This window comes from Rhineura floridana, chromosome 6 (assembly GCF_030035675.1).
Source record: "Rhineura floridana isolate rRhiFlo1 chromosome 6, rRhiFlo1.hap2, whole genome shotgun sequence".
Taxonomy (NCBI): Eukaryota; Metazoa; Chordata; class Lepidosauria; order Squamata; family Rhineuridae; genus Rhineura; species Rhineura floridana.
In genome coordinates, this window is record NC_084485.1 from 47598189 (window position 1) to 47886546 (window position 288358).

At 41.5% G+C, this 288358-nt stretch overlaps 5 protein-coding genes and 1 pseudogene across 21 annotated transcripts in view; 3 read left to right on the forward strand and 3 right to left on the reverse strand.

The window, feature by feature from the left end:
* The first annotated feature begins 25941 nt into the window (after window positions 1-25941).
* On the forward strand, window positions 25942-49411 carry EDEM2 (ER degradation enhancing alpha-mannosidase like protein 2). 6 transcript variants are annotated; one of them, XM_061631673.1, is made up of 11 exons: window positions 25942-26010; window positions 28116-28226; window positions 29640-29679; window positions 32474-32579; window positions 33916-34041; window positions 41930-42141; window positions 43454-43595; window positions 44921-45045; window positions 47782-47926; window positions 48446-48567; window positions 48870-49411. In XM_061631673.1, the coding sequence occupies exons 2-11, from the start codon at window positions 28132-28134 to the stop codon at window positions 49368-49370; spliced, it is 1614 nt and encodes a 537-aa protein (XP_061487657.1). In that variant the 5' UTR covers window positions 25942-26010; window positions 28116-28131; the 3' UTR covers window positions 49371-49411. The 6 variants fall into 6 exon arrangements, with proteins under 6 accessions (XP_061487657.1, XP_061487655.1, XP_061487656.1 ...); XM_061631671.1 differs by having other exon boundaries at window positions 25954-26156; XM_061631674.1 differs by lacking the exon at window positions 25942-26010 and adding an exon at window positions 26198-26309.
* Window positions 49412-58301: 8890 nt separating this feature from the next.
* On the forward strand, window positions 58302-99175 carry TRPC4AP (transient receptor potential cation channel subfamily C member 4 associated protein). Of its 2 annotated transcripts, none has more exons than XM_061631684.1 (19): window positions 58302-58565; window positions 70226-70354; window positions 71288-71404; window positions 76418-76475; window positions 77373-77425; window positions 78688-78816; window positions 81059-81260; window positions 81638-81826; window positions 82123-82265; window positions 83264-83395; window positions 83656-83714; window positions 90837-90938; window positions 92623-92706; window positions 93132-93222; window positions 93488-93628; window positions 93716-93824; window positions 94376-94488; window positions 94668-94874; window positions 96236-99175. In XM_061631684.1, the coding sequence occupies exons 1-19, from the start codon at window positions 58401-58403 to the stop codon at window positions 96371-96373; spliced, it is 2361 nt and encodes a 786-aa protein (XP_061487668.1). In that variant the 5' UTR covers window positions 58302-58400; the 3' UTR covers window positions 96374-99175. The 2 variants fall into 2 exon arrangements, with proteins under 2 accessions (XP_061487668.1, XP_061487667.1); XM_061631683.1 differs by having other exon boundaries at window positions 58303-58565; window positions 77370-77425.
* Window positions 99176-99993: 818 nt separating this feature from the next.
* Window positions 99994-167380, reverse strand: MYH7B (myosin heavy chain 7B). Of its 5 annotated transcripts, XM_061631678.1 has the most exons (43): window positions 167309-167380; window positions 165507-165664; window positions 162427-162530; window positions 157462-157605; window positions 156213-156369; window positions 151889-151916; window positions 148837-148933; window positions 148051-148074; window positions 145226-145318; window positions 144040-144103; window positions 143827-143925; window positions 141625-141728; window positions 141241-141379; window positions 140000-140118; window positions 139078-139227; window positions 135838-136008; window positions 135243-135422; window positions 135020-135149; window positions 133210-133286; window positions 131884-131971; window positions 131063-131180; window positions 129252-129375; window positions 128526-128662; window positions 127516-127771; window positions 124782-125024; window positions 123874-124050; window positions 122553-122698; window positions 120487-120577; window positions 119521-119910; window positions 118461-118587; window positions 116391-116509; window positions 115359-115555; window positions 113751-114100; window positions 111833-111957; window positions 110474-110589; window positions 110047-110239; window positions 107984-108187; window positions 106186-106311; window positions 104273-104443; window positions 103055-103159; window positions 101703-101798; window positions 100791-100928; window positions 99994-100120 (listed from the first exon to the last, which is right to left on the reverse strand). In XM_061631678.1, the coding sequence occupies exons 2-43, from the start codon at window positions 165607-165609 to the stop codon at window positions 100109-100111; spliced, it is 5832 nt and encodes a 1943-aa protein (XP_061487662.1). In that variant the 5' UTR covers window positions 165610-165664; window positions 167309-167380; the 3' UTR covers window positions 99994-100108. The 5 variants fall into 5 exon arrangements, with proteins under 5 accessions (XP_061487662.1, XP_061487663.1, XP_061487665.1 ...); XM_061631679.1 differs by lacking the exon at window positions 167309-167380 and having other exon boundaries at window positions 165507-165667; XM_061631680.1 differs by lacking the exons at window positions 99994-100120; window positions 100791-100928; window positions 101703-101798 and adding an exon at window positions 101918-102039.
* Window positions 167381-226347: 58967 nt separating this feature from the next.
* On the reverse strand, window positions 226348-236909 carry LOC133387262 (uncharacterized; annotated as a pseudogene).
* Window positions 236910-236979: 70 nt separating this feature from the next.
* Window positions 236980-273892, forward strand: GSS (glutathione synthetase). 4 transcript variants are annotated; one of them, XM_061631690.1, is made up of 13 exons: window positions 236980-237089; window positions 241636-241795; window positions 242871-243016; window positions 245865-245940; window positions 246724-246863; window positions 248587-248703; window positions 256492-256572; window positions 261555-261632; window positions 263239-263305; window positions 264775-264969; window positions 265228-265309; window positions 266879-267068; window positions 272310-273892. In XM_061631690.1, exons 2-13 carry the CDS (start codon window positions 241667-241669, stop codon window positions 272431-272433), a joined length of 1425 nt encoding a protein of 474 aa, XP_061487674.1. In that variant the 5' UTR covers window positions 236980-237089; window positions 241636-241666; the 3' UTR covers window positions 272434-273892. The 4 variants fall into 4 exon arrangements, with proteins under 4 accessions (XP_061487674.1, XP_061487675.1, XP_061487676.1 ...); XM_061631691.1 differs by lacking the exon at window positions 236980-237089 and adding an exon at window positions 237135-237455; XM_061631692.1 differs by lacking the exon at window positions 236980-237089 and adding an exon at window positions 239508-239611.
* Window positions 273893-279248: 5356 nt separating this feature from the next.
* Window positions 279249-288358, reverse strand: part of ACSS2 (acyl-CoA synthetase short chain family member 2) — an 80375-nt gene continuing 71265 nt past the window's right edge. For 3 of the 4 annotated variants that reach the window (XM_061631689.1, XM_061631686.1, XM_061631687.1), the window contains 4 exons: window positions 286886-286954; window positions 283548-283724; window positions 282000-282074; window positions 279250-281309 (listed from right to left, as the gene is read on the reverse strand). In XM_061631689.1, the coding sequence (XP_061487673.1) occupies window positions 281182-281309; window positions 282000-282074; window positions 283548-283724; window positions 286886-286954 (449 nt within the window). In that variant the 3' untranslated portion in view covers window positions 279250-281181. Of the gene's footprint in view, window positions 281310-281999; window positions 282075-283547; window positions 283725-286885; window positions 286955-288358 lie in introns of all 4 variants that reach the window. The other variant, XM_061631688.1, reaches the window with a different exon arrangement.

Genomic DNA, 288358 nt, shown 5'->3' on the forward strand with positions numbered 1-288358 from the left:
TTGCATTACTTTATCAGCAGTGCATTCATAAGAGAAGAAAGCCTGAGGTGGATAGCAAGATGGCTGCAAAAGCACTTAAATGCAACGGGGCCTAAATATTTTAGTGGTATCATGCCCACTGCAAAGAAGCAGATTCAGCATCCATGTCTGCATATTGCACATTAAGACCTTTCCCATGTATTGTATATTTCCAGAAGAAGCCATAGGTCACATGGCTTCATGCTGGAAATATATGATGTGCAGTAACAGGCACAATTCAACCAAAATTAAACATTTTGAAAGCTGTACATTTACTGGGAAGTAAGTCCTTGATGAACTCAGTAGGAATCAGTGGTGGCTAGTGGCTCCATATCAGTGGGGCAGAGGAATCTGCTCTAGGTTTCAGTCTGGACTTTCAAGGAGCTGTCCAAGGATTCCAGTGCCCCACTGACATGGAACCACCAGCCACCATTGGCCCCATATATACCTTGGACAGTGCCTTGAAAGTTCAGATTAAAGCCTGGAGCAGATTTCACTGTCCAATTGACATGAAGTCACCTGTCGCCACTGGTGGAACCTGTTGGCATATATACATATAATCTAGCCACACATCCCATGGATTTCAATAGAAGAGTTAAGAATGTATAATAAATCACTTTCAATAAAATCAGTGAGACTTTCAAAAGTTTGCAGCTTTGGCCGCTTCCAAGCAATCTGGTTTTTTGAACATTCCTTCTGGTTTTTTTGCACAAGGTTTGCCAAGAGGTTAGAAAATGTCAGGTATTTATTGAGCATTTATTCTTATTTGGTTAGTGTTGCCACAGCCTGACAATTGTCGGCTTGTGGTAACAGGGAGGCAGACATTTTCACTGGTGGTACCACTGTTGAGAAATACTGTCCCTGCTGAAATATGAGAGGCTCCATCAGTATTGGCATTCTGCCAGCTCCTGAAAACATACCCATTTAGGCAAGCATTCTCCTGGCTTGAACTTCTGGTTTTATTAACTGCTTTGTTTGTTTTTAACTGTTTTAATTGTCATGTTTTTAACTGTTTTGTTTTATTGTACATTTTAATTAAGGATATTTTAATATTCTGATTAAATTGTGACTGGGTATTTTAATTACCTATGTATTTTATAATTGATTTTAAGTTTTAAACTACATAGAAGCCACTTTGGCCTATAGGCTGTATATAAATCAATCAATACTTTGTTTGTGGAAATGCAATAAGATTTTGCATCAAGCAAGTGTTATCCTACGCTTTCCCATCACTTTTCTTAGCACAAAAAGTCGGGGGGGGGGGAGTTGAGCAAAAGCACCAAATCCACTTCAACTGTGCAACTTGAATTTGTCAGTATGTGATTCAAACTCACCCTAAAATATTGACAGCCTGGAAGCCCCCTTTGACTTTCACTGGATCATGCTTATTTTATCAAAGGATGTTGCACAGCCTCACCATCAGAAGTGTTAATTTCTTGAGGCAGGTGATCCCCCTGTGTTCAACATCAATGTTGAACTGCTGACCATTCATCTACCTGAAATGTCCTGTTACTTCAAATGAGAATCATTATGTAAAGACCAAAAATTTCATTTTCTCTAACTTTCAGTTAATGCTGTTCAGCCTCATCTGGATTGCGTTTGGCTCCAAGATCAAGAGCTATAGTATTCCACCTCAGTCCTCTCACAACAAGCCCACCAGCCCATTTCAGACTATTTACTATTTGTAGTAAAGAATATTATTGTTTTGTGACACAAGTGCTGTGTTACCAAATGGCTAGAAATAAAACAACAACCCTAGCCTGGCCTGCTCCTGTACCTTTCACAGAAGTCTATTTAGACAGAGCTTGTCAAGACATGGAAATAAACATGACCATCTGTTACAGACTATGCATTTTTGAAAGTAAGCTATATTGAAATTAGTGAGGCTTACTTACTCCCCCTCACCAAAAAAAGATAGACCAATCTCCCCTGACTGAAAATAATTATCTAGTTCTTTGAAAGCTGTGTATTCTCCTTCCCCAGCACTGGAATATATAGCTTGGATTCCAGTTTGTGGGCAGCAATGCCTTCTGCTCACACAGGGGTGTGTGTGTGTGTGTGTGTATGCATGTGTGCATGCACATGAAAAAGAGAGAGAGAGAGAGATCCCCCCCCAAAAAACCACCTTCCCTCATGCCCCAAAAAACTGGTCCCAGAGGGTCAGGGTATCCTTTAGTGGTTTTTGGAGGATTCAAGGGGTCCACTTGTGCAATAGGATTTGTAAATCTAAGCCTATTATCTACTTTTATAAAGTAGCAAATGTAAATATGACTATCCTCTACAGCCAGGCTATTCCTACACACACACACACACACACACACACACACTCAATTCAATGAGGATGGAAGTACATACTGCTGCATAAATATAATTCTAAGGGAGAAATCCCATTTTTATCACCTGGGCAGGCCTTACGCCTCATAGGAAAATAAATGGGAATGTTCTAACAATGTGCAACTTATGTTAGAATGAAATATCCACAGTTACAAAAAAGGATAATTTTATGCACTTGCTTCAGCAGAACCAGCTGTACATGTTAGGCCCATAATCCATATTGAGATTGAGAGGAGGAAGTTGGAAGGCCATAGCTCTAAAGTTTGGAATATAAGTACCCAAATTGACTGTACATATGTTTAGAGTTAGTAATGAACTCAATTACTGTGGTTGCATTGGACAAGGAAGCCCTAGTAAGGTGTTGTACCTGACCACAAAAATCTCTGCCCATGTAGTAGGTATTACACATGTCTTGGAAACTCGTGTGTGCATGCACTTCACATGTTACCCTTAGATACTCTGGTGAGAGAGATGGAAGTTTTATTTGGGTCAGTTGTGCACTGCCCTGAAAATGTGTCTAATGGAATCCAGAATCCAAAAATTCACATCCACACCAAAAGCTAAGGTTGAATATTAAAACATACATCTATTACAGCAGGATGGGAAAAGGAATTCAATCACATGTTGGACAATGTGGTATCGGAGGTAGATATAAACATAATTTGTGTATTTCTACATTCACCATTCTAAAATAAAGAATAAGTTCTTAAGAGAAAAATAGTACTTGTACTAACGCATGGTAGAAAAAGTAGAAGAGTGGAAGGAAAAGGGGTGGGTACATATACTTTTGACATGAATAGAGAAAATAGAGGAAGATTGACAGTTACCTAGTCAATGAGCCAAAAAGCTCTTGCAGCTTTAATGGTGTATCTGTGTGTGTGTGTGTGTGAGAGAGAGAGAGAGAGAGAGAGAGAGACAGACAGACAGACAGACAGACAGAGACAGACAGACAGTCAGAGAGACAGATACAGAAGCTTGGGCTAAGAATTCTATGCCTAAGGTTGCCATGTGATCTCAGCTCTTAGGCACTCACAACTTCTGCTGTGCAGTTATTCTGATTAAATTCACAGCAAGGGAAACCCAAGCAACAGAACTCTTTACCCACAGAGCTTCCTGGCCAGTGTACTGCACTGAGATCTTCCTTGCATGAAGATGGTGCGAGGTGTGTGTGTGTATATACAGCGTGGTATATATGCTAAAGTCTGTCTGTTGTTTATAAGAACTTCACAGGAGTAAATGGAAGGGAGGAGTAAACATCAGTTTTCCCAACTATTCTAGAGGTTGGGTGAAACAGTAAAACGTTAAAAACAGTTAATTTTTTTGAGTTTCCAGGCTTGAAATTACTTTCATTCATTCATTCATTAGTGATCACTCGTGGCCGAGTAAGATTGTCTTCGAAGATAAAGTCTTTAACAGTGGGTCCGTAAGTGACTGTGGAGGCCAATTCTGGATCCACACAGCCTCCCACAGTGAGGACATGGGTTTCAAGATGGAAAATGGTCATGATGAGGATTTGCTTGACATGCCTTCCGCTTAGCTCGTTTGTCTCTTTTGCCCTGTACTCATGCTTCTTCAAAATCCATAGCACCTTTGATAATGGCCAGCCTCCAATTGGGATGCTCATGGGCCAAGGCTTCCCAGTTTTTTATGTTAAGCGAGAGGCCAAGCTTTTCATATGCTTCTGCAAAGACATTTAGGATAGTTTGAAGATCTTCCTCTGAATGTGCGGAGACTACATTATCATCAGCATATTGAAGTTCTATGACAGAGGTTGTAATTACCTTACTTTTTGCTTTCAGCCTACTGAGATTAAAAAGCTTTCCATCTGTTTGATATGTGATTCCCAAGCCAGTGGGAGGTTTCCCCTCAACAAGGTATAGAATCATGGCGATGAAAATAGCAAATAAGGTTGGAGAAATGACACATCCCTGTTTGACGCCAGATCCCACTTTGAATGGATCACTTTGAGAGCCATTGTTATCCAAAATTGTTGCCGTCATGTTGTCATGGAGGAGTCGCAAAATATTCACAAATTTATCAGGGCATCCAATTCTCAAAGGCCTTAGTCAGATCAATAAACGCCATATACAGAGGTCGGTTTTGCTCCCTGCATTTTTCTTGAAGCTGTCGTGTGGTGAAGATCATGTCCACTGTCCCCCTGGAAGGGCAGAAACCATCTTGGGATTCAGGGAGAATGTCTTCTGAGATAGGTAGGAGGCGATTTGCGAGGACCCTTGCAAGGATTTTACCTGCGGTAGCAAGAAGAGAGATACCTCAGTAGTTCCCACAATCTGTTCTATCACCCTTCTTGAAAAGAGTGAGAATTATGGCATCCCTAAAGTCTTCCGGGATCTCCTACCTCATCCAGATTTTTTCGATGAGTTTATGAAGTTGTTGTGTAAGTTCAGGCCCACTTTCTTTAAAGACTTCAGCAGGAATCCCATCAGATCCGCTAGCTTTGTTATTGTTCATTTGATTAATGGCTTTACTGACTTCATCCAAATTAGGGGATACTGCAAGCTCATCTCTAATTTGTTGCTGTGGGATTTTCGAGAAGGCCTCATCAGCCACAATAGAGTTACAATTAAGGAGGCCGTGGTAATGCTCTTTCCAACGCAGTGCAATAGACTCTTTGTCCTTTAGATCTTTTGTTGGTTCCTGGTTTCCCAGAAAGTGTGGTTTAATCTAAACCAATATGCCCTAAACCAAGCTTTAATCTGTAGTGTGGTTAGAGCTTGTCTTTGGTTAGAGAGAAACTTTACTTCCTAAAGTGATTAGATCAGCCTTTCCCGACCAGTGTGCCTCCAGATGTTGTTGGACCACAATTCCCATCTTTCCTGACCGTTGGCAATGCTGGCTGAGGCTGATGGGAGTTGTGATCCAACAACATCTGCAGGCACACTGGTTGGGAAAGGCTGGATTAGATTATTATTGAGGAGTTTGACAAAGGTCAATTTCTGGTTTTGCCAGTCCTTATTAATTCCTTCATGTTGCACATACCAGAGTTGATCTTCAGGTCGCTTAGTCTTAAATCTCATGTCAGTGTATAAGAGTGGAAGGGTGGTTCCCAGCATGTCTCACTGGTCTTGCAGCATCCTAAACCAAAGAATGGGCTGCCGTGATACATGGGGGGGGGATGGGACTGCATATGTCGGCCTTGTCTTCAATGTCCCTGGCCTTGCCTGCCCAGTCCTCACCCTTTCCATACATCTTGGCTAGCCAGTGTTCCAGACATCACTCCCAAAATTGTATTAACAGCGGCAGTTCAGGACGAACCCAGCTTTACCCCCAAAGAGCCTTGCAAATTTCTCACAGCAGGTCTCCAAGGGTTCTCATATTTCCGCCTTTGGTCTAGAATTTACCAGTTCATTCTCCATTTGGAAAGGCTCCATTGAGGATTCAGTTGTGGAGAGAAGTAGGGTTTCTTCAGCACCACATGGTAAGCATGAATATGTGCTCTCACCTGTACATAGTCATCTGTGATACGAGACTTATATCACTTGCACTTAATCTGTTGTCCTGCTTGCTTCATCAGCCAGAGCACCCCAGTAAACCAGAGAGGGCGTTTGGGAGTGATCATGTTGATATCCATCTCCATCTCACCATTCCACAATCAGATCAGGGCATCAACAGGGGTGCCAGCCATGCAACCAGATAATCCTTCAAAGCATTCAGGAACCCCTTGCATTCCATAAGTCTCCAGGGTGGGCTATCTTAATAAGTCCCCACCCCTGCAAAACCTAACCAGGAAATGATCTGTCTGTGACAACAAGTTTACAGAAAATCCACCCACAATCAAACTACTCCCAGCCAGCATGGCAAATGGTCAGGGGTGATGGGAGTTGTAGTCCATCAACATCTGGAGGGCCACAAGTTTCCATTCTTGACATAAATACTAGGAGGTTGGTCAACATAGCAGTACTTTCTGCCTGCTACATTTCGAGGCCCAGCCTTTGTAACTGATCTGAGGAACTAGGGCTGTTGTAATATATGTATACCAGGTTGGAATTAGAATATGGCTGCTAACATCCAGACTAGCCTTGCTAACTACTTGATATCAATCTATTTTCCATATTACAACAGACAGCTAATATTTTTTCTCATGCAGTCCAATACATGCTATTGTATAGAAATAGAAGAGGCTAACAAAGAGATAGAACAAGAGCCTTATTCCAAAAGATTAGAGAAATCAAAGGGAAATTCAAACCAAGGGTAGGGATGTTGAATAATCAAATGGGGAACATACTGACTGACTGAGATAAAATAAAATGAAGGTGGAAACAATACACTGAAGAACTATATAAAAGAGATGCAAGGATGACAGATTCATTCATGGAGGAACTGTGTGATCAAGAACCAGAAATTTTAGAATGTGAGGTGGAAGCTGCTCCCAAAATACTTGGAAGAAACAAATAATCAAGAACAGATGCCATGCCAATAGAGTTGCTACAAGTTACCAAGACTGAATCTGTCCAAATTTTGAGAAAAATTTGTCAACAAATATGGAATATAAAACAATGGCCCACAGACTGGAAGCGTTCCATATACATTCCCCAGGGAATGCGGTAATTATCCAACTATTTCCTTAATATTCCATGCAAGTCAAGTAATGCTCAAGATTCTACAAAGGCTCTTACCATATATGGAGTGAGAAATGCCAGATGTCCAAGCTGGATTTAGAAAGGGAAGAGGTACCGGAGATCATATTGCAAACATATGTTGGATAATGGAATGGACCAAGGAATTAAAGAAGGAAATCACCCTGTGCTTTATAGATTACAGCAAAGCCTTTGATTGTGTAGATCAGCCTTTCCCAACCAGTGTGCCTCCAGATGTTGTTGGACCACAATTCCCATCTTTCCTGACGATTGGCAATGCTAGCTGAGGCTGATGGGAGTTGTGCTCCAACACATCTGGAGGCCCACTGGTTGGGAAAGGCTGGTGTAGATCATGAAAAACTATGGAATGCTTTAAAAGAAATGGGGGTCCCACAGCATCTGATTGTCCTGATGCGCAACCTATACTCTGCACAAGATGCTACTGTAAGGATGGAATATGGAAAAACCAATTGGTTCCCCATCGGAAAGGGTGTGAGACAGGGGTGTATTTTATCACCCCATTTGTTTAATCTGTATGCAGAACATATCATATGGAAAGTGGGATTGGACCAAGATGAAGGAGGTGTGAAAATTGGAGAAATATATCAATAATTTAAGATATGCAGATGATACCATACTACTACAGAAACCAGTAATGATTTGAAACGAATGCTGATGAAAGTTAAAGAGGAAAGCACAAAAACAGGAGTACAGCTGAACCTCAAAAAGACTAAAGTAATGACAACAGAAGATTTATGTAATTTTAAAGTTGACAATGAGGACATTGAACTTGTCAAGGATTATCAGTGACAGAGTCATTAACCAAAATAGAGACAATAGTCAAGAAATCAGAAGAAGGCTAGGACTGGGGAGGGTAGCTATGAGAGAACTAGAAAAGGTCCTCAAATGCAAAGATGTATTACTGAACACCAATGTCAGGATCATTCAGACCATGGTATTCCTGATCTCTGTGTATGGATGTGAAAGATGGACAGTGAAAAAAGTAGATAATATAAAATCAACTCATGTGAAGTGTGGTATTGGAGGAGGGCTTTGCAGATACCATGGATCACAGAAAAGACAATTGGGTGTTAGAACAAATTAAACCAGAACTATCCCTAGAAGTGTAAATGATGAAACTGAGGTTATCATACTTTGGACACATAAGGAGAATACATGTTTCATTAGAAAAGACAATAATGCTGGGAAAAACAGTAGAAAAAGAGGAAGACCAAACAAGAGATGGATTGATTCCATAAAGGAAGCCACAGACCTGACCTTACAAGATCTGAACAAGGTGGTTTATAACAAATGCTCTTGGAGGTCGCTGATTCATAGGGTCGCCATAAGTCGTAATCGAGTTGAACATAACACACACTACAGAGCTTGGAAAAGTTACTTTTTTAAACTACAACTCCCATCAGCCCCAGCCAGCATGGCCACTGGATTGGGCTGATGGGAGCTGTAGTTCAAAAAAGTAACTTTTCCAAGCTCTGCACACACACACCTATACATGCCTATTCAGAAGTAAGTCCTGTCGAGTTCAATGGGGGTTACTCCCAGGTAAGTGAGTATAATATTGCAACCTAAAATATGTAATGTGCCATACCTAATTCATTAATTGTCTGTCTCGGTTAAGTATTTGTGTATATTTCCTCCTTTAGAAATTGTCTCTGTTCCTATCTATTTTGTCCTGTTTCTGCTGTGCATCTCATGCTCAACATCTACTAGCCTGAAAGAAATAAGAATTCTTTGCTTTGGAAGGTATCTGGTCTTCCTGTTCTGCTTTCTAGTCACATACTTCATGTGTTTCAAAAATACTTTAGTCAACTTTTAGAATTCAGTAACTGACTTTGATAGAGAAATTACTGTTCCAGTGTATGGCAAATGACAATGGTCTAGAACATTGTTAAATTTAAGTCTTGAAAATGAACTTTAATAAAATGTGCTCCAATAATGTACTGTGACAGCTTTTAGAGAAATCAGCTTCAATACTCTGATTCTCCCAGGAATGCAGTGAGATATACTCAAGCAGCCTTGAGCCATGGAATAAGCAAGCAGACAGCTTTATGATAAATGGTCCTAGAAACCTAAATTACAACTGCACCAAATGAACAATATGTCCAAATTATTTGGTGGCCTTTTTTGTTGTTGTTGCAGAGACAGCTGGCATGAATACAGGGTACTGTCAGCTGTGTCTACGAACCTACAGTGTCACCTAGTGGGCAAACATCCTATCGGGAAACCAGATCCTAGCTTGGAGGCTGCTGCAGGCTAAATGTCTCTCTTCTAAACAACAGAGTGGATACATGAAAGAACAGCAAAATGTCAGGCTGCCTACCAGAAATGGAACATTAGAGTGAGCCAGCATTTGGAAAGTATAGTGCGTGCCACGCAGCAAATGGGCTGCAGACGATGGTGGCACTATCACCTTCCTTTCTCCAACTTGGGTTTTTCCAGTGCTAGAAAAATGTTATTCTTACTACTACTATTATTTAGTTGTAAAGCACCATCAATACATGTAGTGCTTTACACAGTTTCAGAAAAGGACAGTTAAGGTCAAATAATACATACATATAAAAATTTAACATATCGAACAGTAAAAACAAACTATAAATACTTTTCCAAAAGGCACTTATGTCTCCAGTTTAAAGACAAAAAAATATTAGGTAGTATGACCAAATGCGTTTCGACAACCAGTCTTCCTCAGTGACCAGGTGAATAATATCTAATATAAAAATACATATAATATTCAGTGAGTGTCCCAGAAGAAGAAGCACAAAAGTTTTTGAACAACAATCTATTACATATACTAGCACTCACCCAGGCTTTTAAGTAAAAAACCTTTCACACTAGAAGTAGTAAATATCACAATCTAGTATGGGATACCACTGATCCTACACACACAAACATACAAAAATTTTCCTAAATGATACAGGTAATATAATTAATTTTTAATATAATACCAATCTACTTTCAGGTACTTACACCTTTATTGTCCAGTTCCAGTGAGTAAAAATAAAAAACAAATGTTATAGCAAAGCCATGGGTAAGAGTAACTAGGAAGATCTAAAGTTTTTATAACTGAATTTTCAATGGTGTGTGATCAGTTTGATGTAGAGTCCTCCCACAGCTGTTAGTCATATAAATAAAAATGACCTCTTCTAAGGCACTCGCTCAAAAATACAACATGTGAAAAATTAATTAAAATAAGCCAGTGACATAAAAATAACTCCTTGTCCTTAGGAGCCTACAATCCTTTTGACAGACAGGGAGACAACAGGGGAAGGTGAGGATTACAGAGGAGCAGTTTGGTGAGATTATCTGTGCCCTCATCAGGCATGTGAAGGGTGGCAATACATTTTGATATGGCCCAATCTAAATATGATGCTGGGCATGAATTTTTTTAAAAAAAAATCCTTGTGGGGCTCCAGTCAATGAGTGGCACATTTAAATTGGGGTGCCAGTTGTAGGCGAGTGCGTGTGTAGGTCAGACGTGGTTTGAATCCAAAAGCCGTTTAGAACAGGAATAAGACAGGCCAGGCAAGTTTCATGTAAGAGTCTTTACTAGGCAAAGACATTAGACACATCTCTCTCCATTGACAGTTCTTCCCCCACACTGAGTTCCTGCCAGTTCCCACCTTATCACACTCTCAGTCAGCCACACTGACCTTGATTGTCTGGAACTCTGTTCTCACAGCTTAACCCTTCTGCTTCAGGTTTCTCTCTCTCTGCTAAAAACCTTGTCTGTGAGTCTCACAACCTGCGTCACTGACCAACAGCCCCCACCTGAGACTTACAGACTACAAAACTTCCTGTTACAATTATTACATTTCTACAACATTAACATTTCATTACAATACATTTCAGTACATGGTTTGTTTTCTTACAGTTTCTATTTACAGTTCCAGTTCAGTTCAGTTTCTCTTTATTCTTTATTTACACAGGTTTCACAGATTCATGTTTGTTCACTTTTATTTGATAATACATTTACATTTCATTCCTCAACACAAAACTTCCACATTAGATCCATTGTTTCTTTATCTATTGGTCCCTCTTTTTCCCATTCTACTGGAATTTCATCTGTTTCATTATTCTGTTGTGTAATATTAAATGCAAATCTCTGAGGAGGTTGACCTTTCATTTTTCTCTCTGATTTCCTGACATTATCTATTTCCATTTCTTCTTCACTCTCAATTTTACTTGGACCAGCACCACTAGTACTAGGCATTTCTGTATCATGTGTTGTTATGTCTTCACTTCTCAGTCTTTTAACAGTACGTTTGCCACTATGAATTAAATCTTTTAATGCAGTTTTTAATGGAATTTGCTGCCCAAAAGGAACATCCGCAGCTTCCTGTTTGCTTTCACTCTCTAGAATCACTGTTTGACTGTCTCTCCAAGGTTTATCTATTACCTTTATGTTTCTGCTTAACACCACTTGTTGTTTCTCAGGCAACCAAACTCTGTAATATGAATTCTGAAATCCCAAAATGCGTCCTGCTTGCGCTCTTGAGCCTAATTTACCATGTGTTCTTTGTTTTACTACATGTACCCAGCATTTTGCCCCAAAACGTTCTATGTGTTTCACCCTGGGTTTTCTTCCAGTCAGTTTCTCATAGGGAGACATGCCTATTGTTCTGTGCATTAGGCGGTTCTGAATATAAACAGTGTACAGAATACATTCACCCCAATAAGAGTTATTCAAATCAGCATCTGCAAGCATTGCTCTCATTGAATCCTGCAATGACCGGTTCCTCCTCTCTGCCGTTCCGTTGGAGGATGGGCTGAAGGGAGCAGTTAGACTTTGAATTATTCCCTTCTTTTCCAAATATGTTTGAAATGAATTACTGGTAAATTCACCACCTCTATCTGATCTGATATTTTTGATAACAACCCCATGTTGTGTTTCTGTTCTCTGTATGAATGCCTTTAATTTCTCTTCTGCATCACTTTTCTTTTTCAATAAGAACACATGTGTAAATCTGGAGAAATCATCCACAATCACTAAATAAAACCTTGCTCCACCTTTTGAGCATTGAAAAGGTCCAGCTAAATCCACATGTATGAGCTGATATGGTTCAGAAGTCGTGCTTTCACAGCTCTTATTTACTGGATTCACAGTCATTTTTGTTTTATAACATACCTCACACTCATCCACATGCTCACAGTGTTTTAACTTCAAATCTTGACTATATTTTGGGGTGTTTTGTATCTTTTGGAAATGGGTGTGTGCCAGTTTTCTGTGCCATTCATGGACACAATTATCATGTTTCTCTTTATTTACTGCTATCCAAGCACACATGTCTTTATCAAGCTTGCACTCAACCATAAACATTTTGTTCTGTAATTTCCCTTGCATGCATATTTCACCATCTTTTCTCACAAAACATCTATCCCCTTCAAATGTAACTTTACAACCTATTTGAGCCAATTTTCTCACTGATAGAATGTTATATTTTAAACCAGAAATCAATAATACATCTGTTATAATTCCCAAATTACCCATCTTCAGCGTTCCTCTCGCAGTCGCGTCCTGAGTCGATCTGTCAGCCAGATAAAGCTTCTCCTGCGTCGGCTTTGAAGTGAAAAATAAACTAGAGTCTGTGATTAGGCAATTAGACGCTCCACTGTCAAGAAGCCATTTAGAGTTAATGAGTTTATTGCTCTCCTTAGAAACAAAGTTCACGCTTGCCCTCTGACTTTCAAAGTTTCTGTTATTCCTCTTCTTTAAACAATGTCTCTGTATATGCCCACGTGATCCACAAAAATAACATGTTTTAGTCTCTTCCCTGCTTCTTTGATTTTGATGTTGTACAGACACAGTCTCAGCCTCTTTTAATTCTATTTTCTTGTTCTCTTGTCTCCTATTCCACTCTTGTTGAAGTTTCTGTTCCACAAAGTCCAAAGTTAGAGTCCCGTCAGGTTGGCTTTCCAGACCAGAGACCAGCACGTCCCATTTTTTATCAAATGAAGATAACAGGAGATAAACCATTTGTAAGTCATTATGATGAACGCCTCGATCTTGCAGCTCTGCATTTAATCTACGAAATTCAGCCAAATGCTCTTCCATAGTCACATCATCTGTAAAACGCATCTGATATAGCTTCTGTGCTAAACACAGCCTGCTTCCCGCAGTTTGCTGTACATGCGCGGCTCTTAACTTCTCCCACATCTGATTAGCTGTCGGCTCATTACTCACCAGCAACAGTTGTGAATCTGATAGCCCCAGAGTAATAAAAGCCTTCGCTTTCTCGTCTTTCTTCAGCCACGCTGCTGAAGGAGCTGCCGGAGGGGGGTTTTCCACGACATCATTCAAATCCTCTTTAATCAGAACAGCTCTCATTCTCCACTTCCAGCTGGAGTAGTTTACAGCATTCAGCCTCTCCATCGGCATCCCGGATAACAGGTTTACAGCCATGTTGCCCACTCTTACTTGCCTCTTACTTGCGCTTTGTTTCTCTCTGCCACAACGCCACTTCACCGGCTCTCGAACCCGCTACCACGCCTGATAATCTGGGCCCATAACCCCTGTAGGCGAGTGCGTGTGTAGGTCAGACGTGGTTTGAATCCAAAAGCCGTTTAGAACAGGAATAAGACAGGCCAGGCAAGTTTCATGTAAGAGTCTTTACTAGGCAAAGACATTAGACACATCTCTCTCCATTGACAGTTCTTCCCCCACACTGAGTTCCTGCCAGTTCCCACCTTATCACACTCTCAGTCAGCCACACTGACCTTGATTGTCTGGAACTCTGTTCTCACAGCTTAACCCTTCTGCTTCAGGTTTCTCTCTCTCTGCTAAAAACCTTGTCTGTGAGTCTCACAACCTGCGTCACTGACCAACACCAGTACCTATGCATGCTGTGTTAATACATCAGTCCATAATTCTGGGCTAATTTGCACTCACAGGTGCAATGACCTGTTTAAATCTGACACTAACTGCATGAAACTCCACATAGGTAAGCTGTTATTGTTTTTTACATTAATCACATTAAAATTCATCATTTATAACTATCTAATGATCAATTTTTATCTGGCCTTTCTACCACTAAAGGAATTTGCAAATAAATCAGTGCAATAAATTCAGTAACTCAGCATTGCTATAATGAATACAGAATTCCTACTTTGGAGTGCTAACAGCACCACCGCAAATCTTAGCAATAAGTTATTACCAACTCTGTTTGTGTGTGTCTAAACACAAACACATTTTACATGTGTGTTAATGGAAGTATGACTTTGGGGATCTTTTCTGAAGACCAGCACGTGCCACAGATATTGACACAATTAGAAATACCAGTATCGTCTTGCTTACTGGGGGTGTATAGCAAGAACCAAACTGTCAAACAAAAAATATTTCTTTACCCAAAATAAAAGACAGTATGTAAAGTGTTTTTGTGGCTTGCAGTGCCAGTAGAGAAAGATAAAATAGCAGGTTAGTTAGTTACAAATTACACAGGCTACCCAAATTTAGGAACAGACAGACCCATTAAAGTCCGGTCCCTCCCAGTTCTGCATGTTGGCAGGACTAAATCAGGTCTGTGGGTTTTTTGAGGGGAAATCCCATTAAAAATCTGTATAGAAACAAAAAGATGAAGAATAAAATAGTACTTATGGGGCTTTATTTATTAGATTTCTTACACGCTCTTTACCTTAAGGTCTGAGGGTGGGTTACAACAATAAAATATACAATTATAAAACAAATAAAACAGCTACAACTATAAAACAAGAAAAATAGAAAAGCAATTCCTTATATAAAAACTATATATACATTTATAAACAATTGCACATATAAAAACAGTTGAAAATAGTTCCCATGCAGATGAAGTCTGATTAAAAGGCTTGTTGAAAGGAAGTTCTTCATTAGATAATGAAAAGACAACATAGATGATGTCTGTCTAATATGTAACAGGAGGGAATTCCAAAAGTTAGGTGTCACCATACTAAAGGCCCAATTCCTACATCATACAAAATGGACTTCCTGATAAGATGGTATCTGAAGGAGGCCCTCTCCTGCAGAGCACAGTAACTGACTGGGTATTTAAGGGATGAGATGATCTTTTAGGTATCCTGGTCCCATATGTATAGGACTTTATGCCCCAGAACTAGCCGATCCAAGGGCTGCAGGTAAAAGTTGGGGGTAGGCATGTTTCAGTGGAGGCTAGTCTACTGGGACTCCTGGGGCACAGCCCTCTCAAGGAGAATGTCAAGTAATTGTTTTTAAATCACCCCTCCCCCCAAAAAATCAAAGTCATACACTCTTTCCTATCCCACAGACATTTTATACTTCTATGAACTTCCGGATGCATTTCTGTCAATCTCCTGTTCTCTGGTCAATCAGTTTTCTGCAATTCTCAGCCAATCCAAATCCAAAAGTATAGCTATGGCAAAGGGGTCACTCCCATGTGTTTCTAAGCAGGAAAGCCATGTGACTTGGGGTTACTCCATCTGTTGTTATCAGAGCTTGGAAGATTACTTTTAAAAAGTAATAAATTACAGTTACAGTTACATGGCCCCCCAAAAGTAGTAATTACCGTTACAATTGCAGTTGCTCTGAAAGTAACTGATTACTTTACTTTTACTCAAAAGTAATTGCTACAATTACATTTTAGTTGCTTTTTAAAATAAATTGCCTACAAGGTGCTGGCCTTGGCTGCTGCACATCTGAGTAGCCTAAAACAACATTAAAAATAAGCACACACACAGAGAGAGGGTAGTAGTATATATATATTTTATCCATAAGATTAACAGAATGGCATAACAGAATCTCACATCCCCTCACCCCACCCCCAGCAATGATACCCGACACACATATTTTTGTATATATATTGCCTCCAGCTCTTTTCTCCTTCCACTCCTGTCAATTTTTAAACAATTGTTTTCTCTACCTGTCTTGCTATCCACCTCCTCCCTTGTAGCCTCCTAAGCACCCATAGAGCATGAAGGAAGAACAACGCTGCACAGAAGCCCAATTTGAAGCACATGGTTTTTATTCACAAATCAGAGGAGCAGAAGACTTCCCCTGCTCCCCCCGAAGTAATGCGCAAAAGTAATGCTAGAAACATTACAATTACTCCTCAAAAGTAATGAAGTTACTACTCGTTCTATTACCAGCAAAATGTAATGAAGTTACCCACTCGTTACTCAAAAAAGTAATAAATTACAAGTAATTCGTTACTTGTAACTAGTTACTTCCAAGCTCTGGTTGTTATGAGGGCTATACAACAGCCTCAGTATATAACTTAATAAGGCTGGCTTGAAGTCCAGTTGGAGCATGCTCAGAGCTGTTTCCTTGAAGGTCACACTTGCACAACTTTAACTAGGCTCCAGAACTATGTTTGTCTTCCCTGATCATCTGTTTGTTTTAATTTCTGAACGTTTATTTCACTGAACTGCCTCTTTGTGTGAGTGAGCACCATTGCACACAGTAGGTACAATCAAGGTGCTTTGTCCAATAAATCTTGTCAGTTTGACATGGGAGACTGAGCACAGAACAAAAGTACTGTAGTGATTGGAAGATGTACTCTTTACACAAAGGATGGTGACCAAAGCATTTTATTTAGAACAAGCTGGAACACACATCAGTCATGAGAAAAACCAACCAGAAATCTCTCTCTTCAACTACCTCAGGGCTTAGAGGTCTGAGCTTGCATTTTAACTAACAGAGCAATCCAAATGCTGGGGAGCTGGCAGAAGGGGGGCTGGTGGAGGAGGAGCTGGTGGAAAGTTCCGCGGGATATTCCTCCTGCTAGGGAGCTGCCAGTCTGGCTGAACGCTGGCTCTGTTGGGAGCTGCGCTCACAAGCTGGCTGTGACAAACAGGCCTCCTGGGGATCACTCTGGTGGATGATATGAGGAGGGCACTAGATAGGGGAGAATTCACCTTTCTTGTCCTCCTCGATCTCTCAGCGGCTTTTGATACTGTTGACCACAGTATCCTTTTACATCACCTGGAGGGATTGGGAATAGGAGGCACTGTACTGCAGTGGTTCCATTCCTTTCTCTCCGATAGGCATCAACAGGTAGCATTGGGGGAAGAGGTTTCAGACCCTTGGCCTCTCAATTGTGGTGTGCCACAGGGCTCTATCCTCTCTCCCATGCTATTTAATATCTATATGAAGCCGCTGGGGACAATCATTAGGAGATTTGGGCTGCAGTGTCACCAATATGCGGATGACACTCAGCTCTATCTCTCGTTTAAATCCTCACCAGAGTTGGCTGTGGAGACCATGTCCAAGTGCCTGGAATCCGTGAGTGGATGGATGGGAAGGAACAGGTTGAAGCTGAATCCCGATAAGACCGAGGTGCTACTCGTGGGGGACAGAGGAAGGTTGGGAGATATTGACTTGATGTTCGATGGGGTGAGATTGCCCCTAAAGGACCAGGTCCGCAGCCTTGGGGTTGTTCTTGATTCCAAGCTGTCCATGGAGGCTCAGATCTCGGCAGTGAGTCGGGCAGCTTGGTATCAATTACACCTCATACGTAGACTGCAACCATACCTTCCTGTTCATCAGCTCCCATTGGTGGTACATGCCCTGGTCACCTCTCGTTTGGATTACTGTAATGCGCTCTACGTGGGGCTACCCTTGAAAACGGTCCGGAAATTACAATTTATACAAAATGCGGCGGCTCGACTACTTACAAACTGTCGCCGCCGGGAGCATATCACCCCAGTGCTGTTCGACCTGCACTGGCTTCCAGTTGTTTTCCGGGCCCAATTCAAGGTGTTGGTATTAACCATTAAATCCCTACACGGTCTCGGCCCAGTTTATCTGATGGAGCGCCTCCAACGCCACCAATTATGCCGCCCGACAAGATCAGCCACACAGGGCCTTCTCTCAGTCCCGCCAACTAAAACATCTAGGTTGGTGGGGACTAGAGAGAGGGCATTCTCAGTGGCGGCCCCCACTCTCTGGAACTCCCTCCCGTATGATCTTCGGCATGCCCCTTCCCTGAATGTATTCCGCCAGGCCTTGAAGATCTGGCTTTTCAGACAGGCCTTCGGGACTTCCGGGGAGGGTTAATCTCTATGACAAATTGCCTATTACTCTGAACTGTCATTGTTTATAGTTTTATCATTTCTATTGTATTATTATGATGTATTTTATTGTAACCGAGATGTATGTCGCCTAGAGTGGCCATTGGCCAGATAGGCGAAACATAAATTAAATTATTATTATTATTATTAAGTGCTCCTCATAGGCCACAATGGGAAATAATTAAAATTATTTTACTGTGCTGGCCTTTTGGCTGGCAGAGTTTCTGGGGATATCAGGACCCACAGGAGGGTTCTGAACATGAGGAGGATCTCGTGTAAGTCCCCACCATGGTTCTTCCCCCACCATGCCCCTGGAACACCCTGTTTTGGGGGCTTCTGCCAGCCCTCTGTCTGCTGGACTGGCCATCTCCTGTGGACCCCTGCCAGCACTGGGGGTGCCACAGCACAGCCACAGTGGAGGGCTGCTGCCAGCAGAGGTTGGTGGACCCCAATGCAGCTGAGAGCCTGCCAGCACAGCCAGGGATCAGTGGCATCCAACTCACCCCAGCCTGGTGGAAAGGTGAGTTGGATTGCGCCCTAATACCGCATTAACGCCATACATTTCCCACTATTATTCCATATTAAAACAGCCATGGCTTCCCCCAAAGAATCCTGGGAAGTGTAGTTTGCAAAGGGTGCTGAGAGATGTTAGGAGACTCATATTCTCCTCACAGAGCTACACTTCCCAGAGTTTTCTGGGAAAAGAAGGATTGATTGTTAAAACACTTGGGGAATTGTAGCTCTGTGAGAATACAAATCTCCTAACGACTCTCAGTACCCTTCACAAACTACACTTCCCAGGATTCTTTGGGGGAAACCATGACTGTTAAAAATGGAATAATAGTGGGGAAAATGTGTGGTGTGAATGTGGCCTAAGTAAAACTCTAGGGAAAGAGTGGGAAGTGTGAATTTTTGGGGCAGTTGAGAAGTTCTATAACAGATGAATCCTGGTTTAGGCCTCTATTAAAATGCAAAAAAAAAGGTTAATTTGTTCACATCTTCCTTGCCTAGAGTATGACATTGGCCTGGAGCTGCTCTAAGCTCAGACTGGATTCCCTTAACATTACAGTGATTATTATTTGTTGGTGCTAGAGCCAGTTGCTTCTGGCTTTTTTCTTTGGCATTTTGGTAAAAGAACAGCAGTGATTCCATGTATCATGTAGCTGACTGGCAATAAAGAGTTTCTATTTTCAGGCTTGTGGAATCATCTTATTAAATACAAACAGAGACCTAGGAGCCCCACCAGGTCCAGCGTGCACTAGCCACCACTGGCATGTTTTTTCTGTTCAATTCCCCCATGTAATTCTTCTGAGAGTGGTGGAACATTATCAAGTCTTGTTGCTCCCCCAAGGAACTTGCTGTACTGCAAAGAGCTCCAGGCTGTGGATGGCTAGATTATGTTTATTTTAAAAATAAAAAAACAACAAACGGCAAGAAATATATTTTACAGGAACAGAGGCAGTGCTTCACTCTCAGACCACCTTGTAAAGGGATCTGCAGAACTGTGGATCCAATCCAGGTCATAATCTGCCCAGATTAAATCAGGCAAGTCTACTTTGCACTCTGAGTTTGGCAGATTCCTTCCCATTATCTACCTATATCCATGTTGCCTGGAGCATAAGCTTAACCAGTTCCAGTTACGTGGAGAGATTGCCTTATATGGAAGAGGGGCAGATACTAGGGAACCAGGGAAAAAAGCAGTGAAGACCTAAATGTACGGGGGGGGGAGGGGGCAAGCTCAAACGCAAATGACTGGGGTTTGGACAAACGTGAGAGATCAGAGACAGTGAGATTAGGGAAATGTGAAGGAAGATAGGAAGGAGGAGCGAGGTGCTAATAATTACCTATCCTAAGGAAGGCCAAAAAGCACAGAGAAGTGGTCCTTGGTGAATACACATAGCCAGTAAATACAAGGACAGTAAATAAATGGCAGCAGAGCAGACACTCTCAGCGTTTTTAAGGGACAGTGCTGGCAATGATGCCCACATACGACACATACACACAGAAGAAGCCAATGTACTCATGACAATAAGTTCTGGTCATCTCACCTAAAAAAGGATATTGTAGCTTTGGAAAACCCCTTTAGGATGCACACCTAAACGTGGTGAGGGGGTTTGAGAGTGTTGAAGAAGCTAAGAGCAATGCCATCAGGAGTCTAGACCAAGAGGCTAGACTCCTAGCAGGGGCACCCAAGGCAGAATGGTCAAGGCTGAGACACCAGACTAAGATGCATCCAAATTTAGAGGAAGGCAATGGTAAACCACCTCTGAATAACTCTTACCATGAAAACCCTATGAACAGAGTATCCAAAATGCAACACGAGATAGTGCTGGAAGATGAGACCCCCAAGTCAGAAGGCACTCACCGAGCTATAGGGGAAGAACAAAGGACAAGTACGAGTAGCGCTGTGACTAATGACGCAGCTGGGTCAAAGCCGGAAGGAAACCCAGAGGCTGATGCGCACAGATGCGAAAGGAGAGTCTGGAGTTGTACGAAGCACACAATAGGAACATGGAATGTGAGAAGCATGAACCAGGGAAAGTTAGAAATTGTCAAGCAAGAAATGGAACGCATCAACATTACAATACATGGTGTGAGCGAACTAAAATGGACGGGAATGGGACATTTTCAATCAGGCAACTACAAAATATTTTCTGCAGGAAATGAGAAATTAAGAAGAAATGGGGTAGCTTTAATAGTGAGAAGCGATGTAGCAAGAGCAATTAGGAGCTACAACACAAGGTCTGAGCGGGTTATATCAGTGAGATTAAACGGGAAACCTATCAACATAACCATCATCCAAGTCTATGCTCCAATGGCAAACACAGAAGAAGAGGAATTGGGAGAGATTTTATGCAGAAGTACAAGAAGAAATAGATCACACACCAAAACAAGATGTGCTGATAACCATGGGGGACTGGAATGCAAAACTAGGGAACAGAGAAGAACTAGGAATTGTGGGGAAATGGGGCCTAGGAGACAGAAATGAAGCATGAGAAAGACTTCTTGAATTCTGTGAAGCCAGTGATTTGTTTCTTGCGAACACATTTTTGAGCAACCGAAAAGACGACTGTACATGTGGACATCACCAAATGGTCAATATAGGAATCAAACTGATTCTGTAATTGGTAGCAGAAGATGGAGAAGTTCCATACTTTCTGCGAAAACAAAACCAGGAGCAGACTGCAGTACAGATCATAAACTGGTCGTATCGAAAAGAGTAAAGCTAAAGAAGACCAACAAAGCAAACATAATGCCAAAATACAATTTAGATAACATCCCAGAAGCATATAAAGATAAAATAAGGAACAGGTTTGAGGCTTTAAACTTAGTTGACAGAGAACCAGAAGAACTCCGGAACTATGAAGAAACTCTTAAAATGGTTAAAGAGAGAAGGAAAGCAAAAGCAAAAAGAGATAGAAATCACAGTCAGAACCCTAAATGCAACAATACAGCAACTGGTACGCAAGGACAAAAAGAACTCTGCAATGGCCTATGGCTAAAAGCAATAAATTTTAGGATGACAACGACAAAGAGAACTATTACAATAGTAACTGTAAAGAAATAGAAGAGGACAACAAAAAGAGTAGAACAAGGGCCATATTCCAAAACATTAGAGAAATGAAAGGGAAATTTAAACCACGAGTAGGGATGTTGAATAATCAACAGGGGAACACAATGACCTACCAAGATGAAATAAAAGGAAGATGGAAGCAATACACTGAAGAACTCGAGATGCCAGGATGACAGATTCATTCATGGAGGAACCTTAAGATGAAGAAACAGAAATTTTAGAATGCGAGGCGAAAGCTGCTCTTAAAATACTTGGAAGAAACAAATCACCAGGAATAGATGGCATACCAATAGAGTTGCTACCAGCTACTGAGACTGAATCTGTCCAAATTTTGACAAAAATCTGTCAAGAAATATGGAAAACTAAACAATGGCCCACAGACTGGAAGCATTCCATATGCATCCCAATTCCAAAGAAAGGGGATCCCAGGGAATGCAGTAATTATTAAACTATTGCCTTAATATCCCATGCAAGTAAAGTAGTGCTCAAGATTCTGCAACAAAGGCTCTTACCATATATGGAGCAAGAAATGCCAGACGTCCAAGCTGGATTTAGAAAGTGAAGAGGCACCAGAGATCACATCGCAAACATACGTTGGATAATGGAATGGACCTAGGAATTTCAGAAGAAACTCACCCTGTGCTTTATAGATTACAGCAAAGCCTTTGACTGTGTAGATCATGAAAAACTATGGAATGCTTTAAAAGAAATGGGGGTGCCACAGCATCCCATTGTCCTGATGCGCAACCTATACTCTGCACAAGAGGCTACTGTAAGGACAGAATATGGAGAAACCAATTGGCTCCCCATCAGAAAGGATATGAGACAGGGGTGTATTTTATCACCCTATCTATTTAATCTATACGCAGAACGTATTATACGGAAAGCAGGACTGGACCAAGATGAAGGAGGTGTGAAAATTGGAGGGAGAAATATCAATAATTTAAGATAAGCAGACGATACCATACTACTAGCAGAAACCAGTAATGATCTGAAACGAATGCTGATGAAAGTTAAAGAGGAAAGCACAAAAGCAGGACTATAGCTGAACATCAAAAAGACTATGACAACAGAAGATTTATGTAACTTTACCGTTGACAATGAGGACATTGAACTTGTCAAGGATTATCAGTACCTTGGCACAGTCATTAACCAAAATAGAGACAATAGTCAAGAAATCAGAAGAAGGCTAGGACTGGAGAGGGCAGCTATGAGAGAACTAGAAAAGGTCCTAAAATGCAAAGATGTATCATTGAACACTAAAGTCAGGATCATTCAGACCATGGTATTTCCAATCTCTATGTATGGATGTGAAAGTTGGACAGAGAAAAAAGCGGATAAGAGAAAAATCAGCGCATTTGAAATGTGGTGTTGGAGGAGAGCTTTGCGCATACCATGGACTGCAAAAAAGACAAATAATTGGGTGTTAGAACAAATTAAATCAGAACTATCCCTAGAAGCTAAAATGATGAAACTGCGGTTATCATATTTTGGATACATAATGAGGAGACATGATTCACTAGAAAAGATAATAATGCTGGGGAAAACAGAAGGGAGTAGAAAAAGAGGAAGGCCAAAGAAGAGATGGATTGATTCCATAAAGGAAGCCACAGACCTGAACTTACAAGATCTGAACAGGGTGGTTCATGACAGATGCTCTTGGAGGTTGCTGACTCATAGGGTCACCATAAGTTGTAGTCGACTTGGAGGCACATAACAACAACAGATTTGGAAAAGGTTCAGAAAAGGGCAACCAGAATAATCAAGGGGATGGAGCAACTCCCTTGTGAGGAAAGGTTGCAGCATTTGGGCCTTTTTACTTTGTTTGTTTGTTTGTTAGATTTATATCTCACCCTTTCTCCTCATAGGAGCCCAGGGCGGCAGTATAGAGAATGTCGTTCCTAATTAGGGGCATATTTGCCTCCACCATAATTACAGGGAAGACTTGGGAACATTCTCAGATCAAGTGCTAGGAGCCACGTGAGATCAATCATCCTATCAGGGAAGGCGCTGGGCAGCAGATATAAGGCTGCTCCGTTCTTCCCGCTCTTGCCTTTTTCGCCTCGCGGCACCCACCCACCCACCCTCCCTTGTCAGTATGGGCTTTGCTGGTTGCCTGAATGGGGCCGAGTAGGACTTTTCTGGGGGGGATCCTGATTTCAGAATCCCTTTGGTTTTGCCTACTCCATACTGCTTGGGTTTAATTCAATTGGCTTCTCGGTTGGGTGGGATGCGTCTGCTTTGGCTGGCATAGAATTCGGGCAGGTGAGGTATATGGGGGTTAAAATTAGGTGGTTAAGGCATCATGAAAAAGGGGCACTTCCTAGGGAACCATCAGGGCTTTGTGTCCGGTGGGAATCTGTGTTGTGTCCTTGTGGGACCTGCTTGCGCATCATGGTGAATGCCTGTACGGTGGGGCCATGGTGTGGGGGTTGGAACCACACAGCTGGCTCCAAGAGCAAGGAGGGAGGAATTCACCCACGTCCTTGACTATGGAGTCACGTGATGATGAGAAGTGATGCCTTAAGAAGGTGAGGGTGTAATCCCTCGTTGTTAGATTTAGCCTCACCTGCCCGAAAATATATAGATTTGAATAATTGGCTGTATTGCATTGGATTTAGGATGTTATATTTTAATAAATATAACATTATACCAGTTTGGTGTCACGAGTCTTCTTTGTGTGGGGGTAAAAGGCGAGTCAGAGGCAACATGATAGAAATATATAAAATTATGCACGGCATGGAGAAAGTGGACAGAGAAAAGTTTTTCTCTCCTCTCATAATTCTAGAACTCATGAACATTCAATGAAGCTGAATGTTGGATGATTCAGAACAGACAAAAGAAAATACTGCCTCACACAGAGCATAGTTAAACTGTGGAACTTGCTCCCACAAGAGGTAGTGATGGCCACCAATTTGGATAGCTTTAAAAGTGGCTGAGGCAAATTCATGGAGGATAAAGCTATCAATGGCTATTAGCCATGATGACTGTTTTCTGCCACCATAGTCAGAGGCAGTATGCTTCTTAAAAACAGTTGCCGGAAGCCATAGGGGGGGAGAGTGCTCTTGCACTCAGGTCCTGTTTGTGGGCTTTCTACGGGCATCTGGCTGGCCCTGTGAGAACAGGATGCTGGACTAGATGGGCCACTGGCCTGATCCAGCAGGCTCTTATTTTCTTATGACACGCCACACAAGACAACACCACAGTGTCAGCCTCTGTGGCACCGCCAGCAACAATCCTGGCACTGTAAGTTTCAATAGATAAAGGTTCAAATCCTCTTATGCTTCACGGCCACTGTTCTGGAGCTTCATGCTTGCAGAGAACACACACAGCCCTCCTCAGACAAGGCTTCAAGACCCACCTAAGGAGGAAAGCTGCAAAAGAAAATAATACATATAATACAAAAGAAAGTGGCTAGGAAACACAAGGGCAGTCAGTGCCTAAATCCCTTCTCAAACCCCACCTTTTCTGCAAAACGTTTGGCACAGCCCTTTATTCCACATGTTCTACCATAACTAAGTACATAATGTAGCTGAAAGAGACATAGCTGTCAGCTTTTAAAATCCCACTTCCCTCTGCTTCTTTGGTCTCCTCTGGTGAATTAAAGATTTTGAGCCTCTTCAGGGCAGAGGCCTGTACCCTTATACTTTGTACAACACCATGAACACACATTGTGAAAACAGCTAATAAAACACCATGAAACTGCATGGTGAAACTAATTCATGCCATAATAATATTTATATTTGTATTTAGCCTTTAGAAGCAAAACAAAGAGTTTTGTAGCACCTTTCAAACATTTATTATGGTTTATGGCATATGCTTTCATAGACCACAGATAGTGTTACCCTAAATATCTACATGAGAGCCAGTGTAGTGTAGTGTTTAAGGTGTTGGACTACGACCTGGGAGACCAGGGTTTGAATCCCCGCATAGCCATGAAGCTCACTGGGTGACCTTGGGCCAGTCGCTGCCTCTCAGCCTATTCGTAGGGTGGCTGTAAGTCGGGATCGACTTGAAGGCAGTACGTTGATTGATATATCTACATGAGGACCGTTGCCTTCATGGCCCCATTTTGTGTGATTCTTAAGGACACCAAACAAGCTTTTATTATTGGGAACAGACTAGACTTACACAGACCTTAGTCCTATCTAACGTGGCTGTTCTTAATGCCACCCTCGTTTTCCCCTTTGCAATTCACAAGCAACAACCGTTGCTAGAACTCACACAGCGCCCTCAACAGGCCATACCACAGCCTCACTTCGGGCATAAAGCTTTCTGCGCAAGCGCATTGGAGCTCACCAGCCGCACCAATCCTTTCATCTCGCGTCATCATAACCGTGGGTGTGGGAAGTGCCAGAGGTCTTGATTGGCGCTTAGAGACAGGCGGCGAAGCTAATGAAGGGGGCGGACCCCGGAAACGAGGCTCTTGGATGGCTGCGGAAGCGGAGACAGGTAGGGCGCTGGGATGCCCTCGCTGTACGCGCCTAATAGATGCAGCTGTCACTCCACCCGCTGGGTTGGCTCTGGCTGCGGCTGCTGCACTTATTGGGGCAGCTCTCTCCTGCCATCGGGAAGGAGGTCGATGTCGCCCACTATAGGTGAGCCAGAACAAGATCCTGGTGAAGGGAGCCCAGATCACTGCGCTCTCTCGCTGTCTCTGAGCTTTCAGGGAGAGGTGTGGCTGTTGCACAGCAACCCATCATCTGGACTTTATTTTAAAGATTCTGGGGTGGTAGGCAGAACTTCAAAAGGTGAAGCTTCTTTCCATTGCGTTTCTCTTTCTGGAGGTAATCAGACCTCACTGAATATTTGCCTGTCATCAGGCTATTAAGGGGGGGGACCTGTGGCAGCCCTTCTCCCAGAGGGAAACTGAGGGGGTGGACTGAGTAGGGGATCTCTTCCAACTCTGCTACTCTATGTAATACTTATTTGCAGCTGCATTTGCTTGGGTGGTATTCAATGTTAGGCTTACTCAGGGCAGACCCATTAAAATTAATACACATTACTAACTTTGATCCATTAATTTCGGTTGGTCTGCTCTGAGTAGAACTAGCATTGGATGCAACTCTATCTGCAGTCTCTTTTTTACAAAAAGTCCTTGTTGTCTAACCTTAAGAACATAAGCACATAAGAAGAGCCTGCTGCATCAGGCCAGTGGCCCATCTAGTCCAGCATCCTGTTCTCACAGTGGCCAACCAGGTGCCTGGGGGAAGCCCGCAAGCAGGACCCGAGTGCAAGAACACTCTCCCCTCCTGAGGCTTCCGGCAACTGGTTTTCAGAAGCATGCTGCCTCTGACTAGGGTGGCAGAGCACAGCCATCATGGCTAGTAGCCATTGATAGCCTTGTCCTCCATGAATTTGTCTAATCTTTTAAAGCCATCCAAGCTGGTGGCCATTTCTGCATCTTGTGGGAGCAAATTCCATAGTTTAACCATGCGCTGAGTAAAGAAGTACTTCCTTTTGTCTGTCCTGAATCTTCCAACATTCAGCTTCTTTGAATGTCCACGAGTTCTAGTATTATGAGAGAGGGAGAAGAACTTTTCGCTATCCACTTTCTCAATGCCATGCATAATTTTATACACTTCAAGATGAAATGGAAAGAAAAAAGATGGTATGAGGATGACATGTTAGAGGATAAGTTTTTTTTCTTTCTATACAATGGTAGGAGAGGACAGGGTCATTCATTTATGTATTTGAAGTATTTTAAGCCTTTTTTAGGGCTTTGGCCTCACAAAGCAATGTACATAGAATGATAGAATAGTAGAGTTGGAAGGGCCCTATAAGGCCATTGAGTCCACCCCACTGCTCAGTGCAAGAATCCTACTTAAAGCATAAAAAGGAGTAGATAAGATACAATAGATACAATAGCCGCATGCTTTGGGAAGCATATAAATTACTGAAGTATGCTGCTTTGACATATGTAGCTATTTATGGGCTTGGTTAAAAGTAGTAGTGAAGAGAAAGGCCTTGAATGCTCACTTAAATGTTCATTCTAAGGGAGTTTCACCACTAACTCTTGTGCATGCCAACTTAACCAATTTTAACAGTGAGCACTCAAGAAGTATCCCCAATCCTGCTGTCACTATTGTGAGGACACTCCTGGTGATCAGGGATATCCATGTGGGGGAAACATTATCAGACATTGTGGCCTTTATGTAGAGCAGCCTTTGCCAACCTGCTGGGCTAATGGGAATTGTAGTCCAACCACATTTGCAGAGCCCAGATTGGTGAAGACTGCTGCAGAGTAGTTGTTTTTTAATGGGGGGTGGAGGAGTACTCTTTAATATTTGAATTGCCCCTTTGGCAGACTTGGACAAGGTGGGCAGTCAGGAATCGGAGTAAGACTACTAGCTGTATAGGAGTACAACATTTTTCTGTAGAAGCCTTGGGGATGAAGGGATAACAGATGCTATTGGGAGCATGACCTGGGCTGTACTTTGTAGGGTTGGTAAAGAAAATGTTGGCAACACTATGCTGGTCTTTGAGGAGTTCACTTTTTTTGTTGTTATTTGCTTTTCTGTAAGATTCTGATGCATGCTTTTTTCCCCTCCCCTCAGAGAGCGCGTCAAGTCCATGTTTTATCATGCTTATGATAATTATCTGGAAAATGCCTTCCCATATGATGAACTGCATCCTCTGACATGTGATGGGCAGGACACTTGGGGAAGGTACTGGGAAGAGTGAATGTTCATTGTTTGGTTGTTTGTGGAATTTTGAAGTAACACCTTCTTGGGAAACACTTCTGTGATAGAGTAGATGTCTCCCCACAACCTGCCATGCTGGGTGGGGCTGATGGGAGCTGTAGTCCAACAACATCTGCAGGGCACCGCAATAAAGAAGGCTGTTCAAGAGGAAATGGAGCACAAAATTTGTCTGATTCTTATTCAGATAACCCAGAGATTCTAGACCCAAGAACCTGATGGAACAATGACAATTAAAAACATTTTCACCTCTTCCTGAGGAGGGTCATGAAGATGGTCAGTGGCATGGAAAACAAGTGAGGAAAGGTTGAGGAAATGGGTTGTGTTTAGCCTGGAGAAGACAAGACTGAGGGCAACATGATAGAACTTTCCCCTAAGTTGTGGAACTCCCTCCCCATTGAGGTGCATCTGGCAACTTCACTGTATAGTTTTGAGAGAATGATGAAGATGCACCTCCTTACCCTGGCTTTTGACACCTGAGGTGTATATTTTTACGACCCATCCTATTTTGTGATTTTAGGTTGTTTTTATTGTTTTTATACTGTATTTTTAAAAGGTTGTAACGTGCCCTGGGACCTTTGGATGAAGGGCGGTTAATAAATGTTAACAATAATAATAATTCTTCAAATAGCCGAAGTGCTCTCGCATAGAAGAGGCCAAGTTCACTGCAGGACTGGAACTTATGGGTTTACGTTACAGGACAGGTAGATTTCAGCTGAACATTGGGAGAAACATCACAATGATAAGAGCAGTTCAACAGTGAGACCAATTATCTACATAGGTGATGGACTGTCCCTCACTGGAGGTCTTCAAGCAGAGAATGGACAGCCATGCTCTAGGTCTGGTTTTCATGCAGCTAGCTGAACTAGGTGGCCTACAGGGCATCCTCCAGTGCTATAATTCTTTCCACCAAGACATTCCAAGGCAACTATTTCTTCTTGCTGTGCAGTGAACTCATATTTTGGGTTGTTTCCAATGCCAGTCCTATTCAGAGTAGAGCCATTAATTTCTATGGCTCTACTCTTAGTTGAATTTAGTTAGAAGCAATTGCTTGTTCATAATCTTCACCCAGTAGTAGAATGGTGCTAGTGATCTGAGAGCTTCTTCAGATGTGGTAGTCTCCTATATGGATATCACTTAATAGGCAATAATCAACACATAGAAGGGACTCTTGGAAATTTGGCATTTTGATTCCATATTTGGTCAGATGAGCAGTTTCAAATTATCCAAAATCTGTTTGTACCGCAGATGTGTTTATTTCTCCCCTCTCCTCACTGCAGGTGAGGAAGGATCCCATTGGTTAAATGCCAAAATATACATCTTTCCATGTAGCTGATGCCATTTTTTCTCTTTTTTATTTTGTCTTCTGCTTTATTTCAGTTTTTCTCTCACACTGATTGATGCTCTGGATACTTTACTAGTAAGTACCATCCCTCAGTGAGGGTGTGTGTTTTCTTAGTTATCTTGGGTTCTGTTCTCAGAACAATTTATGTTCCTCAAACGTTTAATTTCTCCACTCAAGAAGTTGAGAAGGATTGGACTTCCGGGAAGGGTGACTTCGCTTGTGCCTGCTTTTGAGACGGGCTCCCGCCTCAAAAGAAGCTTATTCAGATATAAATCAGTCAGAACATTTTTTTTTTTGACTGATGAAATTTCTCCCGGGCAGGGAGAAACGTAGAGATCAACCTCAAAAGCCTGTTTTTGTTGGGAGGACTGGATTTCATTAATTTATGAGAAAAGGTCCAGCCAGCAATGCCGGACGGACTTCCGAACAAGCTCTATCTGATTAATGCGATACGTTTATCTTTTCTTCAAAGAGAAAACAGACTAACAGGCAAGCACCCTTCTTTCTATTATTTTTTTTACTTGGTTTAAATTGTTGCAGCAAAAAGAGATTTGTCAAATGAATCAGCTTTAAAGAACTTCTGGGTGGGCTATAACTCTTCTCTGTTATTCACGAAATTAACAGCTTATCTCTGTTTCTATTGCAAAAAGCTGTCCTGGAAGTGCATTCTAAAGATATAAACAGAAGAGGGATTTCTATTCCGAGGAACATTATATTGTCTGGGACTATTCTCTTTTTGGTCTATTTTATTTTGACGAATCTGCTTCTTCACGACGCCACTAACTGTTTTGATGCTGGGAACTAAATTTGTTTTGTGTTCTTGAACATAGAGAGATAAGGCAGGCTGCTCTGTTTATACTGTGATGTCATCAAGCCTGGAATATTAACCCAATTGTTGCTGAAATAAGAAGTGGTTCTTCTTTATTTTTGTTTTGTTTTCGTGGTTTTAAAAATGGCAATCAAGAAAGTGGCTGAGAATCTGGAAGTAATTATGTTTCAGAAAATAATGGATGAGATTGAGATAACGAAACAAACCCTGCGACAGGGCAGTAAGGAGCTGAAAATTGAACTGAGCAAAATGACGCAGGAGCTTAAAGAAATAGGGGATCCTGTGAGAGAGGAGAATGAGATCAGAGATGAGAAAAGAAAAAATAAAGGGAAGATACAAGCCCTGGAGATTGGAACAAATGTGAAATTGGAAAAAGATCTGGAGTTTATGGATATTAGAAATAAAATCTACTGTTTGGAATTTAACATTATCTCTGAAGAAATTAATGAAGATATTAGAGATAAAGTTATCAATGGCTTGGATAATCTTCTGGACTGGAATGACGTGATGGAGCTTGATATAGAGAAAATCTATGGAATTAACTGCAGCCATGTGACAATGGAAAAACTCTCAAGAGATGAGCCAGTGCATTTTGTAAAAAAGAAGAACACAGATATGACTTTACAACAATATTTCAGCAACTTATTCAGAATTGATGGCAAGAAAATATTTGGGATAGAGGAAATTCCCATCAGACTCTTATTATATGACTATGGCTATGACAGCAAGATTATTATGGAATACTGATAATGGAAGATTGGACACTGAAATTACTGGACTTAACAGGACTATTGAAGATGGAAGATGGAATTAATAGGGATAATGGAATAATGGCTATTGAAATTATTGGACCTAACAGATTTTGATGAGATGGATTAATCGATATGTTTATTTAGACTATGGTTATGACAATAAGATTATTATTATTATTAACGAGATGGATTAATCGACATGTTTATTTGGAGAAAAATTGATAGATATATTTCTTAAAGAATTGAAACCTCTCTTTGACTTTTTGTGGAAAGAATAAAGTAATGTTTATGAGATTTGATGATTAATTAAGATAACTACTGGAGGAAAGTGATTTTATAATATAATTTAAGAGACAGGATTGTTATATATTGTAGACCTACAACTGATTTGATCTGCGACAAATGGGAAGTCAACATTTTATTTTTTTGTTTAATCATTTTTGTTTTGTTTTTTGTCTTTGAATGTTTTATGATTTTGTTTTGTATGTTTTATGAAAATTTGAATAAAAATTATTGTAAAAAAAAAAAAAGTTGAGAAGGATTGTTTGCTTATTTATTTAAAGCATTTATAGGTTGCTTTTCCAGGGAAAGCCTGTCCAAAGTAGCTTTACAGACACTTGAAAACCACAAATATTTTAAAAATTGACTTTACTAAAGCAAATTCATTTATTTATTTTATTTATTATTTGAATTGTATCCCGCCCTTCCTCCCAGTAGGAGCCCATGATTAAACAGATTCACAAAGTTAAAAACAAAGTTGTATCCAATGCTGTCGTTCCGCTTGCTAGTGTAATGGACCTTCCCCCTCTTCTCCCTTGCAGCTCCCCCTCCCCTGCACACATTCAAAATCTCCTCTAGAGGCTTGAGGGAGCCTCCGGAGCAGAGTTTGTGGGCACACAGGGATTGAAGAGGATGGGGAAGTGCCACTGCATGAGCGAAACTCTGTGTGAGTCACACTGGATACAATTCCAGCTCAGAACTCCAATAACATAAAAATATTCCAAATTCGATCCACAAATTAATGTTGATGTAGCTCCAGCATTCCCAGTTCTTACGCATCTTCTGCATTTGAGAGAAGTGGGGATCACCTTCATAGCATTTCTTTATACTCCATTTCATGACACTGAAGTTGTAGGAATGCGTGCTCCTAACTCAAGGGCAAAGCTAGATTGCTCCGATGTAATATTTTGCATCTTTCCCACTGATTTCTCCCCTCACCCCCTGAATATAGATGTTTGTATCTCATGACCCATCCGCTGTGCTTTCAGTTACATTCATTTCTTCCCAGATTTTGGGGAATGTCTCTGAGTTCCAGAGAGTTGTCGGTGTGCTACAGGAGGGTGTGAACTTTGATATTGATGTGAATGCTTCTGTCTTTGAAACCAACATCAGAGGTGAGCTGGACTCTAAAAGGTAATTTGTCTTGGAAGTATTTTGCATAACAAATTAGTCAGAGTAACAGCACAGAGGAAAGATGAGCATGTAATAATAATTTCCAGAAGACTACCCCTGTTTAGTCTATTGCAGCAAAAAAAAAGTCTTGTGGCACCTTTTAAGGACTGACAATTTATTACAGCATAAGCTTTTATGGACCAGAGTCCACTTATTAAGGTGAAGCGTAATCTTTAATTGGAAGGAGTTGCACTGGGGTTGGGTAGAGAAGAAATGAAATTAATAGAACTTCAGTATATCTGAAAACCAGATTAGAGAACAGATGGGGAACCATATTTTGCTGAACTCCAGTTCCCATCATCCCTGACCATTCGCCATGTTGTCTGGGACTAATGGGACTTGGTCCAACAACAGAGAGTTGCATCTTCCCCACCTCTGTACCAGAGAGAGAAAGCAGGCAAGGACTATTGCCTTTTATGCCCTGCTTGTACGGGTCCTGGAAGCACCCAGCTGCCCACTACTGGAAACAGAATGCTGGGCTAAGTCTGATCCAGCACAGCCACTCTTAACATTCTTATGACTACTCTGAATGCATATTTTTGGCTTGTGGCTTTTCTGTATTGATTACTAAGGAGCTAGTTGAATATTTCATGCCTTACATAATATATTCCTTGCAATAATCAAGGGAAAAGTTGTTGCTGGGATAAAAACAATTATAGTGTGTCCCCAGAGAAGCTTAATTGAATGGCTGGCTCTTCTGTAGCCAATGAAAAGAAAGTCATTTCTGCACACTTCCCATTGGGCAAATTTGCATGATCAAATACTGGCTTAATAAGTGCCATGCATACTCAAACACAACTCCTTTACAGTCACTTCATGTGTGTAGCTATACAAGCCAGGATTCGGCTCCTAACCATAGCTTCCTGTTAAATGCGGACCTGGAAACTATCGTGCATAGCTTCCAAATAAGCCTGAATATGAGGCCATGGTTTAAAGCTGGCTCCCACATCATGGCTTATTTGAAACCTATTAATCATAGTTTCTGGGTTTGTGTATAATAGCAATTATGACTAAGTGAAATCCTGGCTTGTTCAGCAGCTTGCACAAAAGGAGGAGTGAAATGGCTGCAAAGGCACTCACTGCACCCTCAAGTAGCTCATGCACATTCTGGCTTATTAAGCCAGGAAATGATTGTGCAAACCAGGCATTTCTCTGTCTATTTGCTGTACTTGAACATCCTATGATGTGGGGTTGGGAAGGAGCCAGCAATATGTTTATCCTTTGCCCTTGAGACAGCACTACTGTGCTTCTAAATAAGCTGTGCCTGTCCATTTTCAGTGGTCGGTGGCCTCCTCTCTGCTCACTTGTTGTCTAAGAAGGCTGGTTTTGAAGTGGAAGCAGGATGGCCATGCTCTGGGCCCCTTTTAAGGATGGCAGAGGATGCAGCTCGAAAACTTTTACCAGGTGAGCATCCTTGAAGAATCTGAGGACTTAATTTCCTTCCCCTCCCTCTGTGCTTCTACCTTATAGGCTAAATGCCTGCTTTAAATAAGTTGTTAAGGAATTGAATCGTAAGCAGCATTTGCCAATAACTGCAGGGAAATAAAAACGTTGCAGATCACTGGAAGCAGAAGAGGTGTAGATAATAGGCATCTCACTGTGTTGAGAAGAAATATTGATACCCCAAATGTATACTGGACTGAATGTAGCTGAAGGTTGAAGTAATAAATATGGACTCAAGTGTCTGCTTTACCCTCTATCAATGAGTATACTAAAGCAGCAAAAATAGTTGTAGTGTGGCTGAGTGGTAGGCTCTGACGGGTATCTAAGATGAAATAATAATAGCTAATAATATACTAATAGCTAATGTAATGCTTACTTTGAGGAAGTGAAAAGGCACTGTGCTATATATGACATGTATCTGGCGCTATATATTCAGTGCACACTTGAACTGAGGCAGCATGCAGTCTTTGCTGTCTATTTGAATAGTGATGATCCTCTTAATTTATGGTTACTAGGATTCATATCTTGTACCCTTGTGAATGGGCTACATTTTTTCTGGAATATAAACCCTAATCTATGCAACAGACACTGAACAAGTCAAACAAAGTAGTTTTTCACTATAGAGCTATGTTCTGGTGGGTGTGTTTTGGGGAGATCTCTTAATTATTGTAATAAACCTAGGACATATCTTGGTCACTAATGTCTATTGAGTTAGATCGCTGTTCAAATTGAGCTGTGCATTAGGCAGGTGGTTATTGACAAACCTACATTTCAAAATGCATTGAATTAGGCAAATCTCCCCAACAGTTGTCCTGACTTGTTGGCCAGCTATTTAGATTATGCTGGATCATTTAGGCTGCCATCTAATACTTGGGAGTAAGTCCCATTGAATCCATTGCAGCTGAGTAGCTATGTATTGGGTTGTACTCTTAGTGTCGAAACTGGAAACATACATGATAAGAGATGTAAACTTGAGTGTTTGTGGAACTATCCTTGGGAGATTTCATAGTTCAAACAGTATTACCTACACTGGGCTCCCTGACCCTACATGCTGTTTCAACTCATAAGGATCAGCACAGAGATTGGTGCAGTCACTTGTGTCACTTGAGGATGTCAGGTGTATTGACTCTGGTTGCTTAACACCCTCAAACTCCTTTATCTGGAAAAAGCCTTTTGAATCTGTGTTTAGGTTCATACTGGATTACAATGATAGGATATTTCCATGCTGCTGAGTTTGTGCCTAGTATTGTGCAGTTATTTGGGCTGCTTCAGATGTCAGCCTCTTACCCAATTGTATCCAGATATAGATTAAAACCTCCTTGATCTCAGAAGTCATCATTCAAAATTTGGTTACAACATTTTAAGAGATGTTCAAATGAACAAGCAACTTTCCAAAATCTATAGTAGATGTAACACATACGAAGAATGCAGTAATTCAAAATACTCCATATAAGTAGAACACAGGGAGAAAATTATTGGCAAAAAGATGACTGTACACGTGGACATCACCAAATGGTCAATATAGGAATCAAATTGATTATATAATTGGCAGAAGAAGATGGAGAAGTTCCATACTTTCTGTGAAAACAAGCCAGGAGCAGACTGCGGTACAGATCATGAACTGGTAATATTGAAAATCAGAATAAAGCTAAAGAAGACCAACAAAACAATCATAATGCCAAAATACAATTTAAATCACATCCCAGAAGCATATAAAGATCAAATAAGGAACAGATTTGAGGCTTTAAACTTAGTTGACAGAGAACCAGAAGATCTATGAAGTCAGAGATATTATCAGGGAAGAATGCAAAAAGACAATATCTCTAGTTAAAAAGAGAAAAAGACCTCAGTGGATGACTGACAGAACTCTTCAAATGGTTAAACAGAGAAGGAAAGCAAAAGGAGATAGAAACACTGTTAGAACCCTAAATGCAACAATAGTGACTAGTACTTAGGGACAAAGAGAACTATTACAGTGGTTATTGTATAGAAATAGAAGAGGACAACAAAAAGGGAAGAACAAGAGTCCTATGCCAAAAGATTAGAGAAATTAAATGGAAATTTAAACCACGAGTAGGGATGTTGAATAAGCAGCAGGGGAACACACTGACTGACAGAGATGAAATAAAAGGAAGATGGAAGCAATACAGTAGGGCCCCACTCATACGGCAGGTTAGGTTCCAGACCTCCACCGGAAAGTGAAAACTGCCAGAAAGCGGATCAGCTGTAGTGCCGGGGTCTGGAACCTAACCTGCTATAATCACACCAGAGGAGGAGGAGAACAGATCTTCCCCTCCTCTGGCGCAATCAGCTGGAGTGTGGGGAGCTCCAGCCCCCCTCCAGCTGATTGGCCCGCTGGCGCCGTATTAGCGGAACACCGAAAAGCAGGATGCCAAGAAGTGGGGTCCTACTGTACGCTGAAGAACTCTAGAAAAGAGATGCAAGGATGACAGATTCATTCATGGAGGAACTGTATGATAAAGAACCAGAAATTTTAGAATGTGAGGTGAAAGCTGCTCTTAAAATACTTGGAAGAAACAAATCACCAGGAACAGATGGCATACCAATAGAGTTGCTACAAGGTACTGAGACTGAATCTGTCCAAATTTTGACAAAGATTTGTCAACAAATATGGAAAACTAAACAATGGCCCACAGACTGGAAGCGTTCAATATACATCCCAATTCCAAAGAAAGGGGATCCCAGAGAATGCAGTAATTATCGAACTATTGCCTTAATATCCCATGCAAGTAAAGTAGTGCTCAAGAATCTACAACAAAGGCTCTTACCATATATGGAGCTAGAAATGCCAGATGTACAAGCTGGATTTAGAAAGGGAAGAGGTACCAGAGATCATATCGCAAACATAAGTTGGATAATGGAACGGAGCAAGGAATTTCAGAAGGAAATCACCCTGTGCTTTATAGATTACAGCAAAGCCTTTGACTGTAGATCATGAAAAACTATGGAATGCTTTAAAAGAAATGGGGGTGCCACAGCATCTGATTGTTCTGATGCGCAACCTAGAATCTGGACAAAAGGCTACTGTAAGGACAGAATATGGAGAAACCAATTGGCTCCCAATCAGAAAGGGTGTGAGACGGGTGTATTTTATCACCCTACTTGTTTAATCTATACACAGAACATATCATATGGAAAGCAGGATTGGACCAAGATGAAGGAGGTGTGAAAATTGGAGGGAGAAATATCAATAATTTAAAATATGCAGACAATACCATACTCTTAGCAGAAACCAGTAATGATTTGAAATGAATGCTGATAAAAGTTAAAGCACAAAAGCAGGACTACAGCTAAACGTCAAAAAGACTGAACTAATGACAACCGAAGATTTATGTAACTTTACAGTTGACAATGAGGACATTGAACTTGTCGAGGATTATCAATACCTTGGCACAGTCATTAACCAAAATGGAGACAATAGTCAAGAAATCAGAAGAAGGCTAGGACTGGAGAGGTCAGCTATGAGAGAAGTAGACAGGTCCTAAAATGCAAAGATGTATCACTGAACACTAAAGTCAGGATCATTCAGACCATGGTATTCCCGATCTCTATGTATGGATGTGAAAGTCGGACAGTGAAAAAAGCGGATAAGATAAAAATCAACTCATTTGAAATGTGGTGTTGGAGGAGAGCTTTGCGCATACCATGGACTGCAAAAAAGACAAATAATTGGGTGTTAGAACAAATTAAACCAGAACGATCACTAGAAGCTAAACAGATGAAACTGAGGTTATCATACTTTGGACACATCATGAGAAGGCATGATTCACTAGGAAAGACAATAATGCTGGGAAAAACAGAAGGGAGCAGAAAAAGAGGAAGACCAAACAAGACATGGATTGATTCTATAAAGGAAGCTACAGACCTGAAGCTACAAGATCTGAACAGGGTGGTTCATGACAGATGCTCTTGGAGGTCACTGATGCATAGGGTCGCCATAAGTTGTAAGCGACTTGAAGGCACATAACAACAACAACAGGGAGAAAATAAAGTTAAATTTGAGTAACACCTGCAGACATTAAAAAGTGATGATTAAAATGTTATAGAATAACTAAAAATTATTAACCAACCAACCATTCTCTCATATATATATATGAAATTATGTATATATGAAATTAGGCTTCTATCCAAAGGCGTCAACTTCTGCCCAACACCTAGAGAGCACAATATAGCACAGATGAAATGTGACATCAAAGCATTTGAAAGGAGATGCAGATTGGCTGAATTTTTTTATGATGCCTAAGAACAACATAGAGTTCTGCTATAGAGATCCTCGGCTACAGTTTCTGCCACTTAAAACTTGGACACTGAACATTAACAGGAATCCAGTCCTCGAAGCCTTTCTCTTATCAATAGAAAGAGTCATTAACAACCACACACCAACTCCTACTCATGACAACCTTTCAAAAGAAGAAAGAATAGCCCTAAGGAACCTTCGGATGAGAAGGGATGTTGTCATCAAGCCTGCGGATAAGGGTGGTGCTGTTGTGGTACTTAACACTACACACTATGGGCTCATCCAAACGGAGCGGGATAATCCACATTTTCCATATCCGGTTCGTCATCTGACAGTCCTCACTTTGCCTGTTTGTTCGCTCTTTCCCAATAAAAAAAACGCTTTTTTTGCATCCACACCTGCAGCGAGAGGACCCGTACTTCTTCTCGCTTTTTCCCAGCTCCGCCCATAACACCCCCTATCAGCCAATTGGTCCGCAAAAATATGACGTATGCTCCTCTCCCCCTTTGCAACAAAGCACAACAAGGCGCATGCGCTTGAACGTACGAGCGCAAAAGTTTGAATTTCCTGATGGTTTGGTAGTAGTGGCTGTAATGGAGTTCCTTGTCGCTCATCACTCTGGAGCAGGGCCGGCCAGGGGGGGTGTCTCAAGGTGCTTTTGACCATCCAGGGGGATTGTGGGCAGTGCAAGGGATCAGCGCTTGTAATCGCCGGGCGAATCCCCCCATAACCCTTGGACTCATTCACTGCAGGGTTCAGCCCCAGACCGTTATGCGGCTCGGCAGCAGGAATGCGGCCCCTGAGGGAAGCAAACAGCCCCCCCCACGGGTGGCCGCTCTTGGCTCGGGCAGGGAATGTGGGCAAACAGCCCCCCAACACCACACCATTGCTCTGATAGGTTCCTTTTTCCTTGGCTTTCCCTGGACATTCGCGCACATGCGCAACAGTGGAAATACGTGATTGGTTGAGAATGAGGGAAGGGATATGGGGAACCACCCAAGAACTGCCCATCAAACGCCCACAGCTGTAAAGTCCGCGGTATTGCATCCGAGCGCCTGAAGGTACAGCAGATGATTCCTGGTTTAAAAAAGCAAATCGCATGATTTGCGGTATTGCAGGAGCGGATTTAACCGCTTGAAAATGCGCAAAAGCACACGGCGTCATATGGACAACCGAAAAATAATGAAAACACAAAGCAATCATGTCACACATTTTACAGTTGTCTAGATGAGCCCTATATAGCAGAAGGTCAAAGACAACTAAAGGATGAAAGAACATATAGACTTCTTGACAAAAACATCACCACGGATCTCAATACTCGTATCACTACATCTATACAAAACCTTGCAAGTAGGAAACTTCTTAAAGAGGAAACTGCTGATCACCTTGTTAATCCAAATCCCACCCCTGGAAGGTTTTACATGCTGCCTAAAATCCACAAAGCCAACAATCCTGGTCACCCAATTGTCTCAGGTAACAACACAGTTACTGAAAGGATTTCTCTGTACATTGATGTAAATTTACAAAACATGGTGCAAAACCTCCCATCATATATGAAAGACACCAAAGACTTCTTGCTTAAAATTGAGTCTTTAAACAAGCAGTATCAATTCCACAACAATACTATTCTGACTACTTTGGATGTCACATCTCTTTACACCAATATACCACATAATGATGGGATTCAGGCTTTAAATGAGTTCCTTAACACCATAGATATGAACAATCCTCCAACAGAGGTTCTCACAACTTTAGCTACACTAGTCCTGACTTGTAACAACTTTACATTCAATGGAGAACACTACCTGCAACTACAAGGCACAGCTATGGGGACTCGCATGGCTCCATCATATGCGAATCTCTTTATGGGTAAACTGGAACAGGAGATCCTCAAAAAGGCCATCAACAAACCACTTCTATGGTGGTGATACATTGACGACATCTTTATGGTCTGGACAAATGGTAAAGAGAGTTTAGAACAATTTAAAAATTACATCAACTCTATCCATCCACCTATTAACTTTACATTTAATAGTACAAATGACAATCCGCACATCCCTTTTCTTGATGTCCTTCTCACCATTGAAAACAACAAAACAGCCACTGATCTCTACAGCAAACCCACTGATGCCCACACCTATTTAAACTGGAAATCCTGCCATCCTAAGCATATAAAGAAAACCATTGCGTATAGCTTAGCTCTGAGAATCAAACTTATTTGCAACACTGAAGATAAATACCAGAGAAGGATCAGTGAACTTAAAGAACACCTTCTTTTAAGAGGATATCCTTTACATATTATCGATTGCAACATCCACCGAGCCTCCATTCTGTCCAGAGAAAACCTCTTCCATCATACTGAGGTGTCAAAGAGCAGAGAGAACGGATTCCATTTGTGGTAGATTTCCATCCAGCATCTCCTAACTATCACCGAGCAATCAGGGAGAGCTACCCATTGCTGGCAAACTCTGAACATCTTGCTAGAACCATCATCAGGCCTCCTGTTGTAGCATTTCGCCAGCCTCCTAATTTGCGCAGACTGTTAGTAAGAGCTGTGCTTAAGCCACCTGTCACCAATCCTGGGTCTCATCCATGTCATTCCAAACGTATCACCTGTGTGTACTTCAGGGAGACAGCTATTTTTACAAGCACTAGGACAGGCAGGACCTATTACATCAAACAGAACATCACCTGCAGGTCCTGCAATATAGTTTACATCATCGAGTGCAAAAGACCAGGATATCATATCCAATACGTAGGAAAGACCACAACTGATCTACGCACGCGCTTCAGGAACCACAAGTCAGCAATTTTGACAAAAAAAAGTGGAGCAACCAGTTGCAAAGCATTTTAACATCGAGGGTCACAGCCTGTTGGACTTTTTCATTACAGCTGATTTGATTTTTTTTTCCAAATGAGTATTTAAAAGTTATGTTAGCTTTCATTTTCTTATATTCATGATACAAAGTTCTATATAACTAATTGATATTATTCTGTTTTGTAGAATTTTCAAATTTAGATCCCAAATTCATTTGTGGTTCATTTTGTCTGTTCAGTTGGGATGTCTTTCCTTTTTGTCAGCACTGGAATCTTGAGGGCATGAAAAAATAGGTTTGGAAAAGAAATAGCTACGTAAAGCACCCATTGCCTGAATATTGCAAGGCTTGTTATGTCTAGTTTCTGAGAATTCACCAAGCCATCCTACAATCTCACTCTCTTCTATAAAACCATGAGAGGTAGAAATATCCTTATTTTAAACACAGCAAAGGTAGTTATGTTGGCTGATAAGAAAAAAAATCCTACCATGGATGTCAGCATCCTTGTTTTACTTTTAGTGAAGGGTGAAATTCTCAGTATGCTACACTTTATGTCAGAAATCAGATTGTTTGCTTTTGTGCCAAACTACTGAAGGTACGGAGCACACACTGCCTCATTTAATGGCAGCTGCTATGTCTTAAGCTAGTGGTTGTTTGTTTGTTTAAAAACCACCAACAGTATTACTGTTCTGGTCCATTTAGTTCTGCTTAGGATAGGAAGTTGGCCTGGGTAACGTCTGTTCCAGCCCTGTGATTCTATAGTTTTGTTTTCAAGCCTTTCAGACCCCAACTGGAATGCCATATGGGACAGTGAACTTACAACATGGAGTAAACCCTGGAGAGACGCCAATTACTTGTACTGCTGGTATTGGTACATTTATAGTGGAATTTGCTACATTAAGTCATCTGACAGGTGATCCAGTATTTGAGGATGTTGCCAGAAAAGCGCTTAAGACCCTCTGGAAAAATCGCTCTGATATCAGCTTGGTGAGTGGAAAAAGCTCCTGTCACATTTTCCATCATTATAATTTAATCTCTTGCTGAAAATACAGCGGTTGGTGAACCTAGGAAGATCAAATTCTTTTAAAATACTGCCATTGGAATGCATTAATTGCAGGAATACAACAGTACCAGGAACACCATATGCCATAATTGTGGACAAGCTGGTATATGATGAATCCTACTGCCAAACCTCTGTTTTCTGCCTACATCAAGGCTGATCTTGATGGGCGTCACCATCTTTCAATAGCTTGTTGTCTAGAATACAGTGTGCTATTATATTAGAAAGCTTGTTGAAGTTCCAATATTTAATAGCTTGTGTTATCTAGCATCATCTAGAAACCAGCATTGCCTGGTAGTAATCACTTCCTTCCTCTACATTCTTACAAATCAACTGTTTCTTAAAAACAACAAAAAAGTTTTGCTCTTATATTTTATCAGGTATTCAAATCAAGTTTACAGGTCTGCAGTTTCCTCATTGGCTGTTTGGTTTAAAAAAACACATTTTCCCCCTTACATTTAAGTCCTGCTTTTCTTTTGTCACAGAACGCAAGGTGGCGCACATATGGTTCCTAGGCAGTCACACATCTAGTGACCAAACCCAGATATACTTAGCTTCAGCAAGAAGCCTTCAGACCATTTTTTCTCTGATTGGAACTGTTTAGTGTTTTCACTTAAAACTGGTGTGATCCACAAAGACTGGGAAAATACAAAATAACTACCACTGGAGTTAATGTGGAAGTAAAATTCACTTTGGGGGAAATCCAGTGTATTCAACTGTGTTCTTAGTTTATAGAATATTCTTGTGCAAATCCACATTTTGTAGAACTTGAAGCCAAAAAGCAGCTGCTTATCCCTGTATTTAAAGGTTTTTACTTTGCTGAAATTTGAGATTTGCAGTTTTAACAGTAATAGTTCATGCCACGATGAGAATTCCCGTTTGAAAGGTTGTGATAATAATTAATGTTGCGTTTTAGATATGTCTGGTAACATGCTGACAAAAAGACTTGTGCTATTTTAAATTGGGCCGTTTTATGGGACAGAAAAAGACTTTAAAAAAAAACCTGCAACACTGGCCTTGATGGTATGTATGTACAGTGTTGGCACTACATGCGTGTTGGAAGGGCTGCAGAAGTTAAGATTTTTGTGGCTGAAATCATGTTACATTTTTCTTTATGCTTTTTAAAAGCGTGTATAGATGGCTAACCAAATGCAGATCTATTTTTACTGAAAGACAGATTAGCATAGCCTTGCATTTCTATAATTATAGCTTTTAATAGGAGAGTTTTTCTTTCTTCAGGTGGGTAATCATATCGATGTGTTAACTGCCAAATGGGTAGCCCAAGATGCTGGGATTGGAGCTGGAGTAGATTCCTATTTTGAGTATCTTGTTAAAGGAGCCATCCTATTGCAAGATGAGGAGCTGATGTGCATGTTTCTAGGTGAGTTGGGAATAGTCGTAGCTCAGTAGTAGGATGTCTGATTTGCTTGCAGAAGGTCCCTGGCACCTTCAAGTAGAGTTTGAGATTGTCTCTGGACTGAAGCCCTGGAAAACCACTGCTAACCAGTGTGGACACTACTGAGCTAGCTAGATCAATGTTCTGACTTTGTGTATGGCACTTTCCTATCCTTTTTTCAATGATTTGTCAATGCAGAAACATATAGTATATCTGGATGTATGATAAGAAAGCTACTCATAGTACCAACAACTTAAAATACTTTAAACCAGTATGAGAGTTTATCCCTCACTCACGTGACCTCTTGACCTTTAGTGACTCAAAACTAGATGGAGGATTTGCCTTCCTTCCCAGAGCTTCCATCCTGACATTTGCCTCCTGATCCTCTTTTCCTTCAGAGCCCCCACTCATCAGCCATCCAGGCCTTTTAAAGAGTTGTTGCCGGCATGTGTATATGCAGCAGGTTTAAAGCTCTTTTTACCCCAGCCTCTTGCAAGATTCCCTGGACCTAGTTCTGTTTGGAATGCACTGCAGCAGCCTTCCCCAACCTGGTGCCTTTCAGAAGTTGTTGGTCTCCAGCTCCCTTCACTGTCGACCATTGTTCATGCTGGCTGGAGCTGATATCAGTTGGAAGTCCCAAGAATATCTGGAGGGCCCCAGGTTGGGTAAGATTGCATGACAGTGATGCAATTAGCAGTTGCGTTCACTGTTATCAGCATGTTCTTGTGCCTGCCCCATCACCTTTAAGGCAGCCTTGTAAATAAGACCATAAAAGTTACTAGCCTGCTAAGAGGCTGGTAGCCTGCATTTCCATGCCTGCCACGGAGGTCAGAAATGGAGGTGACTACCTCTTAGCCTTCGACCAAGCAATCTGTCCCTCCAACCCCACTTGCCTGCATGGAATTCCTGGTTTCCTATGCTTACCAGAAAGTCATTCAGTTCAAGGTTGCTTTAATGATACCCTGTGAGCCTTTTGTTTTTCCCTGAATAGCAGCTGATCTGTGTAAGCTCATGGGCTGCAAGAAGAGTTCCTATTTAAAAAAAAAAACTGTCATGTTGCTATTCTTTTGATGCTGTTAAGCATGAAAGGAAATACTGGTAATAAATGTGTTCCTTGGAATGTGTGAATAGAGCATGTGTTAGGAACTTTTAGTCTTTCAGATGTTGCTGAACTACAACTCCCATCAGCCCCATCAGGTTCCCCACACCTGAATAAAGTATATGAAATCCAGTTCATTTTCTAGTGCTCTGAAATTTACATTTTTCATCCAGTATTTATCAGTGGTTTTGACTTGCCCTTATCTCTGTAGACTACAACAAAGCTATAAGGAACTACACAAAATTTGATGATTGGTACCTCTGGGTTCAGATGTACAAAGGAACAGTCTCAGTGCCTGTTTTTCAGTCCCTTGAGGCCTACTGGCCTGGCTTGCAGGTAAGGATTGCTGAAAAATAGCTATATTTTAACTCGGGGATGGGGAACTTCTGGTTCTTCAAATGTTGGATCCCAGCTCCCATAATCCCTGACCACTTGTCATACTTGATGTGGCTGATGGGAATTGTGGTCCAGCAATAACTTGGTGGCCACAAGTTCCCCATCCCTGTTTTTATTGCTTGTCCACTTTCTATATCTATTTGTACAGTAAAAAACAGAACCTGCGTCAGAGTATGCTTTCAACATAGCGTAACATGAATCCAAGCTCTTTGCATCTATTGGATAATCCTCTGTGTAAATTAGAAGGGTTAAAGCAGGCGTGGGCAAATGTCTGCACTGAGGAAACTGGCTGCAACTTTTTTTTTTGCGAGAAAACAGTAACAAAGGAAGTAGACTTTTGCCTTCTTGCTATCTTTTCTTATCCATTGTGAGCTGCCATTCCCATTGAGAAGCTTACAAAGCTGTTCCAGTATACAGGAATTAAAAATAATAAATTCTTAAAATGGAGTAAACATATTGAATTGGAACCCAATGTTACCTCCATTGGGTTTTTTCTTTTCAGACATATAAGATATCCTGGTTGCCACTAAGTGCCCCCGGGTTTCCTTAAATCCTAAGACTTGTAACAGACATCCTTTCAGTGCATGATTCATTAAGCTATTTTTTTTTTTACAATAATTTTTATTCAAATTTTCATAAAACATACAAAACAAAATCATAAAACATTCAAAGACAAAAAACAAAACAAAACAAAAATGATTAAACAAAAAAATAAAATGTTGACTTGCCATTTGTCGCAGATCAAATCAGTTATAGGTCTACAATATATAACAATCCTGTCTCTTAAATTATATTATAAAATCACTTTCCTCCAGTAGTTATCTTAATTAATCATCAAATCTCATAAACATTACTTTATTCTTTCCACAAAAAGTCAAAGAGAGGTTTCAATTCTTTAAGAAATATATCTATCAATTTTTCTCCAAATAAACATGTCGATTAATCCATCTCGTTAATAATAATAATAATCTTATTGTCATAACCATAGTCCAAATAAACATATCGATTAATCCATCTCATCAAAATCTGTTAGGTCCAATAATTTCAATAGCCATTATTCCATTATCCCTATTAATTCCATCTTCCATCTTCAATAGTCCTGTTAAGTCCAGTAATTTCAGTGTCCAATCTTCCATTATCAGTATTCCATAATAATCTTGCTGTCATAGCCATAGTCATATAATAAGAGTCTGATGGGAATTTCCTCTCTCCCAAATATTTTCTTGCCATCAATTCTAAATAAGTTGCTGAAATATTGTTGTAAAGTCATATCTCTGTTCTTCTTTTTTACAAAATGCGCTGGTTCATCTCTTGAGAGTTTTTCCATTGTCACATGGCTGCTGTTAGTTCCATAGATTTTCTCTATATCAAGCTCCATCACGTCATTCCAGTCCAGAAGATTATCCAAGCCATTGATAACTTTATCTCTAATATCTTCATTAATTTCTTCAGAGATAACGTTAAATTCCAAACAGTAGATTTTATTTCTAATATCCATAAACTCCAGAACTTTTTCCAATTCCACATTTGTTCCAATCTCCAGGGCTTGTATCTTCCCTTTATTTTTTCTTTTCTCATCTCTGATCTCATTCTCCTCTCTCACAGAATCCCCTATTTCATTAAGGTCCTGCGTCATTTTGCTCAGTTCAATTTTCAGCTCCTTACTGCCCTGTCGCAGGGTTTGTTTCGTTATCTCAATCTCATCCATTATTTTCTGAAACATAATTACTTCCAGATTCTCAGCCACTTTCTTGATTGCCATTTTTTAAAACCACGAAAACAAAGCAAAACAAAAATAAAGAAGAACCACTTCTTATTTCAGCAACAATTGGGTTAATATTCCAGGCTTGATGACATCACAGTATAAACAGAGCAGCCTGCCTTATCTCTCTATGTTCAAGAATACAAAACAAATTTAGTTCCCAGCATCAAAACAGTTAGCGGCGTCGTGAAGAAGCAGATTCGTCAAAATAAAATAGACCAAAAAGAGAATAGTCCCAGACAATATAATATTCCTCGGAATAGAAATCCCTCTTCTGTGTATATCTTTAGAATGCACTTCCAGGACAGCTTTTTGCAATAGAAACAGAGATAAGCTGTTAATTTCGTGAATAACAGAGAAGAGTTATAACTCACCCAGAAGCTCTTTAAAGCTGATTAAATTGACAAATCTCTTTTTGCTGCAACAATTTAAACCAAGTAAAAAAAATAATAGAAAGAAGGGTGCTTGCCTGTTAGTCTGTTTTCTCTTTGAAGAAAAGATAAACGTATCGCATTAAACAGATAGAGCTTGTTCGGAAGTCCATCCGGCATTGCTGGCTGGACCTTTTCTCATAAATTAATGAAATCCAGTCCTCCCAACAAAAACAGGCTTTTGAGGTTGATCTCTACGTTTCTCCCTGCCCGGGAGAAATTTCATCAGTCAAAAAAAAAATGTTCTGACTGATTTATATCTGAATAAGCTTCTTTTGAGGCGGGAGCCCGTCTCAAAAGCAGGCACAAGCGAAGTCACCCTTCCCGGAAGTCCGATTCATTAAGCTATTAATGGCTTTTTTAAAAGCAGATCTACTGTTATTTGTGGCTTCTAGTTGTACCATCTGCTTGGTTGATGTCTGCCATGTTCCTTCTTTTCTCTGTTACCTCACTGGTGTTTTCTGGTGTTGTTTTTCCTCCCAGAGCCTCATTGGAGACATAGATAGTGCAATGCGAACATTCCTCAATTATTACACTGTTTGGAAGCAGTTTGGTGGGCTGCCTGAGTTCTACAATATTCCCCAGGGCTATACAGTGGAAAAGCGTGAAGGGTATCCACTTAGACCTGGTAAATATGAAATCAGCATTTTTATGCTACAGCTTTCATTTGCTGGGTACAAGGCAGCTAAATACTGCACATGTTTAGATAGTTTTCTTTTGGATGATCTCCAAGTTGCTTTACTGTTTGCCTTGGTTATAGATCTATCCATAGTTCAAAAACAGTTATATTTCAGCTCCAGAATCTCTTGCTATTAAAAATAGGGTGCAGGATGAGGAAAACCCAAATGGCTAAACTGTTGAACAGGTTCCAAATAAGTATTGTTTACTGGTGTTTTCAAAGGCAGCCACTTTAAACAGCAAGCTACCTCTTAATACAGACTAAAATGAGTTCTAAACTACAAGCAGCTGGATGAAAGAGATGGCATGTGTTTTAAGGGAAACTGATGCCTCTGTACCTCATTAAAGCAATAGCTGACCTCTGTTCTGAACTCCTGCGTGTTCTCAATTTTTGGAAAACTATGCAGGTGTATTTTGTGTATGGAATAAATACAACATACTTATTTTTTTTCTTTTTAAATTTTTGCAGAACTGATAGAGAGTGCAATGTATCTGTATCGTGCTACACAAGATCCCACCCTTTTGGAGCTGGGCAGAGATGCTGTAGAGTCAATAGAAAAAATCAGCAAGGTGGAATGTGGCTTTGCAACAGTTAAGTATTTTTCCTGTACTCTCGCCCTTTTTGGTAATGTGCCAGCTCATCCCTCTCAAGCTTCCTTTTGTCACTAGCAAAAGTTAGCCCAACAGAATGTGTCTCCTTGTTTTTGTGTGTGCATATTTCCTTCTATGATACAAATACAGGACTGATTCTACCTCAGTTCTGCCGATTTCTACAGTAAACCTGAACAAATCTCCTGATTTTTGTGCCACTTCTAAAGGTTGCTGCTGAAACAATTGTATGTCGGGTTCTGGTATATACGGTGTAACCACTGTCCCCTCCCTTTATTTTAAAGATCAAAGACTTGCGAGATCACAGACTAGATAACCGCATGGAGTCCTTTTTCCTGGCTGAAACAGTGAAATATTTGTATCTACTGTTTGACCCTGACAACTTCATCCATAACAATGGATCATCCTTTGATGTCGTCCTGACACCATATGGAGAATGTGTCCTTGGTGCTGGTGGATATATCTTCAATACTGAAGCTCATCCTATAGACCCTGCTGCCCTGCACTGTTGCAGAAAACAAAAGGAAGAGCAGTGGGAGGTAGAAGATCTGATGAGGGAGTTCTATTCTCTGAAAAGAAGCAAAAAGTTCACTTTTGCAAGAACTTCCAGTGGAAGGGAAGAAGAGAAGCATAAAGATTCTGCAGATAGTTCCTCTGAAGGCTGCAAGGAGCAACTGAACTCTAAACAGAAAGAGAAAAGGAGAATCCCGCTACTGAGCTGCCCTAGTCAACCCTTTAACTCAAAATTGGCTGTTCTAGGGCAGGTCTTTTTAGACAATACATGATTCCTTTGCTCTGTATTCAATAAACGTGTATTTTATTTGCACTTCCTGGTGCTGTTTCCTTGGTTTTTCCGGCTGGCTGGCTGGCTGGCTGGCTGGCTGGCTGGCTGGCTGGCTGGCTGGATCGATGTCTTCAAAATGAGGACATTCTATTTTGACATACATACACTCTGGAAAGCAGAGGTATTTTGAGAACAACAACAAAAAGCAATTGTGGGACAATTCTGTATAGCTTTGCAGTTATACAGATTGTTCCAGCTCCTTCCATGCCTTGTTTTTTAACTTCTGCGCTCTTTCTTTTTCAGTGTTGATACTCTTTAACCAAGGCAGGAAAGAAAAGCAAGTTTGAACTAATATTAAATAGCCATATTGGTCTCATGTAATGAGGAATTGAGAGAATCTTATTTTTTATTCGATTCTCTGTTAAAAAATATGGCAAGCAAGTTTTTGAACTATATGTTCTTTGGGCGAAGTACGTTACATGGCCGGGTTGTTGGGTACCTGGATGCAACACCATCACCTGGGTGAGGCTCGTACAAGTAACATAGAGCCTAAACAGCTGCAACTGAATAAGATGCAGTTTAGAAACTTGCCATACGCTGTTCCAGTAAAATATGTCGTCTTGTTCAATAGTCGCCAAGATCCATGTTTACGGGATGGTGGCAGGGGAGACGTTTAACTCTGATGTGCTGAAGATATGGGGTACTGTAGTAGCTAAGTGTTAGCTGTGTCTTGGAAAGGCTGTAACTCAGTGGTAGAGCATCTGCTTTGCATGCAGAATGTTCCAACTTCAATCCCTGGCATCTCCAAGTAGGAAAGCCACTGTCAGTCTAGACAATAATACTGAGCTAGATGGACCAATGGTCTGTTTCAGTATAAGGCAGATTCCTATGTTCCTATCCCAGTTTTCACTCCAGCCAAGAGTTTGCTACTTGGCCCTTAGCCTTTACCTGCTATCTGCAAAATGGAGACAACATACAGCCCTAATTTATAGAGCTGTTGTAAAGATTGGTGAGATCGTGTATGCTGACCGCTTTGAAAATTTAAGCACTGTGTATGAATGTTCAGTTAATGGTGATGATATCATTCCTATCATGGAAATCAAAGAGAAGGGTAATAATTATCTTGGAACCTTCTAAGTGGGACACACCAGTGGCTGCTGATTAATATGCAATTATTTTCGCAAAGACATTCCAATCTATCTTACTCCATAGTTGGTAGGACTTGTTGAAAGCAGGCCCTCCATATTATAAAAGGAGGGGATTTAAAGGCATTTAATATAGCTTGTCATTAAGGCATATTTTCTTTATTTGGAGAGAAACAAACCATGAAGCTGGCTTTTGTTCCCTAGCGTGGCAACATCAGGAACAAAAAAGAAGTGAAATGGGGATTTTTGAGCAGTGTGCAAAACTAGCATGCTGCTTGTTCACATTAAACCATAGTGTCTGGTCTGCTTCACACATAACATTAAACCATAGTTAGAAACACCATCTCATTTTGCAGAATTCATCTTAGTCTGTTCTTTGCCTGCATTGTCTGTTTCTGATACTGAAGTAGAAAGAAGTGCTGCTTCATATACATGCAAGGAATGATGTAGATCACTTGAAAATTATCCAAAACTTGCTTTTTCTCTCTTGCATCTCCTGCTTGATGTTCTATTTTACTTTATTTTCCCTACCCTAGATTGATTTCCTACTCCTAGGCTTGGTTTTTATATATAATGTTAATAATTAATAATAATATATTAATTAATAATGCATATTAATAATTAATAATGTATGTTAATTCTCCTCTCCCCCCCCTTCCAGCTAGCAAACTTTTTTTCTCCAACTCCTCTTTCCTTTTGTGGACCTGCAGGCAGGGACTTGTGTCTCTTTCTAGTACCCATTTACATAACAGGTGGTACTTTTTATAAATAATAAATGGTGATAAATGAGCTAGTCAAGGGTTACAAATCCTGGAACAGTTAAAGATGAGACTGGTAAAAGTTCCATGTTGGCAATTCGTAGGACTTCTGCTCATGGAAACTAGATTCTGACCAGATAGTGTGTCTGGAAGGAGGAACAAAGTTCCCATTTTGTGATTGTGGGTCATTATAATTGCATAGGAGGGGCTTGTGTGTACTTCTTTCTACCAATATATCATTCTGATGTTCTATTTAAGAGCATGCATCAAAATTGAGGGTTAGTTAGGTTGCAGCTAGAGAGAGGAGGACCGTCCAAAGAGAACTCCATATAAGCCACTTTAGGGTAATTCCATGAAAATGTCAACCTACAGACCCATTTTTCATTTTTAAAGATAGTTAACATGTTCCATATCATTGTAAAGATTATTTTTCAAAGTTTCATTGTCTAGTAACAGTTTTTCAAAATGGCAGTTTATACATGAGTAAAAAGATAACCAGAAATGTGGCATGCTTGTTTGTTCAGAATTTTTTTCTAGTATTCCATTAAAGACCTCTCCAAGAAAATAGATAAAAGGTTAATGATCCTTTACCGTATTGATAGTTTTGCTTTCTCATTTGGTAACTGAAAATAAATTTTATGTTTTGATCAAAATCAGATGAGGGACAATAAAACTTACTTTGGTTTAGCATGTTATGTTGGTCACAAAAACACATACACCCCCCCATACACACAACAAATGAAAAGAAAAATCTTATATTTTTAACTTTATTCTCTTGAGTTTGTTAGCATTAAGAAAATATGATGAAATGTTGCCTGCAATGTGTTTTACAGGCAACAGCCTTTGTGACCAACATAACACCACAATATGCAGCTTGCATAGCACAGATGGACAGCCACCACAGGTAGCTGGACAGCCACCTGTTGGGTATGCTTTAAGATGGATAGTTGCATTAACCAGGGGGGTGGAATTTATGGCCTTATAGTCTCCTTCCAACTCTACTATTCTATGATTCTATGAAATGTGTTGTTGTGTGTCATATAAATCCTTTTCTATCATAATTCCTTCCCTGAAAATGTAATAATTATTAGGCCTATTATTTGTACCTTACCATCAATGTAGCAATGCTTAGCAGTCATGGAATAAGAAGAGAGTCCTCTTGTAGATCAATAACTGGTTAAGAAACAGGAAACAAAGAGTAGGAATAAATTGACAGTTTTCCCAATGGAAGGATAAGAACACAAGAAGAGCCTGCTGGATCAGGCCAGTGGCCCATCTAGTCCAGCATCCTGTTCACACAGTGGCCAACTAGATGCTCACGTGAAGCCCACAAGCAGGAGTGCAAGAGCACTCTCCCCTCCTGTGGTTTCTAGCAACTGATACTCAGAAGCATACTGTCTCCAACTACGGTGACAGACCATAGCTATCATGGCTAGTAGTCACTGATATAGAAAGTGAAGTATCCAAGGGATCTGTATTGTGACTTGTGCTTAACTTGTTCATAATCTACAGTTAGGGATGAGAACAGTGAGGAGCCATGTTTGCTAATGATACCAAATTGTTCAAGGTGGCAAGAACAAAAAGGGATGGGGAAGAGCTCCAAAAGGGTATTTCCAAACTGAATGGGCAGTAAAATGGGGAAAAAACAATTCAAAAGTAAGTAAGTGTAATGTGATGCACACTGGGGCAAAATCATCATCATCCAAATTTCACACATACGCTCATGAAGTCTGAGTTAGTGATGACTGACCAGACTGAGATCTTGGGGTTAGGGTTACCAGGTGCCTGGGTTTTGGCTGCATACTCCAGCTTTTGAGGATCCTCTCTGGGTGACTCATCTTAATTTCCAGACTCTCAGCTTCAGTTAAAAAAAAATAAGTTTCTAGGTAGTCTGGTTCCCAAGATATACACCAAAACATCAGCAGCCGCACCCATGACTGTTAAATCTGTTTAACAGATCTGTTATAGCAGATTGTAATACTAACCCCACCCTTTCAGGATTGCAGCCAATAAGTGAAGCCAGGCTTGTGATTTGTTGACCTGCAGGCAGTGCCTACAGTTATTGTAACATCAGAAAATTGTGGTTTTTTCCCTGTTTATCTGAAAATCTCATAAATTGGGTAAGTATATAGGTTTCAGGGTTTTTTCCTCTTGTGCGCAAGAGTCAAACCCTGAGCTGTTGAAGAGGGCAGTGTTTTGAACACCTTCCCAATATGAAAGCTTTAATCCAATACTTGCTTTTCTGGGAGTAAAGCCATGCTAATCCCATGTACTTAGAGTAAACCCCATTGAATTCAATAGGACTTACTTTTGAGTAAACATGGTTAGGATTGTGCTGTGAATTAATGGGACTTCTGAGTGAACACAGCAAAGAATTGTGTTTGTGTCGTAAATCTCTCCCCCTCTAATCCTATTTTAAAGCAATTAGGCAGGGCTTACTTAGGTATCACAGTTTTTATTATGTAGGAAACTAATACTGATTTTTTAAAAAAAATATTCTGCAATGACCAACTGGTTTGACACTAAACTGTTATAAGGGATGTATTTTACATCTGCTCTGTGTGTGTGTGTGTGTGTGTGTGTGTTTTCAACAACCCTGTGAGGTAAACTTGGTGATTGGAAACCAAGGCAGCTCATAATAAGAAATAAATCCCTTTAAAATCCAGTAACCATAAAACAAGTATAAACAGTTGCAAAACAGTTTAAAGTAGCATGATTCTGAATTTTGGGTTGGGTAAATGAAGTTTATTATTTATTATTTGATTTATATCCCTCCCTCTCAGTAGGAGCCCAGGGCAGCAAACAAAAGCACTAAAAACACTTTAAAACATCATAAAAACAAACTTTCCAATATATTAAAACAAAACATCTTTAGAAACATTTATTAAATGCTTTAAAAAACATTTTTTTTAAAAAAAACGTTTAAAAATATTAAAAAGCAATTCCAACCAGGGTTACAGATCTTTGTTTTTCAGCCAGAGACTCGGGTTTTTGGGCGTCCTCTCTGGGTGACTCACCTTAATCTCCGGATTTTCAGCTTTCATTAAAAAAGTTTGTAGGTGGTCTGGTTCCAGAAATATACACCAAAACATCAGCCACCCCCCCCACAACTTCTTAGCTGCTCTAAGTTCTGCTCTAATCCCTGCCCTTTCAGGTTTTTAGCCAATAAGAAGTCAGGTTTGTGATTGACAAGGAATTATAGAGCAAAAACATGATAGAGTCAAATTGAATTGTCTGCCTTCAAGGTGATTCCAACTTATGGTGACCCTATGAACTGGGTTTTCATGGTAAGCGGTATTCAGTGGAGGGGTTACCATTGCCTCTCTGAAGCTGAGAGGCAGTGACTGGCCCAAGGCTCAGAAAATGTGCTTTTTCCTGCTTTTCTGGACATCTCACAGATTGTATAAGTAAGTTTTCAGTCTTTTTCTCTCTTGTGTGTAGGAGTCAGACAGGTTTAAACTTTAAAGAGGGCAGTGTTTTGCAAACTTCCCAATAGGAAGCTTTAATTGATTACTTACATTTCCAGAGTAAACATACCCAGAGTAAACCCCATTGAATTCAACAGGACTTCCTTTTGAGTAGACATGTTTAAGATTGTGCTGTAAATTGAGGGGACTTTTGAGAGAACATAGCAAAGAATTGTGTTTGTGTTGTATAACTTTCTCTCCCCCTCCAATCCTATTTTTAAAGCAATTAGGCAGGGCTTACTTTAGGTATCACTGTTTTTATCATGTAGGAAACTAATACTGATTTTATTTTTTTAATGTTCTGCAATGATCAACTGGTTTTGACAATAAACTATTATATGGGGTGTATGTATTTTTACTTCTCCAGTGTGTGTGTGTGTGTGTGTGTGTGTGTATGGGAATCTTTCCAACAACCCTGTGAGATAGGGTTGCAGTCTGGAAACCAAGGCAGCTCACAATAAGAAATAAATCCCTTTAAAATCCAATAGCCATAAAAACAAGTATAAACAGTTGCAAAACAGCTTAAAGTAGCATGATTCTGAATTTTGGGTTGCGTGAATGAAATTGCTTATCACTTGAGGTTGCAATTCTGACCCTGTTTGAGTGAGCCCCACTGAATACATTGGGACTTGCTTCTGAATAAATAAACGTAGGATTGCACTATAAATATATTTACATGTTGTATAAATAATAAACATATTTGATAGTCATGCTTATACAAATATTTCTTCATACTATGTCCCAATAAGTATCTGATTTCACACTATGGTTTACAATACTTCCCCTACATTTTAAGTGTGTCCTTCTTCCGTGTGGAGTTCATGGTTCCTCTCTGTTGTTTTCATCCTGAGATGAAATAATCCTGATAATCTGAGGGGCAGATTAAGCTGAGAGATGGTGAGTAGCCCATGGTCACCCAGTAAACTTTATAGCTCATTTACATTTTAAAAAAATAATTAAAACAATTTACATGCAGGCAAAGTTGATAACTAGATCCACACAATATGTTTAAAGCACATCCAACTTCTATTTAAAGCACATGACTTCCCCTAAAGAATCCTGGGAAGTGTAGTTTCCCCCTCACAGGTATAGTTCCCACCACCCTTAAACTACAGTTCCCATGATTCTGTGGTGTCATTCTTATGCTTCAAATATGTGTTGAATGTGCTTTAAATGAATTGTGTGGATCTGCACTAGTTATGATGAGCATTCATTAGTGAATTGAAAAGAACAACTGTAAAAAAAAATTAAACAGGGGAAGGTTATAGCTCAGTGGTAGGGCATATGCTTTGCATGCAAAGGTCCAAAATTCAATTTCTGGAAAAGACTATTGCCTGGAATCCTGGAGAGCCAATGCTAGTCCATGTCATCATTACTCAGCTAGATGGCACCAAATGGCCTCAGCGGTATAAGGCAGATTCCTTTGTTACTAAAAGTGGGAAGAGACTCAAGGGCCACAGTGACTCCAAAATTTATTAATGTATTTTATTTACAACATTTATATACCACTTTATTGTAAAAAATCTCAAAGCAGTTTCCAGAAAGAATTAAAACAATAAAATTATTGGCAAAAACAGTTAAAAGACAGGTATTTAAAAACCTTCAAAATAATAAAACCAACAATGAGTTAAAAACATATAAAAACACAGTAGCTTCTACATGCCTGGATAGACTTGCCTAAACAAAAATGATTTTAGTAGTTGTTGAAAAAAGGCGTCTGTCTAATGTCAATAGGCAAGGAGTTCCAAAACGTAGGTGCTGCCACATTACAGGACTGATTTCTTACAAGAGCAGAACAAGTACTATGTGACACCCATAACATGGAAAGCACAGCGTGAACTTGGCCTGGGAGCAAATCAGCAACCAATGCAGATTTCAGAGCAAAGGTATTATATGCTGATAGGATCTCACTCATGTCAGCAATTGTGCCACAGCATTCTGCATTAACTGCAGCCCCCAGGTCGGGTTGTGCTGTACGATGATTTCTGTGACCCTCGCTGTCAGGGATTTTTTAGTTTTGGTTTTCGGTTATGAATCCTGACTGGTTGTGGGATGTTGAGTTGTCTGCCTTACTCATAGGAATCTTGTTGTGGTTGGTATGGTATTGCATTTAGGAAAACATCACTGTCTTGTTTTTGCATTTTATTTACCTTTAACCTCAGTCCCTTACATCCATAAAAGCAACAGCAGTGGTTCCATGCGCTCAGCTCAACCCCCAAAACCCATTGATGATGCACCTTGTTGGTTGCATGGCAGTTTGTTTCTTGCCCAATAGTGAAAAAACAGAATTCGCATATTTGGAAGTGTGGCTGCAGTTGTTGTTCCCAAGCTGCTGCCTGTGAAGGTAGACCAAACCACGTGTGTTTTCTCTGTTAATTATTACTTACTGGAATTGGGTTGTCTGTCAAAGTGAGTTTATAGCAGCCACCAGGGGAGACAGAAAGGGTAGAGAATCTTCTTACTCTTACTCATTTCTCAGACCTCTTTCTGAGGTGAAGGGTCAAATCTGAAAGAAGTTTGGAGCAGCCATGTTAAAAGATAAAGGCAGGGCATTCCAGGCAGGGGGTTGCCAACCCTGCTTGGATATGGATGTCTTTGCAGAGTATCCCTAGTCAAGCTTTACTGACAGCACAATCCAAACTATATCTACTCAGAAATAAATCCTGTTGAGTTCTATGGGGCTTAGTCCCTTAGTAAGTGTGTTTAGAATTGCAGCCTTCAGGGGCATCCATCTTTACTACTGAATGCTCCCATCTCCTGTCTCCACAACACTAGACTCCTTTCTTCCAACAATGGCCTTTTAGTGACTGGTCTGGCCTGGGGGCACTTAAACCTTTCCGGGTGAAAGCAAGTAGGCTAGATTAAATGTTCCCAATCCAGGGTCCATCTTTAGCTAAGATTTCAATCTTGATTTCCAATCAGAATTTTTTAAAATTGTATGCTCCAAGCAACTGTGATTGATGCTTAATGTATCATGCTTAATGACATCACTAGGGCCCACCCCTGTGACATCACTAGGGCCCACCCCTGTGACATCACTTGGGCCCTCCCCCTGACATCACTAGGGGCCGTCCCTGAAATCTCAGGTTTAGGGATGCTTCTGACCTGGCAACTCTAGTTGCAGTCGTGGTGTAAACTACAATAGGCACAAAAGCCTTGGTGTGTATTCAAATGTTATTAGCATGTCAGCTTTAAATGGCTGTAAGCAGTCTAATGTGACTTGGCCTGATGGGGGCCAATTCTAGAGCCAGGCAAAACTTTTAAGAAATCTGGAGGCAGTGTTATGTGCCCCCTTCCCACTCCACTGCCACACTCTAGCTTAAAAGGAACCTCATGTGCCTTTGTGTCTATGACACAAATCGCACAAAATAACGTTCGTCCTGGCTTTGATTACGGTGGAACGAGATGACAGCTTCGTCTCTCCGCGCTTCTCCCCCACCCCTTTCTCTCAGTGGGCCGCTCTCGGCATGCATCCGAAGACTACATTCCCCATCAGCCCCTGGGGAGCCAAGGGTACATTCTCTCCCACCAATGAGGAGGCGGCTGGCCGTAGAGCGCGTGGCCTTGCCTGCTGGTGGCGCTGTGGCACAGCCCGGGAGACGTTCCGTTCAAAGAGCTGCGAGAAGGGGCGCTTCCTGTTTGGCTGGATGCAGGAGCGGCTATGGCGGCGGCGGGGATAGGAGCTGGAGCGGTGCCACCGCTAGCAGTCGTGGGCCCTGTGCTCGGTGGGCCAGGGCGGCGGGGAGCTCGCAGAGGGCCGGTCAACATCCTGGCTCAGCTCCGGCATGCGCAGCTCAGTGGTCGGGGCCTGATGCGGGGGCCGCAGGTATCGCGGGCTGAGGCAGGCTTTGTGGGGGGCAAGGCCGAGTTTGAGGTTCGAGCGAGAGAATGTGGGGCGACCCGTCGCCCTCCTGCCTCAAAGAGGTTGCGCTGTGCCCTGTTAGGTCCGGCCGAGGCTGGGCTTCCGTGGTGGGAAAGGGAGCTAAACCACGGTTCCCTCCAGGCGCCAGGGGTCGGTTGGCAGTTTTTCTTCGGAGGCGGCAGCCCTGTCGTTTGTAGCCCAGTTTGCTAGTGCGTTTTATTGTCGGGGTCTTTCTTTATTGGTGGAGTGGGAAGCGTAGATGAGTGTCTTTCTGACTCTCTCTCACACACATACACGTTATGCTGTCTCCACTCCGCATAGACGAGGTGGGGCAATTGAGACCCACTAATAGGGACTCGGGCTGTTTTTTCTTTTCTCTCCCCACCACCCCTCCCCCAAAGAGTCAGAGGCTTTGTGACACTCATTTTTCTGCTTCTGTGGGCTCCAAGGGAATCCTGGAGTTGTTGTTGGGACCTGCTTGATTTTCTTTCTGTAATTTCCAACATCTCCTCTGCGATGCGATAATGCCTTAGTAGTTCCTGAAGTCTGGTACCTTCCTAGTAGCATACAGTCCAGTGTACTTTGTTGGAAGGGTATCATCTGTCTTACTCACTACACTTATGTGGTAGTTCACATTGCACAATATACTTTAAGGTTGCAATCCATCACTGAGCTGGGTACGCTGAAGCCTGCTGGTTTCAGTGGGTTATAGGAATTTTATCTCTGTTGGATTATGATAAAAATGTACAATATAAATGTTAACTATTTCATCATCCTAATTGGTAGAATTTTAATAATTTACCCCATATTTCCCTCCTAGTTTCTGGTTAGTGCCTGAATGACTTCTTTGTATATGGAGCTTATACAATAGTGATGTAAATAGGTAGCAGGTTTCTTAGGTTTAAAAAAAGGTTGTATCAGTGTACACCTTCCTCTGAGGCAAGATTCTAGGTGTCTAAACTTGATTAATTTCTAACTTGACTTAGTTACCAGGACTTGTTCAGTTCTTTTTTCTTTTTCTTGGCATTTAGTGAATGAAGTATGTTAGGCCTCTCCTGCTTTAGTCATTTCCTCTTTGTACTAGAGGAGTTCTGCTTTAATGACTAGTTTTTAATAGAGTGAAAATGTGACTTTTTCCCTCCTAAACTCCTAGTTGGGTTTCTTGAAAGTATGTTGAGCCTTTGGAGCTGTGCTGTTTCATTTGCGTGTATTTAATGCTTGATCAGTGTTGTTTTTTCGCACGATGATTGGCAACTAAACTTATATAGAAACTTATATCCAGAAATTTTACAAACAGGTTTTCAAACTTTTATCTGATAATGGTGGAGTGAAAAGGTTTGTTAAATGTGAATGCTGAGACTTCAGTATTTTAAGAAGTCCCTGTTAGCTGTGCAAAAAAAAAAAAAGCTGCAGTGGCCTAAAGCAGCCTATCTCTGATATAATTCTTTAGTGTATTAGAACTAGTAGGGAGCTGCTCATGGAACCTTTTTGTGTAGAAGTAGAAGGTTCTTCGCTCTGCTGTGTTGCAGGACTGGGAATGAGAAAGAACAAGAAGCGTTGATTCTGTTTCATGAAAATGCGTTCTGTAATGCAAAAGCATTTTCATGGTGAGGAGAGAATTCATGGCAGTGGTCAGGTACAATTAATTTTCTGCACAGACACCACCACTGTTGTACATGACAATCACACACATTTTCTGTTGCAAGTGTTCACAGTACAGAAATTATAGTTTTTCAGCTCAGATATATATATATGGCAAAAGATCAGTTGCACCCAACGTGATCAGTTTTGCCTTTTTCCTATAGTGTAAATTGTATTTGTGAAGAAAGACTAATACGAGAAGAGTCCTTATATCTGCAAAAAGCTGCAACTTTAATTTAATTAGAACCTGAGAAAACTGGTTGCATGCATAAGCTGCCCACTTGGCTTTCTTGGTCGACATGGTGTCTGCCTGCTTGCACAATGGGATTTCTGGTTTTTTTGTCTCTCCCTTTACCCCCTTGTGTCCCCAAAATCTACTTGAGAGTCCCCCAATCCTCCAGAGCATATTTTGGGGATTGCACTTTGGGGCTGCATGGGATGCAGATGAAGGAGAAGCCCCATTGTGTAAGTGGGCACCCACTTGCACTGTAATAGATCTTAACCCTCAATAAGAAGCCTTTAGAAAATTGATTTTAATAGTTCAGTGGTTATTGAAAATCTGGGATATTTTAAGTGTGATAAAGCTTACTAATTTTGTTAAAATAAGATAAGGAAGACATGAGGATGACACATTTGTGAGAAAAGAGTACATTTGTTATATCTTGGATACTGAAAGTGCAGGATCATTTGCAATGTATGAGTTATTAGGTCTAAAGACAACAGCATGTATTAATTAATGAAGCATGATTAAATTTATCTGCAGTACTATCAACATCTGTGAATTTATACTTTCTTTGTGCCAGTGATGATTTTTTTTAAAGCCCGCCTTTTTATTTTTTATAAAGAAAATAATTTGATAATATAATAAAAAGGAAAATGATTTTATAGGTAGAAAATAAAGCTGGACTATCTAGCAAGGAAAGCAGTCTTTCTGTCCAGGGAAACCTGTTAATATTTTTGTGTAGAAACAAATGGATGTGTCAGGAGTTGCACATTGTTATCATATCTCACTAATAACACTACTCTACCTGATAACTTTGCTTATTTTCTTTTGCAATAGTCATATGTGAGATAAGGTCATAAGTTGCAGTAAAGTCATATAAGGAAGGCATCAGATACTATTAGTATAGTGATTACAAAAAATATGGTTCCATTGCTCCTTACAGTTCTCACAGTGATGGGTTTTTTTGCTTGTTAGAACTTTTGGAATTCCAGAGGGTCATGGGTTCTAAAAACGGAGAGTCCCTTATCTGAGTAGTGTTAAAAGTGACCAAATTCTGAGTTTAGCCATCAGTTTTCAATACAATGAAAAATACTGCTGGCATTTTTTTCCAAAAAAAGAAGCCTGGCTTTGAAATTCAGCACTAGAAAGTGGCTTACTCAAGAATGGTGAGAGTTTGTAGTTCTTGAATAGAAAAAGCTCTAAGAAGGTTAAATGATTGGAGTGGCTTAGTTTTGACTCCTATTTATGATAGCTAAACCATGTTAACCAGTTGAGGAATGATGAAAAACATAATTCACAATGATACCTTGGAAAATTATTTCCAGTTTCCCTTAGGGTAGCCATCAAAGGGAGTCTGTTCTCTCTCTGAAGCCAAGCTGGAAATGTTTGCTTCAAAATCTGCCAGAGCACCATGTGAGCTTGGGATGTTTGGGTTACCCAGAAGGGATTCTAGGACCTATGTGATGCTGCGATCAAATACAGTTATACCTCACTTAAGGAATCCTTCAGGAAGGAAGCTCCTTTTAATGAAAGGTGAAACTTTAACCTTTGCTTTGCTGTGGATAAACTTTGGAGCTGTGCCTTTGCTTTAAGGTGAATTTGACTAGCCTGTGTCTTTGCTTTGCTGTGGATAAACATTCAGGCCTGTGCCTTTGCTTTGCTATGGTGTAACTGACAAGCCTGTGTGTTTGCTTTGCATCAAGGAGCTCTATTGCTTTTTCCCAGGGCTGAAGAGGGAAGGATCCAATACCATTCAGAAGAGGAGAAGGGTGAGGGGGTGGGTGCCAGGTAGGCATCCTTTAAACCCCCTGTTGAAGCTGCCCTGCCATCTATGAGCAGATGTAGGAACCTATCCCTATTCTTTCCATGTTTTTCCTGCTTCTGGTACCAAAGTTTCTGTTAAAGAAGTAATGTCCAGAAATGCATCTGCTTTGTTAACTGAGGTATTACTGTATTGTAAGAAAGCTTTCCCTTCCTCTGACATGGCCACCACAAAGAGTTTGAAACCTCATCCTTCTTTTTTGATTAACTGCAATTTGTGTTTTCAAACTTGGAAAACCATGTTTAATCTTAACACTGGTTTCAAACAAGCCAGTTTCAGACCATCTGTTATGAAGCTGCCTGGCTTCAGCAAATGATAGTTCACATTAACCACAATCTAGTGTTCTGATGGAGTGTTAAACTGGGGTTAATCAAAAATGTAAGGAAACTTCCAGTCTCCTTGCAGTTGTGCTAGAGGTGAAGAGTATTGTATGAGCCAGAGGATCACTCACCAGCAGTGGTGAACCTAATCTAGCTTGCCAGGACTGTTCCAGTGAGCCCCACCCACCTGTCAATCATCCCACATCATTTTACGGAGATTTCAGCACTAAGTATCACGGTGCTAAGATCAGAGGTAATGTAAGAATAGTCTGCTGGATCAGGCCCATCTAGTCCAGAACTCACAGGGGCCAATCAGATGTCTATGGGAAGCCTGCAAGCACTCTTCCCACTTGTGATTCCCAGCAATCTGTATTTAGAGGTGAGACATAGCCATCATGGCTAGTAGCCATTGATAGCTTTATCCGCCGTGTATTTGTCAAATCCTCTCTTAAAGCCATCCAAGTTAGTGGCCATCGCTGCTTCTTGTGGAAATAAATGCACTGTGTGAAGAAGTTCTTTCTTTTGTCTGTCCTGAATCTTCCAGCATTCAGCTTCATTGGATGTCCATGAGGGCTAGTATTGTGAGAATGGCAGAAAAACGTCTCTCTGTCCACTTTCTCCATACCATGCATAATTTTATACAGCTCTATCATGTCCCCCCATACTTGCCTTTTGTCTAAATTAAAAAGCCACAAATGTTGTAACCTTTCATCATAGGGGAGTTGTTCCATCCCCTTCATAGTTTTTGTTGCCCTTTTCTAAGTCAAATATCATTTATGAGGTGAGGTGACCAGAACTATACACAGTATTCCCAGTGCGGTCACACTGTAGCATTATGATATTGGCAGTCTTACTTTCAGTCCCTTAATTATCCCTGGCATAGAATTTGCCTTCTCCACGGCGAGCTATCCACAACAACCCCAAGGTCTTGTTCCTGGTTAGTCACTGCCAATTCAGACCCCATGAGCGTATATTTGAAATTTATTGGGGGGGGGGTTGCCCCACTATCCATCACTTTACACTTGTTTACATTGAATTGCATTTGGCATTTAAGTTCCCATTCATTCAGTTTGGAGAGATCATTTTGGAACTCTTCTCCACCCATCCTTTTTTTAACTACCCTGAAAAATCATCAGTAAAGTTCACTACCTCTCTGCTCACCCCTAAACAACTGTCTTTAGTAGCAATTTAAGGAACACGGTGGATGCCAAAGTATAGGTGGCTGGCACGTTGTACTTGGTCTGTGATGTGCTTCTAAACTGTGCAGAGTTGGCTTGTGTGATTTTATGTTGTGCTTCTATCTGTCTATTTGCTTCTCATGGAATTAGTTATCAGCAAAGCATCTGAGATGAGAGCCAGTCTGACATAGTGGTTAGAGTGTTGGACTATGACCTGGGAGACCAGGCTTCGAATCCCCACACAGCCATGGAGCTCACTGGGTGACCTTGGGCCAGTCACTGCCTCTCAGCCTCAGTAGACTCATTGAAGTTAATGGCCCTAAGTTAGTCACATTCATTAATTTCAGCGGGTCTACTTTGATTAGGACTAGCATTGGGTGCAACCCCTAATGTTTTCTAAATTATTCCTCTTAATGCATGATGCATACTTTCTTGGCATTTAAACATATGTTCCTTTGAGATGAAAAAATGATCTAGCATTGAAATGCTGGGGTAAACTTATGATACTCTTGCATTTGAATATGACATGTATTGCTCAGTGCTAAGGCATACTTCCTGAATTGTAAGAAGAAATAAGATCTGCCATTGCTCTTTTTACATTGAACCACAGTTGCTGGGCTGTAAAGGAGATTTGACTTGTAATTTGCCTTAATTCTCCTCTTAGAAGTTGGACAATTTTGTAGGACATAATTTACACCTGTAACATCTGGCTACTCCAATTTATGTTTTGTCAGGACATCAAGTGAATTGTTAGCAGTATTCATATATGCTAGCATGCAGGATTGGCATGATAATTCTGCTAGACCTTAGAAATCTGTTTTGGCAAGTGTGAGGAGAATTAGTCCACACAGCCTTAATGTTTTCTTATAAGTAAAAAGGAAAGAAGTCTCAAGCTTTATAACTGAGATGCCATGAACATACGTGGATTTAAAAAGGTGCTAAGAAATGTACAATTTCAGGGAGTAAAAAGGTTCTGGTCCTGTTACAAGTATCAGAATGAATAAACATCAGCGGCCCTCTTTTGCAAACTGTTACTGTCTGCTTGGTACTGAAGAGCTGTTGAAATTAAGGTTGCACAGTGTAGCCTATCTCAGATTACAGAACCCTCTTTAAATTCAGATTTTCACATGCATGACAACTGTACATGTATTTTCAAATCTTGCTTACAATGAAAGAATTTACATTTTTGTGGAAGCATGTTAACACCCATACGTGATGTTTAGAATGCTTGCTAGGGAGATGGGAAGTGTTTAATTTCTAAAGAGACACATAAAGGGCCTTATACCATCTGTTTTATAAGCCCTTTTCAATACTGTGGGGGGGGGTGGAGCATGGCAGGTTGCACTTGCTCACTGGAAAGGGAAAGGTACTCTGTATGTTCCCAGGAAATGATATGCAGGAAATGATAAATTAAGAAGAAATGGGGTTGCTCTAAAAGTGATGTAGCAAAAGCAATTAGGCGCTATAACGCAAGGTCTGAGGAAGGTACATCAATGAAACTTAACAGGAAATCTTTTAACATAACCACCATCCAAGTTTATGCTCCAACGTCATACACAGAAGAGGAAATGGAGAGATTTTATGCAGAAGTACAGGAAGAAATTGATCACATACCAAAACAGGATGCTCTGGTAAGCATGGGGGACTTGAATGCAAAAGTAGGGAACAGAAGAACTAGAAATTGTGGGAAAATGGGGCTTAGGAGACAGAAATGAAGCAGGAGAGAGACTTATTGAATTCTGTGAAGCCAATAATGTGCAAACACATTTTTCGAGCCACTGAAAAGATGACTGACTGTACATGTGGACATCACCAAATGGTCAATATAGGAATTAAACTGATTATATAATTGGAAGCAGAAGATGGAGAAGTTCCATACTTTCTACAAAAGCAAGACCAGGAGCAGACTCCAGTACAAATCATGACCTGGCAATATCGAAAACCAGCATAAAGCTAAAGAAGAAGAACAAAGCAATCATAATGCCAAAATACAATTTAAATGACATCCCAGAAGAATTTAAGGATCAAATAAAGAACAGATTTGAGGCTTTAAACCTAGCTAATAGAGAACCAGAAGAACTATGGAGTGAAGTCAGAGACATTATCAGGGAAGAATGTAAAAAGACAATACCTCTAATTAAAAAGAGAGAAAGACCTCAGTGGATGACTGAAGAAACTCTTAAAATGGTTAAAGAGAGAAGGAAAGCAAAAGCAAAAGGAGAGAGAGAGAGAGAGACACGGTTAGAACCCTAAATGCAATAATACAGTGACTAGTACGTAGGGACAAAAAGAACTGCTACAATAATTATTGTACAGAAATAGAAGAGGATAATAAAAAGGTAGAACAAGAGCCCTATTCCAAAAGATTAAAGAAATCAAAGGGAAATTCAAACCAAGAGCAGGGATGTTGAATAGTCAACAGAGGAACACACTGACTAACCAAGATAAAATAAAAGGAAGATGGAAGCAATACACTGAAGAATTATATAAAAGAGATGCAAGGATGACAGATTCATTCACGGAGGAACCATGTGATGGATAACTAAAATACTTGGAAGAATCAAATCACCAGGAATCATACCAGTAGAATTGCTACAAGTTACTGAGACTGAATCTGTCCAAATTTTGACAAAAATTTGTCAAGAAATATGGAAAAGAGAACAATGGCCCACAGACTGGAAGCGTTCAATATACATCCCAATTCCAAAGAAAGGGGATCCCAGGGAATGCTGTAATTATCGAACTATTGCCTTCCTATCCCATGCAAGTAAAGTAAGGTTCAAGATTCTACAACAAAGGCTCTTGCCATATATGGAGCTAGAAATGCCAGATGTCCAAGCTGGATTTAGAAAGGGAAGAGGCACCAGAGATCATATCGCAGATGTATGTTGGATAATGGAACGGACCAAGGAATTTCAGAAGGAAATCACCCTGTGCTTTATAGATTACAGCAAAGCCTTTGATTGTGTAGATCATGAAAAACTATGGAATGCTTTAAAAGACATGGGGGTGCCACAGCATCTGATTGTTCTGATGCACATCTATACTCTGGATAAGAGGCTACTGTAAGGACAGAATATGCAGAAACCGATTGGTTCCCCATCAGAAAGGGTATGAGATAGGGGTGTATTTGTTTAATCCATATGCAGAACATATCATACGGAAAGCAGGATTGGACCAAGGTGAATGAGATGTGAAAATTGGAGTGAGAAATAGCAATTATTTAAGATATGCAGACGATACCATACTACTAGCAGAAACCAGTAATGATTTGAAATGAATGCTGATGAAAGTTAAAGAGGGAAGCACAAAAGCAGGACTACAGCTAAACGTCAAAAGACTAAAGTAATGGCAACAGAAGATTTATGTAATTTCAAAGTTGATAATGAGGACATTGAACTTGTCAAGGATTATCAATACCTTGGCATGGTCATTAACCAAAATGGAGAATAGTCAAGAAATCAGAAGAAGGCTAGGACTGGGTAGGGCAGCTGTGAGAGAACTAGAAAATTTCCTCAAATGCAAAGATGTATCACTGTACATCAAGGTCAGGATCATTCAGACTATGGTATTCCTGATCTCTGTGTATGGATCTGAAAGTTGGACAGTGAAAAATGTGGATAAGAGAAAAATCAATTCATTTGAAATGTGGTGTTGGAGGAGAGCTTTGCGGATAACCATGGACTGCGAAAAAGACAAATAATTGGGTGTTAGAACAAACTAAACCAAAACTATCCCTAGAAGCTGTTAAACTGAGGTTATCATATTTTGGACATATAATGAGAAGACATTTCTACAGACAATAATGCTGGGAAAAACAGAAGGGAGCAGAAAAGAGGAAGACCAAACACGATGGATTGATTTCAAAAAAGAAGCCACAGACCTGAACTTACAAGATCTGAACAGGGTGGTTTATACCAGATGCTATTGAAGGTCAATGATTCCTAGGGTCGCCATAAGTTGTAACTGACTTGAAGGCACATAACACACACACATGTTCCCAGGGGAACTTTTAATATATTCCAGTGTGCCAGTAGAAAAAACTGTTGACTACCAAATTTAGACACATTTTGTTGACCCTGTATATCAAGTAAAGGATTGGAATCACTAGAAACTTGAGACGTGTTCAGGCATTCACCTGAACATATGAATGCACAATCCAAGGACTGGAGTGCACTTGCAATGTCCCTGTGTGCCCTGGCCCTGCTTACTTGGTCCCTGAACATCTGTTGTTGAATGGAGAAGGTCTGAAGCAGGCTTTTTACCCACATTTGCTTGCATGATTGGATGTCTTGACATGCCTTTGAGAATTGTCTAATCTAGACTTTGATATCTTTAATGAAAAACAATGTGGTTTAAAGTGAGAACCTGCATTGGATCTACATGGGTGGTTAAAATGCATTCACTGTTTAGCTTAATCTTTTCAGGCAAAAATGTATAAAGCAGAATACTCTGACTGGTTTCCAAGTAAGCCACATTCAGAGTATACCCACTGAAATCAATGAACTTGACTAACTGAAGTCCACTGATTTCAGTGGCTCTACTCTGATAATGACTTAGTCACTCTCTGTGCATGTGTATCATAATTTGATTCACTGAGTATATTGACAGTGACAGTATATCTTTGGGTGGAAATAGTTAAACCATTTTCTTCTCTCAGGAAAAAAAGTTCTGTTGCTTGCACGTGCTCCAAAATTTAATACAGAAGTAGTTTTCTTCTCAGATTGAAGATAGTGGGTTTTTCTACATATGTACCCATAAGATTTTTGCAGAGATCTGAAATTTCGTACCATTTGGGATGTTGTTATCTAGCCAGCTCAACAAAATCAGCATAGAGTTTAATCCCAACCTTACCCCTGTGATTTCTGATATGAATATTATTTGTCTTTAGAAATCATATGCCATCTGGCAGTCTCCCAACATATGTAGGTTTGTATTTGTGGCTGAAATCAACAAGAAAAAGGGCCAGTTGAAATAATGAATTTAAATCAAGTTTCCAGTTGATATTTCATATATTTCCTAAACAATGGTGCAGATCTGACCTCTAAACTGTATTTTGTATTGAACCATTTGTATAACACTTAACTGTAAATAAAACCTCTAAATGTTTTACAAAGAATAATTGATTACTAATTTTTATTTAGTTAATTTATAACTAAATAATTTATAACTAAATAAGGTATTATTTACACTGTTTCATTCTTTTAATCAGGACTCACATCATTGTGACACTGGCCAGGTTTGCATGCCATGCTAAGTCAAACTGTGGTTCAGCACAAATACACGGGCTCTGAAAGAGGATATCACTGCTGCTTTGCTCCTCCTTGGTTGTTCTGCTGCTGCACTGAGCCATGGTTTGGCTTAGCATATCATTCAAACCCCGGATTGTGGTTAATTCTAACTAAGATTTGTCCTATGGTCTATAGTTCATGGTTTGCCCAGATCGGAACCAAGGGCCTGAGTTTGGACAGCAGATAAGCCAAGACATTAGCACAGCCTCAGAATAACTAGGGAGTAGTACAGTGGCTAGGAGCTTGTGCTAAGCCATGGTTTGGCCCTTATGTACATCTTGCACACATCCTTTGTGTACTAGTTGCCATTGTGTACATCTTGCACACATCCTTTTTTGGGTAACCTATAGCAGGAATATCTTTCAAATGTTCCCATACAGGGTCTTCCTTATGGCCAGCAGCAGTGACAGTTTTAGATTAAGTGTGGAAATATAGAAACTTGCATACTAGATAATTTTGTCTTTCCCTCTTTTCAGTGTTGCTGCTTTCTGCTTAATCTGTGTTGACCCATCCACAATCACATAAAAAGTAGTAAATAAAAATGAGGTGCCCATGACTGATAGTTTGAAGAAAGGTCTGATTGTTACTGCAGTTCAGTATCATGTAAAGCAGTTTCATTTCATGAGGGTGAAAATGAAATACCTGCATCTGATAGACAGAGTTTAAATATTCATGTATTCACATAACTCAGTGTGTCTGGTAAAAGTCATTGATTCAATGTAGAAATTAACTGTAGCACTAAACATGCTCATAGTCAGATTATTTAATATTTACCAAGTTATTCTTTAAGAGGAATTCAATGTTTACATTTTTTTAAAAATCCAATTTAAATCAAGAACATTTTTTAAAAAAATGATTTCCTCCATTAATTTTCATAGACATTTTCTGTAAATTATAATTACACTAAATCAGTGTAGCATGCCAAATTATATCTGTTCTACCTAATCAGTGCTTGTAGCAACTTTAAGTTAAAAATGGAAGAATACATTTGTTTTCTACATTACTGTAATAGTGAATTTGCACAACCAAATATGATGGGCGCACAGCTTGAGCGTAGTGACCATAAGTAGTATAATGTATGCTCTGAGGACAAGACAAAACATCTTAAATCTGAAAATATATCTGCCTTATCTTTATCTTGTCTTGTAGCTCACAGAAGCTTTGTTAAAGGAAAGAGATAAACAAGCGAAATGGAATGGAATTCCTTTGCTCTTACAGAAGCTGTACAAGAACAGTCATCCCAATAGTGATTTATCCCAGTGCCAAGACATCTTAAAGGTAATGTTTCTGACTGGCAGGCAGACTGTTGCGTGGGGCAGTATATATTATGTTGAATCCTTTTTCAATTTCCTCTGATATTTTAAGTCAATTCTCAAGTTGCATGTTAGTCACTGAGGTCACATTCACACCATACATTTACAATACTGTTATACTTCTTCAAACAGTCATGGCTTCCCCCAAAGAGTCCTGGGAACTGTTAAGGGCACTGAGAATTGTCAGGAGACCCCTGTCCTCCTTAAACCTACAGTTCCCAGAGAAGTCTGGGAATTGTAGCTCTGTGAGGGGAAGAAGGTTCTCCTAACAACTCTCAGCATCCGCAGCGGTTCCCAGGATTCTTTGAGGGAAGCCATGGTATCTGTTTAAACTGGCATAAGAGTGCTTTAAATGTATGATACTGATGTGCCCACCATGTGATACCCAGTGCACTCAACAATTCCCACCCTATGCATAATTTTATAAACTGCTATCGTATTCCCCCATCAGTTACCTTTCCCCCACCTCCAGTTAAACAGCCTCAAAGCTTTAGCCTTTCTTTGTACAGAAAATTCATTTTGGTTGCCTTTTCCTCCAGAAGAGTAAAAAAAAAAAAATTGAGTATTGGCTCAAATGTTACTTATATAAATGGGACTTGCATGTTAAGTTTCATCTCTCTGCTTAGAAACATTACTTTTCTCAATCTTGCATGCTTGGAAGCTTGGCATTTCTGACTTGATTGATAGCATATTATGTTTGTTATACTTTCTGCTATCACATTTAGCTGATACGGTGATTTAATCTGTGCTTATATATTTTTTGATGACATTAGCTATCTGGTTCTGTAAACTGGTGTTTTGAAAATCCCGTAAGTACCTTCTACAACTAGTTTAAATAATGTGCTATGATATGAAGTATATCTCAGTACTTGCAACTTTATTTTTTATTCCCTGCCAGGACATTTCTCCCCTCCTTTCAATGGAAGCTATGGCATTTGTCACAGAAGAGAGAAAGACTGCTCAAGAAACCACTTTTCCAAATACATACACATTTGACTTATTTGGAGGAGTTGATGTAAGTGGTGTGTGGTTTCTATTTTGTTTTTAAATACCATAACATCCTCAAATTCAGTAGTTAGCACTTTGGATGAGGTGTTGGTAGTAGAGAGAAGAAAATCCTAGTGTTCTTGTTTAAGAGAGTTTTAGAGCCATATCAATGCTGGGTTTAGAAACAGGGTTTAGGCTGGAACATGCAAAGAAGGAATTCTCCATTACAATATGAATTTTATCTTCTCGGGACATGATTTCATTCTACAAATTGAGTAAAAGGTCAAGGAGGGCAAGAGATGCATTGAGGTTAAAGTTCTATGATCTTGATATGTGTTTCTATTCTTTTGAGTCAACGGTATAAAGCAGCATGCATTTGCGTCTCATAAAATCTCCCTTAGAAAGAATCAATACATGGGTTTTGCTGACTGATCTCTTTATTGGATATTAGAAAGGAATCCCCCACAATCAGATTGGGTAGACACGGGTAAAAGAAACGTTTATCTGTAGCAGGAATGACTGATTGGCAGTCCATGGAGCACCTTGAAACCTGTAAGGAGTGCAGAACGTAATCCCTGACTATTGGCCTATAATCTGGAGGGTCACAGGTTCCTCACCACTGCACCATGTTCTGCATTTTTTGTTGCAAGGTAATTGTGTTCTATATTTGACCAGGCCATTTGGTTCTACCTAGCTTCCCAGTACCTGCCAGCTCAGAAGTGATGCTTCCACACTACTGCTTGTTCAATCAGCACCTCTTAGGTCAACAGCAGAACATGATACTCTGTTTCTAATCAACATTTCAAAAGACTTCTGGGGCGTCCATGTTTTCAGGGCTAAGAAAGCCAAAGGGTGGTCTGGCTCAGAAGTGGCATTCAACTCTTGGGAATGTCAATAGGATTCTGAAGTATATAATTAATAACTAGTCTCTTGAATACATTTATGATGTGCATGTATTGCTCTGTGACTGAAATAAAAATTTACTTTTATTAGCTTCTTGAATGCAATAGACTAAGTACAAAGTGTATAGTTTTCTCTTGCATTTGTCACGGTCAAATCTTTAATCTTAATATAGCTTCCATTTGGTGGCAGATTGACTGGTAATGGAACCCTTTTTCAGTATACGAATGACCATAATGAATGGGTCTTTGATAGACCTAACTAAAAGTTGTCTATAAATTGAACATAAGATCAAAGCTTGGAAAACATCATGCCAGTCTCTTAAAGATAAATTTAGAAAGACATCTTTTTTTTTTTACTAAAGAATTTTCATAACAGGCTTGAACTGTAATAATGAAACTATATTTAAGCTATTTCACGCTAAAGCATGGGGCTGCCTACCACATCAAATACCACATCAAAATCTTTTAGATGCTCTTCCAAGTTGACTAGGGAGTTACGAAGAGCTTTTGTCATTATAAGCTGAATATTTTAGAAAATAATACAAAGACTGAATAGTGATGATACTTGATATAATGTCTTAATCAGATAAGCTACTGGCACCATGGATTTTGCTTTTAAGTAGCATGTAACTTTTGAAACTGGGAATGTATTCAACTTCTGTGCAGCTTTTACAAGGAGAGAGGCAACAGATTAATAAAGTTCTGTCCTACTTAGAGGGGAGATTCATGGTCCGTGTGTGCGTGTGTGTTTTTTTTTTTTTTTTACAATAATTTTTATTCAAATTTTCATAAAACATAGAAAACAAAATCATAAAACATTCAAAGACAAAAAACAAAACAAAAAAAAATGATTAAACAAAAAAAATAAAATGTTGACTTCCCATTTGTCACATATCAAATCAGTTATAGGTCTACAATATATAACAATCCTGTTTCTTAAATCATATTATAAAATCACTTTCCTCCCGTAGTTATCTTAATTAATCATCAAATCTCATAAACATTACTTTATTCTTTCCACAAAAAGTCAAAGAGAGGTTTCAATTCTTTAAGAAATATATCTATCAATTTTTCTCCAAATAAACATGTCAATTAATCCATCTCGTTAATAATTATAATAATCTTATTGTCATAACCATAGTCCAAATAAACATTTTGATTAATCCATCTCATCAGAATCTGTTAGGTCCAATAATTTCAATAGCCATTATTCCATTATCCCTATTAGTTCCATCTTCAATAGTCCTGTTAAGTCCAGTAATTTCAGTGTCCAATCTTCCATTATCAGTATTCCATAATAATCTTGCTGTTGTAACCATAGTCATATAATAAGAGTCTGATGGGAATTTCCTCTATCCCAAATATTTTCTTGCCATCCATTCTGAATAAGTTGCTGAAATACTGTTGTAAAGTCATATCTGTGTTCTTCTTTTTTACAAAATGCACTGGCTCATCTCTTAAGAGTTTTTCCATTGTCACATGGCTGCAGTTAATTCCATAGATTTTCTCTATATCAAGCTCCATCACATCATTCCAGTCCAGAAGATTATCCAAGCCATTGATAACTTTATCTCTAATATCTTCATTAATTTCTTCAGAGATAACGTTAAATTCCAAACAGTAGATTTTATTTCTAAAATCCATAAACTCCAGATCTTTTTCCAATTCCACATTTGTTCCAATCTCCAGGGCTTGTATCTTCCCTTTATTTTTTCTTTTCTCATCTCTGATCTCATTCTCCTCTCTCACAGGATCCCCTATTTCTTTAAGCTCCTGCGTCATTTTGCTCAGTTCAATTTTCAGCTCCTTACTACCCTGTCGCAGGGTTTGTTTCGTTATCTCAATCTCATCCATTATTTTCTGAAACATAATTACTTCCAGATTCTCAGCCACTTTCTTGATTGCCATTTTTAAAACCACGAAAACAAAGCAAAATAAAAATAAAGAAGAACCACTTCTTATTTCAGCAACAATTGGGTTAATATTCCAGGCTTGATGACATCACAGTATAAACAGAGCAACCTGCCTTATCTCTCTTGTGCAAGAATGCAAAACAAATTTAGTTCCCAGCATCAAAACAGTTAGTGGCGTCGTGAAGAAGCAGATTCGTCAAAATAAAATAGACCAAAAAGAGAATAGTCCCAGACAATATAATATTCCTCGGAATAGAAATCAGGAATAGAAATCCCTCTTCTGTTTATTATCTTTAGAATGCACTTCCAGGACAGCTTTTTGCGACAGAAACAGAGATAAGCTGTTAATTTCGTGAATAACAGAAAAGGGTTATATCTCACCCAGAAGTTGTCCAAAGCCGATCAATCTGACAAATCTCCTTTTGCTGTAACAATTTAAACCAAGTAAAAAAAATAATAGAAAGAAGGGTGCTTGCCTGTTAGTCCGTTCTCTCTTTAAAGAAAAGATAAACGTATCGCTTAAGCAGATAGAGCTTGTTAGAAAGTCCGTCCGGCATTGTTGGCTGGACCTTATCTCATAAATTAATGAAATCCAGTCCTCCCAACAAAAACAGGCTTTTGAGGTTGATCTCTACGTTTCTCCCTGCCCGGGAGAAATTTCATCAGTCAAAAAAAAAAAATGTTCTGACTGATTTATATCTGAATAAGCTTCTTTTGAGGCGGGAGCCCGTCCCAAAAGCAGGCACAAGCGAAGTCACCCTTCCCGGAAGTCCCGTGTGTGCGTGTGTGTTAGTGTTATGCAATAGGAGTGCTTGCTGGGCCACTACCAAATAAATAAACTGGAACCCATTTTTGCCTCCTGCTGGGAAAGCATTAGCTGTTGATGCTACTGTGTCAGCTAATGGGGAGGACAGGGTAACTTCCATAAGGTGCAGGAATGTGAAAAGGCCTTTTTCAAGGACAGGAGGTGCTTTGCTACAATTGTCTGGAATGTTTTCTGGGTAAAGTTGTGTTCTTGTACAATAGTGTGTTTCTCTCTAATCTTATTCCTTATCAGACTTTTCTTAAGCCTTTCTTGGCAATGAAGGAAGCGCTACATACAGGGGAGGGGCAGTTATTGAATAAAAGTATCTGTTACTTTCTGTCTGTTTCACTTGCATTTATGTAAGTGTGTGCTGGGTTTTCCCATTGTGTTAATGCAAAATTATTTAGGCTTGTATATTCACTAAATATTTGTACTATATGTATATATAAAATATTACATTTTTGAGGGGGAGAGCCTACCCTGTGATGTAAAGCTGAACAGACTACACATGTTGTGCTATTCTAGTCCTGTGCAGATGACATTGCCTCAGTTAAGTCTTGAATATCTGTTCCCCAGGGCTTTTGTTCTGAAACATTTGTAGATACATTTATACTGTAGTCTGGTTAACATGCAACACCAAAGTATAATTGAGATATGCACAAAGCTTGTGCTTATGTGCTTTCCCTCTCCGTTCTCCCGGCATGCCCGCATAGTGGAGATCTGAAGGTTTTATTCTCATTCTCATTACATTTGAAGTGATACAAACTTTGGTTAGTGTTAACTGTAGTATATTGAAACAAGGCAGGACCATTTATCATGGTTTGAAGATGGCTTGTTTCCCTAGGCACTAACCCTGGTTTGTCTAGGCTTGGGCATAACTAGTAAATAGTTGTTCATTGAAAATGGAAGCAGAAGCTTCTGAGCATCTCTCCAGCCATGTGGGGGAGGAGGAGCACAGGACCCTGGGCTCATATACTTAACACTAAATTATGTTCAAGAGTTATCTGTAAACACAGCTGTTGCCCCAGTTTCCATGTCACATTAAACCATAGCTTAAAATATATTATGGTCTAATGCCAAAAAGCAGCATGTACACTGTCTCCCCCACCCTCAAAATCTGGCTTATTGTGTCATTCAAAACCAGGCTCAGGGTTTGTTTCTTTCTAAACAAATGAGGTTATTTGGGAGAAACAAATCATGAGCCCACATTCAGATGATACAACCTTGTTTTGTCCACAGCATGGCAGCAGGAGCGAGAAAATGCCATGGGAACGTTTGAGCAGCGTGCACCAGCATCCTGCTCATTCACATTAAAATTATCGTCTGTTTTCACACTTCAGTTAATTTATTTCTTTTTGGAATTGCTGTTAAAATAATGAGTTATGTTTCTTTATTAAAATATTTATATCTGATGTTCACAGCTTCTGGTAGAAATACTTATGAGACCAACACTTATTACACAGAAGAAGAAACAGAAAAGTAAGTGATGTATTTCCTTCACAAAGCCTCGTTTTATCTTCCCTCATATCGTGAGAGAAGAATTGGTCACTAAACCAGTTGTGGGTAACAATACACTGTGCTTTGTGCACATTTTTGATCATATACGAAAATGCAAGTTCTAACAGACAGTTTCTAAACTCTCATGGTTCCAGAGGCGGTAAATTTTAAATTATAAGTCATGTTTGTTTATAGGCTTATGTATTGCATAATAAACAAAGTATCTAGGCAGTGAATATAACAGTCGGATACAGAAAAACCAGTGGTTGAGCTATACATCAGAAAAGGCCTCTGTAAACAGAAGAAGCTTAAGCAGGTGTTTGGAACAAAGTACCAACAGTGCTTGCTTATAGTAATAGGCAAAGAGTTTCACAGCCTAGGTCTGCAGACAAACTAAATGTCCCCTGTTTGTAGAAGCAAGGCTAGAATCATGTGGCAACCTTAATAGTAAAGATCAGGCAGATATATCTAAAGATTTGAAAGGTAAATAAAAGGAATTCAGAGTCTCATGACTTTTTATTTGAGTACTGATCTAACACTTAGATTTTTGAAAATATTTGGTGTTAATTTCAGACTCACAAGATAACGGCAGTGGACAGGCTTATAAGCAACTTTAAGCACAAACATTTAATGGTATACCTTATATGTGCCATATAATCTTGATCTGAAGATATTGCCTTCCTGTCTTAATAATAGTTGTCATTCCTATGTGTGTTAAGCTTTGATCAGATCTACTTTTATTTGGATTTTAGCAGCTGAGATACTTGCTGTTCTTTTATTTGTACTTTTAATGCGTTAAATAGTGTGATGAAATGTATGTGTGTATGTTGGAGGCTGATAGTTCAGGAAGCATTAATTAGTTTTTTTCTCTTGCAGTAGATGATGACCTCATCAAGGATTGTTTAAGCATATTGTACAATACCTGCATATGTGTAAGTCATATTCTATGTGCTGTCAATAATTTTTATTTTGTGAAGCAAAATCTGAACAAGAGAATTAAATAATAAAGCACTTAAAGTTGTGTGCTTCAAGATTTTGATGTTAAATTTTTATTAGATTTCACATGTTGTAATGTATCAAGCCTGTTACTCGTATTTTGTCTAATAATCTTTTTAATAAAGGGTTTTTTGCTGTTTATTGCTAGGGCTTGCTATGAGGATTTGTGTTTGCATACATTGTTCAAGACCATTTTCAGTTGTGTATTTTTTTTTAATTGACAGGGCTTCTCTGATATCTGCAACTATATGATTCATTTTATATTTGTAGTATTTGGAAATGCTGTTTGTCCTAGTTTTTTAAATGTGTTTTAGAACCTTTTTATCAGTGTACATTTAGCAGTGTTGAATTCATTTCAATAATTAATGCATGAAAACAATCTGATACTGTTTATATGCATTATCAAGATGATTAGATGCTTTTCTTAGCCAATCTACACTTTACACTCACCTCATTAGAGCAACCTGGCTTTCCCTTTTGAGAATGTATGGCTAACTGTAGACAGAGAAAGCTGGAATGGATCTGATTTGCACATGGAGGAAACAAGGAAACAACTTTTTTCTACTCCTTTTTAATTTCCACTTCACACACTCCTGGAGAGGCTCCAATTTTCCCTGCCTGTAAACTGTAGGAATTCTCAACAGAGTAGAGCTGGACTGTTCTCAAGGGTAATGTGTACCCTTGATCTTATATTATGGAAAGCCATTTAAAAGTTTAAGAATTGAAATTCATTCTCTGCATCTGTATTTAGAAGGTAGCAGCAGAAGTTACTCGGTTTGTATATGCTCCATATTACTTAGTTATTTGTTAGTAAAGGCATTTTTCAAGAATGATTTTGATTCTCAATAACGCCCTGACTGACACATCTTAGTGATACAAACCACATACAAACCAGCAATACATCTCTCTCTCTCTCCTTTCACCCACACATCTAGGACCACTGCATGAGAATGCAAAGATGTACATTAATTCAGTGTTTGCTACTACTTTACCCAATATTTTGACTCCTTCTGTTTTGGTTGTACACTTGGGAACTGTCAGAGAGCATACCATAGGCCACTATTCAAGGATGATTATCCTGGGTATCTTGTGCTTGCTCTTGAGATATATAGCCAATAGAAATTAGCTACATGTGATGTTTGTCTCAGCAGTGTTGATTGTTGTTCATGTGTGTATGTGATTTCTCATTATCTTACAGACTGAAGGAGTCACTAAACGACTGGCAGAAAGAAATGATTTTGTGTTGTTCTTGTTTACACTGATGACAAATAAAAAGACATTTTTGCAAACAGCTACCCTTATTGAAGACATCCTGGGAGTGAAAAAGGTTTGTTGATAATCTAGCCCATACAAACACATTATCATTTAATCTTGAAAACTCTTTAACTACTTGAAAGCAGAACTGCATTCTGAGTTCAGTAACAGAAAGAAAGAATCTTGTATCCTCAATGCAAAACCATATTACTTGCTTCTAGCCTGTTTTCCCTTTGTAAGGTATAAGGTTAAGGCAGTTGCTTGTTTAGTTCATCCCTCTTAACCCTGAAATGGAAATTTGGAAACGCATAATGTAAGTGCTGGATAGTGGAACAGATTGCCTTGGGAGGTGGGGGACTGAGCTTCACTAGAAGTATTTAAGCAGAGATGAACAACCATCTTTTAGGGATACTGTAGTTTCATCCTGCATTGTAGATCCTTCATTGATTAGGGAACTGGACTAGAGGATCACCAGGGACTCTTCAAATTCCTAAAATTCTGCAATTCTATGTTTTATCTTGAACATGAAACAACCCTTTTTCTCTTGGAGACAGATTTATTTAGCACTCAAGGTTTATCAGTGGGTTTAATTATAAAATTCCTTTTCCTAATTATGATCATGATCAAAACATTCAAGGGAGAAAGGGGGAAGCTTTTAAAGAAGAAATCATATTTCTTAACCCGAATATTATTTCTGTTTAAACCTTATTGTTTGGGTTTGTGTACAGACAGATCTAGCATAAACATAATGTTGTTATATAATTGTAGCAGACTTGTTAAAAACTTGGATGTAATGTTTCCAGAAGCATACTTTCAGGAATCTGAGGAATTTTTCTTATGAAGAATACCTCTCTGGTACTTGTTCTCAAACTTGTGAAATTAGTGATGAGCAGCTCTCAATATTTTTCAACATTGTACCATTTCATACAATCTGTTTAGCAGAGACTAAGTTAACAATTGTATTTCTTGAATATGTTCCAAGATGTACAGTTCTTTCAAGTTAAAATGAGACATAAGAACTAAAATGAAAACCAAGAGCCAAGGGACTGCAACCATTTTACACCCTACATTCTCATAAATGGTGCACAGATGCCTTTAAAATTGTCAGTTTCATTATGGGATAGATCTGCCAACTGCTTAAGTGTAAAAATGTTCTTTACAGCTCTTCAGTATTCTTTTAACTGTAGTGCTGCCCAAGAGTAAATTCTTTTTCTTGTCTAGAAGCTCAATCAGTAGGACAGTAGCCTAATATTGCCCCTCTAAAGGAAAAAAGAAAAATCACAAATTATTCCTGCAATGCATAATTTCCAACTAATATGGAATAATATATAGTTTCTTAATGAAGTACAATAAGATTCATGGATTTTTTTTATCTTAACAGCATATCAGAAGTAAGTGTTGATCGTTGCTAAGAAGGCCTTCCTTTGCTGTTGAGCAGCATGACTTCTCTAGGTTGCTATATGGCTCAACTAATCCATTACTTAAGTGGCATAGGAGCCCCTGGAAAATCTGCTGTCTTATGATTGGCTTCCCTGTTGCCTGGGCAAAGTATGGAAGCTCTAATCTTGTCATGCAGTGTCTGCTCTGACATGGCAAGGTTAACATAAGGACCAACCCCACATGATCAGAACTTTGCTGGGATAACATCTTTGTAGAAATGTATACAAAACATCAGATCCATTTAAGCGATTGTTACATGGAATATAATAAGCTACATAATAAGTAATATAAAAAGAAAAATGTTCATTTTAAATTCTGTTAATGTTTTCCAGAGTGATAAATTGACATATCCCTATATCTATCTCTAATGCCCTATCTAGGACTTTGCTAGAAAGCATATGGGTTAAAGTGAGGAGAGGACAAAGGTGCACACCATCTTCATTTCAGATCTTCCTATATTCAGCTGAATGCAGCATGGATTCCTGATCACAAACACACTTTGAATTGATTGAGTGCACTTAGAATCCTTGCAGTCAGGAATCCTGGTTTCCCAATCGCGATTCTAAGCACATTTAACTGAACTTGCTCAGAATTCCCCTTCAGACCTTCTCTCTCAACAAGGGAAGGTCTGTGTTCATCCGGTCCTTGCTAGGGCTGCATATGGCAGTCATGGTAAGTGAATGCACAGAATAGAGCAGCCACGATGAAACAAAATGGATGACACTTTTGCTGTGTCTGTGTCATTTTGGATTTCTATAAGAAGAGGAAGATACAAAATGAATAAATTTGCATGAGTCTTGGAAATAATATATTTGCTATTTTTTAAAATCATCTAAGGTTCATTAGCAGTTAACCTGTCACTTGTCATGTTTTAGGAAATGATTCAGTTGGAAGATATTCCAGATCTCTCCAGTCTAGTCTCTAGCTTTGACCAACAGCAGCTTGCAAACTTCTGCAGGATCCTTGCAGTTACAATTTCAGAGCTGGACACAGGCAGTGATGACAAACACACTCTTCTGGCAAAAAATGCTCAGCAGAAAAAGAACTTGGGTCCTTCTCGAGCAGAAATTAATCAAGGTAAAATATCCTGGTTTTGGAATTAAGCACTCCAAGCACGTGCTCTCAGAAGATGAGAGAGCTGGGGAGGGAATATGCATCATCCAAGTTTGAAGGCTATGCATATCAAGGGAGACTGAAATAATGTTTAGTGCAAGGGGGAGGTATGAAGGTCATCTGCCCCTCAAAACTTAAGGGCAGAACTTGTAGATGAAATACAATCTCTCTTGCTCACTTATCTTGCTTTGCAGTGATAACTAATAAAATTCTGACTATTCAAATTAATATTCAGTCATACTAAAATGGAAATAAACTTGATTTTAATTTGGATTTCTAATCGTACACAGATTTTTCCACAATTTAACGTTTATAAAACTCCTATTTGCTTCCTGTCTTAGCCACACTCCTCAATATACCAGGCTTCATTGAACGACTATGTGAACTAGCAACCAGAAAAGTATCAGAAACAACAGGAGCTTCCAGTTTGCTACAAGAGTTGGAGGAGTGGTACACCTGGCTAGATAATGCACTTGTACTTGATGCACTAATGCGTGTGGCAGGTGAAGAGACAGAACAAAGTAGCACAGGTACCTGTCTTTAAGTCTGCTTGAGCAGCTATTTAATAACCTGGTAGATTTTATCACTTGTAGATCTGCGTATGGCCTTGTCTTGTCCTTTCTCCTGCTTTGCCATTGTAGTACTGGAATGGAAGCATGTGCAGCAGTCCCTTGAAAGGTTGGAACAGTGTTGTGCAAACACCTCTGGGTGGTGTAATCAATTTCTACTGCATTGAGTATCAACCAGTTTGCTACGGTCTACATTTTTGCTGCATTGATATCTATTACGTTAAATGCCTCAATGTTCATTTTTTTTGGTCTTTTAGAATCTTCAGATGAGAGTGGATTTGCCTCCACTTCACCAAGGAATCAGCTTCCACAGTCCATGAAGATTATGCATGAAATTATGTATAAGTTGGAAGTTTTGTATGTCCTCTGTGTGCTTTTAATGGGCAGGCAAAGGAATCAGGTGAGAATCTGCCCTCAAATGTTTGGATCGAACTGAAAAACAGCAGCTCTAAAAATCCAAATGGGAATCTGGTTACTTAAAATCCTACAATCTTCTCAAATGCAGACTATTTGAAACTCCAGGCCACTGTTGATCCATGTCCTATTGAGCTACTAAAATATATACAGTTGTTCTCTCCTTCTGTGAAATAAAACAGTAATATACTGTAAGTCTGTGCTTGTCGCTTGTCACCTTTTAGGAAATGTTTGCTGGTTGATTCATTTATGTTGCATAATGGCCATGAAAGTTTTTGGTTGGTGATCTAATAAAAACTAATTTAGAATGTGCCTTTATGTATTTTTCCATTTGGCAAATACTTGGCATTAAATTAGCATCAGTTAATATCCCCTGCTTAATACAAACTCTGTCAAGCTAAGCTTTTGGCTAAAAATGTCCATTACATGTTTTATGCCTACCTATATTGGATATGAGGGGCAAACTCACATTACAAAACTTCACATTAAATATTGAAATTTGGTGCCGTGTTGAAGAGAATTAGGTTGAAATGCAGGGTGAAACCTTTGCACAACCTCTACTGAAAGGATGTTTTGGTTATTCCCATTCATTTTTGTGGGGCTTTCAGAATAGAAATCTCAAATAGATATTGCTGCAAACTGATATTATATAGATAAAATATATTTCAAAGAGAACTGTTTTTGTATACTTTATTTTTTACTGATTATTATCTTTTGTATTTTTCAAGGTGTCTCATATTTTGTGGGCAGGTGAGAGGGAGAGTATTAATGAACAACTTTTTTGAAGAACTTAAAACAACTTACATGTTGGTGAAATGTAATACCTCCCATTATAAATGGGACAGTGCCAAATGTGTCAAGCATCTATTTCTACTAATTTATTTGCATAAAAATAACCAAATGTCAGTTGTTTGTAAATTTATATGATTGTTTTACCATAATTGAATGCAGAGAGGTAGTACACTGATCATTCTTCTTGCCCAGGTTCACAAGATGATTGCAGAATTCAGATTGATCCCTGGTCTTAATAATTTGTTCGATAAATTAATCTGGCGGAAGCATTCAGCATCAGCCCTTGTTCTGAATGGCCATAATCAAAACTGTGAATGTAGCCCGGTGAGTATTGGGTTGAAGCTGCTGACAAGAGGTTTTTTTCCTGAAATGGCCCTTAAGAGCTCACATGCAATGTTAATAGCCGGCCTCTTCAGTTGTTTTGATATCAATTTTTTTTTCTGGTCGCAACTAGCAACCTCATCACTCTCTAAATGACATAAGTATTTTTAAAAGCCTGGAAGTTTGATTTTTCCACCAGACAACTAGTAATGATATTTTTAATATTACTTCTAAAATAAACTGTTGACCTCTTTCTTCTGTAGGATATTACGTTGAAGATTCAGTTTTTAAGACTCCTTCAGAGCTTTAGTGACCATCATGAGTGAGTATAGAAGATGTTGCCATAAACTTTGTGGTGTCACTTCATGTGTTGCTGAATTAAGGGATCTTTATGCTTGAAGTAACACACTTTTGAGGAGGCACAAAGTGTGTGTATTATTATTTATTTATTTATTCTTGTTTTATTTATTATTAAATTTATATCCTGCCCTTCCTCCCAGAAGGAACCCGGGGCGGCAAACGTGATAAAACACGAAAAACATCTTTAAAATATCTTAAACAAAACATATTTAAAAACATGTTAAAAACAATTCCAACTGAGATGCATACTGGGATAATGCTCGTTGAAAGAGGAAGGTCTTCAGTAGGCACTGAAAAGACAACAGACATCACTTGTCTGATAAGGGGAGTGAATTCTAAAGGGTAGGTGCCACAATGCTAAAGGTATGCTTCCTATATTGTGTGGAACAGACCGTCTGATGAGATGGTATCTGCAAGAGGCCCTGAACTGCAGAGCACAATGATCAACTGGATATATAAATAAGGGGTTAGATGATATTTCAAGTATCCTTGTGCCAAACTGTGTTGGGCTTTATACACCAAAACCAGCACCTTGAACTTAGTCCAGTAGCCAATGGATAACCAGTGCAATTCTTTCAGCAGTGGGATGACACGTTGGTGATATTCTGCCCCAGTGAGCAGTTGCTGCAGCTTCCAGACCAACCTCAAGGGCAGCCCCACATAGAGTGCATTACAGTAACCTAGCGTGGAAGTTACCAGTGCATGGACAACAGTGTCAGACCATCCTGGTCCAGAAACCACTGCAGCTGTTTTACCAGCTGAAACTGGTAAAAGGCACTGTTAGCCACTGATGTCACCTGAGCCTCTAGTGACAAAGGTGGATCCAGGAGCATCCCCCAGACTACAAACCTGCTCTTTCAAAGGGAGTACAACCCCATCCAAAACAGGCAATTGACCAATTATTTGAACTCAGAAGCCACCTACCCATAGCACTTCTGTCTTGCTAGGATCCAGACACAGTTTATTGGCCCTCATCCAGCCCATGACCAAGTCTGGGCACTGGTCCAGGGTTTGCATGGCCTCCAATACCCATCTTACCAAGTTGGCTCAGAAAAATACCATGGTGGATGGTATCAAAAGCTGCTGAGAGATCAAGTAAGAATAACAGGGTTACACTCCCCCTGTCCTGTGCCACAACCCTCTCAATCACCTTCCCTAAAAAGGGTATTTGTGACTAGGTGGTAGTTGTCACAAATTAATGGGTCCAGGGTGGTTTGTTACAGGAGTGGTCAGATCACCACCTCTTTCAGGGTGGCTCTGACCACTCCTTCCTACAAAGACACAATTCTGGATCTCCTCAGTCATACCCTCTTAGCAAGCTTAAATAAGCTAAGAAGGGCAAAAGTTGAGAAGGCACATTGCTGGCCACATCGTCACAAGCACCTTGTCCACATCATCAGGCTGCATCAATTGAAACTGATCCCAAGAATCTGCAGCAGATGTTGCACTGGACACCTCACTGGGGACTATAGTATATATGAATGGGGAGTCAAGATTACTGTGGAGGTGAGCAACTTTACCCTTGAAGTGCCTTGCAAACACTTCCTAGTGGACTTCCAAAGGTTCTAAAACTCCATTTCCTGGAGTTGATGTTAACAGACCCCAGACAATACAAAAAAGCTCCACTGGATAGCTACCTGAGGTTGCGATCACAGCAGAGAAGTGGGCTTCGCCGCCCTCGCTGCCACATTAGGCACTGTTATGTTGTTTCATCCATGCCTGGTCAGCCTCACAGCACATCTTTCACCACTTGCACTCTAGCCATCATCTAGCCTATTTCATCATCCTTAGTTCACTAGTGTACCAAAGTGCAAAACAAGCACCACAATACTGGAAAGAGCACTCAGGGCAGCCATGTCAAGAATCCAATGTGTCTTCTTGTTCCACAATGCAACAAGGGCTTCAACAGGGTCACCTGCTCTGTCTACTGGACCCCCCCCCCCCGGCAGTCAGGAATCCAGTGAATCCATTAGTCTTTGGGTGTGGACCATCTTAGTCTGTCCACCACCCCCGAAGGGGAGGATCGAAGCTCTTAAGTTCAAACTTTACCAGGAAGTGTTCTGACCATGACAACAGGGTGACATACACCACCCTGTTTGCAGACCACTCCTTCCTCCAATCTGGACCAAAAATCAAATCAAGGACGTGCCCTGCCCTTTGTGTCGGACTGGTGACAACTTGAGACAGCCCCTGGTTGTTATGGAAGTCATGAAGTCCCAAGCTGGAACACTAGAAGCGGCCTCAGTGTGGATATTGAAATCGCCCAGGACAATAGTGCTGGGCTCCTCCAACACCGCAGCCAACAACTCCTCCAACACCGCAACCAAGACAGCCTCCGCCAGCTCAGTCACAGAAGCTGCTGGGTGGACCAGCAGCAAACCCTGTTTGCTGTCTCCTTGGCTTGACACCTGACGCAGGCCCTCATAGCCACTCCAAGACAGAGTTGCTTCCTGGTGACAGTGATGGAAGTTCTGTGGACCACAGCAACTCCTCCCTTCCCCCATCCCTGCAGACTGTGCTGATGCTGCACCAAGTATCCAGGTGGGCAAAGCTGGGTCACATCAACTTCTCCCAGTTCATCACCCAGGTCTTGGTTATACACACCAGATCAACACCCTCATCCATGATCAAATAATGGATGAGTGTGTGATTATTGTGTACTGATCTGGCAGTAAACAACAGCACACACAGCAGATGAGCAACCAAGAACCCATCCATGGGGAGAGTGGGAGTGAGGAACAAGGTGTAAATAGCCTTGCCATAGTCTTCCATGGTGGTTTATCACCTCCCCATGGCTACACTTCCCTCTGCCCATGATCACTGAAATTGGGTGGCATCCATGTCTCTCTTTCCCAAGACTCCTAAACACATGACAGCCCACCAACAAAACCTACCAAATCCCAGTAGACTTTAGAGAGAATTGGGAACAGTATTACTAGAACTATACCATACCCACCCAATACCTTTTATGGGGCACATTTACTCCCCCCCTGCCAGTCTCTCACCAAGGGAGGACCAGCCTTTTTGCCAGTTGCAGACTCTCACTCTGAAGGCATCTGGCAACTTTCTCCTATCATACAGTTGATTGCACAGATCACTTTGCACAGGAACTACACATGCGCCTTACGCCCTCCACGCTATCAAACCTCTGGATTGGAAAAAAATAGAAGGGAGTAGCCCCTTGTGGCTCCCCAAGGGACAATCTGTTTTGGTGTCACCCATTCGATGGTAACTCTGTCAGTTGCAGACCCGCCACCCAAGGACTGCTCGGCTTTCGTGCCCCCTGATCCAGCCAGGAGCTGATTCAAGAAGCTGCAAAATTGAGTGCAGCTTCTCTGTGGACTGGGGGACTCAGTCCTTACAGCACTTACCAGGCAGGGGGTCCCAGTCCTTACAGCACTTACCAGGGACGACAGCTGTCTCAAGAGACGGGAGCAAGCAAAACACCCAGACGCTCAAGTACTCATTCCCAGGGTGGGTGTTTTCCAGTTCCCCAGTGTGGCAGCTGTTCCCAAAGACCCACGGACTGCTGGGCTTTTATGCCCAGTGACCCAGCTAGGAGCTGCTATTAAATCTTTTACCTGCCCTTCACCAGCAGATCCCAGGGCAGATTACAATAGTTTAAAATTCAATATTAAAAACAAAACAAATTACAATCGCAGGAATAGATTGAGTAGTGAAAACATACATTTCAGGTGTCAAAGGCCAGGGTAAAGAGGTGTATCTTTAGCATTTGCCGAAAACTGTTCAGTGAAAGTTTATTTTTTATTTTATTTTTATTATCATCATTTTTACCCCGCCCTTTTTCCAAAACTGGAACTCACGGCGGCTTCCAGGTAAATGCACACATATAATTAAAAACATACAAAAGTCTAGATTAAAATCAAATTAAACAATTTACAGTATTAAAACCATTCATACATACAGTTAAAATAATTCAAACTCAGTTTAAAATAATACAATTAGGCAACAGCAATGCAGCACCTTTCAAGACCTGTCCTTAACAGCTTTCAGTTCCAAAGGCTTGTTGAAATAAAAAAGTCTTTGCTTGCCGACGGAAGGACTGCAAGGAGGGGGCCATTCTTGCTCTAGGATGGGAGTTCCAAAGCCTCAGGGCAGCCACCGAAAAGACCCTATCTTGCGTCCCCAATAGTCGTGCTTGTCAGGACGTAGGTATTGAGAGAAGGGCCTCTCCTGAGGATCTCAGGGCCCGGGCAGGCTCATATAGGGAGATACGGTCTGACAGCCTGGACCTAAGCCATATAGGGCTTTACAGGTCATCACCAGCACTTTGAATTGTGTCCAGAAACAGAGTGGCAACCAGTGGAGCTTTTGTAACAGGGGAGTCGTATGGTCCCTGTAACCAGCCCCAGTTAACATTCTGGCTGCAGCACGTTGCACCAACTGAAGTTTCCGAACAGTCTTCAGGGTCAGCCCCATGTAGAGCGCATTACAGTAATCTAAACGGGATGTCACTAAGGTATGTGTCACCGTAGCCAGATCAGACGGCTCAAGGAATGGGCGCAGTTGGCGCACTAATCTTAATTGTGCAAAAGCACTCCTGGCCACCGCAGAAACCTGGGCCTCCAAATTTAAAGCTGAGTCCAGGAGCACACCCAAACTGCGAACCTACGTCTTCAGGGGGAGTGTAACCCCATCCAGCGCAGGCTGAATCCCTATTCCCTGATTTGCCTTTTGACTGACCAGGAGCACCTCTGTCTTGTCTGGATTAAGCTTCAATTTGTTCGCCCTCATCCAGTCCACCACTGATGACAGACACCGGTTTAAAACCAAGACAGCTTCCTTGGAGTTAGGTGGAAAGGAGAAGTAGAGTTGGGTGTCATCAGCATACTGATGGCACCGAACCCCAAACCCCTGGACAACCTCTCCCAGTGGTTTCATGTAGATGTTAAATAGCATGGATGTAATTGTGGGGCAGGGAGTTCCACAACTTAGAGGCTGCAACAGAAAATGCCCTCTCCCAGGCCACTATCCCCCAAACCTCTGAGGGTGGCAGGAGTACTAAGATGACCCTCTCTGCTGATCTTAACACCCAAGAGAGTCTGTAGGGAAGGAAGCAGTCTCTCAGATATTTGGGGCTTAAGTCATTGAGGGCTGAAAACACTAACATGAGCACCTTAAATTGGGCCTGGAAACAAGCTGGCAACAAACGCAACTGTTGTAATGTAAAGCACCCCCCAGACAGCCATCTAGCCACTGCATTTTGGACCAGTTGAAGTTTGAGTCATCTTCAAGGGCAGCCCCATGTAGAGCACATTGCAACAGTAGTCAGTGTTATTTACTTGTTACACTTCTGAGGAGTGAATGCAAAGATGTTGGGAGGTATCTCTGAATTTGTGAACCACATGTTGGAACTTGTACCCTTGAGATAAAGGCAGTCCTGAGCTCTTAGGAGGAATGGTGAAAAATCCAGTCACTGTCTCTCTTAGACTTAGGTTTTGTAGCTGTATGGTTTCTCTATACTGTATTTTTCTTACTGTTGGCCTGGAATATCTGACTGATAATCAGATCTCAGGTATGATTATTTTTCCATCTCAGTAGACCTGCAAGCTTTATAGAAATGTGTGGAGGAAGCTTTTTCAAAACACAGAAGAACCATTTAGATGTTCCACTCTTAACTACATTTTCTTTTCTTCTCTCACTGCTTATTCTCCTCCTTTTCTCTTCCCCACCCCTTGAGCCCCCAACAAAACGAGCTAGTGCAGACTTGCAGGTCAAGTTCTTTCATAGAATCATAGAGTTGGAAGGGGCCTATAAGGCCATTGAGTCCAACCCCCTGCTCAATGCAGGAATCCAAATTAAAGCATACTCAACAGGTGCCTGTCCAGCTGCCTCTTGAATGCCTCCAGTGTTGGACAGCCCACCACCTCCCTAGGTAATTGGTTCCATTATCGTACCGCTCTAACAGTTAGGAAGCCAGTTGAAATCTGGCTTCTTGTAACCTGAGCCCATTATTCTGTGTCCTGCACTCTGGGACTATCAAAAAGAGATCCTTGTCCTCCTCTTTGTTGCAGCCTTTCAAGTACTTGAAGAGTGCTATATCACCCCTCAGTCTTCTCTTCTCAAGGCTAAATATGCCCAGTTCTTCCAGTCTCTCCTCATAGGGCTTTGTTTCCAGTCCCGTGATCATCCTCATTGCCCTCCTCTGAACCCATTCCACTTTGTCTGCATCCTTCTTCAAATGCAGTGTTCAGAACTGGACACAGTAGTCAAGATGAGACCTAACCATTGCTGAATAGAGGGGAACTAATACTTCATGCAATTTGGAAACTATAGTCTGTTAATGCAGCCTAAAATAGCATTTGCCTTTTTTGCAGCCACATTGCACTGTTGGCTCATATTCAGCTTGTGATCAACAACAATCCCAAGATCCTTCTCACATGTAGTATCGCTGTGCCGAGTATCCCCCATCTTATAATTATGCACTTGGTTTTTTTCCCCCATGTGTAGAACTTTGCAATTATCCCTGTTAAATTTCATTCTGTTTTTCGCCCAGTGCTCCAGCTTATCAAGATCACTTTGAATTTTGTTTCTGTCTTCCAGGGTATTAGCTATCCCTTTCAATTTTATATCATCTGCAAATTTGATAAGCATTCCTGCTCCTACCCATCCAAGTCATTAATAAAAATGTTGAAGAGCACTGGGCCCAGGACCGACCCCTGTGGTACTCATGACCTCCCCCCAGTTTGAGAAGGAGCCATCAATAAGCACTCCTTGAGTACAATTCTGTAGCCAACTGTGGATCCACCTGATAGTTGTTCCATCCAGCCTACATTCACATTCAGCTAGCCGCCCAAGATTGTGGATGCCAAACATCAGTTTGGGGTATCAGTGGCACTGGATGTAAAGGGCATCTGTTTCTCAGTGAATAGCTGCAGAACAAGGGTTGTAATCTGATAATTGTTTTTGCTTGGCCTGCTGTTTCTATAACACTGAATTAAAGCCTTCACAGAATAACCAGCATTGTTACAGGTGGTGTGTATTTTTGGAAATGGGATATTGGTGATACATTAAAGAAGTCAGTGGATGTAATCACTCCTATCTGTTCTGATTTTTATATTAGAAACAAGTATCTGCTTCTAAACAGCCAAGAGCTTAATGAACTGAGTGCGATCTCCCTCAAAGCCAACATCCCTGAGGTAGAGGCTGTTGTCAACACAGACAGGTAGAGACAAGTATATGCATGTTTGTCTGCATAATTTGTTCTTTCTGAAATTGTCATTTTTACCAGATTTTCTACTTGAACCCCTGCAATAACATGGGTTAACTCTAGCTTGGTTAATATGTTGAACTAAAAACATTAAGAACCCACACCGCTATAAGCAGTTGCATCTGTCTGAACTGTACATTGGGCAGTCACTCTAGAGGACCACGTACAGGAATACCCCGCTATACGGACCTTCAATTTACGGACACTCGCGAGTACAGACATATTTACAGTAGCACCATTCCCGTTTACGTACGCTCGCTTCGCAAGAACGGACACTTAACGGTATGATGCCACCACCCAATCAGTTTCCATCTACAAACTTTTTCTTAAAATAAGGTCTACTGTGTTTATTTTAGTTATAAATGCGTTATTTACATCAGTTATGCCCGTATATGACGATTGCAGTGCAGTATATGCATCGATAAGTGAGAAAAGGTAGTGCTTCACTTTAAGTACATTTTCGGTTTACATACTCGCTCTGGACCCATTGCATACGTTAATGCAGGGTATTCCTGTATATGCCTTCTAGTGATCGCGTGCAGTCCTTTACAACCTGCTTCCATCCTTAAACCAACCAACTCCATTCCTTATGTGGCAGAACCTGGTTCTGTATGGTGAGATGTTTTAACCTGTGAACACTTAGCACCCAGTGTTGGGTGGAGGATGTGAGTTCATAATGTGATGGATTTTAACAGTAGAGGTTGCAAATGATAGGAAATCTTAATAAGTGGTGGGAACTGAAATGGGAAGTAGGAAAATAATATTAAGGGGCATACACATAGGACTATGTAAGAAATGTTACTAATATTTTTAAAGCATACATAATATATTTATATAATGCCCCTTATACCAATATTTCTGTCTAAATATTTCTCCAGATTGGATCTCGGTAATTTCCAAGTGAATTATGCTACGGCTAAGTGCTGCATCTCTCTGCTGTTTATGAATGAAGCTTGTGCACTGCTTTAGTTTCCCTGTTTGAGGCATGGGGCATTCTTTCCCTCTAAGTAGGAACAGGTTTCACTGGTTCACCTTTTTTGTAGAAGCAACAGATTTAGTTTGTGAACAACAGTTGTGTGCATTCTTTTAAAAAGTTGCAGCAGGGTACAGTTCTTACAGTCCCTTCTCCAAGGCATTTGACCTTGTTTGCAAGGAAAATAATTCTGCTGTAGATGTCAGTCTTGGAGGACAGTGGCCGCAAGCAAGCAGACAAACCCCCGCCCTCAGACCACTAACACTTGGGGATTCATGGTCTGTTTTGCTTCTGTTTCATTGCACTCTGTTTGTGCCATACACAGGTTACTAGCTTAACAGGAGCCTTCATTAGTTACTTTCAAATCTTTCCTGTAATTACATTTTGTATAATCTTGTACATACGGAGATATCTGGAACTGACAAGTAGTTCCATATTGGCTCCCCCCCCAAAAAAAAAAAAGACTAGGTGAAGCATTTTTTTTCATTGGGCCCAACTGTTGGGTCCAATGGTGTAGCATTGCAAAAGCTGCCATACTGTGTCTAATTTTGCTGTGTAGAACTGGGCAGCGTATTAAGATTGGAGGGGAATTTGCTGGACAGCTTCTTAATAGTTTCACAGTGCAACCAGTTGGTTTACTCATTGTAACCTCTCCCCATATTTTAGAAGTTTAGTCTGTGATGGGAAAAGAGGCTTGCTGACCAGACTACTTCAGGTAATGAAGAAGGAGCCAGCAGAATCATCATTCAGGTGAGTTCTGTTCTTAATACATTAAACGTAGTGTTCTATTGTAGGAAAATCTGATCTTCAGAGTCCAGAGGGAAAATGGATCATTATCAGCTGTTAGAAAACTTTTGATTTGTTTTGTCCCTGAAGTGGAAAAATAAAGCTGAGCAGTATTCAGGAGCAGGAATCCTTGTCTCAGCATGGTTTCTGCCCTGCCCGTGGACTAACAGTTGTTTAGTCTCCAAAGATGTCTTAGTTGTTGAAACCTTGAATCCTAGCTAGTGATGTGTACACATGAGGAAGATCCACATGTGCAGCCAGAATTTTTTTCCCTGCAGCAGTTCCCACTATCAAAAAAGCAACTCACTTAAAACTGTTCTGATTTCTTAATTTACTGTTTACCAGATGTTCCTTCCTTAATAAGATGTTCATTTTATTTTATGTTCCAGATTTTGGCAAGCGAGGGCAGTTGAAAGTTTCTTACGAGGCGCTACTTCTTATGCGGATCAGATGTTCCTGCTAAAAAGAGGGCTCCTAGAGGTTTGCTTTAAAACAAATATTTGTGAAACCTGAAGTTAGCCACAGTGTCATAGTTTAGGATTTATCCTAAACTTCTGAAGTTGACTACTATGATTTTATATTTCTGAAACCGCCACTGTACATTATCAGGGTTAATCCCCTATCAAGTCAAAACACCTTCTTGTAACAAACATAGGAAGTCAAAGCCACTTTATTTCTGGCCTGTGAAAAGTAAAATGTGAAGGTTATTGTTTTGAGTTTACGGTAACATTTTTCTCCTTGCCAGCATATTCTCTACTGCATTGTAGACAGCGAATGCAAGTCACGAGATGTGCTTCAGAGTTACTTTGATCTTCTGGGAGAACTAATGAAATTCAACATAGATGCTTTCAAAAGGTTTAATAAATACATCAGTACAGATGAAAAGGTAAATTTAAAATCCCAGAATCCCAAATGAAACCAGCTTTGTATTATATTGTACTCTGGCACAGCCTAATTCCTCTACTTTTTTTAGTTTCAGGTGTTTTTGAATCAGATCAACAGCTCACTGGTTGATTCCAACATGCTGGTTCGTTGTATTACTTTGTCTCTGGATCGATTTGAGAGCCAGTCAGACATTAAAGGTAACTTTGTTATCTGTCCTGAGACCAAGAAATGGTTTTAAATGTATGGGCAAGCCTGTCTTTAAGACTTGTTTACACAACCATCAGGGACGTTGTGGCTGCTGAAAATCCTCTTGGAATTATTGTGTACAATGATTCCTTGTCTGGTACCACCACACATAGGATGAGGGCTTTTCCCCATATTTAAATGCTGCTTAGCAGTGACATAATTGCTCTAGGCAAATGCACCACTGCACACCCAGCAACTTCAAGAAGATTTTCAGCAGCCACCAGTGCCTGGATGAATTAACCATAAGAAACAAGTAAAACTCCTATATCTGTTCACTCTAGATAAGCACCCATTGTTGCTACTGCATTTGTTGCTGTCTGGGGGAGTTTTTGAAGTTCAGAAAGTGGTAAATTTGGGAGGTACTTTTCTCAATTAACAAACATCTGTTCATTCAGTCTAACTGCATTGTGGATAGAAACAAATACTGACAATGCATTTAGTCCTTTTAAAACATTTTCTTGGTTCAACTCTTTAAACCTAACAAATGTCTGGTCTCCTGCAGTTGCAGAAGTCTTGTCCGAGTGCCGCCTGTTATCCTACATGTCACAGATGTCCATGAGGATGTCCTTCCTTTTCCGGCTCATTAATATTATTCATGTACAGACGCTCACGCAGGTAAAGAGCTGGCTCTGAGCTCCCGTTGATCATATGTAAATAGATTGATATCCAGTGTGATTATTTCCTTTTAAGTTCCTTTGGACGCTTGTGTTCTATAAACAGACTCTGGGAATGCCTGGTGCTTTTGACATTTTTCTCTTGATTTGCTAGGTTTATCCTTATTTTCTTTGCTTTAGGAAAATGTAAGTTGTCTGAACACAAGTCTAGTCATCTTAATGTTGGCCCGAAGGAAGGACAAACTCCCCTTCTATCTTCAGACACTTCAAGAGATGGAATACACCAAGAAATACCCTGGGTTCATCCTGAATAATTTTCACAGTCTTCTGCGTTTCTGGCAACAGCATTACCTCAATAAAGACAAGGACAGCACCTGCTTAGAAAATGTATGTCTGCAGTTCCAGTTGCTTTGGAATATCTTCTTTATATCCTGTACTTGTGGCGCAGTGGAGGAGTAAAACAGATAGATGATCTGATGACAGTGTCATGGCCAATGTAATATGACAGCAATTGAGTGTCAGGGTGTATTTTAAAAATTACATGAGAGAAATGAAAACTTTTAAGTGTCTTTATTTGGGCTCTCAAGAGAACCAAAACATGTTTTTTGTAACAGCTCCAGTTTCTTGGCGAGCCAGAACAGACTGCACTGCCCCAGAAACATTTTAGCTCTATAATTGAACTTCTGCTTCTTCAGAATTTTTACTGATGTAGACTACTTTCGGGCTGAACTGCTGCACTAGCAAAGTGAAACCTCACATTTTGGGTAGATGGATCTAAATTGGGCTCAAAGTTTTAGCTATAATAAAGCAGTGCTTGATAAGTAACTGTGCAATTGGTCCATGTTCTTTGGGGCAACAGCCCAGTGCTATCTTAAGGGGCTGGTATTTTCTATAGTAACAGACCCACACACTGTGATGTGCACATGCACACACCGACCATGATTAGCATGGAAGCGTTTGTGCTGTGTTAACCAGTTGTAGCATAACATTTTTTTTTACTGAAAGATTGGTTTAACCATTTTCTATTATGAAATACATATGGAAAGCTTTATCACATCTGGCTGGCCATCAGATGATGGATAGCCTGGTTCAGGGTAGAAAGACTTGTGTGCTACTAGGTGAAATTTAAAATTTCACTTGTTAGCCTAGTCCCAAGTTCTTTAAGACCTCATATACTATCTGAGAGATCCGCTTACCCACCTATATACTGCCTGTTCACTGCAGGTACCTATGTGACCTCTCTGTGGTGCCATGTGTGCTAGAGGTTTGTTCCATGGCGATTTGGACCAAGTCCTTCAGGCCAGTGGCTGCTGCCTTGTGGAACACACTGCCCACTGAAGCTAGACAGGCTCCATCTTTATTGTATTTTTATTGTACAATGCTATATTTGCTAATATTTAGCAGTCTGCAAATTTTCCATTTAAATAAACAATTTCCATCAAGACTGAACACTGATACCGAGTGCAGAATTTCTGCATTCTGAGAAACTTTGCTTTTATTTCAAAAGAAAAAGCCAGCTACCCAAAACCTTGTTTGTTTAATTGCTCTCTAAAGACTGGGCTAAGCTGCACATAAAGCTTCTCTGAACTGAATTCATTGTGATTTCCCAGTTTCTCTGTGCTTTATAATGGGTGGGACGTGCACCAAGTGTCTGTCAAAGTGCCACTTAAAAGATCTAAATACAGCTACATTTCAGTTGCACTTGCTGATGTACTGTAGTCTAAACTTGCCATTTTTCCCCTTTACAGAGTTCATGTATAAGTTTTTCCTACTGGAAAGAGACTGTATCTATACTCCTTAGTCCAGACCGGACATCACCTTGTGCCATAGTTAGCTACATTGATGAGGCATACATGGACATTGACAGAGATTTCACGGAAGAGTAATTCTTCAGGCTCCGGCTTCCAATGGACTGCGCTTCAGAGGGAGTCTTGCAGACAATGGATTTTCAGGGATATGCTGTGTGCACAAGCTTGGAACTATGGAATGTTACCATGTTAAAGTTTTCTCTCTCTACCCCCTGCTCCGTTTTGAAGAGCAAGACTTCACCAACTTCCTAGGCAACATATTCAGGGATGCTTGTGTTCTGTAAGAAATTGTCTGCAAAAAGCCAAGTCTTTTTGAGCTTGATAGATGGGATCCTTCAGATGTGCAGTGGTTAGCTGTGGCTTTTTCTCCAGAATTTGATGTTAAAACCGCAGGCAATTTCTTGGGACATCTAAACAAGTCAATTTTGATGGGCACACCAAATGCACACCAGCCACACTTAAGCCACCTTTAAAGGTTTTTTAAAAAATATTATATGCTTTTCCTTTGCATTGGGATTTAAAATTGATTGTGTGTGAATTTTGTTCTTAAATTCTTGGAAATAATAGGTCTCTTCACCTCTTTGCAAACTACTTTCCTACAAAACTTGTGTTCAAGCCCCTTATTTTATCATCATTGTGGTATTGCATTCAGAAGTATTTCTCTCAGTTCCGTGGAAATCTCTTGTCTCCAGCTGATTTTACAGTGTTGTCTAGAACAGGCATGCATTGTGGTGATGGGATTAGTCTTGGGAGCCTAACTGTGACTAGGCACTAATAAATTAAAATTAACTGATTTTTTCCCCTAAATGTTGCAGCCTGACCATTTTGTCAACAAATAACCAATACTAGTTGAGAGTTTCCTTCTGCAGTCCTGCTTTGCCTGAACATAAAATCCACTCTTGCTATTTGGGAACCTAACACTGCAGGCTAAAATGGCAAAATTAACACCCTTTATTCTGATTTTATTTATTTATTTATTTATTGTTCCTGAAGTGTAATAGTTACTGGAATTGGCCAATCTTTTCCTATTGATACCTATATTAAATGCTGCCCAGTGGTTTTGGTTTGAGACAAATTGTTCAACAGAATCTGAGTTTGCTGTTGTAATTGATGGCATTTAAACAAATCACTTGGAATATAGCTGATGTTTGAAGCCAGAAACCTTCTGGAATGAACATTTCATTGCAGTACTTTAAGAAACATTAGCAGTTTTGAATTGATTGTCCCTTAATGTGTAAATTTACAGTTCTGGAACACTTTGCCTATAGCAGAATATATCCCTGAAAAGTCTCGAAGTTAGAATGTTTGTGGTATTTGTATTCTAACATAAGGCTTTTCCTGTGTGAAGGAAAAATCAATGTCAGAATCAGCCTTAGTTAACAAAGGTAATGTCCAGGCAAATTAATTAACAGTAGCTAGGAATGAGGAGTAGTTGACCATGCTCCTCATCATCTTTGCCCTGCACTTCTTGCTGCACCTTATTTTCAGGTAAAGTCATGGAAAGAACAGCTAGGCTGTAACTGGTTTGGGTACAGATACTATTTTAATTTATTGGAATATTTACCTTTTTAAAAAAAGACTCTTGCTTCCAGACTAAAAGGTGTAGTACTATTCTTTTACATGCCTGGTTGCTTTTTGGTTTAAATAATCTAATTGGTTGTGCATCCATTGTGGAACAGCACAGCACGTTATTTTAAGACTGACCCAGTCTGTCTTATCCTTTGTGGTTTGTCAGAAATTAAAATGGAAACCTGGGAGCAAATTATGTATCTGCTGTGCAGGAGCAACCGACCCACATCCTTGAAATAATTTTTCAGGATATGTTTAAAATTTTTGGCACTCTATGAGCCACTATTATATTAGCTATGCCCACCCACATGCTTCTAGCAGATATCACACAATAGTCCAAATGTTGGGATAGCTTTTGATAAGACAGTTGCCTCTAAGTTGTAAAACTTTCCTTTTTGAGCTCATCCCTTTTTAACCCTCCCTCAGTTCTAGGTTATGTTTGTGCGCTGAGTCTGTAAATGTAGTAGCCCTACACTTCAAAATAAATGATAAGAATTAAAAGGCTCAAATGAGTCTGAATGCTTTTTGAGTAGTTTTAACTATTACATGCAATCTGCAAAAGAACATACTAAAGCTTAATTCTCATTGCTGTATGTAAAATATTTCCTTGCCATTGAATGGTCAGGCTGCTTATTATCCTTTTTATAGATTTGTCTTGAGTGAGACTGATTTCACTAGGGAAAATTCTTTAGCTACTCCTGGGGGTGGCTTGGTATCACCCACCATGCTCCAGTATTTTTGTCAGTTTATTGGGCCAGGTATAAGGAACCTGTAGCCCTCCAGATGTTGCTGAACTCCAGCTTCCATCATCCTTGGCCATACTGGTTTGGATTTATGGGAGCTGGGGTCCACCAACATCTGGGGGGTCACATGTACCCTGTCATAGGCAACTCCAAGGAGTTGAGTTTTTTTTAACTCAGGCTGCACCATTTGCCTTTTAGTTCTTACAGGGAGCTTATATGTCAAAGATCTCTCACCACAGCTTCTCCTGTGGAATCTTGTCCGCAAATGTTTAGAGACTGCAATAATAGGCTTGGATTAAATATAAACTGTTTCAAGGAGTGGTACTCATAAGTGGCACATGTGGCTGAAAAACTGAAGAGGTCACTATTAGCTGTGGTGGCTTTGGTTTGAATTTGTAATCGTTAAAGGAATGGAACCGATGTGTGGCAAAAGGGTGGGCCCTACCAGGCCAGCAAATGCTCCTGGATTAATGGATTAATGTTCATGCTGCCCAGATTAATGCTGATTTACTAACAGCACATAAATGTATTAAATGGAAACTATTAAAATAATTTTATTTAAAAAAAAGGCCTGGAGTAGTTCTTTACTTTTTTAATGCACCAATCCTTATAGCAGCTGAGCTCCTGGATTTCATACAAATAGCTTAGGTTGGGCTTAAGTAGTAGGTTCAATATAAGCAAGTGAAGGTTTATGAGCCTTTGTCAATAAGGATCCTTATGGCAGGTGCCAATTCTACCTAATCTTACAGACTTCCACATACTTAGGAAGCAAGAACAATTCATGTGGAAACTTGCAAGCTGAATAAATAATAGGCTTTGAAAAGAGATAGTTCCATTTAACCACCTTCCGGCCCTTTCTCAGTATGGATAATAGTCTCCTATATTACCTAGCAGGATATTGGTGCAGTCCAGCCCCACCTGGATCATGTGTTGAGTATTGCTTCATTGGATGTCCTACACCCAAGAGAGAATAAAAACATTGGCTTTACAATGAAGGTTGTTCATTCTCTCTCCCTCTCTGTTGAGGACTACATTCCCTCTTTTAATGGGGTCTTGGGTTATTTTTCCTTGGAAACTGTGTGGGTGGGTGTGAGACCTATCTGATTTTTTCTGATTACTTGATCTATAAATACTCCATGGTTCACATTTTCACACTTGAGCCAAGTTTCCTTAGTTGTTGCACGTGAGAGCGCACCTCTGTCGCCACTGGAAGTAAAGTTTCTAGAAGGCCTGCCTCCACTAGCAGATGTCCTCTTAGAAAAGGACTTCGAAAAGAGCGAGGGTAGAAGTTGAAAAAAGGGTGGTAGAAAATGCTCCATGTTTAAGAGAGGAATTTTCATAAGACTATTCGTCCAGCCTCCTGATACTTATAAATAGGTCAGAGCCTTCTCATCATGAACACTAGGCTTTATTTATTCACTACAGAGACAGTGATGGCTGTTGCAGCCATTTACATCTATACACAGACATGATAGTAGAAGAGATGTTGCACTGTAGCTTCTTATTCTTCATGCTATTAATAAAAAAACAAAGTTTGTTTCAAACTAGATTTCAGCAACTTCCCAGTGTCCCCAACCTCTCCTTCACTTTGTAAAATGTTTTTTCCTTCAACTTGCAGCTCAGTGATGCAGCAACTGCTTTTGAATGCTGTCTTGACCCACTGCTACCTGGTTTTTGGGACAGCTGCAGCTTGGTCATCTTCCAAATGAGGTTTAGTACTGTGATCTAGTTCACATATAACATTAAACCCTAGTTTAGTTTTGTGTGAACCCTGCCCTGCAGCTTAAGTATGGTTTAATTAATGTCAACAAGCCACAATCTGAACTCATGGTGGTTTGTTGGCTTACAAATCTTGGTTTGTTTTAACTGAATTGGCATGACGTGAACCCAGCACCTTTCCTTCTGTGCTGTGTTTGACCCACCCAAGAAACTCGCCAAACTACAAATGTATGAGGAATGAGCAAATTAAAAAACAAAACAAACCGGAGAAGCAAGCCATGATCTGTTCATCATCGGTGGGACTACTCATGGTTTGTTAAACCATGGCTTAGTGTTATGTGTGAACCAGGCAGTATAGGCAGTGGCTGGAAGCCACTAGATTTAGCTCAGTTCTTCCATATACCTACTATCTCATTCCCCTACAGTAAGTCATAGCCACAGCTTTGTGGCAGCTCAGCCCTTACCTTCAGAGTTACAACCTCCCTGGTGCGAGATCGCAGCTTGTTCACTTGCGTCTCTGCGATATCTGCCCGTTCTTCAGCATCATCCAGTTCATGCTGCACCTTCCGATATTTCACAAGGTTGGAATTGGCTTGCTGCTCCTAAGAATGGAATACGAGATTGGATATAGACAGAGGCAGAGTTGATAGCGGCCCTTGTTTGTGCTGTGATTAGAGACCCTGTGGTAAACATGGTCTGCTAGGCACATGGAAAGGTTTGTGATGTGTGAATTTGTCATTGCGCCTTCACCTACAGCATCGGGTGGGGGGGGAAACTTTTTCAGCCCAAGGGCAACCTTGCCTTATGGGAAACCTTCCAGAGGCCATAAGCCAGTGGTGGACAGAGCAACAAATATGACGCTTCCCTTTGTACAGTAGGCTACATTCCACCCATGCAAAGTCACGTGTTCTACACCCATGGCTCACCATCCAGATAACCAAGAGACATTATCACAGTTCAAGGACACATTCCAGCCAGGCACAAGTACTTAAGGAGGGAATAGATTAGGGCCAGTGAGGGGTGTGTCACCTGGGGAGAGCTCCAAGGGCCAGATAGAAAGGTCTGGAGGGCCACATTTGCCCCCTGGGCCTGAGGCTCCCTACATGTGGCCCAGAAAAATAAGGTTATGCAAGGGCAGTGGAGGTTGATTTACCCAAATACCAGCCTCCCTAAACTCTTCTACCTGAAGAAGTGACATTTTAAGATATCATCACTCTTGAAGTTGTGTAATTTTTGGAATATGGTTCTTGAGGTGCATGACTGCAGCAGCACAGAGGGAGAGTGTAGAGACTGGAGGACAGGATGTTGATAGGTCCCACCAGACCAAAGGGGGCTTTGAGTAACAGATGGTGATGCTCATGCGGAGTCCTACTTACTGCCTCCTCAGACTGGCGCTTGTAACTCTTGACTTTGCTCTGCAGCTTGTCAATCAGTTCCTGCATCCGTGCCAGATTCTTCCTGTCCTCTTCAGTCTGAAAATCAATGGTAAGACATAGACTAGCTGAGCACCTGTCAGTGTTACTCTACATCACAGTATACAGAGATTTTGCCTTTGTGTTTCCTGGTAGCATCACCTTCCCAAGATTAATCCAGCTCCTTTCTGATCTCCCTTTACCCAGGGGTGTGTCATCCGGGTTCTCGGGGGGAGGAGGTCTTAGACCCATTACGTTTTTAGGAACAGAGTCCCAGCCCGGTCCTAATATCTCCAGCATCCTATGAGCCAACCAACAGGAAAGCGAAGTGTGTTAGCCACTGAGAAGAATCTTCTAACATGCTTATCCTTTTCTGCTGATTGGAGCCAATCAAAGTGAAAGGAAGTGACTCAGCCATTGAGAAGATTCTTGTCAATAGCGAAGAAACTCCCCTTTCATGCTGATTTGCTCCTAGGGACATTGTGGGAGAAGGTGCACACAGGAAGGACTGAGGAGTGTGGAGATGACAACGGAGCAAATAGGCAACTGAGGGTGTGGCGTGACTATCATGAAGGGATCCTGCACTTCTATATTTGTCAATACACTACTACTTTACACTAGAAGCACTCCACATTTATCTAATGGAATGAGCAGAATGGCCTGCGATACCTAGGATTTTTCTTTCACCTACCTAAAGTACTTTTTCTTTCTTCTTGCCCTCTCCCTCCCTGACTAATAGATACAGTATACAGATGCCCATTTTCGGCAGGGGTGGTCAAATTTAGTTCCTATACTAGCTCTTTTTTGATCAACATAGTGCACTGAAGGTATTAAATGCTGTTAAGCAGGGCTGAACTGATTTTTGTGGGAAATTATTTTCAGGGTGAAAGGGGGAGTTCTCCAAAAGACATCCCCCCCCATAAACCTTGCCTTTTTCACAGTAGTTTGCTCTTGTTCATTGTCCTATTGGCAGCTACTTTGTCAATTGTTATCAAAAAGAGAGTGGTTCTTGCCATCTGATCAAAGCAATCAGGGATCATGTAGCCAGCATAGTGACAACATGGCACCATGAAGTTAATCAGATTTGGCTATGTGATGACATCATACAGTCAAATCAGAGTGAGGGCAATGCTTCCTGCCCTCACTCTAAATGGAAAAACTTTTTTCAGCCTCCCTGAATTATTGCTGGAAAAGGGTGGGTTGGTTGCAGAGGGAAACCATTTTTCAGACACACCTCTCCCCCTGTTTTTTGTTCAGCCCTACTGTTAATTAGATATGGGGCTGCGGAATTGGTATGAAGATGCTGAGGCTTGTACCTGGTAAGTCAATTCTTTCATCTTGCGCTCATACTTGCGAATACCCTTTTGAGTCTCTGCATACTTCTTCTGTTCTACGTCCAACTCGCCCTCCAGTTCACGCACCTGAAAGGAGCAAACAGAGTGGTTTAAGTTCTTTCCCCCTCTCTCTACTTGGCTCAGAGACCTAGAATAAAAGATACAGTTGTCACACTGGGCAAGATGGTGGGCATCCATACAGATGTTAGTTCACCCTACCTCACCATGAAGAAGTTAGAGGGGACTTGCCTATACTCCCACACTCTAGCCCCCTGCTGGACCTTTGCAGCTGATATTTTGTCTACTTTGGGCAGAGTTACTGGGCAGAGCAATTGCACTTTCACACAGCATTGTGCCTGCCTCTGACAGGGTATAGCTGGAAAAGGTTGACTTGCACTGTTTCCTAGGCCTATCGTTAATTATTTCCCTTCAAGTAGGGCCAACACTCAATAAAAGAAAAGCTTAGCATCTTTCAGGGATATTGATGAGAACAATTCTGTGTCAAGGAAATTCAAATAATGGGACCAGAACAAAGAATGTAAGGGCATTTGGGGATTTCATTTTCTGTATTAATTTTACTCTACCCAGAATGTGAAACTGCATGCAGGACTGGGGGTAGACATAGGCACTAAAGGGAAAGGGAAAGTAACAAGAAGTTGTTAAATTAAATCCCCCTAAGACTGCACATTTCCAAGCTGTTTTCTAGAATCATGGGGGCTAGGATCTTGAAATTCTTGGAATTACAAATTCTATATCAGATACTAAGCCTGAATATGTGCAGAATGAGTAGAGCCCAAGTTACAATGAAGAATATTTGGGATCCTTAGAACATCAGGTAGCAAGGCTCAAGCTTGTATGAGGGCTAGGGATCTACAGTAAGCAGCTCTGGGCTGGGCTCACTCTTGTGCAGTGTTCAGTCAGTACACCAAGAGCCTTGCATTGAAAAAGGATGCTGCTGGGAGGATTGGTCTAGTGCAGGGCTAGCGTTAGAATCTAGTTCCCATCAGTCCCAGCCAGCATGGCCAATGGCCAGAGATGATGGGAACTGTAGTCCAACAACATCTTGAGGGTACCACATTAGCTATCCAATGATCTAGTGGCTCCAAAGGCAACTGTGTGCAGATTTCTATAAATCCCCCTGCTTCCAGTCTGGAGAAAGATGAGTGCTGCAAGAAAAGATGGCATTCCTCTTATTCTCACCCTGGCTTCTAGTTTCTGGATCTGCTTCTTGCCTCCTTTGAGGGCAATTTGTTCGGCCTCATCCAGCCGCATCTGTAGGTCCTTGATGGTCTGTTCCATATTCTTCTTCATCCGCTCCAAATGGGCACTTGTGTCTTGCTCCTTCTTCAGTTCTTCTGCCATCATGGCTGCCTAGTGGTGGGACAGATGACAAGAGGGCCATAGGAAAAGTTGTGTGCTGCACTGTCTCCTGGACGCATGAAATGAGATAGTCCAGGCTTCGGCTCACTCAGCCACAAGTAAAATTAACCACCTCAGTTTGATGCAGAGCTGTGCTTCAGCCTCTGCTATTCAGACTCAACCTATCAGGTACGGGTCTAATTTAGAAATGTTTCACCCACTAAGTGGAATATTGCAATAGCACCATCACCACCCTTATTTTGAATCCCTCCTCCCCAATCTGACTCAGTGTCTGATCAGGTTCTCCACATATAATGGCACAATGTTGGCAGCCATCATCTGTCCCCAAGTGGGATTCATCTCCTTTGCTATGCCAAAATTACGAAGCCTCAGCCCACCAGCAACTAAAGCAGAGAAAACCAACGTAGTGTCAGATGTCGTGGGCTACAGCTCCCATCACCCCAGCCATCATCACTACAGCCATGTAGTCCACAACATCTGGAAGGTACCACTTTGGCTACCCGTCCTAAAGTGCTGCAGCTCACTCACCTCACCTAACCCCCAGATTCCTTGCCTCTTTCATTCTACTGCTTCAGTAGATGATGATAAAATAATGATGATTACCAGTTGCCAGGCCATTCCCTCCCTTCATCAACTACTCCAGTCCCTAATTACTAAGTGTATAGACAAAGCTAGTGCTGGAAAGGGAAAATCTGTGGGAGCAGATACAGTAAAATACAAAGTAAGAAATAAAAGAAGGAATAAAGTTGCAATTAAAAATCAAATGAATGTTTAATGTGATGGTTGTGCTGTCTCCCGTTTTCAGCCACAAATCTGCAGACAGGCTGTGGGCCACTTTAATGAAGCACGGGGACCACTAGTGGTCCATAGACCACAGTTTGGGAATCACGGCTCTGGTCAATATGTGATAGGTAAAGCTGCTAGCTCCATCTTGGTAGATCTGGTGTAATGATTCAAAACCTCTGATTAACTATGAGAGCTGCAACAAACTTTTTACAAAGAAAATCAAAATTTGGACATTTTTAAAATTTAATTTAAATTTACATTTAAATTAAATATAAATTAAGTCAGATTTTGATGTTGAAAGGTGATACACAAAAGCAAACATCTCAGTTTCAAAGAATCAGCATTTGAAATTTGATTGTTTTTTGTCTATTCAAAGAGATGTTTCCAGTTTTGTACAGGATATACTAAACAAACACCATTGCAAGCTGGCTGTCGACTCAATTAATAACGGCCTCTGGATGTCAGCTGTTAGATACTATAGTATCAACTTTCCCCAATCTGGGGCCCTCCCAATGTTTTGGACTGCAGCTCCCATCTGCCGCAGTCAGCATAGGTGTTCTGGTTGGGGCTGGTGGGAGTTGTTGTCCAAAACACTGGGAGGGCACCAGGTCGGAGAAGGCTGCAGCATGGCCTGTGACATCAGATACTGCCTTTGCATGTCAGCTTTCAGATACTGCAAAATGTTGATTGCTTTGTATCAGATACCATCAAACGTTGAGTGTCATTGCAAAATGCAAAATGCTGACGTTAAACCTCAAATTTGTGCTGAACATTTGCTATTAAAATCCACAGAGGAGAGTTTTGCAGGACATTTGAGGTAGCTATGGGGGGGACAGGGGAAATTGCAGCTCCAATATATACTGAAGTGAGATGTGAGTGCAGCCCTTGCAACATGCACACACAGCTTGACGTGCAGGTGTCCCTCCAATCCTCTTCAGAGCTCTTACATCAGTAATGGCTTTCTTGGCCTTCTCTTCTGCATTCCGACACTCCTGCACTGCCTCCTCCACCTCGGTGCTCAGCTGGGCAATGTCTGCTTCCATCTTCTTCTTTTGGTTAATCAGACTTGTGTTCTGGGACAGAAAGGGACCATGAAAATTAACTCACCAGGACAGGGGAACCAAGGCTGCTGACACACTGTCAGCTGCTTGATCATATAACCAAGTATTGCTATTCAGATTGGGAAGCAGCACTCAAAAGAGTGTTTTTCCTGACACCTGCTATTAGATTCTTTTAACTGGAGGTATTGGGAATCGAACCTGGGATCTCCTTCTGCATGCAAAACATGTGCCTTACCACTAAGCTACTGGTCTCTCCAAGCCGGTCTATAATGCATATTATGTGTCACATGGGTGTGTGGTGCTTGGCTGACTGACTATTGAAAGCTAAGAGCAGGTGCTAAAATTACACACATGCACAAGCAAACAAGTAGAGAGCGATTGCCTGTGCAATCCATGGAGTGCCACAATTTTAGTGCAATAAACCAAACCCAGCTATTCTGCATATTCACTAAATTGCAGCTTTGCCTGCTGTCTATAATTCAGCTCTGCTGGTCTTCTTTCACCTAGTCCAGGATGCATTAGGAAACGGTACTGTGACCTGGAGAACTACACGGCATTGAGGACAGCAGCATAGCAAGGTCACACGTTTATCCCAGATCAATTAAACTGGAATAATTAGTCTCTCAGAGTTTTGCAGGTACAACACCAACCGCACTAAGAAGTATAGTTCACGCATAAATTAAAGTCAACAGCAGTAAAAGGAACTGTTTAAAAGTCTTTTTATCACCTTGCTTATAAAAGTGGAGCGGGGCATCTTAATCTGCTACAGTATGAACCCTTTGGAACAGGAACAAGGAATTCTCTGTTTCTGGACAACAGAGCTGCTCACGGGAAAGTGAGAGGAAGTCATAACAATGTTTAAGAACAGCCTATGTTCTATCAGACCAATGATCATATCTCTCTGGTTTGGCACTTTGTCTTCAGCAGTGACTAATTAGATGGGTTTGGGAGGCTCACAGCAAAGCAGATTGGATTCAGACAATAATCTCTTGATTACCATCTGCAGTCAGAGGTGTACTGCCTAAGTGCCTCTGAATTTAGAGGACACATTAGCTGTCACAGCTAACAGCCACGTCATCCTTTTAAAAAAGCCACCTAAGCTGGAGGCCATCACTCCATCTCTTTTGCATTATTATCTAGAAAACACCAGCATTATTCTGCATTTTGACAGAGTGGTCAAGCATGGGCATGGTCTGAACCCACATGCTACCACAACCTTCCTCAAGTAAAGGAGGTCTGGGTCTGATCAGTGCTTGGATGGAATACCACATAGGAACAGCATATATACCACCTTGAGTTTTACAGTGGAAGAAAGGGAAGATATAAATGTAATAAATACAAAATAGAAATAAATATTACTCTTCCTGTGCTTTTTTTTAACCTGATCAAAATCCAGAGATTTGTTATTTTCTCCAATCCCTGAGATAACATCCCCTTTTACACAAACAAAAAATGATAGGGCCTTCCAGTCATATCTCTTTCTCACTGAGTTGCACTATTCACAGGACACAGTTTCCTGTGAACACAACCCAACAAAGACTATCCCCAGATGAAAGAGAGTCAGATCAAGACCTCCTGATATTTTCAGGGCTTATTTGAACCATTGCACAGTACACTTGAAGCTTTGATTCAGCCATGAGTCCAGCAACTGCAATCTCACATGTAAACACGGCCTCCATCTCACCTGGGAGTGCAGCAGATTGACTCTCTCTGTGGCCTCCAGCAGCTCCTGCTCAGCCAGCTTCCTTCCACGCTCAGCCTGTTCCAGGGCTGCCCGCAGCTCCTCCACCTCAGCTAACATCAGGTTGTTACGCCTCTCCAGGGCAGCCGCCTGCTCCTTCAGATCATCATTATGGCGCAAAGTGTCATCCAGTTCTATCTGCAAGTCCTGCCAGACACACCACGGAAAAGAAAGTCAATTTTACACAAGAGAGAAGCAAGAGCTAGAAGTCTCCTGCAGGCTGCAGAGAACCTTCAGAGTGTTGGGAGTGAAGCACCAACACTTGCAATAAATAACTTGAACCAGTGGAGGGTGACAGACAGAAAGGCAACCTATTCTTCCCTCACTGATTCCTTCTGTAGTAACTACTTGTTCATTTTTTCCCTCAGGCTTTACTTCCTCCCTTCCGCTTCCTTTCTAGTTAAATATAGTGTCTGTGAGTGTGAGCTTCATGGCTCTACAATGGCCACACGTAGGTCTGTAGTCAGTTATAGTAAACTTTAACTTTCTTTATTCTTTCAACCAACAGTCATAGGATCATGGGAAGCTGTCTTATACTGATAATTATCTATCTAGCTCAGTATTGTCTACACTGACCGGCAGCGGCTCTCCAGGATTTCAGAGAGGGTTCTCTCCCAGTCCTACCTGGAGATGCTGGGGATTGAATCTGGGACCTTCTGAATACAAAGCAGATACTCTACCACTGAGCTATGGCCTTTCCCCTAATAGTCTGACCAGCCTATTTATTTCTGCACTCCACTGCATTATATAACAAACTCCAATACATGGATCCTTGGGTACCAGGGCCAAACAAGATCAGCTCTCTCCCTCTCCCAGATGGGCCCTGGCCTTTTCTTCATAGACGGTATTGTTATGAGCATGGGGTTGGAGTGGATGATCCCTGTGAGACCCCTTTCCAGCCCCTAATTTGGAATCCTATGCCTTGGAATGAGGAACTCACTCTGCTGGTCAGATGAGTCTCTCCTTTGTTAAACAAATAGAGTGGCCAGGTAAGATAATGGGCCTATCAGTTGCCCACTTTTGTCATTGAAACTCTTCAGGAGAGCATTCCCCCCCTTTCTTGGAGCCCAGGAGAGGCTTGTAGTTTGAGTTGTGTTTGGAGAATGCTTGGAGACTGGAGGCAGGCAGAGAGACTGGCTCTCTGCACCATGGCATTTGGGGTACCTCCTGTAATACAGATGGAAAAGCTGGATATTGGACTGCTGATGTATTGAACCCCCTCCATCTTAAGCTCAGGTTGGAATGTGTGTAAATAAATAAAACATATTTCATAAAGACTCCGCAGTCTCTGCTGACCTTCTTCCCCAAAGGAAACCAAACCCTGGAGGAGCGCAGGGACCTCTGAAATCTCACTCTGCAGAGATTGGGGAGGTGCGCAACAGTATAGATGAGGAGTAACAAACCTACAGTCCAAAGTTCACATGAAGCCTTCGGCCTAAATTCATGCAGGTTGCAAGGTCTGAGGGGAAAGGGTGTAGCAGAGGGGGGGGAGGGGGGAGAGAGAGTGTGCTCAAGCCCTGCCTACACTGTCTTCAGCCCACCCACCACCAGTATGTAGTCCCTGTAATGCCAGCCCAAGGCATTTTTTACCTGAGACAAAAGACAAGATGGTGCCCCCTCCCGCATTCTGCATACAGCAGCCAACTAGTCTGGCAGTTGAATCTAACTTTGGTAATGGGAAACTGTCTTTCATGGCACTTGAGGGTAGCAGGCTAGTTGAGAGAGTGCAGCACAGGGTGTGTGGCACAAACAGCTCTGTCCCCCAATACAGGGAATTTTGCCCCTCAGCATCTGCCACCTGAGGCAGTTGCCACAGTCTGCCTAATGGTAGGGCTGGCCCTGAGCCTCCAAGAGATTACCCTTGAGAGAATGCAGTCCTGAACACAAAAAATGTTCCCCACCCCTTAGGTGTAGATGGTGGCAGCCATAGAAAAGTCAGAAAGACAGGAGAGCTCCAGTAGGCTCAGTGGGAATGTGTTCCAAGTGGAACAGGGATCAAGGCTGACCTTTATTTGAGCCTGGAGCTGCCGCAACAGTTTCTGAGCCTCAGCAGCCTGGCGGTTTGCGTGGCTCAGCTGTATCTCCATCTCGTTCAGGTCTCCCTCCATTTTCTTTCGCAGTCTGATGGCCTCATTTCTGGCTTTGGCTTCCGCATCCAGTGAAGCCTGCATGGAATCCATGGCTCTCTGGTGGTTACGCCTGCAAAAAATAAAGGAAGATGCTTAGGAAGAGGCACTTTATCCTCACAAACACAGTACTGGTGAATCATCACAACATTGTTTTCTCAACAGTGCCTCTGTGGGCAGATTTGCTCTAATGCTTGGTTTGAAGGCATCAGAAGACCCAACGCTACACCATTCATTGCTATCCAGTCCACGAGGGAGCCATAACTGGCTTTATAGAACAGCCTGACACAGGATGCCAAGTTCCTACCTCAGGTTCTCAAATTCTTCATCCTTCTCTGCCAGTTTCCTATCAACATCAGCCTTGATCTGAGACAACTCCAACTGGATGCGCAGGGTCTTGCTCTCCTCATGCTCCAGGGCTCCCTAGAAGCAGGAGGAAATGTAAGTACTTAGCAACACCAGAGGATCCATTCCCCTCCATCTGCTTGGGCTTGATTTTGAAATGGCATCAGGGATGCTGACCAGCCTGAAGTTCACTGGGATTCCTGATATTTGTGGGAGCTTGGGATAGCCTTTGCCAACCCTGGTGAGGTGCATCTGTCTCCATTGTTAACTGTCAGGGGGAACTTAAAAACATTTTGGTTTATCCAGGCATTTGATGGCTGAAAGATATTGATCCTGGCAACCTTGAAATGGTTAGCTAAGAAGGTATGTGATTTTTAAAATATATATACATATAAACGTTTTTAAAATGTTTTTATTTCATTTTTAATTATATTGTTTAACATTTTGGAGTTTGTGATCCTGCACCCCTTTGGGAGGAAGGACAGGATAAAAATTTAATAGTAAATAAAAGAAAATCAATAAACTGGGCACCAGGCTGGTGAAGGCTGGATTAGGAGATGCTCTGAGGCAAGCAAAGGCTGAAATGTACTATTCTGACCACTAGATGCCACCATAGAGCCAGGCAGATGGCCTGCTTCTACTCCTGTAGTAGTTCCACCTGCTGGAATTTGACACCAATATACAGCCAGAAAAATCAACAGCAAGTGATCGATGAGAGTCAAATGTGGTGAAAGCAGAAGACTTATCAAATACTTTCATGTTAAAAGGATGTTTTTTCTAAACACCACAGTTCTATCATGCATGTGACCCTTCACAATGGGACCCAATGTGAAAAGTAAGACTGAGCAATCCTTCCTACATTTCCATTTTCCCATAGGAACACCCAGAGAGAGACATAGACCAGTTCCTCAAATAAGGCAATCTACTCCTTTCCCTGCACCAAATCTTTGTAATCCACTGTGGTTTAATCTTGGGTCTCTAGATGTTGGATTGCAACTCCCATAAGGCAAAGTCTCTGCCTGGTGCTATGCTCAAAATTCAGAATGAGGAGCTGCACAGTACATTACAGCAGGCATGAGGAATCTGTGGCCCTTCAGATGCTGTTATATTCCAACTCCCATCAGCTGCAGCCAGTATAACCCATGCATGGGGATGATGGGCACTGGTGTTCACCAACATTACAGGGAGCCCAAGGTTGAAGAACACTGCTATAGTCTCCAGTTCATTTGAATGTGATTTGGGTTCCTTTCATACTGTGACAGGACCTTGCTCACTGGCCACATCTTGGAGTTCTCCTTCTCCTCACAAGCTAGGGACTCACCTCGGCCTCCTCCAGGGCAGCCTGGATGTCAGTCTTCTCACTCTCTAGGTTTTTCTTCAGCTTCTCCAGCTCATGGATGGTTTTGCCACTCATGCTAATCTGATCAGTCAGATCAGCAATCTCCTCTGGTAGGGAAGAGACAGGAATTACAAGCCTGCTTGTTGCCATAGGAGCCCAGGTTATTTCAGCCAGACAGTTTGTGTTCTTTACCCCTTCAGGGCCAGATATATCTTTTCAACATGCAACAAAGCTGGCAGGGAGCAATCTTACGCTCTCTGGCTAAAAGACAAAATCTGTAGCCACTTATTGTTCCCTTTGTTATTTCCCAGCAGGTTATGGACTAAGCATATCCATGTCAGTACATTTCAGGTGAGTAAGACCACTTACATGAAGCACAACACTTTCTGATTCTGTGTAAGTTGGGGTTCACATATATACTCCCTTATTCATTCAAAATTCTCCAAGTGACTAGGAGAAAGAGGAACAAAAATCACACCCAGAGTGGGAGACAGGACAGGGCAGAAAGCATAAGCCAAAGCTCTGAACATTTGCTGAGTTTATTGAATGGATATGCCTTATGTCAGTCTTTACCAGCCTGGTTGGACATTGTAGTAATCCAAAAGTTCTGGAGGGCACTAGCTTGGCGAAGGCTGGCTTATGTACTTGGGTCATGCATAAAGACAAGAAGTTATCACCCCACCACCACCCAAGGAGTGGTGAGAGATGTACATTATTCTATCCTCCAACACTTCCACATTTAGGCTCACAACAATCCTCTGAGGCAGGCAAAAGATGGTAAGGTTGCCCACTGAGCTTCATGGTTAAGCATGGAACTGAACACAGGACTCCTCGGTTTGTTCAGAACTATTCCCTACACTACACTGGTGCTGGATGTGCAGGCAATATGGGAAGTATCTAAGCAGATCAGTCTACAAGAGAGCCCACAAAATCATTAATTAGCCCACCGGTCTTTAGGTCTTCAACTGATGCTCAGCCACCCATATAAGAAGGGTGTGCTTTAACCTTATGTGGATCATACCAGCAGCATCACCATCATTTTCTTTCTATTATTATTATTATTATTATTATTATTATTATTATTATTATTGTTGTTGTTGTTGTTGTTATTATTATTATTATTCGCAGAAGGAGAAAAAGAATGACCAGATACAAACCAGGAGAACAAAACTTCTGTGCCTGTAACAGTTGTGCAGTAGAGGAGCTTTTTGCAGGTGCAGCCCACCCCTGCAGAGCAAGCAGCATCTATTGAGCCCAGTCCTCATTTGCATTTGGTCATGTAGAGACTTTTTGGCTTTCTAGAAGTCACTGAACTACAACTCCCATCAGCCCTAGTAAGCGTGGCCAATGGCCAGGGATGATGGGAGCTGTAGTTCAGCAACATCTGTAGTGCCATAGGTTCCCCACACCTGACCTAGAAAGAAAATGATAGATCTGAAATTTAAATATGGTCTCCTGTTGTTGCAGGCTGGGACTGAAGGAAGGTCCTTGGTCTGATAAGACTACTGCTTAATCTCCCTCCCCACACATATGTCTATAGGTCATTTGCTACACATGGAGAGCCTGGAAGAAAAAGAACCACTTTTCCTTCAATTTACAACTGTTTTTCTGTATATACTACCTAGAAGATCAGAATTCTGACCCAAGAAAAGCTGAATTAGGTATGCACAATTTATTCTGTTGCAGCTAATGAGCAGGAGAGGAAGGAGTGGTCTTTCCTGACCACTGGAGAACTTGCTCAGTTTCTCTACCCTGTCTCCACCTCCACACCATAGCTTCCACACTCTCAGGTGTCTCTTGCAGCCATAAGGGCTAGAAGCTTCTTTTCAAAAGCAAAAGAACAAAGGACGGCTGTGCCTAGTAATGACTCCTGCAATTGCACAGTACCGTCTTGGAATACCTTGCAGGTTCTTGTTCTCGCGTCTGAGAGTCTCTAGATTTTCCAGGGACTCCTCATAGGCATTCTTCAGCTTGAAGAGCTCTGTGCTCAGGCTGCGGGACTCCTTCTGAGAGGCCTCCAGCTCCGCCTGCGTCTCCTCATACTTCTGCTTCCACTCAGCTATGATCCTGTCAAAATTGCGCTGCTTCTTGTCCAAAGCGGCAGCGGCTGAGTTGGCTCTCTCCAAGTCAATCGACAGATCCTCGATCTCTGTCTGCAGACGGTGCTTGGTCTTCTCCAGAGAAGAACACTTAGCATGTGCTGCTTCCACAGCTTCCTCTGCCTCCTGCAGCCGGATGGCCAGTTTCTTCCTGCAAATGGTCCTGGTTAGCTAGAGAAAAGCTGCTGCTCGGCATACACGGGGCATGGTTACTTACCTCATTCACCCCTAACAATGCTTTTCACCTTCTTACTGAGAAGGCTCAATAAGAGGGAGGACTGAAGCAACAGAGTCGAAAGTGAAACTAGGGGAAGCAGCTGGAACTTATGACACACATCCTGTCTGTTCCCATAATGCCCTCCTGCAAGATAGCCCTAACATGGAGTAAGAACATAAGAACATAAGAAGAGCCTGCTGGATCAGGCCAGTGGCCCATCTAGTCCAGCATCCTGTTCTCACAGTGGCCAACCAGGTGCCTGGGGGAAGCCCGCAAGCAGGACCCGAGTGCAAGAACACTCTCCCCTCCTGAGGCTTCCGGCAACTGGTTTTCAGAAGCATGCTGCCTCTGACTAGGGTGGCACAGCACAGCCATCATGGCTAGTAGCCATTGATAGCCCTGTCCTCCATGAATTTGTCTAATCTTCTTTTAAAGCCATCCAAGCTGGTGGCCATTACTGCATCTTGTGGGAGCAAATTCCATAGTTTAACTATGCTCTGAGTAAAGAAGTACTTCCTTCTGTCTGTCCTGAATCTTCCAACATTCAGCTTCTTTGAATGTCCACGAGTTCTAGTATTATGAGAGAGGGAGAAGAACTTTTCTCTATCCACTTTCTCAATACCATGCATAATTTTATACACTTCTATCATGTCTCCTCTGACCCGTCTTTTCTCTAAACTAAAAAGCCCCAAATACTGCAACCTTTCCTCATAAGGGAGTCTCCCACTTCCTGATACTAGGCCATTTACACCTCGCCAAATTTGCATAAAATTTGCATATGCTAATTCATATGTATAGATGCAATTTGAGAAAGAATTACTATACATTTCAATAGAAATATAGCACATCTAACCATAAAGGGGAAAACTGTGACTAGATGGCCTGCATGTCTGCTCAGTCTTCTGTCCAGGTGCTAACTGTTGACGGGCAGCTTCACGGCCACTCCTGCTCTCCCTTTCATCTTTTTTTAATCTTTAAATTGAATCTGGACAGGCCAGCTTTTCAAGTATAGGACTCCTTCAAAGAGAGAAATGTCCTCTGTACAGTTGGAGACATGGTCACCCTGCCTGTTACCCTTAATTGCAAAGGTGTGTTTGGACACCATTGCAACACTAAAGCTGCTTCATTCCTGCAGAGAATCATGGTCTGTCACAGAATGTATTTCATGTGAGTGACTATTGCTGGGATTTACTTGGCTTCCTCTAACTCTTCTGTCCTCTGGATGGCGTCTGTCTCATATTTGGTCCTCCACTGAGCCACTTCTGCATTGGCCTTTGACAGGGACCGCTGGAACTCTCCCTTGGCCTCTGCTTCTTCTTCATATTGCTCCCGCAGAAGGTCGCAGTCATGGCGGGAGGCTTGCAAAGCATGAGCCAAAGCGTTCTTGGACTGGAAGGTTGAAATGATATGGATTAAAATGAAAGCAAGGCCCATTTCCCTTGCTTGAGTCAAGGAATGAATATTTCTTATTCCACAGTGCCACATAAAGGGCATGATCCAATACATTCTCGCATAAGGGCAGGATTAGCTATTTGTGAAGATGGCTGCCTTTTAGACAAAGAATATGTACAATATACAGGGTGGCAGGAGGTGGATCTTTATTGACACTACCAAGAGGGCCAGTGACAGCCTTCTGAGCTCTCAGAGCTTCTGCTCAAGACAGATTAGCCAGCTAGTAAAATGGTGACATCACTCCACTAATAGACCACCTAACTTCAAACAACTGTTGTAGCTTAAAACAAGTTGTAGCTTTTCTTAGTTAAAGCCTTTACATGACAGAAGAATCGGAGTCACTGAAAGCTCCGTTTTTAAAAAATCTTTCCTGTTAGATACATTTGTTATCATACTGAAAATATTGCTACTGCTGTGGTACTATAATTTACTATCTTAATCTCTCTCCCTTTGGAAATGCAATATTATCTGCATTAGAGGGTGCCCTGTAGCGCTTTATTGCTAAGAAGGTGGGGACAAGGCTCAAACTTGCCTATGAAAGTCCTGTTGCTGAATCCTAAGGATATGCAAGCTGTGGTTACTCAATGGTGGAGGAAACACTCTGCACATACCCAGAGGGACTTCTTTTTACTATTACTTGATATATTCCAGGATATGGCCTAGGTACTGAAAAAATAGTTTCTGAGCCCAAGTGAACCTTCGCACCAAATAAATCCTAGTTTCCTGTTACCAGAAACTCTTGACTGCCAATGCCTGATGAATAAATGGTCACCTTAGTCTCTTCTTCTAGCTGTCTCTTGAGTTCCTCAATAGTCTGTGTGAAGGAGGTCTTGCCCCGACTCAGTTGGTTTATAAAAGACTCTTTCTCTTCAAGAAGACGACCAAGTTCTCCTAATTTTGTAAAAAGCCAAAAGTTGAAAGTTATTCATTGGACAACTGCTCGTTTTCCATTACTTTGAAATCCAAAATAGCCACACTGCAGCTTTCAGGACTAATCCTGACTTCCTAATGATCCAGATGGTTTAAACACCAAATGCACCTAATTTGAAGGTGACCAACATGAATAGGATGAGCCATTATCAGCCTGATACAGTGCAAACATTTTGACACAATGCTGTGCCAAAAAATCTTCCACATTTTTTCAACCATTCTTCATCAATTAAAAGAAAATGCATTCAAAAATTATCAGAGAAAACATTGGTGAAATTCTCTTGGGTGGGGTGCAGAGTTTTGTGCACTTACCTTAATATTCAGGTGGCTAAGGGGTTTTGTGAGTGTTTTTTGTTTCAAGCTACCATTTTGCCCTCCACTGGTTTGTACTCTACAGCCTTCCCGGCTGCTCACACTTCCTGAAAATCGCATGACATCCTTGTCAGGGCTTTCCTGTAACTGTAGGCAAGTGGGGAGGCTGCCTACCATGTGCCTGACAGCTGCTGATTGTTAGGGTTGTTTTTTTGTGTGAAGTCTTTAAAAATCAGCTAGTGCACCAGTTCAGGCACTCGGAAGCCAGCCTCCTTGTCTTCCCGTGCTTCAGTTAAAGCCCACAGTAGGATGTCATGAGGTAACTCCTCCCATTGGGCTTTTCCAGATCAGGAAGCACAGGTACCAGGGAGGCTGCAGAGAGCTGGGGAAACATTTAGTGGAAATAAAAAACACACACCACTCTTGGGTCCTGCAGTGATAAGGTAAGCTCACTCCTGCACCCAGTGAAATAATAAAGAAATGCTAAAGTACCCAGCAAATGAGGCAGAAAAACAGAAGCCTCTTTCAAAAGAGAAGAACTTTCAAAAAATTGGAGGGGAGGTTTCATCACAGCATTAACTGGCACTGCAACGTTTTGGCACCATATTTTCAGGGAAGATTCCAGAGATGGGTGATGCATCTATTGCTCTGATGACACATAGCACTGACCAGCCCCACTCTGCTTTAACAGCTATGCACTGCACCTACAGCTGTGCAAATGAGAGATTCTGATTCAGATTCATTAGTGTTTTGTTTGTTTGAAGTTTCTTAGAAGGAAAGAAGTTATGGGATCTCACTTTATCTTAAACAGGAGAATGTACGCCTCAGAGAATGTAAGTTAACTCAAAAGTTTAACTCAAAAGTTACAACTGATCTGAAGTGATCTGTATTGGTGGCCCTCTTCAATTAAAACCTCTCCTTTTATTTTTTAGAAAGCAAAACCCACTGAATGTAACTGGTTCTGTATTTCCTCCTTACTCTGTGAAGCATGGCATAATTGCTGCCATCGGCAGGGACTTCATAAGAGTGCTTAATAATTCTTATCTCAATTATTTATCATTTACAGGGATGGTGCCAATGCATGGCATTCTTGGGCAGTTGCCAGGGCCCCAGCATTCTGGGAGGGCCCACTATTGATGCCTGCCATGTTCTCCTTCCAGGACCCAGCCATCCTTTTAATTTCCCACAATGCACCCAACTTAGCATCAGTATTCTTTGGAGCACCATCACCAGAGCGAGATAAACCCACCAAGGAGGGGCCCATTAGAGGGCACTTTGCCTTAAGCCTGGAGCTGGTCCCATATCATTACAGCAATCCTGTGAAGTATGCAGAGAGACAATGATGTTCCCATGACCATTCAAGTGAGCTGCCTCAAGGCTGAGCAAGCATTAGAACATGCAGTTTCTATGTTCAGATTCAGTATGCCAGGACCCCACAAGCTTGATTAAGGCTGATTGTCCAGCCTGGATATTCTACAGCTCTTCATAGGCAGTTTATCAGACATAACAATATCATGCATTATCATCAGTCATCAAAGCTGCTTATCTGGACTGATCTCTTCTTGGAGAGATCCAACATGCATGTATTTGCACAACGTACCATTTTCAGTCTGCAATCTCCCACGCTGTGTGCTTATTTCAGCTAGCTGACGTTGGAGCTCATCCACCTTCAATTTAGTTTCACTCAGCTGATCCTCGTATGTTCGACAGAGTTTTTCAGCATTTGCCTGTAACAGCAATGAAAGCTCTATGTAGATATCTGAACTGTCAACACATTAAACAATCAGCTCAAAGCAAAGAGCAGGGCTAAATGGAGTTCTGTGAAGAGCTCCAGCATCCTGATGGTCTGCTCCATACTCCAAACTTTGGGTATACATCAAGACGGCTGTTTGCCTAGTTTGGTACTGCAGTTCACAACTGGGAATATATGGTGCATCCTAAGAAAAGGCAACCACCTTCTCTCCATCCTGACCAGTCAAGAAATTAACTGTGTAACTTGTCAACTGAGCAAACCAGCAGGAGACACATCAACGTAAGGTGTCCTGCATATCCAGAGAATGGAAAATGGAAGTGCTGAAACAGTTTCTCTTGTCTGCTACTTCAGAACTATCTAATACACTTTCAAGCTAAAAGACACCTTAGTTGATTAATTGGGCTTATGCTGATCTTTTGAAGTCATGAGGGAGAGAAACTTGTTTCTTAGGAAATGAAAAAAAATCAAGATTCTCTAGATGCTGGCTTCTGCTTCTAATACCTAATTACAGTATGTGCTTTTTCTGCATTTGCTCAGAATCCACAAAGCCCTAGACCTATGTTGCATCTATCTTTACACACATGCTGTTTTTAAAGAGAGGCCTACAGAGGAACTGTGACAATCCTCATGCTGACCATGAAAGTCCAACCAGCAGACCAGGAACTAGATGGATCAGCGTGGCTGGTATAGACCAAAACAGCATCTATGGGGCAAAAATCACCATGCTAGGTGGTTACTGTTGCATGTGATACCTTCCCCCTCATACCACCTTCTGGCTTAGAATTACAGCATCAAACTAGCCCATTCACATTCATGCATGAAACTCTCCTCCCTGCATGAGAAAACCCACTCCTACATGTTCCCTTTCTTTCAACACATTGGTGCACAGGAATTATCAGCCATTCACCTTGTTCTTGGTGAGGTAGTCAATGTTGGATGACAGATCATCCACCTCCATCTTCAACTCGCTCTTCTCTTTCTCCAGCTTCTGCTTGACGCGCTGCAAGTTGTCGATCTGCTCCCCCAGTTCAGCCACAGAGTCTGCATGCTTCTTGCGCAGGGCTGCAGCAGTTGACTCGTGCTGCAGCGTAGCCTCCTCCAGGTCCCTGCGCACCTTCAGGAACTCTGCTTCTCGCTTCTTATTCATTTCTATCTGACAAGCTGTAGCACCACCCGCCTCCTCTAGCCGCTCGCTCAGCTCTTCCAGCTCGTGCGCAACCTCTGCCCGCTGCTTCTCCACCTTGGCCCTGGCAGCTCGCTCTGCCTCAAGCTCCTCTTCTAGCTCCTCAATGCGGGCCTGTGGGGACAAAGGATGACAAGAACTAACAGATCACTCTGCCCAGAATGAATGAAGTGGCTCATAACGCTTCAATTTGGGCTCCCAGCAACATGTGAACCACTGTGGTACCAAATGGCCAAGAACATCTATATTACAGTGGATCACTGGAAATTCCTCAAAGGCTGCCCCAAATGTTTGCCCAATTTGCCTGTTGGCATTTTTATTTATTAGTGTTAGTATTAGTAGTATTAGTATTATTCGCATTATCATCATCATCCCGCCCTTCAACCAAAGGTCCCAGGGCAAGTTACAACAATTTAAAAACATATAATTAAAAACAGTTAAAAACAACATAAAATAGCATAAAAGGTGTGCCCCCCCCAAAAATGTTGTTCAACCCCACCCCACTGCTATTAACATTCATATTTTATATCTATCTATCTATCTATCTATCTATCTATCTATCTATCTATCTATCTATCTATCTATCTATCTATCTATCTATCTATCTATCTATCTATCTATCTATCTATCTATCTATCTATCTATCTATCTATGTGCCTGTTAACATCTCATCTTCCCTCTTCAATTCACCTGCAGTTCTTTAATTTTCTTCTGCAGCTGCGTTACAAGGACTTGCTCATCTTCAATCCTTGAATTTAACTGGTTCATTTCAAAGTCCTTCCTGTGAAGGAAAATAAGAACAACCTGTGCTTAGATTAAGGGCTTCTCCACAATGGAGAATTAATTTGTATTAAAGACACTGTTTTTACCTCTGTTTTCTATTTGCACCTTCTACAGAAGGACTCAATGCCAGCTGCAAACACATTGTTTTGTATTCACACTGAGGGGAAGGATCAATCATGCAGTTTCCTAATGACCACACCCTCTAATTTAACATTTCCACTCCCTCTGGTTACCTGGCAACAGAGCACATTCAGCTTGTTCTACCAGTTAGTTTCATTTTAAAAAACAACCCAGAAATGCAATTATTTGTATTTTCACTGGTACAATACATCTGAAATACACATCTTTGTTTGAGCAGTGTTATGCTTTTGCGCACAAGTTAGGGGGAAAAGAAAATAAAGGCACCATTTGCAGCAACACAAAAATTCTAGCAGAATGGGGGAGAGCAGCCCGAAGTTGCTTCTCAGCCCTCAGGAAACAAAATGAATGAAGGGAGGAGGAGGGAGGAGGCGTGGAGAGGGGAATGATTGACACACCCATCTAAAAGCATTGGAGCAAAGTGTCTGAAAGCACTAGAGGTACAGAGTGAAGACTTTTCTCCTTCCCTTTTTGTATTATCAGAGCATTGGGTTAGTAAGGATTTACAGGGGGGAAACTGTGTGATAACTTCTGTTTGTCAGTAACGTCATGTGAACAATGTGAATTAGAAGAGGATGTGAGTAGCACCACATACACACTAAACCACCATGTAGATGAACCCTGAGACTCAGACTGTAAACACACTAGTCACCAGATCAAAGTGTTTCCATTAGCCACACCTGGAGAGGCAATGGGTGGATTTGCTGTTGGTTGCAAAATCTCTTTGAAGCTGAATTTTTTTTTAAAAAGCACTCAAGCTGCTCCCACCATCTTTTACAGTAAAAAGGGGCAGGTTTGACTAGTGTCACATGCCCCTGTTTTCAGAAGAGAGAGATGGAGACATACTGGAACTGGCAGAAGAGTGAGTGTGTTTCTACCTTGAGACAGAAGGGGTGCTCTGTCATTGTCACTCCTAGGAGACTGGGGAAGAATTGCTTCTACATTGGTGGCTTGAAAATATAAATGATTTTAAAACAATAGCATATATTGGGTTTTGGGACAAGATAGTCTTGTGCCCTGGTCCTGTCCAGTTCCTGCTGAAAATATAATATAAAGGAGTATTTACATATTGCACTCAATGACTGTATAGGCTGTGTACCTGTAAATGATAGTTGAGCTGGACACTTGAACAGTTATTCACATTTAAAGTTCAAGTTTACTTTAAACATATAAAGTTCAATATGAACTAATATACACAATTAGTTCAGCTGTACAAATCAACAAGTGTGCACTCTTTTGCAAAAATATTTGTCTCATATGTAGAGAACAGAGACAGTGTACTGTGTGAACAAGCCTAAAGTCATGGGGCTTAATCCTTTGAGCAATGTGGCAATCACTTGGATTGAGATCTGCACCCCAGAGGAAGCTGCCACTGCTTTTCTTCCTAAAGGCCAGAGACCTGAAGGCATAATTAGTGACCCAACTGGTTGCACTGTACAACTCCTTCTCATACTTTCTCTATCTCTTACCCCCGTAACTGAAGCTTCCCGGGGAAAGTGGGGAAAAACAAGACGGATAAATCTTAGGGTTTGTGCTTAAGTCCCACTGAAATCTAAAAAGATGCAAGCCCCCACATTTCTGCTTTCATGTGCACTTCAGCAACGCATCATGCACAACACAGACTTCTACTCAAGTTGCCCTTTAGATACCGCAGGGGGAAAAATAACCCTTCTCAATCTGTAAGTATTGCTCAGAAATTCCATTGTGGAAACATTCAGTATCCATTGTGAGCTGGGTCTCGCCTCTGACATTAGGATGCTATCAGCAGGGGACAAAAAGCCTGCTTAGCCTGGTTTGGTTTGACTGGATGGTATTTTCATGAGTTACATGCTCACTTTTTGAGCTTCTCTTCCAGCTGCTGCTTGTCATTTTCCAGATCCATCACAGATTCCTGAGTCAGCTTCAAATCACCTTCTAGCTTGCGTTTTGCTCTTTCCAGATCCATTCGTATCTTCTTCTCTTGTTCTAAAGAACTTTCCAGCTGGAGGGCAAAAAGAATAATAAAGTGAAAGAAGAAACCCATGTAACATATTTTGCTCACTGCATTCACCCTTCCCTTCCCTCTCACTGCATCAAGTTCCCGACATGGTGCCTCCTTGCTCATTCTTTTCTTGAGAGATAGGGGATCCATGTCTCTCCCTCTAAAGGTTGTTGGACTCCAACTCCCAACAGCCTTAGCCAATGCCAGTGGATAGGGATGATGGCAGCTGAAGTGCAACAATCTTTGGAGGGCCACAGGTTCTCCAGCCTTGGATAAGAAACTCAGCCAGTTGCAAACATTACAGAAACATCTACCCCAAGCACATTGTTACAGGACTGGAATAAGGGATGGCCCCAAATATTTTGCTGCCTGAGGCAAAGGACAAGATGGTGCACCCTCAACATTCTACACACAGAAGCCAACTAGGCTGGCAGCTGAATCTTACTTTGCCCAGCAGTGGTAATGGGACAGTGCTGTGTGGCACACAGCAAGACATATGGTCTAGACTTGACTATATGAATGGCAGACATTGTTGGGTAGACATTTCAAAGAACTGGAGAACTAGACATTGTTTAGGCCTCTGAGCCTCATAATCTACTGGGAGTCCCTCCAGACATCCTTTTTATTGCACATTCATGGAGATTTGTTTTCATGATGCTATCGAGGCAGTCACATGCAATCCCACTTTCAATATTGTTTTGCCTGCAAAAGTTGTGGGGCAGCCACAGGGCTTTATTTCCAATCGGTGCATATCCCATGACTTCCTGAGGCAATGTCGTAACTTTTTGTACCAAAAATGTTCTGGTTTACTTTTGTCTCACTTCTGTTGCACTATAGCCCCTTTGGACAGTAATAATGTGATAGCATTGGGGAAGGATTTACAGAACAAATTAAAGCAGAATAAATCCACTACTAATACACTATTATTGCATCAAGAATATGTTGCAGAATACACCCATAATAAAATGCCAGTTTGAAGAAGCTCTATCACAGCATTTCTAGGTGCTCAAGCACTCACCTGCTCTTCCATGAGTTTTTAGCCCAGTCTCTATCATTCACCCAAATACAGGGATATTAGGACTGAACAAGATGGGTTTGGCAGTCTCTTCTATCACCCTGGGGTCCTGATATTTACCACCACCTCCACCACTGTTTTTTAATATCCATTGACTCACATCATCTACTTGTTGCTCCAGCTTGACTTTAGCCTTGGTCAGAGTGTTGACTTTGTCCTCCTCTGCCTGAAGGTCATCCAGAGCTTGCTGGTGGGCTTCCTGCAATGCCTTCTTTTCTTTGGTCAGCTTAGCAATGACCTCATCCAAAGCAGCCATTTCTTCAATCAGGTTTTTCACCTAAGGTGATGTGACAAAAGCTTACAGGACTATATGAATAACATGGAGGAGTGAAAGCAGGGCACAAATGTAAAGCTCACCAGGCCTTTGGCAAATCATGAGAATAGTATTACTCACCGAAGACATTTTTGTTATTCTCACCAACTACAAAAGGGGGTGGTGGTAATTTATTCCTTTGCACACACAACCCTGCCCAAAACACCATATATGTTATTTCTGCTAAAAGAGAACTGAGGGAGACCATTTTTCTTTCTGTGCTCTTGTTCCGATATTGCACAAGCACAACATGAATTTCTCATTGAACTAGTGGAACGTTCAGGCATCACAAAATCAGCTGCCCTTTCATAAAACATAGTAGCAGTTGTGGCTGATTTCACGCTCTGTCACAATGCTTTCTTACTGGCTAAAGTGAAGTTCCCCCTAAACTATCCCTGGGAAGCATACTTGTAGGCGCTATTAAGAACTGCAGATGCCTAGTGTTCTCAGAAAAGGATCCTAGCTGCTGATGAGCCCCTGTGCTTGTAACCCTTCCCACTAAGTGCCCAGTAATTACATGTGACCTCCTAAATGCGCCAAGCAGCTTCAGCTGGTGTATCTTTCTGTCACATACACATAGGGTGCTCAGTATGTCTTTTCCAACCTATCCTGTGTGAAGTGACCAAAACAAAACAAAACTGCTCAACCACTTGCAGTCTCTGAGTAGCGCACTTAGCTTTACCTGTTCTTCTCACCTTGTTTTCTGTAGCATGCTTCTCCTTCTCCACCTTGGCCAGGGTGATCTCCAAGTCATCAATGTCTTTCTTCAGTTCAGCACACTCATCCTCCAGCTTTCGCTTCTTAGCGGTCAGATCTGAGTTCATCTCCTCCTCATCCTCCAGGCGCTCCGTCAGTTCCTTCACCTTGGCTTCCAGCTGAATCTTGGTCTTGATCAAGAGGTCACAGCGCTCCTCTGCATCAGCCAAGTTGTCCTGCTCCTGGTGAAGAATATCCGACAGCGGCACTTTACCACATTGGTGGATGTTGCTGCTACACTCTTATGGTACAGATATATGAAGTGTGTGTGGTGTTTAAGGTGTTATTATATGTAGGGATGGGTGAGAATTTTGATTCAGTTCGCATTTCAAGCAGAATTTATCAAATTCGCTCTTTCCAAAACAATATGAGAACTGAAACACAGCCATCCTTTGGAATTTGCATTTATTACAGTTTTGGGATGCAGTTCACCAACTAAACAATATTTATAAATATACATCTGTTAGGGGAAAGTGTGCCTAACAATTAATATATGAGTGAAAATAACATTTAAAAAGGCATGATGTGATGAGAAATGGCTTGCAAAAATGTGTACTTTTGTCAAAACTACCTACAAAAATGTGCTTATTTGGAGCAATTCACACTAAAGGTGGAGAATTTTCATGAGCATTTTTTTAAAAAAATTCACAGATTGCTGCAAAAATGTAGAGAACTGAATTTAACGTCAGAAAAGTGAGAAACTGAGAGAACCAAAATTGACAGATTTTTCCATCCCTGATTATATGTAAGTTGTCTACATATTTGAAAATTAAGAGTCGAGTCTTGCTTTTACTGCCTCCAATTCACCTGACAGGGGAAACACCCAGCCCATTAGCCTGGAGAAGTTTGTCACATCTATACTATCACATGTATAGAACTAGGTAACTGGCACAGAATCAAACACCTTAAATATCTTAGCTTTCCTTTCTTTAAAAAAGAACTAACAAATTACAAGTCACCAGCCCTCATGGCTGCATAGGAAAAAGGGGAAATTGTACCTGATGAAGACTTAGAAACAAATAGACAGCTGAGGCAGGATTCCAAAGCTTAATCAGGGGTGGGGAACCTCTGGCCCTCCAAATATTGCTGAACAACAACTCCCATCAGCTCCAACAAGCATGGCCAAAGGCCAGGGATGATGGGAGTTGTAATTCAGCAATATCTGGAAACCCAAAGGTTCCCCACACCTGGTTTAAAGGGCAGGATTGCAGTTCTTTGCAGTAATGATCCCTCTCCCTTTGCAGCTCTTTCCTGTCTACCACTCTGTTTCTAGAGGCCAGTCACCAATCTCAACTCTTTTCTCTGCCTATATACTCTTTTCTTTTATCATTCTACCCCTTGTCCAAATTTTTATCTGAAAACACGAATCTTAACTGTTAGGCAAAATCAGCAAGTCAACACAAGATCATCTGTTTTAGGCACAGCATACTTTTTGAAACAGTATTTTATTTATTTTTACTTATTTACAATCAAACAGTTTAAAACATCTTAAAAGATACTAATTTGTTTGTTTGTTTATACCCTTCCGCTGCATACACAATACCACAATATCAACAAAATACAATGGAGGTAGGCAGAACAGATAAAAACAACGGAAGGCTGTTGAAATTATTTGATGGTTAAAATAAGGCCATCTGACCTTCACTGGAGATGGACTCCACCATTTGGGTGCAGCCACTGAGAAAGCCCTAATCTTTGTCACAGCCAACCTTGCTTTCACTATAGGCGGAGCACAGAGAAGGGCCTTCCTGCCAGAACTTAGGGAGTGGACTGGTTGGTTACAGAAGGAACCAAGCCATCTAGGGCTTTAAAGGTCATTACCAATACTTTGAATTTTGCCCAGAAACAAACTAATACCCAGTGCAACTGTTGCTGGATAGATGTATTGTGATCCCGTGGGGGAGTACCCATTCAGGGCCGGTCCAAGACATTTTGCCACCTGAGGCAGTGCAGCAAATGGAATCCCCCCCTCCCCAAATTATGATGCATGGTAGATAAGCCTAGTAGTGTTATTCTGACACCTGAATCAGAAAATCCCAAGAATGTCCCTTCCTGGAAGTAAAAATACAGTAATAAATTAAATAACTAACCATTTTCTGCCCTTCCATGATGCCCAAAATCTGCTGCCTCAGTCACTTCACTCAGCCTAATGGTAAGGCCGGCCCTGTACCCACTAATATGCTTTTAGCTACATTCTGAACTAACTGAAGTTTCCCATGTAGAGCACATTGCAATAATCCAAACTAGATGTAACTAAGGCAAGTGTTCCTGTCATCCTCAGGAATAGGTGCAGTTGGTTCACCAGCGAAAGCTGGGTAAGGCATTCGTGGCCACTGATGGAAAATACAAGATTGAATCCAGGATTAGCCCTGAACTGTGTACCTGATTCTTCAGGGAGGCTATTACCCTATCCAAAACAGGCTGAATATATGCCATTGCCATACGTGTTTCCACCAACAAGACTCAAGCAGCTCCTTTGCCATATCATTGCTGTAGACCAGAGGCCACATTGAGCAAGGCCAAGGGCCACATGTGAGCTGTGAGTTGGTCACTTCTGATTTAAAGAAATGTTTCATTGGAAAATGTCAGGGCTGTAGTCACCCTCAGCTTCATAAACTACATATAGCAATGCCAATCCCTCACTTGGAGGGCTCAACTGTATAGATTACTCACTGCTTGAAGGTGCAGTGACAGATCATTCTTTTCCTGGATGATGCCAACTTGCTTCTCTTCCAGCTCCTTCCGTTTAGCTTCTGACTTCTCCAGAGCTTCCTTCAGCTTCTGGAACTCGTCTTTGAGGGTGGCCATTTCCTTCTCTGACTGAGCTGACTTAAGGAGAGGCTTTATCTTGAAGAAAAGCTTCATCCAGGACCAATTCTTGACCGCATTAAAAGCACGGATATTCCACTGAATGGTGTAGAGTGCATCCCTGTGGGGAAGGAGCAAAGCATGTTGGGATGCTCTTTGGTGACAGTCTTATTGTCTACCTGATCGTTGCCCATATAAAGGAGATAGATTCTTGCTTCCTCCTCAAACTATGAGCAATGGGCTAAAGATGCCAGAAGGAAGAGATGCACAGACGAGGTCAGAATACTAGGTAAAGAGTTTACCAGCTTGTGTGCAAATCTTTTCTTAAAATTGTGGTATTGTGGAGGGGGAAGGGGAAGAGAAAGCAGCATTCCAGAAATAAATATAAGAGCAGTTATTAGCCATGGCCAGATAAAGAAAGGCTGACATTTTAAAGAAAAAGAAAATAAACTATTCAAGGAAATACATTACATACATAGATTTTAAAATCTTTACAATGTAATAGTATACATGGTAACTCTCCAGTCCCTTTTGAACAGAGAAAAGGTGCAAAGAGGTTGTCTCTGTGAGTGAGCACACCAGTGGCTGATGTAGGTACCTTTTCCCCATTGATGGGGCGGGTGACAGGAGGGCACACCACCGCCATTTTGTAGTGCTGTCACTTTTTCTGCTTTTTTAGATGTGGCAAGCATTTTGTGTTATGCCAATCCCCATGGCAGCCACTTTGTGCCTGACACACACGGCACTTTTTCAAAATTCCAAATGTGCCCACTGGCAATTCCTGGGCCAACATGTCATTACAAGTGGTGTTTTTATAATATCCCAGCGGAAGACATGCAGGGAGTGCTTGTGGCAAAGTTAGCTTGTTACTATACCTTCTGCCAATGATCAACTTGTATTCAATTCGCATCAGACATCCACGCATCCTAGCTTGCAGGAGGGTGATAATCTTGGCCAGACGTTCATCTCTCATCTCCTCTAGATGACCCAGCAAGCCTGCTTTAAAAAATACCTGCAAACAAGTAAGCAGGGAAAGTTGGAGCATTGACTCTAGAACAGAGGAGACACTGGCACTGTATCATCTGAAGGACATTCTCCTAATGCTGATTTCTTGCATATATTCTAGCTATGCCCAAGAATGAAAGAATAATGAAAAAATATATTTAATATAGCAAATCACACAATACCAATTACCTTCAGATTGTAAAATAATTCTGTTACCATATCTAAGGAGGAAGTATAGCCAGTAGATTTATAATTAACTCATAGTATAGTGGCAGTTGTAAACATAAGTTGGCTAATGGAACGGACCAAGGAATTTCAGAAGAAAATCACCCTGTGTTTTATAGATTATAGCAAAGCCTTTGATTGTGCAGATGCATCTTATTTTGGTGTCTCAGCTTTGACCATTCCACCTTGGGTGATCCTGCTAGGAATCTAGCCTTGGGCTAGACTCCTGATGCCATTGCTCTCAACCTCTTCAATACTCTCAAACCCCCTCACCACATTAAGGTGTGCATCCTAGAGGGGGCCCATCCTTAAGGCTTTTGTTTTATGGCACAGCAAGTCAATCCATTGAATTCAATGTGCACACCATGTACCTTAGTATGCCCAAACTTATATTGGGAGTGGTCAAGATCCAAGGAATTGAGGAGCTTCTCTGTGGCCTTCCTGCTATCCACAAACTTGTCATCAGGAATGGCAGCAGGATTCAAGATACGGTAGCTGTAAAGATACAAGACATGACCTCAGCACACAGAAGAGATCCAGAGAATCAAGAGCATTTCCTCAACCAAAGCCTACTCGCTAAAGCCATTTTGACAGAGAAAGGTTCAGGGTACAATTATCTTCAGATTCTTCCCAGCATGCTCTGCCATGGGACAGATGCTGGGCGTGCTTTTTCTTAAGTCAAGTCATGCATTTATTGTTTTGTTTTATGTTATTACTCTGGAGGTTAGGCTGGGGTGTGATGTTTCCATTCTTCAGTGTGTGCACAGGAAAGAGATTAAGATCTACCTGTTAAAGAGGTAGATTTAAATGTATAGTGTCAATGTGACCAAAGGCACCTAGCAGTGTTAAGCATTAATGTGTTGCTATCTCATTATTCAAGGATCAGCATAGGTTAAGGCATTGGGCTAGCAAAGGAGAGTACTTTTATTTATTTTATTTTTATCCTGCCTTTCCTCCAAACAGTTCAAGGTGGCTAACAACCATAAAGCAAAAAACAATAACAATGTGATACAAATAATAAAAAGACTTAAACAACTACCAAGCTTTCTAAAAAGAGAGAGAGAGTAAAATACAGATAATGTTAAAATCACTTATTACAACAACAGTACTTCCCACTAGGTTAAATAATATAAGACCTAATAGCTTTCCTAAAAAGGAAGGTCTTCGCTGAGCAGCCAAAAAGCCATTAGACATATCTGTAGGAGATATTTTGGATTAATGTGATAAGGGTGGAAAGCAGAATGAAACACAGAAATATTGGCTCCTGGCTTTTAGTAACTGTTGTGGTCATCTTGCATAGTCACATTCTACAATCAGAATAAATTATGCAAATATAGTACTTGTATTTACATTTGGATGCCCACACTGTATTTTCACTGGAAGTTTGTAACTGCTTTTTAAAAATATTGTTATTTGTTATTTAATTTTGTAAATTGTATTGTTTTATAGATGTATTCCTATATTTGTGTTTTTCTTGTAAGCCACCTTGAGGGCCTTTTGGCCATAAGGCAGGGTATAAATAAACTATAATAATAATAATATTTAAGAGCAGATGCACTCCTAAGGTATGTCTCAGTAGCTGAGGCCGTCTGTGTTAGGTATGCTCTAGCTTTGGGTTTCCTGCATCGAGCTATGGTTAGGACTAAGTGGACTCAAGATTCCCTCTAGCACAATGATTATATGATTCTACTTATACATAAATTACAGCCAGCCACTTGACATGAGAATCTGGGCAAAGTATTACACAGGAAATGTCTTTTTCAGGAGCAGCTCACTGGGTGGGCAGAGCCGCAGCAATGGCCTCCCAGCAGCAGAGACACTAATGCTTACTGGGAGTTGTTGTTACGAAACACACTGACAGGGACAACCCAGCACTCCCACCAGTGCGCCATGCAACGCCAACCCCAACCTTGCTGCCTCATGCTTCCTCCTCCCGCTAAGCGGCAGGTCCCTCACTGATAATTTCCAGGATTATTATTTTTTGAGGTAGCCATGACAGTTAAACTGGTATGAAATGGGTATAAATTTGTAGTGCAGATCTGCTTTAGAAGATCACATGCTGTGCCAGAAACCAGATTCCACACCTGTACAGTAAACTTGCAGACATACACTCAGCCACCCTGCTTATCTTACAGGGGAGATTTATCAGTGGTCCACATAGGTAAGCAAAAAATTAAATTACCGCTGCTTAAAGTCAGCATAGAGGATCCTATTTGGAAACCCTTTCCTACAGATACGGATGCCTTCTAGCACACCATTACACCGCAGCTGATGCAGCACCAGGAACGCGTCCATGGCTCCTGTGTAGGAAAGAAGGGCAGGGTGTGTTCCACACCTTTCATCAACATACAGCGCTTAGACTGAAAACAACAAGAGTTTAGGCATGTTTGCATCTTGGTAAGGTCAGAGAAATGAGAAAACAACAAACATATACGCAATGAAATTAAACAGCAGCAACAATAGAGGGCAACACAAGGAATAAAATATGAGAAAGGAAAATTGTTACCTTTGCAGCCCAATTCTAAGCCTATTAAGCCATATCTAAGTCTTACTACACATTGGATCCAGACATGCCCTTCCAGGAATGGAAAACTCCTCCCATGTGCAGGAAAGACTCCAGTCCAGCTGAGGCTCCCTCTGGCGGAAGGGGAGATTGATTCCCCCATTCCCCCCCAGCTCCCAGAATCACCTTCCATGCTGTTTCAGAGGGTCTCCTAACCCTTTTCAGTGGCACACTAGGTAGGAGGAATCAGCAAAAATCACCTTCCTCCATTTCTTCCAGCAGAGCACTACATGAGCACAGCTTCCTCACCACCATTCTGGATACAACCCTTCGAATTTGAGCTGTAGTCCCAGTATTTTTTAACCTGTATGAGCCCTGAAGCATTGTTTATAGCAGGGAAATGCCAAATTTCAAAAATGAGCAATAGAGTCTTGTGCACAGACTTTCCCCCAGCCATTCCAATCCTTCACGGACAAAGTGAACTCTTTGCAGCTGTGTACCTGGGGTCTTTGTTTCATTGGGGATGATGCAGCGGACAAAATGAGGCTGGGTAGCACGCAAATTGGTCATCAGTTTGTTCAAGTTTTCCTGTAAGGCAGACATACAGGGTTAAATAACTTCACTGGCTTGCAGTCCTCGTCAGAGGCTCAATTCAAAGTGCTGTCTAACCTTTAAAGTCCTGTATAGTTTGAGGCTCAGATATCAGAAGGGCCTCCTTCTCCCACACAAATCCATCCCATAACTATGATCCGCATTTGAGGCCTGACTTTGGGTGTCCCTGACCCTGCCATCAGCTGGCAGCTTCTCTCAAGGAGATTATTTCCCTACCCTGCTTCCTTATATCCTTTTATCTGGAGATTCCGGGAATTGAATCTGGGACCTCGTGAGTGCATGCCAAGATTGTGGTCTACCACTGAGCAATGGCCAGTCTTCCATGCACAGGTAGGGTTCAGCTCCCCTCTCATGTGCTCTAAAAACTGGACCTCACACACACAGAGACACAGTTCCCACTTTATATACGAATGGGGCAGTCCTGCTTTAAACAAACAGCACTGGCACAGTCACATTTAATCAGATAAGATGCTGCAGCTTCTGTACTCTCCGCATGCCCCATTTACTCCTATAGTATAAGGCCATTCCTAAAACTCTTTAGTTTTTAACTTTGTGGCCTGTGGTAGATCATTCTTTTCTCAATGGCAAAGCATTGGCTCACAGTCAGATGGATGCTGTGCTGCTAACTGGCTCAGTGTGGAATGACTGAGTTATGCCTAGCTAACTTTCTCCAGTCCCAACACAGGAAAGGGCCTGTTACTCCGACCCTTGTCAAATCCACATTTGTTTTCTTCTTCCCAAGGGTTGTCCTTCCCGCAGTCAAGAGTGAGAAGAGAAGTAGCACAGACTTAAAGTGATGTTCATGTAATAAATTATCTAAACATCACTGCAAGTCTTAACTACCTCTCCCTCAGCAATGGAGAAGCAGCCAGGAGCCAGAGAGTGCAGGCATCACAAGGGCAGAAATACACATTGCTCTACCATATAGGGAATCAGATTCCTCCCCATCCTAGTATTCTTCCTATTCAGTTCCTAATATCATGATATTCAACAAGAGCTGGCAAGATGGGAACAATTACAGGTGTGGATTCCTGAGCAACCATGCTCTCAAAAAGGGAGTACACTCTGGGCCATTTGGGAAAGGCCTAATGGTCTTAGTGTCTGCCTCAGGTTCAAGACTTCAGGTTCAGATTCTTGTCTGGAAGAGGTGTCATATGTATATACAGACAGAACCAAGTGGAATTCTGCAACGTCTATCCAATGATTCTATTTACCTTATGTAGCTGGGACACAGTTTGGAACGAAGCTGCCTTCTTACGCTTCTCTTTGACGCCTGTCTTGTGCACATCATCTGTCCAAGGAAATGTCAATTTATTGCCTTAGTCATATTCATTTTGTTCAGGTACTCGCTTTGTTCCCAAGAGCTGAGAGACCAACCCAATAGCTTAATTTACTGTACAGTTAGTAGTCCATCTCCAGGCCTAGAGAATGGTCTGAACAAAAACATCTGAACAGTTCCATCTCTGAAGCCGAACAAATGTTAGCCTGGCCAGTTTCTGAATAGGAGATTGCTTAGAGGAACTGCATAAACATCACTCTCGATTCCCTAGAAGCAGGACAGGATACAAATGAAGAACACCTATAGAAGTGTAGCAATAGGCAAATGTGATAGAAGAACAGTATCTCCAATTATCTGTAATGACAGCCTGTCATTTTTGCAAGAGCCATACTGAATATGTGTCCGAACATCATGATTTCCTATACGTTTCCCCGGACAGTTCTGATGAAGGAAAGAATAGCTTTTTATCTATCCCCAGATTTTCAGGTGATTCTAAATGTTCATTTCAATCTCTAGTTTGAGCACCTGTCCTAGACCCAACATAGGTAGAGTCATTCAGGTTGGAGTCTATAAGTCTATGAAACTATCCTTTAAAAATAAGTAAATATGCAAATAAACATGATTGTGAGAAAATATTCAGACCCACAGAAGCAGCACATGCTATGAAGCCAGAAGGGAGCTCAGTGGGCCTTCTATTGACCAGGACCAATCCCTTTGTGCCTTACAGAGTTCTCTTTTTTGCTCTCAGGCCCTCAGCATCTAGTTACCACCTTCCTGCTCCCTTACAACTCACTCTCTGGCTTGTTCTCAACTATACTATCTTTGCCAAAATAATTCAAATTTTGCAACGAAAGAAAAGAGGAAAGAAAGCAACCAGTCAGCCACCCAAATATTAATGCTATTATAACTAAGAACAGAATTGGCTTTGATTTGCTTTTTGAATTCTTTGCACAGCCAGCTTACACACCAGTCAGACAATACCCATTAACTGAAGTGGACGGGGAACTGTTGCTCTCCAGAAGTTGCTGGACTCCAACTCCTACAGTAGATTTTGAGACTACTACAGTTTGTATGATTTTAACCTTGATAATAACCGTTCCTATCCTTTGAATAGCTCTTATAAGAAAATAAGAACATAAGCTCTCTAGTGCAGTGCATAAATTTAGCCCTCTCAGGCATCTTAATCGGTGAAACTCCACAAAAGAGTTATGTTCATGTTTGTTCCATCATATATCCTAGCCACTCAGAATCAATTCTATCTGCAGTGATATTATTTATTTATTATTTATTTTATTTATAATTTGATTTATATCCCGCCAGGATATATATATCCCATATTTATATCCCAGCAGGAGCTCAGGGCAGCAATATATGATATGAAATGCTGCTATATGGTAGCAGAGAGGTAGCCTATGTGGTGCCCTCCAAAGGTTTTGAACTACAACTCCCATCATCCCTGGCCATTGGCCATGCTGGCTGGGGATGCTAAGAATTATAATTCACAAATAACCACTTTGGCTGTCCCTGTGATAGCATATAAAGTTAAGGTTCATAGGCAGCATCTGTCTGAATACCAGAGAACTGTGAGGGAGAGCTATTCCTTCCTGGAAGCAACTGACTGGACACAGATGGAAACAGGATTTTGAACTGAAGATGGACTCTTACTCTAACCCAGCAGGGCTCTTCGGATGTTCTTATGTATATTCCGTGCCAAGTAAATTAGCACAGATGGGAATGCAACTCACCTGAAGAGCCCACATAGTTCTCATATAAAGAAGCCAGCAGCTTATTTTGTGATTTTTGGAAGATGGCTACCACTGTCTCATTCAAGGGGTCTTTATTCTTGTCTAGCCAGCCAACGATGTTATAGGGCACCTGTCAAAGGGCAAAACAAGAGGTAACAGAGGCAGAGTGTCAAAAAGCAACACTCAAAGCCCAGAATATGGGAGCTGGGAAATCAAGACATACCACTCCTGCATAGTGTACCAACTCAAAGTGGGCCTCGAATTTGCGCTTCTTATCTGGCCGGGGCTTCTGGAAGTTGGGTGATTTCCCAATGTGGTTGTCATACAGTTTGGCCTTGAATGACATATCAGAGGCTTTGGGGAACATACACTCTTCCTCCAGAATGGAGAGGATTCCCATTGGCTGCAAGGAAAGGATACTGATCAACAGACTAGAGGCAAGTGCACTTGGTGTTAATTTTAACACAATGAAAGAGGAGGACAGTCTAAGCAATAACCACTGCCATGTATGGCAAATCGTTGCAAGTTTTTGAATGATATAAACAGGCTTCTAAAATTACCATGTAATGTATAAGAAAACAGCATCATCGTCATCCCATTAGTAAGGTGGCCTATGCTGCTTTAGCTACCGGAAAAAATGAAGAACTTTTTTGAAATGGAAGACTCACCACAAAAGAACATTCTCCTCAAAATCAATACAATTGGTTGGAAGCAAGAGAACACCAGAATGAAGATATAGTCACATCTCTTTCAAAGCCACATAACTTGCGTGCATAAACTTAAGCCATATTGATTGTACCGCAATGTCTCAACATTACCTTTTCAATCAAATCAATACAAGCCTGCAGGTCCAGGCCAAAGTCAATGAAGACCCAATCAATCCCTTCTTTCTTGTATTCTTCTTGTTCCAGGACAAACATGTGATGGTTGAAAAACTGTTGCAGCTTCTCATTGGTGAAGTTGATGCATAACTGTTCAAAGCTGTTATACTGCAGACAGAAAATGAAAGTCTAAGTGCCTTGACACTTAACTCAAGATATACCACTGCCCTTAGAAGAGTATAAAAATATCCCTGTGATTTAATCCATAGCTTTCCAGCTGTTGATCAGATGATTTGGTAACAATATGCCATCAAGCATGTTTCTGTCCTACACAAAAATTCCTGGTTGATAAAACAGACTACATTGAATGGATACGCTGTGATCAACTGAATGGAAATGGCTACATACTATGATAAGGTTGTCCATTTCCCTATGGTAACATGGAGGCCCAAACATGCCAAGGGCAGTAAAAAATAAACAAAGCCTTAATACAGTTCCTCTTATACAGCTTATGGTGTGCTTTTGCTTGTCTAGTGCTCCCAGCTACACAGGCAGGTGCACATCCATATATGTTAAATCGCAGAGCTTGGAAAAGTTACTTTTTTGAACTACAGCTCCCATCAGCCCAATCCAGTGGCCATGCTTGCTGGGGCTGATGGGAGTTGTAGTTCAAAAAAGTAACTTTTCCAAGCTCTGGTAAATGCACCTAGTTCAGACAACATAGTTCTTGAGATAGTACAACCTCAACAAAAAGCAGCCCACAGTTGATTTTTTACTGATGCACTACAGATGTTACCAGAATGATGTGTACCTATCTGTTTGCATGTTCATAATCTGCATTCGTCACCGTGAAGATGAAAACTGCACATGGGAAGTCACCCATAGATAACATAACACAAAATAAAACGAAACCAGAAAGTTTTTGGAATCTGGCAGAATGTTTTTGTTAGTCATCCACAAATCAGTTATGCAGTGGCCACTGGAATGTTTAATAATACTGTAAGCAACCTCAGTTAGGTGGAAAGGTGGGAGAACATTTGAAAAAAGGTGCTGTGTACATTGCTGGCTTAGAAGGCAGCTAGGTCATTCTTTTTCTCATCTCAGATAAAAGCTGGTTTTGGGAAAATGTATCAAAATGCAGTATTTCATAAGAAATGACACGGTATATATAGATTGTGATTAGCGCCACATGTGCACTGCTTCCCAAATCAGCGATGGGAGTGCACTGGATGCAGAGTAAACAGGAATATGTACACAGCCAAAGAATATCCACTGGCCAATTGAGATGTAATTACAAACTTGAAATGGGTTTATAGTTGTTTTCTGCCTCAGAGGAACCCTGGGGACTGTAGTTCTCTAAGGAGGTCTATTGATCTAAAAGAGAATTCTCAGCAACCTCACCAAACTTCAGTCCTGGTATTCTTCATGGGAAGCCATAATAGCTATATTAGGATAAAGCTGATACACATTTTCCAAAAGTGGGTAGAACAAGAGGATATCACCTAGTTTTGACTTTCAGCCATTCATAATAGTTTAACATTAGCTTGCAAGCCAATGGGTAGGACCATTGCTGTACTTTCTCTATTGAAAATTAATAAATGACAATTACTACTACTATTACTACATGCAACAATATGGTGATATCATAATGTGAAATGTTCATGTGAATTAGGGATGGAAGGATCAGTCAATTTCAGTTCTCTCATTTTCTTATTTTTCCACTCATAAATTCAGTTCTCCATATTTCTGCAGCAATATGCATTTTTTTAAAAAAGCATGAAAATTCTACAGCATTTTAGTGTGAATTTCTCCTAAAACACACATTTTTGCAGGCAGTTTTGACTAACGTACACATTTTTTGCAAGCAATCACTTCTAATATAATGCATTTCTGTTATTTTCACTAATATTAGGCCAAGTTCATGGTTCTGATTTTGGTGTACAAAGCCCAATGCAGTTTGGGAACAGGATACCAGAAAGATCACACAGTAGGACCCCGCTTATATGGCGGGTTAGGGACCAGGCCCCCGCCGTAAAGCAGAAATTGCCGTAAAGTGGAACCCATAGACTATAATGGGGCTGTTGCGTGACAATGACGCGGAAACATCTCAAAACGTCGCAAAAGAGCAAAATTCGGCTTTAAAATGGAAAATGAAAGCCGCCGCATTAGCGGAACGCTGGGAAGCGAAGCGCCGGGAAGCGGGGCCCTACAGTATTACTCCTTATATACCCACTCAGTCACTGTACTCTGCAAGTGACGGCCTCCTGCAGATACCATCTTATTAGGAGGTTCGTTCCGCACAACATAGGAAGCAGACCTTTAGTGTGGCAGCACCTACCCTGTGGAATTCTCTTCCCTTAAATATTAGTTAGGCACCATCTCTGTTATCTTTTCGGTGCCTACTGAAGACCTCCCTCTTTCAACAAGCCTTTTAAATAGAGACTTTATCCCAGTGTGTGCCTGTATTGGAATTGCTTTTTAAGATGTTTTTAAAGCTTTTTTTAAAAAAAGATGTTTCTAAAGATGTTTTGTTTTAATATGTTTTAAAGTCTTTTGTTTTTAAGATGTTTTTAGTGTTTTTGGATGCCACCCTAGGCTCTTTCTGGGAGGAAGAGTGAGCTATAAATAAATAAAATAAACAATAAAATAAATAATATATTCATTTTTATCCTCACTCTCTACTAATACTTGCATTTTTGTAAACATAGGTTGGAGAACTGCATTGCAAAATTCAGATAATTGCAGATTTCAAAGGATGGCTGTGTTTTAGTTTTCATATTGTTTCAGAAAGTGCAAATCTGATAGATTTGGCTTTAAATGCAAGCTGAATCAAATTTCTTCCCCATCCCTAATGTGAATCAACCAAAGCCTTTTCAACCTGCCCTGTAGCTCAGTTTGAGTTTTGAATTTTTGCCATGTCTCTTTCAACATGCCAGGCAGATTATTGCAGGCAATGGGCAATATCTATCCTTAGTCGTACACAGAGCAGACCCACTGAAATCAATAGACTTAAATTACTTACTCCATTTATTTCAGTGAGTCTACTTTCTGTATCACCCAAACTGAATAACACAAGAGTTCTCAGTACTCTAGAGTGCCACAGACTTCACGGGAAAAAGAAACCGAGTTAGCAGAGGTTTGGTCTGTATATTTCATTCTTAACAATACTCCCCCACATTACACAGGGCAAAATGTTCTCATACTTAGATGATTTTGTGGGCCAGTTTTGAAACTCACCTCAAAAATCTCAAATCCAGCAATGTCGAGAACTCCGATGAAGAACTGCCTGGCTAGTTTAGTGTCCAAGGTTTTGTTGATACGAAGAACCAGCCACTTGAACATGCGATCATAGGTGGCTTTGGCCAAGGCTCCCACTGCATACACAACCTACAAACAGTAATGTAACAACAGTTTGTCAGAATTAATATTTGCTTCTTTCTGATTATGTTGCATGGATAAGGGAGGGAGGCTATTTCTAAAAGGGAATCAATATGAGCTAGGGAATCCTCAGAGCTTGGAAAAGTTACTTTTTAAAACTACAACTCCCATCAGTCCCAGCCAGCATGGCCACTGGATTGGGGTGATGGGAGTTGTAGTTCAAAAAAATAACTTTTCCAAGCTCTGATCCTAGTTTCAACTGAAACCTTCATACAACGTGATGAAATAGCTTCTGGATAACTAAGACCACTATCCTATGCACACTCACACGGGAACAAGTCTCTCTGAACACAGTAGGGCTTAATTCTGAGTAAATGTGCTAACAATTGGGCAGCGTGTATCACCAATGTTATTTGACCATTTAAACACATGCACTTTAAGCGACAAGCACTAAACTTGTCTGGAATGAATTAGCATTATTAGCATTATAGGAAGATAATTAATGAAGAAGCTGGATGGAGCGGTAATGGTACACGCTGCATGGCAAAACAGACTCTATTTTTCATACAATATAGGAAACTTTACAGTAGACAATTTGTCCCTAATAAATAATTGATTGGTATATTTCCCACATGTAACATGTTGTAGTAAACAGATTAGTACGTCAGCAGTGAAAGGTCATTCAAATTCACAAGTTTTCTCACAGATCCATTGCTAAGAGATTCTGTGGAAAGACTGGGAGTGGGGCATAAGGCCAAGGCATCCAGTCCCAGACGCTTACCTGCTCTACATTCTGACCTTTGGTCACATATTCATTTCCAACTTTCACCCTAGGATGGAGCAGCCCCTTGATCAGATCACCTGAGCTGATTCCCATGAGGTAAGAGGCTTTGTCAGCACCTGCAGTGCAACAATGAATCACAAATAAGCAAGTGGTATTGATGAGAAAGAAATATGGGTTTCTGGGAGGGCCTACTTGTAGTTCAGACCATTTTAAGACAATATCAGCCCTTCAAACCAACACAGTATACATTTAGGCTCCAGCAGGTAGCAATAACAAGATCACAGGGTACTATAAATCCTAACGCCTGTGCACACTGGCCCCTGAAACTGATGCCACACTACATTTGTATGGTCTATTCCAGATTGTCACTGCTTTGCAGGTGGGATTCAATCACATGGCAACAAATACACTTCCTCCCAAAAATGATTTTTTGCAGTAAGGAAAGTGACAGGAAAATGCACTGGAAAGTATGGTATAACAATTGCTTGACATGACATAGTATAGCCTCCTCACAAACAAATCATAACTATTGCTCAATAAACAATGCCCGCTGTAGAACCTCCCTACAAACTTTGTGCAAACAAATCAGGACGAATGCTCAATAAACAGGTTGTCTGGAAGTGACAATAATTATTTCAGCAGGGCTGGTTCCCAGGTTGAGGGAGCTGTCAGCAAGGTGCCAACCAGTGGGCACCCATACAATGGTGTCCCTCCAGTTCAGGAGGGTCCTGGGGAAGATTACCTTGCTAGCTTCAGGTGGCAGCCATTCCCTCACCCACTTATGCTCCAAAGGCTGAGATGAAATTCAGAGAATTGTGTGGAAATGGCAGCCACCATGTTTTTGTGATGACATCCATTCCCCTATCTCTGACAATGTCCCAGAAGTCAACTCAACTTTGAAGCATTGAGGGGCTGGGGAAGTGGCAGTCACCTCCACTAAAACATGACAGCTGTCAGGTTATTACGCTGGAGGCGATTTCTTCTCCCCCAGAAACTAAGTTGTCAAAAACCTAAATAGTGGCTGTTTGGGAGACAGTAAGAGCATTAAAAAAACAGGACCCAGGGTAGGCATCAGAGGTGGGCCCTGGAGAGGCCCTGGAGCCCTAGCAGCTGCCCAAAGTTGTCAGGTGCTAACACTGGCCCTGCTTCAAAGTACCACCAGGTTTTGTTGGTTGTAACAGACTAATATGCCTGTCTCCCTGGGATTTGTAGTCAGCAATGTAGGCAAGCCCCCTTACTTTCAGTGCCTTCAGCCTCCGCCTGTTCCTCCCGTTGTTTCTGCTTGAATTTCATGTTGCCAAAGTGCATGATGGCTCCTACTATTTTATAGCAGCCATATTTCTCCTCAGGGCTGAAGCCCAGGATGTCCATAGCATGCTGCAGAAGGAATCAGACAAGGTATGGTCATAATAACAACACAATTCTATTAACAAACAGAAAGGGATGAAACCAGGCTGACTTCAACCAAGGTTAAGCACTTTTTGGGCCCATTGATTTAATGGGAAAGTGCATACTTCTTTAAAAAATTGAAAATTAATGGGACTTAGAACTGGACCGTGGACCACACTTCACAAAGAGACTTTGACACCCCCTGCTTAATTTGATAGTGGATGAATACATACATCTGTAGCCATGAGTTCTTCTCTATCATCCAGGTTGTCAACAGTTGTTACACCCTGTGAGCAGAAATGGTAGTCATAGGGGTTGGATGACAGCAGAAGCATATCTGGGAAAGAACAGACAGAAGCAGCACTGTTTTGTTTTGTGGTATATTGGGAAGATACACCCAGTTTGAACTATGAATCAAGTGATGAAATCATATGATAATGTGATCCACCCAGAAACAGACTTCTGTGTAGCTACTAGCAAGATGCTAACTGTTGCCTTGACATCAGGATCAGCTTAGAGGTCACAGCCTGGAAAGCTGCGTAGCCTCTATTATGTGGCTACCAGAAAGGCATGTGCACTGTATAGTTGCATCTCTTGCAAGCTATCTTAGGAACACCCTTGGGCTGCTGACTGATTTAGAAGTGGCCAGCCTTGGCCTTGTGAGCACCAGATAAGATTACTGCTCAGTAGAGCTCTCCAGACCTGCCTAATAAGGCATTGTTTGTCACCGAGTAGCAAGAGCAGCAGGCAGTAACCCAGATTCCTTACTGCCATAGGACACTACGCTAAACATCTCTGTCTGGGCGGAAAAGGGTTTCCCCTAAATTTCTTCTTTCATAGCATCCTGTTCCATGCTGGAAAGATGCCTTGAGTGCAGATCATAGCATGGCTGGGTGGGACCATTCTTGGACAAGGTTGCCTTCCTGTCTCATGGAGGTCCCACAGACATATGCCAATGGTGCTCCTCTTTGTAAGAGGTTTGTAGGAGCAAACAATCAGAGAGAAAGATTGAAAGAGGGCAGGTGCAAACCCTGCAATCCAGTTCTGCTCAAGCACAGTTACTCGCTCCATCAAAATGTGGGTATAGAGATGCACACCAAAATGTGCATCTGCTTCAAAATAATGCAGTGCAGATGAACAGCATTTGCATAAATAACATCTGTTTTCAAATATGCATCTGGTCCAGAGAGTATGGGATTCTGATTGCACACACCTATCTCCTTATCAAGCAAAAGATTATAAATAAATTAAGTCAAACATCCCACTGATATCCAGTGTAATGAATTTCTGGTATGCTCAGAATTGTAGAGAAGAGGTGCTTAGGACTGAAACAGAATTTTCCATAAACTCATATTGAAAATTTGAATTGTACTTTCCATATTGCAGATATGCTTGATTTTTACTTTTGAAATTAAAATTTGATTTTAATTAACTTAAAATCTTAAATCTTAACTAGTGTAATTGCCAATTCAACGGTGATAGCAATTTGCTGCCCCACTTTTCAGACAATCAGCAGAGGAGCGAGGGTGAAGTAAGGGGATTCCTTCCCATCACAGCACTGGGCTGCTGGACTCGAATAAGACAAAACTCTCCTCCCAGCCCAGTGCTGTGACCGGGGGGGGGGGAGCTTTTTCTCCCTCTGGAATGGCACCATTGCAAAAAGGTGTTAGAGCTCACCCTCCTTCCTGCTTTCAGAGCTCTAAAGAGTGTCTTGCAAGTCAGGTCAAGGCAGAGGCACCTGATTTTTGGTGGGCTGGCATGTCTACCACAGCAGGAACACCGAACACCACAGTGAGTGATGCCTCAGCAGAACCGTTTTAAAAGAAATATTTTACTGCCAAATTATTTGTGTCTGGAAGAGGGTACAAACCCCTTTTTCAGGGCTGGATCTGGTTTCTCCATTTCTCATTTTTACAATCTTAAATACAGTTCTTTTACATTTCTACATCAGTTCGGGGGGGGGGTTAAAGGTCCTCATGAAAATTTATTAGCATTTTAGTGCAAATGTCTCCTAATATACACATTTTGTATGCAATTTCCCCTAATATAATGCACTTTGTATATGTTTACCTTAATATATGCATTTTAATGCACACTTTATCCTAGTGCATGCATTACTTGACTGGAGATCTGCATAGAAGTTTGGAAATGTGTGAATTTCGAAGGATGGCTGTGTTTTGGGTCACTTATTGTAATGGAAAGTGCACATTTGGTAGATTTGCCTTTAAATGTGCATTGAATCAAAATTCTCCGTCATCCCTACTCAGCAGCCATGAGCACAGCTCTTTTCAGAACATAAGAACAGCCGGCTGGATCAGGCCAGTGGCCCATCTAGTTCAGCATCCCGTCCTCATGGTAGCCAAGCAAATGCCTATGCATTGTGCTTTCCACACTGATTGTCAAATTCCTTTGCACATTATTTTACTGCCTCTTACCTTGGAGTTCTGCCTTCTTTCCAGAAAGGATTTGATAGTAGATGTGGTAGCTCCTCTCTCCTGGCTGCTGGAAAATCACTCTTGATTTTTCCAACAAATCTAGAGCAAGCAAGCATGAAATCAGACTGTGGGGCTACTAGTTTAATAGTTTGTCAAACAGTACTCAAATGAAAAGCAACATGGGACGTCATATAACATCAGCCATGGACTCACAGATATCAATGTCAGCAGAAGCCAGCTTCCCTGAAGGACCAAAATGGATGCGGATGAACTTACCCTATTATGGTAGAAAGAAAAGTGGCTCATACACAAGGCAAATGAATAGAAGGACTTACTATGCCTTGTTAGCCTGCCATATACCAGATATATACCAGATAAGATTATTTGCCTATCTAGGCAAGTATTGTCTACTCTGACTGGCAACAGCTCTCTACAGTCTCAGCCAAAGAAAGGTATTTCCCATCACCTCTGGTCCCTTTAACTGGAAATGCTAGAGATTGCACGTGGACCCTTCAGCATGCAAGACGGATTCCACCACTGAGATATGATCCCTTCCCCTTAAGCCTCTTTAGGACCACTTTGTGTTTTTTTCTTACTTGAATTTGAATAGCCCTGCCAGAAAAAGGCTTTATGATGTGCACCTGACACAGCACAGTCACAGGAAGATGGAGTCACTGGATGTGTCAGCTCCCAAATCCATAGGAGAGACCCAAATGGACATGGTGTTAATTGTGTGAAGACATTCATGTGCACTTTTACCATGTAAATGGAAGCTGTAGGGGAGCCTGGGGAGCTTCAGGACCGTGGGAAAGGAGAGCTCTCTCTCTCTCTCTCTCTCTCTCTCTCTCTCTCTCTCTCTCTCTCTCTCTCTCTCTCACACACACACACACACACACACACACACACACACACACACACACATTCTCCCAGCAAAAGACATTCTTTCTGGAGTTGCTATCCAAGGGAAGCTTCCATTGGCACCAGTGCAGTCTTCCCTTGAATGTAAATAACAACTTTCTGATGGGATGGTGGCAGGGATGGAAAGAGTTAAATGTTTCATCACCACCCACTTTCACCCAGTGCCAAGACTCCTCAGGATTTCCCATAGCTGCTATTTCCATTTCATAAATACGCACATTAATGTATTCACATAAATAATATTATATCTAACTTGGCTATAATCCCACTTTCTGAGAGGTTGTTTTTTCTCTCCCAAAGATCAAAATATCACTATAATCTGGTATTCTAACTAATAAAAGAACTGATAGAGATGGAAATAGTTTGCTTCATATGCAAGTCAGTTTTATCATTAACACTTCCATAGGCTCATCAACACACACCTATGTAGAGTACCTGTATAAACACCCTACATTGGCACTTTTGTTTAAAAAATACTTACAAACCGTGAGGAATTGTCATTTCTCAGGGTTTTGGCATTGCCAAAGGCTTCCATTGCAGGGTTAGCCTCAATGATTTGATCTTCAAGGGTACCCTAGGAGATGTAATCACAGAATAGTTCAGAATAGTATCCAGTGCTACAATGTAGATTTATCCTGGATTCTGCTGATAACAAGTTGAGGAACACGGTGCAGGGGATGTTGTTGCTTTCTTAAACCCTGATCATTATCAGCATTTGTCAAAATATCATACCACTTCACCTCCAGCACGGACCAAATCAGATAACAACCAACCTATACATACTTCATGTTGAATAATAGATAGAGGTAGTCTTGACTAGACCACTTCAGACTGCAGGGAAGGGAAGGTCATAGTTTTGAGTGCTCCTCCACATATAAAACTCTCTCCATGTAGTAAACTAGCACCTCAGGAAGTGAGCTTTGCTAAACCCTGATGTGCAAGTTTACTAGATGAAATGAACTGATATAAAAGGACATTAAAAATATATAGTGGTACTATACAGTGTCACCACCTCATTCGTCATACTGTGCATAATATCCCTGCTGAGAATAAACTGAAACATGAAACACAAGATTTTGCCCAGAGTGACCAATATGTATAGATTTTCATTATATCTGAGCCCTTTTGTTTTGTTTTCTAATTTTATTTTTTTCAGCCCTTTTAAAAAAAGAAAATCAACTTGAAACATCAAAGTAATCACTGAAGCTGGATGTGATTTTGCTAAAGATCACTCTGAGCTGTTTCATTTGTAATTTGTAATTTCAGGCATTTGTAATTTGTCTGTGTGAAGTGGCTGCATTTACAAAGCCGAGCGGAGGAAATATAAGACATGGCATGACAATGAGTGCAGGCAGCAATTGGTGTGAGTGAGGGCAATTGAAAAAGGGGCTGCTACATTTATGTTAATCACTTGCACTCTAGATGAGGTGACTGATTTGCATGAATATACCCATACTTGAGCCAGATACATTCTGGAATCTGGGATACTGTGAATGGCAGATGTTTAAGGTCTACACATAAGCAAAGCAGTGAGAAGGAACAATGATGATGCATAGAGATCATACATTTAAAGCTCGCCCCCTCAAAAGATCCTGGGAACTGTCGGTTGTTAATGGTGCTAGGAATTGCAGCTCTGTGAGACGTAAACTAAAGTTCCCAGGAGTCTTGGGAGAGGGCTGTGTGCTTTAAATGTATGGTGTGTATGCAATCTCTTATTGGAGAATGGAGAGAGAGCACACCAAGGGAGCATCAGTGTGCTTCCAGAGGGGTGTTTATTCTGGGATTGGCACTCCTCATGCATGCAAGTTTTTTGCAGCATTCATAAGACATAATTGTTATCAAAATGCCAGACCACAACCCATTCACACACACACCTCAGCAATTGAATCTGGTTTTACCTTTCCAGGGTAAAACAGTATCCGGATTTACAGTACAGTATTAGGCTCCCATCTGCAAGCAGCCTCAGGCTACTTATGAAGGTATGTCAGAAATGAACAAATGGGCACAGGAGATACACACAACCACAAACATGGGGAGCAAATTTAGTTTTGGGTGGTTAATCTCAGTCATTGACACAACAGTGATAGAAGGGTTTTTTTCTTTCTAATTCTGCCTGTGGTTTCAAGTTTTTTGGCCTGGAATGTACATGGAGCATCACTGAAAAGCAGGTTCTGAAAAATGATTTACATTTTATATTTTACATCCTCCGTCCCACCCACACCACTCCCTTAAAATTAAAGAAATGTCTTCTTTTTCATGCTTATACAACTGAAATATTGAGGGAAACTTAGAAAGGATTAATGGTGCAATCTTTTACCCACTTTCCTAGGAATAAGTCCAAATGAATTCAGTGGGATTTACTTCTGAGTAGACATGATAAGATTTCATTATAAGAGAAGAGTAAGGCACTAGACTAAAGTGAACAACCTTTAAATATCTAGACAGCTATTTAAATTTACACAGATATTAATCTTTAGCAGATTAAAAGCAAAAAAATGCTAAGTTGTTGCTTTTCTACCGATTTTTAGAAACACCCTGGGTTGTATCCAACACAGTGCAAGTGGAATTCTACCCCGCACAATGGGGCATCCATTTCCTCTCCTCCCCCTATGCACAATTTGCTCTGGAGGGTACCCCAACCCTCCATGGGGGGTGGGTGGCTGGAGGACAAAGGAGAGGAATAGGACCTTCTGTTGTGCACACAGAAGTCTGTTGTGTGAGCAGAGTTGTAGCGTGGGATATACAGCCCTCTATTATTTTCCTTTATTCAGATTATTTACATGTTACAAAGGCCTCCGTTATATAAGATACATTTCTAGACTCTAGAATGAAATCACAAGAGCTGATTTACACAACCATTGTGCTTTTGGTGGTCAGCTGAAATTGCAATGAGTATCAGCTCCCCGCCTTGTGCCAACTGGTCACACGCAGCCACTGCCATGCATAAGATTAACCTTTTTTCATGCAAATAGCCCAAGGTGTAGGTCAGTGTTGGTCCTCAACAAGATTAATAATTTGCACAGCAGTTTCCATACATGGCCAGCTGGCCACATGCAAGGAGCTGACATACTGGAAATAGCTGTCAGAACTCTGATGATCATGTTACCTGCTCCTCATGTACCCTTTTTTATTGTTTTAAATGTTTTTATGTTGCTGCACCCTGCCCTGATGTTTTGTGAGAGGGTGATATATAAATTATTTTGTCAATGTAAATAAATAAATAAATAAATTTTATTGGCACTAACAAGGCATTACTTCAGATCTCTGCCTTCAACTAGAAATCATTTCTTTCTTTTAAACACTTACCCCAGTTTTAGTGGCAGGAGCTTGCTAGAAAAAAGATAAGAAAACAGATTTAAAATTCCAGATGTATAAAATCAGCTCCATAGGAAGTTCCATTCAAAGAGAAGGACATTTCAGATTTGTGCACAAGAATGTAAAAAATAAATAACTGCTTCGGCTTTTTACAAAAAGATTAACAATTTTTTAAAAAATACACTAAAAATATGTTAAATATATTAGATCAAGATCAAGAACAGCATCAAGAAGCAAGAGGGTTAAAATCCAAACCCAGGGAAGGAAAACAAAGTTGGTGAATTTCTTTTTGCGTAATCAAAGTACAAAAATTATCAAGAAGAAATAATCAACAGCAAGGGTATTTTAAAAAAAGAAAAGGGAAAAAGTGAAAGAAGAAGAAGAAAGAGAGCCAGAAAACATACAAGATGAAAAAGAAGCAATATAGAAAACGGAGGGAGGGGATCACAAAAAGCAAGGCTTAAAAGAAAGAGTTACAAGACTGTTTGGGGAATTTCCTCTGTTTTTTGTTTGTTTTGAAAAGAAAAATTGTGGAAGGGAGGAAAAAGCCGGTGTCTTAAAAAATCCTTAAAGTAGCCACGGCTTGGGATTTCAGCACCCACTTTATGAAACTCTTTCCCCCAAAACAATTTTTCAAGCCTTGCTTGTTTCAATGTAAAAGAAAAGGCCATGTCCAACACCACGCACGCTGCCAAACACAAAAGAAGTCCAAAACAAAACAAAAATGAAAAGAAAGCAGCCACAAAAAAAAAACAGTTTTTCAAATGAAGGCCTTACTCCTTTCTTGCCCGGAGAGTCACCCAGGGCTGCGACAATGGCAAAGTACTGAATAACTCGCTTGGTGTTTACAGTCTTACCAGCACCAGATTCTCCGCTTAGAGTAACAGAAATACACAGATCAAGAACATGAAGCAGCTACTGTCAAAGATTATTACACAGGCACACAGAAACAGCCAGTTATCATCCCACCCACCCAGAAATTTACAACAGAGTTGGGGGCATGCAAGAGGAAGACTGCTGTTATATTTGACATCCCTTCACAGTGCTGGGTACTGCAGCATTGGTCTTTTTTGGGGTATGGTGGCACCTGGCATCCAGGGGGCATTTACATGAGATGTTTCCAGGGTAGATGTTCCCCAGAAGAGCAAGGAAGATGAGACATGGAGAAAGCCTGTCCTGACATTGCTCCTGAAATGGTGTGAGAACATGATGTCCATGCTGGTTTTACATTTCTCCCTGTCTGCTGTGGCAATGGGCAGGGGACTGTGTAGGCTGCAATACTTCTACCAGATTGGCATGCAGAGGTTTGCTGGGCTAAAAGACTGCCTTTGAGGAGGCAATAAACATGGAGATCAGGGATAAGGAATGTCATTGGACTACAGCTGCCATCGTCCCTGACCACTGGTCATGCCTGCCATGGGTGATAGAAATTTGACTCAGGCAACATTTGTAGAGCTGTAGGTTCCCCATACCCTGATGTACATGTATCTACATTTTGCACCTAGACTGCAACCTGATAGTGTACATATGTGAAGAGCTTTTACAAGGTGCACTTGGAACTGAAAGAGGAAACAAGGCAGCTGAACTTCTACAATTTTTTTTTCTAATGGGCCTGTTTACCATGGGCAGGAATAAATGGAGCTTGACCATCACCCTCTCTTCCACCAGTTAAATGTTTGCAAAGTAATTTGGTTCCTTTTCTTCTTATATGGAGCACAGACACTCTGGGATTCCTTGTCTAACAGTTCTACATAGGTATTCAGAAAACAGCCCCGCACTTTTCTCTCAAGCAGAAAATGTTTTTAACCACTCTTGGGGATTATTATGAAGGTACTTGAAAGGGGGAGTGATAGTACTTTGCTTCTTTCCAATACAAATCTCAAGAAAATTTAGTTCATCCACAGAACAGAAGCAAGTCCTCAAAATATCCCTGGCTCAAGTCCAGGAGGCTGGCTCCAGGGTCTAGGGTTCTTTATCACAACGGCAGGCCAGTATCATCCTCCCTCCTACTTCTTCTCTACAAAGCCCTCTGGCAGTGGCCTGGCATTGATTTCATGCCTATAGTTAGCTGTTCTTCCATTGTAATCCCAGCACACAAAACACCATGCTGGGGGCGGAGGGGGGGTTATGAGGCCTCTGTCGGACAAGAGCCAAACATCTCATGCTATCAGCCCCTGCTTTACCTAATTAGGCCATAACCAAGGCTACAAGCGTCAGGGGCTTCTGGCAGCAGATTAGGCTTTATATAGCCTCCTCAACATGGCTGTTTCAGTTAACATCTCTTCCTCCTTCTCACAACTGGGCCTTCCTCCCATAACCCCTTGCTTCACCCCATCATTCCTTCTCCAAGTGTGAAGTACTCATTTCCTATCCCCCCTTATCCTATCAGTAGTCCCCTTTTCTGTCTCTCCTCAGTGCTTACCCAAAACGTCAGCCTCCCTCTTTCAAGTCATTATCATTCACAGGTTGACCACAGCCCATTTCTATCCTCTTCCATTAATCCCCTTCACACACACACACACTGCCACCTAATCTCCTCATATGCTGATTCCATGAGTTCCATGTGCCACTCTAACAGAGCAAGCATGACCAGCCAAGCCCAACACAGCCCACCAGCCAATGTGGTGGTCTACTAGACACTTGATAAAATTCATGTTTTTTACTGTCTGCTAGCGACCATGATAACAGGGGTATCCATGGCCACTAGTCATGGTGGCTATATATTATCTCCACTATTGGAGTCAGTATGCTCCTGAATACTGTTGCAGGGGAACATGAGCAGGAAAAAGAGAGAGCACATGCTCTGCTTGTAAGATTCCCACAGGTATCTGATTGGCCACTTTGGGAAACAGGACACTGGACTTTGGTCTGATCCAGAAGAGCTCATCTTATATTCTTATATGATGTTCCTAGGGGAGTTGTTATGGAGCACCTGGCAAGGTACAACACATGACTGCTGAACCCTGTTGTGTTCATAGGTCATGAGTCATCCTGATTTGCTCTAGTTTCACTCTGTCATTTTCATGGGTGCTTCAAGATCTTTGCTATAGAAATGAGATTTCTGCCTTGGGAATAACTAGACACATTCAAAGAACAGATGGTGTGGAGAGGAAGTACAAATACATGAAGTATGAGAAACCACACACTGACAGGAATTTTCTGCCCTACTTTTGGTTGGCAGTGTACTCCTGGAAGGGCTGTAGCAGCTGTTAGTTGATATGTTAAGAGCCAGGAACTCTGCCGTGTATGTGTGTGTGCGTGTGCGCGTGCACTTAGGCAACAAACTAAAGGGTGGGAGTGTAAAGAGGCATCCGCAGCCCTTCAAGACCCTACAGCATGACCAAACCATCTGGTTTTTCATTCTCAACAGGGACTCATGGTAAATTTCCTCTGCCTACGGTTGGTTTTATGTATAACCAACTGTTAGAGATTAGGAAAGAGGACCAAGCCTCAGAGCTTAAGGGTGCTTCCAGACAACCTATTTGTTGAGCATTCATCCTGATTTGTGTGCAGGAAGATTAGACAATGCTGGCTATTTAATGAGCATTTCCTCTGATTTATTTGTGGGGAGGCTAGACAATGTAGTGTTAAAGCAAGCATTATCCCACACTTTCCACTCCATTTGCCCATCCCTTTCCTTATCTCAAAAAGTAAGATCATTTGGGGAAGTGAGTTTATTGCACAAGACCTCCCAGTCAACTATAATTGCAGAACATGAATTTGCTGGTATGTGATTGAATCCCACCCCAAAATAGTGACAATTCACAAGTGCCCTAACCCACAGACACAATACAAAAGAGATAATGGCACAGATAAAGACAGCACTTACGTGATGAGCATAGACTGGTTCTCACGATCTGAAAGACAAAAAACAGAACTGTTAGACTCAAGCAGTAACTTTTAGACTCTGGTGGTTGTCTGCCACTGGCATGGGTTTCTTCATAGGGGGCTTCCAGATGGGCAGCTCCTACACCTACCCAGTCACTGCTGTTTTTCCAGTGCAAGTTATATGAAAGTACTATTGACTTTCAGCACTATCCATGAACATTGCTTTTTGTGTATGTGGCCATTCTGCTAAGGTCCATCCACTCCAGTAAGTGGAGCATAACTGGATTTAACAGATGCAACCTGATTGTCCCTCCCCTTAATAGGAACATAGAAATCTCTCTTATACTGAGCCACACCATTTCTCCATATAGTTCAGTATTGTCAACACTAATACAGTGGCTCTCCAGAGCTTCAAACAGAGAATCGTTGCCTGGAGATGCCAGGAATTGAACCTGTGACCTTCTGCATGCAAAGCAGTTGTTCTACACTGAACTACAGCCCTTTCCTTCCACTGTCAAGTTCTTTGTTCCTGAGCATGCTTACAAGCACAGGCATACTCAAACTGGTAGACTCTCTCACACACACCACAGCTGATTCCAGGTGAGAAGGGAAATTAGGGCTGGCACTCATCCACCCGCTCAGCTACAACAACTTAGGTTCATGACCACATTTCCATACACATTCATTCTCATAATCACTTGGACATCTTGGTAAGTTTAACCATATCCACCAAATGACCATCATCCTATGCAAACCATCAGTGAACGTGGGAGAGGTGATAGGATCAGAATTGAAATAAAGTCCTCTCTCTCAGCTCCTGACCTTCATGCATTCATCCAAAAATTTGAACAGAACCTATGGGTACAACTTGTGTGGGCATAGGCGCTCTTTGCATGGTTAAGAATCCTGCAAAAATCAGGAGCCCCAATTGCACATAGAATTGCATGTGTGTAGGTTCTGTTCAGAACTTCAGATGGAGAACGGGGCAGGATCCCCATTCCCTAACAAGACATACACATTCACTGAACTTATATCACAAGCATATATGAATACAAATGGCATATCATAAAGCAGGAATGGCTAACCTACAGCCTGCATGCCTCCAGGACCCTCCCATTTTAAAAAAATAAAAAACAAGTGCTGACTGCTCCCCAAGGCACAACACTATGATACTGTTTTGCCAAAGGGTTTTTGTGCCCCTCAAGTTCCCCCCAAATTGACACACACACATACACATGTATATATGTGCACAACAGAACTTCTTCCTCTCCTGTCCACTCCAGCCTCCTGCACACTATCAAAATCAGCTCTGGAAGGTTGAGGACTCCCTGGAGCAGATTTTGGGATGGTACAAGGGGAGAAAAGGAACCCCACTGGTGCAGTATTGGCTACCATACAACCCAAGGATTGCAGCTTAACCTGTTTTCTGATATTACTGCATTTCACATGCACAGAATTTCTGGTGTAGGGGAACACATTCAAACATGTGCCATTCCTCCCCCTTCTGCATTCTGAAATGGTACAGTCGCTTTTGCAAGATTTTTGGTTAGGAAGGTAGTACAGATGTTGTCACACTATCAGCCCCTACGGTACCTAATCACATGCATGGCCTGATCTTGGAAACAGTGTAACATCTGAAGCAGGGAACACAGATGATTACAGAAGCCGCATTCTTTCATAGAAGAACCACAAAGTGCATTTTTCTAATCACAGAAATAGCTGCTACCACTTTCCCTGTGTCCCTGTGCTTCATATATTCATTCTCACACACCAAAACAAACAGAAAACATCTTTAAAAGTAAGAACTGCATTGCTTCTGGGAAGGACCCTTTTTTTCTTCTTTGTGAGTTCTGCCTGCAAGAGAAGCTGATCTAATAAGAGCTGGGGTGATGTTACAAAGTTTTAAAATTTAGGGCAGTGTTTCCCAAACTTTCAACATGCGCATACCCCTTTTGAGACATTGATTTTACCAGCGTACCCAACTTTCACAAAAATAATTGCGAGAGGGCTAAGGTATTATAACACATTCATAATTCCTATAATTTTATATGAAATGTTTGTAAAAAAATAAATACAAGTAAGTAATAAACATTTTAATAATAGAAATAATATTTATATAACAAAAATATGTATTCAAAAATATAGAAATAATTCATATACTAATAATTAAAATAACTATTATTCAAACAAAAAAAAACCATTCTAGAAATAAAGAGTAATACTTTTTTGGTATTAAAATTGTCAATACAAAACAACTGTTTAATGGGAGGGATGGAACTGCTTGTGACCAGATATTAGTGCGGCGATATCCGGTTCAATATTTGTGATCTTAGGACGAAGATGGGGCTCCACATCAATAATTCGGTTTCGTTTTTTTTGTTTTGATGTTCACAAGCGCAGAGAATCCTACCTCACACAAATATGATGTGGGGAAGGGGAGAAGATATTTAACAGCTTTATTCGATAGAGCTGAATATTCAGAACTAATGCTTAACCAAAATGAAGTCAGTTCTTTTTGTTCAAATTTTGCTTTCAGGAAACCATCTGAAGTCAGCTCCAAGAACTGTTCTTGTTCTGCATTTGAAAGATTATTTGGCAATGTATGAACACTGGTGAGGAAAGGATTTCTTATCCACTCAACACTGCGGTCTGGTTCAGGAAAATACTTTCGAAGATCTTTCTGTAAACTTTCCAAGTGTTCTTTCATAGTTTGCAATACATAACTATCAAGTTCATTAGTCGAGTAAGTCATGAAGACATGGAAAGGAATCAAATTCATTAAGACTGAGACGTTTATGCCATAGCTTAAATTTTAAGATCATCACACTCACTTTGTCTTGAACCTGAAAGATGGATGTGAGTTTTCCTTGAAAGGAGAGATTAAGGTTATTTAAATGAGCAAAGATATCTGCAAAGTATGCTAATTTACATAACCAGTTCCAGTCATGTATACAGTCCTGCAGGTTACAAGTTTCACCCAAGAAAGCTTGAAGTTCTTCTCGTAGCTCAAACAGGCGATTTAGGACTTTTCCCCGCGAAAGCCAACGCACTTCAGTATGAAATAGGAGTTGTGTGTAGTCACTACCCATCTCATCACAAAGCAAAGAAAAAAGCCGAGCATTCAGAGGGCGACCTTTCACGAAATTGACAACAAATCACAAGCCTGGCTCCCCTTATTGGCTACAATCCTGAAAGGGTGGGATTAGAGGCCAGAGCTTGGAAAAGTTATTTTTTTTTAACTATAACTCCCATCAGCCCAATCTAGTGGCCATGCTGGCTGGGGCTGATGGGAGCTGTAGTTTAAAATAACTTTTTCAAGCTCTGGCTAAATGCTGCTATACAGATCGGTTAAAAAACAGATTAAACAGTTGCAGGGGGGCTGACATTTTGGTGTATATCTCAGGAACCAGATGACCTAGAAACTTAGTTTTTTAAAAAAATTGAAGCGGAGATTCCAGAGATTAAGGTAAGTTAGCTGGAGACCCAGAGCGGATCCCCCAAAACCAGAAACTCCAGCCAAAAATCATGCAGCATGCAGCGGGTTTACAGAGGCAGTGCTTGCCTGGGCTGGAGGTTTTAATCTCCTGCTCTTTGGCTGCAAAGTGGTTTTTCCCCCATCCTGCCTGGGAAGCCACTCAGGCACGCAGCCCAAGAGCAGGCAGGGGATTCAACCTCCTGCCTAAAATTCACAGCTGACGAGCGGGCAGGCCAGGCAGGGTGGGGGGAAAAACCGCTCTGCAGCCGAAGAGCGGGAGATTCCCCAAGAGGGAAGTGGCTGGCGAGATGGCCGCTGCAGGGCTGAACATAGAGAAAAAAACCCAGTTCCCTGCTTCCCGGTGTGAACATTTTTGTAGTCGAGCATACGCATAAATATCTTTGTGGTGCCATCTGTTTGTAGAAGTGTTTTTTGGTGGCCAAAGTCATTGCGAGGGAGTCCGAGTCTTATGAGAAACTGGAGGGGTGCACGAAAAGACAAGGAATGCACTGAGAGCGAAAGAGACTACGCGTTGAGTAACATCGGGATAAACCACTGTTATTATTGATCTTCCCTCACATGATTGTGTGAGAAACTGGAGAAATCACAAGAACTGTATTTTCTCTTGAAAGAACACACGCACACGTTTTTTGCCGCTAAAACCCAATGATAAAGTACAAAAAAACACATTCGGCTGCATACCCCGTGAAACCCTTTCACTTACCACCAGGGGTACGCATACCACACTTTGGGAAACACTGATTTAGGGGATTTCTGCCTGAGCATAAGACTAAGTTAGCTTTGAATATCCTTCCAACAACAATTGTATGAGAGTAAGTAAGATACTTACTGCGTAACATGTCATTGTAGGCATTGTCTGCAATGGCGTAAATGTGGGGCGGGACCTCAGATCGCCGCTTGCCCTTATAGGTCGCTACCACAGGAGCAGTATAGACCGGAAGCCATTTATATGGGTTTATGGTGACACAGAACAAGCCTGAATAGGTCTGCGGGGTGGGGAAAGGCACAAGTATGAATAGAGTAATACAGACACCACAACTTTGTCCCATTTGTGAGATATATATATCTTATCAAAGGGGGAGCTTCAGTGATTCATTGGGGTGGGGGGAGCTTTGGAGACTCATGGGGGATAGGGGGAGCTCCAGTGACCTGGAGCAGAAGGAGGGCAGCTCTGGTGACCCATCAGGGGCATGGGGAGCTTCAGCAACCTGTAGGGGAAGGGGTTATTTTGGTGACCTGTGGGCAGGAGGGCTTGGGCAACCCATGGGGGAGGGGATGGCTTTAGAGACCCGCGGGGGAAGGGGAAGGGCTTTGAAGAGCCATGAGGGGAGGGGAGGGCTTTAGAAACCTATGGGGAAAAGGGGGAGCTTTGGTGACCCATTGGGCAGAAGGGAGCAACTTTGGCAACCCATGGGGAAAGGGGGAGTTCTGGCGACCCATTGGGGGAAAGAGGCAGCTTTTGTGACCTGTGAGGGGGAAGGGGGGACCTCTGACAACCCTTGAGGGACTGGGAAGCTTTGATGATGGTAGGCAGGGTGGGCAAGCAAGGCGAGCAGGGATGGCAGCCCCTAGTATATACATAAAAATATGTGTCATGCTGCAGTTTGCAGCACCACAGACAGGTGGTGCTGTGAACTTCAGCATGAATGCTTCCAGCCCCCTCACCTGCATGCTGCTCACACTGCCCACCTTGACAAGCAGGCAAGGCGGCAGTGGTCACCTTGGCAAGCAAGCAAGCTGGCAGTCTAGGCATTGGAGTGGGTATATGGTGGTGGCCGCAGTCTGGGTGGAAAGGAGGCTGGTGAAGGTTCAGCACCTTGGACAGCTCCTTGAAAGTTTCAGAGTAAAACCTGGAACAGATTCCACTGCCCCACTGACATGGAGCCACCAGCTACCACTGCATGGAAGTTATAGGTGGGGAATTTCATGTCTCAAACCTTGCTGTTTGCAATAGTAAAATAATAAATGGGACACATTTGTCATGTGAATTGGAAGAAATCTGTTCTGAGCAGCCAAGCCAGTCTTTTGATGCAGACATGAAATGTGGCATGCACAGAGAGTTCACTGGTCTTACTTACATAGATCATCCAGTTGGAATAACGCCGTTTCAGGTTTTGCAGCACAGAGGCCTCATTGAGGTGGGTTAACATGGCCATGTCTTCAATCATGTCAAATTTTGGAGGATTCATTGGTTGAATGTCATCCTCCTTAACGACAAGAGTCTGCAGGGATAAATGAAAGCATTTTGCTAAAGGGATTCTTCATGATTCTGCAAGATTGTGTGCCATTTCAAGTTCTGGCTCTAAACTCCATAAAGTCAGAGGAAATCCAAATGGGGGGCAGTGAAATGGCTGAATTGGAACCTATCAACAAGTTTGATTCAGTTTGCTTAGACTTGAATTGAAACAATGGTTTCCTATCCCACTAGAGATATTAATTAAGGAAACCTAGGATGACTGTGAAAACGGGGCTGAAACAACCCTCCTACCAACATTTGGGGATTTTTAATTTAGAAAAAAGGAGACTAAGGGAGGACATGATGAAGATGTAAAAAATCATGCATGATGTGGAGAAAACATCACCGCCAGTGTATTACCTGCAACGTCATAAGAAGTATGCCTCTTAATACGAGCTGCTAGGGAGCACAAGTGGAGAGAGTGTGCTCAGATCCTCCTTGCAGGCTTCCCATAGGCATCCAGTTGGACGCTGGGGCAACAGGATGTTAGACTGGATGGGCCTTTGGTCTCATCCACCAGGGATTTTCTTATGTTATTAGCAGTGACCCAAATCTTAATAATAAATCAAGCAAAATGTTCCAGGTGCCTCATTTTAGATATAACAGTACAATTTTTTGCATGGTTTTCTTCTCCTGAGCCTTAAAAACAGGTGTTTTTCTGCATTGCCTTCTGACTTCACTGTTTACAATTCCTCCCTCAACACACACTTGAATACATGCAAAGGAAAATGCCTTCCTTGGACCTCTTTTAGAGCGATGATTACCTCCCCTGAGTAACACTATGGATTTTTTATATTCCAAGTTTCATTTGCAAATGACAAAACCAGTAATTAAGAAGGATGTGACTGTTCAGAGCAATCACTTTGGTGAAATCACTTCCCCCAGATTTCTCCGTTTGGATCAACACTGACAAACACTTAAATTTTTTTTCAAGAAGGTACTGTTGAAGCACAGACATAGGAAATAAAAGTTATGGCTGTTTCCCACAATTTGAACTCTTTTGGTTAATAGGTTTTTTAAAGGTTGGGTTAAAAAATTGGCCTAAAGATTGGGCTGTCACTGGTCATCATGCATAACTTTAGGATGTTGCATTTCAGGGAACAGATGAACCATTGGGCCCCTTTCAACTCTGTGATCCTAGAATTTCAGCTCTATCCTTCTATGAAACATACTCCCTTTGTGGTACTCAAGGAGCCACTTTAGATTAATTCTCCAGCTCTTGATGCTAGACTTGAAGTGCATGAAGACAAACTGTTGGTTGCAGTGCTTTATTTGGCAATGAGCAGCAACCCAACCCTACGTATGTTTACATGGAAGTATATACCACTGACTTTCAAGAGTGGAGCCTCAGGGATTTAACAGGTCTTAATCACATCTTGTCATGACTCCTGTAGTTGCACTTTAATTCCTCCTATAGTATAATGCGGCTGCCACTGTCATGGGTTTGTACAGATAAATATAACCTAAACAATATAATATGCCACAGAGTTTTAATCAGCAAGGTTTGGAGGTTATTTAGACAGACAGCTGAAGTGCACAATTCATTACTTACAATAACTAGAATTAGTTTGATCCTATAAATCTAAGAACTGGAATAACTATCATATTACACATCTGTGTCTGATTAGAATTAATTTCATTTAACAAATGTTACAGCTCATATGAAAATAAAACAGCCTTGCCAGTATTAGCTTAATTAGGAAGTGGTTAAAAACATAGCTAAAGAACCAGGAGGCTTGAAGAAACATATCTAGGCATTGGTAGAAGTGAGCTGAGAAATAGTTAACTGGTCCCCAGGGCTGAGAACAATATTAGCCATAAATGTTATATTTATTTAGTTGGTTTTTAATAACTGGATTCTAAGCCACACTGTCCTTAGATCAGAATTGTTAACATGGCTATTAGAGCCTAACTATATAACGCACGCCAAAATATAGTCTTAAAATTTCTATAAAATGTATATCTAAATCAATAACTATTATCCCTAACCAACAAAAGCATGATTCACATTAACATATAAAGCTGCAATATATTGGCCAGGAATAAACTTTGGCTACCGCTCGCAAGGAAAGAGCTAAACTATGAACCCACTAAACCAGCCTTTCTCAACTAGTGGGCCACCAGATGTTGTTGGACCACAATTCCCATCTTTCCTGACCATTGGCAATGCTGGCTGAGGCTGATGGGAGTTGTGGTCCAACAACATCTGGTGGCCCACTAGTTGAGAAAGGTTGCACTAAACTATGATCTCAGGTTTGGACAACCAGCTAAGCCAAATATTGGTTTAACTCAGTACATTGTGGAAGTAAAAAAGATCAGGGGGGAGCTAAGAAGCTGTACACTCCTCTCCAGGAGCTCATGCACCTGGCTTACTGTGTGATGTGAGCCAGCCTAATGGGTCAGATAGGGCATTCTTAATGATGGTGGCACCTCGAGTGTAGAATGCTCTCCCTAGGGAATTCAGGAACGTATGCCTAGCACCTATTTTATTGACTTGTAGGCATCAAGTGAAGATTATTTTATTTTCCTGAGCATTTAATAATGCTGTTTTTATTGTTTTATTGCTGGTTTGTTACTGATGGTTTTATGGTTGGATCCTCTTACTGCTGTTTTCCCATGGTTTTAAATGCAGTATTTGTTTAAGCCAATTGCTTTAATTTTTGCTGTTAGTCACCTTGGATAAAAGGTAAAATAGAAATATTTTAAACAAAAATCATTAGTCTATTTAGTCCAGTATTGTCTGCACCAAAGAACAGCAACTCTCCAGGGTCTCAGAGACAGATCCTTCCTAGCCCCACTAGGAGGTGCCAGGGATTGAACATGGAACTTTATGTATGCAAAGCATGTGCTCTACCTCTGAGCTAGTAAATGAAATCTGGTGCATCTCCATGGGGAAGGGAATTCCAGAGCTGGAGAAGCACAAGTCAGATAAGTGTATTGTCCCTAAAAGACAATAGGAAGTAAGTGTAGTTTCTTCAGCTGGTTGTTGGGTGTTTCAGAAGCTCTGTGCAAAGTGATCTGCATGTCCTGCTTCCCAAACATTGAGCATAGGGCTTGCAACAAGATAAACAAGGTAAAGCATTATGGCTGCGGAATTTGTCATAGCTGTCAGGATGAGACACTTGATCACTTTAGAGTAAATTAGGCGTCAAGAGCAGTGGAGCCTGGTTGCTCCAATGTTAGTGGGGCTGTGAATCCACTCCGGGTTTTACTGTGAACTTTCTAGGAGCTGACCAGGATGCTTTAGCTTTAGCACCTTGGACAGCTCCTTGAACGTTCAGACTAAAACCCAGAGTAGATTCATTGTTCCACTTACATCAGAGCCACCCACATCCCTTGGACAAAGGCAAGGTATTTCATTTTAATTCATTCAACACTTTTTCTTAAAAAGACTCTTTTTGAAACTATATGCATGTAGTATTTTGAAGCATTGAGCTGTAAGGAAGTGCTTTGTCGAGGTCATAGATTTCACTGACACAGCTAAACTATCTTTAAATTGCTAAATTATAATTATGTTGTTAAGATAATGTATGTAAAGTAATTCACATATTTAGGAAAAAACACTATAAAATTAAAAGTATATTGTTGTTGTTATTGTTGTTGTTGTTATTCCAGGCAAGGGAGGCAGGCAGGCAAGGATAATACCAGGCACCTGCTTCTGTTCCAGCTAGACTATCCCTTCCTTCCACAGGATCATCTACCTTCAACTGCCCTATGGGAAAAGTCCCAGGAGAGTGAGGGAAGCAGGTGAAGAAGGCATCAGAGACCTCCTCCTATTTCAACTGGACTGTTACTTCCTTCCACGGGGCCACCTCCCACCAACTGTCCTCTGGGAAACGTCCCAGGAGTGTGAGGGAAGCAGGTGAAGAAGGGCACCAGAGACTTCCTCTGGTCCCAACTGGATTGTCCCTTCCCCCCTCAGGGTATCTACCATCAACTGCCCTGTGAGAAGGATGCTGATGACATTTTATGTGTCTGTAGTGTTTATTGTGGTTTTAAAGAGCATATAAGCCAACATTGAAGGTTTGTAAACTAAAAGGCAAGACATAAATAACTGAAATAAATACATAAATAAATATTATTATTTCATCTGAATGAGTGGCAGATGATTCTTACATTACAGCAGTGGCATAGTTGCTTCTCCTCTGTTTCTCCACTCACACTGCTCCAGTATTTTATTTTATGCTATTTTTAAATATATATATTAAAAGATTTCTAAACAGCCTTTCAGGACATAAAAGCCTTCACAAGAAGGTGGCATGCAGTTCTCAGTAAAACATTTTTTTTAAATAACATCATCAGTCCTAAAGCAGATACACCCTTTAAAATGAAGAGTGCAAATTAACCTGGAGACATCATTTAAGAAATGCAGATTGGAATATAGAACCCTTAACCCACCTTAAAAATAAAAATAAAAAAATAATAATGATGAAGCCACATGAATTTCCAGACTTGACTAACAGGGAAGACTATATGGGAGGGAATGATAATGAAGCCATTTGCCACACTGGAGTGTGTGGATGGCAAATGGATGGTAACAACCAGGCAAGATTATGGCACTTCTCTCATACAACCTCTCAAGCAATGTGTGATGGAGCCCTGGGAGGCAGCCTCCTGTAACATAAGAACCACTCTTATTCTTGATCAGTTCAAAGCCATCAATAAGAATTTCAGTAAACACGTCTTGTCTAAGTATATTTCATCTGCCTTCTTTCCTCTTCTGTGTGTCCACATGCAGACACTTCTTTCCTTTTCAGTTCTCCCCCACTACCTGCCAAACTTGTCCATCAGTAAGGAAATTGTTTACCTTTTTATCTTTGGTTTCCACAGTGACTTTGCCACCGGAGGATTCTTTGATTTCGACTTCAACATATGCTTCCTTTTCATCTGGAATCCAGGCCCTCTTCTTCCCTGTATGACCCCCAAAGGGACAAGTGAAATGAGAACATTCCAGAAAAGAGTGCAGTAAGAGCTGCCATTCTCAGTAGTCTTCATACATCATGAGTCTTAACAATACAATTGAACACAATATTTTCTCCTTCTTTTATTCTCCAGCTACTAGACCTGGAAATGATGGGTATTGCAAGATGAGCTTTGTTTTAATGGCATTACAGGATTATCAACTTAATGGAGACCCCCCATAAGGGGCCTTGGGTAGTGTGTAACAGGCCATGGTCCTACCTCAGAGGGCTAGCTGGATAACCAGGAGGCCAGCAGGCCATGCCATGCAGTTTGTTGCTCCACTGCAGGCCTGATGTCACTCACCTCGGGCCAGCTGGCTCCCCAATCCTCGGTCTGCATCACAATGGGACTATTACACTGGCAATTCCCAAGGTGTGCCCACCAGGCAGGTTATTCAAATTCTGATTCTAGCCTGACACCATGCCAACCCCACTTACATGCTCTACTTAATAAAGTGGTGGCCTATTTTTACCCATACCCTGGTTTGGCTATCTTATTTTCCTTCCCCACTCCTGGAGTGGCACCCTTGCACATTCCACACAACTGGGGCAGAGTTATTTAGGCAAACTTCCCTAACTCAAAATTGCTGCAAAAACACTGAGTCATCAGGCTCCAAATTTAAATTTGTAATAATAGAATCCATATGTACATATATATTTGTTTAAAGCATCTTTATCATGCTCTTCAGCTGAAAAATGCTTCCTGAGTAACTTACAAAGATTAGAAATAAGATGCTGAATTAGGTTCACTTTTTTTTTTTAAAGAAACATAAGTTATCCAGAAATCTTCAGATTTTGATTTGTGGAAGTACACCACTCTGATATTTTATAGTGTGAGTGATTTATAAATCTTAATAAATAAAATACAAGTATCACTCAAAATCAGATTTTAAAAAACTGATATTTTAAAAATACAGTTTTTGAAATCCTGTCCAAATGTAGAATTATTTCAACTCCACCAAAGGCAAACTTGCATTTGCTGTGGTAAATGTCAGTGATCAAAAATCCAAGGACGTGTTGAAGACATCATGGCTGCAGTAATGAACATAGTTAGGCGGCTTATATCCTATTGACTTAAATGGGATTTAAGTGGATTAACTATGGGCACAACTGTAGACAGCAATTTTCTTGAATGATTTCAGAATTTGACTAAAAATGTATAAACCTGCACAATCATACACACTGCAGGTTGTTCTGGACCAATCCAGAAATGCCTCACTTCTAGTAGGGATGAAAAGATCTATCAATATTGGTTCTCAGTTTCTCATTTTTCCAATCTTAAATCCAGTTCTGCAGCAATCTGTGATGTTTTTAAAATCTTCATGAAAGTTCTTCAGCATTTTAGTGCAAATTTCTCCTAATAAACACAATTTTATTTATTTATTTGTTTATTTAATTTTTATCCCACCCTTCCTCCCAGCGGGAGCCCAGGGCAGCAAACACAGCACCAAAAAACTTTAAAACATCATAAAACAGATCTTAAAATACATTAAAACAAAACAGCATTATTTTAAAAAAACAACCTTAAAAAAGGGTTAAAAACATTATTGAAAAACGTATTAAATAATCCTGACACAGATGCAGACTGGGATAGGTCTCAACTTAAAAGGCTTGTTGAAAGAGGAAAGTCTTCAAAAGGCGCTGGAAAGATAGCAGAGATGGCACCTGCATAATATTCAAAGGGAAGGAATTCCACACGGTAGGTGCCGCCACACTAAAGGTCCATTTCCTATATTGTGCAGAACAAACCTCCTGATAAGATGGTATCTGCAGGAGGCCCTCACCTGCACAGCGCAGTGATCACGCAGCTTTAACTGTTATTTGCAGCTTTAACTATTGTACACATTTTTGCAAGCAATTTCTCCTAATATAATGCATTTTTGTATGCTATTTTCATTAATATATTTTTTTTTATGCACATTTTCCCCCAAAGTATGCATTTTTATCAACATTGTTTGGTTGGAGAACTACATTGCAAAATTCGGATAAGCATAAATTTTGAAGGATTGCTGTGTTTGGTTCTTATATTGTTTCAGAAAGTGTGAATTTTGTAAATTCAGCTTTACATGCAAACTGAATTGAGTTTGTCCTCCATGCCTAACTTATAGTCACCACCTCAAGAGATGCCAATAATAGGCTTTTCTAGATTTTGCCTAGTGACATTTGTCCCTGATTCTGGATTTGTTTGTGACCTCAAAAGTAAAGTCAGGTGGGAAATGCATTTAAGGATAAACAAAAGCATTAATTATCTTCCTGCATACCTTTTGCATTAGCTTTGAAGTATTTATTCTGAAACTAGACATGTGACTCCTTTCAACTATAACAATGGCAGTGGAATAACTCTCATGTAATATGATAATGATAGAAGTGGAAAGGTATATGTAAAGAATCAGTATCTATTTCTGGATACCCCTGTAGTAAAGTCTATTTATCCCTAGTGTGACAGATGGTTAAGAAATGTTTCCAGAACTAAAATTCTCCATATGTTTCTAGAAAACAGGCATTTCTGTCTGACATAGTCCTTCCAGAAATGCTTTGTCCAATTGTTCAATTTACACTTTACTATAGTGGTGCAACTGCCAAAGCAAATACAAATCACTTGGGCATCTCACTAAATGTTTAGCTGCCAATTGCGATATGTTTCCATGTGATTAGTGGCAATTATATAATTACATAAAAGGGGAATCAGAGAACCAGTTTCTTTCCATCTCTTTTATTCCACCAAAAATCAGATTTTATAACTGTTTGAATCAAATGCAATGAAATTAAGGGGTTTTGATCCCAAGCAAGATTGGGAACATAAATGTTTTCCTGGGAGTGGTCATAACTATCCCAATTCATAGAAGCAAGAGATAGCAACACTGAGAAGAAAGTGGGGGGGAAGGACATACAGGAGGCCCCTTGCTGACAGCAAAAGTTGTCTTACCATCAAACGGTATATTGTGGTATTTTAACAGCTCCTCATAACTTTTTCGGAGGTACCCAGCCGCCTCCCCAAGCTCAGACATGTCCAACATACCACCAGACATCTTGCCTATTAGAAGGAGAAAATCTCAACAGCAGCAAACAGATAAGCCAAACGCCCTAGAATATTGAGAAGGAGAGAGAACAGAAACAAATATCAGACCACCAGCTAGCTATAAAGAGCCATAATGTTCATATATACCATTAATTTAGAAATCAGAGGAAAATGGTCTCCATCCTCTTTCTGTCCTGTCTAAACATGTAAAAGATTCTTCCAATGTCAAAGAAGAATTAGAATTTTCTTTTTCTTTCTTTCTTTCTTTCTTTCTTTCTTTCTTTCTTTCTTTCTTTCTTTCTTTCTTTCTTTCTTTCTTCTGGTATAGCCAAGATGTACATGTTCCTTATAGGCTACAGTCTATCAGCCGGTGTTACATCCAAACAGAATTGATTAGCCACTTCTGTGGATCATCTGTTCCTTTTCTGCTGGGTGAACCAAAGCCAGCCATCTGGTGGCCAATGCATGCTTCAAATATGATAAACAACTTTTGTTTCAGTATGTTCCTTATACACTCCATCACACTTTTATTCCAAATCATTATCATAGCAATTTGCCCTTTTCATCCTGTAATTCAGAGATGGAGTAACTTCATTCTTGCAGAGACTGTGAGTTACTTTTATAAGATCTCCTTGCTCCCTTTAAGTGCTGTTGTTTTTTGTTGTTTATGATAAAGTAAGAGTGCAAAGGATCTCTTAACAGTTCATCTATATTAAATTATCATGAATATGCACCCTTGCTTAAAATGTAAGAAGCAACTTGCTGGATCAGGCCATGTTCCACCTAGTTCAGTATATTATCTGCAAGGATCCCAGCAACCAGCATGCATTGTAGGGTTAACTTGAAACTGGCCAGTGTACCACTAGTAGACTGTGATCTATCTACTGTCCATTCCTGCTGTAGTACACTTCTGCAAATTTACATCTCAGGAACATTTCTCTGTAGATGGTCCCTATATTTCAATTCTGATTGCCACCCTGGGCTCCTTCTGGGAGGAAGGATGGGATATAAATGGAAATAAATAAATACCATCTACCATCTGCAGACCTGGCCATATATTAAGTGGCAATTGTGATGGGTGGAAGCCCAGCTCTACATTACTGCTATTAATAATAATTTAAAATATAACATGAACAACAGTTTAAAACAAATTACAATCACAAGAATATGGTGGATGTTACAAATATACATCTCAAGTGTCAAAGCATAGGGTAAAGTGGTGCATCTTCATGTTATCATGAACCCTCTACCAAACTAGTGAAGAGGTTTGGTCAATACATCCATTAATTTTACCAAATAAATGCCTATGAAGACAAAGTTCCAGTATTAGAATTACAAAAGGGATGTGACTGCAACTGGACAGTTAACCTTTGGAACACCACTCATCATTAAGCGGTTGCTGTTAATATTCTGACAAACAGTTGCTACAGCAACAAAGGTATTTGTATTCAAGACTTACGCATATTGAGACACAACATCAATAACACACACTGTTGCTCCTGGCTTTGCTTAACTCATATCTTAATAAATGCACATTATTATTTTTCCTTTCCTTTGAACTCACCACCCTTGCACAACCTTAATCAGTTAGCATTCCAGGAACAGGCTTCCTATTCCTTATCCTATTTTCTTTTTTTAAACCAGGCTAAGGAAAGCAAGGTAATAGCACAAAACAAACGTGCAACACAGACATGCTTTTTATTACCAACCTTGGCTATGGGGCTGAGTGACTGTCTGTGTGTATGCTGTGAAGCCCCTTTTTATTGTGTCTGTCAAGGTCAGAGTAGGGAGAGATATGTCAGAAATTCCCATATGTCATATCCACACAGCTCCATTGGTGCTGCTGCCCTACTGCCCATAGAGACACAAAAGGCAAACTTTTATCTCTCTGCAAATGCAGGCTGGTTATTTTTACTCCTGTATTGTCAGGCAATTACAAAGGCAGAGAGTGGGGGCTCCAGCACAACACTCTCTCAGAGCCATTCTGTTTCAGAAGAAGAACACAACAAAATGCAGTCGTATAATTTGTTCATTCAGTCCCTTCTTTTGCTATCGTTTCAGGTTTTAACCACGGCCTTTGGCCTGCACTCACGCTTTCACTACCAGGGAGGTAATTGCTGAGTAGGGTCAACACCCCATTCCTTCTTCAGTGATGCCACCAGTGATCTCAAACTCCATTCTGAAAAAGACAGGTGGTGGCGGTTGTTTTTCCACTTGAGTTTTCCACCCTTTATTTTCAGCAGGTGGATTCAAAAAATATAATAAATATGATTTTAATGGGATAAAAGAAATAGAAAGAAACTGGGTTCAGTTCCCCTATTACATAACTGCACATCCCCCCCAAGTTTTTCCTTTTGTTTTTATTAATTTAAAACAATTTATTGTAACACACATTTTTAAAAATAAACAGAGAAAGGGAATATAAAGCAAGGTGGGAAGATGAAAGGAAAAACAAGAAATATTTAAAAAAATACAGCTCAGACACCTCAGCAGATGTATTTGTGCATTAGCGTTCCAGCCTGCTTGAATCACTCCCATTAAACAACAGCCATGCCTCAGGGAACTTAAAAATGGTGATTCCACACTGTTCATGACAAACTAGACTGGCTATAACATTACAAATATCCAGAAACTACTCATAACCAGGCATCATATTCACACTGTCCTTTAGAGGAAGAAGCCTTTGTCTCTTCTATAATATTGTAACAGTCACTGTGGACATGAGATTTCAGGCTACTTGAATGGTGCAACAGAAGCAAATGAACAGGCAGATTTGGAGAAGAAGGTGAAACAGACTGGTGTTTTATTGCAGGTGTATCCTGAAGCATGTTCTGGACACAATATGACAATAATAATGCGTTAGTGATGGATTCATTCTGCATTATGGCAGTCCGGAGGGCCTACAGCAGAACAAAAGTGGGACAAAAATAAACCAGAACATTTGTAATATAAAAGGTTATGGAACTTCAGCTGGAAGTTATGGGATATGCACTGACTAGACAATCCCAAAACTTTTGCAGGCACAATCAATACTGAAAGGGAGATTGCATGTGACTGCCCTGATAGCATCATAAGTACAAATAATCACGAATGCGCAATAAAAAAAGGACATCTGGAAGGGCCCATAGTAACTCTGGTATGATGCAAACATCTAGCCAGGATTCAAGTTCACTGAAGGCTGGATTTGCACTGTGATTTTGGAATTGCTAGAAATTTTCTGGTAGCTGCCATGGAAGTTCTGTGTCAAAATGAAATGGATATGCAAATAGCATGGGTCTGGTCCCCAGTGACATTCAGCCAATGGCATTAATTCATTCTACTACCCTAAATTAGGGTTGTCAGGTCAGAAGCATCCCAAATCCTAAGATTTGGGGGGCAGGCCCAAGTGATGTCATAGGGGAATGCCTGAGTGATGTCATTAAGCATGATACATAAAGCATCAACCACAGTTGCTTGGCACATAAAATTCAAACAAAAACATTTATCGGATTGGAAATTAAGATAGAAATCTTAGCTAAAAGATGGGGCCTGGGTAGGGAACATTTAATCTAGCCAACTTGCGTCTGGCAAAAAGAGTTGAAGTGCCCTCAAGCCAGGCCAGTCACCAGAAGGCTACTGTAGGAAGAAAGAAGCCTAGTGTTGTGGAGATGTTAGATGGGAGTAAGGAGTAAAGATGGATGCCCCTGAAGGCTGCAATTCTAAACACACTTACTAAGGGACTATGCCCCATAGAACTCAATAGGACTTACTTCTCAGTACAGAGTAAATATGGTTTGGATTGTGTTGTTGGTAAACCTTGACCAGGAATCCTTTGCAAAGATATCCATATCCAAGCAGGGTTGGCAACCCCCTGCCTGGAATGCCCTGCCCCTATCTTTTAATATGGCTGCTCCAAATTTCTTTACAGATTTGACCCTTCACTTCAGAAAGAGGTCTGAGAAATAAGAGTAAGAAGATTCTCTACTCTTTTCTGTCTCCCCTGTGGGCTGCTATAAACTCACTTTGACAGCCAACCCAATTCCAGTGAATAATAATTGACAAAGAGAAAACACACATGGTTTGGTCTATCTTTATAGGCAGCAGCTTGGGAACAACAACAGTTGCAGCCAAGCTGCCCAGTATGTGAATTCTTTTACCACTATTGGGCAAGAAACAAACCATCATGCAAACAACAAGGTGCATCATCAGTGAGTTTAAGGGAGTTGAGTGGAGCGCATGGAACCACTGTTGTTGCTTCTATGGATGAAAGGGAGTGAGGATAAAGGTAAATGAAATGCAAATAGAAAAAAAAGCAAAATACAGTAAAATGCAATACCACACCAACTACAACAAGATTCCTATGTGTAAGGCAGAAAACTCATCATCCCACAACCAATCAGGATTCCTAACCAAAAGCAAACCTAAAAAAATCCTGGCAGCTGGTTAGCCAACGTCACAGAAATCCTCATGCAACACAACCTGACTCGGGGGCTGCAGTTAGTACAGAATGCTGTGGCACAATTGCTGACATGAGTGAGACCCTGTCAACACATAATACCTCTGCTCTGAAATCTGCACTGGTTGCTGAGTTGCTACCAGGCCAAGTTCAAGGTGTGCTTTCCATGTTCTGGATGCCATATAGTACTTATTCTGCTCTTGTAAAAAAACCTACGCTTTGGAACTCCCTGCCTTTTGACATTAGCAGGTGCCTTCTTTGTATTCTTTTTGGCACCTGCTAAAACATTTTTGTTTAGGTAAACAAAAATGCCCTACCCAGGCATGTAAAAGCTATTATGTTTTTATCTATTTTAACTCACTGTTGGTTTTATTATTTTGAATATTTTTAAATACCTGTCTTTAACTGTTTTTGCCAATAATTTTATTGTTTTAATTCTTTCTGTAAACTGCTTTGAGAGTTTTTATAATAAAGTGGTATATAAATATTGTAATTAAAATACATAAATAAATTTTAGAGTCACTATGGCCCTTGGGTCTCTTTCCAGTTTTAGGAACAAAGGAACTTGTTTTATACCTACTCAGGCAATTTGGTGACATCTAGCTGAGTACTGATGACATGGACTAGCATTGGCTCTCCAGGATTCCAGGCAATAGTCTTTTCCAGAAATTGAATTTTGGATCTTTGCATGCAAAGCATATGCCCTACCACTGACCTACAACCCTTCCCCTGTTTAAAAAAAATATAGTTTAGAATTATTATTTTCAATTCACTAACGAATGCGCATCATACCTAGTGCAGATCCACACCATTCATTTAAAGCACATTCAACACATATTTGAAGCATATGAATCACACCACAGAATCATGGGAACTGTAGTTTGTTAAGGGTTGTGGGAACTATAACTGTGGGGGGAAACTACACTTCCTAGGATTCTTTAGGGGAAGTCATGTGATTTAAATGCAAGTTGGATGTGCTTTAAACGTATTGTGTGAATCTACTTAATAAACTTTGCCTGCATGTAAATCGTTTTAATTAATTTTTAAAAATGAAAATGAGCTATAAAGTTTACTGGGTGGCCTTGGGCTACTCACCATCTCTCAGCCTAATCTTCCCCTCAGGATGAAAACAACAGAGGGGAACCATGAACACCACAAGGAAGAAGGACACACTTAAAATGTAGGGGAAGTATTGTAAACCATAGTGTGAAATCAGATACTTATCAGGACATAGTAAGAAGAAATATTTATATAAGCATGACTGTCAAATATGTTTATTATTTACACAACCTGTAAAGATATTTATAGTACAATCCTACATTTGTTTACTCAGAAGCAAGTCCCAATGTATTCAACAGGGCTTACTCAAATAGGGAAGCATGCAGAGAACTGCAACCTCAAGTGATAAGGAACTTCATTCACCCAACACAAAAATAAGAATCATGCCATTTTAAACTGTTTTGCAATTGTTTATACTTGTTTTTATGGTTACTGGATTTTAAAGGGATTTATTTCTTATTGTGAGCTGCCTTGGTTTCCAGACTGCAAGCCTACCCCACCTGGTTGTTGGAAAGACTCCATATATATACACACACACACACTGGAGATGTAAAAATACATACACCCAGTATAATAGTTTATTGTCAAAACCAGTTGGTAATTGCAGAACAGTATTAGTTTCCTACATAATAAAAGCAGTGATACCTATGTAAGCCCTACCTTATTGCTTTAAAAAATAGGATTGGAAGGGAACAGAAAGATTTACAACACAAGCACAATTCTTTTCTATGTTCACTCAAAAGTCTCATCAATTTGCAGCACAATCCTAACCATGTCTACTCAAAAGTAAGTCCTATTGAATTCATGTGGTTTACTCTGGGTATGTAGGATTAGCACTGCAGCTTTACTCCCAGAAAAGCGAGTATAGGATTAAAGTTTCATTTGGGAAGGTTTTCAAAACAGTGCCCTCTTCAACAGCCCAGGAAAATTTAAACTTGTTTGACTCCTGCACACAAGACAGAAAAAGACTAAAAGCTATATACTTACTCAGTTGATGAGATTTCCAGGAAAGCAGGAAAAAATAAGTTTTCTGACTTGCAAAGGGCTTGTTACTGCCTTGTCAATCACAACCCTGACTTCACTTATTGGCTACAATCCTGAAAGGGCAGGATTAGAGCAGCCAGCTACAAGCTCATTTAACTGAAGTTATGGGGGGGCTGTTGTTTTGCTGTATATTTCGGGAACCAGACCACCTAGAAACTTAATTTTTTAAAATGAAAGCTGAGAATCCAGAGATTAAGGTGTCTCACCCACAGACCTGGAGATCACCCCAAAAATCCAGAGTCTCCGGGTGAAAACCGGACACCTGGCAACCCTTCCCTAAATACAGGGAAGAGAGACAGAGAGCATGTACTCTTTGGACTGTATCTTATCTCTTCACTGAACACACATAAGTGTGCATAAAGAAGCATTATTGGTGACTACCACACTGCTGTTAAAGTATCGCCCCATGAAAACTTATGAAAATCCAGAGTATGAGCATCTTCTAGAACAGCCTTTCCCAACCAGTGTCTCCAGATGTTGTTGGACCACAATTCCTATCTTTCCTGACCATTGGCAATGCTGGCTGAGGCTGATGGGAGTTGTGGTCCAACAACATCTGGAGGCACACTGGTTGGAAAAGGCTGTTCTAGAAGCATTTCCAATTGGATTCATGTAATGCTATGAGGAATCACGCTCATGTTGTCTGTTTTTAGACCCGGAGATCTGTTTTCTTCTTTTTTCTTTTGTTTATTTTCTGTTCTTTTTCCCCTCTTCTGTATATTAAACTGATTTAAAAAAGAGAAAAAAAGAAAAAGGAAAGGAAAAAAGCTAATACATGTAACTTGTATATAGGAGCTTTGTTCATCTTTGCCAGGACTGCTCCATCCCTTAAGGTGCAAAGGAACATCTTATCTCAAAAGAAAGCCAGATCTGTATTCTTTCCCTGGGATCATCTATATAGTTATAATCATCTGTCCATTTACTGCCTGGTCAGGGCCAGGCTGGATTTCTACCTAGGGCCCCCACACCAGTAAGGGACCCATTGACAAGAGACTCCTTAACCTGTTCCTCCTCTTCACCACTGCTTGCTTGTTCACCCAGATGAGTGTGGTGGTGGTGGTGAGGAGGAGGAAGAGATGCCTCAGCTGTGGCTGGGGTCCATTGGGGTTGGTAAGGTGGAAAACAAGGAGACCAAGAGTGTGAAGGAAGAGCCAATGACAGGCAGAAAGAACTAATTCTAGTTTTGTCCCCATCCTCCTCCACTCAGCTGAGTTCTACAAGGGCAATAGTGAGATAAAGGAAGAGGAAGCTGACGGGCAGTGCCACCCACTGAATTGAATGTAAACAAGAAGACAAGCATATGGGGTGGCTGAGTGCAGGCCGAGGTTTGTGGGGCAGTGCCCACTTGGCCTAATGGTGCTGCCTCCACTGAGATACCTGTTTGCTCATTGGGTCTCTACCTGGCAAATGAATGAGGAATGAAGTCTCTACCTGGCAAATGAATGAGGAATCACCACCAGCTGGTCATAATGGCAGTGAGGAGGTAGACTCATTGTGGGAAACGGCCCATGGAGGATGTGTTGCCCTCCACAATGTGGAGCTGACACTGTGTAAGGTAAGGTTTGAAAATGTGCTTCCAAGAGCCAGTTCCTTACAGGAGCTGAGTCCAGGGAATGGTCTGGGAACACCAGATGCAATCACCTGATTGAAGCTAAGTGAGAATGCGCTTCAGCAGTTATTTGACTGGGAAATGACCAGGAGCCCCATATAAGAGCAAGATTTTATACTGTAATATCGTTTTGGGATGCCTCATGGGAAGCAATTCATTAATTAAAAAAATAAAATATACATGTAAGGTTGGACCCAGCTGAATCAGCTGAACACATGTCCCATTCAAATCAATGTGACAAGTTAGTCATGACTTAAGTCACATTGATGTCAATGGGTGCAATGAACTATGAGCAACTAACTCTATAACAATTTAAAAAGTATCATTCTAAAACACGTGAGTGGCAAGTTCTCCAAAGCAGGAAACAAACCAGGTGGGATACCCAACCTTGTACAAAGGGTTACAAGGCTTTAGGGACTGAAGAATTCCATCTCAAGTTACACTGGACCTCCTGCAATCGCAAGGGAGGCTGCTGTGTTATTGCTAATTACCAGATTCCCTCTAGAGAAATATTTCTCTGTTAAGAAGCTCTGATAAGAGGCAGGAAGTGAAACGACTTGCAAGCTGTTGAATCTTTGGCTGATAGGTTCTACACTCAACACATCATTCCCGTCAGCTGCTCTGAGAAGCAACCGAAGCAAGGGAGCTAAGTCACAGATTAGATAGGGACAATCAGCAGAGGAGCTATTTCAAGCATATTTCCATTTTGTAAGACCAGCCACTTATAGGATAGTGTTCAGGAATATCACAGCCTTGTGCTGGTTCTTCCACCCAGGCCCACACTAGTGGCAACATCATCAATAACAACATCTTTGTAGCGCTTCCTGAGTGTTCAGAGCACTGCACATATATTATATTACTTGTGGCACATCTCAAGGCGTTTGGTTTTCTGAGACATAAGTAGCTAGTTTCTACTTTTAATGCTAGATTATAGAGAGTAATACATCAACTAAGAATGGAATATTGTCAGTTTCGTCTCTCTCTGTTTTTCGTTTTTCCAACTTTTAATTCAGCTCTCCACATTTCTGCAGGAATTTGTGCTATATATATATATAGGAACGTAATTGTTCGGAAGCTGAAATGTTTTGTTAATACATATATACATATATACATATACATACATACATACATATATATATAATCCTCATGAAAATTCTGCAGCATTTTAGTGAAAATCTCTCATAATAAACACATTTTCATATGTAGTTTTGACTAATGCAAACATTTTTGCAAGCAATTCCTTCTAATGTAATGCATTTTTGCATGTTACTTTTACTAATATATTCACTTTTATGCACATTTTCCCATAATATATGCATTTTTGTAAACACACTGGACAAATGCATTACAAAATTTGTGTAAGTGTGAATTTCAAAGGATGGGTGTGTTTTGGTTCTCATATTGTTTTGGAAAGTGCAAATGTGATCAATTTGGTTTTACATGCGAATGGAACTGAATTTCTCCCCTATTCCTAACATCAAGTAACCCAGGAGGAGGAGGAGGACTTGAAGTAATTATTGCATTGCTTAGGGAAGATGATGGCCTTAGTTATTTCACCCAAAGGGACTAGCTGAGCCATATGCTGCCGAAAATAAAGGTGGAAAACACAGATGGTGGGAAGACGACTAGCTGACTATAGTTGCAACAGTTCACATACAACAGGAATGTTACATTTGCCCAGAGGGCTGGGGAACCCCCGGAACAAATTTAAGGGTCACATGCAGGTCGCATAGGGAAAAGAGAGGGTGGGGAAGTTCCATTGTGCTAGCGGAACTGTTCAGTTGGATACCATCCATTATATTTAAACCAGATTTAGATCAGACTGCCCTTCAAATATAGGATTGTCCTCTGTAAAGTAAGACACATGGCCACCCTATTATAACGGGAGGTGCTTGGGGGATATAGTTACCAACATTTGCCTCTTCAGTGGTTAAACTACACAGTTGTGTCTGTGTGTGTGTTTAACCAAACAAAGAGAGGAAACAAATCATTTGATATTAAAATTATCTTCATGGTGATATCAGAGAATTCATTAGTGTCATACAATTATAAAATATGTACTTTATCAGCCTATTGTCTCTATAAAGTTGTTATTATACTGACATATCCTAAATTGGCTTTTGAAGGCACAAGGGTCCTAAGATGCATCCATCTGTAATATAGGAAAGTAAACAGATATATCTATTTCACAGCCGGATCCTGTGGAAGTCTCTTAGAAATTGTACACCTAGGTGACATAAACCAGGATTCAGAAAGGGCCATGCACATACACATAGCACACACACAACACAGCCATGCATACAGGGGAGTTTTCTCTTCCCATGACAGCTCCTAATATAATGCTTCATGGGTTGCTGCTCCACAGAGCCTCCAGTTGTTGAGGAGGATTTTTCAGGAAGCATAGCAGGCTGCTTCCAGAAGAAGGGAGATGAAAAGCCTCCAGATGCCTATGAGATACTGGATGCTGCATTTTTTGGATCTCAGACACAGTCTACAGACATAAACTGAAACCGAACCAAAAACTGAGTGGGCCAAGTTAATAAAGGCAACAAGGAATTCCATGCCGCCAAGTAAACAGGCGGGTGAAGGAGGGATAGAGCACTCCATCCTCCTCCGTGCCCAACATAGAAACCAAATGGATTGCCAAAGCAAGATAGCCTACTCATCTGGGTTCAGCATAGAAATGCAGCACACTGCTGGAGAAGTGAACAAGCTTGCTGTTCCCTCTTCTGTAAGAACCCAGCAGGCTAGTATGTATGTATGTATGTATGTATGTATGTATGTATGTATGTATGTATCTATCTATCTATCTATCTATCTATCTATCTATCTATGGGCAGGCTAGTAATCTTTGTGCCATGGGAGAATGATTTCTTTATTTTTTTATGAATTGCACTTAAATCCCATCCACTTTCCCTCCCAGGAACCAGCATGGTATAGTGCTTAGAGTGCTGGACAAGGACCAAGGCGACTAGGGTTCAAGTCCCCACTCAGTCATGAGATACTCACTGGGTGACCTTGGGCCAGTCACTGCCTGAGCCTAATCTACCACACAGAGTTGTTGCGAGGAAAAGTTGGGAAAGGGAGAACCATGTACACCACCTCAAGCTCCTTGGAAGAAAGGTGGGATATCAATGTAATTAACTGATTGATTGATTGATACAGCGTACACTGGTAGAATGGGGGTTTGAACCTGGGTCTCCTGAATCCTAGCCTAACCACTACAGCACACTAGCTCTCAAGAAGTAACCAGAAGAAAAGGCAGAAGACAGGTGATTTGGCCCATAGACCATAGGTTACCCACAGCTCTATCTCTTACATTTGTGCTGGTGGCCCCTTGCCTTTGATTCACAGTAAAGTCCATCATCTTACCTCACAGGACACAGTGCAAGGTGCTACAGAAGCATCAACAGATGAAAATGTATAGTTTGGGAGCATTTGAAAGATTTCATGGAACTACCTTCTAAGGAGGTACAAACACTGGGGTCCCCCTGACCCATTTCAAATCAGAGGACTGGGATCTGCCCTTCCACATTCTTCCTGAGGTTTCAATGGGTGATGGGATTTTTTTTTGTCATTTATTCCAAACGGGTGTGCAGCATTTGTTTGCATTGTACTCGTTAACAGCTGCAGCTTTGAACTGAAGAGGTGTCTATATTTCATGGACGAACAAAATAATCCCCTACATTGTGCGCATATCAGCTTGGCAGCTTTAGAAAGCATTGTGGTGAAATGCTGCTTCATAAATTAGAACGTGAACTACTTCTGACCATGGCATGGTTCTAATATGGCTCCCAAGACTAAAAAGTCATGAGTGTGCTTTGTAATATGCTGGCCTAAGGTGGTTGCGGGGTTTTCTTAAGTTTTATTCAATGTGTAATTTTGAAAGCACAGATGGAATTAATGAATGCAGATAAAAAGGAAGTCTAATGTAAAGATTCCCACATTTCTAAAATGTATTCTAGAAATTATCGTGGAAAATATCTTGGCCTGTTTAAGTTCCATTGGTTTAAATGGGATAGTTATGAATATGCTTAAACAAGACAACAGATATTGTTTCAAGTTTGCGAAACAGTAGCATGTGTACATCTAACTTTTCCATAATGGGGCAAATATCAGCTTTGGGAAGGATTATGATTTTTTTTGGCAAAATAGGGCAAGGGGAAACCATCCCAGTGCTATGATTCTGGTCCAGATCACCCTACCCACAATTGCTATTTGGCAAAATATAAAGAGACAGGAGATCCAATCATGAAATTCCATTGTCTCATCTAGTTTGACCCTTAATTTGGCTACGTCATGTGCATTTCAAAAATAAAGTCCAATGATATTGGTCCCTTTTTGTGATTGTTTGTATAGCCAAGACAAAGGGTTGCAGATGGTTTGGAGGATCACCTTTACTACCTGCCATGGTAGGTTGGCCAGCTTTCATATAACAGAGCCACAAAGCAGCATAACTCATGTCAAGTTTTTGACACCCTGCCAGCATAGTTGGTCCAGCAAAGGTACTGAGTGCAATCCAGAGAAAGTTCAGCTCACTAAAGTGCTATTCAGTTCTTTATCCTACAGGTTTGTAGATGTCTCCCTTCCATACAGGATTCAAAAGGTGTATCACCTACTGGTTAAAGTATTTATTTTCCAGGCTACATGAAAATGAAATTTTGGCACAAAAACACAAATGTGGCCCAACAACACACACAGATTACTAGGAAAGTCTGTAATTGGATGTTTGTATATCTACCTGTGGTCTTCCAGCCCCCATCATCCCTGATAATTGGTTATGCTGGCTGGGGCTAATGGGATTTGGAGTCCAACAATATCTGAAGGGCCACTGATTCCCTATCCCATATTTATAGCGTCTCATACTTCGTGAGTAAAACCCTGCATTGATACCCCTTAGTATACATCTTTAGGACATCTTTACTGTGTTATGGAAATGAACCCAACATTATGTAGAAGCAACGTGAAAAATAATTTGCGTAAGCATATCCGTAGAACTATCTGGAGTGGCCTTTATGGCCTCTTTCCTGGGAAATTAAAATTTTGGTGCAAAACTATTAATATTTTTTAAAATTGGAATTGGGCCTAATAGACTATTGTTTAAAGTATTTATATACTGCTTTTTCAATTTAAAAAAATTTGGTGTTGTCTGCAACAAAATCAATGTATAAAACAATACAAAACACCAGTAGCCAGGACAACAAGAGAAATAGTCCAAACAAAACAAAACACCAAACCAATAAAAGCAGTAAACACTGATCACCCATCAAAAGCCCTGGAGAATAAAAAGTAGAGATTTTAGCACAAAATGTTGAGATTGTAACTTTTAAAGTGGCCAGTGGAGCTGCACAAAGACCATGATAGCTGTGTACTACCTTTAGTAACTCGGGGGGGGGATAACTCAGTGGTAAATCATCTGCTTTGCAAACAGAAGGTCCCAGTTTCAATTCCTGGCATCCCCAGGTAGGGATGGGAGAGATCCTGAAGTTTCCTGCCAGTTAGTGTAGACAGTACTGAGCTGGATGGACCAACTGTTTGACTTGGTATAAGGCAGTTTTTTATATTTCCCCTACATTCAGTGTCACAGGTGGTATGCCTCTGCATACCACTTGCTGAGGAACATAAATGGGGAGAGTGCTGTTGCGTTCATGTCCTGCTTGCAGTCTTCCCTTAGGCATCTGGTTGGCCAATGTGAGACCAGGATGCTGGACTGGATGGGCTTTTGGTCTGATCCAGCAGGGTTCTTATATTCATAAGAACTCATTGAAGGCAGTCAATCAGTGTTCATATTTTACAAGTGAGGAACACCGAGGCTAAGAAATGTGTTTAATACAATGGCAGATTTTTTAAAAACCTTTCCGATTTTACATGCCATTGTTTCAAATTGAGCCAGTGTGGTGTAGTGGTTAGAGTGCTGGACTAGGATCTGGGAGACCAGGATTCAAATCCCTACTCAGCCATGAAGCTCACTGGGTGCCCTTGGGCCAGTCACTGCCCCTCAGCCTAACCTACTTCACAGGGTTGTTATGGGGATTAAATGAGGAGGGACAGAACCATGTAGGCCACCTTGAGGTCTTTGGAGAAAAGGTGGGATATAAATGCAATAAATAAATAAATAAATGTGGGAGTCAGAAAGCCTTGCTGATCTACTGCAACTCACCCAGAGATCTGCCAGAAGATACCAATCTACCTTCTGCCTGCTCCTGATCTAAATGAGGTAAGCGTAGATGCCTCCCAAACCAACCTGGGTATTTCATAAAGTAGGGTACTCCAACTGAAAAAGGCCTCTCTCTGGTTGCCGCTTGCCTAGTCTCTGAAGGCAGGGCCACCTAGATGCATTTCTGCCTCTGGTGGTGTTCTTCAGTGTTGGGCAGGTTCACAAAGACAATAAAATCCATAAATAAAATAGTTCTATATAAGCTGGTGACTCTGGAGTAAACTATGAATGGACTGTGGTCTTGGACAATGGGGATTAAGGAGAAATAAAAGTCCATACAAAGTAGGCATTCATTTCTTGGTCTCAAACTGGAAGCAAACAAGCATCAGTCTCCCTGGCTTTTCTCCAGCTCCAGATTTTTGAGAGAGGCAATGCTATGTTTATTGGATGCATTATCCTCTTCACTGTCAGTGTAATTCAGACAGAGCCACTACAGACAAAAAACCTTGAACCTGAGCTGTACCCCTGGGGATCACTGGGACGCTGTTTAATAAAGACAAGAGCATGATTGACTTTATTTTAAGAATGTGATACAGAATGAAAGTTAGCCGCTAAAGCTCTTCACTCACTGGTAGGGAGATGGCCCCTGAGCATCTTAAAGTCCTGTCTGGACAGTGTAATTAAGGCCTCTGTTGCAGACACTTGTGGCGAGGGCTACTGATTGTTCTGAAGAGCCGCAGTTATTCTAAAGCCTTCTTTCTCAAGAGCTATTTTGAATAACAGCCCGTGTCAGATTCCATGAGTGCAGTCGGATGTCATCCATGTAAAACATACAGTTGTTGTAGATTATCATGCATGCAATGCCACACCGTAACTTAATGGGGCTTGAGCAGCTTCAGCCTCTAGGCACGGTGAACCATGATTCCTTCTGTTCCTCTTTCTGAACTCATTCTCACACACCCCAATAAGCAATTCCATTCAACTGCCTCCTCCCAAAACTGACTCCACTCATTTTCAAAGAGGTCAGGGCCTGTGCCAGAAGGCGGCCAGGTTGGGCTCTGATGGAGGCCCTTCTGGGCCAGAGGGACTCTGAAGGACCCCTCCTTACGGTGGAAGGGTGGTGCTCCCGTTCCATGATCTGCAGATCACGGAGGAGCTCCCAGGCACCCCCCCATACAAACAGCTTGGGCTTCAGTAAGCACCACCACCACCACCTAACTCTCCTGTCAGTGTGAATGCCATGAGCATTGTGTGTGCATGCCTGCCATCACCCATGATGACAGTGTGAACTTCCCTATGGGGCTGACACCCCTGCCACCATCTTGGTTGACAGCAAGCATGCGTGCTATGCATGCACATCATTCACATGAGAGGTTGGTGGGACACATGGGCAGACTGGTGCCCAAGAGCCCAGACATGCCAAGCGCCGGCCCTGAAAGAGGTGCAGATAAACAAGGCTACAATCCTGAATGGGCCAGATAAACTGATGAAGAGATACCAAGACTTCCACATTTCAAAGCCAATTGAGAACTACACATTTGGGGCAGAATAAAAAAATCACCAGTGGTGTGATGTTGTCATGGGCCATCTTTCCATACCTACTCACTGAAGCAGCTGGTTGTGATAGGGCTTTGGTAAGGGAAATGTCCTCACACATTCACAAAGGCGCAAATTGTTTTTCTTTATTTATTTAAACGATTGTTGGCTATCTTCACGAGGGGTGTGTGTTCCAAAATCAGAATCAAAAACAAAATTAAATACCATAAGACATCATAAAACAGTAACCCAACAATAAAATTATCAATAACAACCCAGCATAACAACATTAAAAATAGCTTTCAACAGTTGTAAAACTTCTTTGATGCCATAGCATCCAGATCTGTCTAAGGGAAGGTAACTTGAAACAAATGTGCCTGTAAAGCCCATTTGAAGGCTTGAATTGATGGGGCCATATGTATCTCATTTAGGAACTCCACAAATGTGGGGCCACAGCTGAAAGGGCCCTGCCACTTGTGTCTGCCAGTGCCAACCTAATAAATTGCTCTCACTGGAAGGCACATGAGCAGGGCCTCCAAGTCTGATCTCAAAGTGAGGGCAGATTCAAGTGTTTATAAGACATTTCTTTGTTCCATGACCTCATTCCTAAGGAATATTTTGAGGAATTTCTATCAGGTGCAAAATCTGCTTTGGTCTACATACTGCACAGGCTTTGGTGAGAGATTAGGCCACATTGTCTCAAAAAAACCCAACTGACCTTCTGTACAGGAAACAGGAAAATGTAAAGAATTAAATAAAACTCAAATCTGGAACCCCATGTTAAAGAACCAGCCTTCTGCACACTCATGCTCCTGGCAGAAATTCTTCAAAACAAGGCAAGGAATTTATTGTCATTTATAGTTCTTTAAAGAAAAAGAAAACTAACTGAACTAATGCATGCCTCTATTGGCCACAATTGGGAACAACTTGAACTCACCTAGCAATATTGTGAATCTATCCAGCCACACACTATATGTGATAAAAATGCCAGGTTACGTGTGCTATTTGTGACTGGCCACTGTTAATAGGGTAATTATCACCGTCAGACCTTTTCTGTATTTGCTTTTCTTCTGATCTCACAGTTTACAATTCACCACACCACCACCAAACATATATGTATGCGCCTTCATGTATCTGATGAAGTTTACTGTAGGCCACAAAAGTTTAAGCCATAATAAACTGGTATTCTTTAAAGTGCCACAAGACTCTGTTGTTTTTGCCTACCCCTCTGGAAATTATGTGTTTATAAGTCACGTGTGTTTATAAGAAATGGTCAGAATTTTCTTCTATGAGTCAGTTCTGGAACTGGAAAAGTCTGTGCTGTGTGGACTGAAGCACAACAACGATGCATAAAGATGAAGCTTGTAGACAGAGAAATGGCACTCTTCCGAAATGTACTGCCTAAACTGACGTATTCATGTCCCACCATGTTAAAACTATCCTGGCATTTACAGATGCCAACTTACTGCTGTCAATCTTTCTAAATAGAAAAGCAACAGGATTGCCAAATGTGTGCAGCAAAAACTAAAAATAGAAATAAATGACTGCCCTCAAAACTCATGAGACCACTTTTTAAAAAACATTTTTTAAAAATTGTGTCAGGTATTCTGGGTGGCATTCTACTAACTTGTCCTGTCAGTGCAAGGATTTCCACTTGTGAAAAAAGATTCTTTCCCTTCTCCTCCCCTGTGCACCCTCCCCAAATCTGCTGCAAAGGGCTGGAGGAACCCCTAGAACATCTTTAGAGGGTGCTTGGGGGAGGAGAGGGAGAGAATGTCCCATTGTGCAAGCAGAAATCCTTGCACTGACAGGACGTTTGCCTTAGCGATATGTTGGATTCCACCCACAGTAGACATACACAAAATATTAATCTACAAAAGGGTGGATCTGTTAGCTGTAGATCTTTTGCTGACAATTGCTTTTTGCAATTATGTAGTCTCAAAGCTCACTCCATTATACAAATAATGAAACTGATGTATAAAAGAGTCTCAGGTTTATAATTCACTCAGTTTTTGCTTACACAGAGATAATCTGTGTGTGGAGTGGAGAGTGCACACTCTCATATGTAATGACTAGGGGCCCATCCATACCTAACCACAAAATCCATGTTTTCCTTATTCGTTTGGTGGCCCGAGATCCATACATGTCCTGTTTGTGGTCAGATTATTGTGAAAACATGATTATCTAGCATCTATACATGTGTGCTTTTTTTCTAAATTTCTTTAGCATTGGCCATTCCCTTACGTCCACTGTGACGCCCTTCCCTGGCTCTCCCTGTCAGGTTCCTACCTGCTCGTGGCTACTGCCTTTCACTAGGCACCACCAGGGACTCCACCAGTCCGGACTGTCCTTTTTTATGGTTTCTCTCTCCGCTCTAGCACAGATCTCAATAGATCCCCCTGCTAGGCAGCACCACCAGTCACGTTCTACAACCAATGTTCCCAGAGACCTTGCCTGAGTCTCTCTATCCGGTTACATTCGTGACTGCGTGCCTATGCTGTTCCCAACCCCCTTGTATCAATGCAGATAACTCATAACTCAGGGTTGCTCTGGATACTTATAATGTTATCTTCTCCTCTTCACCACTGCCACCATTTGTTACTGTTTCCCTTCAGTCTTGGTTATTACCTTACCCTCCCTTCTGGTCTGTGAAACCCCAGCCAAGGATCAGGCCTTCGGTAAACCAAAATAGTATTTATTAAATAACATTAATAACAAGATAACTTTGATAATGATCTACAAGCTTATGGTTTCATCTATTACTGTGATATTTGACTTATTACTAATCCGAACTCCACCTCCCTCTTTCTCCACACTCTCCTGACATACACCAACTCACACCCACCTCCAAACTCCACCCAAACAACCCACTAACGTCCACCAAACACCTCTCAAACAACCCACTCACGTCCACCCAGATTCAACTGTCATCCTTCCATTTATACTCTCAGCCATCCAAACACTCAGCCAATCATCCAGCATTCTACTGCTCATTTACTCCCCCCTCCTCTTTCATTCCACTTACCATGTATCTTCTATACAAACAGCACTTACCATATTTACATTAATACAGGAACATCACATCCACCCCTCTTCATTGATTGGTCCATAGCAGTCATTTGCTTTTTGTGCGCTTTTTCAGAAGAGCGCAGAAACATATCTCTTTTTTTTAATTCCCAAGCATGTGCAAGTTTGTGGATGTGGGAAGGAGACGGGGCTTTGCATATGATGGAGGAATGCCCATGGGCCGCCTATAGCAGGACAGTCCACGGCATTGAGTCTGAACACATGGACATTGATGAGACATTATCGATACAGGAAAGCATATCATTTTTTGATGGTATTTCTAATGCAGATTTGTGAATGCAAAAATCCATACTAGCTTGCAACATCATATGGACGATGGTGAATTAATGAGGACACAAAGCAATAACACTGCAGATTATACAGTCGTATGGATGGGCCCTAGATGTGTAATGTGTACAATTATGACACTGTAATGATAGAGTTTATAACTTACAGATATCCCCTTAGTATTCAGAAGTTGGAAATTGGAGTATTAGTCCTAAAGTTACATAATCCAAAGGCTGGGAAGTTGCTGCACGTGTTTGTTTTAGAGATGCCGGAGAACAAAAGCCATTCCTCTAGTCTGCCTGTGGATCCAGAATCATTACAACCATGTGTAAACATATTGGGAAGCTAATGTATATTCTGAACTATTAGTCCATCTCCTTCTTCACACAGTATCAGTATTAAAAGTTTCAGAGGAATCATTCAAGATGTAGGACAAGGATTAGAGGGATACATTCCATATAATTCACACCCAGATTCTACATTCTTAGACCATGTAATAGATTTATCTTCTAGTCTGTGTCTTCTGTGTAATAATTTTGCATCATGCAATGTGTCCATTGGGAAACATCTGAAAGCTCTAATTCAGGGGAAGCCTGTTTCAGTACTTCCAAGGTCTACAATCCTCAATCCAGCTGTATAGGTGCAGATGGGTTGCCTCATTGCAATGGTTGTCAGAGCAGCCATCAAGTGCAAGAAGTCTAAGAAGAGAACAAGCAGAGTCAGAACAAGAGAACAGGTGAAAAGTCAGCACAAATAAAGATTACCACTGCTTGGACAGGAGGTCATAGCTTGGAGAGGAAGCCTTTATAGCACTTCTTTGTGCAGAGAGCCAGTGGGAAGCCTGAGTGAGCAAAGTCACTTCAGTACCAACTAGGGATGGAAAGATCTGTCAGTTTCGGTTCTTTCAGTTTCTCATTTTTCCATTGTTAAATTCAGTTCTCCACATTTCTGCAGCAATCTGCAAATCAAAAAAAAAATTGTCAGGAAGATTCTTCACCATTTTAGTGCAAATTTCTCCAAATGAACACATTTTTGTAGGCAGTTTTGACAAAGATACACATTTTCTCATCATTTCATGCCTTTTTGCATGTTATGTATTCATTTTTATGCACACTTTCCCCTAATATATGCATTTTTGTAAATGTTTAGTTGGCGAACTGCATCCCAAAATTCTAATAAATGCAATATTGAATGATGGCTGTGTTTCAGTTGTCATATTGCTTCAGAAATTGTGAATTTGATAAGTTCTGCTTGAAATGCAAACTGAATCAACATTCTCACCCATCCGTAGTATCAACTAAGGAACTTTTTACTGGTCAGGGTAGTGCTTCTTGAACTGGGATCCTGATAGGTAAATATTTATTTATTTATTTATTTATTTAGTTTAATTTATATACCGTCCTAAGCCCAAAGGCTCTCTGGGCGGTGTACAAAAAGATAAAAACAAGCACAATATATAAATATATATATTTAGCGGATCGTCACCAGAAGGTAGTGCTTGGGGAACATCACTCAACACCACGGACTCTCCATTGTGGAGTCCCCCAGGGATCGGTCTTGTCCCCCATGCTTTTCAACATCTACATGCAGCCGCTGGGTGCGGTCATCAGGAGTTTTGGAGTGCGTTGCCATCAGTACGCTGATGACACGCAGCTCTATTTCTCCTTTTCATCTTCCTCAGGTGAGTCTGTTGATGTGCTGAACCGTTGCCTGACCGCGATAATGGTCTGGATGAGAGCTAATAAACTGAGACTCAATCCAGACAAGACCGAGACATTGTTGGTGAACGCCTTCCCTGCTCAGATGGTGGATGCTTACCCTGTTCTGGATGGGGTTACACTCCCCCTGAAAGAACAGGTACGTAGTTTGGGGGTTCTTCTCAACTCTTCCTTGTCTCTCGAGGCCCAAGTGGCCTCGGTGGCACGGAATGCATTTTACCATCTTCGTCTGGTAGCCCAACTACGCCCCTATCTGGACAGGGACGACCTCGCCTCCGTTGTCCACGCTCTGGTAACTTCAAGATTGGATTACTGTAATGCGCTCTACGTAGGGCTGCCCTTGAAGACAGTTCGGAAGCTTCAGCTGGTGCAGAACGCAGCTGCCAGATTATTGACGAGGACCAGTCGGTCTTCGCATATAACACCTGTCCTGGCGCGTCTGCACTGGCTTCCTATTTGCTTCCGGGCGAGATTCAAGGTGCTGGTTTTGACCTATAAAGCCTTACACGGCGTGGGACCTCAAGACCTTGTGGAACGCCTCTCTCGCTATGAACCTACCCGTTCACTTCGTTCAGAATCTTTTTTTTTTTTACAATAATTTTTATTCAAATTTTCATAAAACATAGAAAACAAAATCATAAAACATTCAAAGACAAAAAACAAAACAAAACAAAAATGATTAAACAAAACAATAAAATAAAATAAAATGTTGACTTCCCATTTGTCACATATCAAATCAGTTATAGGTCTACAATATATAACAATCCTGTCTCTTAAATCATATTATAAAATCACTTTCCTCCAGTAGTTATCTTAATTAATCATCAAATCTCATAAACATTACTTTATTCTTTCCACAAAAAGTCAAAGAGAGGTTTCAATTCTTTAAGAAATATATCTATCAATTTTTCTCCAAATAAACATGTCAATTAATCCATCTCGTTAATAATTATAATAATCTTATTGTCATAACCATAGTCCAAATAAACATTTCGATTAATCCATCTCATCAAAATCTGTTAGGTCCAATAATTTCAATAGCCATTATTCCATTATCCCTATTAGTTCCATCTTCCATCTTCAATAGTCCTGTTAAGTCCAGTAATTTCAGTGTCCAATCTTCCATTATCAGTATTCTATAATAATCTTGCTGTTGTAGCCATAGTCATATAATAAGAGTCTGATGGGAATTTCCTCTATCCCAAATATTTTCTTGCCATCCATTCTGAATAAGTTGCTGAAATACTGTTGTAAAGTCATATCTGTGTTCTTCTTTTTTACAAAATGCACTGGCTCATCTCTTAAGAGTTTTTCCATTGTCACATGGCTGCAGTTAATTCCATAGATTTTCTCTATATCAAGCTCCATCACATCATTCCAGTCCAGAAGATTATCCAAGCCATTGATAACTTTATCTCTAATATCTTCATTAATTTCTTCAGAGATAACGTTAAATTCCAAACAGTAGATTTTATTTCTAAAATCCATAAACTCCAGATCTTTTTCCAATTCCACATTTGTTCCAATCTCCAGGGCTTGTATCTTCCCTTTATTTTTTCTTTTCTCATCTCTGATCTCATTCTCCTCTCTCACAGGGTCCCCTATTTCTTTAAGCTCCTGCGTCATTTTGCTCAGTTCAATTTTCAGCTCCTTACTACCCTGTCGCAGGGTTTGTTTCGTTATCTCAATCTCATCCATTATTTTCTGAAACATAATTACTTCCAGATTCTCAGCCACTTTCTTGATTGCCATTTTTAAAACCACGAAAACAAAGCAAAACAAAAATAAAGAAGAACCACTTCTTATTTCAGCAACAATTGGGTTAATATTCCAGGCTTGATGACATCACAGTATAAACAGAGCAACCTGCCTTATCTCTCTTGTGCAAGAATGCAAAACAAATTTAGTTCCCAGCATCAAAACAGTTAGTGGCGTCGTGAAGAAGCAGATTCGTCAAAATAAAATAGACCAAAAAGAGAATAGTCCCAGACAATATAATATTCCTCGGAATAGAAATCAGGAATAGAAATCCCTCTTCTGTTTATTATCTTTAGAATGCACTTCCAGGACAGCTTTTTGCGACAGAAACAGAGATAAGCTGTTAATTTCGTGAATAACAGAGAAGAGCTATATCTCACCCAGAAGTTGTCCAAAGCCGATCAATCTGACAAATCTCCTTTTGCTGCAACAATTTAAACCAAGTAAAAAAAATAATAGAAAGAAGGGTGCTTGCCTGTTAGTCCGTTCTCTCTTTGAAGAAAAGATAAACGTATCGCTTAAGCAGATAGAGCTTGTTAGAAAGTCCGTCCGGCATTGTTGGCTGGACCTTATCTCATAAATTAATGAAATCCAGTCCTCCCAACAAAAACAGGCTTTGAGGTTGATCTCTACGTTTCTCCCTGCCCAGGAGAAATTTCATCAGTCAAAAAAAAAAATGTTCTGACTGATTTATATCTGAATAAGCTTCTTTTGAGGCGGGAGCCCGTCCCAAAAGCAGGCACAAGCGAAGTCACCCTTCCTGGAAGTCCCACTTCGTTCAGAATCTAAGGCCCTCCTCCGGGTACCAACCCATCGGGAAGCCCGGAGGGTGGTTACGAGATCTAGGGCCTTTTCTGTGGTGGCCCCTGAGTTGTGGAACAGCCTCCCCGAAGAGGTACGCCTGGCGCCTACACTTCCATCTTTTCGGCGCCAGGTAAAGACCTTTTTATGCTCCCAGGCATTTTAATCTTCTTAACTTTTTTAATCTTTTAATCTGTATTTTAATTTTTGTAGTATTTATTTTTGCTGTGCTTTTCGTTGTTTGTTTGTATATGTTTTTGTATTTTTATTATGATATATTGTATTTTATTTTGTTTGTTCACCGCCCTGAGAGCTATTTCGCTAAGGGCGGTATATAAATTGAAATAATAAATAAATACAATAAATACAATAAATACAAATAATAATAATAATAAAAAAAACAATAACGAACCAAACAACATCCAAAATACGGAAATGCTGTTTAAAATACACTTTAAAATGCCTGGGAGTATAAAAAAGGTTTTCACCTGGCGCCGAAAAGATAGTAGCGTCGGCGCCAGGCGCACCTCATCAGGGAAACTGTTCCACAGTTCGGGGGCCACTACTGAAAAGGCCCTGGTTCTAGTCATCACCCTCCGAGCCTCTCGATGGGATGGTACTCGGAGGAGGGCCTTAGATGTTGAGTGTAGTGTACGGGTAGGTTCATATTGGGAGAGGCGTTCCACCAGGTATTGCGGTCCCATGCCGTGTAGGTCTTTATAGGTCAAAACCAGCACTTTGAATCTAGCCCAGAAACAAATAGGAAGCCAGTGCAGACAGGCCAGAACAGGTGTTATATGAGTGGACCTTCTGGTCCGCGTCAACAATCTGGCCGCTGCATTCTGGACTAGCTGTAGTTTCCGAACAGTCTTCAAGGGCAGCCCCACGTAGAGCGCGTTGCAGTAGTCCAATCTAGAAGTTACCAGAGCATGAACAACTGAAGCGAGGTTGTCACTGTCCAGATAGGGACGTAGCTGGGCTACCAATCGAAGATGGTAAAAAGCATTCCGTGCCACTGAGGCCACCTGGGCCTCAAGAGACAGGGAAGGATCGAAAAGAACTCCCAAGCTACGAACCTGTTCCTTCAAGGGGAGTGTAACCCCATCGAGAACAGGATGAACATCCACCATCTGAGCAGAGAAGGCACTCACCAACAGCGTCTCAGTCTTGTCTGGACTGAGCTTCAGTCTGTTAGCTCCCATCCAGTCCATTATCGCGGTCAGGCAACGGTTTAGCACGTTAACAGCCTCACCTGAGGAGGATGAAAAGGAGAAATAGAGCTGCGTGTCATCAGCGTACTGATGACAACGCAGCCCAAAACTCCTGATGACCGCACCCAGCGGCTTCATGTAGATGTTGAAAAGCATGGGGGACAGTACCGATCCCTGCGGGACTCCACAATGGAGAGTCCAGGGTATCGAGCTATGTTCCCCAAGCACTACCTTCTGGTGGCGACCCACCAAGTAGGAGCGGAGCCACTGCCAAGCAGTACCCCCGACTCCCAACTCTGTGAGTCTTCCCAGAAGGATACCATGGTCGATGGTATCAAAAGCAGCTGAGAGATCAAGGAGAATCAACAGAGTCACACTCCCCCTGTCCCTCTCCCGACAAAGGTCATCATACAGGGCGACCAAGGCTGTTTCGGTGCCAAAACCGGGCCTAAAACTGGATTGAAATGGATCAAGATAATCAGTGTCATCCAAGAGCCCCTGGAGCTGGCCGGCAACCACCCGTTCCAGTACCTTGCTCAAGAATGGAACATTCGCCACAGGTCTATAGTTGTTCAGGTTATCTGGGTCCAAAGAGGATTTCTTCAGGAGTGGTCTCACTACCGCCTCTTTTAGGCAGTCAGGGACCACTCCCTCTCTCAAAGAGGCGTTTATTATCTCCTTGGCCCAGCCGGCGGTTCCGGTCCTGCCAGCTTTCACCAGCCAAGAGGGGCAAGGGTCCAGAACAGATGTGGTCGCCCGCACCAGTCCAAGGATCTTGTCAACATCCTCAAGCTGTACAGACTGAAACTCATCCAATAAATAAGGACAAGACCGCGTTCTGGATGCTTCGTTGGAACTCACTGTCATAGCATTGGAGTCTAAGTCCCGGCGAATGCATGCGATCTTATCCTGGAAGTGCCTCGCGAACTCATCACAGCGGGCTACAGATGAACCCATAATATCCCGAGGGCCAGAATGTAAAAGCCCTTGTACAATTTTAAAGAGCTCCGCCGGGCGGGAGAGAGATGCCTTAATTGTGGCAGCAAAATATCTCTTTTTTGCTGCCCTCACCGCTACTATATACCGCTTAGAAGAAGCACTTACCAAAGCATAATTGCATTCGTCAGGAGTTCGCCTCCATCTGCACTCAAGCCTCCTCCTCTCTTGCTTCATCACTCTCAGCTCCACGGTATACCATGGAGCTGTATGAGCTCTACATAGGAGGGGGCACATGGGAGCGATCGTGTCAACCGCCCGGGTCAGCTCTGTATTCCACAATCCAACCAGGGCTTCGACAGGAGCGCCAGTCTTCTCAGTCGGAAAATCCCCCAGAGCCCTTTGGAAACCCTCAGGATCCATTAGTCTCCGGGGGCGGACCAATTTAATAGGTCCCCCACCCTTGCAGAGGGAAAGGGTCGCTGTGAGCCTAAACTTCAGCAAGCGGTGATCTGTCCATGACAGATGTTTCCTTTTTTGCATTCACAACTTTCCCACATGAGGCAGCTTGCACAGACAGAAGTTCAAAGGCTCCTTTAAGGCTATAGTATTAAGGGATGAGAGTCAAAATGTTGATGATTGTCCAAATGGAGGAGGGGTAGAACTAAGCACTGAGGTACCAAATTGTTCAGGGTGGTGAAAGTAAATAAGGATTGTGAGGAGCTCCAAAAGGATCTCTCCAAACTGGAAAAATGGACATTAAAATGGTGAATGCAATTCAGTGTAAGCCAGTGTAAAATGATACATATTGGTACAAAAACCCTGATGTCACATATACAGAAATGAGGCCTGAACTGACTGTGACTGATCAGGAACAAGATATTAGAATTGTAGGAGAGAGCTCAGTTAAGATGTTGATGCAGTGTGCGCTGCGACAGCTGTGAAAAAAGCAAAATCCATGTTAGGAATCATTAGGAAGTGGATTGGAACTAAAATTGCCAATATCATAATGCCATCGTACATATCTATGGCAGGACCACACTTGGAATACTGTGTACAGCTCTGGTCAGCTCTCCTCAAAAAGAATACTGTAGAGCTGGGAAAGGTTTAGAAAAGGGCAACCAGAATGATCAGGGGGATGAAGAAACTCCCCTATGAGGAAAAGTTGCAACATTTCGGCCTTTTCAGTTTAGAAAAAAGGTGGCGGAGGCATGATAGAAGTGTATAAGATTATGCCTGGTGTGGAAAAAGTGGATAGAGAAGAGTTTTTCTCCCTCTCATAATACTAGAATCTCAGGCCGTCCAACGAAGCTGAAAGTTGAAAGATTCAGGACAGACAAAAGGATGTACATGTTCATGCAGAGCATAGTTAAACTATGGAATTTAGTCCCACAAGATGTAGCAACAGACACCAACTTGGATGGCTTTAAAAGAGGATTAGAATATACATGGATGATTAAGCTATCAATAGCTATTAGCCATGGAAAATGGAAATGGACTGCCTTCAAGTTGATTCCGACTTATGGTGAGCCTATGAATAGGGTGTTTATGGTAAGCAGTATTCAGAAGTGGTTTACCATTGTCTTCCTCTGAGGCTGAGAGGCAGTGACTGGCCCAAGGTCACCCAGTGAGCTTCATGGCTGTGTGGGGATTCGAACCCTGGCCTCCCAGGTCATAGTCCAACACTCTTACACCACACTGGCTCTCAACTACTAGCCATAACTGCTATGAAATACCTCCAGATACTAGGCACTACACTTCCAAATACTACTTGCTGGGCATCACAAGTGGGGAAAGCACTGTTGTGCTCATGTTTGGCTTGTGGGCTTCCCATAGGCATCTGGCTGGCCACTGTGGGAACAAGATGCTGGCTAAATGGGTCTTTGGTCTAATCCAGCAGGGCCCTTAATGCAAAAGGCTAAGGAAGTGCAGTTACATTGGGTGTATGTGTGTGACATTAGCCATTTATAAATAACTCGCTGGTCCATCCCATGGGTCCTTTCGAAGTGGTTCCAATGTCACTTCTTCAGCAATGCAGACAATACTTGAGCATTGTTTTATTCTCAGTTACTCAGAAATGGACAGCAGCAGCTGCCTTTCTATTTTTAGCAAGCCAGAACACCCTTCAATTGTTGTTCCATACTTCAAACAATAGATGCATGCATTAGGGGATTTAGCTTTGCTGGCTTTACCTTAGCATTTCATATTGAAATGGAGCCTAGAGACAATAGGGTTTGTTTGTCTGTTTTTAAAATGCCCTTTCTCAAGCTGGCAGTTATATGAAGGAGATTGTAGTTGTTTTTCTTTTGCATTTCAAACCGAATAAAGATCCATAACACTATGGTGTAGGATTGATATGAAATCTCTTCCTCAAAAATAGCACAATTGTTTTCTCTTTATTTAGCTGCTGCTAAGCATGATATCATCGTCTCAGTTGATATGACCATTTTAATGCATTTCAGAACAAATCCCTATTCGTTACAGTCAACATTAATGGGCTGTCTACCTTAAGTGTTAAGCATAGCACTGTTTTAGGATGAAGTCACTTCAACCAGTGCCTAATCTGCAGCATGTATGCATTGAAAATGGAAAATAAATCTTGGCACCACCTGAAATTGTGTTTGAACTTTTCATGGCTCCAGGTATGCCTCTTAGAAAGGTGGCTGGTGTTTTCTGTAAAACCCATTGGTTGCAAAACATTAATGTATACAATTTGATAACTCCCCATCTGATGACTTGAAGTGACCTTGATTGAAAACAATGATGATGTGAGATGATTTGAGAGTTCAGTGTGTTTGACCTGAGCCTGAGATGGCTCATTCCTTAATGCACGCCATCAGGTGATGAACTTGCTATGCTGACTCATACATGTAACTGGGTGTTTTGCCCTCTGGGACAGCTCTGGGGGGCTATTCAAATTTGGAAAACTGCCATTTGCCACTCCCACCTCATGCCATGATACCAATACAAATCTCTCTCTCGTTTGCTCTCACACAGAGAGCTACATTTACCCTTTTAAAAAAACTATTGAAGCTCTAATCATGGCTCTCCCACCAATTTTCTTAATTAATTGCATCCTGAGCATCATTAACGGAGCTGGTCTGTCCTTGAGACTTCCTTCATGCAGCTGACTTTATCCATGCCTCTCTGCCATAAAAGGTGATTGCATGCTAGGCAAGCAACTTTTCCAACTGCAGGGCAGTTTACACATGTGGCAAGGGTCATCTATTTGAATTAGTGTTGATTGTGGAAATGTGTGTTCATCTATAGAGTTTTTATGTGTTTTGCATAATTCTTTCTGAGCCTTAAAGTCTTATGGATGTGCACTTGAATATAAAACGTGGTCTCAGGGCAGTGAGAATACAGTAAAAAATGTCTGCAAAGACAACAGATTAGGAAAGCCTATATGAATGGGTGGTGGGAAGAAAATAAAACACTGTGGCTAATCTTTGGGGAGTAAGAGACCCACAATGCAGTTTTAGGGATGGACAGATCAGCCTATTTCCAGTCCATGTTACTTTTGCATCTGTTTATTCATAATTCCACTCCAACCCATTTCTGCATTAATCTGTGAATTTTAAAAAAAATATACATATACAAAAATTCAATTCAAAATATACATATACAAAATATATTGAGATAAAATACAAATTTTCTATATGTATTTTATTCTAAAATACTAATGTTAGTGTATTTTGGTTCAATTTTTTGAGCCAAGGACAGTATCACAAATTTCAGAGAAGTGCAAAATCCAAAGGATAATTATATTCTGATTTGTATGTTAGTCTAGGAAGTATGGATTAGGTAACCATTTGCTTAAAAATGTAGACTGCACATAATTCTCCTCCATCCCTATTTGAACATGGGATTTATTTCTCCTTTGGCACTAGCTAAGAGCAGATGGTCTGCTTCAATGGCAGGGCAACTCTGTGAACCAGCACCATGCAAGTTGGTTCCCTCCCCTCCCCCTGCTTTTTTATTCTTCGAAAGCAGGAATCAACTGTTGAGAGGCAAAGCCTAGCTTGAAATACCTATCAGACACATAAAACAGCATGGTCTAGAATATTTTTCTCCTGTGTTCCAGTTCTTTCTCTCAAGACTGTGTCTGCACACGTAGCCGAATGAAGCAGGAATGAGGTAGTAGAATTATGTGCTGGTGGAATGGATGACATCACTTCAGGCTACTGGTGACTGATGCCTCCTCTGAATGATCCCTTGCATAAAAAGCTCCCTGCAAATAGAAAACACTGAAGAAAGAAACATTCTAGCCCATCACTTTGCCTTTTGTGCTGGTTTTCTATTTGCAGGGGACTTCTAAAGTAGGGGAACACAAATAAATAGGAGTTCTGGGATTTGGCCCATTATATCACCTAATTCTGCTGCATGTGTAGACCAGGTCATGAACGATTCCTCTGGATGAGGGGAAGGGCAGGGAAAAGGGTGCTTTTCTGAGAGTTGTTTTTAGTGATATTAGGGAGAACATGAACACATCAACATAGGAAGTTGCTTATACTGAGCTAGACCATTGATCTATCTATCTCAGTATTGTCTACGTTGACTGGCTGGTGCTCCCTGGGGTTTCAAACAGAGGACATTCCCAGCCCTACCCAAAGATGCCAAGGACTGAACCTAGGCACATGTTCTACCACTGAGCTACAGCTCTTTTTCTATGTTCTGTAAGCTTGGCATATGCATGGGATAGACTTCACACTATTACCTCATTGTATGGTGATTAACACAGGGCTATGCTACAACTATTTATTTCCCTGCTTGTTGCTGCTGACAATGTATTGAGTTTAAATTGTCTGAGCGCTGGGCATGCCTTGAAAGGGGACACTGCACCTAATGCTATAAAGCAGGCACAGAAGAGGTTAACAAGCATAATGCACTTTTCTTTAAACTTTGCAGGATGCTATTTTTAGCAAACAAAGATAATGTCACAGTTGCTCTTGTTCATCTGTTGTAGCATATACGTGCCAAATGCTTACCATGTCTGCCATTTTAAAAAACCATATAACCTTCACTGAGCTGCATCATAGGCCTATCAGGGTATAATAGAGATGAGAATGGGATTCATTAACAAAGCTTTTTCATAGGATTATAATAATATAAAAGAACTCCAATAGTGCCTTCTCTGTTTTGATAACACCATTTTTATTCCTGCTAAGAGAAGGCCTAATTGCATACATCATAGCTTCATTTATCTAAACTAGATTTTATGACAAAACATCCAAAACATTTGGGCAACCAAAGAATAGTCTATGGACCCTCCATGTTCAGAGGAAGTAGACCTCTGAAGATTAGAGGCCAGAGACAAACAACAGGAAGAAGAGCTTTTGCCTTCACACTTTGTGAGCTTTCTAGAGGCTGGCTATATGCTATTGATAGAAATAGAATTCTGGATTAGCTAGATATTTTGGCCTTGATACAACATGGCAATTTTAGGGCATGATCCAGTGGATAATTCTCCTGTGCAAGCTTCACTTGAAATTAATAGGAGCTGTTATTTGCAGGTAGTTATATTGGCTATGGAGATATATACATAAAAATCAGAAAAATTCCAGAAAGCAATCAGGGATGATCCAAATCCAAAATGCAGATGTTCACCATAACCATCTTTAAAGATCCTATATTCTGCACTGGCTCTATCCATTTGTGGGCAACGATAAATAATGGAAATTAGTAGCCTAACTATTTCAGACTTCAGTGAAAAATAGTGGGATCACACTGAGAACATAGAGGTCTGGATCCAGATCAAAAGCACAATCCTAACCATGTTTACTCAGAAGTCCTTGCAAAAAATTGTTTCAAGGCTAAGTGAGGTGAGGAGACCCTGTGGGTGCCAAGAATATGTCTGCTCATGTTGGTGACCCTTGACCTAGAAGTTGTCTTTCCTCTTGTTTCTATGTGCACTAGGATATCATACCAGGTATCCTGGATGGCTTCAGTTTCTTTCACACAGCTCTATAAAAGGGACTTTTAAAACTATTTTCCCCCTTTCTAAATAGCCTTGCCCTTTGTAACCCAACTAAAATAACCTTTACAAGTCAATGATAGGCACCACTGTTCTTCAAGTTGCTGGTTATCTTTATATATTCAATGATATCTCTTTGTCTGTTCTACTCACATCTTGAGGTAATGTACCAGAGGTGTCTATTTTCCCACTCAATCCATTTACGGCTTCCATGAACAGCATATGGATTAGGGATGTTTCCTTGCTTAGAGGAACTGTTTGTGGCCAGTATCACCCATCAGTAAACCAAATAATCAGGATACATGTAGGAAGTCAACAGCTGAGCTGATAACATTAAATAAAAAACCTTTGTTCCCAGTTAGAACTGTTACGCCAGAGGCCCTTTACCTGAAACTCAAGTATAGGGATGGGGGAGAATATCCATTAATTTGGACTCAGTACCGAATTTTGACTCAATCCAACTGTCCACTGTCCTTTTGGACTGGCATTGTTTTCTTGCAGTAGGTCGTGGCTGTCATCAGCACATCTTTGTTTTGTTAATTCTCAGAAATGGCTATTAACATTCATGTTAATTTTTTCTCCTTTGTTCTCTAATTCTTCTGTTCCTTAAATAATGTTTAGGTTGTTATCATTTTGGTCATTATTCATTATCAAATTAAATTGCAGAATAAATGAAGTTTTCTGAATCTACCAAATGATATTTCAATGCAATGCAATTTTTTTCACTTTCATCTGTGAAAGACTACGCACATTTTTCTTCTGAGTGGCAACTATATCACAGATCCCACTCACAGCACAGCAGACACTCTGTGTGGGTGAAGGACCTTAAATAAAGCTTTGTTGTAGAGTGTGCTGATTATATTGGTGGATGGAGGTGGACGGACATTGAATTAAGGTTTGCAAGTGAAGCAGTATTATTTTTATTACAACACACTGTCTGTCAATTGCAGCAGTTTCTCACACTGACTTATTTATATGTTATTTTACACATACATGAAAAAAATTGACTGCTTCTCATTACTTACTTACGACTACTATATGAATTGGTCATGTCTGCCCATTATGCCAATTACAAAAATATTTCGCTGCAACGCAGTGAAGGACACTACTTTTTAAATGCAATATTATTATTATTATTATTTTATTCAGTTTCTATACCGCCCACAGCCAATGGCTCTCTGGGCGGTGAACAACATAAATATAAAAATACAATAAGATAAAATCACATAATAATTACCACATGCATAATAACAATTCTCAAAGCTAAAAACATATTACACAATTAATTTAGTATACCAGAGTGTTATAAATATACTAAAATATATTAAAATGCCTGGGAAAAGAGGTACGTTCTAACCTGGCGCCGAAAAGAAAGCAATGTTGGCGCCAGGCGCACCACGTCAGGGAGACTGTTCCATAGTTCGGGGGCCACCACTGAGAAGGCCCTAGATCTTGTCGTCATCCTCCGAGCCTCTCTATGAGTCGGGACCCGGAGGAGGGCCTTCGATGTTGCATGCAGTGTACGGGTAGGTTCATATCAGGAGAGGCGTTCCATCATGTATTGCGGACCCGCTCTGTGTAAGGCTTTATAGGTCAAAACCAACACTTTGAATCTGGCCCGGAAACATATAGGCAGCCAGTGCAAACGGGCCAGAACAGGTGTTATATGTTCGGATCGTTTGGTCCTAGTCAACAATCGGGCCGCAGCATTTTGCACGAGCTGCAGTTTCCGAACCGTCTTCAAAGGTAGCCCCACGTAGAGCGCATTGCAGTAGTCCAGTCTTGAGGTTACCAGAGCATGGACAACTGAAGCGAGGTCGTCGCTGCCCAGATAGGGACGTAGCTGAGCTACCAACCGAAGTTGGTAGAACGCACTTCGTGCCACCGAGGCTACCTGGGCCTCAAGTGACAATGAAGGATCTAAAAGAACTCCCAGACTACGAACTTGCTCCTTCAGGGGGAGTGTAACCCTGTCCAGGACGGGAGACTCACTTCATTCACTACTCAGTAGTCCACATATTTGTTTGGCTTTCTCTTATAAGTTATGTAAATAAGCCCGAGAGCTGCTGTCAGAGGAGGGATGCTGCTGCTTATTTGCACTGCAGTGTATATTCTTCCAAATCCATTGCTAATTACAACTTCTTTCTATTGCTATATTTGCTTTTGTGCCTGCGTGCGTGTGACTGTGTGGACTGTTCAAGCTTATTAGGCACCAGAGTGTTAGATCATATATTAACAATTAGCCTCGTGCTGGTGTTGTATCGTAGACAATTTAAGAGAGATGCCAGAGATCAGTACTTAATCCTCTTTATTCCAGCCACATTTTCCTCAACCCGTCCAAACACCTCCCCTTCCTGTTCTATATCTCCCAGCCTTATTTTACTACCAATCCCAATATGCAATTCCTTTAGCATGATATCACAGCTGGCCAAACAGTATGCAGGCAGGCAGACATCATGTCCCTTAGACCCCAGGTAATGAAGTATGATTGATTGATAATGAGTTTCAAAATACTATGTAAATTTCTCTGCAAAGTAAAAAAAGTAGAGATCATACCACAAGTGCACAGCTGAAACTGAAAAAAAGGAAATGGTGGACAACTTTCATTGAAATAGTGGGTGGGATTTGTGTCTGTGTGACTGTCAAGTAAGTCAATGAGGTGGTAGACAGGATTGGAGAGAGATAGCTTAGGTGTGTAAGGTTCACACAAGCTGTGTTAATGATAATGCCATTATGTAAGCTTAACCTCACCTAATGCACCAACACACTACTAGTAGTAATAATAGAATAAAAAATAAAATCTCCACCCCTCCCATGTTAAAACGTCAAAATTAATTGCATTTCAAAATGTCTTACTGCAGGCAGGAACTCAAGAGTCCAGAGCCAGACAGTAGACCATATTTGGCTAGAAATATAATGCACAACGTTTCTGCCTCTCAGCTGCAGCTTGACTCTCATCTCACAGCGCCTTTTTATCATCACAATTTTTAAAACATTAATAATAAAAATGACTAAATTGCAGCAGCTTGAGCTTGACTCTCAGTCAGAATAAGATCAAGGAAGGGATAGTGGCTCAGACCTGAGGTGCGTATGCACGTGTGTGCATGCACTGTGGGGTGGTGTTTGAACATTGTCGTTGTTATGAAATTGACACTGAGTAGTTAACAACACAAAAATCAATGCAGCAAGCAGGCAGGGGGAAAAAAACAACCTAAATTCCTAGTTCTTTACATTCATTGGATTAAAAAAACTCTTTTATTTTGTTTCAAGAAAGATTAAAATTTAGCAGGAAAAAAGAAGTTAAAATAAGCAGCGGTTGTCAACTCTTCAACAGTAAAAATTAAAGTACTGCAAAACAACAAGAACAGCAAAGTGGGGGGGGATCATTAAGCAGCACATCAGTTAGCCTGAGGCAAGAGACAGACTCAATGGGCGATTATCTGCCTAATTGATATGTAAATAGGGAAAAAACAGTAGAACATCATAAACATGTTTGTTAAAAATTAGGTTTTTTTCGTTTAAAAAAATCAGCGGATCGGCAAGTGCAAAAGCAAACTGGAATATAAAAAGGTTTGGTTGGGAAGGAAAGACGTACTCTTGGAATCCAGGTGGATCGAAACTAGGCAGCGAACTCCATCCTAAACTGAATATACAAGCCTACTTTGTATTCAGGGTTTTCAAGGGCTACTTTAAAACAAATGATTAAACTGCAAACAAATTCTATTATTGTTTAAGGAATACTTGCTGTAAGCAAAAACCTATAGACAAGGATGTAAATTGTTTGCATCGGCTGGGATTGGAAACATTTTTTTCAGAATGTTTCATAGAGACATTACTGCCCATGGTGTGCACTGCACAGAGATTCCACTACTGAATCTATTCAGTGTTTTAGTGCTTCAAATTCCTGGAAAAACACTTGATCATAGACAAAGATGATGCAAAAGAAATGAGCATGTACTCCATTGAAACAAAACCTCTATCATCATATCACCTTCAACTTTATAAACTGTCTGCCTCCAGCTATAATTCATTGTTAAACACTCTGCTGAATTGCTCTGCCATGTTGGAACAGGCTCATATCTACATGGTACACTCTGGAAGAGATGCACTGGTGAAAGGTTTGTATCAAATATACTTCAGTCATTGCGGCCTGAGTCATTGGGACCTTTCGCTATCTGTCCTTAGATGTTTAGGATCCATTTTTAAGGATTCACAAACACTCCCAAAATCATATGTGAAGTGATTGGAAACAAAAGAGGAATAATTGTTTAAGCAGGACTCAACCATTTAAAACCACCAAACTAGCAAACACTCAAAAATGTGGAATTAAAATCTTATCCCTCATTTCTTTCTTTCTTTTTCTTTTAAACCAGTATTTTATTAATTTTCTTTTTTAAATGTTTTTATTGATCCCCCCCCAAGAAACAGAGAAGCAAACAAGAGGAGAACCAAGTGTACAGAGGAATGAAGACCAGAAAACAAATTGTATACAAAATCTAGAATAGAATCAGACCAAGTGCAGCTCCCTAGCCCAGTACAGTTCTCCATAATGTTTCATGTGTTGAAGATGGGCTAAAACAGTCACTGGAAGATTAGGCATATTCAATAAACTTGTACTGTACTTCATAAAACTTCTTAGCTGTAGTTCCTTTCCACTGTGCTTTAATTTCATAAGTAAGTTTTTCCATTAAGGCAGATTGCCAAACTTCCTGATGCCAAACTCCAGTGGGTTGAGTGGTTTTCCAGTGTTTTGCCAGGACTAACATGGCAGCAGTAACAAACATAACAATCAAATCCTTAAAAACCAAAGAAAAAAAAAGTCAGTTGGGGATCTGGGTGTATCCTTTGTCCGGTAATTTTGCAAGTTTCAAGAAAGATGGCACATCAGTATTGAAATGCTTCTTTACAAGACCACCACATGTGGAAAAATATTCCCTGTTATCTACAGTTCCACCAGCACACAGGAGATAGAGATGGACCAATTCTATTTAATTTATTTGGAGTAAGATACCTGCATAATATTATTTTTATGGCCCTTTTTCCTTATTCCAATAAAAAATAGATAAAACTAGGGTTGTCATTCAGCAGCTTTTCCCCTCTGCAAGGGTGGAGGACCCATTAAGATGGTCCGCCCCCGGAAACTAATGAATCCGGATGGTTTTCAAAAGGCTCTGGGGAGTTTTCCGGCTGATAGGACTGGCGCTCCTGTCGAAACCCTGGTCGAACTGTGGAATGCTGAAATGACTCGGGCAGTTGACATGATCGCTCCTGTGCGCCGTCTCCTATGTAGAGCTCATACAGCTCCATGGTATACTTCAGAGCTGAGAGCAATGAAACAGAATAGGAGACGGCTTGAGTGCAGATGGAGACGAACTCCTAATGGATGCAATTATGCACTGGTAAGTGCCTATACCAAGATGTATTTAGGGGCAGTACGGGCAGCAAAAAAACAATATTTTGTTGCCACCATTAAATCTTCTATCTGCCGTCCAGCGGAGCATTTTAAAGTTGTCAGAGGGCTATTACATTCTGGCCCTGGGGACACGGTAGAACCATCTGGAGCACGCTGTAATGAATTTGCTAGGCACTTCCAGGATAAAATCTCTTGCATCCGTCAGGACTTGGACTCCAATGTTATAGCAGTTGGATCAAATGAGGTATCCGGAGCACAGCCTGGTCATGATTTTTTGGATGAGTTTCAATTGGTGCAGCTTGAGGACGTTGACAAGGTGCTTGGACGGGTGCGTGCGACCTCTTCGGTTCTGGACCCTTGCCCCTCTTGGCTAATAAAAGCTAGCAGGGATGGAACAGCCGGCTGGGCCAGGGAAGTGATTAATGCCTCACTGTGTGAGGGAGAGGTCCCAGGCTGCCTGAAGGCGGCGGTAGTGAGACCACTTTTGAAGAAATCTTCCCTGGACCCAGAAAATCTTAATAATTATAGGCCGGTAGCAAATGTCCCATTCCTGGGCAAGGTTCTAGAAAGAGTGGTTGCGGACCAGCTCCAGACACTCTTGGATGAGACCGATTATCTGGATCCATTTCAGTCGGGTTTCAGGCCCGGTTTTGGCACGGAGACGGCCTTGGTCGCCCTATATGATGACTTATGCCGGGAGAAAGACAGGGGGAGTGTAACTCTGTTGATTCTCCTTGATCTCTCAGCGGCTTTTGATACCATCGACCATGGTATTCTTCTGGGAAGACTTGCGGATTTGGAGTTGGAGGTACTGCTTGGCGGTGGTTCTGCTCCTATTTTGCGGGTCGTCTCCAGAAGGTAGTGCTTGGGGAGCATTGCTCGGCACCCTGGGCTCTCCAATATGGAGTTCCGCAGGGGTCAGTTCTGTCCCCCATGCTCTTTAACATCTACATGAAGCCACTGGGTGCTGTCATCAGGAGTTTTGGAGTGCGTTGTCACCAGTATGCTGATGACACACAGCTCTACTTCTCCTTTTCATCTTCATCAGGTGAGGCTGTCAAGGTGCTGAACCGATGCCTGGCTGCGATAATGGACTGGATGAGAGCGAATAAATTGAAGCTCAATCCAGACAAGACTGAGATGCTGTTAGTAGGTGGTTCCCCTGACCGGATGGTGGATGTACAACCTGTCCTGGATGGGGTTGCACTCCCCCTGAAGGAGCAGGTTCGTAGTCTGGGAGTTCTTTTAGATCCATCCCTGTCACTGGAGGCTCAGGTAGCCTCGGTGGCACGGAGTGCGTTCTACCAGCTTCGGTTGGTGGCCCAGCTACGCCACTATCTGGACAGGGAAAACCTTGCTTCAGTTGTCCATGCTCTGGTAACCTCTAAATTAGACCACTGCAATGCACTCTATGTGGGGCTGCCCTTGAAGACGGTTCGGAAACTGCAGCTCGTGCAAAATGCGGCGGCCAGACTGATAACTGGGACCAGGCGGTCCGAACATATAACACCGATTCTGGCCCGCCTGCACTGGTTGCCTATATGTTTCCGGGCTCGATTCAAGGTGCTGGTTTTAACCTATAAAGCCTTGTACGGCATGGGACCACAATACCTGATGGAACGCCTCTCCAGATATGAACCTACCTGCACACTGCGCTCAACATCGAAGGCCCTCCTCCGGGTGCCTACTCAGAAAGTAGCCCGGAAGGTGACAACAAGAAAAAGGGCCTTCTCAGTGGTGGCACCCGAACTATGGAATATTCTTCCTGATGAGATATGCCTGGCGCTAACATTATTATCTTTTCGGCATCAGATAAAAACCTTCCTCTTCTCCCAGGCGTTTTCAGCATTTTAGTAGCATTTAATATGCATTTTAGTGTGTGTTTAATTATGTTTTAATTCTTGATATTTTAACTTATTTTTAAACTGCTTAATATGAGGTTTTAATTTTATGTGAGATGTTTTTTACCTGTTGTAAACCGCCCAGAGAGCTTCGGCTATGGAGCGGTATATAAATTGAATAAATAAATAAATAAATAAATTAAATAAATAAATAAATCTTAGTTGGTTAAATACATTATTTTAATAGATGGATTAAATCTGCATATATTTGCATGTGAATAAAAAAGTTCTGAAGAAAAATGTCTTTTGATGATCCGTGCATGTCTCAAAGCAGGAACCACATCTCACATATGTGAGAGGAGGAATACTTTTATTTAGATGATGCTTGCCACTCGTGTATTTATAAATACTTAGCTCATTCTGTCTCCCATGCTCTTTAACATTTATATGAAACCACTGGGAGAACTCATCCGGAGATTTGGAGTGCAATGTCATCAATATGCTGATGACACTCTATCTCTCCCTTCCATCTGGTGGCAAGGTGGGACTGCTCATCCTAAACCAGTGCCTGGAGCCTGTGAAGGGCTGGATGTGGGCGAACAAACTGAAACTTAATCCAGACAAGACGGAAGTGTTGCTGGCCAAGGGAAAAACTGCCCCAGGGATAGGGTTGCAACCTGTTCTGGATGGGGTTGCACTCCCCTTGAAAGAGCAGGTCCACAGTTTGGGAGTTCTTCTGGATCCTGCCCTGCTGCTGGAATATCAGGTGGCTGCGGTAGCCAGGGGTCCTTTTGGCCATCTCAAAATGGTCTACCAGCTGCATCCATTCCTGGAAGCAGCTGACTTGGCCATGGTGACACATGCATTGGTGACATCAAGGCTTGATTACTGTAACAGACTCTACGTGGGGCTGCCTTTGAAAACAATTCGGAAACTACAGTTGATCCAAAATGCAGCAGCCAGAATGTTAACTGGAGCACGGTGCAGGGAGCATATTACCCCTGTGCTTTATCGACTCCACTGGCTCCCAATTTGTTTCTGAGCCCAATTCAAAGTGCTGGTTTTGACCTTTAAAGCCCTAAATGGCCTTGGACCAGTGTACTTAAGGGACCACTTACGTCCATACGTTCCTAGCCTGGATTTAAGATCATCTACCTCTGGTCTCCTCTGCGTGCCTGGAATGAAAGAAGTTAGACTGACAGGCACATAGGAGAGATCCTTTTCAATTGTGGCTCCCAGAGTTTGGAATTCCCTGCCCCAAGAAGCTGGCTTTGCCCCCTCCCTGATGGTCTTCCGGAAACTTGTAAAAACTATTTTGTTCCGGAGAGCCTTTGGTTGGGACTGACGGGTCAGCCTGACACCGTTTTAAGTTTTTTTATCTTTTATTTTTATCTTTTAGGGTCTTTTATTCTCACTTTCTTATATGTGTATGCACATATATACATGTATGTATGTTTATATGTGTACACATAATGCATTTTATGTATTTTAATAGTATTTTATGCATTTTAATTTACTGTAATGTTTTGTGTTTTTATTGTGTATTTTATTATATATGTGTGCAATTTTATTGTAGCCACCCTGAGTGCCCTATTGCAGAGTAGAAGGGCAGGATAGAAATATTTTAAATAAATAAAATAAATAATAAAAATAATAACTTTTTAGAAAATCTGCTCCTTCATGAATTGGGTACACCTTTATAACTTTATAAAATCAAAGATTTTAAATTATTGATTAATCTAAGTGACTGATAAAATATTGTGGCCCTATAACTAACCCATCTAATTTAATTAATACCTCCATTATCAGCCCATCTATTCAAGTTATATTTTCAGCCTGCTTAAGGTACTGTCCCCTTGTTATGTTTTGAACATAATGAGGAGAGGCACAAAACTAACCAAGAGTGAGGGATGTAGGGTGGTATTTAATACTAGTGCTACTCAGAGTAGACCATTAAAGTTAATAGACATGACTAACATCATTAATTTCAATGGGTCTACTCTGAGTAGGACTAGCATTGGATACAACCCATAGACAATACATGTATATATGTGTGTGCGCATATGTGTATGCTTTTATGACCATCACATGCTTTGGCAAACAAAATTATTGACCTTTGCTACAAGTTTGTTGTCTCAGAGTACATATTACCCCCTTCAGATGACAGTATTTTTAACAATGGTGCTAATTCACTAATAGGCAAAAAACCTTGCGGTTTAAGAAAGTACCTATAGCCAACAGATATTTCTATCAATTTTTTTAAAAATGGGAAATTGGGCAGCTATAGTGAATGCACCAGGGGAGCAGGAGACCTGACCTCCTCTCTGAGATATTGGACTGCCCTAAACATTTGTCAAAATGCAAACACAATTTGGTTGGTCTTTCACAGCCCAATCTACCTCCTGTGTAGCTTGGAAGAATTTGGTAACATGTGCCTCTGAGCATATGGTGAGTGGTGGCAACACCTGCTATCTCCAAAGTTGGAGAACTACATTGTTGTATGTTTGTTGTGTTCTTACTTTGATTCTTTACTGTTTTACAGAGAATCTAACCTAGAAAATTATATTTATCTCATCATTCATCCTAGAAATTTGTGCCAAATTTATTTTTATTAATTATTTTCAAAGCCTTTTTATTGATCAATGTCATATGATGGTGAAGACAGCCTTTTTTGTTTCAAACTGGAGATTATGCTCTATTTTGATTTCTAGTTGAATCTGAAAAAGCAGTTTGATGTAAAATCAGACGGATTACAATAAGTTGCTACTTAAGCAATGACTCTAGTTGTTGGAAAAAACCAGGCCTGCCCAAGATGCATGTTTTCAGACTGTTATGCTTAAACTGGACTGCCTTCAAGTCACTTCCGACTTATGGCGACCCTATGAATAGGGTGTTCATGGCAAGCAGTATTCAGAGGGAGTTTACCATTGCCTTCCTCTGAGGCTGAGAGGCAGTGACTGGCCCAAGGTCACCTGAAGCCCCTTTCCTTTCCAAAAGAAAAACATTGTGAACAGTATCATTGCTTTTCAGCGTTTCCCCCAACTTTTTTTCTATAGCAGGCACATGTAGCCTCCCACCCAAATTGAAACCAAAGCTCTCACTGGCCACATCCACACCAGATCTTTATTTCACTTTAAACAGTCATTGCTTCTCCCAAAGAATCCTGGGAAGGGTAGTTAGTGAAGGGTGCTGAGAGTTCCTAGGAGATGCCCTGTTCCTCTCATAGAGCTTCAGTGAGAGCGGCTGACTGCTAAACCACTCTGGCCACTCGAGCTCTCTCAGGGGAATAGGAATCTCCTATCAACACCCTTCACAAACTATACTATCCAGGATTCTTTGGGGGAAAGCCATGACTGTCTCAAGTGAAATAAAGGTCTGGTGTGGGTGTGGCCCCCTGATTAGGCAAGCCAAGCAGCTGTGAGTCTGGCTTTTAGAACACTGACAGTTGGTTCTTACTGAGCATGCCTGGGCTTATCATTAACTTCAATGCTAAATTTCTTAAATTAATTAAAAATTGGCCAGGCATTTTTTAAACTTTTAAACTGCAGAAGATGAAAGTCAGAGTATGGGGCAAGGTCAGTAACAGGATTACAGGTACTCCATGAACATGGCTGATTTTTAATTAATTCCAACAAATTATGAGAACTCTGACAGAAAATAAGTCCAAAAGGAGTCTGGTTTTTCTCTCTCTCTTTTTACACTTTGAACTCTCGATTCTCTTTGACTGTTTTGTGTATCACCATGAAAATTTAGAGGGTTGTTAACCAAGCGTTTTCTGTGTTCAGGACTATAAGTTTTGCAAGGTTTTGTTTTGAAATGAGCTTATGGGAAGCATCAGAATGGCATGGAAGTATTTTCAATTTAACATTGCGGAATGTAAAAAATCCATGCTGGCTGTATAATATTGTTGAATGTTTTTCTTTCAATCCCGCCTTCTACAATTTTGACTTCCTCACTCATTCTTTCCCCCTTCCACGGCAGACTTCATCCACAACAGGGTTTTATCATAAATATGTGTGTGTGTATAATGTGGATGTTAAGCTTATATATATAAGCTTAATAAATAAACAAAATATAAACAATAACATTGATTCATATAATTCTTATCACTAGTTACTACCTACCTTACATTTTTTGTTTTTCATATAGATGAAAGAGCCATATTGTATATATCATCTGCTATCTTAGCAAACATATCACAAGAAGGCAAATATACTTATACTGATATCCATTCATTGTTGTTTCATACAATAATTGATAATTGTCATTATTTTAAAAACTTGAACAAAATTTAAAAGGTGCAAAAAACCCACCCCATTTTGATATGCCTCTTCAATGTTAATAAAAGAGAGTAACAGACATTTTCTGATTATATTGTCTTTTTCATTAGAGTGGCAAACACAAAAAATGTATTCCCAATACTACTTATTGATAAGAAATGAAGAAAATTATATTTCATATTGTTGGTGATTTTCTGACTCTTCTCTGTGGCTACAAAATTGCATGCAAGGTACCTTTGTGGTTAATATACCACAGTAGGCAATTAGAGGATGGTTGTAGGAGTTGTTAAATACCAATACCTATGTATTAACAGCTCCTGGCCATGACTAGAAAAGGTGTTGGGGGGGGGAGAAATCAGTTATAGATATGCTTTGCTCTCAATTTCAGTCTAAACACAAACCAATACAAGTTTGGTTTTGTCCAAGATCAATTCACCAGTGGCAGACATTTGGTCTGAGCGTTTGTATAATCTTTTTTCTGCTACATTCAAAGAAGGTAACATCCACTGTTACATCTGGTGCTGGTTTTTCTTATCAACCTCAGCCACATTCAGAAAAGTAGTTATCTATCCTTGAAGGCTTTCTTCATAAGCAAATCTGGATATTACAACATCATTCCAGTCTCCATACCAAATGGATACAAGATCATGCCTACAATTCCATTTTAGAGCATGGAGTTAAAAGGCAACTCTTAGAGAAGTGACACCCCATTCAACTGCTTATCACTTCTTGACCTTTCATCCTGCCTCTTCTAGGACTATTAAAGGCTAAATTATAACTAAAGGGCTGGGAAAGAATGCAGTCATCCAGAGATCTGTACTCTATTAAAAGTGGCAGCAGCATATACTATAGCTATCAGCATGACAGACAGCATGATTACTGTTTTCAGGGCAACAGCGTTAACAGTCATCCGGCTGAGAAAGCAGCAGGATGGATACCTAAGTGTACACTCCGTGACTGCTTCACAGCCCATAACAATTATAATGATTAATTTATATTCACTAATATGCAAAAAAACTCTGCGATTTAAGAATGTACCTATAGTCAACAGATATTTCTATCAAACTTTTAAAAAATGGGAAATTGGGCAGCTATAGTGAATGCACTAGGGGAGCAGGAGACCTGACCTCCTCTCTGAGATATTGTAATGCTCTAAACATGTGTCAAAATGCAAACACAATTTGGGTTGGTCTTTCACAGTCCAATCCACTTCCTGTGTAGCTTGGAAGAATTTGGTAACATGTGCCTCTGAGCATATGGTGAGTGGTGGCAACACCTGCCATCACCAAAGATGGAGAATTATATTTTTGTATGTTTGTTGGTGTTCTTCTTACTCTGCTTCTTTCCTGTGTTACTAATGTTTCTACAGAGAATCTAATCCAGAAAATTTTATTTCCCTTATTATTCATCCTAGAAATCTGTGTCAAATTTATTTTTCATTAATTTCAAAGCCTTTTTATTGGTCAATGTCATATGATGGTGAAGACAGCCTTTTGTGTTTAAAATTGGAGTTAATGTTCTATTTCTATTTTGGGTGCATTAACAGTTGAATCTAAAACTGCTGTTTGATGTAAAATCAGACTGATTACAATATGTTGCTACTTCAGCAATGACTCTAGCTGTTGAAAAAAGAGGATGCATGTTTTCAGCCTGCTATGTTTAAACCACTTCATTTAAGGCAAGGTGGGCAAGGTCAATTAAAAACATAGAGCACACCTAGAATTTTGCTAGAATATATTTCACTGTGATGCGTCCTTCCCTGGCTCTCCCTGTCAGGTTCCTACCTGCTCGTGGTTACTGCCTGTCTCTAGGCACCACCAGGGACTCCACCAGTCCGGACCGCACTCTCTTATGGTTTACCTATCCGCACAGATCTCAACAGATCCCCCTGCTAGGCAACCACCAGTAACGTCCCAATACTAGTATTCCCAGAGACTCTGAATACTGGTATTGTTATTCTCTTCACCGCTGCCACCATTTGTTACAGTTCCCCTTCAGCCTTGGTCATTACCTTACCCTCCCTTCTGGTCTGTGAAACCCCAGCCAAGGATCAAGCCTTTGATAAACCAAATTAAGTATTTATTAAAGATAACAAAGCTAACAAGATTAACAAGATTTCTTCTTAAGGCACATAAGCATATGGTTTTACTCAATACTAATCCGAACTCCACCTCCCTCCTGGTAAACAACTCTCTAAACCCCACCAAGCAATCCACATTCACCTCCCACTGTTTGTTGGTGCCCTGGTCTACCACATTTGTAGCATAATTTCTCCTCACTTTTAGGGTACACAGATCCACTCTGGGGTGTCCTGTGCCCTTCAGATTTTAATGGAGGACTCACTCACTGTGGTACCACATCCCTTCTGCCAGCACTATATGGTCTGGGTTTAAACTCTCTTGATGTTTTCCCCACCCAGCCAGTTCTATTGGAGGCGAAGTGATCCGCCAGCTCTGCGGCCTCCTGCACCGATGTAGGGGAACGGTCTTTGACCAGGAGCCTTATTTCTGGTGGTAACTGATGGTATAATTGATCCAATATCGTGAGGTTTTTCACCTCCTCCACAGACTGAGCTTTGGCACTACTCATCCACTTTCCAAATATATCCATCAATTTTGCTCCCAGTTCCACAAAAGACCTCCCTGTCTGTATCTGGCAGTTTCTGAAAAGCTTTCTAAAATAATCAGGCCCCAGTCTGAATCTTTTAAACACTGCTTCTTTGAATTCAGCATAGGTGACGGGCTTGTCTGAGGGGAAATATTGGTATACCTCAGCCAATTCCCCTTTAATCAGGTTTGATAAATACTGCATGTATTTATCTTCAGGTAGCCCCCACAACTGAGCTGCTTTTTCAAAGATGCCGAGGTAAATTTGAGGATCTTGACCAGGCTCATAGACAGCAAAGTCCTTTGGAGTAATTTTTATTTTTGCTCCATCTCTGTCTTTCCTTGTCTCCTCAGAGTGAAATTTCTCTCTATCAAATTTTAACTTTTCTACTTGTAATTCAGCATCCAATGCTCGTTGCTTCTCCCTCTCCTCAAACCCCAATCTCATTCTCTCAATTTCCAACTCCCTCTGTTTTTCCTTCTCTGCACCTTCCATCCTCAATCTCTTAGCTTCCATCTTCAATCTCTCAGCTTCCAACTCCCTCTGCTTGTCTTTTTCCTCAGCCTCCCATCTTAACTTTTCTCTCAAGTACTCTATATAAGCGGGATTGCTTAAATATCCTTCTGGGGTCTCTTCCCTGACAGGTTGTTTTTGCTGGGCAGTAGCAAATCCTATGAGTGCTACCCTCAATTCATCTACCCCTTTACCCTCGTGAGGTAAATTGAATGTTATGCACTTCTCCACCAGCTCCTCTCTTTTCATTTTTATGTATTCAGCCATGGTGTTTGAGTTCACTCACTCTTTGCCACCCACTCTTTGCCAGTCACTCTCACAAGAAATCTTGTTTTGTTATTTCTGTTTGCCACACCACTGTTCTGGATTCTCTAGTATTCGTATCTGGATTCTCTGTTGTTCGTATCCCACCGCTACTGCCACCACATGTGATGCGTCCTTCCCTGGCTCTCCCTGTCAGGTTCCTACCTGCTCGTGGTTACTGCCTGTCTCTAGGCACCACCAGGGACTCCACCAGTCCGGACCGCACTCTCTTATGGTTTACCTATCCGCTCTAGCACAGATCTCAACAGATCCCCCTGCTAGGCAACCACCAGTAACATCCCAATACTAGTATTCCCAGAGACTCTGAATACTGGTATTGTTATTCTCTTCACCGCTGCCACCATTTGTTACAGTTCCCCTTCAGCCTTGGTCATTACCTTACCCTCCCTTCTGGTCTGTGAAACCCCAGCCAAGGATCAGGCCTTTGGTAAACCAAATTAAGTATTTATTAAAGATAACAAAGCTAACAAGATTAACAAGATTTCTTCTTAAGGCACGTAAGCATATGGTTTTACTCAATACTAATCCGAACTCCACCTCCCTCCTGGTAAACAACTCTCTAAACCCCACCAAGCAATCCACTCTTTCTCTTCTCCCCCCCAGATTCCACTCTCACTCTTCCTTTTATACATTCAGCCATTTTCAAACACTCAGCCAATCATCTCGCATTCTACTGCCCATTCACTCCCCCTCTTGCACTCCACTTACCATGTATCTTCTAAAACAACAACACTTACCATATATACATTAATATAGGAACATCACATTCACCTCCCACTGTTTTATTTTGTGCAAACTGAGACACTCCTGATGTCTACTGGAGACTATTCTGCAGAATAGTCAGCGCCATTATTCCACAATTATTTTTGGATTTTTTAAGTGTAAATTTTGCAAAGTGTTGCTGTACTTCACATATTCACAGAAATAGAAACAAAAGAAAATGATTTCCTATAGGAAACTTCACTAAAATTGCAAAGTAAATCAGACATATTCAAAGTGACCATCTGAACTATATCAACTGTCTTAATAATGTTGCTTCTTCCCTGCTAAAACAAGATTAGCACAGCACATGTCTTGTTTCTATTATTTGGGCTCATTGCAGATGTTGCCACCACTCACCATATGCTCTGAGGCACGTTACCAAATGTTTTGAAGCTACACAGGAAGTGGATTGGATTGTGAAAAACCAACCTAAATTGTGTTTGCATTTTGACAATTTTGTAGGGCAGTACAATATGTCAGAGAGGTCAGATCTCCTGCTCCCCTGGTTCATTCACTATAGCTGCCCAATTTCCCTACTTTTTAAAGTTTCATCGAAATATCTGTGGGCTATAGGTACGTTCTTAAACTGCAAGGGTTTTTTGCCTATTAGTTATTTTCTCTGCTTTTTAATCCGGGAGGTAAGAAATGGGATCCTGTGCAAGTTTGCTGAGAATGGATTGATCATTTGCATGCTTATTGAGTTCAGTGGGATTTACTCCCTTGCAATCATGCTTAGGATAGGTGAAACAGACCAAAGTGGATGGGGAGAGGAGGAAGGAGGGGAGAAAGGACAGAGGGGAGGAGGGGGATGGGAGCAGGCAGGAGGGGGAGGGGAGGAGGAGGCCAAGTTTGATCATTTGCATGTTTATTGAGTTCAGTGGGATTTACACACGTGCAATCATGCTTACGATAGGTGAAACTGACCACTGGGGATGGGGAGCGGAGGAGGAGGAGAGAAAGGGCAGAGGGGAGGAGGGGGTGGGAGGAGAAGGACAGGTTTGATCATTTGCATGTTTATTGAGTTCTGTGGGATTTACACCTGTGCAATCATGCTTAGGATAGGTAAAACTGACTGGAGGGGAGGGAGGGAGGGCTGGGGAGGGGAGGAGGAAGAAGGAAGAGGGGAGTGGAGGAAGAAGGGAGAGGAGAGGGGAAGGAGGGGAAAGGCAGTTCTGATAATTTGCATGCTTATTGATTCAATGGGAATAACTCCTATGCAATCATGGTTAGGATAGCTAAATGTGATCATGGGGGGGAGGAGGGGAAAGGGGAAGGAGTGGATTGGAGGGGACAAAGGAAGGGGAAAGGAAGGGTAGGTTTGATCATGTGTATGCTTATAGAATTCAATGGTATTTACTCCCATGCAATCATGTTTAAGATAGGTAAAACTGACCATGAGAAGGAGGAAGGGGAAGGGGAGGAAGGGGAAGGAGGGGATTGGAGGGGGAGGGGGATGTGGAGGGAGGAGCAAGAGGGAGGGGACAGGAGGGAGAAGGGAGGGTGGATTTGATCATTTGCATACTTTTTGAGTTCAATGGAATTTATTTCTGTGTAATCATGGTTGAAAATGGAAATGGACTGCCTTCAAGTCGATCCTGACTTATGGCGAGCCTATGAATAGGGTTTTCATGGTAAACGATATTCAGAGGTGGTTTTACCATTGCCTTCCTCTGAGGCTGAGAGGCAGTGACTGGCCCAAGGTCACCCAGTGAGCTTCATGGCTGTGTGGGGATTTGAACCCTGGTTTCCCAGGTTGTAGTCCAACACTGACCCAGGGGAGGGGCAGGGAGGGGAGGAGATTGGGTGGGTGGGCACTGGGCAGAGGGGAAGCTCCCTTCCTTTCCAAAAGGAAAACATTGTGAACAGTATCATTGCTTTTCAGCATTTACCCCAACTTTTTATTCTACAGCAGGCACATGTAGCCTCCCACCCAAATTTAAACCAAAGCTGTCCCTGGCCACATCCACACCTGGCCTTTATTTCACTTTGGACAGTCATGGCTTCTCTCAAAGAATCCTGGGAAGTGTAGCTAGTCAAGGGTGCTGAGAGTTGCTAGGAGACACCCTATTCCCCTCACAGACCTTCAATCAGTGTGGCTGACTGTTAAACCACTCTGGCCACTGAAGCTCTGCCAGTGGAATAGAAATCTCCTCTCAGCACCCTGCACAAACTACATTTCCCAGGATTCTTTGGGGGAAGCTATGACTGTCTCAAGTGAAATCAAAGTCTGGTGTGGGTGTGGCCCCAGTTAGGCAAGCCAAGCAGCTGAGTCTGGCTTTTAGAACACTGACAGTTGGTTCTTACTGAGGATGCCCAACACTATCATTCAGTTCAATGCAAATTTTCTTAAATTAATTAAAAATCAGCCTGGCATTTTTTAAACTTTTAAACTGCAGAAGATGAAGGTCAGAGTATGGGGCAAGGTCAGTAATTAGATTGCAGGTACTCTGTGAACATGGCTGATTTTTAATTAATTTCAACAAATTATGAGAACTCTGACAGAAAAAAGTCCAAAAGGAGTCTGGTTTCTCTCTCTCCCTTTTTACACTTTGAACTTTCTATTCTGTCTGGCTGTTTTGTGTATCACCATGAAAATTTAGAGGGCTGTTAACCAAGCATTTCTGTGTTCAGGACTATAAGTTTTGTGAGGTTTTGTTTTGAAATGGGAAGCATCAGAATGGCAGGGGGATATTTTCAATTTAACATTGCGGAATGTGAAAAATCCATGTTGGCTATAGTATACAGCCATTCTTGTGGCTGTATAATAAGTGACTGGAATCTACTGTGTCTTCCAAATGGATGGAAAACACCATAATTGTGAGGGTAAGAACTACACTCTTGTGGCTGTATAATACACCTTAATGTCCAGATAGATTCTAAGCAGTTTAGAAAGCATAAAAACCAATTAAACAGCATATGCAAATAACACAATCCTATTAAAAGGGCACATCAATTAAAATAGCAATTAAAACAGGAGACTTGGGGCAAGAGATTGAGGGAATGCCTATATTAACAGGTGCACCTTCAAAAGTTGGCAAAATGCCAATACAGATGGGACCTCTCACGTTTCAGCAGACAGTACATTTTACAATACTGGTGCCACCAGGGAAAAAGTCTGCCTCTGTATTACCACAAGGTAATAATAATCAGGCTGTGACAAAACTAACCAGGTTCCATTTGTTGTTCGTAATGTCCTTAACATAAGAACATAAGAACATAAGAAGAGCCTGCTGGATCAGGCCAGTGGCCCATCTAGTCCAGCATCCTGTTCTCACAGTGGCCAACCAGGTGCCTGGGGGAAGCCCGCAAGCAGGACCCGAGTGCAAGAACACTCTCCCCTCCTGAGGCTTCCGGCAACTGGTTTTCAGAAGCATGCTGCCTCTGACTAGGGTGGCAGAGCACAGCCATCACGGCTAGTAGCCATTGATAGCCCTGTCCTCCATGAATTTGTCTAATCTTCTTTTAAAGCCGTCCAAGCTGGTGGCCATTACTGCATCTTGTGGGAGCAAATTCCATAGTTTAACTATGCGCTGAGTAAAGAAGTACTTCCTTTTGTCTGTCCTGAATCTTCCAACATTCAGCTTCTTGGAATGTCCACAAGTTCTAGTATTATGAGAGAGGGAGAAGAACTTTTCTCTATCCACTTTCTCAAGGCCATGCATAATTTTATACACTTCTATCATGTCTCCTCTGACCCGCCTTTTCTCTAAACTAAAAAGCCCCAAATGCTGCAACCTTTCCTCGTAAGGGAGTCGCTCCATCCCCTTGATCATTCTGGTTGCCCTCTTCTGAACCTTTTCCAACTCTATAATATCCTTTTTGAGATGAGGCGACCAGAACTGTACACAGTATTCCAAATGCGGCCGCACCATAGATTTATACAACGGCATTATGATATCGGCTGTTTTATTTTCAATACCTTTCCTAATTATCGCTAGCATGGAATTTGCCCTTTTCACAGCTGCCGCACACTGGGTCGACATTTTCATCGTGCTGTCCACTACAACCCCGAGGTCTCTCTCCTGGTCGGTCACCGCCAGTTCAGACCCCATGAGCGTATATGTGAAATTAAGATTTTTTGCTCCAATATGCATAATTTTACACTTGTTTATATTGAATTGCATTTGCCATTTTTCCGCCCATTCACTCAGTTTGGAGAGATCCTTTTGGAGCTCTTCACAATCCCTTTTTGTTTTAACAACCCTGAACAATTTAGTGTCAGCGGGACTTCCGGGAAGGGTGACTTAGCCTGTGCCTGCTTTTGAGACGGGCTCCTGCCTCAAAAGAAGCTTATTCAGATATATCAGTCAGATTTTTTTTTTTTTGACTGATTAAACTTCTCCCGGGTAGGGAGAAACGAAGAGATTAACCTCAAAGCCTATTTTTGTTGGGACGACCAGATCTCATTAATTTATGGGACGAGGTCCAGCCGACGAAGGTGGGACGGATTTTCAACAACAAGCTCTATCTGATAAAGCGAACGTTCATCTTATCTTCTAAGAGAGAACGCACTAACAGGCAAGCACCCTTCTTTCTATATTTTTCTTTTACTTGACTTAAATTGTTGCTGTTTAAAAGAGATTTGCCAGATTGATCGGTTTTTGACATCTCACTGGGGAGCCATAACTTCTCTCTGCTACTCACTAATTAATAGCTTATCTCTGTTTTTGTTGCAAAAAGCTGTCCTGGATTTGCATTCTAAAGATATACACAGAAGAGGGATTTCTATTCCAGATTTTTATTTTGAAGAATATTATATTGTCTGAGACTACTCTCTTTTTGGTCTATTTTATTTTGACGAATCTGTTTCCTGACGACCGCCATTAATTGTTTCGATCCTGGGAACTGCATTTTGTTTACTTAAGCATGGAGAGATAAGGCTGTCTGCTCTGTTTATACTGTGATGTCACCAAGTTTGGAGTATTAACCCAATTGTTGCTGAAATAAGAAGTGGTTTTCCTATATTTTTCTTTTAAAATGGCAATTAAGAAAGTGGCTGAGAATCTGGAAATAACTATGTTTCAGAAAATAATGGATGAGATTGAGATAACGAAACAAAACCTGCGACAGGGTTGTAAGGAGCTGAAAATTGAATTGAGTAAAATGAAGCAGGAGATTAAAGATATAGGGGTCCCTGTGAGAGAGGTGACCCTGGAAGGGGTCCCTGTGAGAGAGGAGACCCCGGAGATTGGAACAAACGTGGAACAGGAAAAAGATTTGGAGTCTATGGACTTTAGAAACAAAATCTATTGTTTGGAGACACAGGAGATTAAAGACATAGGGGTCCTTGTGAGAGAGGAGACCCTGGAGACTGGAACAGGGGTCCCTGTGAGAGAGGAGACCCTGGAGACTGGAACAGGGGTCCCTGTGAGAGAGGAGATCCCGGAGATTGGAACAAACGTGGAACAGGAACAAGATTTGGAGTCTATGGACTTTAGAAATAAAATCTATTGTTTGGAACTCAATGTTATCTCTGAAGAAATTAATGAAGATTCTAGAGATAAAGTTATCAACGGCATGGATAATCTTCTGGACTGGATTGATGTGATGGAGCCCAATATAGAGAAAATCTATGGAATTAACTGCAGCCATGTGACAATGGAAAAACTTTCAAGAGATGACCCAGTGTATTTTGAAAAAAAGAACAGAGATATGATTTTACAGCAGTATTTCAGCAACCTATTCAGAATGGATGGCAAGAAAATATTTGGGATAGAGGTAATTCCCATCAGACTCTTACTATATGACTATGGTTTTGACAGCAAGATTATTATGGAATACTGATAATGGAAGATTGGATACTGAAATTACTGGACTTAACAAGACTACTGAAGATGGAAGATGGAAAATGGAACTAATAGGGATAATAGAACAATGGCTACTGAAATTACTGAACCTAACAGATTCTGATGTGATGGATTAATTGAAATGTTTATTTTGACTATGGTTATGACAATAAGATTATCATAATTAGTAATGAGATGGATTAATCGATATGCTTATCTGGAAAAAAAATTGATAGATATATTTCTTAAAGAATTGAAACCTCTCTTTGACTTTTTGTGGAAAGAATAAAGTAATGTTTATGAGATTTGATGATTAAGTAAGATAACTACTGGAGGAAAGTGATTTTATAATATGACTTAAGAGACAGGATTGTTATATATTATAGACTTATAACTGATTTGATCTTTGACAAATGGGAAGTCAATATTTTACTCTTTATTTTTTCTTTTTTTTTTTTCTTTTTTTTTTTTTTGTTTAACTATTTTTGATTTTGTTTTTTGTCTTTGAATGTTTTATGATTTCGTCTTGTATGTTTTATGAAAATTTGAATAAAAATTATTGAAAAAAAAAAAACAATTTAGTGTCAGCAAACTTGGCCACTTCACTGCTCACTCCTAATTCTAGGTCATTAATGAACAAGTTGAAAAGTATAGGTCCCAATACTGATCCTTGAGGGACTCCACTTTCTACAGCCCTCCATTGAGAGAACTGTCCATTTATTCCTACTCTCTGCTTTCTGCTTCTTAACCAATTCCTTATCCACAAGAGGACCTCTCCTCTTATTCCATGACTGCTAAGCTTCCTCAGAAGCCTTTGGTGAGGTACCTTGTCAAACGCTTTTTGGAAGTCTAAGTACACTATGTCCACTGGATCACCTCTATCTATATGCTTGTTGACACTCTCAAAGAATTCTAATAGGTTACTGAGACAGGACTTTCCCTTGCAGAAGCCATGCTGGCTCTGCTTCAGCAAGGCTTGTTCTTCTATGTGCTTAGTTAATCTAGCTTTAATAATACTTTCTACCAGTTTTCCAGGGACAGAAGTTAAGCTAACTGGCCTGTAATTTCCGGGATCCCCTCTGGATCCCTTTTTGAAGATTGGCGTTACATTTGCCACTTTCCAGTCCTCAGGCACGGAGGAGGACCCGAGGGACAAGTTACATATTTTAGTTAGCAGATCAGCAATTTCACATTTGAGTTCTTTGAGAACTCTCGGGTGAATGCCATCCGGGCCCGGTGATTTGTCAGTTTTTATATTGTCCATTAAGCCTAGAACTTCCTCTCTCGTTACCACTATTTGTCTCAGTTCCTCAGAATCCCTTCCTGCAAATGTTAGTTCAGGTTCAGGGATCTGCCCTATATCTTCCACTGTGAAGACAGATGCAAAGAATTCATTTAGCTTCTCTGCAATCTCCTTATCGTTCTTTAGTACACCTTTGACTCCCTTATCATCCAAGGGTCCAATCGCCTCCCTAGATGGTCTCCTGCTTTGAATGTATTTATAGAATTTTTTGTTGTTGGTTTTTATGTTCTTAGCAATGTGCTCCTCAAATTCTTTTTTAGCATCCCTTATTGTCTTCTTGCATTTCTTTTGCCAGAGTTTGTGTTCTTTTTTATTTTCTTCATTTGGACAAGACTTCCATTTTCTGAAGGAAGACTTTTTGCCTCTAAGAGCTTCCTTGACTTTGCTCGTTAACCATGCTGGCATCTTCTTGGCCCTGGCGGTACCTTTTCTGATCTGCGGTATGCACTCCAGTTGAGCTTCTAATATAGTGTTTTTAAACAACTTCCAAGCATTTTCGAGTGATGTGACCCTCTGGACTTTGTTTTTCAGCTTTCTTTTTACCACTCTCCTCATTTTTGTGAAGTTTCCTCTTTTGAAGTCAAATGTGACCGTGTTGGATTTTCTTGGCAATTGGCCAGTTACATGTATGTTTAATTTAATAGCACTGTGGTCACTGCTCCCAATCGGTTCAACAACACTTACATCTCGCACCAGGTCCCGGTCCCCACTGAGGATTAAGTCCAGGGTTGCCGTCCCTCTGGTCGGTTCCATGACCAACTGGTCTAGGGAATAGTCATTTAGAATATCTAGAAACTTTGCTTCTTTGTCATGACTGGAACACATATGCGGCCAGTCTATGTCCGGGTAGTTGAAGTCACCCATTACTACCACATTTCCTAGTTTGGATGCTTCCTCAATTTCATATCTCATCTCAAGGTCTCCCTGAGCATTTTGATCAGGGGGACGATAGATCGTTCCCAGTATTAAGTCCCTCCTGGGGCATGGTATCACCACCCACAACGATTCTGTGGAGGAGTCTGCCTCTTTTGGGGGTTCGAGCTTGCTGGATTCCATGCCTTCTTTCATGTATAGAGCGACTCCGCCACCAATACGTCCTTCCCTGTCCTTCCGATATAGTTTATATCCAGGGATAACCGTATCCCACTGGTTTTCTCCATTCCACCAGGTCTCCGTTATGCTCACTATATCAATGCTCTCCTCTAAGACCAAGCACTCCAGTTCTCCCATCTTGGTTCGGAGGCTCCTAGCATTAGCGTACAGGCACTTGTAAGCAGTGTCTCTCTTCAAGTGTCTTTGGCACTTGTGGTTAGGCCTGTGGTAATTTTGCTCTTCTGAATTTATATCCTGTGCCCCTGCTCTCACAATGCCTACTTCTAGGCCTACCCCTTTTAAAATTTCATCATTTCTTTGGTTTTTATCCCAGGGGGGAGGTTTATTCCGAACCGGACCTTTCTCAGCTCCTGTCGGGTTTCCCCCCTCAGTCAGTTTAAAAGCTGCTCTGCCACCTTTTTAATTTTAAGTGCCAGCAGTCTGGTTCTATTCTGGTTCAAGTGGAGCCCGTCCCTTTTGTACAGGCCCGGCTTGTCCCAAAATGTTCCCCAGTGCCTAACAAATCTAAACCCTTCCACCCGACACCATCGTCTCATCCATGCATTGAGACTGCAAAGCTGGGCCTGTCTGGCTGGTCCTGCGCGTGGAACCGGTAGCATTTCAGAGAAAGCCACCTTGGAAGTCCTGGCTTTCAGCATCCTACCTAGCAACCTAAATTTTGCTTCCAGGACCTCACGGCTGCATTTCCCCATGTCGTTGGTGCCAACGTGCACCACGACCACTGACTCCTCCCCAGCACTGTCTACCAAACTATCTAAACGACGGGCGATATCCGCAACCTTCGCACCAGGCAGGCAAAACACCTTGCGGTCTACATGCCCATCACACACCCCACTGTCTATGTTCCTAATGATCGAATCACCCACTACAAGGATCCCTCCACCCCCTGGAGATATATCCTCGGCACGAGAGGATAGCTGCTCATCCCCCAAGGAATGGGTCCCTTCTAAGGGATCGTTTCCCTCTTCCTCAGCTGGATGCTCTCCTTCCCCGAGACCATCGTTCTCCATGATAGCAGGAGAGCTATCATCGTTGGAGTGGGACACAGCTATAACGTCCCTGAAGGCCTCCTCCACACACCTCTCTGCCTCTCTCAGCTTTTCCAGGTCCGCCACCTTGGCCTCAAGGAAATGAAGTCGTTCCCGGAGAGCCAGGAGCTCATTGCACCGAGAGCACACCCACGACTTCTGTCCAACAGGCAGATAGTCATACATGCTGCAGGCGGTGCAAAACACTGGAAAGCCCCCACACACCTGCTGGCTTCTTACCTGCATAGTTTTGTTTGAGGTTTATTACGTCAATAGGTTGGAGACTGTGGTTTAGTTGAGGTCAGGGAACAGACGGGCAGAGTGGGGGGGCCTGGCCTCCTCGCCCTGCTGCCGAACTCGCTCTGCTGCTTAACTCGCCTTGACGCTTCGTCAGCTGGGGCTCCCTCTAGCTCGTGGAGCAGGCTCCCTCGCTAGGTGCTCTGACTTTATATGTGTGGCTGGTTCCTCCCAGCTACTGCTGCCAGCCAATGATGTGTTACTTGAGGCTGATGGCTCAACTATCAGCTGGGGCTTAACTCTTTAGTATTATCTCAGGCTTCCTTCCTTTGAAGGCAGGAAGGCAGGCTTCCTTCCTTACTGGGCAATGCAGTGGAAGAGTTTTAGGTAACCTGGTTCAGAGTTTAGGGCTTTATATTAAGAAGTCCTTAAAACTGGCTCAGTGGCTAATAGGCAACCAGTGCAGATCCCCTAGCAACAGTGTGATATGTGCCTAGTAAAAGGTACTGCTTGGGCCATAGCAATCTGCACCAGCTACAGCCTCTGGATCAGCCATAATGAAGACCCCCATAGAGGGCATTACAATAGTCTAAAAGTGAGGTTACCAGTGCATGAGCCACACAGGCCAAGCTATCATTGTCAAGGAAAGGTGTAGTTGACATATCAGCTAAATCTGGCGAGAGGCACTGTTTACCACAGAGCCTCCATAGATAAAGATGGTTCCAAGAATATTCCTAAACTGTGTGCTTGCTTCTTCAGAGGGAGCAGAATCCCATATAGAAGAGGCAAAGTCCCCAATTCTTAGACCTGGGAACCACTCCTCTGTCCTAGCAGCATACAGCATTGGGAATAAAATAATGCCTTGCAGTATCCCACAACTAAGTTACCAGGATGTATAGACACACAGGGTAGTATTCAACAAAACAATTACACTAGCACAATGACAATTAGCTGCATATTGTAACTTTCCCATCCTCTCCTCTCCCTACACACCAACCTAAATCTGTTGTGGGGAGTCCCCCAACTCTCTGGAGCAAATTTGGGGGGGCATGGGAAGCAGAGAGAAGAGAGTGTGGGGAAGTTATACTGCTCAGCTAAAAGTCATTGTGCTAGTGTGACTATTTAGTTAGATACCGCCCATAGTTCCAATGCTATTTTCTGAGACTGGCCTTGCAAGCAGGAACAGGAGACTGAGTAACAGTGCCTCCAACCTCCACCTTACAGAGATAGTCCAGGTAGATACGATGGTCAATGGTATCAAAAACCACTGAGAGCCAGCAGCAGCAACAGGGTTACACTCCACCTGTTTTGTCCTTAGGGTGCCTAGCAAATTTATTACAGCAGGCCTTTGATGGTTTCAGTGTCCCAGTAGCAGGGACAGGTACTAACCACTATTTTACCACACAACAACTCTGCTGGGTAGCTACTTGAGGATGGAGTCAGCAATAATTTATTTCCCCACAGTCTTCATCACCATATAATAGATGCAGTTATGCACCCTAACTGCTGTTTGGTCAACTTCATACTGGCTCTATGTTACTTCTGCTTCTTTGCTTGTAGTACTGAGGAAAACCAAGGAGCGCAATGAGCTCTGCAGTCGTGCAGCAGGTGCTCAACGATTGTGTCAATAGCCCTCCTCATCTTGATATTCTAAAATGAGGTAAGGGCTTTGACACATTAATCAACTTTGGCTATTGGAAAATCCCCCAGACCATTCAGGAATCTATCAGGTTCTCCATACGTCTCTGGGAGAGGACCATCCAAATTGGTCCCCCATCCCTACGGGGTGGGGGGGACTTACACTGCAAGCCCAAACTTTACCAGAGTGGTCTGATGATTACAAGGGGACCACTTTCATCTTTCCTATATCCAGACCACTTTCATCCACTCATCCAGAAGACCAGTTAAGTATGTGGCCTACCATCTTTAGTTATCATAAATAAGATGAGTAATACATCTGTCCTAAACACAAAGTTCCACTGAAATCAGCTGGCCCATGTAAATGTGTTTAGGATTGTAGCATAAAGAATGACAGATTTTTAAAAAATATTCCTAACTGTTTAAACTATGAAGTAGGAGACCGTGTTAATGAGGATGTAAACAAAAGAGTGATACTCTGAGGGTACTGATTCAAAATAAAAGACATATACCAATATGGAAAAAGTATGAATATGTGGAATGCACCATTTACTGTAACATAAATGTTAAGAAAAAAGCAGTATGGGCAAAACAGCGCTGTTCTATAAACAAGGTATAAAGGGCTGCTTTTGGTACCAGTCACCTTCCCAGTATAAAAAATCCCATATTATTTTGAGTCTTCAGAGTACACTGCATTCATATGGTCAAGCTTTTATTCTTATTGCACCAAATCTGAATTGCTTTACATGCAGGTGCCTCGTTCTTTGATTTTGTTCTTCGCAACAGATACAAACTAAGCTGATTCACACTTCCTAGACTAACGTATAGATCAGAATGCAGCTATCCTTCAGATTTCACTTCTCCAAATTTTAAAATACAGATATCAGCTCAACAAACATACCAAAATATGTATGAAAATGCATATTTTAGGGTAAGATACATTTAGAAATGTGTAATATTAAAAAATATGTTCAAAAATAGATATTTAAATAGAAATATTCATGTGCCTCTTCCAACAAGCCTTTTAAGTAGAGATCTTTCCCAGTCTGCATCTGTATTGGAATTGTTTTTAAGATATTTTTACTGTTTTATTAGCAGTTGTTTACTGCCCCGGGTTTCTTTGGGAGGAAGAGTGGGATATAAATGTAATATATAAATAATAAAAATGGCAGATTAATGCAGAAATAGGACAAGCATGTGAAAATGACATAGACCAGAGCTAGACTAATCTTTTCATTCCTAACTTCATATTCCTTTAGGTAATTAGTGATTTAAACAGACGCTGAGCAGGTGAGTATGAATTCAACAGAACAGCTGAAACCAGCAGCCCGTAACATCCACTTTTATAATACAGGAAACTCAGATAGGATCATAGTGAAGTAATGCAAAGCAACTGATTAGTCAGAGCTCATTACAAAAAACTTATTTCATTCATACAGAATCGTAGGGCAGGAAAACTAAATACATAAGCATGTGCATCAGCTGTGGTTTATGTCATGACCAAGTGAACATACTAGCTTGCATTGATCTGGATAGAAGAGATTTTGCAGCAGCATCAGTCGGTCTCCCTACAGAACTAAGAGAGAAAAGCTATCTTATGGGACCAGGGTACAGATTATGAAGTTTACCACTGAAACAGGAAAAAGAGAAAAAGTTTCAAATCATATTTTACATCCTGAAGAATGATCATGAAGAGATAGGAGGTTCTGCCTTCATATACTGCCATCATGTGGGTGCTACAAGGTCATGCAGAAAAGTCTACTTCAGACTTGGTTACACAAAAATTGATGATGCTATGAGGGATTCACGTACTGGGCATTGGTACCAAGTGAAAACAGTCACATGAATCTTACATGTAGACTGGCAGATATTGGCAGTGAGCACTGAAGGTAACAGAAAAGAACAGTGAATGCCAAACTGCTGCTTGACAGCATTTCACTGGTGAGTCACTGAAGTAAAAAGCTTTTGATCGAACAGTCCTGTTTAGGGAGAACGATTGTTCAGGAAGTTAGTCCACTGAACTATCTAGAACAAAACAATATTTTGCAGGCTTTTTACTGTGCACATACCTTGATTTTATAGACTTCTGTACCCTGTACAAAATTTGATATTGTAAGCTTTTGAACCCAATGCAAAACATTTTGTAGCCTTTAATCTAGAGGCAGCCAAAGATATTGTGATACTCCAAACTTCCATTAGCTCTATACAGCATGGCCAATGTTCAAGGATGATGGAAGGTGAAGTTCAACATCACCCTTGGGCTCCTCCTATGAGGAAGAATGGGATATAAATTTAATAAATAAAAATAATCTGGAGGGCACCATCTTGGCTATCCCTGACTAATCCCTGAATGAATATGCCATGATAAATCTGCTAGTCTTCAAGGGGTCACAAGACACTTCATTGTTTTTGCTGTAACAGACTAATATTCTCTACACCTCTGAAATTTAACATAAAGAAATTAAGCATACATTTAGCATTATTATGAACCTAATGATGGAATTCTGCACATTTCTATGCAAAAATAAGTCCTATTGAGTTTAATGGGGCTTACATCTAGGTACATGGATATAGGATTGAAGTCTGAGGTTGCTTCCAGGCAACTTGTTTATGGAGTCTTCATCCTGATCTGTTTGCACAATGGTTAGGCAACATCCACTATTTATTGAGCATTCATTCTGATTTGTTTGTGGGGAGAATGGACTATGTTGCATCAAGCAAGTGTTATCCCACACTTTCCATTTCCCCCATCATTTTCCCTGTGGCAAAAAGTCAAGTTTGGGAGGAGATGCAAGTTTGTTGTGCAACAGCACCAAGTGAACTTTAATTGTGCAACATGAATTTCCCAGTATGCTACCTGAAAATAGCCAGCCTAGAAGCACCCTAAGTGGCATTATTCTCTTGTATACCAAATAGTTTATCCTTCTCTGCTTGATGAGGAAGCTTGACACAGTATCAACAATCTATCTGTTTAAATTACGACCATTCTATTTTGTCTAGTTATGAAGAATAGGTGTCACTATTTCGCTCCAACTCATTGCGACTATCCTTTGTGAGGCTTTATTTATTGAGATTCTCCCTGAAGCAGATACCAACATACATAGACATTTCCTGTTTTAAACCGTTGACTTCTCATTGAAAATGACTGTACTGAACTTTTTTTTTGCAGCATTTGTGGTTTCCATCAAGTCTTTTCCAGTCTTGATTAATATGTGAAGAACCCTAATAAAAAATAAACACAAGTGAGCGATGAAAAAAATCTTGCTGCTTTAAGACAAGTAACTGCGCTTTTCATTGCTGGCTACACAGAGGAATGCTTTGTGTTCTTTTATTAGCAGCACATATCAGAAACTATGTTCAAAGTTACAGTGTTCTTTTAATGAGGAGTCCCTACTATATCTTAAATGCAATTTTAAATGAGTCTTTTTTATTATGCATTGCTTGGCTATGGATATTCATCATGTGGCTCTTCATTTTTTCTGAAACAGACTAACACAGCTACTCTTAGAATAGACTTTAACTGAAGTGCATTTTATTGTGCTAATTGTATGTAAATTGCCTAGTTCACTAATGGATAGCATGGGAAATTATATATTTTAAGATTAGTATTTATTATACTATTGATAACATGATCTACTGGAGTCTTTCCTTTCCAGACATTTTCCCTATGGCTATGCAAAATGACTATCTTTAATATGGAGAAGTCCCAGAGATAATAAAAGTTAACACCCTCTGCATACTTTTTGACTGATCGAACCACAGGGCAACAGCAATTAGACCAAAATGTTAAACAAATCTGAGCATACACTTGCTTTTCTTTTGCTTTAATCCCAATCAGTACTCTTAATTGACAAGCTGGCAGAAACTAAGTCTTAGTTTTTTTAGAATACCATGTCTACTACAGACTGGTACAGTGTCTAATGTTCTCAGTGCTTGCTTGACGGTTGTAGAATTCCTTTTCAGTGAAGATTCACCCAACTCTTTAAAATATATATATATATGGAATACATTTTTATCATGACTTTCTACCACAATATGAGACATTTGAGATAGCTCATAAACAATCCAACAAAAACAAATAATTAAAGTTTGGAGTAGATGTTAATTGGTAAAATTAAGCTGGGTCCTGGACTTCATGGTTAAGTAAAAAAGTTCAAATAAGACCATAGATTTTACAGTTATTAGTTCAACAATGAATACATGCAACCTTCCTTACATACCCGTGTAAGGGCTACAGGTGGGGGCTCACAAGTTTTAATTTTTTCCATAGGGTAAAAATCCCTGTCCATAGAAAACTAGAATGTCAGAGAGAAAACTGGGCTAGAAATGTTCTGCTCAAGATCTAGTTTTCTATAAACACAATTTTTATTCTATAAATGAATGTTTAAATTTGTGAGCCTCATTTGCATCCACTTTCTCAAAGTTACATTTGGGCAAAAATAATTTGAGGACCAGCAAAGTATAATATATTTGTGGCCTTCCAACTCTATGGCCTATTAAGAGAATGTGAGAAGTGTATATACTATGTTGCTTTTTCAGAAATATTCTAAGGATAAATAAAATATGTGATTTTATTGTTAAGAATAAGTGGTTGATAAATTGATAGACTGTTTGTAATAGATATTCTATAGAGGCTGAAGTTAACATAAGTAGAGAAAAAGGGGCTTTTTCTTAGAATAGGACATCTGTCTGAAGTTCAAACAAAGCAGCCAGAACAGACAGTTTGTGGTCGAGTTCCACTTCAAAATAGAAAGGGGATTTACACTTGACTAATTCAGCTGATGTTTTTAGCCCTTCATTGCTTTGCTTGATGTAAAGGGAGTTTTTATGCTTAGTTAATGAGGAGGGGAGGGGAGCAATATACCATATATGGGAAATAATAAATAAGGGTATAAGGTAGCCTAAAACTGAGGAGTGGGAGATGTAAACAGGGGAGGAGTTTCATGTGACAGGGACAGGCGGATCTGATAGGCTGTGAACCCTGGAAGTACCTGACCAATGGGGAAAACAGGGGAGGGCATGAAGCGTCGGGCTAGGGGATAAAAGATTTGTACCAATGTCATTTGGGTGTGCCTGCCTTCTGGTAGGACACCTGTCCTTGCGAGTACGAAATAAAAGCTTTTAAAATTGATTCACACTTGTCTCTGTCATGGGTCTTCCACAGGAGACCATTTTTGGGGTCTCATAGGGGGTTTTTCCCTTCAGGAAAACCACGTTTCTTACAAGAATCCCTCCAACATTCAGTTATGAGAGTCCCACCTAAAGTTTGAAATTGTGCAGCCTGGGCAGAGGTTAAGCACCTCAATAAGAACTAGGCCATATTTTCTACATCAAACAAACTGAAATATAAAGGGAAAGAGAGCTTCAAAGAAAGATGGCTTTTCACATTATGGATCTGCATGTTTTCTTACACGGAAGTATACTCCTATTTTCTTTAAAAGGTATTAGATGACAGATTTTAACTGTCTCCTTTCCCTGCCTCCTGTACCAGTCTCTAAAATAATCATCTCCATGAGTAGTATCCAATGCTCCTATTCTACTTGCACAACTAAACTTCCCCCTCTCCTCTTCCCTGCAGGACCCTGAGCACCCTCAAAGTCTGCTCCATAGGGTTGGGGGACACATACCCCCGGAGCAGATTTTGAGGGACTGCAGGGAAAAGAGAAGCCCCAGTGCACAAGTGGAACATGAGAAACACAGGGTTGGATACAATCTCATAGATCCACATTTAAGGAACGAATCTATCAACTATCTCAAGTATGTATGGCCAATGGCATTTAGTATTGAATCACAGTCAGTACAGTCATTTGTCTTTGTGAACACTATCCTGGCAATTATCTGCAAAAATGTGTCTCAAAAAATGATCCAGTTTTTAGCAAAACATTTTACTTGCTAAAATACATACATGCATACTATAACAGGTGCTTCCATTGGAACCCATAGACACTATAGTACCTCAGATACCTCCTTTGGTGCCCACAATTGCCCCCCGACACTCTCAATTTTTATTTTTACAAATTTTATTTTGTTAGAAAATGCCAGGCAGTAGCTGGGCTGGCTGGAAAGACAAGTGCAGGCCTCTAGCCATCTTCCTACTGGGCTCCTACTGAAAGAAAGGGCAGGATATAAATCTAATAAATAAATAAATAAATTCAGAATGTCTCTGGGCCTTAACAGGCATTCTTCATAGGAAGGAAAAGAAAAAACAAACAAAATACCCCTGAACAAACCAACCAGCTACAGGCAAAGCACTCCAAAACAACAAAAATGCTGGAAAAGCAGGCCTACCCACAAACAACCCATGTCAAATAACCAAGAAATGCAAGTAGAACACTCCCAAATAACCAACATCAAAAACCTGGCAATACACACCCCCTTCAAAAACAAAATACCCAGGAAAATACCTCCCAATCACTCCCTCATCCCCCAAATATATCAGACACCATCAGGGTCCTGTTTCTTTTCTGAAGAATTTTGAAGGGAGGCTTCAGCTGCCCTGCATTTTGCCTCCTTTTTTTATTTGTGCATTGTCTGTTGCCTATTTTTTTGGTTTAGGAAAGTGATTTTGCCTGTTTTTTGGAAGAGTGATGCCTCTTGTGTTTTGTTCGGTTAGGAGGGGGGTGTTTTAATTGTTTGAGCATCACTGGTTTTTCTTCTGTGAAATGGGTATTTGTGCTGCTTGTTATAGTGCACATTTCCAAATGTGCCACAGCTCAAAAAAACAAAGGACCCAGTGCTACACTATCCATACCCCTCCCATTTGTACCGATATGGTAAACTATACCAGTACACTATTTAGGAAGGTATTGTACAGCATTGTGCTGTTAACACAGCATTTATGGTACTGCATTTGGAATAGTGTTATTTATAGGAAAAAAATCATCTATTTATTTTGTACAATGTTAAGCTATCCTAAAGAATCCAGTATCACTGGCTGTCTTTTCTGCAAGTCAGAAAAAAACTGAACAGAAAAGTTCTCTATATTGCCACGCCCATAACATCCTCTTCCTAACTTAAAAGCTGCCAAATAATGAAGACAGGTGGGAAAACCAACATTTTTAATATATATATTAGTTTGGGCAAATCCTCTTACAGCAACCAGGATATATTGAATTTATCACACCATGTATGATGTATAGAGGGAGGTTTTCATGACTGGAACAGTGAAATGTGCAGCCTGGTTCTTTGTGATTTTATTCGGCTCTCCTAATAAGTCCAATGGTTTATTCCCAAATAAGTGTGGACAGGACTGAAGCTTTTATGTTATTTCAATGTGGCCAAACATATATCAACATACACATGAACTAGTACAAACCTGAATAAGGTCGGATTCCTTTCTCTTGGAAATCACAGTTCCATTTCCCTGATATGTATTAGTTTGGTCGATGCAGGAAAGAGGGATTTCTTGGGAACATTTGCAGTGGCTTTTAGTCCCCTGGCCAAGATCCACTAGAAAAACACTCTCTCTGTTTAAGCAATTCTTTAGCAATTTATGTTTTGAGTCAAAGCAGTTATACACTTCCCTTGATGTACCAAGATGTTCTTTAACACTATTTTGGCAGCATGAACAGCACGAGCATTCAGAGTGATAAACAAAATGTTCTGGTGTTTTATATCCATGATTAGAAGATGGTGCTGTGTGCACTCCTGTATTTTGTGAACTACTTGGTCCTATATGAAAGGTGACATTTTTTCTTTCTCCTCTTTTCCCTGCTTTGCTCCTCTCCACAACATTCTCTTTCCCCCCATTCTCAAAGTAAGATTGTACTTTAGCGAAATGGCTTCTTGATGCTTCTTGTCTATTGGGCAAAGAACAACCTGGAGAGACATGATGGCAACTAGCACAGCAGGTTTTCTGAGTGTTGATGGTTTCTGTTTGGGAATTCATTCTATTCAATTCAGTCATATTGGCTCTCCGGTTAATATCAGGGCTTCCTCTAGTTTCCTTCCTAACTAACTCTGAAATATCTCCATCAGGGAACAAGCCACACTGAGGCATAGTTCCACATGGGCAGACTGAGAGCTTCTTTAGGGCTAAGCCTCCACCAGCCATCTGGGCAGCTCCAAACTCCAGTTTTTCCAAACCTATATTGTTATAGGTATTTTTTTCCTTTGGTAGCTGTACTACTTTAATATTTGAACAAGAAGGATGAGAAATACTACATTTACCATCAGAATATGATGCTGCAGGACTCCAAGTGCCTCTTTCAGTTAGCATACAGGGAACAGGTGAATGCCTCTGCTCATTTGGAAGAAGATACAATGTTGCGGGACTTCCTCTCTCAGTATGTAAACAGGGAGCAGGTGACTGCCTCCTCTCATTTGGAAGAGACGGTGCAATAGGAAGTGGAACTGGAGTATTCCTTGAACTTGGGAGATGTGGGGCAATGGCATTTCCCTCACTTTGGGGATGTGGAGTGGATATCCCATTCCGTCTTATATTTGAGTTATCTGGAGTGGGACAAATCCTCCCTTTAGAGTTTTCACATGTCTTGTGTTCTCCAGTCCAACCTAAACAATAATTCAGTATGTTCTGCATCCTTGAATTTTTTCTCTCTCTTATTGGATAATTGTGTTGGAGCCTCTCAAAATTGCTTCTAGGATTTAGGTGATGTGAGGAAAATCTAAGAGTTATTTTGCCACCTCCAGTTCGTTTGAGAGATTTTCTGTGAACATTTCGGAGCTTCTCAGAATATTTTCCTTCAGAATACAAGTCAACAGTTAAGTCAAGCAATGGGCTGCAGGAACATTTAGTATTCTGTGTTAGGGGCACATAATACAATTCATCTACTTCTACTGTTTGAGTATTTTGATTTATAGGTTCAATATCCAAACCCTTGGACCAATGAAATTTGGAGGAGATATGAGAGTTGCTTTGAGATTTCCTGTCTTTTCGCACTACATTGCTTTTGGTAAACACAACAGATTTCACAGGCCTGGAGGCATTTGGATGAACTTTCTGAACTTCAGAAGTCCTATAAGTAGATGTAACATTGTAGCATGGCAATGATCTGACAAAGTGAGAAGACTGAGTTGTGTGTGAATGTTCAGATGATGGAAAGTTCCCACCAGGGGGCCAACGTTTCAGTGTAGATAGCACTTGATTAGAATCACAGTCAGAACTACTGGAGTCAGATGTCTCTGTATGGGTTGGTAGAGGCTGGCTAGCATCAGATGATTCAGTATGGTTTGCAAGAGACTGTCTGGCCTCATCAACTAAACTTTCTGAAAGGCCTACTGGCTTTGTAAAAGGTGTGATCTGTTTTTGCCTCTCTGTATCTGAGCACACAGAACTTGGAACAACAGAAATATGCAACTTTTTAAACAGCTGGTTATGTTCAGGGCCTTGGAATTTAAAAGCTAAAGTATGCCTCTGTGAATCTTCTTTTCCTACCCTAACCTCTGAAGAATTATGAACTCTTTCTAGTGAACCAGAAGGATCTACATATGATGCTTCTAACGTTAGAGAAATAACAAGTTCCCCAGAATTGGGGTACAAATAGGTTTGCTCAGCTGTTTGGGGATTGCCAGTTTTATAAGGAACCTCTGAAGAGTAATCTAAATGGTCCTTTACTAGTTCACAAGAATTTGTCCTTTTACTGCAAATATTTTCAATACTGTTAAATATTATTGGTTTCTTGATTGGTGTTTTTTCTACCTCAGAAGGTATAGCTGATTGTTTGAAAAATCCATGGGTGATATTTTTCCTAGCTTCTGTTTCTGTACAAGGAAAGGAAACTTGCACAGCTTTGTTCTGCTTTGAAGTTGGAGGGTAATCAGTTGATAGATGCTTCTGATGTATCAAATGCATACGTTTCCTTAATTGTATAAAAGGTTTGCCCTTTTCCTGAATTCTTAGTAACAGTCACATGAGGGATTCTCCTATTTAAACACAAATAATCTCCACAAGATCTGTCACACTTGAATGGCAATATTTTGGATGAATAAGTTTTTGATGGATGACCACTTGTGCGATAGGCTTTAAAGTTGAAAGGCAATATAGATTCTGGAGATAATTCTACTTGAAACTGTCTAGCATTCTCTAATTGTTGTAGAAAGGGGCAGTTTTTGCAATAATTTCTAAAGTTGTTTTCATAGTTTTCTGAGATCAAAACAGTTTTTTTCAATTTGCTTTTTCCTTTTTCAAACAAACTGCACAGACTATTTGGATAAAGATGGAGATCACTTTTGCTGTCAGAGTCTATGAAGTCTGGGGAAAAGAAGAAAAACTCAATTCAAAAACCTTTTTTCTCAACATTATAAAACAAGCAACAAATTCAGTACAGCATTAAACATTAATAATAGTATCTTTAGTAATTTAGAATAGTGAAAGTACCAAACAAAATACTCCTTTTTTGTCTGGCACTCAGTTTACCTTTGTTGATATGTACAAAACTTTCTTCCCAACAGTCAGAATAAACATCACATTCACTTTTTGTGTCAGACCCTTCTGAGTTCTTGTTGGACATATCACCTAATATACAAATATAGTATGCATATTCATTAGAAACCAAAATGAATTTTAATATATACTTACCAATACATACTTCTGTGTTAAAAACAAATCCATGTTACTATTGCACAGACTGCAAATAATTAAACTCCAGAGACTGTGGTCTGAAATACATTTTGCCCATACATTTCCATGTCAACGTTCCTTTGCAAGCTAATGCATATCTATTATCTAACAGCACAATCCTATACATGTTTACTCAGAGGCAGGTCCTACTGAGTGGGACCACCACCATTTAAATGTGTATAAGATTGCAGCATAATTCACCCGCTCCTCAGTATAAAATATACAGTATTGTTTATATTTCTAATCCACTCTACTTTGCAGTCTGAGACAGATAATAATATATAAAGCATTCAAATTAACTGTCATATTTATACATTTACAGCAGTGATGGGGAAACTGCAGTAGGTTGTTTCCCAGAGACATTATTATTCCTATAGAAGACAGCAATTTAGAAACCATAACTGCTCTAAAAAGGATTATTTCTTGTTCTTTTTGTCTTCCCCACCAGGGCTGTGGAGTCGGAGTCAGAGTTGTGGAGTCGGAAGCAATTTTGGGTGGAGTTGGAGTCGGAAGCAATTTTGGCTGGAGTCGGAGTCGGTAGAAATGTACTGACTCAGACTTCAAAATAAAATTAATATTTTAATATTAATTTATTTATATTAATACATTAATATACATTTGCCATTGATGAAGGAGTTGGAGTCGGACAGTAGAAAAATAGAGGAGTCGGAGTCGGACAGTAGAAAAATAGAGGAGTCGGAGAGTAGAAAAACCCTTAGAGATCTGAACTGAAAAATGCAATTCTGAAGGCTTAACTGAGACACTGTTCAGGCAAAAATGGTTGTAGTGGAGTTATAGCTTAAGCAAATTCAACATTCCCCATGCTAAAAACCCAGGATCAGGTTTGCCTGTCACACAGTTCACCCTTCTTATGAAAGATGTGTAGTAATGAACTTAATGACCCAGCGCCCCAAGAAAACAACAGGTGGCATTCAATGTTAGTCTTACAGCCTAAAAGACATATGAAAATTACAATTTAAAATGCTGGTTTATTTTTTGTAAACCAAATCTGCTAAAGGGCCAGGTTACTTCAACTTCCAAAGTGTGTGGCAGCAATCCTAAGCATGCTTGCTAGGGAGTAAACTCCACTGAAATCAACAGTACTTAACAACATACTGGATTGCATTGCCCATGCTTTTCTCAGGAGTGTAGCATCTGCTGCTTATATTAAAAGAACAGACCTATCTGATCATCTATGCTATATAATGCAAAAGGGCAGTTATTTGTCCTGAGGAATTTGCTATCTAATACTGGACACAAGGGAAACAACTGATAAAAGAGAGGCAGATTGTAAACTGTTACTGATCTTTGATAATCCACTATAAGAGCCCTTTTTAGACTAAAGCACAGATTTTAAACAACAGGGAAGCAATATGCAGAAGTTTCAGTGGCATGTGTGGAGGCTAAGAACCAGGGGATGGTGCTGAAGGCTTAAATTTAGGGAAGGTGTGTTTCGAAGAGGGATTTGAGGACTTATGAGACAGACCATTATGCAGGTGTTCTGGGAGACAATTTCAAGTATCCAGGGACCAGAGTAAAATCTTCTGAAGATACAAAAGATCTGCGGACAATGGAGGTGCCAAAATCACTTGCAAGATTATAGCAGAGAAATAAGGGGCGGCAAGGCCATGGGCTTTCAAGGTTAAGGACTAGGAAGTTGAACCGCCTTCATAGAAGACAGACACTTTCCGAAACCGCATCCTTGCTCAGAAAAGAGGCTTTCCAACCCGTTCTTTCAAGTAGTTCTCCTAAATCTACAACAGATAAAAAGGTTCATAAGCCACCTCCGCTGCTCCCCTTCCCGTCTCACGAGAGGCGCTTCTCCTCTCACCCTCAAGCGGTTCTTATAGCTCCTCACTCTGCCCCTGTAGGACTTTCTTTGGTACTCAGCGAGACGTACGTGACGCCAGAGCTCCTCACAACGGCGCTAACTGGCACCGATATATACCTCTGTGACGACGAGGCACTGGTGTCGCGTGGCTATCTCTGATAGCCAGACCCAAATAATTATCCCCTCTTCCATTCTAGGTGGCAAACCCTACCTCTACCAACAGACAGCGATTTAGGTCTGGGCGTCTCACTATTGGGGAAACAGCCCGCCACTCCTCCACTCCTCCACCCACCCGGTTACACCCATATTCCAGTCACAAAGCTCACGTCCTTCCCTCCGTATCAACCACATTCAAATATGGCGCCCTCCCCCGGCACGCGATAAACTGCTGAAAGAGAACTTTGCGCAACATACGCCGTAGCGGTAGGACAACGCGACACGCCTTTTTGCTTGCATTGGCTCTGCCTCCCATCCTTCACCTTGCTCCGTTACGATTATGCGAGATGCCTGCCAATCAGCGGAGAAGGCCGCCTCCGTTTGTTGATAGGTTGACGGGGTAGCCAATCCATGAGAGGGTATCTGATTCTTCGCTCCTGAAGAGTAGAGCGGTCACGGTTGGGGCCTTTCATGCCAGTGATTTCAGGTACCCGGATATATAAATGGAGAGAGGGGAAGGGTTCTATCATCAATCTATCTCCAACAGTTGTATAGCCAGTTTGAATCTCAGGAACGGAGTATGGTCTCTGCGGGGGTGGTGGTCCTTATCTAGCTGGTGTCTTCTCTAGCGCTTTGGAGCGGAAAGGGGGAGAGTTGAGGGCAAATGATACCCATCCGCCCGTCTGTCCCCCTGAATTATAAGAAGAGGGCCATTGAGGGCAGAATTGCGTTTGTTCGCTCCGTTTAATGATGGAGGGCGAGAGTGAAGTGTTGAAAGACAAACGTTAATGAGGGTCTAGGACGGGTGGGAAGTAGTTTGGGACTAATGACGGCTAACGCCCAGGAGACAAAGGTCAGTACAGAGAGGCGACTATGGACCACGCTGTCCCCGGAGGACTACCGGAATGAATCTTTCGAGCTATTTTTTGAAAGGAGGGGGGAAAGGCATTACATGTTATCAGGGTCTTGATGGCTGGGGGATCTGGTCTGAAAGATGAGTTTATTTAACCACATACAGAGAGAGAGAGAGAAACTAACTGCATAATCATTTGTGAGGTAAAGTGAGTTGTTTGTGCTGGAGACGGGCTGCAAATGACTCAGCATTTGTTTTGTTTTATCCGACGTGGGAAATCTTTTTTCCCCATAAAGTCTACCCCCCCACTCCAAAATCCTTTGGTTGATTGCATTTATTTGAATCGGTGACAAAAGAACTAATATTTTTAAGTAAGCTAAAAAATTTATCTGGCTGCACTGAATTTCACTATATATATAAAATATTCCACAATTAGACGTGTTCTGGAATCCTTCTTTCTTGATACTGCCTTTACACGAGGAGTATGTATTATGGGCTATGTGTAGACATCCAGGTTTTTCCTAGCATGTGTTGTGAAAGACTTGGGCTGCTATCATAAATGTATATATACATAAGAATGAAAGCTGCTCCCTTGGTGGTTCAAGCTGAGAGTTTATGTGGAAAAGTTGATGAGTGTACATGGCCTAGGATTGTTTTAACTTGCTCAATTTAATGGCTGAACGTTTTTCACATGTAGCTGTCATTATGACTATTACAGGTAAACAGCTTTTTTTGATATGACTTTGTGTACAGCTGTTTTCTTGAACAAGCTACTCTCATAAGTTTGAGTTTGTACAGTTCATTTCAAGAATGTAACTGCTGTTTTATCATGAAGAGTTGAGATCCATATCCTTAGGGATTAATTATTCTACTTGTTGACACATGAACATGCACTTCCTGTTCATACCTCAGTGCTAATGGAGCACAGCCCTGCCCAAGACGTACAACTGCAAGACATACTTTGAAACTACATTTAATATTAGGGGTGTTGTGAGCTTCATTTTTGTTCCATAAAATCAGGACAATTTTTTTTATATACTTTGTTTCATATTTACATTTTTTATTGTAAACTTCCCAGAGAACTTTGTTATTATGGGGTGGCTTACAAATACTGCAATAAATATATACATTTGATTCTATTTTAATATGATATATTTATTTTTCTACTGAAACCATCTCCGAGAACTAGGAAGTTTGGGAGGCTAGAAACTAAAATTATGAAGGTATCATTTCCCCTGCATACAAACCCCGTACATAAAATGTAGCTTCACTCTCTGCTATTTGTTTGTGTGAACAAAGCTGCGATGCAAATGTCAGACTGTCATCAATTTATCACGTCCTTTTGTGAAAACTCCCTGACTGTATGCATAATCTGAATCCAGCCATCAGCACTCTGAGGGTAAGCGCCCAGAATGCAATGAGATATCTGTGTTTGCACATATTAGACAAGCTAGTAGTTTTGCTAGGATAAACTGTGTTGATGGAAGTATTCAATTGTATTAGAGGAATCTGTCAGTTACTTAGTATTTTTAAAAAATATTTAAGTACTGAGGGGCCCAGACCACACACACACACACATATATAACACAATACATATATCCACACAGAGACATTAACATTTTTGACAATGGAAGTTTAGACCTTTCCCTTAAGAGCTAATAAATATGAAGTTAGATAATGGATTCAAATCTATCCTTTCTACAGATTCTGCTCTCCAGCAATCATGAAAATCCACTTTTTACTTACAGTAGCTTTGATTTTTTATATTTGTTTTGATGTTTTTTAATACCCAGTAGTTTTTGTGCTTTTCCCCATACATTTCTCCAAGTCCAGTATCTCATTCTCTCTCCCCTCCACCCACATTTTAATGGATGATATCTGATAAGTAATTGATGAGGGTATAATCTGAGCTATGATTCTACATTGACCACAATCTCACAAACTGGCCTTAGGCAAATCCCATTTTTTTTCAGTATGGGGTGAGCCTGTGTGGTGGCTGTAGATAATAGAGACTGGAACTTTAGATATGAGAAATCTAGGTTCATATTTCTACACAGCCATGAAGCTCACCGGGAGCCTTTGATGATTTGCAACACAGACATGTGAATGTTTACATGGAAGTAATTCCCATTATAGTACATTGAGCTTACTCCGAGGCAAGTATGCATATCTTGGGCTAACATACTCTGGGATTTTTGTGAGGATAAAATAGCACCTGGGATCCTTAAAGAGTAGTATAAAAACATAAGAAATAAATAGTCTACTTTCTTCTGAAAGTTTGAAAATATGAATATGAGGCTTGAGCTGAATCTGCCCTTTTCATTATCTGCCCAACAGTTCAAAATTACAATGGGATGTGTATGAGGAAGAAATGGAAAAGGTTTAGAGTGTGGTACAGCTTGAGCACCTCAACAAAGTTGACTGTTAAGACCAGGATCTCTTTAAAGACAAAAGAAAAATATAATTTCCTTGTTTAGCTTGTATCCAGGGCAGACTCTCCCATGTAGCAGGATGAATAATAATAATAATAATAATAAATAAATTTAATTTATGTGTCGCCTATCTGGCCGATGGCCACTCTAGGCGACGTACATATGGCAAGTACAATAAAGTACAATACAGCAAAATACAATATAACAATAAAAATTAAGATAAAAACATTGCAGGGTAGGAGGCATTTCAATAAAAAAAAAGTCAGCCCTCTCCAAAAATCCCAAAAGCCTGTTGAAAGAGCCAGGTCTTTAAGGCCTTGCGGAATATATTCAGGGAAGAGGCAAGCCGGAGATCTTGTGGGAGAGAGTTCCAGAGGGTGGGGGCCGCCACTGAGAAGGCTCTCTCTCTGGTTCCCGCCAACCTAACTGATTTAGTTGGCGGGACTGAGAGAAGGCCCTGTGTGGCTGATCTTGTCAGGTGGCATAATTGGTGGCATTGAAGGCGCTCCTTTAGATAAACTGGGCCGAGACCGTATAGGGATTTAAAGGTTAATACCAACACCTTGAATTGGGCCCGGAAAACAACTGGGAGCCAGTGTAGATCGAACAACACTGGTGTGATGTGGTCCCGGCGGCGACTATTTGTAAGTAGTCGAGCCGCCGCATTTTGTATAAGTTGTAGTTTCCGGACCGTTTTCAAGGGTAACCCCACGTAGAGCGCATTACAGTAACCTAATCGAGAGGTGACCAGGGCATGTACTACCAGTGGGAGCTGATGAGCAGGAAGGTAGGGTTGCAGCCTACGTATAAGGTGAAGTTGATACCAAGCTGCCCGGCTCACTGCCGAAATCTGAGCCTCCATGGACAGCTTGGAATCAAGCACAACCCCGAGGCTGCGGACCTGGTCCTTAAGGGGTAGATTCACCCCATTGAACTTCAGGTCAACATTCCCCAACCTTCTCTTGCCCCCCACAAGTAGTACCTCGGTCTTGTCGGGGTTCAGTTTCAGCCTATTCCTTCCCATCCATCCACTCACGGACTCCAGGCACTTGGACAAGGTCTCCACAGCCAACTCTGGTGAGGATTTAAACAAGAGATAGAGCTGAGTGTCATCCGCATATTGGTGACACTGCAGCCCAAATCTCCTAATGATTGTCCCCAGCGGCTTCATATAGATGTTAAATAGCATGGGAGAGAGGATAGAACCCTGTGGCACACCACAGTTAAGAGGCCAAGGGTCTGAAACCTCCTCCCCCAATGCCACCTGTTGGTGCCTATCAGAGAGAAAGGAACGGAACCACTGTAATACAGTGCCTCCTATTCCCAGTCCCTCCAGGCGATGTAAAAGGATACTGTGGTCAACAGTATCAAAAGCCGCTGAAAGATCGAGGAGGACAAGAAAGGTGAATTCTCCCCTATCTAATGCCCTCCTCATATCATCCACCAGAGTGACCAAGGCTGTTTCAGTTCCGTGACCAGTCCTGAAACCCGATTGGTATGGATCCAAGTAATCTGTTTCATCCAAGTTTCCTGTCAGCCAACACCATGAAGGGGAGAGAGCTGATGAAGGCAGAAATGGGTTCCTGAATGTTCACTCTAGCAGGGGGCTGTACTTCAGGCAGAAAATGTCATGGGCCAGTACTGCTTCTCCCTTTGGTATTCCATTACCATAACTCTCTTTTCCCCCTCATTCCTCTTTCAAGTGCTGAGTTCTCCTGCCTTGTGGTAATTATTTTTCATTGTTTCAGACTTACTGTGACAATTTCCTCAGCATTTGTAATGACTGCCCTTTGGAAAGACATATTGTGTAATGTCCAGCTCATTCAGGATGTGGCCCCAATTGCAGTGGATGCAGCACTACTTGAAGGTGTTCTAATGAGGACCAATGATGAGCCCAATTCATCCGATGTAAGCTCAAAACGAACTTTCGTGACCCAAGAACCATGGGAGGAAGATGTAACACTGGACAAAATTCCAGTGGCAACATGGAATATTGTGGGGGAAAGGGAAAGCATAGGGGTTCTGGAATGGGGCCAGTTCCATCCAGGCTGCACTGTATTTTTGTAACATTAACTTTATCATACTTTTTTGACATCCTAACTTTATGCTACTATGGCGCTTTCCCTCTTCACCAGTAAAATGACCCATTCTGTCCTTCAGCAGAGCATCATGTAGTATGAACATGAATTGCTGGCAAGTATGGATAGAATCACATGGAGAAAGGTCAGTGTGAACTGGGCAGGACTTTTGGGGAGATTGCTGCTGGCTCACTGCATGTATCATACAATTCACATTAACCATTATCCACCTTGTCATGGATAAAACTATATTGCCAGCACATGTGTCCTTCATTATGTCCCCTGTCCTTTATTATTTCTGTGCAAATTTTTACGTTTCTGACCTGTCAACATTTATAGACCTATTTGCATTTTTCTGCACGCCATGACCATTTTGTTAATGTCCACTGTGTGTACTGCACAACTCGCACTAAACTTTCTTCATGCAGTTGTGTAACTGCACACATAACTGTGGAGAAATTAAGTAATGTGAACTGGCCCATGAAGATGGCTGCCAGTTCTGAGTGTATATATAGTCATTTTTTCTGAGCTTTCCTCCACATGAGTGCACATTTATATTCAAGATTACGTGAAGGAATCTGGCAGTGTGGACTAACCCAACAGGATGTAGGCAGGCTAGTGTGAGGCAGTATGAAACATGCAGTGCAAGTAAAAGCTACACTCCCATTTCCTTCATCCTTGAAGAGCCTTTGTGGCTGTTTTCTTATTGTGTGTCTCTTCTCTCCACTTGTACCCATGCCCCCTTGGATTACTGCAGGTATAGTTCCATTCTAGTACTGTTGTGTTGCCTCCCCTATATTCACCTTGTATGTGCTGATCCTTTAAAAGGGCTTCACCTGATTTGTTGTGGGAAGGGAAGGAGTGGTAGTAGTTGACATATTCGTTGTTACACCCTTTATTGGCAGGTGGTGAATTATGCTCCTTTTACACTGCTCCCATCTGCAATACCAAGCAGTCTACTTGAGCAAGCCTATTCAGTTCAGCAAGACTTTAACCTGCTGTTGGATGAAGTTAGCCGGAATACAGAATTCCTGGAGCGCACTCTTGCAAGGTATGCGTTGTGTATTAAGAAAAAAAGAACTTTGAATTAAATCTTTGCCTTAATCGTGGATATATTTCTTGTTTATACTGCTTTAGCTGCAACCCTAGCCTATGTTCCTGAATTTCTCATTATTATTAACCCCCTTGCCTTTTACCCCAATTGGCATTTGGCTAATTGAAGATAAATGGTTAGGAAAGCAACTAAAGCTGCATTTTTTTGCTTACAATGCCTGGTTTTGTTCTGGTATTCTCACAAGCTGCGTGAAATCTAACACATGATTCCAAGAGTGCCATTTTTTTTCTGAGAGAAGTTATGTGACTTTAGCAGCTTAATGGCAAGGAGAAATACGAGAGGCTTTTTTCCCCCTATCATTGAATCCCTATGTTAGGTAAGACCTCACCAGTTGAAGTTCAGACGATTGGACAGCTATTAAAGGCACAGGACGTCTTTCAGAAAAAAATACCAAGTATGTTTTTCTATTTAGCATTGTGTGGATAAACCTTAAAACCTTAAGTAACTCAGGGAACTATATTGTTGTTGTTGTTGTTGGTGGTGGTGGTGGTGGTGGTGTGTTGTTGTTGGTGTGTTGTTGTTGGTGTGTTGTTGTTGGTGTGTTGTTGTTGGTGTGTTGTTGTTGGTGTGTTGTTGTTTTATACCCCACCCTTCCTTCCAGCAGGAGCCCAGGGCGGCAAACAGAAACACTAAAAACACTTTAAAACATCATAGCAAGACCTTAAAATACATTAAAACAAAACAACATTAAAAACATTAAAAAAAAACTTTAAAAACATCTTTTAAAAAAAGGGTTAAAGATATTAAAAGACATATTAAAAGCAATTCTAACACAGACATAGACTGGGATAGGTCTCAACTTAAAAGGCTTGTTGGAAGAGGAAAGTCTTCAAAAGGCGCCGAAAAGATAGCAGAGATGGCGCCTGCCTAATATTTAAGGGGAGGGAATTCCACAGGGTAGGTGCTGCCACACTAAAGGTCCGTTTCCTATATTGTACAGAACGAACCTTCTGATAAGATGGTATCTGCAGCAGGCCCTCACCTACAGAGTGCAGTGATCAGCTGGGTATATAAGGGGTAAGATGGTCTTTCAGGTATCCTGGTCCCGAGCTGTATAGGGCTTTGTTCACCAAAACTAGAACCTTGAACTATACACTACAATATTTTTCTTGGGGTAGGTTCATTCTTGGAATATTTAAAAAGGTTTGAAGTATGCATTGATATCTCAAGGTTAAACCCCTTAGAATTGCTAGAAACACTTTGTATAAACATAAGTTCAACAGGGGACTGATGTTACGGTATATTATCAAGTTTTTAAATTATGGCAAATGCTTATTATAGAGAAGACAGCACAACCAGAACAAGGAGAGTGGTATTTCTTTTACTAGTCTTCTGTAGTATTATTAATCAATGGTTTGGATCAAATTAGACCTGATATTAATTGCCTGAAAACAATGTGTATATTAAAAGTGTAGATAGCTGCTCTAGAGGGTCCAGGCAGGATCAGAATTGTGGTGAGTGTTTTGTAAGCCTCCCCTGCCCTCCAGGCTGCTTTTAGTCCTGGGAGAGAAACTTTATTTGATGCCAGAAAGTTAGAAAAACAACACAAACTGACATAAGGGGGGGGTCTTAATGACACTGCATAGGTTCATTGGCTTACGAATGCCAGGATGTCTGTTATCAATTACTGTTATTTGTGAATAGTCACTGTTAATAAGGTAATTATCACTGTCTGTACCTTTCTGTATTTCATTTCTTTCTGACCTCACTGTTTACAGTTTCTACCCCTCCCCACCCATATCATGTATATATGTACCTCTAACTCAGGATAATGCTTCATGCATCTGTTGAACTGTAGTTCATGAAAGCTTATCCCATAAGTTAGCCACCTTAGTTCCTAGCAGCAAAAACAACAAAAAAGCTTGTGGCACCTTAACGATTAAGAAGGAAGGTTTGGGGAATAATCAGATAAGTTAAAATATTCCCTATATTTAAAAATGGTATTTCTGTGTTATCTGAGAGATGTTGTTTTTGACCATGATCTCAAACTAGTTTGTTGATGGCAGCAAAAATGAGTGTTTTTCACTGGAAATTACCAGCTGCATCATTTCTAAAAAACTGATATATGTTCGTTTGCTAGTTAGTTTGTTAGCTTAGTTAGATACTGAATAAATGGACATAATGTGGGAGCATAAAAAAGATATGCAGTTAGCCAATTTTTATTTATTAAATTTATATTCCGCCCTTCCTCCCAGAAGCAGCCCAAATAGAATATGGTTTGTATCACAGAATAGTAACTTTCAAAAAAATATTGAACCATACATTTAATTCTGCCCTGACCAGTGCAGTAGTGGGGATCTTCCCCTCCTCATGAGATTAATCTAGTGAGTAGAGGAAGATCCACATTTCCATTGTCATGTTGATCTGGGCAGAGAGGTCAAATCATCTCAGCTTATATCAGTGCAATGATAGGGTTCAATAATACCACCTCCTCAGTAAAATAATTTTTAAAAATTGATACAGCAGCCAAATTGCTGCAAGGGCTGCCAGAAATGACTTTAGGAGCCAGGTAATAGCCAATAGATTAGAAACCCCTGATGTACAGAATTGAACTATGACAAACATTTTTGTAGATATAAACCCAGTTGATTTCATGAAACTAGCATCTTCCATGTATCAGTGTTGGGGTATAAGACTAAATTATCTTGTCATTATTGCTAAAGCCGCAGAACAGGCTTGATGAGAAGTATTATGTCAAATGGTTTTAGATAAAAGATGATAATAATTCTTGTTTTCTTAAAAGACTGAATATTAAATATAATTTCTTTCCTTCCTATCCTCTTAGTACTGTCAAAGTAGATGACTTTACAGCTCAGCTTTTCAAAATTTACAAGCAAGTTTTGGAAGAAGGAGTAACTCAGGTATTCCATGAGAACCCCTGTTAAAAGTGAAGAAACATTATTTTGTTCTATAATTTATATGTGCCCTCCCCTACCTTAATATCCTTATTGATATAGTTACTTTGTAGACTATAGTATGCTGAATTCCTAGAGCATAAGCCAAGACAGAAGTGTATCTTGTTAGAAGCTGTTTAGCTATACTGTTTCTTTTTAATTGTTGTTGGTGACTGGATTGCTGCATCACTGGATGCAGTCTGCACAGTTATATGGCAGCTACCCAGAGATCAAATCTGTCTGAATAAATTTTAATGTGTTTAGTTAAGTTGCCTCTTCCCTAAATGTATTTCGGAAAGCCTTAAAGACCTGGCTCTTTCAACAGGCCTTCGGGGTATCTGGGGAGGGTTAATTGTTATAATTGTAATGCCTCCTGCCCAGTTTTAATATTGTTGTTGCAGATGTATTGTTTTTATATTGTATCGCTGTATTTTTCAATTGTATCTTAACAATTTTGTTCGTCGCCTAGAGTGACCATCGGCCAGATAGGCGACAAAGAAATTAAATTTATTATTATTATTATTATTTGCCACTTGACAAATAATGTATCAAAGGCCAGTGACATGTTTAAGTTGAATCTGCAGATGCATTGTTGTCAAATTTCCAAACAAGCTAAATGGTGGTCATGTGGATTGTTATACAATTAACTATCCAATGCTGATCAGTGTTATCAATCCGTTTATTTGATGTATAGCAATCTCTTTGGAATGATGGCTGCTACATCTCTTGCTACCTTCTTGTTTTGTTCAGTCTGTGTTTTTAGGAATTAATCGCTCTGACTACATGTTTGACTATGGTGCAGAAGGCACTCAAGCTCTAAAACAAGTAGAAATAAACACTATTGCTGCCGGCTTTGGAGGTCTCATATCTCGAACCACTGCAGTGCATCGGTAAAATCTCCCATTCTCTCTGTGTGTTTTCAGCAAAACAAATTCTAGTAGGCCTGTAGATGGTCCTGCCTTTTGTTTACTCTGAGTGTCTTGCTCTTTAGTCAATGCTGTGTCCACAGGCCTGATCCAGCAGGCTGTTCATGTGTTCTTATGTCTTAATTCTACTGTCATGAGGAGGGGCAAAGAGCTATGCAAGATGCTGAAAGCCTACCCCTCATCTACTGGAAATGTTGCTCTTTCTTCTCTAGCTTTTGAGACAACATCTGACAATGTCTGCACATCTACAAGCCTTACTTTTAAGACTGGCAGAGCAATCAGACCATCTGATTTGCTGTACTATAGGGGGGTTGGATGAGGTGGAGGTGCCCCTGCATGTAGTCCTGCATAGCTTCACTGGCTAATGTGCCTGCCCAAACAGCAGATGGAAGCAGAGCCAGTTCCAAGGGGCGGCCAGATGGGGCACTCGCCCGAGAGCCCCTGAGGCTACAGGAGCCCCTGAGGGGCCCCTCTGCTCCCCTTCCGTGATTCGCAGCAGTATTGCTGCTGCGGATCGCACGGTGAGAGCTCCGCCATTCCCTTGCTTAACTTACCTTGCTCTGCGGTTGCGCATGCAGTGGTGCCCTTAAGAAAGATGGTGGCTGAGATTTTCTTAAGAGGCTGAAGCCTCTGCCACCATCTTGACTGATGGCATGCATGCGTGCTGCGCACTCGCATCCCTGCCATGAACCAGGATGGCGGCAGAGGCTTCAGCTCCATAGGGAAACCTCAGCTGCCATCTTTCTTAAGGGCACCGCTGCGTGTGCAACCGCAGAACAAGGTAAGTTAAGCAAGGGAATGGGGGAGTACTGAAGCTCTCGCCATGCGCGAATCGCGGAAGGGGAGTGCTGGGGCCTGGGGCAGGCTTTTGCCCAAGGGCTCCAGCGTGTCTGGGGCTGGTCCTGGGCGCGTGTATGTGCACATGCATGCCAGGGCCCAGAGCAAGCTGGTGCCCAAGGGCCCCGGCATGTCTGGGGCTGGCCCTGGATGGAAGCCTGGTGGTATCCCTATTGCCAGCAGCAATCCCTGCAATGGGCAGGCTGACCCGACTGCTGTCACATGATGGCAATGGGCCTGAACTGGGCATCTTAGCTATGCTAGCCTGGGAGCTGGGATAGTGAAGATGTATTTTTTTTCTGCTCCCACTTTCCATGCTGACTGCCGCGAGTGGCGGGTCTGTGGATTTGGCAGTAGCTAAGCCACTCCATTAACCCCTGCTACTGTTAGCTGTGGGATTTGGATTGTAACCTCAGTGGATTTTGTTGTTGCTATGAAAAATGAAAGCTGGGCTGACATTGAATTCTGACCCTGATGCCAATTCTGACCCTGAGACTGATTTTTGCACTTGTGAAGTGCAATCACAGAAGACACTAGCATGTTGTCTCCTTCTAGGGTAGCTTCATCTATATAGCACTCTGGAACCTATTGTCTAGTGCAAAATGTAGCTTATAGTACCATTCATTAATGCCAAACATGCATAAATGTGATTTTTACTGTAAAATACACATCTTGCATTTATTTTGCAAGCAAAAGCAACTTTGTATACATATGCACCACTGATAAAGAATAATTGGCATGTATATTTCATATCTCAGAAATTGGCTCTTCGGCCTCTATAGCAGCTTTTTGTTGGCAGCTGTGTACTTTGAATTGTTGTGTCACTTCTATATATGCACTCCAATCACAGGCATGTGTTGAATGTTTTGGGAAAATCCAAGGAAGCCTCAAAATTACTGAACAATAATCCATCCAAAGGGATTGCCATGGGCATTGCAAAAGCTTGGGAACTCTACGGATCAGACAGGTAAGGGAAGAGAACTGTAAGAAGATTACACAGCTATGAGTCTTGGTCATCTGAACGAAATATGCTCCCTAGCATACATACATATACACTATTTATCTGTATTGCATTTTCTTTTTCTCTCATTTAATTTTGACTTGTTTCTTGCATCCCTACATTATGTTCTTTTTTTTACTAATAAGAACATGCAAATGAGTCTGCTGCCTGGGTCTTATTATACAGTCACTATAGTGGCTGTATTCTACAGCCTCCATGGGTTTTTTGCATTTTAATTAATTTAAGAAAATTAACATTGGAGTCAATAATAAGTACAGGCATGCTCAGCAAGAACCAACTGTCAGTATTCTAAAAACTTGACAGCTGTTTGGCTTGGCTAATCAGGAGACTCCTATTCCCCTTACAGAGCTCTGGTGACCAGATTGGTCTGTCAGGCCCTCTTGCCAAAGAATTCTGAGAATTGGAGCTCTGTGAAGGGAATAATGGACTCCTAAACAACTCTCAGCACCCTTTACAAACTACACTTCCCAGGATTCTTTGAGGGGAGCCATGATTGTTTGAAATGAAATAAATGTCTGGTGTGGATGTGGCCAGGGACAGCTTTGGGCTAAATTTGGGTGGAAGACTACATGTGTCTGCTGTAGAATAAAAAGATGGGGGAAACCCTGACAAAAGAATGATACTGTTCCAATGTTTTCCTTTTAGAAAGGAAAGGGGCTTTCCCTCTGCCCAGTAACCACCTACCCAATCTCTTCCCCTCCCTACCCCCTCTCCTTTCCACTCCTCCCCCTCCCTTCCTCTCCCCCATGTGAGTTTCACCTACCCTAAGAATGATTGCACAGGAGTAAATCCCACTGAACTCATTAAACATGCAAATGATCAAACTTGCCCTCCTCTTCCTCCCTCCCTCCTATCCCCTCTCCTCTCTTCTTCCTTCCCCTCTCCACTCTGGACCTCCCCCCGCCCCCTTATCCTTTGCCCCCGTGGTCAGTTTCACCTTTCCTAAGCATGATTGCATGGGAGTCAATCCCATTGAACCAAATTCTTCCAAGCTACACAGGAAGTGGATTGGACTGTGAAAGACCAACCCAAATCGTGTTTGCATTTTTACAAATTTGTAGTGCAGTACAGTATCTCGGAGAGAAGGTCAGGTCTCCTGCTCCCCTGGTGCATGCACTATAGCTGCCCAATTTCCCTGCTATTTAAAGTTTGATAGAAATATCTCGGCTATAGGCACATTCTTAAACTGCAAGAGGGTTTTTTTTGTCTATTAGTGAATTTCTATGCTTTTTAATCTGGGAGGTAAAAAATGGGATCCTGTGCAAGTTTGCTGAGAATGGATTGTTCATTTGCATGCTTATTGAGTTCATTTAGATATATTCCCATTCAGTCATGCTTAGGATAGGTAAAACTGACCGAATGGGTGGAAGGGGAGGGAGGGATGGGTTTAGGGGAGAGGGAAGAGAAGGGGAGGGGAGAGGGTGGGGGGAGAGGGTGAGAGAGAGGATTGAAGAGGAGGGACAAGAGATAGGGAGGAGGAGGGAAGGGCAGGTTTGATCATTTGTATGCTTATTGAGTTCAGTGGGACTAATCTTGTGCAGTCATACTTAAGATAGATGAAACTTACCTGTGGGGGGGGAGGGTTGGGATAGAGAGGAAGGGGAATGGGGAGGGAGGAGAGGAGAGTGGGTGGATGTGCAGGCAGGCACTGAGCAGAGGAAAAGCCCCTTTCCTTTCCAAAAGGAAAACATTGTTAGCAGTATCATTATTTGGGGAGGGGGGTCCCCACCTTTTTATTCTACAGCAGACATGTGTAGTCTCCCACCCAAAGCTGTTCCTGGCTACACCCACACCAGACATTTATTCCACTTTAAACAGTCATGGCTTCCCCCAAGGAATCCTGGGAACAGTAGTTTGTCAAGGGTGCTGAGAGTTCTTAGGAGACACCCTATTCCCCTCACAAAGCTACAATCCCCAGAATTCTCTGGGAATAAGGGTTGACTGTTACTCCCCTCTGGCCGCTGGAGTTCTGTCAGGGGAATAGGAGTCTCCTAACAGCTCTCAGCAGCCTTCACAAACTACATTTCCCAGGATTCTTTGGGGGAAGCCATGACTGTTTAAAGTGGAATGAATGTCTGGATTGGGTGTGGCCCCTGATTAGCCAAGCCAAACAGCTTTTAGTCTGGCTTTTAGAACACTGACAATTGGTTCTTACTGAGTATGCCTCCGCTATCATAGACTCCAATGTTAAATTACTTAAATTAATTAAAAATCAGCCATGCATTTTTTAAACTTTTAAACTGCAGAAGGTGAAGGTCAGAATATGTGGCAAGTTAAGAACATAAGAAGAGCCTGCTGGATCAGGCCAATGGCCCATCTAGTCTAGCATCCTGTTCTCACAGTGGCCTACCAGGTGCCTGGGGGAAGCCCGCAAGCAGGACCCGAGTGCAAGAACACTCTCCCCTCCTGAGGCTTCCGGCAACTGGTTTTCAGAAGCATGCTGCCTCTGACTAGGGTGGCAGAGCACAGCCATCATGGCTAGTAGCCATTGATAGCCCTGTCCTCCATGAATTTGTCTAATCTTCTTTTAAAGCCATCCAAGCTGGTGGCCATTACTGCATCTTGTGGGAGCAAATTCCATAGTTTAACTATGCGCTGAGTAAAGAAGTACTTCCTTTTGTCTGTCCTGAATCTTCCAACATTCAGCTTCTTTGAATGTCCACGAGTTCTAGTATTATGAGAGAGGGAGAAGAACTTTTCTCTATCCACTTTCTCAATGCCATGCATAATTTTATACACTTCTATCATGTCTCCTCTGACCCGCCTTTTCTCTAAACTAAAAAGCCCCAAATACTGCAACCTTTCCTCGTAAGGGAGTCGCTCCATCCCCTTGATCATTCTGGTTGCCCTCTTCTGAACCTTTTCCAACTCTATAATATCCTTTCTGAGATGAGGCGACCAGAACTGTACACAGTATTCCAAATGCGGCTGCACCATAGATTTATACAACGGCATTACGATATCGGCTGTTTTATTTTCAGTACCTTTCCTAATTATTGCTAGCATGGATTTTGCCTTTTTCACAGCTGCCGCACACTGGGTCGACATTTTTATCGTGCTGTCCACCACAACCCGAGGTCTCTCTCCTGGTCGGTCACCGCCAGTTCAGACCCCATGAACGTATATGTGAAATTAAGATTTTTTGCTCCAATATGCATAATTTTACACTTGTTTATATTGAATTGCATTTGCCATTTTTCCGCCCATTCACTCAGTTTGGAGAGATCTTTTTGGAGCTCTTCGCAATCCCTTTTTGTTGTAACAACCCTGAACAATTTAGTGTCGTCAGCAAACTTGGCCACTTCACTGCTCACTCCTAATTCTAGGTCATTAATGAACAAGTTGAAAAGTACAGGTCCCAATACTGATCCTTGAGGGACTCCACTTTCTACAGCCCTCCATTGGGAGAACTGTCCGTTTATTCCTACTCTCTGCTTTCTGCTTCTTAACCAATTCCTTATCCACAAGAGGACCTCTCCTCTTATTCCATGACTGCTAAGCTTCCTCAGAAGCCTTTGGTGAGGTACCTTGTCAAACGCTTTTTGGAAGTCTAAGTACACTATGTCCACTGGATCACCTCTATCTATATGCTTGTTGACACTCTCAAAGAATTCTAATAGGTTACTGAGACAGGACTTTCCCTTGCAGAAGCCATGCTGGCTCTGCTTCAGCAAGGCTTGTTCTTCTATGTGCTTAGTTAATCTAGCTTTAATCATACTTTCTACCAGTTTTCCAGGGACAGAAGTTAAGCTAACTGGCCTGTAATTTCCGGGATCCCCTCTGGATCCCTTTTTGAAGATTGGCGTTACATTTGCCACTTTCCAGTCCTCAGGCACGGAGGAGGACCCGAGGGACAAGTTACATATTTTAGTTAGCAGATCAGCAATTTCACCTTTGAGTTCTTTGAGAACTCTCGGGTGGATGCCATCCGGGCCCGGTGATTTGTCAGTTTTTATATTGTCCATTAAGCTTAGAACTTCCTCTCTCGTTACCACTATTTGTTTCAGTTCCTCAGAATCCCTTTCTGCAAATGTTAGTTCAGGTTCAGGGATCTGCCCTATATCTTCCACTTGTGAAGACAGATGCAAAGAATTCATTTAGCTGCTCTGCAATCTCCTTATCGTTCTTTAGTACACCTTTGACTCCCTTATCATCCAAGGGTCCAATCGCCTCCTTAGATGGTCTCCTGCTTTGAATGTATTTATAGAATTTTTTGTTGTTGGTTTTTATGTTCTTAGCAATGTGCTCCTCAAATTCTTTTTTAGCATCCCTTATTGTCTTCTTGCATTTCTTTTGCCAGAGTTTGTGTTTTTTATTTTCTTCATTTGGACTAGACTTCCATTTTCTGAAGGAAGACTTTTTGCCTCTAAGAGCTTCCTTGACTTTGCTCGTTAACCATGCTGGCATCTTCTTGGCCCTGGCGGTACCTTTTCTGATCTGCGGTATGCACTCCAGTTGAGCTTCTAATATAGTGTTTTTAAACAACTTCCAAGCATTTTCGAGTGATGTGACCCTCTGGACTTTGTTTTTCAGCTTTCTTTTTACCAATCCCCTCATTTTTGTGAAGTTTCCTCTTTTGAAGTCAGATGTGACCGTGTTGGATTTTCGTGGCAATTGGCCAGTTACATGTATGTTTAATTTAATAGCACTGTGGTCACTGCTCCCAATCGGTTCAACAACACTTACATCTCGCACCAGGTCCCGGTCCCCACTGAGGATTAAGTCCAGGGTTGTCGTCCCTCTGGTCGGTTCCATGACCAACTGATCTAGGGAATAGTCATTTAGAATATCTAGAAACTTTGCTTCTTTGTCATGACTGGAACACATATGCAGCCAGTCTATGTCCGGGTAGTTGAAGTCACCCATTACTACCACATTTCCTAGTTTGGATGCTTCCTCAATTTCATATCTCATCTCAAGGTCTCCCTGAGCATTTTGATCAGGGGGACGATAGATCGTTCCCAGTATTAAGTCCCTCCTGGGGCACGGTATCACCACCCACAACGATTCTGTGGAGGAGTCTGCCTCTTTTGGGGGTTCGAGCTTGCTGGATTCAATGCCTTCTTTCACGTGTAGAGCGACTCCGCCACCAATACGTCCTTCCCTGTCCTTCCGATATAGTTTATATCCAGGGATAACCGTATCCCACTGGTTTTCTCCATTCCACCAGGTCTCGGTTATGCTCTTCTCTAAGACCAAGCACTCCAGTTCTCCCATCTTGGTTCGGAGGCTCCTAGCATTAGCGTACAGGCACTTGTAAGCAATGTCTCTCTTCAAGTGTCTTTGGCACTTGTGGTTAGACCTGTGGTAATTTTGCTCTTCTTAATTGATATCCTGTGCCCCTGCTCTCACAATGCCTACTTCTAGGCCTACCCCTTTTAAAATTTCATCATTTCTTTGGTTTTTATCCCAGGGGGGAGGTTTATTCCGAACCGGACCTTTCTCAGCTCCTGTCGGGTTTGCCCCCTCAGTCAGTTTAAAAGCTGTTCTACTACCTTTTTAATTTTAAGTGCCAGCAGTCTGGTTCCATTCTGGTTCAAGTGGAGCCCGTCCCTTTTGTACAGGCCCGGCTTGTCCCAAAATGTTCCCCAGTGCCTAACAAATCCGAACCCTTCCACCCGACACCATCGTCTCATCCACGCATTGAGACTGCGAAGCTGGGCCTGTCTGGCTGGTCCTGCGCATGGAACTGGTAGCATTTCAGAGAAAGCCACCTTGGGGGTCCTGGCTTTCAGCATCCTACCTAGCAACCTAAATTTTACTTCCAGGACCTCACGGCTGCATTTCCCCATGTCGTTGGTGCCAACGTGCACCACGACCACTGACTCCTCCCCAGCATTGTCTACCAAAATATCTAAACGACGGGCGATATCCGCAGCCTTCGCACCAGGCAGGCAAAACACCTTGCGGTCTACACGCCCATCACACACCCCACTGTCTATGTTCCTAATGATCGAATCACCCACTACAAGGATCCCTCCACCCCCTGGAGATATATCCTCGGCACGAGAGGATAGCTGCTCATCCCCCAAGGAATGGGTCCCTTCTAAGGGATCGTTTCCCTCTTCCTCAGCTGGATGCTCTCCTTCCCCGAGACCATCGTTCTCCATGATAGCAGGAGAGCTATCATCGTTGGAGTGGGACACAGCTATAACGTCCCTGAAGGCCTCCTCCACACACCTCTCTGCCTCTCTCAGCTTTTCCAGGTCCGCCACCTTGGCCTCAAGGAAATGAAGTCGTTCCCGGAGAGCCAGGAGCTCATTGCACCGAGAGCACACCCACGACTTCTGTCCAACAGGCAGATAGTCGTACATGCTGCAGGCGGTGCAAAACACTGGAAAGCCCCCACACCCCTGCTGGCTTCTTACCTGCATAGTTTTGTTTAAGGTTTATTACGTTAATGGGTTGGAGACTGCGGTTTAGTTGAGGTCGGAACAGACGGGTGGAGTGGGGGGCCCTGGCCTCCTCGCCCTGCTGCCGAACTCGCTCTGCTGCTTAACTCGCCTTGACGCTTCGTCAGCTGGGGCTCCCTCTAGCTCGTGGAGCAGGCTCCCTCGCTAGGGTGCTCTGACTTTATATGTGTGGCTGGTTCCTCCCAGCTACTGCTGCCAGCCAATGATGTGTTACTTGAGGCTGATGGCTATCAGCTGGGGCTTAACTCTTTAGTATTCTCTCAGGCTTCCTTCCTTCCTGAGCGAGGGGCGGGGCTGTTTAAGCTTTTGGCTGCTTTTAATCTAATAAGGGGCTGCGCCTTCCAGGCAAGTCTTTTGTGTTTGTTGTTTTCCCACCTAGAACAGCCTGACCTTTCTTTAACCTAGGGAAAGAGAGCTTGTGGTTGTGTTTCAGGAAGGCTGAAGCTGCCCTTTTTAGCAAGGACTGAGCTGACTCTCTCCCTGTATGTGTCGGTGGAGTTTCCTTTTCCCCCTTCTCTCCAACTGGAATTTAGCCTTGTTTACAGTGTCCCCTGAAGCTTTCCTGCTAGGGTGGTGTTGAAAACTAGCTTTCTATGGGCTTCCTTCTCCTGGGATCTGTCTCCTAAGATATAGGTTCTTTCAGGATTTGGCTCCTAGCTCAGGGTGACCTTGGGCTGCCCTTATTACTTATTGCTCTGAGCTGTTTTACTTCAATTAAATAATGGAATAAATGGGAGCTACTTACCCTCTTTTCGCTCTGCTGCTTAACTTGCCTTGACGCTTTGTCAGCTGGGGCCTTGACGCTTTGTCTAGTAATAGGACTTACGTACTCTGTGAACATGGCTGACTTTTAACTTCAACACATTACGAGACCACCGACAGAAAAAAGTCCAGTGGGGTCTGGATTATTTTACTTGTGTTTTAGACTTTGAACTCTGGATTCTATTTCAGTGTTTTGTGTATCACCATGAAAATTTAGAGGATTGGTAAGCAAGTGTTTCTGAGTTCAGGACTATAAGTTTTGTAAGATTTTGTTTTGAAATGAGCTTATGGGAAGCAGCAGAATGGCATCAGGGAGGTATTTTCAATTTAGCATGGTGGAATGTGAAAAATCCATGCTGGCTATAAAAATATACAGCCACTCTCATGACTCTTTAATGAACTTCATAGATTTTTGTCTGGCATTGCAGTTTTGACATGTTTGAGAAGTATGCAGTGCATTTGCCAAAAAGAATAGCAAGCAATAAGCACAATGTGTTTTAAAAGGAGGAAATAGCCACTAGAGGTCCATGTATTGATATGTTTTCTGTTTTTGTTCCAGAGCAGTGGTAATGTTCCTAGTTGAAGAGGCTCAGAGGAATATTTTTGACCAACGCTGTGTAGAAAATGAACTTTGGATGAGGTAATTGTGTCATCTCCTAGGATGAGGTATTGTATGCAATGCTGTTTAATTAGTCTCTTGAAATCAGGTTTCATTTACATCATTCATTTTAATGGCATTCTTTTGACTCCTCCAAATAATATTTTAAAGGCAAATTCATTAGACGGTAAGACTATTTGTTGTCCTATATAAAATGCTAATGGCATCATTTAGCTCTTAACTCTCCTATTATAATGAAAAGGACTTAAGTGTTTAAGGCTGCAATCCTATACCCACTTGCCACAGAGTAAGCCCCACTGAAATGAATGGAACTTACTTCTGAGTAGAAATATTTAGGCTTTTTCTGTAACTCCGGCTGGGGGGTTGTTTGTGTGATGCTAAGTTTCCTATGATACCTCACTGTAGTGAGGTTCTCTGACAAAAGCTAGCTTTGTAATCCTGGTAGAAGTGCAAAGTGCTTTATATATAACTAATTCTATATTTTCCTAACTAAGTTTTAAAATACGGTGTAGTATATAAAACATGCATATCACAGTGCAACCCTATACATATCTACTCAGCAGCCAGTGTTACTAAGTTCAATGCGACTTACAGAGCAATCCAACTCATGGGAAGGCAGTGGACACACCATGGCACATCTTCACTGGTGTTTCAGGCTGCGGCAGCCCTGCAGACTGGCACCCTGTGCCATCCCCCTCCACCTTTCCATTCCCTTCGGCAGAGGCAGCGCAACACCGTCCGCCCTACCCGCCACCATACACCTGAACCCCACATCCACAGGCAGACCCATTGCCCTGTGCAGCCTCTAACAAGGCACGGAGGAGAGGAGTCATTGCAGACACCTCTGCTGCCACCACCGCTGCATGCTTGTTCTGCATCTGCTGCAGGGTCCAGTGGAAGGACCATGACCGGCCCCAGGCTGCTGCCACAAAGACCTGCACACAACGGAGGGATGCCAGTACTACCCACAACTGTGTTGCCACCTCCCCAGTGCCCTCGTGGATGGCACGCACCACAACTGCTAAGCTGCTGGCAGCGTCCTGCTAGAGGCACCCAGCCTCACACCGGCCATCCTCCATGCAAGCCCACAGCATGGCCAGCATGCACAAAAATGGCTGCGCAGGGTGAGGGTCCCTGGCATGTGGATGCAATTTCTGCTCCTCATCCACGGGCACCCATTCCCCATCTGGCTCACCATCACCCCATCTGGCTCATACATCAGGTGCTCCCTCCACCACCACCACCATGTCCTCCTCCACCACAGCATCTCCCATCTCTCAGGCAGGGGGGCTCCAGATCCCTGTTGTGGGCAGCAGCTCGTTCATGGAGGACAGGCTGCCAGCTACAGCTGGGGGAAGGGAGGGGGTGCGGCTGGGGCATGGGCTGCCGGAGGAAGCAGCTCCAGCAGCCCCTCCATGAGGTGGGCAGGCCTATCCCATCCTGAGAGATTTACTGGGGGAGAAGCCATCAGATAGGAGGGCAACATGTTGGGTTTGGAAAGCTCTGGCACAGGTGTGACGGATGGGCCAGGTGCCTCCTGTGGATCGGGGGTGCAGGAGCTAGAATGGGAGCAACCTGTAGAGGCTGCAGCAGCAGTTCCTGTGGCAGCTGCCACATCAGCATCGCAAGCTCCAGGGGGCCATGGAGCACCAGGAAGCCTGCAAGGGGGAGAGGGGAAACAACCATCGTAACGGAGCCTACAAGAGCTCTGATGAACATGTGCGGCCACCCCAGGATTGCACCAGGGGCCAGGGAAGCCCCTCCCCAGGGTGGAGGAAGGGACGTACAACTCGCTGCCTGGGGACAGTTCCAGCTGGAGGGGCGGTGCGATGCCAGCAGGCAGATCCTCAGCAGGCACCTCAGGCATGGCTTCTGTGGCTTGAGTGGCCGTTGCCCCAGGGAGGGGCTGCAGGGCTTTAGCTAGCATGCCCTGCTGTGCATATTCCCCTTTGGCTGCTCACACGGGCATGTGGTCCGGCTGCTTCACAGGGTCAGTCTGGTTGCTGCTTGGCGTGCTTTCTGCCTAGGACGCTCTTCTGCACGTCACCTGGAGATCCCTTGTGCTTTGCAGGAGGGGTCGGCTCTGGCCGCTGCACTTGACCACCATCAGCATGCTCTTCCACGATAGACGGGATAGTGAGAGTTGGAGAGGGGAGGGAGAGGGCAGTCAGGCCTGTGCCAAGGTTTCCAGCCCCACGCTGCCTTGCATGCTACACCCCTGCAACCACTCAGCCACCATTGTCCATGTCCACCAGTCAGGGAATCCTTTCCAGTTCCACAGACTGCCTCGGTTGGCAGGATTGGGCTGATGATCTCCTCCTCTGGAGTGAGACCCTGAGCCATGGCCTCCTGGATGGGCACACTGGTTTGTACGAGCTCCCTGGCATGGCCTTTGATGTTGGAGAAGGTGATGTTCCAGTGCTTGTGGCAGGACTGGTGTGTGTATTGCCTTGCCTAGAGTGCTGCCACTTCACCATCGCACCCCTTCTCTGAGTGCAGAGCACAGTGGGCACATCAGCCACCACTAGATGGCACAGGAGAGGTTTTTCCTCCACGTGCCAGTTGGTATTTCTTCACCTCCTGTGGGTTATGGCCTGCAGGCACCTTAGCAGTCCTCCCCTGTTGTCCTCTCATGCCCCGCCCAGCTAACACCCCTGAGAAAAAACATGACATCAGCAACACTGCATGGCACATAAAGGGCATTGGGCCACTCCTGTGGTTAGGTAGCTCATCTCTGCTGAGACAGGAAGCCTCCATTGTGGGCGCTGCTCCGGGTGGGTGTTGGCCTGTGGAAAGGGGGGGGAAGCACACAACATTGGTGAGGGGCAGGAGCAAGGGAGGCCTGTGGGGGCTTTGGAATGGCAGTTCTCAGTGCTTGGCTGCCAGCCTTTCCCTCTTTCCTGCAGGTGGGCTTCCTGGGGATGCTTGCCACTTTCCTCAGACGCTGCTGTTTGTGTTGGTGCACTGGTGCCAGCAGGATGCTTGGCCAGGATAACTGGAATGAGAACTTCAAAAACAAGAACACACACAGTGAGGGGGCCAGGGAGAGGCTGTCGGAAGGCATCACCTGCTTGCATGCAGGCATGGCTCTCACACCTGCAGTGGTTCCTCTGGTGTGGCTGCAAGTGCTGCTGCTGCGTGCCTGCAAGGGAAATGCACAGCATGACGGTAGTGTGGCCTGGTGGTTAGGCCCTCGCCACCTGGCAGGCCCCCCTTGCTATCTTACCGCTACAGCAATAGGGCCACCTCCCCTGTGCAGGGGTTGTCTGGGCCAGCATTGCAGGTGACTGTGTGTGGGGCTGCCGGCACTGCCTACCGCCTTATGTCGATGGGGGCTGGGGTGTAGATGTCCACCGCTGGGAGGGCTGGGTCAGCCTGTGCACGAGGAAGGGTGTCCAAGGCCACCCCTAATCCTCTGTGGTGGGGACTGAGGTGGTAGGGCTCTGTTAGGGAGAGTACCTTCCCTGGCTGACCCTGTTTTCAAACTCCCTTGCCATTTTCCTTTGTGTTTGTGTGGTGGTGAAGCTAGCTTCCTGGAGCTGGGGTGTGTGTGGATGCCTGTTAGAGGTGCAAACTACAGAGAGAGATGTTAGCGTACGTGGCATGTTTCCTCCTTTCTGGGGAGCTGTGGTCTTTGTAGTAAAAGTGCTGAGAGTTCATGGAAGGTCTCCCCAGAGCAAAGTGCCCTTGCCTCAAGTGCCATGAGCCCCTCTCCCAAGCACAGAGTCCCCCCATTGGGAGGCCACCCGGCAGCATACTGTGCAAGTGAGTGCAGAGTGGGGAGGGGCTGGGGCATGCTTGGTTTAAATTCTGTTGCTGCTGCTGCTTGATTGACCATAGACTCCGCTATGTCCAGCAAGCTGTTTCGGTCAGGTAATGGTGGGGCTGGCTGGTGTGCCTGGGCCCGATTGGAGAAAATTGGGCCCTCCCCTTTGCCTTCCATTCTAAATGTTTCCTTTTCCCTGACTTGGGACCTTGGAAGCCGCCCTGAACACAAGTTGGATGTGGCCTACGTCCCTCCACAGCCCCTCTTCTGGAATGCCCCTTTTCTGGCCCTTCTGCTAGCTTCTGCCAGCTCCACTTCTGCTGGACTGGGCTTCCATGGCAGACTCCTGGCTGAGCCAGCAAGGTCTCCGCTCTGCTGTGGCTGAGCCAGGCATCCTCTATGTCCAGCTCCCCTTTGCCCGGCATAAATACGAGTTGGATTGCGCCCTTACTCTCAGTTAAGTATGTATAGGATTGCATCCTTAGTGCATCCTTGGCTGGTAGGGATGGACAGAGGGGAACTTTTCTGGCATTTCTGGACTCCTGTAATAAAGCACTGCCATTATTTAAGTTTCACTACAAATTGTTTGTGCTCTAGTTGTACTTGATTCTGAATTATCTCTGACTCAATCACTTATTGACCTCTTAAAATTATTGAAGATACTAATTATGTTTGTAATTTTATTTTAAACATTTGTATTCCATCTTTAAATACAAAATTTCCAAAGACACTAGCAACAAGAGATATAAAATATAATAAAGCAAGTCCATTGAAAATTGCAATGAATCACCAAAAATACAGCACAAATATAAAAAGGGTAGGCAAATGCACAATTAAATTTTAACAAAATTTTTTAACAAAAAATCATTTTATCTGGCACCTATAAGCTAGGAGAGTAGACACCAAACTAGTATTTATAGGAGATGAATTCTGGGGTGCTATTGAAAGGTGTTGTCTCTGGATGCTACCTACCTAATCTCTAAGGAAATACTCTAGTATCTATGTGGGGCTTTATGGTTCAAAAGCAGTACCTTTAATTGTGCCTAGAAACAAATTGAAAGCCTGTTAAGATTTTTTAGAGAAATACTTACAAGATGTGTTTTAGTCATTCAGTTCCAGTCTGGCTGCTGAAGTTTCCAAACAGTCTTCAAAGACAGCCCTTCATGCAAAACTCTCATTCTATTTCAATATATCATTTTTTAAAAGTTCAGTGCCTCTTATCTCCTGTTTTCTAAAGGAATATCCGGGTGATCCGAAGAAGGTTTAAATATGTGTCTGAAAAAGCATATTTGGATAATGACAAGAGATTGCATATGTAAGTATTTTCACACACCTGTCATAGAATATAGTGATCACATAAAACCTAGCTTAATGCGTTAAAAGCCAGCATGTGGTTTCATACTTCTACCACAGTAGTGTTGACATGTTTCAAAAACAATGCAGGTTGTAGACTAATGTCTAACTTCAACATCAGACATTTGGGAATGCCAACATGGCTGATATGCATGATAAAATACTGTTTTTTAGTATCTGATACATTTCTGGTGCTTTAATGAAGACTCTGTGTTAGTGTTGCTGTTAATGAAACAAGTATGCTCAGATTGTCAAGACACAGGTCATACCTCTTGTTTGGAAACTCATTGCTACCATTAAAGCAATTTAAGTCCTACATTTTTAGTTTTGTGTTATTTTGTGTTAATACACTGAACTAAGATCATGGGAAGTTGCTGTATGGACTTTACTAAGTGAATGGGCAGCAAAATGGCAAATGAAATTCAATGTGAACATTGGGGCAAAAGAATGTAAATTTCACATATTATATGCTCATGGGGTCTGAACTGGTGATGACTCACCAGGAGCAAGATCTTGGGATCATAGTGGATAGCTCAATGAAGATGTCGATCCAGTTTGTGACAAAGGCAAATTCCATGCTAGGGATCATTAGGAAAAGAATTGGAATTAACACTGCTAATACCAAAACAACATCATACAAATCTATGGTGCAAGTGTAGAATTCTGGTTGCCTCACTTCAAAAAGGATAATGTGGAGCTGGAAAAGGTTCAGAAAAGGGCAACTAAAATGATCAAGGAGATGGAGCAACTTCCTCATGAGGAAATGTTACAACATGTGGGACTTTTTAGTTTAGAGAAAAGGTGAGTAAGGGGGGAACATGATAGAGGTGTATAAAATTATGCTTCATGTGGAGAAAATTGAAAAACAACTTTTTCTCTCGTAACACTTGAATTCATTGACATCTTATGAAGCTTAATGTTGGAAGATTCAGGACAGAGAAAGTACGTCTTAATACAGTGCATAGATAAACTCTGGAATTTACTCCCACAAGAAGTAGCGATGGCCACCAGCCTGAATGGTTTTAAAAGAGGATTAGACAAATTCATGGAGGATAAGAGTATCAGTGGTTATGAGCCACAGTGTCTGTGGTCTCCCTCCATAGTCAGAGGCAGTATGCCTCTGACTGCCAGTTGCTGACAATCCCAAGTGGGGAGAGGGCTGTTGTGTTCAGGTCCTGCTTTCAGGCTCCCCACAGACATCTGGTTGGCCACTGCGACAAAAGATGCTGGATTAGATGAGCCATTAACCTGCTCTTCTTAGGTTCTTATACCAAAGAACTAGGAAAGGAGCTAGTAGTTGTATTCAGAAGCAGAGGGTTGCTGCAATTGTCTGTTGATAATTTCTAGGTAATTTCCCTACATTTTTATTTTTTTTGAAAGCGTTCTTTCATAAGTTGAAGTCCCTTATAGCATTTGGAAAACAATTCACAAATGTAACCAAAGGTTCAAAAGCAAATGGAACAGAACTCTACAGCTGTATTGTAATTAATATTTTAAATCTTGCATGTGTAAGGGCCATGTATGAAAGTCGTGGAAGAAGCCATTTATTTTCCTGCTTTTTATTCCAGAGATGGGGAGGAAATTGCAGTGGTGTACTATAGAGAAGGTTATATGCCAAAGAATTATGACAAACAGGTTGGTACTGCTGGGTCTTACCCAACTATGTCATACTCTGAGTAGACCAATTGTAAAGGATAGACTTAAGTCCATTGATTTCAGTGGTCTTCTCTGAGTATGACTAACACTGGTTATCATCTTTGCAAGATGCTGGGGACGGTATGTGAAACTATCCTCTGCCTAATTGGTCCCCAAGTATACAGTACATAGATTCTTCAGTTGTTTAAATGTATTCAGAATTCACCATAGCAGTTAGCAATCAGACAGCTAATTCTAGTCTTGCACCAGCACTTCGCTAATTACGGCCATAGTTCAGCCTCTTGCCTAAGACATCCAGCTGATGCATGTGTGGAAGTGACATGTTATCCTGATCTGTGCTGAGTACTCACTTTGTTTGCATCAACATACTATCTGAAGCTAAGCATTTTTAGCTTTTTTTCTAAGTTTTTTTAGGTCCCAGACTATGGTCTGAAGGCACATAAGGCCAGCTCCCTGCTGAAGCTAAGCAGGGTCAGGTCTGGTCAGTACCTGGATGGGAGACTGCCTGGGAACCATACGTAAGCCGCCTTGGGTTTCATGAAAAGAAAGGCAGGAGATAAATGTAATATAAATGTAAGAAATAAATAAATAAAAAGTGGTTTTCAGTTGGGAGAGCAGGTTACTTCTAGAGCTTAATAGTAACAGGGTCTAGTGGACTTGCTGTGTGTGGACTTGCAGCTACCATGGGTGAACAAAAACATCTTCTAACCACTTCAGTTCATGATCGAAAAATAGATGATGATGATGATTAATTATTATTATTATTACCACCAGTCCTTCACCCAAAGGTCCCAGGGTGGACTACAACCATTTTAAAATACAGCAATAAAAACAACTTAAACTCACAAAATGGGGTGGATCCTAAAAATATACATCTCAGGTGTCAAACGTACAGAGTAAAGAGGTGTGTCTTCAGCATTTGCCTAGAACTGTACAATGAAGTTGCCAGATGTACCTCGATGGGGAGGGTGTTCCACAACTTAGGGGCCACCACAGAGAATGCCCTCTCCTGGGCTACCACCTGAGCTTCTGAGGATGGTGGAACTACCAAAAGGTCCCCCTCTGCTGATCTCAACACCCAAAATGGTGTTTTTGCTAAGCTTCCTTGAGGAACAATGGCATGCACATCTGCATTCATTAGGGTCCGGCCCATGTAGCCACTTTGGTCCCCCATCATGCTCTTGGGTTTGCCTCTTAGAGTAATGCTCTGAAGGGCTTCCTGGCCTTGGGAGGGGGAATATGAGGCTGCCACTGCAAGGAGGAATCTGAAAAGCCCCCATGTGTAAGCAGGAGATGACACTTTGAATCCCAGCTAGCATCAGCTTCTGAACCCGCCCATGTACTTGTATACATTAAGCTCCCAATTTTGAAATTAAATAATACAGTACATTTTATATGGAACCTAGATTGAGACTGAGACTATCTTTTTTTTTAATTTGTTCACAAAGAACTGGGAGGCACGGTTGCTGCTGGAAAGGTCTAGAGCAGTTAAATGTCCTGATATTGCCACACAGCTTGCTGGAACAAAAAAAGTTCAGCAGGAGCTAAGCCGACCAGGAACACTGGAAAAATTGCTGCCAAATAAACCAGAAGCAGTAGCTCGATTAAGAGCAACATTTACTGGCCTCTATTCTCTGGAAATGGTAAGTAGCAATGCATTGAGGAGGATGTACACTGCCTTGTACTTGATGTATTCAAAAAATGCAGTATACTGCAAAATCTGAGGATTGCTGTGATAAATGCTTTGTAAAATTTACAGTGGTGAAAGTCTCCCTGTACATTGTGAAATCTGTTTTGTCTAGAATTGTTATGCAATAGAACTTGACTAAACCTACAGCTGCAGTAACAATATTGAAAAAATCTGCAAAAATCAAATATATTCTTTTCCTGTCTTCTTGCAGGATGAAGAAGGTGATAAGATTATTGCTATGGCTATTGCTGACCCAGACCGGTTTGTGTTAAAACCACAACGGGAGGGAGGAGGTAGGGTAATTGGTCTTATTTTGGTGAAGGATCAGGATTTCTAATGAACGGCTTATTCACATGAACACTCTTTTATTGTATTATAAGAATACAAGTAACTTATGGAGACAAAATGTCTTCCAGGTTGTGGTAGCAAATAGAACAGTGTAGGGAGACATTACTACAGAACGGAGTATTGCTTTCCTAGAAGGGTATGTGTGTATGTGTAGAAACTAGGCTACTACATAAAAGTTATTTTGTTTTTTTATTTTCAGTTATTTTAATATTTGTATGCCACTTTTGCAGCAATCAAGTTGAGTTCAAAGTGTCTCACAACAACAGAGCATTAAGAAATAAAAATACTTCCTAATACTAAAAAAGTACACAGTAAAGATATAATAAATAAAAACAAAAGGTACAATAAATATAATAAACGAATCACAATACTATAGATCACAAAAATATGAATCAAACATGCTAGATGAATGTCAGGAAAATCCTGCAGCAAAAAAAATTTTTTTTAAATAAGCCAGGGTGCACGCACTCCCCTCTTGCCTTTCACCCAGGGAGAGGGATCACACTAACAGGCTATCACCCCAGGGCAGAAACCTGTTGTCTGAGTGCAGCCAACCAGTCAGCAGACAAAACATTCACCAACCACATATTGTAACGACTACAGCCAAATTAACCATGTAAATTGTAAGTAGCCCTCTCATTTTAGACCACCTTTGAGGACAGTAGACTACTGCTCTTCCTTTCAGTAAGAATGGCCCTATAAGAAGCTGGTAAAGCAGCACCGAGACCAGGAGTCCCAACCTCATAGGAGTTGTGGGGGATGGACTTGCTCAGCACCGCCATCTTGGCCTGGCCGCTGTTAGGTGGAGAATGGAGGGGGGGAGGCAAAGGGAGAAGTAAAACTCACCCCACCACTGATATGAGGCCCCTGGTGGTTTCACAGAAGAGAATTTATCTCTTAGGCTGAAATAGGTTCTTCAACCCTCCCCTAAATGGTGCAATCATAGAACCATAGCAAAGTGGTTAAAGGAGGGGAGGATTGTTGTATAATAGGCATGAGGAATGTGTGACCCTCCCCATGATGTACTCCAGCTCCAGCCAGTATGGCCAATGATCAGGGATGATGGGAGTTATAGTCCAGTAATAACTGGAAGCCACAAATTCCCCATATCTGTTTGGTAGCCAGAAAAGCTGCTCGATATGTGCGAGACTCCTAGCTTGAGGGCATTTCCCATAGTAAAATACAGTAGGGCTCTGGTTTTTTGGTGTTCTGCTAATACGGCAGCGCCAGCGGGGTGATCAGCTGGAGCATGGGGAGCTCGCGCTATAGCTGATCACTGTCAGCTGAAGCGCAGCAGCTGGCATACAGTAGGGCCCTACTTTCCGGCGGTTTTTGCTTTTCGGCAGGGGCCTGGAACGTAACCTGCTGTATGAGTGGGGCCCTACTGTAGTGACTTCTGAGTTAGAGAGAATGTGCTGACCAATTACAATGTTGCCAGGAGTCAATGATTACATGCAGCTTCATCTACCAGCTGCTGTGACTCAACTGAATTCATTCTGCTACTGTGTTGTCAGGGAACAATCTCTATGGTGAGGAACTCAAGCAGGTTTTGGAGAAAATTAAAGACAGTCCAGAGAGGACCTCCTACATTCTCATGGACAAGATAAAGCCTCTCCCTGCACCAAATTATTTACTGAGGGCGCGCAGTCCACTGAAAATAACAGAATGTGTGTCCGAATTGGGAATCTTTGGAGTCTACATCAGGTAAGAAAGCTAGCTTTACCTACTGGGCCTGCAGCTTTTCTTTTAATATTTTTATATTCTGATACATCTGCAGTTTTCTGAGTACACTTCTGTTCTACTAGCACTTGGAACAAAGCATAGCACTGATTGGTACAGAGCTAAATAATGTGTCAATGGACCGAGCTATTCAGTGGCAGCGCTGTGGAGCTCAGTAATGGGTCCCAGGTGCAATCTCTAGCAACTTCAGATAGTACTGTAAAAAAAGCTTGTCTGAAATCCTGGAGTGCTGTTGCCAGTCTGGGGTGCCTATTTTGAAAGAGGGATTCAAAGGTATACCAGAACTTCAGGTTTGTGCAGTTAAAGTGAATTAAAGGACTCTAATCACCTAGACCAGTGGTTCCTAACCAGGGGGCCATGAACAGTAAAGAAATGAATTATTTATTAATTTGTTTTTAAAAGTCTTCACTACCTGGATGCTGTCTGCAGCTGCAGATGACACCTCCCCCTTGCTCCAGACGAAAGGGGAGGACTTTGCGGAAGCGCCAGAGCATCTTTCAGGTGCACCAAGGGCAAACATCTGTCTATACCACACATGTCAGATGCCAAAGGAGGCTGAGGGAGGTGCTACCAGGAAGAAGAGGGGATTACTATCCTGACTCCCATCATGCTGATAACGCCCTTACTCAAAATGAGAGGAGAGGGCTTTTCATGAAGCAAAAAGAAGCAAGCCTGCAAGGAAAGGCTGCTTTCCTCCTTCCTTCCTGACAGCCAGCCTGCCTGCCTTTCTTGACTCCTGCTTTGCTGCCACCTTTTAAAAATTATTCTTATTTGCGAGGCTGGCCAGATCTATCTCACCTTCCGCCCAGATGGAGCCAAGAAGCAGTGAGGAAACTTAGGACTTGCTCAGCCCCTGTCTCTGAGGCTAGGTGTGTGTGTGCCAGTGTCCCCCCTTCTTCCACCTGCATTCCACCCCCCCAACCACTTTCTCCCAGATGCTGAGTTGAGGGTTTACCCCTCTGATGTGCCCAAATGCATGCATGCCTGCAGATGTTTGCAGGAGGAACAGGTGTGTTTGCATGCGCTGATCTGTTTTCTGCTCCACTCTCATTCCCCAAGTGTATACTAGCCAAGTTATCAGTTCTGATGATCATCCCAAGGCCTAAAAGTACTAACCCCCCTCATCAACCTATCCACCCTTTTGTCTTCACAATCTAGCATCCCCACCACTACCACGTAGTTGCTTCTTGATGATGATGATGATTTTAAAAAAGCTCAGCAGGTTAGCTCAGGTCTACATACTGCAGCTGAAATGTATTTATTTAATTATTATTGCATTTATATCCCACCTTTCCTCCAAGTTGCTCAAGGTGGTGCACTTAGTCCCCCCCCCTTCCATTACACCAACCCTGTGAGATAGGTCAGGCTGAGAGACTGTGTCTGGCCCAAGGTCACCAGTGGGCTTCATTGCTGGGTGGGGATTTGAACTTGGATCTTAGCCCAACACTGTAACCCACTGGTGTTTGGAGACAGGACCGTATATCTTCAGACTGTTGGGCTGGGAGGGGAAATCCTGATTTGATTGGACCTTTGCATTCAGAAAAGAAAGCAACACCTCCCTGTCGGCAGGGAGCTTTTAATGGAAAGGGATATTTGCAGATGTGATTTTGCCATGCACAATTTTTTTCAATTAACAGAGACTAAGATTACGATTAGTGGGGGGGGGTCACAAAATCTTTTGAGCTTGCAAAGGGGGTCCCATGCTCAAAGTCTAGGAACCACTGACCTAGACAAGAAATTCACACACAAAAAAACACTTCTGTGGTTTGGAAAGTGATGGGGAAATGCATTGAAAAGTGTGGGATGAACAAATAACTAACGGCAAGATATGTAAACACCCTGCAAGCAGTCCGATTGTTCACTGTTGTGTATCTGCTCAACAAACAGATTCTCCATAAAGACCAGACATAATCTAACCTCTGTATAAGGAAAGCAGGATGAGTGCTCAGTAAACAGGTCCTCTGGAGGGTCTAAGCAGGGGACCAGAGAGATCGGCTCTAATAGGGCCCAGTAACAGCCCTCAGAAAAATGTAGTAAGGAAGCCAAGCCATAAATCACATGGTCTTTGATGTCTGTGTACTAATGCACAGAGCATGGGAAACAAGCAGGATGAACTTGAACTCTTAACACAGGAGGGCAATTATGACTTGGTAGGTATAACTGAAACTTGGTGGGATGACTCCCATGACTGGAATACAGCAATTGAAGGATACAACTTGTTCAAGAAGAACAGAAGGAATAAAAAGGGAGGTGGAGTTACGATATATGTTAAAAATATATATCCCTGCACAGAAATACAGGAAGATGAGCTTGGTAGCTCCACCGAGAGTATCTGGATTAAAATTAATGGGGCAAATAATAAAAGGAATGTGGTGTTTGGAGTCTACTACCGATCACCCAGTCAAGGAGAAGATGAGAATGTAACTTTTGAAAAGCAAATTGCCAATGTTTCGAGGAGGCATGTTGTAGTAGTAATGGGGGATTTCAATTATCCCGATAACTGTTGGGAGACAAATTCTGCCAAACACAGCCCCTCCAAGAAATTTCTGACTTGTGTTGGAGATAACTTTCTCCTACAGAAAGTGGAGGAAGCAACCAGAGGATCAGCTATCCTGGACTTGATTCTAACCAATAGAGATGATTTGGTGGATGAAGTGGCAGTTATGGGAACTCTTGGGGAAAGTGACCACACTACACTTGAATTCTTGGTTTTAACAGAAGTGAAAGCTGAGAGTAGCCATATGTGCACCCTGGACTTCAGGAGAGCTGATTTTAATAAACTCAAAACAATTGTAAGTATGTTTCCATGGCAAGCCACCCTAATGAGAAAAGGAGTCCACGATGGGTGGGAGTTTCTAAAAAAGGAAATTCTAAAAGCACAATGGCAAGCAATTCCAACAAGGAAAAAAGAGGGGAAACAGCAGAAGAAGCCAATGTGGCTTCACAAAAAGCTTAGAGATGACCTAAAAACAAAAAAGGACACATACAGGAAGTGGAAAGAAGGCCAGGCCACAAAGGAAGAGTACAGACAGGTATCATGCAATTGCCGGGATAGTGTCAGGAAGGCTAAAGCTGAGAATGAGCTGAGGCTAGCGAGGGATGCTAAAAGCAACAAAAAAGCTTTCTTCAGGTATGTCCATAGTAAAAGACAGAGAAAAGAAATGGTGGCACAGCTACTCAATGAGGATGGCAAAATGATAACAGATGACAAAGAAAAGGCAGAAGTGCTCAATTCCTACTTTGGCTCAGTCTTCTCCCAAAAAAGGGTCTATGATCCTCCCGGGAAACATGAAGTAGAAGGGGCAGGATTGCAGCTTGAGATTGATAGACAAACGGTCAAGGAATACCTAATCACTTTGAATGAGTTCAAATCGGCAGGGCCCGATAAACTGCATCCTAGAGTATTGAAGGAACTGGCTGAAGAACTCTCAGAACTGCTGTCTATCCTTGCGAAATCATGGAGGAATGGTGAAGTGCTGGATGACTGGAGGAGAGCTAATGTTGTCCCTACCTTCAAAAAGGGCAAGGAGGAAGAACCGGGGAGCTACAGACCAGTCAGCCTAACATCAATCCCTGGAAAAATTCTGGAGCAGATTATAAAGCAGTCAATCTGTAAGCACCTTGAAAACAATACAGTGATTACTAGGAGCCAACATGGATTTATGAAGAACAAATCTTGCCAAACTAATCTCATCTCATTTTTTGATCGGGTAACCTCCCTTGTAGACTGTGGGAATGCTGTGGACATAATATATCTCGACTTCAGCAAAGCTTTTGACAAAATGCCCCATGATATTCTGATTAGCAAGCTAGCTAAATGTGGGCTGGATGAAACAACTATTAGGTGGATCCACAGTTGGCTCCAGAATCGTACTCAAAGAGTGCTTATCAATGGGGCTTGGTCCTGGGCCCAGTGCTCTTTAACATTTTTATTAACAATTTGGATGAGGATGTACAAAGCATGCTTATCAGATTTGCAGATGATACAAAGTTGGGGGGCATAGCTAATACCGTGGAAGACAGAAACAAAATTCAAAGGGACCTTGATAGGCTGGAGCATTGGGCTGAAAACAACAGAATGAAATTCAACAGGGATAAATGCAAAGTTCTACATTTAGGAAAAAGAAACCAAATGCACAGTTATAAGATAGGGGATACTTGGCTCAGCAGTACGACATGTGAGAAGGATCTTGGAATTGACATTGATCACAAGCTGAATATGAGCCAATAGTGGGATCTGGCTGCAAAAAAGGCAAATGCTATATTAGGCTGCATTAACAAGTATAGTTTCCACATTGTGTGAAGTACTAGTTCTCCTCTATTCAGCACTGGTTAGGCCTCATCTTGAATACTGCGTCCAGTTCTGGTCTCCACACTTCAAGAAGGATGCAGACAAACGAACAGGTTCAGAGGAGGGCAACAAAGATGATCAGGGGACTGGAAACAAAGCCCTATGAGGAGAGATTGAAAGAACTGGGCATGTTTAGCCTGGAGAAGACTGAGGGGAGATATGATAGCACTCTTCAAGTACTTGAAAGGTTGCCACACAGAGGAGGGCCGGGATCTCTTCTTGATTGTCCCAGAGTGCAGGACACGGAATAATGGGCTCAAGTTGCAGGAAGCCAGATTTTGACTGGACATCAGGAAAAACTTCCTAACTGTTAGAGCCATACAGCAATGGAACCAATTACCTAGAGAGGTAGTGGGCTGTCTGACACTGGAGGCATTCAAGAGGCAGCTGGACAGCCATCTGTCAGGAATGCTTTGATTTGGATTCCTGCATTGAGCAGGTGGTTGGACTCGATGGCCTTATAGGCTCCTTCCAACTCTACTAGTCTATGATTCTATGATAAGCAGCTGACTTGATATAAAGCAACCTGGTGAGAGTGTGTATTTAGAGGCCATTAGGTATATCAGTTCTAAAGCAGATACTAATTTCTGGGTGGGGAAAAAATCACAAATACCTCTATTGTTCCAGCAGAAGTGGTTATTGTTCATCCATAATGGCATAACAGTGAAGTAGTAGAACCTGCCATTATAAAACTGTTAAACCAGTGTGCATATATAAACACTGATAAACTCCCTACACCAACCAGACTGTTAACTAAGCAGGAGTCTTTGGCTGGATTCTCTAGTGAGATTTTAAAAACTTAACTATCATACTATATGCCTTAAAATATATTCATTTTTATTTTTCGCTTGCAGACAGGGTCAGAATCTTGTGGTGAACAAGCATGTTGGCCATCTCTTGCGAACAAAGGCTGTAGAGCATGCAGATGGTGGAGTAGCAGCTGGAGTAGCTGTTTTGGATACTCCCTATGTGATATGAAAACAAAATACCTCATCACTAGCATCATCCTCACTGTGCTTGAAGGAGGAGACGTTCTCCTTTAGGATATATTGCCAAATGGCAGACTTGATCATCTGGTCGATACTGGAAGCCGTCCTCTCACATGTGACCCCAAGATTCAAGGCAGCAGCGTTGCATTGTTACTTTCTGATCTCAAGAAAATTCTGGATTCTAATTGACCTTCATTGACAACTTTGTCCTTGAAGCACCCTTAACATGCATCTCACAGATTTTTTTTTTTTTTACTTTATTGTGATTATGGACAAGCTGTTGATGATCTGATCAGGCATTTCCTGAGATAGCAATATACAAGCTGCTATGCTACAGATGCCCTTTCAAATGCCTGTTAGTGAAATAGATTACCTTGATCTCTTCTACATTTTCAAGGTGTATTTCCATCCATCTGTGGACCACGATAGGGGGTACTTTTCCTAAACTAAGATGCTGCGCAACATTTCCTGCTTTTGTTACATTCTTATCTGAGAGGGACACATCACAAAGGAATAACATGCAAGGTCACAGATCAATTAACATACATAGCATCTGGCTAAGGGTAAAAAGGAGACACTAGGAAGAGAGAAAAGGGAAACATAACATTTATTTCTTTTATTTCTCTCAGTGCTCCTGGACCCTTCGTATAATATCTTGTAAAAGCAGATTGTGTATGCCCAAGAAAAGCCACTAAAAAGCAATGAATATGAGCTCTTGGGAAATAGATTTCAAATAGTAATAAGCTCTATTCTGTAATACCATGGCATGTAAGGATTTCAGATTTAGTTCCAGCTGAAAGAACTGGTTGATCATTCTATTCTGTCCTGTGCTACTTTGGTGAGTAACTAGTACCCAATAGTGAAACATTTCACTTTAAAGAAAGGAAAGTAAAATATATAGTATGTTCAGAATCTCAACATGCTCATTTTTGAAGAACACTTGTGTTCAACATGCTATTTGTTATTCTCTGAAAGAAAGAAAATTTAATCATGTTAATGTTTCCAAACTTTGAAATTATAGAAGGTAACATTCAGGGTTTTGGTGAGCAAACAGCTTGAATATACTCACCTGCACTATCATGCTGTGGGCCATTTTAAGAATAGGGAACTTTTTAAAAAAATCAAATCAGTTACTTTAAAATAGCAGCTTCCCAAAGCATATCAACACTTTTTAAAAGATGGAGTTTAGAGCTAGGATGGCATTGGTTTTCTTTCTGAACAGCAGCATCTCAATTTATGCATAGATCTTTCTGGATCATGGTCTCTGTAGTTAAAAAAATGGTTCAGACTTATTATGCCTAGAAAATACGCCTTTAGAGGAGAGACTTAGAAAATCAACATGGTTTAATTGAGAGCACAGTATTAAGGACCAACAGGAAATTGGATAACTTGGATATATGTTTCAGCAATTTGAATAAGTTTTCTAAATAAAAATAACTTGATAGCTATTTGAAAAGAATCATTTGTATTTATTCTGTATTCCCCCTTAGATTCTCTAGACTTGTGTCCCCTTTGTCTGGAAATGCAGCACATTAATGGCTCTAGGCTTGTGGTGGCTTTGCCACGTATAGTCCAAGTATTTCTAAAGTTGGGTAGATAGGACCTGTGAATTCCTCATAACACTTGCTAAGTCCTGTATGGCATTTACAACATTGTTCAACACATAGTAACTAATTTTCTTGCAGATGGCTTCAGCTAACTGTAAACCTCGTGAGAGAGAAGTGGAGGTTTAAAGCCCAAATTTGAGCAGAACCAAGAAAAGGCATGAGAACACTAGAAATCTGAAACTTTGGGTTAAATTGAAAATATCCCCCCATGCCATTCTGAAGCTTCCCATAAGCTCATTTCAAAACAAAACCTTACAAAACGTATAGTCCTGAACTCAGAAACACTTGCTTAACAACTCTCTAAATTTTCATGGCGATATACATAGTCAGAGAGAATTGAGAGTTCAAAGTGTAAAAAGAAAAGGAAAAACCAGACCCCTTTTGGACTTTTTTCTGTCAGAGTTCTCATAATTTGTTGAGATTAATTAAAAATCAGCCATGTTCACGGAGTACCTGTAATCCTATTACTGACCTTGCCCCATACTCTGACCTCCATCTTCTGCAGTTTAAAAGTTAAAAAAATGTCTGGCTGATTTGTAATTAATTTAAGAAATTTAGCATTGAAGTCAATTATAAGGCCAGGCATGCTTAGTAAGAACCATCTGTCAGTGTTCTAAAAGCCAGACTCACAGCTGCTTGGCTAATCAGGGGGCCACACCCACACCAGACCTTTATTTCACTTGAGACAGTCATGCAGGAAACGCTGAAAAATGATATTGTGCACAATGTTTTCCTTTTGGAAAGGAGTAAATCCCACTGAACTCAATAAGCATGCAAATGATCAATCCATTCTCAACAACCTTGCACAGGATCCCATTTCTTACCTCCCGGATTAAAAAGAAGAGAAATTCACTAATAGGCAAAAAAACCCTTGCGGTTTAAGAATGTACCTATAGCCAACAGACATTTCTATCAAACTTTAAAAAGCAGGGAAATTGGGCAGCTTGAGTGAATGCACCAGGAGAGCAGGAGACGTGACCTCCTCTCTGAGATATTGTACTGCCCTACAAATTTGTAAAAATGCAAACACAATTTGGGTTGGTCTTTCATGGTCCAATCCACTTCCTGTGTAGCTTGGAAGAATTTGGTAACTGAGTGGTGGCAACACCTGCAATCAGCTCAAATAACAGAAACAAGGCATGTGCTGTGCTGATCTTATTTTAGCAGGGAGGAAGCAACAATATTAAGAAAGTTGCTATAGTTCAGATATTCACTTTAAATATGTTTGATATACTTTGCAATTTTAGCGAAGGTTCCTATAGTAAATCATTTTCTTTTGCTTCTGTTTCTTTGAATATGTGAAGTACAGCAACACTAAATGGACTCAAACAATTGTGGAATAATGGCACTGACTATTTTGAAGAATAGTTTCCAATGGACATGAGGAGTGTCTCAGTTTGCACAAGATAAAACAGTGGGAGGTGAAATATATTCTAGCAAAATTCTAGGTGTGCTCTATGTTTTTAATTGACCATGCCCACCTTTCCTTATGTGGAGTGTTTTAAGCATAGCAGGCTGAAAACATGCATCTTGGGAGGCCAAGTTTATTTTTTCCAACAGCTAGATTCATTGCTTAAGTAGCAACATATTGTAATCAGGCTGATTTTACATCAAACTGCAATTTCAGATTCAACTTAATGCATCCAAAATAGAAATAGAACATAACCTCCAGTTTGAAACACAAAAGGCTGTCTTCACCATGATATGACATTGACCATCATATGATATGGCTTTGAAATTAATAAAAATAAATTTGACTCAGATTTCTAGGATGAATAATGAGAGAAATACAATTTTCTAGGTTAGATTCTCTGTAGAAACAGTAGTAACACAGGAAAGAAGCAAAGTAAGAATACCACCAACAAACATACAAAAATATAATTCTCCATCTTTGGAGATGGTAGGTGTTGTCATCACTCACCATATGCTCAGAGGCACGTTACCAAATTCTTCCAAGCTACACAGGAAGTAGATTGGACTGTGAAAGGCAAACCCAAATTGTGCTTGCATTTTTACAAATATGTAAAGGTAAAGGTGTCCCCGCACTTGTAGCGCGAGTCGTTTCCAATTCTTAGGGTGACGTCTTGCGACGTTTACTAGGCAGACCGTATATACGGGGTGGGATTGCCAGTTCCTTCCCCGGCCTTTCTTTACCCCCCAGCATACGTCGGGTACTCATTTTACCAACCACAGATGGATGGAAGGCTGAGTGGACCTCGATCCCTTTTACCGGAGATTTGACTTCCTCCTTCCATTGGAATCAAACTCTGGCCGTGAGCAAAGCTTCGGCTGCATTACCGCCGCTTACCACTCTGCGCCACGGAGGGCAGTCCAATATCACAGAGAGGTCAGATCTCCTGCTCCTCTGGTGCATTCACTATAGCTGCCCAATTTCCCTCCTTTTAAAAGTTTGATAGAAATGTCTGTTGCCTATAGTTCAGTTCTTAAACCACAAGGGTTTTTTTTGCCCATTAGTGAATATAGAGCAGGAATGCTCCCATCTTCCTTAACATATGGGATTTTTGCTATAATACATGAGTCAACTTCTAAAACGTTATTGTGTGCAAGTGCAGCTTCCACTTCAGTTTCCTCCATTCCAAACCTCTTGCCCAAGTGTAACTACTAGACTTTGAATGAATGAATTCTACTATGTAAAAGTTGGTAGAAGTTAAACTTCTACTTGAACTCTTACCATAGCTAGCTGGTAAGAATTACTGTAACTAGTCCCGAATGTGAGAAAGGACTTGAAGATTCTAATATTGTAGGACCAATTCTTATTGTGAAATCCCTGTTGGATTCTTGAGCTGTTACGTTTACACATGTTCATTAGGCAAGCGCTGACATAATAGGCAACAGAAGGGGCAAATATCAAAAACATGCAACCTAAAAATCATGTTGTAACACTAATCTGGGGGTGGGGGACGTTTTTCAACATGTGGGCCACATGCCACTGGGGTGGGGGACAATAGGCAAAATAGATGAATGTGAGTCTTTTATACAGCTCAGCTACAAAAGTCAGAAGTTGCTACACACTTCTTTCTATCCAGGCAAGCAAGAGGCATCATCACAGACCAAGGACACATTCCAGCTAAACAAAAGCCCTCTTGGAGGGTACAGAGCAGAGTTAGTAAGGAGTATATCCTGGAGAGTGTTTTAAGGGCAGAGGTTCCTCACCCCTGCACTAAGCCATGGTTTAAGTGCTGTGTAAACAAGTCTTGTCTCCTCCCAGCTTGCGCACTCCCTCTCTCCTCTGCACAGAAAACTGAGTTCACAAGCTTTGCCATTTCATCTGAACTGGGAACTGTCATTTAATATTAATTATGGGTTGTATCCAATTAAATCCTACTCAGAGTAGTCTCACTGAAATTAATAGACCCAGGTTCAGGAGAATCCAGCTCAGCAAAGGCTGGTGGAAGTGGAACCAGTGGAAGGGGCTGCCACATCCTACTGTCATTCAGGAGCCATGGGGTGGGGGAGGGGGGAAGGACAGTGACTGCACCAGCAGGGCTTGGCAAAAGGAAGAGAAAGTCATCTTTCCTTCCGCCACCCCTTTTTCCAGCATATCGGCTGCTGGGACTGGGGGCCACAAGACAGCTGAACAGGCTCAGAATCCGGCATATGTCCCCCTCCCTTCAGTTCTGCCCCCAACACACAGCCCTGGAACACCCTTTTTTCAGGCCTTCCGCCAGCTGAGCACCTGGGTAGCGATGGAGCTCTGGCAATGTGTGGGAGGGGGCGGATGTCTGCTGGCACAGCCCAGCTGTGCCAACACCCTCCTCTGCCATATCCTGTATGCCCTTGGTCTGGCGTATATGCCAGTTGGGATTACACCCTCAGTCATGTCCGCCCATTTCAATTAGTTGCCTTGGTTCAGAAACACTGTGTCAAGAACAAAAAACTTTGTTGAGATATATTATGTCCACAGCCTTCCCAATCAGGGAGATTACCTGATCAAAAAATGAGATTAGATTAGTTAGGCAGGTTTTGTTCTTGACACAGTGTTTCTGAACCAAGGCAAGTTAGCTAAATGTGGGCTGGATGGAACAACTAACAGGTGGATCCACATTTGCTTCCAAATCATACTCAGAGTGTTTATCAATGGTTCCTTCTCAAAGTGGTAAGAGGTAATGAGTGAGGTACTGCAGGGCTCAGTCCTGGGCCCAGTGCTCTTCAACATTTTTATTAATGATTTGGATGAGGAAGTGCAGGATATGCTTGTCAAATTTGATAATACCCTGGAAGACAGAAACAAAATTCAAAGTGATCTTGGTAGGCTGGAACACGGGGCTGAAAACCGAATGAAATTTAAAAGGCTAAGTGTAAAGTTCTACACCTAGCGAAAAGAAACCAAATGCAGTGATAACATGGGAGATAGTTGGCTCAGCAACACTACATGCGAGAAGGATCTTGAAATTGTCGTTTATCATAAGCTGAATATGAGCCCACAGTGTGATGTGGCTGCAAAAAAAGGCAAATGCTATTTTAGGTACATTAACAGAAGTATAGTTTCCAAATCATGTGAAACACTAGTTCCCCTCTATTCGGCACTGTTTCGGTCTCATCTTGAGTATTCCATCCAGTTCTGGACACCACCACTTTTAAGAAGGATGCAGATAAACTGGAACAGGTTCAGAGGAGGACAACAAGGATGATTGGGACTGGAAACAAAGCTCTGTGACAAAAGACTGAAAGAACTGGCCATGAGAAGACTAAGGGGAGATATGATAGCACTCTTCAAGTATGTGAAAGGTTGTTACACAGAAGAGGGCCAGGATCTCTTCTCGATCATCCCAGAGCGCAGGACAGAATAATGGGCTCAAGTTACAGGAAGCCAGATTTCAATGAAAATCAGGAAAATTTCCTGTTAGAGCAGTATGACAATGGAACCAATTGCCTAGGGAAGTGGTGGGCTCTCTAACATTGGAGGCATTCAGGAGATAGCTCAACAGCCACCCCTGGGGGTTGGACTTTATGGCCTTATAGGCTCCTTCCAAGTCTACTATTCTATCATTCTATGCACTTAAGGAAAAGCAAGCTTCCAAATACCTCATCTCGGGGGGGGGGGAGAAGAGCACATGAGCCCAGGCTTGTTCATGTGATGCTGAACCATGCGTTTAGTGTTATATCCAAATGCAACCAAAGTCCAGTCTAGATTTCAAAACGAAAACCAGATACTGAATATACACAAAATCCACAACCAACCGGTTTATATATTTTATTTCTTTGATTTATTCCAATTAAAAACAATTCCAGCCATTTCCTAACCAAAATTATGTCAGACCAAGATTTAAAGGATTTGTTTCTTATTAATAGCACATAGCAAGCCACGGGCCTACCTTTAATGCTGTATGACATTAGGTTAAATATACAATGATGTTGCAGACCATATACAAGTGCATTTAGAATACTAAGAGCAAGTAAGAAATGAGAAATGTATAACCATGGGCCAAGGTCAGGGCAATGTTAAAATTATTCATCAAGCATATGGTTAAGGGACATGCTTTAACAATTACATGGGCAAATCAGACACCTTGGGATTCCTCACCATGGCTATCGCAGTCAACACTTTGATACCCATTTTTTTCAAAAAAAATAAAAAATGGAGAAACATTTCCAGGCCAGCAGTATTGAAATAGGTGCTGGAATTACACACCTTAACAAAAATTATTGAAACAAGCCCGTTTCTGTAATCTACGTTTATTAGAGAGTTTGGGTTGTAGGATTAAATATATTAAAAGATTTTCCCCTTGTTATGTACCCACATCAGATCTCAGCCTACACTTGATTTGATAATTTCTTCTTTGCAACCTCAGTGACAAAGAACACAGGGGAATCAAATCCTTCACAGTAATTTTGATGAATTGTGAGCTATGGATATATTCATCTGACTTGAGAAAGGACACCTCTGCATAATTATCTGCAGGCTGGTCACAGTTGTATTTTTTCCCTTCCACAACAGTAGCAGCTCATATTTGGTCACAAACATGCCCATGATTACATCGAGTGATGGAAGCATAAACTGGACTAAGTACAGGTATAACTGGAGTTTCCACAAATGCAGCCACACTTTTTCCAGCCATAGCAAGCATGGGTGAGAATCACTGGCTGTATACATTTTCTTCATGTGTTTGTGGGCCCCAGCTGGTCACATGGAGAAGCAAGTAACTGAAATGCCCCATGTCACTGTAACCTTGGTATCTCTGCAGCACCTCCTTCTCATCCCTCAAGGTGAATCAACAGATGCTCTCCATACCCAGATTTAACTGGTACAAGTATTGCACCAGCCCAACAACCACAGCAAATTTAAGAACCTCCCTCTATGATATATCTAGGCACTGAACATAGCTTTTCATGGCTACAATTCCCTGAATTTGCTTCCACCTCCAGCAAACAACAATGCAATGGGAAAATTTAGCGGTGTGCACACACATACTAATGCATTATTAAAAACCAAAACATGCAGAACCCCAAACTTCCCCTTTTTGTGGGGGGAAGATCATCATCATTAACATCCGTGTTCAGACTAACACTGGAAAAGTAATTTGATACAGCTTCATAGTTACAGTTTTCCTAAAAATGTCCACTTTCCTACGGCATGAAGCCAGAGTAGTCAGGATTTTAAAAAGAAAGGAAGAAACCAGATGGATTTCTAAAATGTTTGTTCCAATAATTCTGCCTCAACATGAGGATTACTATTCAATCTGTCGGTTCTCAAAACCTATAACTACAGCTCAGGAGCAAAACCATCTTTTCACACCAATACCTGCACATTCTAAGCTCTGCCCATTGCAGCACATTAAAAAGTAAAAAAAAAAAAAAAAACCATCCATGAAACTAGTTCATGAAAATTAAAAATGTTAAGTCATTCTGTATGACGTGAACGAGGCTGGAATTTCAGATATGTAGTTTTCGGTCTACAACATAATGCACACAGTTCTCCAGAGGCACAGACAGCTAGATCTACAACACAAGAGGAGTGCGTCTTGGAGCATCAGTTTCTTCTCTTCATTTACATTCAGTTCGGCATTGGGTAGCTTCTCCATCTCAAGGAAAGCACAGTCATTGTCTGGATGGGGCCACATTCTCACCAAATCTCTGCACTACTGCTGTGTTCTTCCACAATAGCCTTGCTACAGTATCGTCTCACACCTGTTGTTGAAAAGGTGGTTTATAACTGCTGCATCTGCCACTGTTGAGGTATCCCCCAGCTCCCGGTCATTTTTGGCAATTTTTCTTAATACCCGCCGCATAATTTTACCTGTGAAGAAATTGTAGTATGTCATCAAACTGTACTTCCATTCTGAGAAAGAGATAACTGAAGAGTGGCATTCAGGCAGGTATGGAGGATTTTAAAATGTGCAATTTAGTGCCACAAATACTGTGGGTCATGTAAGGCACGAAGAATTCTAATCTGAGAGAGAAACTGAAGCTTGAATTTGTTAATTAAATGCTTCTTTCTGGCCTGGCTGGTCTACAACCATGAAATACTATGAATTCCAACCAATTTATAACTTGGAGTGAAATTCTATGCAACTTGTCAAAAGACAAAAATCATTATTTTATGAAGATGAACTCTACACAAAGCAAGTTCTACTTTGTCTTGGGAGCAGCTGCATGCATAATTCTCTCTAACCTATATGGGCATTTAGCTTACTCCCTAGTGGCCTGCAAGGTATCTCTCCTGCCAATCAAAACCAACTCTCATGCCAACCTACAGGAGAAGCAGGAGGATGTCAATGTTTTCCACAAGTCCCCAAGATTACAGGGACTAATGGGAAGCTCACAACTTTACTACTTTCCCAAATTCTCACACTATGAGCTTCGAAAATGAAAGTAGAGAATGGTACATTCAGTTGCTACCGAGAACCTGTAATGTAAGGCAAGAGTTATTTACAGCACCAGGATCTGTACTTCCTGCATATGTACAACAGCAGAATTCATACCATACCTGAGCGGGTTTTGGGCAGACCAGGAGCATTCTGAATATAATCTGGCGTTGCAATGGGACCAATCTTTTCTCTAACTGTAAATTAAAGAAGAATGATTTTAACTATGATAACTAGCTGGGCTCAGGACTGTTCATGGAGCACATGACTTGAGGAAATTAAACTCATGAGAACAGGAAGAGTAACTAAACAAGGCACTGACATCCCACTAAGAAAGGGGGAGGAGAGTATGGCACCCCCAACAAAAGCATACTGCAGTACATCTACACATAATATCAGGGATGGAAAACAGGAATATGATTTTATGATATAAATTCTTCCTTGATAGTTTACACTTCAGGCATGTCACTCAGATTCTTCCTTCTTAGGTCCCATTTCCAATTAGCAGTTGTTCATTTTTCTAAAAGGTATGCTACAGTTTTATGTCAGGCACATAGTTTTAGGTCAGTTTTATTCTTGGATGGATGAGAAGAAAAGCTACAGGGAACCCTTTCCACAATGACTTATCTGCATCTACTGTGGAACCCCTATGGAGCATGGTCTAGATCCACCTTCAGTTCACAGAGGGTCCTGGCTAGACCTTGTGGCCTTGTGTGCCTCTCCCTGTTTGAATTGTAAGCATGACCCTTGACACAACCTACATGCTCCTGCAGTTGCACAATGGATGGGGAGATTATGGTGGGCAAACTGTCTTTCAGGGAAGCTCTTCTTTTTGATGTGTGCATGAAAAGCTCCTCAAGAACCCAAGGATTCCTCAAAACAACAACAAACAACAAAGGGGCCAGTCAGTAACTGACACCAACAGGTCTCTTCTACAAAGAAACAGCTCTGGGAAAGTCTTGTTCTGCTCATTAAAAACCCCTTGAGTTATTTTTGTTCCCATAAAACCTCAGTCAGATAACTGCTGCCACTCTAGAAACCAATTTGGAAACCAGCCAGTCATACCAACCCACCATCCTCTGCAGCAGCTCTGCTGTTCAACGAGAGCTGAAAGGTTGTTGCTCACACATCACCTTTGCAGAACCCACACCCTGTTCACGGGGCATGCAGTCTGCCTTTATGTATTCAAACTGGATGCCAGCTGGCAGGGAGGCACCACATGGGAATCAATAGCAGAGATAAATTTAGCTGCTGACAAACCTAAGCAATGATCCTTTTATTTGAACTGTCCTGCCAGCCAGACTGAGTGGTGAAGCGAATTGTTAGAGGAGGGGGTGGGTTCATCCCAGGAAAGTCAGAAGTGCTGAAGAATAACCTCTAAGGGAGAAAATCCATTTCAGCCAGTATGTAGCTTCCCTTTTGCTGAACAGGCTTGTACAGCATCAGCTTCAGTGATGTGAAGGGGTCATGGCTTAGTGGTAGAGCATATTATTATTGTTTTATTTTATTGCCTTCCATGCACATCTCAAGGAGATGTATAAAATGCAATAAAAACAGCTAAAAAACAGTTTAAAGCAATACAGAAAATAGCTGCAGATCAATGCACTTTGTTCAGTGTGGCTTTCTGACCCTTTTGTTAAGCAATGTGTGACAGTCTACCAGCACATTACCTTGCTTCTTCAGTTCATCAATCAAGTTCTTTGTGAATTCATGGCCATCCCTTAGGGTCACAAAACAGTAGAGGCACTCTCCCTTCACTGGGTGTGGGTGGCTTACTACTGCCGCCTCCGAGATGGCCAAGTGCTCTACCAAAGCCGATTCTACTTCTGCTGTACTCAGCAAGTGCCCTGCAAGCAGAAAGAAACTTGGAATTGCAATCCAGGCATCTTTACTTTTCTAGAGGTGTCACACAAAAGTGGAGGGGACCATTAAGCTAAGCCCCACATTGGAGGCTAGAGCTTAAGGTAGTTACTATGATAGTATTTGGTGGAGGCCAGCAAGGTTCACACTAACTCCTCTGGCTTATGATTGCGTATTGCCAAAAAAATACCATAGTTAAAATAAAAAGGAACCCTTTTCACTCTAACATTCTACAGAGATAATAGGGGAGAGAGAAAAAAAGTTGATCCCAAATGCCATTTGTAAAAGTTAAGAAACAACAACAGTAGCCAATAAAGGTAGAGTTAACCATTTCTTAGCTTGGGGTTTTTGTTTTGTATTTTGTTAGGATTATATTAGATAAAAAAGGAAATCTTGTTCGTTAATGTCTGACTGAGAAGACTCCTTGGAATTCCCTGAACAGTCTGTCTGGGCTGGTTCTTCTTGAGCCAAGACACTACTGCTGTGTACCATGATAAAGTAGAAAAACAAAAACACAAAAATATCTAAATGTTAGGGAACTCAATCTCTGTAAATGACGAAAGCTTTCAGGTGCCCTGCTATTTGATTCAGTCTGTGGCCACACTAGTCACTTCAAAAGCAGTAAGAATGGTTTTTCTGGCTACGTTATGAAGCACCTCCCTTCCCCACTGCTGACTTCAGATCTTTCAGGACCACCTAGTGCAAAGTGTTGGGCCAATCACTGTCTCGAGCATACAGCAAAGTGTTTCCATTGGCCACACCTGTAGGGGCAACAGGTTGATCTACTAATCAGTTGCAAAATCTGTCTGAAGCTGAATTTTAAAAAAAGCTCTCAAACAGTTCTGACCAGGTTTAAGAGTAAAAAGAGGTGGTGTCTGGCTAGCATGATGTGCCCCCACTTTCAGAAAACAGAGGTGGAGACACACTGGAACTGGCATAACAGTAAGTGTCTCTACCCTCAGTGAGGGAGACTCTATGGACCATAATGTAAGCAAACCAACAGGTCACACTGAGGCAAATGATTTGTGCTTCCTGAAAATCTGATGACTATGTAGCAGTCACTGCCATTGTACACAAATCAAAACTGCTAAGAAAAATGGGGGGTGGAGCAGACAAGACTACAGGGTTGAAAGAATCTCTTAAGGGGATGGTTCAGACATTGGCTGCTTTCACGCAATTAACTAAGCCAGGATGGGCAAGAGCTTCATAGACCTGCACTAACCCTCATGCTCCTACTTCACTCCTCCCTTTGCATGAGCAGAAAAATAAACTAGGAAATTGCAGTTAGCCATAACTTTGTATTATGTGTAAAGCATGCTATGGTTAATGGCTTCCAAACAAGCCAGGATTCAGAAAGCCAACTTTTTTGGATGTCAGTGGCCATAGTGTTGCTGGTTTGTGCAAACCGAGAACTAACAATTAACTACACAAAGGGAGAAGGGAAGTGGAAGCAAAAGGGCTGCATGGGTGTGCATGAAGCTCACGTACATCTTGTCCTATTAAGCCAGGATTTGATTGGTTTTGCAAGCACAGTCACTACTGATTTTTGTATTCACAGACACACACAGTCTGCCCTGTACAAATCAGCTGACAAGTGGGGCTGTCACCCCCTCTCTATTTATCAAATGATAAATCTTATGACTGGAGAAAGAGCTATTTACATCCCCCATCAGGGTGCTCGGCTTTGCACACTCCAGCACTGTGTCTCCTTTAGGTTTTTTTTCTTTCTTTTTGTTGCTGCTGACAAAGTTGGTGGGCTCTTGGGGCATCAGGGGAAAAAATTGGGGGCACCAGAACAGGTCCCTGAACTGAGGGTCTGGAAACATAAGAACATCAGAGTCATGCTGTGGAGCCCTGAATATGCCTGGCAGCTTCTTTCAGCCTCTGAAAAGCCATTTGTTAAGCCTGGAGGATCCTCCAGAAAAAGACTGGATGTGCTGTGATGCCTGCAGCTAGAAGTGAACATTGGTAACCCTTCCAAGCATACACTGAAGTGCATTAGAGACATAAAAGGGACTCTTGCGATCCATTATTTAATGCCCAATGAAGTGAACTACCACAAAAGACTGCACTTTTTAGCTTTCTTGCGGTTGCAGAGACAATATATGGCTGATGTCTCCTGAAGGCTTCAATGTTCTTGCACAAGCCCCATTCGTTTTAAATGAGGATCACACAGGAGAACCTCTTGGTGAATTGTGCCATAGAAGTGGACCTGGAAGGGTTCAGCTACTCCAAGAATATTTGTTTCTTCACTCAGCACTCATCCTTCCCAATGGTCCCACAGACTGCAGTGGCCCAATGGCCCATGAAGTCAACCCCTGCTCTCTTATGCCATGATAGAAAAAAATGCAGTTTCTAGTGAACACCCACCCACAGCTCAGCATGCCAATGAAATAGTATAAACACTGCCTATTTCTTACTATTTACTCCGTTCACTGAGTCTGGGGATCCTGAGCAACAGAATTAAAATATTTCCTTTGTTCAAAATACCAGGTCAGGCCAATGACTGTCCTAAGATGGTTCCAAAAAAAGGGAGAGAGGGAGAAGCAGCCAATTCTTACTTCCTAAGAAGTTATTTCTATATGCAAAAGGAAGTACTTGGACAGTTGGGATTTGTCTTATTGTTGAAAGCCATCCTACAGCAGACATTTCTATAGCAAGGCAGTCTGCCTCCAGGCAACAGAAACTAACTGACAGAGGGAATTATAATCTGGCATTTTGCAAATTAAATATTTCTACCTCTAAACTAGATTACACCAACTATAGATTAGCTGTGGGGAACAGAAAGCTATCCTCTTAATCTCTCACCTATTAGAAACAAATGTCAGTAATTTCATCATTTTACTTCTTAGGATCCCGAACATTTTAAAGCATACACGAACTCTCCGGCAGTAAGACAAAATTGCTTAATTTTGGCTGGACTGTGCCCTTATTTAGCATCATTAGTTGGCCAAAGGTTACTATTGAATGCTCTTCCCATTTGCCTTACATTTACACTGTCCAACAATCAATCAGCACAGCTTCAAAAATTATTGAGAAGGAAACATTTCACCCAAAAAGGCCAAGCACAAAGTTGTTAAAATCCTACTATATCATGGAGAGAATTTTACAGGCAAATTCCAGTCTTTCACAAAGATTGTGTTCTTACCAGAAACATTCAGCATGTCATCAATTCGACCCGTGATCCAGTAATAACCATCTTTATCTCTTTTGCAGCCTGGGGAAAAAAAAAAGACCAGCAAATTGACCATTTTAAGGTAACCAACTAGGAAAAAGCACTTTACATGGGGCTGCCTTTGAAAACAGTTTGGAAGCATCAATTACTGCAAAATGCAGCTGCCCAATTGCTGACAGGTTCAAGGTGAACAGATCACATACCAGAACAATCCTGTTCCAGTTACACTGGCTGCCTGTATGATTCCAAGCCCAATTCAAAGTGCTGGTTTTGGCCTATAAAGCTCTTTACGGCTCAGGACCCCAATATCTTCTGGAATGTCTCTTCCAATATTAACCTACCCCTACCCCTAAAACTTCTTCTGAGGCCCTTTTCCAGGTTCGCCCTCTCAGGGAGGCTCTGAGGGTGGTGACAAGTGAGAGGACCTTTTTTCCCCAGGCATCTGATAGACTGAGATGATGTCTGCTGTTAATATGCTTCCTGCGGCTGTGCGGGGGTATTGTTGTTGGTTTGCTTTGTTTTTATAGGATGGTATTTTTGTTATTAACAATATTGTAAGTCATTTGAAGACCTTCGGGTAGCAAGCAACTAATAAATGTTACTACTGCTACTACTACTACTAATATCCAGCTAGAATTGGGGGCTGCATAGTGTCATTTGTCCACATTGTGCCAAGTATAAAAAAGAAACTAAAGGCAGCAACAACAAAAAGAGTACTGTGTTTTTCATAACCCAAGTGGTGAAGAGAGCACAATTATTTAAAAGGGCCATAATCACACCTCCTTACCTATAAACCCTGCTCCTTAATGGCAAATATGTGGGACAGCCAGCAAAGGTGAATAAGTTGAAAGGAAAAGACACAATGAACCAATTCCTAAGCCCCCTCTTTTATACATTGCATATTACAGGCCTGAGCTCCATGAGCATCAGGCAATGAGGACTGGATTTCATAAAGAGACCTCCTACCTTTGTCCCCAAGATTTGAACTCCAGGGCTACAAATTAAAGCTCACATACCCCAAATATAATCAAAGCTAGTCCATGCACATAGTTCCAAGTCCACATTAGAAAGATGACCCAGATGTCTGGAAATAAAACAAGCCACAAAAGGAAGTGCAGAGCCCAGTAGTGTAGTGATACATTCAGAAGTGCAGGGTCCCTTCATGATAGTCTCAGCCACAGCCACCTTTTTTTGCTCCTGGGTTAAGAATAAGATCCTTACTAATGCCTTCTCTCACAACAACAGACATCTCTAGGAGCCTATCAGCATGAAAGGGGGGAGTGCTAGCTACTGAAAAGAGTCTTCTCAGTGGCTGACTCACCTCCTTTCACTCTGATCGGCTCCAATCAGTAGGAAAGGACAAGAAAGCATATTAGAAGACACTTCTCAGCACTAACGCACTCCCTTTTCATGCTGATTGGTTGGTAGGATGCTGGAGACATAGGG

Bases quoted from the DNA above. Each gene is read 5' to 3' on its own strand.
- EDEM2 (XM_061631671.1), top strand. From the start codon at position 26,050: ATGCAGCTGTCACTCCACCCGCTGGGTTGGCTCTGGCTGCGGCTGCTG. The intron at 26,157-28,115 runs GTGAGCCAGAAC...CCCTCCCCTCAG, and splicing joins GTCGATGTCGCCCACTATAG to AGAGCGCGTCAAGTCCATGT. The intron at 42,142-43,453 runs GTGAGTGGAAAA...TTCTTTCTTCAG, and splicing joins ATCGCTCTGATATCAGCTTG to GTGGGTAATCATATCGATGT.
- MYH7B (XM_061631678.1), bottom strand. From the start codon at position 165,609: ATGTCTGGTGGTATGTTGGACATGTCTGAGCTTGGGGAGGCGGCTGGG. The intron at 115,556-116,390 runs GTGACCATTTAT...TCAACCTTCCAG, and splicing joins AGCTAGAAGAAGAGACTAAG to TCCAAGAACGCTTTGGCTCA. The intron at 108,188-110,046 runs GTCAGCCTTGAT...TGTGTCTGGCAG, and splicing joins AGCTCCAGGCTCAAATAAAG to GACTTGCAGATAGAACTGGA.
- GSS (XM_061631690.1), top strand. From the start codon at position 241,667: ATGACTGCCCTTTGGAAAGACATATTGTGTAATGTCCAGCTCATTCAG. The intron at 243,017-245,864 runs GTATGCGTTGTG...CTATCCTCTTAG, and splicing joins CTGGAGCGCACTCTTGCAAG to TACTGTCAAAGTAGATGACT. The intron at 248,704-256,491 runs GTAAGGGAAGAG...TTTTTGTTCCAG, and splicing joins GAACTCTACGGATCAGACAG to AGCAGTGGTAATGTTCCTAG.
- TRPC4AP (XM_061631683.1), top strand. From the start codon at position 58,401: ATGGCGGCGGCGGGGATAGGAGCTGGAGCGGTGCCACCGCTAGCAGTC. The intron at 81,827-82,122 runs GTACCTGTCTTT...TTGGTCTTTTAG, and splicing joins GACAGAACAAAGTAGCACAG to AATCTTCAGATGAGAGTGGA. The intron at 92,707-93,131 runs GTGAGTTCTGTT...TTTATGTTCCAG, and splicing joins CCAGCAGAATCATCATTCAG to ATTTTGGCAAGCGAGGGCAG.